The 288,358-nt window shown below is 45.6% G+C and overlaps 4 protein-coding genes across 7 annotated transcripts; all 4 read left to right on the top strand.

Annotated features, from left to right (window-relative positions):
* Positions 1–68,628: 68,628 nt before the first annotated feature.
* Positions 68,629–243,604, top strand: PolE2 (DNA polymerase epsilon subunit 2). Of its 4 annotated transcripts, none has more exons than XM_077629628.1 (11): positions 68,629–69,068; positions 104,750–104,983; positions 148,464–148,728; positions 148,791–148,847; positions 159,283–159,404; positions 192,854–192,983; positions 196,091–196,214; positions 204,336–204,450; positions 218,354–218,540; positions 240,417–240,593; positions 243,443–243,604. In XM_077629628.1, the coding sequence occupies exons 1-11, from the start codon at positions 69,004–69,006 to the stop codon at positions 243,545–243,547; spliced, it is 1,581 nt and encodes a 526-aa protein (XP_077485754.1). In that variant the 5' UTR covers positions 68,629–69,003; the 3' UTR covers positions 243,548–243,604. The 4 variants fall into 4 exon arrangements, with proteins under 4 accessions (XP_077485754.1, XP_077485757.1, XP_077485756.1 ...); XM_077629631.1 differs by having other exon boundaries at positions 68,840–69,068; positions 148,538–148,728; XM_077629630.1 differs by lacking the exon at positions 104,750–104,983 and having other exon boundaries at positions 68,855–69,068.
* Positions 129,565–130,808, top strand: LOC144096758 (uncharacterized). Its single transcript, XM_077629632.1, has one exon. It carries the CDS (start codon positions 129,707–129,709, stop codon positions 130,697–130,699), a length of 993 nt encoding a protein of 330 aa, XP_077485758.1. The 5' UTR covers positions 129,565–129,706; the 3' UTR covers positions 130,700–130,808.
* A 22,213-nt stretch (positions 243,605–265,817) lies between the features above and the next one.
* On the top strand, positions 265,818–267,906 carry LOC144097575 (uncharacterized). Its single transcript, XM_077630248.1, has 7 exons — positions 265,818–265,885; positions 265,957–266,049; positions 266,130–266,240; positions 266,297–266,368; positions 266,430–266,522; positions 266,584–267,611; positions 267,673–267,906. Exons 2-6 carry the CDS (start codon positions 265,993–265,995, stop codon positions 267,025–267,027), a joined length of 777 nt encoding a protein of 258 aa, XP_077486374.1. The 5' UTR covers positions 265,818–265,885; positions 265,957–265,992; the 3' UTR covers positions 267,028–267,611; positions 267,673–267,906.
* Positions 267,907–267,983: 77 nt separating this feature from the next.
* On the top strand, positions 267,984–270,017 carry LOC144098212 (uncharacterized). Its single transcript, XM_077630711.1, has 2 exons — positions 267,984–268,222; positions 269,240–270,017. The coding sequence occupies exons 1-2, from the start codon at positions 268,014–268,016 to the stop codon at positions 270,015–270,017; spliced, it is 987 nt and encodes a 328-aa protein (XP_077486837.1). The 5' UTR covers positions 267,984–268,013.
* Positions 270,018–288,358: the final 18,341 nt, after the last annotated feature.

The raw sequence follows: 288,358 nt of genomic DNA, 5'->3' as shown, positions 1-288,358 counted from the left end.
TGCTGCTTCGTGTAAACATTGCGGACTGGCATTGCACGGATTGTCCAGTGTGGCACTACGCGTCCTCTCCTCAGCGACTGCTGGCCTCCAATGTTGTGCTGTCAAGTGGAGTATCCCAGCAAGGCAGCAAAAAGCTTTGCGGCGCCAGTGGTGCTTCCAATTTCGAAGCGTACTACGTCGAAAGCGGACACTTTCCTGCGCTTTCCCGGCGCTGAGGCTGACGGCATAGCGCGCGCTTCCTACTGTTCGCACGTGCGCTGTTCGATGGCCAACGGCCTCCCCTTGTTTTCCTGTGTGGACAGCTCCAACAGGGCAGCAGAAAACGTTGTGAGAACTTGCGATGGTCCCAAATGAACTCTTCCTCTCTGTGCATCTCATTGATGGAAGCGTCCATTTCTGCAGCAGGGGGTGCACACACGCGATGCAGGCGGCGCAGCTTTGGGACAAAGGGAAATAGTTTAGCGCCTTTTCGTGATCTGCCGGCGCTAGCAAAGCAACGAATTCTTCTGCACTTAGCTGCGCCGTCTTGAACTCACCTAGTTTTAATGACTGCTGTGATGCCTTCAAGTGCTCTTTCGTCCAGGACTGGACGAATGCGAAGCATTGCGAGTTTGCAGCCTGGATTAGGCCCGTCGAAAGTTACCCGAACACAGCGTACTGTACGCTATGCAAAAAGCAGTTTTAGCTCAGTAACATGGTAAGACAAGCGGTGACAAGTCGCACTGAAAGTATGAAGCACTGACTGGCCATTACCGGAGCTGGGACACCCTCTGTAGCCTCATTTTTGACACCGCCGGCCACAGTTGTGACCAATGCCGGGACAACCTCTGTAGCCTCATTTCTGACACCGCCGACCACCGTTGTGACCAATGCCGGGCCAGTGCCGTCAGTTTCTGCGCATTCTTCAAGTGCTTCAACTACTGCGACGGACGTCCAACCCAATCGTACAGCAAATGATATCTTTCAGCATGACTCAGAGGTCATAAATGCTGAAGTGATGTGCCTCAACGCAGTTATGACGCACACATCACTCCGTGCTGCCGCAGCATCGGCTTCTCTGTTCCCTTTATTGTTCCCATTATCAGCTACAACCAAGAAAATGCCGCTTGGCAAAGACAAGGTAGGATATACTATTGTCTATGGCCTCGCAGCTTCAAGAAGAACCTCGAGCATGTCGGAAGAAAGCCAGTCCTACCACCTAGTCGGGGCGTTTGACGAATCATTAAACAAAGTTGCACAAAAAGAGCACATGGACGTGTTGGTTCGCTTTTGGTCGAATGCAGAGCAGAGCGTGAAAACGCGTTACTTGACGTCATGCTTTCTGGGGCGTACGTGGGCAGAATTGGTGTCCGCTTTTAAAACTTCCATAGATAGACTCTCGTGATCAAAAATTCTTCAGATCTCAATGGATGGGCCAAATGTAAATATAAAATTTCGCCGTGTGATCAAACCAGAACTTTGTGAATCCAGCGACGGCCGTCGTATTCTCGAAGTTGGTAGCTGTGGCCTTCATGTTGTGAACAGTGCTTTCGAAACCAGACACGTGGCAACAGGTTGGCAACTCATGGAATTTCTTCGTGCTTTGTACAACTTATTCAAATGCGTACGTGCCGACGCGCTGAATACGGACGCATAACCGGGAGCAACATTTACTCAATGAAGTTTTGCGCTGTGCGGTGGCTTGAAAATGTTCGCGTAATTTCAAGAGCTATTGAGATTCTTCCGTACCTAAAAGTGTACGTCGAGTCAAGTCGAAACTAGAGCAACCGACCGACCAGCTCCAGTTACTTCGTGGTCGAAACAGCAATTCGCGATCCTCTGATGTCTGCAAAGCTAACCTTCATGCTTGGCATCGTGGAGGAACTGCAGCTGTTCCTGGCTCAGTTCCAGGCTGATTCGCCTATGCTTTCATTTCTTGGCGCAGCATTGGAGAACCTTCTACAATCACTAATGAGTAGAATAGTAAAGAAAGAAGTAATAATGGCGGCGACAGTCCGTTGAAGTTGATCAAGGTGGAAATGAACCTTACTGCGAACATAGTTGCAACGCCCAAGGTTGACCTTGGGTTTGCTGCGAAGAATGCACTCTGAAAGGCCCCGAAACTTTCAGATTCGGCTATCCTAGTGTTCAGAAGGGGCTGCGCCCCTTTCGTAAGGAACTGCGCCAAAAAGATCACGGAGAGCTAGGTCACCGTTCAGGTTCAAGTTGGCGTCTAAATGATGCACTTGAAGTTCTAACGGAGCACCAATGATTGACAGGAACAGCAGCTGACCGGGCGATGCGGTCCTACAAGCATGTATGCTCCCTAGCCTCGAAGCAAGCGGCATTGAAAAATTTCAATAGGAGCACACATCGGCTGGATGCCCTTTGGGCAGGCATCTGCGGTTCGAAGAAAGAACTGTTCACATTTGTGAAGGTGATTCTGTCTCTTTCGCACGGAAATGCGTCTGTCGAGCGGGGATTTTCTATTAACAAGGAATGCCTTGTTGAAAATCAGAAGGATCAATCTTTGGTCGCCCAGCAAATCGTGTATGACGCCATAATGTCGGTGGGAGGAGTTGCTACCGTTCAGCTGACCAAGAGGATGCTACAAGTGGTCCGTGGGGCAAACGCATGATGGAAAAGGAGCAGGAGAGAGGACGAGAGCAGAAAGTGCCGATGCACCGAGGAAGGAACGGGAAAGGAAGCGTGACGCCACTTCTGTGAAAGAGCTTGTAAAAATCAGTGTTGGCTGACGCCGAGATGCAAGTGTCCCTCATCCAAACGAAAATAAACTCCCTAAAGCAGTGAAACAACACTGAAGCGTTGTGCACGAACTCGATGTTGACTTTCCAGTGTTACTTTGAGGTTTGCCGCTCTTTCACATCTACAAACTAAGGTTTCTATAATCTGCAGTTCGCCTGAATAGACTTGCTGACAGAGAATCGCACTTGTGACTCTAAAGTTCTGGTCTTACACCATTGCGGTTACTATCAGTAGATAGAAATATCTCACATTTGAAAATATTTGTTTCCGCCGGCATCTCCTTTTAGTAAGTATTTGAAAGTGTTCAGTTTGGTTCGCAGTTTGTTTCAGCATTTTTTCGAAGATATTCGCTTTGTTATGCATATTTCTAATCTCTCCTCTTTGTTTAATGAAATAAACACTACTCTTTACTATTCAAATAGGATTAAATCATTGTTTTTATTTTTTAACAGGCTTACTGGAGAGTGATACCATCAGGTGGCTTTGTGTCAGCTTGTTTTTGCGTAAAACAAAGTACTGTGTCACTCAGGGAAATTTAGAAATGCACTCAGGGAAAACCTGGAAAACTCCGAGAATTTGGAAACGTCAACTTTGTAGACACCCTGTAAAGGCAGAGGCTCCTGCCCCATGTAGCAGTTTCAGCAGAGCGCACAAAATTACATAGTGGGTACATACAGTACAAATGTGTACAAATGGGCAAAAAAATGTTCATTTCATATGCAAATTGTATGATAAGTGATTATTAACAAAACACAAGTTATATGTACATTACATATGTTCAAATGAACATAGTGGCACTTAAAATAAAAAATGTATATATATATATATATATATATATATATATATATATATATATATATATATATATATATATATACATACATATAAAGAATACACAACATGGCATCTCATATGAGGGGCTTTATCAGCCACTAGTGTTCCTACCTGGGCCAGAGGGCGCTGCGGACGCCAGTGAACAGCGCCCTCTCCGAGCGATTGCTCCTAATGGATCGGGGAGGACGACGAGCTTCGCCACTGACTTTTGTGCGTTGCCTGGCCCGCACGTGAAGAAACGAGTTTCGCGCGCGCACTCGTTCTTTCTGGCTCGTGCTTCGGCGCCGTTGAGAGAGGAGCTTGCTTCGCGCGCGCTATGCTCTCTCCGCTCGTGCATGGACGCCGTTGTGAGACAAGAGCGCGCCCGCTCGAGGGTTTTCCGCACGCTTTGACACTGCTACGAAAATTTTGCGCGCGCTTTCGTGGTTTGAGTGGGAGCAGCTCGTATGCGCGGCGTCAAGCAAACAGTCCAAAAGGGCGCTGCTTTCGTCACGCCCTAGTTTTGTGCCCAGAGCGCACAACCACGTGGCGTACGAAGTGAAAACTGAAATTTAGCCTACCTTCCAACGAAGCTGCGGCACGAATGCGTTTCGCGTTTTTTTTCCTTCGTGTCTTCAAATAGTGCTAGCTCGGCTCGATCTGCTTGCTTCCGCCGTGCGTGCTGGTGACATGTTTCTTCTACCTTTTTCTTTCCCCTTTGCGCGGTGTTTCAATGGCTTTGGCGCTATGCTGCTCACCCCAGTGTCTATTTATTTTTATTTATTTACAATACCCCTAAGGGCCCTCGTGCGAGGGTATTACATAGGGGGGGGGGGCGATACAAGCATAAAAATATGGCACAGGCATTAGAAACAAAATACACGTAATAATTAATTAAAAACTAGTAATGTACACAAATAACAACAACAAACAACGCAGAAGAAAATACTCAGTAAATGCACATAATACAACAAAAATACCAAATCTGTTAGTCCATGGTTTGTTTTACCGAATGCTGAAACGATTGTGGGTTAACCTCAGTAGCTATGTGTGATGGCAAGTTATTCCAATCTATTATAGTGCGAGGAATGAATGATTTCGAGTAGAGCAATGAACGGCATGTGACGCGTTTTATTTCGTTAACGTGGTCGCGGCGAGGAAAGACTGCAGGGTGTGGCAAAAAGAAGTCGTCGTGGAGGGTGGGATGGTGATACAGTTTGTGAAGCAAGGTTAGGCGAGCGAAATGGCGTCGACATGATAGCGGTTCCAACTCGGCACGTTGTTTTAATGCTGTGACACTGGTGAAGCGTGAATAATCTGAAAAGATTATTCAAGCAGAAAGATTATTCAAAGAGCAAACCGCGCCGCGTTTAGATTTGTGCGAAATACGATAGCGTATTTCGCAATATAGGTGCGCATTAATGAATCCCATTTTATTGAGCTTTGAGAGTGTTAGCATGGGCGTGCGGCTGATGTGACCAATATGGTAACGCATTGCCGTTGCTACCGGTGTCGCGCTTGCTTAGCCGCTTCTGCCATATGGTCGTATTTACAGCGTATGGCGTATTTACCATACGGATATCTGAAAATAATACCTGTTATTACGGAGCCCTTCAGAAACGGCTTTGCGCACAATCTACGTACAGAATTAGGACGTTAAACTCACAAACCGCTGGCACAATTCAGTTTCGATGCGCGTCGACGGGGCACGTAACACTATTGCGCGGCCGCCCGAGGTCGAGGTCAGTGTTGTTGGCGTTACCGAAATAAAGTAACTAAATACGTTACTGGTTACGTTAAAAAAAGGAGCGCGTTACCGCCCTACGTTACCTACAAAAAGGCAGCGCGTAATCGTTACCGTTACCGAAAAAAAGTACCGTACGTTACTTTGCCGTTACTTCATGGCCATAAATGTTAAGTTTTCGTCACGTTAAGAACTTACGATAACAATTTTATAAAGCTCACATTTCCCAAATAACAACTAGCCTAAACAACGGTTTTACGCGTTATCCTGATTTACCGAGAATACTTTGCACAAATGTGCAGGAGCTTAGCAATGTTATACTAGCCTAAAGATGCCTGTAGAGTTACATGTGTTCGATTCTAACTGTGTATTACATGATGAAGCCATCTTATGTTTCTGGCATTCAACACAAAATGACACTCCATCATCAATTCTAACTTCACAAAGAAAACATCGCTGAACTCTCAACAAATTTAGAGTAATTCTGAAAAATGTGATGTTTCAAAATGATCGGTGTGCTTCCACTCTGTAGAAAGTTGTGTGTGTGTGAGTGGTTTGGGAAGGGGAGGTAGGTGAAGGCAAGTGTGTGAATTCGTGTTCGTGCAGGTGTTTTGTGCTTTATGGCTATTCCGTCTTTTTTTTAGTAGGGTGCGTTGTCAAGGGCAGCTGTTTTCTGGCATGCATGCGAACCCCAACACGGGTTGTCGGGAGCACCTGTGCATTTTGTTTATTTACATCACTTTAGGTGCTCTGCGCTTTTTTTTCTAAAAAATTGGGCGGAGTGGGTCACAACTGGAACAAAAAGTAACTAGTAACGTGGCACCTCCCGTTACCGAAAAATGTTAACGTAAGTACGTTACCCGTTACAGTTCCGAATTGGTAACGACTACGTTACTAATTTACCGAAAAAAGTAATGCGTTGCCAGTAACGCTGTTACTTGTAACGCGTTACGGACAACAATGGTCTAGCTACAGTGTAATTTGCAGAGCCACACTGCTACTCGTGTGTACGACAGAGACACAAGGTTAGTTCACATGTGGAATCGTGTCTGCCATCTTCGCCTTCGCAGTTGTATGCCCTGCCACTTTACATGGTGTCGGCCGAGCAAGTGCACATATAGTAAGTGCCCGCCAGCGCTCTCTCCTGTTGCCGCCGGTGATGGATAAGTAGTACTATTTTTAATCAATACTGCAGCGCGCGATAATGCACCGGTACTTCGCATTGTACGATTCCTGCCACCTGAGTAATTTCTGTTGACAGCACACACGTCAGTAAGCAAATGCGTCATTCCATAGAAGCCCACAAGACGCTTCCCCACCTTTATGCAACCACGGTGCCACTTCGATCACCGCGTAAAAACTGCCCAGCGATAGACATAAACGGCGCACTGTGCAGTCGTAAGGCTGTGCTCGCATCCGCCGCGCCCGCGAGGAGACCGGAACGAGGAGCACGCGGAGGGAGAAAGCGCGCGCAGCACGCGAACACGGCCATTTAGAGCGCCCCGGCGCCATCGTGCCCTGTCGACGCTTCAGAATTCCGCCGCTACGGGAGGAGCACGGCGCTGTCGTCGCGCGGCAAACTTTAGGTTGGGTATGGACCTCCTTCACCCCGCGACGTCACGAAGATGCGGTGGCGCTGATGTCAGCAGCGACTTTCGCATGGTAGGCAAAACAGCTACCGCTAGCCGGTGCCTACCGCAGCTGCTGATGCTACCGGCGGCTGCATCATGCCTGCGCACTAGAGAAGCAGCATGTATTGATCAGCTGCGTCACTGTTCGATGCACGTAGTAGCATAAAAGGAAATTTAAGTTAGCCCCGATTGGCTTCTTGCGATAAATACTGCATTAGTAAACTGGCTAAAGGCCGTTTCACATGATGCGATTGTTGCCGCAGCGCAGTGCGATTTCTGCCGCTGTGCGACAGAAATGCGCGTCGTTCTCGTCGCAGGGCCACTGCGACAGACTTTCAACAAGTTGGTCGCACTGTCGCAGCGTCGGTGCGGTCGCAGCGATGGCCACAGTAGTCAGCCAATAGGAGTTCAGCGACATGACAGGAAAATCTCGAAAACGTCTTATTGAACTTAATAATACATCACGGCTCAATATTATTACTCATGATTACGAAATCAACGCCTGCCACGATGTTTGACATTTATTGCAGCCGAAGAATTTTCGTCCACTGAAAGGCCGCACCGACGCTAGGGTGCCGACGGCACCGACAGAAATCGTTGGCATGTGAAACGGCGGCTGCGATTACCGTTGCAACGGCAGTGCGACCGGGCCGTAATTTGTCGTTCCCGTCGCACCATGTGAAACAGGCTTAACGGGGAATAGGCCGCGGTACTAAAGCGCGAAGTCTGGGAGTCGATCGGCACTGCCACTCAATGTACTTAATAGCATGTAAGTTACTGCGTTCATTCACCTGAACATCAGCATAGTACGCTTATAACTGCGCTAGGAAAAAAAGCACGTATATAGCTGCGCACGCATTTATCACGTTGAGCCGGTGTGCACGGGGCCCCCGCCGGTAGGTTCACTCGCCCCCAAGGAACGCGTTCTTTTGTTAATAGCACAGCATGTTTTAATGGCACGTTTTATGGCATTTGATATTTACTTGAAAGTGTTTCTTAATATGACAGACGTAATTATTTGATTCGAGTAGAAAGAAGTCTGGTAAGTTCATGCGCAGTCACGTTGGCGTGCTTAGAATAGCGCACCTTATTAAGTGTGCTAAAAGCCACATGCTTTTTCATTGCATCATGCATGTGTCATGTTTCATGATGCAGTCCATGATCGCGAAGCTTGTTTGGAAAGAAGCAGCCGCAGGCGTGCAACTAACAGACGTGTCGAGATTGAGAGGGGGCGCGGCAATGAAAAGTGTTTTCATTATTTATGCACGCGATATGAAACTAAATTTGGTGCAAATATAAAATTGCTACGCTAGTTTCAGTAATGCCTTTATTTTTAGCAATACCTGGTGCAGTTATTGGGTAATTATAATTAACATCCTCGTCAAGTCACCTCAAGGTCTTAAATAATAGAGTAGAAAGTGCGCAAATTTTTTATTCCAGCATGTTCACAAAGCCCTGTTCTGCATATGACGCTATTACTTCTTTTTTAAGATGATCATGTACTTATGCATGCATAGTTACGTGAAAACGTTTCTTACAAAAATAATGAACATAATACTGCACGTGTAGGAAAAAAATCGAGAGATAAATTACACTCCTCAACGTCTCAGGAATCGTTTGCGACAAATAGAATCATTCTATTTTCATGCGTTACGAAATTGCGAAGGTGTGAGTGATGCCAATCGCAGAAAATGTGAAAGGTCAGAAAACGAACCCCAAGTTTTATTTCCTCGTTTTTGGCCTCTTCGCTTGCGCTTTGGTCAAGGAAATGCGGCCCTGAACTCAAAGAAAGCCTCAAAGAATTTACCTCACAATTTTCGACGACCACGCATCTCGAAAGCGTACTTTATAAATGTCTGCTGAATATTTTGCTATAATTTCTCGTCACGAAACAGAACACCCCAGGGCTAAGAAAGAAAATAATTCCAGAAATTAAAAATTTTCACCAAATCGACAAGTTTAACAAGGGGAGAGGTCGGCCTGGCTGGTGCGTGACCCTGCGGATAAAAACAGCGCTTAAGCGGGACAGCTAGAGGAGAATGGGGACACGACGCTGTCACTACTTTTCGCACAGCCCGACACCTACGTATGTCAGCAGACGGTGAGCGCACGTCTGCTCTGCCGAAAGAACGCCAGCACATCCTCTCACTACTGTCCCGAAGCAAAATCATTCTGGCTAGAGCAGAGTGTCAAAAACTTCCTATTTTTTTCAATGCCTAGCGTAGAAATCAACGCCAGAAACGCTTTCTGTTTACTACTAACCATATATACAATACACAGTGGCAAACTATTTCTCTGAATACACCGCACGTGGCCAACGCGAGCTGGTGTACTTCAAGAAATTACTAAGCTGTAAACATCAACCATTGCTGTGATTCGCAGAAACTGAAAACGCGCCTACAAGCCTTGAAAACCCGCGCTCAACACCTCTCCGCGACGACACTCCCTGGCCTTTTGCCTACCACGACCCCGCTAGCGACTGCAGCGCCACCTCGTTTGTTTACAAACATGCAGGAGGTCTGGACCTCCTGCATGTTTGTAAACAAACGAGGTGGCGCTGCAGTCGCTAGCGAGCTCGTGGTAGGCAAAAGGTCGGGGAGTGGCGTCGCGGATAGGTGTTGAGCGCGGGTTTTCAAGGCTTGTAGGCGCGTTTCCAGTTTCTGCGAACCATAGCAATGGTCGATGTTTCCAACTTAGTAATTTGTCGAAGTACACGAGCTCGCGTTGTCCACGTGCGGCCTATAAAGAGAAATTGTTTGCCATTGTGTATTGCATATATGGTTAGTAGTAAACATGTAGAAAGTGTTCCTGCCGTTTATTTATGCGCTAGGCATTGAATAAAAGAAGTTTTGACACTCAGCACTAGCCGGAATGATTTCGGGACAGCAGTGAGGGGAAGTGCTGGCGTTGTTTCGTCGGAGCGGACATGCGCTCATCGTCTGCTGACATACGTACGTGTCGCGTTGCGCGAAAAGTGGGGACAGCGTCGTGTCCCCGATCTCCTGTCTCGCTTAGCGCTGTTTTTAGCCGCATGACCACGCACCAGCCAGGCCGACTTGTCCTCTTGTTAAGCTGGTCGATTTGATGAAAATTTTTGATTTCTAGAATTATTTTCTTTCCTAGCCCTGAAGTCTAGTTTCGTGACGAAAAATTATAGCAAAATATTGAGTACAAATTTATAAATTACGCTTTTTAGAAGTGTGGTCGTCAAAAATTGTGAGGTAATTTCTTTGATTTCAGTGCCGCATTTCTTTGACCAAAGCGAAAGCGAAGATGCCATAAACGAGGGAATAAACTTTAAGGTTCGTTTTCTGACCTTCACATTTTCTGCGACTGGATCACTCACCTTCGTAATTCGCATGAAAATCAAATGATTTTATTTGTCGGAAACTATTCCTGAGACGTTGAGGAGCGTAATAAATCTCTCGATTTTTTTCCCTACACGTGCAGTATTGTGTTAGTTATTTTTTGTAAGAAACGTTTTCATGTAACTATGCATGCATAAGTACTGATCATATAGAAAAAGAACTAATCGCGTCATCATACAGAACAGGGCTTTATGCACATGCTGGCATAAAAAAACTGCGCACTATCTACTCAATTATTTGAGACCTACCTTGGGGGTCTTGACGACGGTGTTAATTATAATTACCCAGAACTGCACCAGGTATAGCTATAAATAAAAGGAATGACTGAAACTAGCGTAGGAATTTCATATTTGCACCAAGTTTAGTTACATATCGCATGCATGAATAACGAAAACAATTTTCATGCCGCGTCCCCTCTCAATCTCGCCACGTGTCTGTTAGTAGCACGCCTGCGGCTGCTTCTTTCCAAACAAGCTTCGCGATCATGTATTACCTCATGAAACATGACACATGCATGATGCAACGAAAAAGCTAATGGCGTTTAGCACACTTAAGGTACGCTATTCTAAGCACACCAACGCGACCGCGCATGATTGACACAACTTACCAGACTTCTTTCTACTCGAATGAAATAATTACGTCGTCATATCAAGAAATAGTTTCAAGTAAATATTAAATGTCACAAAACGCGCCATTTAAACATGGTGTGCTATTAACAAAAAAAAACGCATTCCTTGGGGGCGAGTGAACCTGTCGGCGCCCCGTGCACTCCGGCTCAAGGTGATAAGTACGTGTGCAGCTACATGTCTTTTTTTTTTCCTTGAGCAATTATCAGCCTACTATCCTGAAGTTCAGGTGAATGAACGCAGTAACTTGCATGCTATTAAGTGCATTGAGTGGCAGTGCCTATCGACTCCCAGACTTCGCGCTTTACTACCGTGGCCCAATGCCTGTTAGCCAGTTTCCGAATGCGGCATTTATGCGCGAGAAACCTATCGAGGCTAATCTAATATTTTTTATGCTACTACGCGGATCTAGCAGTGACGCAGCTGGTCAATATATGCTGCTTCCGCAGTGCACAGGCTTGAAGCAGCCGCCGGTAACTGCGGCAGCTGCGGTAGGCACGGGCAAGCGGAACCTGTTTTGCCTACCATGCGAAAGTCGCTGCTAACATCAGCGCCACCGCATCTTCGTGACGTCGCGGGGTGAAGGAGGTCCATAGAATCTCTTATAATGCACACTCCTTATTTTGGGGGAGTGATCAGACAGACACTAGAGGTCGGGTTTTAGAAGATTTTATTCTTTGCAACAAGGTTTGCCTGCTGAACACAAGGAAACCCACATATTGCTCCCCATCCTCAGGAAAGATGAGATGTATAGACTTGACTTTTAGTTCTCCATCAGTCTTTAAAAATTGTAAGTGGAATTTTCTTGACAACCCATGTGGAAGTGATCACCTTCCAGTGGTAATTAACTTTTCATCACCACCACTGATCATGCCAACTAAATTATGTCTTTGGAAGCTGCACTTAGCTGACTGGCCACTATTTCGAGAAAAAGCCTGTCTGGAGAAAATATTTTCGGATATTCTTAGCACTGACGAACTAAATGAAATTTTTACAGCATATGTATCATTGCGGCTGCACGTCTAGGTATTCCGCAGTCATCAGGAGTGGTACGCCAAAACCACAAGGTTTGGTATAAACAAGATTGCAGAGAGGCAAAAAATAAACGGAATAATGCCTGGGGAATTTTTCGCAGGTATCCAACGGCCAAGAAGATTATACATTTTAAAAAGCGCGCACAAAAGCTCGACATACCCGTCGCAATGCTGAAAAAGCTTCGTGGAAATGCTATGTTTCATCCACAAATAATTCAGCTACATCTAAACAAATGCGAGAATAAGTTCGCAAACTTAATGGAAGCTTTTCTCCTTTCACAATTCCTTTCCTGACAGCTCCGGATACACAAACAAGGATTAGCGAATAGGCCGACAAACTAGGGGAACACTTCGCCACAGTTTCTAGCTCCTCACACTACACACAATCATTTTTAAAGTACAAGAACACAACGGAAAAACGACTGCCTACAAGTGGCAGTGCAAATGAACATTACACTACAGGAAACCAGTAGAGTACTGTCGGCCGGCAAACAGACAGCACCAGGCCCTGACGAAATCTATTATGAAATGCTTGCCCACCTATCGGAAGATGCTGTAGAAGCTCTCTTGAAATTCTTCAATAAAATATGGTAGTCTGGAAAAATGCCAGGGGCATATATGAAAAAAGGCCGCCATTGTGCCATTCCTGAAATCTGGAAAACCACCAACCCCGGCTGATAGTTACAGGCCAATAGCACTTACGAGTTCTCTTGCCAAAAGTTTTGAAAGTGTGCTAAATATTAAGTTAATGTTCATCCTTGAATCACACAATCTTCTTGATATCCACCAATGTGGATTTAAAAATGCATTTTGTACAAATGACCATCTCGTCCGTCTTGAAAACACAGTCCGTGAAGCGTTCACACACAAACAGCACTGTCTGGCAGTATTTTTTTACTTGGAAAAGGCTTATGATACCACATGGAGGTTTGGGATTCTTCGTGACCTCGCGGATCTGCGTATCCGTGCCAGGATGCTGAACTGTTTAAAGGGCTTTCTTTCTGACCATTCATTTAGTGTACACCTAGGTTGCACGCTTTCGAAAAAATTCATCCTAGAGAACGGGGTACCGCAGGGGTGTATTCCAAGTACCACACTCTTTATAGCAAAAATGAACTCAATATTGCAAATAATTCCAAAGTCCATCATGTATTCCATATATGTTGACGACCTTCAAATACAGATACAGCTTACACTGAGCAAACTAGCGACTTGGGCAGACCAAAATGGATTTAATTAAGTTCTCTCCACAAAAAAACAGTTGCCGTACTTTTCTCACTGAAAAGAGACGTGCAGATTGATCCCACCCTGCACTTGAAAGGAACTGTTCTACAAGTAAAACAAGAGCATAAATTCCTAGGCATAACTTTTGACAGAAAGCTCACATTCTTACCTCACATAAACACCCTCAAAAAGAAAGCTTCCCGATCTCTAAATATACTGAAGGAAACACTGGGGGTCCAATAGGCTATGCCCATTACAGATCTACCGCTCCGCAGTACGGTCCACTTTGGACTATGGATGTATTGTGTATGGGTCTGCAAGACCATTATACCTCAAAAACCCGGATCCTGTACAAAACCTGTGTCTCCATCTATCAACTGGTGCATACAGAACACCCCCCATAAACAGTCTATATGTAGAAACAAATGAACCATCTCTTGCAAACAGAAGAGCAATGCTTACCGGTGCATATGTACTGATCAAAATAAGATCCTTACCAAAACACCTTTGTTACCCCATAGTTACCAAGTGCACATCTAGAAGACTGTTCAATAATAAACCACAATCAATCGGACCTTTGTTATTACGCTTTGAAGATGCATGTTATGAACTGGGAATACTATATGCTCTACCTAAAATTGCCCCGAGACACGATTCATTGCCGCCATGGTACTGCCTTCGTGCTGCGTGTGACTTCACGCTAACACAGTTTCTTAAAAAACAAACACCACATGAACACCTACTACAAGAATGCTTGGCTTTGAAAGAGAAATATCCAAGCTACATGGAGTTTTACATGGATCGCTTGAAAACAGCGATGTATGTTGGAAGTGCCGTAGTACAGGGGAAATGGGAAAATATAGTAAAATTGCCACCCGCCGCGGTGGCTCAGTGGTTAGGGCGCTCAACTACTGATCCGGAGTTCCCGGGTTCGAACCCGACCACGGCGGCTGCGTTCTTATGGAGGAAAAACGCTAAGGCGTCCGTGTGCTGTGCGATGTCAGTGTACGTTAAAGATCTCCACGTGGTCGAAATTATTCCGGAGCCCTCCCCTACGGCACCTCTTCCTCCTTTCTTCTTTCACTCCCTCGTTTATCCTTTCCCTTACGGCGCGGTTCAGGTGTCTGCCGATATATGAGACAGATATTGCGCCATTTCCTTTCCCCCCAAAAAACCAATTATTATTATTAGTAAGATTGCCAAGTTATGTATCAATTTTTACTGCGAATGTTATGCGTGTGTATGGCTGTGGACAAAATAGTACATGAGAACATCGAAAAACAGTATATTATACACCGTTTCCCTGAGCCTGCTCACAGCGCTGCAGTCAAGAAATGCAGTTTTAATTAGTAGGCAGCATCATACGCAACACAGAAAAAGTCACAACACAAGGACATATGATAAGGTTCTGCTGGGTCCCGAGCCACGTCGGCATAGAGGGTAATGAGAGAGCAGACTCAGCAGCAGTAAAAGATCAAAGTGTGAAATCAAAAATGTGAACATACCCTTTAAAGACTGCATGAATTTCATACATAACACATTAAAGAACAAATGGCAGAAAGAGTGGGATAATGAACTGAACAACAAACTACACTTCATAAAACCGACCTTGGGGGAATGGAAGTCATGCAGGCACCAGGAATGCTTGACTGAAGTAATCTTATGTCACCTTTGCACACACACCTGACACACAACTACTTACTGACAAAAGAAGCCAAACTTGTTTGTGAAAGATGCGAAGACCAGCTCACACTAAACCATAACTTATTGGCATGTTCAAAACTATAAAAACTAAGTATTTTAGTCAATTTTGTAATCAATGTATTCCATTTCACCCAGCGCTACTCTTGAGTGATAATGCAACTGTTGACATTTCTTATGTTTCGAACTTTTTACGAGAGGCTGGTTGTCTTAAATTGTGAATGCCTCACTTTCTTTGACACACCTCAGCCACTTTCTCATTTCTGAGAAGAAGGATGGGGTGTCTATTTTATTGGTTGGGGGCCTCGACATCCTTGCCCTGCCAAGGAAGACCGGTGAGGTTACCTGACCTTCTTTAAAGCTTTTACCATCAGCCATTTCAAAAAATTTTCTGCTCTTTACATTCACTAGGTGGTATGAAATAACATTTTCGATCCTTTACACCATGGTTTTATATTCTTTTTTGTATAAAATCCTGCACAAGACAATTTTCTATACCTTGCGTTTGGTGCATGATGGCCTTAGCAGCCTATATATATGGGCTGTAAAACCCAACACAACACAATTAATTGCCTGCTCAATACAGTCAAACCCACATATTGCTCTCCATCCTCACGAAAGATGAGTTGTATTGACTTCACTTTTAGCTCTACATTCATTTTTATCGATTTTAAGTGGGATGTTTGCATTGCGTTGTGTTATATGGTGCATAAGCAGCTAAGGCTATCATGCGCCAAGCTCAAGGTATAAGAAAATTGTTTTCTGCAGATTTTTGGAAATATGTGAAAAAAAATTAAGGTGCTGTAGAAAGTTTAAAAAGTTATTTCCTTCTACTTAATATTGAGAGCAAAAAGAAGATTCATAAATGGCTAACATTAAAAGTTTCAAAGGAGGTTGGGTAACCTCATCAGCCGTCCTTGGCTGGGCAAGGAAATGGCGCCCCCAACCAATCAAGTAAAAAACCTCAGCCTTTTTCTCAGGAATGAAAAAGTGGCTGAGGTGCGTCAGGAAAAGCACTGGGTCATGATTTACATATTTTGAAGAAAACCTGCTTCTGTTAAAAAATCTAAAACCACAAGGCATGTCCACAATTGCATTTCACCTAAGAGCAGTATTGGGTGAAAAGGGATGCATTGGTCATAACACAGAGAAAAGCACTCTTTCCTTAGCTTTTCCAGTTTCTAGCATGAAAATAAAATGGGATTAACTCTAAGTTCATCTCCACATGTGCCAACTGGTTTGCAAACTGGTTTGGCTCATTTTGCCTTGAAGCGTTTCTGGTGCACACCTGACTTCCATTGATCTAAACCTAGGTTTATTAAGTGTAGTTTGATAATTATTTTGTTGTTCCAAGTCGACTGCCATTTTTTTCTTGCTTTACAACGTAGTGATTTCATGCAATCTTTATATTTATAGGGCATATTTACATTTTTAATTTGCTTGCCACAAGCTTGAGCAGCGCAGAAATATGCTCTTTTGTTGCCTTTTATGCAGACGTGACTTGGTACCCTGCAGAATTTTACATTTTGTCCTTGAACTTTTATGGCAGTAATGTATATGACGTCGCCAAGCAGCGGAGTGATTGAATTTCTAGAGTTAAGGGCCGTAAGCACACTTAGCGAGTCTGTGTAAATAACAGTACCGTTTGCGAGATTCTCATGTGCTGTTTTTTTTTCTACGGTTACCAGGTGGCATAACATTCGGCCATGATTGAAGATGGGTGCACACAGTGGAAGTCTTCCATTTTATTCCAATTCTCTTGTACAACTGCGCTTTCAATGTAACCATCTGTTTTTTAGCCTTCTGTATAAAAAGCTGTGAAAGTACTGTATTTTTTCCTCGAGCGTAAGAAATTCTTGTATTATAGCTTGTTGGGGAATTTGTTTTTTTTTTTGCGAAACTGTAAGAGTGAAATCACGTATTGGAGGGAAACTGTACCATGGCAGAGCAGATCTCATCTTTGAGCAATGCTCGGCAATGTGTCTAGTACGCCTACGTTTTGGAACATATATCTCTTCAAATCGCGAGAGCAGCTATAGCTGCCGGGTAGCTTGCCGTTTGTTGTTAAAGGGTGTTCTAGATGGGCACTTTGTAGCGGTCGGGTAACATATATATGCTTCTGTAGTGAACGGATTTTTAGAATGTATGAGCATATGTGAGCATGGCTCTTCTGTCTGTAAGTGATGGTTCATTGGCTTCTTCATACAGACTGCTTATGGGTGACATCCTGCATGCACCGGTGGAAAGACGCAAACCTGAATTATGTGCTGGATCCCGCCGTTTAAGGTGCGATTGTGGCGTGGACCATAAACTATGCATTTATAATGTAAGGTAGAGCATCCTATACTGAACGATAGATTTGCAAAAGACAAGTTCTGTGTCTTTAAGGTGCGTGCAACATGCAACATGCAAACATGCAAAAAAAGAAGAAAAATTCGAAAACCTTGGATCAATAACGATTGTTTGAAATTAATAAGAAAAAAAGAAAAGCTATTTACTAGGTTCTTAAACACTCGCAATCTGAAAGACTGGGAAATTTTTAAAAGGCATAGAAACAAAACTAATGCTAAGCTGCGAAAGGCAAAACAGGTTTATTTATGTCACTACTTTGAAGTTGGTAGTGCCCCAAAAGCTGAACATATGTGGAAAAAAATTAATGTGCTGCTAAATAGAGTTCCCGTAAAGGAAAATATTAATGAAATCATATTAAACAATAAAGTCATTAAGGGAGCGATGCTAGCAGAGGAATTTAATACCTTTTTTCTAAACTTGGTCACCAGCACACATTCCTCGGAGGCAATAAATGGAATGATTAGAAACCCACAAAGTTTTTACATTGACCCTACAAGCGAGACTGAGGTCTGTGCTGTGTACCATTCACTGAAAAACAGCTTTGCTTGTGATATTGATAATATCCAGATCAAACCAGTAAAATATGCACTAGACCTCATTTTGTCGCCGCTCACATACTTGTACAATATTTGCCTCTCAACAGGCACTTTCCCCAGGAAGATGCAAATCGCTAAGGTAGTCCCTATATTTAAAAAAGGGGACAAAAATAATCTGACAAACTATCGGCCAATTTCCATCCTGCCAGTCTTCTCAAAAGGTCTAGAAAAACTCATCCACATACGAATTACCAAGTTTGCCACTAAACATAATTTAATTAATCCCACTCAGTTTGGCTTTAGAAAAGGAATGTCCACAGAATATGCTCTTTTGGCTCAAAAAGAAATAATTTTGAAAGCAATCGAAGAAAAATATGTAATTGCAGGTGTATATATAGACTTTTCGAAGGCATTCGATAGCATAGACCATGTTACTTTGTTAAAAAAACTGGAAGTATATGGAATACGTGGAATACCTCTCGACCTCTTAAAGTCTTACCTCGAAAACAGAATGCAGTGCGTTTCCATACAGGAAATTCTATCCTCTTGCCAGCCAATAAAAGCAGGTGTCCCCCAAGGCAGCATACTTGGTCCCCTATTATTTAACTTGTACACAAATGATATTACGTGCATTAGTAGCAACGCAGAATACGTAACATATGCAGACGACACGACAATATTTTTTCGCAGTCGTTCCTATCATTCTCTTCAATCCGAAATAAACAGCACTCTGGAAAAACTGACCACCTGGAGCGAAATAAACTCTTTACAGATTAATGCTAATAAAACAAAGGCCATTATTTTCACTACCAGACAAGCAGCCAGCGCTCCAGAGATGACGTTCACTTTAGGCGACGCAGATGTAGAAATCGTAGATTCTGTAAAATGTCTTGGTGTCCACTTTCACAAAAATATGTCCTGGGACACGCACATTGACCACGTTACCACACAGATAGCAAAAGCTGCTGGGGTCATAACTAAATATAAATCGTTCTTACCGACGGCCGTTAAATTACACATTTACAATTCACTTTTCCTTTCACATGTTAACTACTGTCTCTTAGTGTGGGGTAAAACAACACTTGGTAATTTAAATCGCATACATGTCCTACAGAAAAGAGCGATCCGCAGCATAGCAAATGTTCATTATCGTGAACATACATCCGAACTTTTCACTAAATTTGACATTCTTTCCATCCATCATATGTACTCATTCTACCTTGCAAAGCGATATAAGCATGACTCGCTTGAAATTCTCCGTACACTTGCTAACTTGACCCCTCAAACACGACACTACAATACACGCACTAATCTAATTTGGAAAATTCCTTACTCACGCTTAAGACTATCTGAACAAATGCTCCGTCATGCCCTACCGACCCTATTAAACCACCTTCATTGTCAAGGAATTAACATAAGCACCATTACCAACAATATGCTTAAGTCCTTTGTAACGCGACAGTGAGCGTGTATGAAATTGTTGTTGTATTTTAGAAATTCTCTTGTAGAATTGGTGTGCTACCGTGGCTGCATTCCTTGTACATACTGACCTTTATTTGTGGCTCTAAAATGAGTATATTATTTTTGTATTGCATATTACACATACTGACTTTTAAACTTTCTAATGTATAAAGATGTATGTTTCTTAATGTTCCACTGTATATGCCTCATAAATAGGGGGCCCGAAGCTCGTCAAGTGGAAACTTCCACTTTTTCTTCGAGCCCTCCTCGTCCTCCGCTAATCTTTTTGTGAGGAAGAAATAAAATTATTGATTGATTGATTGATTGATTGATTGATTCATGAGAGCAATTTAAGTATGTTTAGAGCTCGAGAAGCTGTGACTTTCAAGTTATTTATGCGTGGGAGGAGTGTGAGCTTTTTTTTGAATGTTACACCTAAAAATTTGTTCTTAACGGCTTCATTTAAGTGCAGGGTGGGATCAGGCTGCAGGCCTCTCCTGAGAGAGAAAAAGACGAACTGTTTTTTTTTTTGTGTGTGGAGAAAGCCTGAATCCATTTTCGTCTGCCCAGTTGCCAAGTTTATTTAACCCTTAGCGGTCCTTAGTTGGGCCCCATCCGACAACGCTACTCGGCCGTAGCTGCCCGCTGTCGGGCACAGCCCCACACGCTTTTTCATGATTGAATTGCGCGCGCGTTGGCTTTGTTACTCAGGACTCGCCATCTCTTTGGCAAATACTAAACTATTTCTTCATACATTTGTAAATTGTTAAACTAGAGGGCAGCACATAAGTTATTTTGTAGCGTTTTGGAGCTTTGGCAGAAGTACAGTGAACTAGACGAGAGAGTGTGTCAAACGCCTCGCTTGGAGCGCTGCGAACGTTGTCCTTCCCTAGGTGCCTTTTTAGATGCGGCAGAACCCGCGCGCTGCGTAGCGGTTAGTGAACTCGCTTCGCACGCGGAAGTCTAGGGTTCGATTCCCGCTGAACGAACAAATTTTTAACGCGACAACGTGAAGGAGCTCGTGTCGCAGAAAAGCCGGTGTCGTCGGCGTCAGCCGTGAGCGAAAAATCTCTCCTCCTCGCAATGTACGCCACTGCCCCAACAGATAGCGTGCGACGGCAGCGCAAGGAAAGGAATGGAGGCCTGTCACATATTTCGTATTTCGGTGGGCAACCCGGACCGAGCCCAAGGGGCGTAGGGCTAAACGGAGGAACCTGATCCTCATGTCACGTGGTTTTTAATGACGTCATTTCAAAATGGCGTTTATCTCGGTACTTTTCTGGGTACTTTTTGTCGCAAAATTAGGTAAAAATGGCGCTGAAAACTTTTGAAACGTCCTTAGCCACAGTTCCTAGGTCGCTGGCGTCTCCATGGTTGCCACGGTGACCATCGCTGCCATCGCCACGGTGGTTTGTTTACATGGTTGTTTAGCGCGCGGTGCATTGACGTGTGAAAGAAGTGGTGTCGTCAAAGGCATGGAAGGTTAGCGCAAAGGCGAGTGATATTGACCGCGCTAACGTCCGGACTTGTGCCCTAGTGCTGTCTTTATTATGTAAGCTTGCAGTGCGACCGGTTCCAGCTAGTGGTATGATATGGGAAGCTCGTAAAGACTACATTTTGCAAGGCGGTGCCTGCATTGAATGAATGTGTCGAGAATTATGGTTTCCTTGTGTTCCGCGTAACTGATTCTGACCTGTACGTACTGATACGGCAACCTCGCATGCATGTCATCTCTATGCCCTGTGCGATGTCTGTATTCTGTCATCCCATTTGTCAGTTGTGGTATTTACCATGTTCCTATAGTCCTGCATATGTACCCACCGGCGGCAAGCTATGCGCAAAAAAGGCACTTGTGTACCGAAGGAAGGCGGACAAGAAGTACTGCACTAGCCTGTGAAAGGACATATCTTCCGTCTTACATGTTTGATATGCCTGCAAAGTCTAACCACCAACTAGCCAAGCTGTAATGGATTACTTCGCATTGACGCCCATGTTGCGCAAAGCACACGGTAGGCCACAGCTGCTTTGCACGACGCCGCAGCGTTTCCCGCGGAGAGACCTCACGCAACGCGACGCATCGTGCCACATATGAGCTGTGGTCCCTACGCCGCTTTCTTCACTGATAGGCTTTTAGCAAATTTTGTAGTATGGTCACACCACCTAACCTTGTAATATCTGTGAAAGCTGTTGGTGAAGTGTTTTTATAACCTATAAGTAGAACTTGTGAAAGTAACATGGTTCTTGGTGTATTTTTTCTAACGTTCAGCATTGGAATGAAGCCAGACAAGGCTAAAACTTGTTTTGCTGGCTCTGTCATTCCTGTAGTAGTTTGTGATAATGTGGGAGGCATGACAGGCTTTCAGCATCTGCGTAGCCAGAGTCAGCACAATGTGGCCTTAGGGTTCGCTTGGAAACGTTGGGTTATTGCATGGTAAGTAAAACATAATACAGAGAGAAAAGTAAACACTCTGAATGAGCAGTCTCTTGCACCTTCTGTGTGTAACATTTTCTGAGCTTAAATTCCTAGACACCATGAATGCATTCCAAATTTCACAGCTGTAGTTTCTGCTGCTGCAGTTAGTAAAAACGCAGACTGATAGGCTAGCTAGTATGGCATAATAAGGATAAAACAGCACACCTGTACAAGGGCGAGACTGTGTCTTGTCTTATCTTCCTTTGTCCTTGTGGAGATGCGCCGTTTTAGCCTTATTAGTAAAAGTATGCTGTACATATGGACGTTGGATGCCATGCATGCTGTAATCTGTTGCATGAACTTTGTGCTAGCATTTGTAGCTAGAAGGGTTTCTTTTTGACGTTAGCGCTGTATAAGTGAATATAATTTATGCACGTACGTGAACAACATGCTGGCTTGGCCTTATGTAGGTCAATGGATCTTTACGAAGTGCATGAGGTGTCACATTAATTGCATGCCTGGTATTACAGCATGTTGCCACTTTTGAGGGGAAAATCTGTTTTTTTTTTGGAATGGGTACTCAGAAGTGACTAGGCAAGCTACCTTTAACTTCAAATGAGCTTGCACCTTAGATGGCAGCTCTATGGGGCAATGGACGCTAAAAAAAAGAGTAGCCATGATCTTTTAATATAAAGTGAAGAACCAGCATAAACCAATATCAACACATCATACATGTGACATGCTTCTGTGCATATAGTGAAGAGCTTAAAAATGCATAAAAATGTAAGCATGGCTTGTCTACTTATATTTGGTTATTCCTTGTAGAAGGAAGCATGTTGACAAATTTTTCTATGGTTTAAGGCAAACGTCTAGACTGGAGTGCAATTTCAATAAGGAAACAGTTACAATTGGCCACATATGAGTATGAAGTCTTCAACTTGGAAGGTCTGAAAAAACTGTGTGCCTTTCCTTTCTATCTGCATTCTATTTTTACTTCCTCACTTGACATGCTGCTGAATGGATGGATCTGCTGGTTTCTGAATTACTGGTTCTGTAACATGCACAGTCAGAACATATGCACACCACAAGTATGAGGCAACATGGTTAAAAGTGCAATGAGAAAAGAGCTTATCGATACATTTTTGAAGGTGGACAGCTCAGTTTGCTGATATGTTTAGGTGCGTTTTATATTGTTAAGGCCCAGTAGGTATTAAAGGAGCAGAGGCACCAAAATTTTAGTTGTTTTCTTTCAGTTAGAATGATTCGCAGTAGCTTGGAAAACCTAGACAACTGCATGGATTGCTCCAACAAGAGACAGTATATTTATAACTGTATTTTTCTCTCACACTGTTTAGCTTAAACAACCGAACGACGACTATGAAGTCAGCGGTGCGTTCAGGTCACGTGAGGCATGCAAAGACTGCAGTATTGTCACAACTTTGTTCGTTGTTATTTATATCAACTCGTACACAAACCTGCGAAGAGTTGGAATGACATAAAGTGAACTGGCAACGATTATATCTCAATTTTTTGCATGCCTCACGGGACCTGAACTGACGAAAAATTAAAAGGCTCAAGTGTGTAGCAAACCAAGAGCAATGGAAACCAAGGAGGGCTTTGGGCAATTGTAATAATTTAAATGAAGTGGGGAAATTGCCTTTTGTTAATTTTTACATTGCAGGTATAGTAAAAGTACACTATGCCGCCACCGTCGTGCCGCCACAGTGGCTGAATGGTTAGGGTGCCTGACAACTGAGCCCAAGGACACGGGCTCAATCCCAATTGCGGCAGCCGTGTTTCAGTGGAGGTGAAATGCAAGGCGCCTGTGTACTGAGTGATATCAGTGCACGATAAAGAGCCCCATGTGGTCAAAACTAATCCGTAACCCTGCACTATGGTATCCCTTATAACCCTGTTGCCTTGGGGCATTAAACCTCATATTCCATACCATACCATAACTTTGGTGTGTGTTCTGTGTGCTTGACCATTTAAGCTGCAGTAATTGCTAGCACTCTTGAATTTTGACGCCATCAGATGTGCGTACACGTACTCTCACCTCTCTTCTCACCAGATCGGCACCCATCAGGACCCTCTTTCTTCTCCTCCTCCCCTTCCTGAGTGCAGAGAAGCAGGCCAGATATCAATCTTTCTGGCCGACCTCTTTGCCCTCGTTTCATTAAATTTACCTATCTTAAATTTTCATGAGTATTTGTGTGTGCAAATGCACAATATGTGGTGTTGACGAGGTGCATATCAACTATTACATATGCATGCCACCCATGCTATGATTGGCATGCATGTGTGCATTCATGCCTGTCATGTAAATAAATGTAAGTAGCACAGGCTCCATACAGTGGCCAGAGAGCGCTGCGGAGCAGCACTGCTATCAGCACTACCGTGGCAGGTATGACGATACTGGGAAGGCGAACACGCTGGCTGCACTACTTGCTCTCAAGTCCTTGCTGCGTTTTGTACATGACCGCCGGCCGTGTTCTTGCTGCATCATGCGCTGTGCTTTCCAATGTCGCAAGTGGCCTTTTCTGGTTTTATGCCTATTAAAGGCTTTTAACAATGCGTTGTTCCCACCGCTCTGAAGGGCTTAATTCAGTTGCGCTTTATTTTATTGCGGAAATTCACTCTTTGGCATCAGTGGAATGTAGGACTCCAATGAGTAGTGCATACCATGGTTGTTAAGGGACGATTATGGTGTATGAAACATGTCAGATACCTATCATCTCTTGAAGGTCTCTTGGTTGCATAGACTCGGCTAACTGTAGTAATTGGCATGCGTTCAAATTGCACTTTTTGCATATTTTCACGAGGTGGTTAGTGTAGATGCTTGTTGACTAATTCGACACAAATTTGCAGCCATCGCTCTGAATATAAAATAAGATGAAATAAAGCGACAACAGCTAATTTGCACTATGGCGCGGTATGCGTAAGCCGCGCAACACAGGCAAACACTAAAGTTTATGGGACATACAGATTTAAAAAAAGCCCAATTGCTTGGCACTCGATCTAAGCATGCAGCCACAAACTGGAACATGTTCGTTACACTTCCCTGCACGAACTGCACAGTGCACCCCTCCTCCAGCAGGCGAGGAAATCCAGCTTTTTCGTGATTTCGATATTCAGAAAATTTGTGGGCGTCAGTACGTGCTATTGGCAGCAAAGGTTACAGGACGCAAGTTCTCGGATTTAAAAGAAGTTGTAGCGCTACCTCTTACCCAGTCGCTAGGTAGTATTACCAGTGGAAGGAACGCCCCGTCATGCATTCGTACATTTCAGGTGATATGCTTGCGTGCTGAAATAATCCCACAGTGCTGAAATAATCCCACCCCCTCCTCGCATTACGTTAGCTTCTGATTCCGACAGCACGTACGTGTTTGATATGATCACAAACATCAAAGAAACTAAAGCACGGTGAGAAGCCACACAAACGCCGAAAGTGCGGTTAGATGCCCACAATTAGAAAGTAGCTCTAGCGCTATCAAAATTCTAAATGCATGTTGCAGGAGTTGTAACGTGTATGCAATTTGAAAATGTAGCTTTAAATGCGCGGCAGTATGACTGACGTTGAACTTGACAGAGGTTGTTGACTTGACTCTCCGTACTGCTACAGTCCACCTCTCGGTCGTGCAGCCTACCAGAAAACTTGCACATTTTGATGCCAAGCTTCCTGCCCGGCTGTAATAATTCTGGACGCAGCATAACCGGCAGTAGTGTATTTTGCTTCCTGAAATTTCTTAGGTCGTTTCCGCTAGTACTCGCAATAGTTGCAGTGCCGTGAAAGCATCTGAGAGAGTGCTGCAGCACACGGCGCTTCCGCTCCCCCGCCCCACAGTTTTGTGAAAGCTGCGCTAGTTGGCGCAGGGCTCGTGACCAAACTTGACTGTACGGAGCCTATAAGTAGTGAACTAGGCGTGGTGTCAAAATGTGTGTAAAGCAAAAAATTCTCGTGTTTACATGTGCTGATGAGTCATTTTCATTGTAATGGCAAGCATGATTATGTTGAAGATTGCAGCAATATATCAGCACACTATGATTTTGAATGGTCAAATCTTTTGACTTGCATCTGTTGCAGTGTAAAGTACACATTACTGCCAATTAACATGATTAGTGTGAGTGGTTTTATTGTACACTGTTGGGAGTGAGGCTTCCAGTCCATCCGAAGTGCTCTGATGAAAAGTACCTTTTATAATGGTACTTGTGGTTGCTTCATGTCATTGAAACTAAACTCGAATAACAAATAATGTGATTTTGAGCCGTATAAGTGAAAATTATGTGACCGCTTTGTTCATGACACTACATTTGGTTTGGTTCTATCCGCTACAATGATAGAAGACTGTGCTGCTTTGAAACAGCAAAGAGACATGCACTGAAGCCTTGGATGCGCAGCAAGAGACAAAGCGTGCATATTGTTGACCATGCAATGTTGACCCTTTTGTGTCGTACGTTTCCAGCTCCTATTACAGTTTTTTTTGCTTAATTTTCTTATGGGCCGATTTAGAAATCTGCTAAACATGGTCGCACGTCTCAGCTTTAGTCTAACCAGGCAGCTTTGGAGAAAGCGCACATATTTATAATGTTTTGGTTTTATTTTCGTGAATGACACTGCTGTATCAATTTTATTGGCGCTTCCTTTCAATGAGTGTGTTGATTATCGACAGCTGCATAAGTGACTATCTTATTTATAATGTAAATTCTAACTCATTGTTTTTTTTTCTAGTTTATTCCCAATATAGGCTATTTTTATTTGCGCCTCTTTGAGGAAGATCGCGATGATGATGATGGTAGCGCTCTTAAAGCGCCCCCTACAGTCAGTGAGCTAAGAAGAAAAAAACAACATGGCGGTTGTTTACGTGCTTCGAATCGCGGTCGGCGGTCGTTGCGAGTGAAGAATTCGCCGGCGTCGCGTCTTTGTGGCCTGTGTAGACATTTAAATTTGCCCTTTTTGTTTGTGACCAGCAGACCGCCCGTAGAATGCGTGTTTACCTCCCATGCGCCCCTAAAGGTGAGTGAACAGGATGCAAGCGCGTGCCGTCCAGTATTGGCGTCCCAGATCTGGGTGTTTCAAGCTCATTGCGGAAAAGATCTGTACATATAGCTCTTGTTATAATCATCACGATGCAGTGTGTAGGCTGTGATACGTCATCGCCGTGACTATCTCATGGAGCAAGGGTTGGAGAACGTTGCAGCATGTCTTTTCTAGCCCGCCCTCTAACAGTCCAAGGCACTGATCTGGACACCAAATGGCGACAGTACCGATTGACGACTGTTGTGGGTGCTTGTGTGCGAAATTGCATTGATCTGCCAGATCGCAGAGTGAAGCAATTGTCGGCAGAACAATCGCAAGGCTTACCCGACTGTAGCTTGCAACCACCTCAGTGGTCCCAATGCTTGGGACAGAGCGAAGAAATAAAGCTGCACAGTGCGAACGCTGGATTATCGAAAACCGTGCTTACGTCTCGTATAGTAGCTATTGGAATTGAGTATTCTGGAATGCACTGGCAATGCGTACTACTGCTCTTGGGGCCGAGTGACCCGTCTTCCTTCATGGCGCAGGCAGAGTGTACTGAACGCGTGTGCACACGCTGAGCGGCGCATCTGAAAAAGTGAAAAGTGTTTCCATGTTCACTGCACGCTTTCATCGACGTAGGAGTTCTAAGGTAATCCCGTGAGTTCACGTTCTGTTGGTATACAGTCATATTTGGTTTGTGCAATCAGTGACTGCCCACATACTTGAAAAGCGAGATTTTTATTGTCTGCCAAAGATGATGTGGTGGCATGTATAAATTAATATAGCATAGTAACAATGTGACACTGAACACTTTTGTTAAGATGTAATAGCAAGTAATTTCGATGTTTGTGTAAGCCAGTGTGTTTGCTTTCATTGCTAAAGAGACTGAAGCAAGTGTTTGGGTGTTTATGAGTGGGGACAGAACTGGTGTATCAAGTAGGTGATAGACAGGTGCCCAGACCATGCATACTCTGATGCTATGTACAAGTGTCGCATTTTGTCAGACTTCAGCTGCGAGTGATTCTTCGTGTCCTGCATCTTTTTGTTCAATGTAAAGAAAGTTGGTAATAACAAAGCAGAGTAGCTCAGAATGGAATAGGCTTGGGCAGGTTGTTAATTCATTGTAACACAGTGAGCATAGCACGGGAAGAACGAGAGGGGACAAGCACTATTCTTGTCCTGTTTCCTCTTCGTCCTGCGTTCTTTCCGCGCTATGCTTACTGCGTTACAGAGCAGCTCAGTGCGGCCAGACTTCACGGGATACCAAGGAGGACACATTAGAGTTGGGTCATAGCGATGATAGGTTACGTCATTCTAATGAAAAGGGGCTGCTTTTGCTGAGGATGAAGCTTTTATAGGCTATAATAGGCCAAAAGGTGAAATGGAAGTGTCATCATCCTGGCCGTTTTTACAAGCAACCTGTGCCAAGTTTTTGAGCGCAGTGCACCAAAGCCAGACAACATTGCTATTCACTTTCTAACAGTAATCACGGAGCCCTTCTCTATGTTTATATCACGAGTTTGAATCGAGTGCTCGGAAAAATTTGTAAATCTGATTTTATTTTTGGTGAATGCAGCAAACATCAACATAACCAGAAGACCAGACGTTAGATGGAGTTGTGCTGGCATGGTCATACTTGCCAGCCTAATTTAGAAGACTGTCAAAAAATGGTCGCGCATCTTAGGGTTTAGTTGTAATCAAGCAGAGTAAGGAGGAAAAGAATCTGGAGTCGTTTTTGCTGTGAATTTCGTGACTAGAGGAAAGGGGAAAAGAGGGAAGGTAGTGCTGAAATTAACTAGTGTTCAGCGTTAGTAAGGCAAGTCAGGAGGCATGCTGGGTGCATTCCGGTAAGTTGCACGTTGTGAAGACAGCTGTGCCAGACTGCACCAAGCGCGCATCAACTCCACTGGCCGCACTGTGCTCTGCTGGTTTTGCACCGGTGGCTGAAGTGGCGGGCTGTGTGATTTTGAGCTTTGTTCGGAACTCCCTACTTGTCTGCAGATGGTATAGCTGTGAGCGAAGTTCTCAAGGAAGCCAGTGAAGTGCGAATGCATGTGAAGGCTGCTGGTGATGCGGTATGTTGTAACCACCTGCTGGGCAGTGGGACTCGTAAGAGCTTTTGCATGGCATGCATGCAAATTCGAGAGCCTATTGCAGCAAGTGCAGGAGGGCGGAATTTTGGGAATTTTCGTGCTTTAGAAGAAAGTGTTATATAATGCCTAGCATTTGTGTTTTCAAACCTGTTATGAGCTCTGTGTGCTGTTTTAATGCTTTTGTTAATATTCTGTTATGCTTTTATTAATCAATTGTGGTGTCATCTGGGCGCGCCGTGCCCGAAATTTTAGGCAAATGGACCACGGAGTAGGCACTCCTGGGACTGTATGTGACCTAATTGGCTCTTGCATGGGTTTACACATGTGTAATACTAGGTGTTTGCATGAACCTGACAATGTCGGGTCAAGTTGGCCGTTCAGGCTTGTGTAAATGCTTAGTAATCGTTGGGTCGGGCTAAGTCAACCAAATTGCAAGCAGTTCGTTGTTCAGCCCCATCTTCTTGGCAATGTGCACACAAGCATTGTCAAGTCATAGAGTCAGATCATTCGGAAACTGTTTTGTACTGGCACTTCTGGGACAGAGGGAGCATGCCACAGTTGTGGGTGGCACTTTTGCATGTTCTGTCTTGCTTAACACTGGGCATTACTGTACCTACGCCGGTCCTTACTCACCAAGATTAAGTTCAGGAAAATTCGCCATCAAGTACAAGTGTTCTTGTTGAGGCCTTTTCCCGACTTACCTTGGGTTCCTGTAAACGAAGCTGTAGTAGTAAACTCCTGCCATACTTAGGCATATGCATCATTAGTGGAAACCACTGCTGTATGGTTCACTTGTGTCCCTTAAGGATACGTTTGTTGTTTACAAGCACATGATGTTAGCTTTATATTGGCTGCATCAACGAGATGTTGGCTCTGAATTTATCGTATGGAAGCTCATTTGCCATTTTGCTGGATAAATAATCATGTTCTTAAATGTGGCAGGTTTTGATTGCTGATATTAGCACCATTGCATTGCTGAGTGATAGTAACAAACTGGTAGTCGTGTTTGTGCAGTAACCTTTTCTGTGGCACTGCTGTGCCAGCAATAGCTCAGCAAGTCTAGTAGGCAAGTCTGATGCGTCTTGCAGAATGTTTTAGAAGTTTGCAGGCATCACAGAACACCTTTGTGTCATGCTGGTATGCAGAAGGGTTGAAATGCGGGCCAGTTGGTGCATTGTACCTTGAAAAAAAAACAGTCACAAAAGACAAGGGACAAGAGAAGGAGTGTTCACGCCACAACGACAGGACCAGTCGTTGGACCAGTCGTGAACACTCCTTCTCCTGTCCCTTGTCTTTTGTGACTGTTTTTTTTTCATGCTGGTAGTGTGAGGTGCTGTAACTTCGTACAAGTGAGCCAAATACGGTTTAGCATTGAAGTATTATTAGGATGGTTTTTGTTGGCTTTTCTCAGAAAGGAGCAGGAGGTATGTGCACACTTTTCATTTCTACACTTTTCACATCCATTTTAGAGCGCCACTCTTTGCCACCCGTTCTTGGATTCCACGTCGTAGTCGGCATTACACGCCACCTGCCACGGCAAGAGCGGATGAATGGAAAACTGGAAGGTGGCTGCCACGGGAAGATCCCGGAGGGCGGCTAGTAGCGTAACGCGCCACCTCCCAGCTGTGGCAGGTAGTAGCAAAGCGAAATGCCACCTATCACTGAATCTTGCCGTGGCAGGTGGCTCTCTTAAATTTTGTACCTTAGCATATTGCAAAACTAAAATACATAAACAGCTGCGCTTAAAATTCGCATTACCGACTATCGCAATTGGCTGTGTATACATACAACCTTTGTCCGTAAAGTTCCGAGACTTAGTCCATTAAAAAAAATGCGTTGAAATCATTTGTGCAGCACCACTTCGAAATAATCTCCCTTGCAGTCTATACACAGCTTCCAACGCTTCTTGAGGTCTTGGAAACAGTTGGAAAACGCTTCTTTTGGCAGGGCTGCCAGCTCCTATGTCGTGGCGCCTTGAATGGCCTCCCCACTCCCCATCCAGCGACCTTTTAGGGCTCTCTTCACACGAGGAATCGGGAAAAAATCGCATGGGGTGAGGTCAGGCGAGCATGGCGGATGGGGAACTACAGTAATGCTGTGCTTGGCGAGAAATTTTGTCACGCTGAGAGTAGTGGGCGGCCTTGCGTTATCGTGGAGAAGGCTCCATTGTCCAGATGCCCATAAGTGAGGGCGACGGCGTCGCAGTGCATCACGCATGTGTTGGAGCACGCGGATATAAAACTCCTGATTCACCGTCTGCCCTTGTGGGACGAACTTGTGGTGTACGACACCTCAGGCATCGAAAAAAACTATCAGCATCGTCTTTGTTTTGGTCTTATGTCGCTGCACCATTCTCGACGCCGGAGAGCTTGTGGACCGCCATTCGGCGTTCTGCCTCTGTTTTGAGGATCGTATTGAAAACACCATGTTTCGTCTTCAGCAATGATGGTGTCGACGAATGCCAGCATCCTTCTCTGCCTCAGAGAGTAAATCAGCGCTCACTGATGCCCGCGTGTCCTTCTGGTCCTGTGTGAAGGAGTGCGGCACAAGTCTGGCATTCAGCTTTTGTTTCCCCAAGTTCTCACATAGAATTTGGTGGCATGTTGTTCTTACTAATGTCGAGAGCATCTGATAGCATGCGGATTGTAATGGTGCGGTCTTGCTGTATGATTTTCTTGATCCGAGCCACGTTGTTTTCATTCTGTGAGGTTTAAGGGTGCCCCTGCCTTGTGTTGTCTTCCACAGACGTTCTCCCCGAAACGAACCTCTTGTGGAACTCGAAAACTTGTGCCCGTGATAATGTCTCATTGCCGTAAGCGCCACGAAGGAGCTGCTACATCTGTGTGGCTGTCATGCCAAGCTTCACACAGAATTATAAGCTTACACGTCCATCTCTCCACATTCACTCACAGTAGAATGTGCAGACGACAAGTGACAACGTATTTACATGTAGTGCCATCTAGCGGCTCCCTCAGCAACTAACATAAATAGCTCAGGTTAGCCCGAAAAGATTGTGCTACACATACGCACCAACATTTGTTTTGGGGAATTATTTCTAGAGAAGAAAATAAATCAGTCTCGAAACTTTACGGACAAAGGTATTTTTGCCCGTGGTTTACTGCTGCTACAATAGCACACATGGCTCAGTCTGTGCACTCTACTGCGTGCTAGCGCATGGTATGCTTCAAAAGCAAGGGTTCGGGCAAGTTGTTTGTTTTAGTTAAGGTTGGTCGCAGAACAAAAAGGAATGACACGGGAACCAGACGCATAGCACTGACCATCGAAGAGTTGAGTCAGTGCTGTGTGTTCGGTTCTCGTGTTTGTGCTGTCTTTATTCGTTGCAATGTGATCAACCTTAGCTTCAAAAGCAGTCTTCACACTCCTGCTGCACAGAAAAGGCCTTAATAAGGTAATAAACATTGTCCATTTCGCGCTCGTGTCTGTGTACAGCACCTGGTGCTAACTGCTCGCTACACTGCACATTTCAATTTAGGCGCCAAATGTACTTCCTTGTGATGCATGGTGTAGCGAGTACTTTTCTACTTGGCATGTAACAAACTGTAGCTGTGATTCAAAAATATCATTGTAATGCGTCAGCATCAGAACCCCCATGTTGGAATAATTCGTCCATCCATCCGTCTGAAGCCTCAGGTGGCAAAGTGGAGAGAGTGGAAAGAGAAGAGAGGGTAGGTGGAGATGGTTGGCAAGCGGTTGACAATCACAGTCGAGGGGTGGGGAGAGTGGATGTGTCACAGATAGCTGGATTTCATTAGGTGAGTGGAGTGGGCGTGTCACGTGGTGATTGATGGTACCCATTCGTAGTCTGAACCTGTCAGCAGCTGCTGCGCTCCGTCTGGCAGGAACATAATGCTGACGCATACTGTGCCGCATGAGTCACATTGATGGTCTGTGATTTATTTTTAGCCTTAATTGATCAGCATTTAACACATGTACCATTCGTGATTAAATTTTATCGGTTTTCATGCGGCACTGCAGGGACCAGCTTCGCGACATTCATGCGTATGCCATCTTCACGTTTGCTACAAGTAGCAAGCTCATGCATTTTGTACTATATTTCATGATTAATTTCAAAAAAACCTAATTAATGTAACAGTCCTTATTTTGACATCACCTTATACTGACACCACAGGCTGATTGTGACCATTTAGATTGAACTAGCGAGAAACTATTTTCTGCAAAAGAAGTGAGATACTACTACACGTGAACAATATTGACAAAGGCTTTGACCCTACAGGCACGTTTCGTTCAAATGAAAGAAACTTTTCTAATCTTCAAGTATTCCCATCATTATTGTGTTCGGACAATAACTGGAAGTTGCAGCAAAAATGCTGTTAATGAACATGCATTGAACACCTTGTCAGTTGTGCCCATGTGATGTGGGTATTGCAATTAATAGACAAGTTGGTTGTTTGGTTTATGAGGTTTAACGCCCCAAAGTGAATCAGGCTACGAGGGGCGTCGTAGTCGAGGGCTCCGGTAATGTCGACCACCAGTGGTTTCGCACAGCACACGGACCTTTAGCATTTTGCCACCATCAAAATTAAATCACCGCAGCTGGGATCGAAGCGGCGTCTAATGGAATCTATTGAATTTCAACGTTACACACACATTAGTTTTTGCTATGTGCAAGTTGTATTTAATGTCTGTACTAGGAAGGGTAGCTTTCTAAAGCCACAGATGGGCTTGTAGGGCATCGTAAACATCCATTAGAATCAATGTTTTTGTACAGTGATCACACAATGGCAGCGTATCTATGACTGCAAATGTTTAAATCAAGCGTAGTATCTTGAAGCTTATTAAAAATAGATCATATGTAAAATTACCTTCCAACTTCTCAGAAGTACCACATTCGTGGAGAAATGCAATTGAAAATTGCCAAAATGCCTAGGAAAAGAAATTTTGGCAGCCAAGAAAGGAAAAGGAGCACTTTATGCGAGGACTGTGGAAGGATGAGTTGCACCCAATTGTGGAAAACGATGAACCCTAAGAAATGATATGTGAAGGTGTTGCAATTCACATTTCGTGCATACTGGGCTGCCTTGCATTACGACAACTTGTCCAGGTTGACTGCCACAAGTCAAGGAAAACCCCTGATACATACAACCGCAGCTTTCTGTTAGACATTTTATTTGCAACATTCGTTATCTAGCTGACAGGTTATCAATATCCCGAGGTGAATGTGAGGTGCAGGATGAAACGGGTGCCATGTCTGGATACTGGAGAAAATGTGGTGTGATGAGCCTTGGGAGCCTTCCTCTTCACGTGGCTCCAGGCAGTTTTGCGGCCACATATTACGGTTGACAGTGCTTCATTCTGTAACCTAATACCACAGTTACTTGCATAATGGATGCAGTCTGTGGGAAAAAATTTGAATGGTAATTTTGGTGCATTTATTACATGCTGTAAAACTTGGTGTGGTCAATTAAACTTCCCCAAATTTTGGCGACTGAAGTAGGCAAGGCATTTATTATGCAAGTGCATCCATTATGTAAGTAAATATGGTGTACGAAAGCCTGAAACAAAAATAGAAATAAGTATCTGCATGAGTGGAACAAATTCCTAGCAACTTTGCCACAGCACCATACCTATGACTGCCAAGCAAATTCATTTATGAAGTGCTTTACTATTGTGAGGGAAGGCCATTCTCAACTAGTTCTACCACGGCAATATAAGTCCGGGTGACACATTGCACCAGCAATGTTCCGAAAAATGAGTAATACTGTATGTCTGCTGCAGCAGTATTGTCTTTGTTAAATAAGATGAATGGTAGTTATGTGCTCCACGATAACTACATATTCTCAACTGTCCTCTAAAAGGGCAGTTCACTGTGACATCACGACATGACAAAGAGGTATGTATGCAGCATGGAGTGCCACTTGATACTGCTTTTCCTGAAGTGCACCACATGCAAACAAAAATGATAGTGAATGCAAGGCAGGTATGAACAAGCAACAGAGTGCACTAATTGCCTAAAGATGAGAAATGCTTGCTAATTGTCAAGAGGTTCTCTGTTGAGCAGCACCAGAGAAAATTTACTGACACATGCAGATTCTGAGTGGGGAATGAGGGGCCTGAAATATCTTATTTTTAAACTGTGGGGTTTATATTTGAGAGCGACACATGGGCTATGAGGGACACCATAATGGAGGTCTCCGGATTAATTTGCACCCCCTGGGGCTTTTTAACGTGCGCTGACTTTGCACAACATATTGGCATTCTTGTATTTTTCCTCCACTGAAATACAGCCGCCACGGCCAGGATCAAACACTGGGGTAAGCAGTCTAAAGACGCCAGAGCCACTGAGGTGCCATAGCGGGATGAGTTCTTCATTCCTAGGAGGAAAATTTCGGGAAGAAAGAATGACTAGAAAGGAATTACTTGAGGCCTGTAGTGTACCCTTACTGGTGCTGCTTGACATGGGATATCAGTTCCCTTGCTATGACCATGCGGGCTTCAAGAAAATTAGCAAATGGCACTCCTCTTCCATGCTGTGTTTTGAGCTTGCTATGCTGAAGAACTTTGTCAAAGCAGCCCAGCAACTACCTCACAAAATAATCCTCACCTGAAATCTGCCATCTTCAGTTGGCAGGGTCTACAAACAGCCAGCACATTCAGGTGCTACTTTCTGCATTAAATATTTTCCCTCATCAAATCTGCAAAAAACAAACACAAGCAAGGCAAGCACACAACTTGTGAAAAAGCTGCATTTTCTCTAGTCAAGGACAAGTGAGCACCTGTCCCTATGACCAGTGTGGTTCAGCCTAAAATTTGGATGGCTAGTCTGGTGTAAAAATTTAGTTCTCTATAAAAAAGTTTTGCAGGCCATTCTGCTCTGCACACAAAGATACAGCAAGCTTCCTGCAATGCAAGCATGACAAGGACTATGTATTGCTGGACTGTATCAACAATGCCTAGGATTAGAATGCCTCCTTATAGTTAGTGGAGGTGCTGGCTTCCCTCAACCTGAACCCGCAGCTCTGCAGCTGTACATTGCCCCAGATGTTAGCATGGCTCAAGTCAGCAACCTGCAAGCCCGTAGCATTAAATGGAGTTGTACTCAGGATCATTGATATTGCCACTTGAATGACAAGGTAGGCTCACTATAATTCAGGGCACCAGGGTTCTTCCGTTACCTGACTGCACTTTATACAAACAGCCCGCTTTGGCCTGCTACATTAGAATTTTATAAGTTCCACCCAAATACTGTCTGGCATTGCACAAACCTTTTGCTTAAATAGTTTTTACTAAGTGAGAATGAAACATACAGTTAGGAAAGAGTTAGGCAAATACTTCAGTACATTACCAGCAATGCATTCATATGCACTTAGGCTAAGTCTTTACTGTAAGCTTGCCTATGCCACAGCAACTGGTCCATCAAAACAACAATATGGCATTTGCTGTACTTTCCTTGGAAATTGTTCAGTGCAGTCATGCTGCGAAAATAAAATTCAGACTCTTTGAGAACAGCCATACACATCACTGGTGCTCCCTCAGTAACGGCATCTCTGGTGTCCGAGTCATCATCGGCAGCTTGTGAGCATGTCTCATGGACATTTTCAGCCAGTTTTTTTAAAATCTTAGTTCCCTTTGTGCTGTCCAAATCAACAGCTTGTGAGCTGAAAACAGTGATGAAACATGCTAACACTTCATTTGCTGCACTTTCCTTGGAAAGTGTTCAGTGCAGTCATGCTGCGAAAATAAAATTCAGACTCTTTGAGAACAGCCATACACGTCACTGGTGCTCCCTCAGTAACGGCATCTCTGGTGTCTGAGTCATCATCGGCAGCTTGTGAGCATGTCTCATGGACATTTTCAGCCAGTTTTTTTTTTAAATCTTAGTTCCCTTTGTGCTGTCCAAATCGTCAACAGCTTGTGAGCATGTTTCATCGCTGTTTTGAGCTAACACATCTGCTGTCCTGTGCTTTTTGACCTTAATGGCATGTTATACCTGGGCAGAAGTATTGCAACAATGTGTATTGTGAAAGTTCTGGTTAACAGAAAAGTGACAGCTGAGTTTAATTTGCACATGCTTCCTTAGACTGCATATATACGCAACCAAAAGACTGTTTTCTCACTTCAACATATTCTAGAATTTAACTGGGCTTGCATTGAGAGCTTGCTATATACTTTATGTCAGCTCCACCTGTGGCACTGTTGGAGATGCCTCTCATGCTCTTCCAACACATCTATGTACACTCCATGCACACACTTACCAGCAGCACACGTGACAAGGTTGGAGGTGCCTCTCTCTCACACACCATCCAAGCCACCGCCACGTGGCTGCACACCATACCACACATCTATGTACACTCCATGCACACATACTTACCAGCAGCACACGTGACAAGGTTGGAGGTGCCTCTCGCGCTCTAACGCACACACCATCCAAGCCACTGCTACATGGCTGCACACCATACCACATCTATGTACAAGTGCAGGCAGTACAAAAAGGAACATGTGTTCAAGAACAGTTATTCCAATTTATCAATTCAGTGAGCACTGCTGTTCCGCTTTTCATGGAAGACAACTGAAAAGCATGACATACTTGTTTTTTTAAGACATGTTGGGTAAAGCACTGGATCGCTTTGGGGCATGCTTGCGTGTTCCCTTTCATAATGGTTGCACTTGTATGTTACACAAGCAACAGCACAAATTAAGTTTGAGATGCCTCTTATGTTATAACAGATGCACTATCTATGACTTCCCGTATTTATGCTTGCTATTTACTGTTTTCAGTCAATGCACTCCATGAACATTTTGCTACACAGGGATAAACTGCACATTTCTCAGCTTTGGACAAAGTTCAATCCGCAAGGAAGCATTATTTTACTTTTTTACTTTACAGTAATCGTGGTCATTTCCGGTATGAATAATCAAGACTTCTTCGTCCAGACCATGAGAGAGAAGCTGCCGTTTTACTGTTTCCTGCTGCAGCATAGTGGGAGGACGGCCCAATGCAGGCTTGATTTTGCCATATTTCAGTGCTCCATACCGCGGCTGCTTTTCAACGTTCTTATTTGCAGGCACCAGCCGTGGTTTTTTTTTCTGTTGGCTGCTTTGCGGTTGCAAGGCTATGCTTTGCAGCAAACTTTGTCAGGTCTTCGTCTATCATCTTTTGCTCCTCGGCAGTTTTCTCTGGAAGCTGGTTAATCAGCATTTGGAAGGTAGACCCAGCTTTCAATTTCAGCACTTTAGTTCTTTCTGGTGATATTTTTAGTGTGGAGCCTTGCTGAGTGCTCTGCATAATATGTTGAGCACTGGCCATTAAGGAGCCTGCATCATCGATAGCATAGTCTTGGATGCCATCTTTGGAAGGACAATTGGAACAGGTGGCCTGGCTGCTCTGCAACTTGCGCGACTGCAGCTCCATTAAAGCAACAGCATGCATGTGCTTGCACATGTGCGCATGCATTGCATGGTCAACACATGTGCATGTGAACATGTTGTGGCAAGCCTCACACTGCTTGCAATGAAGCTCACAGCCACTGCATGATTTGCTAGTCCTTTGCACTGTGTGCTTGAAGTTCACCAAGCTTTGTGACTTTACATGCCACTGGCCATCTCCCACTCTCTCAGTACTGGTCTTACAAAGCTCAATCCCCACTTTATGCCTCCCAAATAGGGCAGATTTGCGGTGGTCTGCTCCTCCTTTCATAAGTGCAATAGCCCTGTTGTAAAGCTTGTCAGACGTCAAATAAAAAATACTTTGATTAATTTATCCAGTCGCCCATTTATCTTGCCACCAAAGTGAGAGTACTTCAGTGTCTTGTGCATTGACTCCAAGTGATTATTTGTTGTTAATCCAATGTACTGCCGATAGCAGTAAGCCCACTGACATGCCCTCTTTGCGTATGTTTTTTCAAAATATCTGATGAAGCCATCCAGCTCTTCCAGCTCCTTTGGAGCAAGGCGATTAAGCGTCTGCTCTTTGGAATAAATGCTAAGAAACGCAGGGAGCAACTGTTGAAACTCTGTCTCATCTGTGCACTTCATCAGAGTGTGTAGCATGTCCCTTATTGTATCCCTGCAGTCCTTGTTTGTGACCGTATTCAGGCGCACGCCCCAGTTGTGCAGCACGTGCCAGCTGCAAAGCAGTCGACTCTTCAGGGTACCCATCACCTGCTCCCATGCATTGCCATAAACAGGGGCATCATCAGACATAAATGCCTGACACTGTACTGTGTTTGTTTTTTCTTTGATGGCCTCGAAAAACCTCACCATGGTGCCCATGTTCACCCTTTTTGAAATCACATAGGCACACGGGATACCAGATCCGTCTTCAGAAATTGTGAGCAGGGTTGTCAGTTGAAATTTGTACTTATTTGTGCCATGGGTGGAGTCAATGCACAGTTTCTCTGTCCCCAATTTAGAAAGTAACTCTCGTTGTGGGAATGTCATTAACGCTAGCTCAAAGTCACCATCATGACTGTTGGGGTCACCCTTCTTCATGTAATACAACAGTGGTGACTCGTTTTCCGCCCTCATTTCTTCGACCCATAAGTCAACACTTTTAAAATCGTCTGGATCTCTCTGCTCTTCTTTGCCAATCCTAAACTTATCTGCAATGTTGCGGAGGTCCTTAGTGGTCACAAGTTGCATCCGTGGGCTTGATCCACTTGTGCCTGCTCGGATGTTGTGCACAACGGTTTTTGCGGGCACTCCTTCTGCTAACCGACCTGAAAATTGTACAGAAAAAAAACTGTTAGCATCTCTGGTACATTTGCTTACTGCCATGTAATAAAGTGACAGATACTTCTTGTCAGATTCCTTTGTCTTTAGCCTTGTTCCTTTTTTACAGATGACACAAATTACATCATAACTTTAATTTCACTTTTGTGGCACTGCACAGCACACGACAAAATGCTTGTTTCACAGCCAGATGGTATTCATTTTATGTGCTTGAGTGTTTAAACATGCATAGAATGCAAAACAGGAAAGTTATATACAGCCTGTTATAAATGCAGGATATAAAAGCTCTGAAAATGTGGACAAGAAAAGAACAAGGACATCTGGTTCTCATTCAGTCCCGTTTCATTCTACATATTCAGAAAGTGCACCAATTGACCTGACTGCACCTTTAAAGGAGTAGACAAACCAAATTTCTGAATGCGTTCTTTGTTTCTTTGGACTGGAGCACAATACTGTGCATGAGGCGCAATGTAAAATCCTGAATAATTTCTAAGTGAATATTTTTCTCAAGCTGTTTCGGCTTCAGCAACCGAATGACTGCTGCTAAGTAAGAGACTATTTAAGGGTGTGCAGGTTATGCATAAACTGCAATATAATCTGCTTGTTCTTTTTTTTTGTGATTTGAACTCTTGTCCAGGCTTGTGTTTAGTGGTTTTTGAGGAATGGAAATGGCACTGTGGGCACCTGAACGTGCCATGAGGGAAGGCAGGAACGTGGGAGTGAACGAAGCAAGGGAAAGCCGTAGTGGAGGGCTCCGCAATAATTCCAACCGTCTTGGAATCTTTGGGCACTGACAATGTGCAGCACGTGGGCACCTCTTGCATTTCGCCTCCATCGAAACGCAGCTGTTGCGGCCGCGTTCGAACCCGGGTATTCCGGCTCAGTAGCATTCAAACCACTGAACCACTTCAGCGGGTTAGGCTTGCATAACAAATGCTGCGAATTAAAACGACGAAAGCAGTGACCATCAAATCATCTGTGACGTCACAGCCACCGTTCAGCTGTTGAAACCGTAACAGCATAAGAGAAAAACATTCAGTTATTGTCGCTTGTTGGCACAATTCACATGGTTGTCAATATCTTCTCATGTGCTGTGCATCGTTGCAAAGACTGAACGTACAGCTAAAATTTGGTATCTCTACTGCTTTAATGCAGCCCGTTATAAGTACTCTAAACGGCTTATTAACATGGGTTCACGAAACAAAAATTTTCTGCACGTAGTACAAAATTTGGAGAGGATAGAAATGCAGTTATGGTCACGCAAAGTAATACATGAAAAAACAAAACCTTTAACTGATACCATAATAACCTTTAACTATTTATGTGGCAACAGCGGACACTGGTGTCTCCCACCTGCACAACTTTACAATTTGTGTATAGCTTGTGAGATGGCCATTGCCACTCTAGGACCGGAAATTCCTCATATGAACACTGCACTGAACTATAAATGTATTATTTTTCTTTTGTGTCATGGTGAAAGCAATATCAGCAGTTAAACTTCGTGCTCATTTCTGACGAGTGATGTTTCCAGCTGGCATTTTTTGGAAGCGACACAATCTTGATCCGGGCTTCCAAGAACATTTTTGTTATATTCCGCATGTCAACAGGAATGTCGGGACCCTGTTTGTGAGTGGATTTCGTAACTGGATGCACACTACTCTGTTTTATGTTTGAAAGTGTGGGCGTCAGTGAGGAATCATTACGATTAGCAATGACTCTGTTCCAGGCATACATTTTTAATGCAACGAAACTCTGCAGCGGCGTTAACCAGCAGTGATCCCAAAAATCCCAGATGTCTCTGTGACATCAAATAAAAATAAAATTTCGAAGGTGCAGGGAATTGAGCCCAGGACTTCCAGATTGCAAAGCGAGCGGGGAACCCACAGGCCACAAAACCATGTTGCGTCTGGGCGGGCAGAGGTGAACCAAGTTTATGCGTTACCTTACAAATGTATGCTAATGAGTAGGTGTGTAAATAGAAAGAGAAAAATTTGAAATGAAAAGGAACTGAAATAAAAATGCTTTCACACTCATGTAAGTAGTTTAAGCGCCCTTAGTAATTTTTCTTGGTATTGCATTCACCTAGTGACCTAACAGGTTTTCATTGTTCATAGTTAAGGGGGATCCGATAACTGAGGAGACCTTAGAACTGTTCTTCAGCTTTCTAGACGATTAAAAGCAAGGCACTGAATGATTTGGGCAGTGGTTTTCGAGCACCCTCCACTTTGGTTCTCACGGAGACATTAGATTGTGCAAAGCCAACACCAAAGGAAGCTGCAGGATCTCTAAATGCATGCTCAACCAGTTGGCGATGGTAGGGAAAATGACAATGAGATGGGCTGCTGTAAAGCTTACTGACATTCCTGCGAGCATTAGTAATGAAGTGACAACACAGTGAAATAGTCCGAATTAATGAAAGTTCACTGCAGACGAACCTGTCTTGTGAGAAAAAACATGCCCCTTATACAACCGTTAGCCTGGTAGCGTTGTTGCTCTTATCAGAACAAAATGCCTACGCTTTCGACAGGCGGCCAAAATGGGGGCTAGCATTTAATTTTTTATTTGGCTCTTGATGCTGCAATTGTCATTCAAGACGCATTTCATGGAGCTCAAGCCAAATTCTTGTGGCTGAAGTTTAATGTCAGCCGACTGAGAGACAAACCTAGGATAGTCAATGAAACCAGCAGAAAAAAATTGGCGGTGGTTTAGCTCTGGTTAAACCTGGTGTGACGCGATAGCTACAGCTGGCCGAGTGGAACTCGCTTAGTCGAATTGCAAAGTCAGTCTTTCGCCGCTCCGTTTTGCTGGGCGTTTCATCTTCACCTTCGTCCCACTTGACATGGCGCATGCGCACAAATGTTGCAGCTCGGTTTCGCCTGCTCTGCACCATGTGGCTGGTCACGTGACGAACCACGTGGCCATGTTGCGGTGGCCATGGTCACGTGCCACCACCACGCTAAAGGCTCGAAATGCTACCGTAATGTAGCTATCGCTACAAAAGAAAACAGACACTGCAGTGGTTCAGTTCTAGACGGCATTCCTAATCATGTTCAATTCGAAAGACTGGACCACTTCCACAAAGCATCTCTAAACTGAACAGCATGAAGTTCGTACGCGCAATGCGCCTGCAATGTGCCATTGTGGATCAATTGTTTTTCACCCCTCCATGCGACCAAGCAAGCTCAGGTGTATTGCACTATAGTCAGATACAGCTCAAGAACAATGTGGCGCATGGCCCTCAAAGAAGACCCTCCATTCAATGGTATCAGCTGATTTTCATGACCCAGCAGTTAAGCCGCAACTAATCCCCGTTCATCTGCCACCATCCTGCAATGCCACTCCTTAGGATTAACGTGACATCATAAGAATTGGTCGACACCACTGCATAGAAGGCTTCCTTTGAGGGGCATTGGTCACTTGGTTCTTAAGTTGTATCCTACTATAACTTATTCTGCCCCCTCGTTTTGTGGGTCATACCTTTTCCCACTTTACAATAGGTCTTTTCATGTGTCGTACCACCTCTTTTGTGCCATGAGTACATTGCAGGAGAATGAAAATTCATTGTAATGATCACTATTCAGTTCAATGAACAAATTATTTCCCTAAATTTCTAGTAATGCACTTTTGTCTCACACCATATGAAGGGTTGATTGAGTGTAGCCTCTAAATGTTTTTACATTCTGGTACAGTGAACACTGCATGCACAAACGCTTTGTACAAGAGGAGTGGCTAACCTGCAAGCACTCTGGCCTCATCCTGGGACAGCCTCTGGTGGCAGACTTCATTGAAGTGTCCGTAGTGTTTCTTTTGAAACACTACATATACTTTGCTGTCTTTCTCCGTAACCTCTAGAGTTGCAAAGCAATGCTTGCCAATTCTGCAGCTTCCTTGCCCCTTTTTCTGCCTTTGGCGCTGTTCTATAGGAAGCTCTTTGTGCGTGCCGGAACGGTGGCAATGCAGGTAGAGTTTGAAAACGCTTGATGCGCTTTCTTTCCTTCCTGTTGAAGCTATGAAATGACAGCAAGTTCTGCTTTCTTCTCCATCTTTCCAGGTGCAAAATTCTGAAATGGAAAAATTATAAACATAACTAAGCACTCCACACAGTAGAAGTTAATTATTGGTGCAAGAGCACTATTCTGATGCGTAAACACCCGAGCAAGATTTTGTGAAGTATGTGGGTCTGTGCCAAGAGCATAGCAACGGCAACATAGCAACCACAGTGTCATAGCAGCATTACAGCATAGTTATGACGTGATCAAAGTCCATGACTAAAAAAGTAAAAGAAAAAACAGGCCTGAACATACATGTGCTTCATTTTGATAAAAATGTACACAATGACAGTGCATGAAAAACGGCATAAGGCAACATTAGAAAGCCAACAGTGAAGTAACAAGACAAGGCAACGTTTATGCAATTCTGCTTTTGCATGTTTATAGAATTTTGGCAAAAATTCTCTTTTTTTGTGCATCACACCACTTTCATTTTTTTGAAAGGCAAGTGCAAAGTGAAGTTTGCTCTTTTTACATAGACTAATGAAAAATGCAAGCACTATGGATTGGGAACACGGGCAATACTCCCGCGCTACTACTGGCGCTCTGCTTGTGCCAAGTGCACATGACAATCACGGATTTAGTTGACCATTTTTTGCCTTTTGCCAGTAGTGCAGAACTGCGTTTCCCAGCTTATTTTTACTATTAAAAAATTGATCAGTCATTCACTTACGGTTTTTTCATGCTACTGGTGCATGAGCAACAATTTCTGGAGAATATTGTTTAATATACTAGGTTAATTGATTACACGAGCTGTTACATAGTCTACCTCTGCAAAGCTCATTCCTGCATGGCAACCTTCTACGTGGCCCTGTCCTTGGACCACAAATTCAGGGCAGCTTTGTTGACTTCCAGAGGCTAGAATAACACTGGGCATTCCTCCTGCACACTTCTGTGTGTTGCAACTGCGATGGCTACAGCACTGCCAAGCCAGTGCATGCCGCGACAATGTCGTGTGTCCTGTATGTGTGTACCTCTGTCACATTGCGGTTGTGATGGAGATATGAAGTGCAGTTCGGTCAAGACATCGCAGGTGCAACAGAGCATAAGCAAGGCCTGTAGCACCGAGTCTTGCTGCTAGGATAGGCTGCACGAGCAGTTTTTTTTTCCTGCAGTGGCTAATTTAAATATGAAAGAGAGCCCCTTATGGAGGACCTAGGATACCAAAAAAAAATCTGCAAACACACTTAAGCGAGAATGCGAAATCATTGAGTCACGGCTACGTAGCATGACTAAGCAAACTTTGTACCTCTGTACACATTGCATTACTTAAGTGCTGAGTCATGCTATGCTTCATAACCATTATGAGTCGCGGCTATGACTACGCATACTTTGTAAATTTCATTACGTCGCTTGTATGATGATTATCGATTTTTATGGCGCAAAGGCATCTATGGCCAAGGAGCGCCATGACACAAGGTATTTTTGACTTCTCAGGGTGGGGTCAAAGACCCCGTTTCCAATCAGTTCACCCCAGATAAGGCGAGCACCAGGCCAGGGGAAAACTTGTACCCATTGTATCACCGGTGAGTGCCCGGCGGCACTGGGGATCGAGCCCCGCACCTCCCGCATGCGAGGCGGATGCTCAACCACTTGGCCACCGCGGCGGTCATTACGTCGCTTGTAAAGTGCCGAGTCATGATACATTGCAGAATGACTGACTACAATCATGACTTCCATAGGTCATAGTACGCTGCGTTTCAAATTTGACTAAAACGCGCATGTCATCGCGAAGTTTTTATGCGCAAAACCACGTGCACGTTTCCCCGGGTGAGTGTAAGCCCGTAAATAAAAATAAAAAACGAACGGGCTTTGTATTAACACACTTCAAAAGCGCGCACTCGAAAGGTCAGTAAACTGCAACTTTTAAAACAGTAATCGAAGCTATAACGAGCGTCCGACTGCTTCCCGCTCTGCCCCTTTGTTGTCGTGACCACTGCGTGCATGCATGCAATAGCATCGACTTCGTTTCTTACCTGTATTAGAGTCGAAGACTAGATTCTCCACTTCTTCCTCGAAGTTGTGTTCGTCCACATGGTGCCGCCGCAGGTCACGAAGAATGACAAAATGCTTCGGACACAAGTCGCACGAGAACGACCGTACCTTCATCGTCAGCGCTTCCTCGTCTTTTACATGCTGCAAAGCTCCTTCCCCGTGAACGTTCTTTACGTGTTTTCTTAAATTACTAGTGTTGGAGAACGCCTTGTCGCAAAACTTGCACCACTTCCGTTCGGAATTTTTGCCGGTGGTCGCTGAAGCAGCACCAGCGCTCACGTCCGTCTGCATGCTTGAGGCGAAAGGAAATGGCGGGAGAGAGAGAGATGCACCTTGGGATATGGGCACCTATCGTACCAAGGAACGCGGCGCAAGCAAGGATTTTCGCAAAGAGTTGAAATGCTCCCTATCGGTTGAAGCACAATGCTCCCCAAAAGTCCCCACAGAGTGACGTAGCGCAGAGCAGTGACGTCTGTTTTCAGTTGGCCAATCGCAACGAGGATCATCTTCCTCTGAATAGCCGCTCCGGCCTAAGGGAAGAAAAATTAAATGAAAATCAGTTTTAAGGAAAGGAAGTGAGGCCTGCCTTAAATATATCTCCGTGGACACCCGAACCGCGCAGTAAGGAAGGAAAATGAAATGAAAATTGATTTTAAGGAACGGAAGTGACGCGTCTGACATACAGCCGGAGTTTTCGCGAGAACTTCGTCGTCGGGTTCGGGAATATGATTCATCGTAACGCTGGCAAGACGCCGGTGCAAACGTAAACGAAGCGACGGGTTACGACCCCCGATAGATGCCTTCAACGTGCAGCGGCGGTAGCTTTCATTTCGGCTGCTGGCGGACCGCACCGCTAGCCGCCAGAAATCACGGATTCTGCGTTTACGTCACTTTTCACGTCACTCCGTCCTATGACGTCATAAGAGGACGCCGTGACGTCATAAGAGTGCCCCGAGTTTGAATCGGAGCGACGGGAAAAACTTTTTCGACTTCGAATCCAAATTCTTTGAAATAAATGCATATTTCGCTCCCAGACAAGCGGGAACAAAGCCATGAAATGCCGAACTATCAGATTTTGCTCACAAAAAATTTTGATATAGTTCTCCTCACTGTCCCTTTAACAATGACAGCCTGTGGGGCGAGTTGGTGCATGACTGAAAAAACTGCGGCGCAATGAAGACAACTCATGCTCACACTACCAAATGTTTATTGGAAGGGGCACATTTATAACCTTCATTCACCATGTGACACCGCTCCATCGCTCACAACCCAGTGACAATGTAATATGCAAATTACAAATAAGATTATAAACACAAAACACAGAAAGCTTATCTACAATGTGCTTAAAGCACTAGCTTATACGAAGATTACATAAAGCACTAGCTTATACAAGAAAGATAAACCAAGCAAATCTTAAGAATAGCAGTGTCAATCGTAGCAAAAGCAGTGTTAGCCACGCTAGCAGTGTACGTCATGCGTTCGACACAAAAGCAGTCAAAACATTAAACGTAAAATCAAAACAAATAAAAAAACATAATAATAAAAGCCACAACAACAGCCCCACCCCCAAGTTTGGAGTCGGACGCCGGAAAGGAAGAGAATTATTGGCGGCACAGGTCTTCATAAAAACGTTTCAAGGTAGCAAATTTCATTACCTCGCAGAGATAGAGCTATCACTAATGCATGTGATCCCCTTCTTTGTTATCATAAAGGCCACATCATAATCATAAAAGTGGTGTCACATGGACGAGTGAGGGTTTTAAATGTGCTGAATGAGCATGGCTGAATGAGCACAAGAATGATGTCAAGAAAAAGAAGGCTTGTTCCAACGCACTGGCTGAACACGTTGAAAACACGAAGCATGATATCGCTTGGGAAGAAGCGGCAATTATCGGCCGTGAGAAAAACTGGATGTCACGCCAATATCTGGAGTCTCTGTTTATCCAGACAACAGATCAGACGCTCAACCGTAACATCGGCAATCTACCGCCCTCGTACGCTAGATGCCTGCGACGATTAGCACAACGTACTTAAGCTTTGGGTGCGAAATTTTTCTATCAGTGAACAAGACTTCCGTGTGGAAGTCGAAACGTCCTTCCATCTTGACAACACCTTTTGGTCGGCGCTTCATTATTTTCGCCAGTGCCCCTTTTCTTCCAATAAACAGCTGGTATAGTGTGCGCATGTGTTGTATTTCTTGCTTGTGTTCTCTTTGTTGCACTGCAGTTTTTTTAGTACGCTGTAACTGAATTAAGTTTTCGTCTGCGAGGTGCAGGGACGGCGACAGCGAGAGAGAGAGAGATAAAACATTTATTATTTCATTGAAGTGTTGTACAAGTCAGGTAGGCGGACTCCTCAGTTCAGGACTCCGGTGGCTTGGGCGGATGCCTGGACCAGTCTGATGATGCGACACTGGTCCTCCAGACCATTGCTGGTCAGGGCTGCCTCCCACTGCTCGTATAATGTCTGTAATGTTTTTAGATGAGGTGGTTTTTGGGGACAATTCCAGGAAATGTGAAACAGCGTAGGCTTTTCGCCGCACCATGGACAGAAGGGGCGGTATTTGGAAGGGTGAATGAAGCTGTACAAGTACAGGTTAGAGAAGGTATTCGTTTGTACTCGCCTCCAAAATGTGGCTTCTTCTGTGGTGAGTTTAATATGGGGAGGGGGATATATTCTACGATCTAATCTAAGCATCTCGAGCCGTTCCCCATAGTTTGATGGTAGAGGGGTGCAAGGATCCGCTCGGTTTGTTAGCTCACGAGCTAGATCGTTTGCCGCCTCGATCGTTGCCTTCAAGACCTGAATGGCCCGGGGTCCAAGTAATGTTATGGGGGCGTTGAAGTGTAGGTGAGAGGCCCGACGGTATGAGTAGAGCCGCTGTCATTTTTGGGACTCTGCCTATAGCTGTAATGTAATATTGACAGGCTCGCTTCGAGTCAGTTATGTGAGCTGATTTGTCCGCCAAATCACAATGCCTTATGGCAAGGGCGATGTCGGAGGCTTCCGCCGCGGCAGGATCCTCAGCCCGCGGAGTGAAACACTCGTCAGTAGTTGAAAATTGTGGTCAAGGGCGACTGCAACAAAGATGCTCGGTTCAGTGTACGCCGCCACGTCTACATAGACTGCTTTGTGATCTGACTCTAGACGCCGGCGTAGATGGGTGACCCTAGCCTCCCGTCTGCCTTTGTGGATTTCTGGATGCATATGTTTTGGGAGCGGAGCCACCGAGGTCTGCCGAGAGCCACCGGTCCGTCCCTCGGCGCCTTCCAGTGGGCTTGGCAGCATCGCCCGGAGCACGGTGCTAAACTTCGTGCTTTGCTTCGTACAGGTTGGTGAAAAACGACCTTCTCATGATTCTCTCAGAAGCAATTGTGTTTTTCTGGTGGTGCTGCCGAGCCCTGGCCTTGTTAGTCAATGCGTGACAGAATCGTTGCGCGTTATTTGTTTGCTGTTAAAACTCAGCGGCGACGTTGAGGAAAACCCTGGTCCAAATGCCGATAAAATAGAACAAATTCTTCTTACTGTCACATCCAGAAAGGCTTCCCAGAATCTCTTAGAAACAGGTCTGCAAAGAGTGCAAAGCCGGCTTTCCGAAATAGAAACTAGTCTTGCCTCCCTTCAGCTGTACAATGAAAAGGTACAAAAATGCGAAGAAGCCTCGAGTGCAATGGGCAAACAGTTCGAACAAATGAGCAAACTTGATGATTTTGAAAACAGAAGTCGCAGGAACAATATAATCATTTTTGGCATAGAAGAACACGAAGGCGAAAATACTGAGGAACTTGGAAAACGGGTCAAGAATGACATATTCAAAGGCACTCTAGGCATTGATGTTAGATCTATCGAGTGTATCCACCGGCTAGGAAAAAGTAACGCAGATCGGGAACGGCCTGTCATACTCAGATTATACGACTTCTCCGAAAAGCTAAAAATCCTTCAAAACCTTCAAACTGGAAGGTAGCGACTGGTCAATCACCGAGGACTATTCCGTACCGGTTCGTGAAGTACGCAAGAGGCTATGGCAATCATCCAAGATAAATCGAGACAATGGTGATAAGGTGGCTCTGATATTTAATAAACTAAAGATAAATGACGACCTGTACATGTGGGACAAAAGCGAAAACAAGCGAGTGCTGCTAAAGCATATGCCGAGTGTGCACCAGCCAAAAGTGCCGCAGGTAGCAGCACTGACCACAGGCTTCAGCACCATTTACACTACTATGTTTCAATGCCAGAAGTATCGTTAACAAAACCGATAAATTTGAATAACTGTTGTTGCTGTACTCGCCGGATGTAGTTGTAATAACAGAAACATGGCTACATTCTGATATACACGACTCAGAAATAGTTCCCAGTTCCTACGCCTTGATCCGCTCAGACCGCGATGGGCAAGGAGGCGGCGTAGCCATTGCAATAAAAGAGAACCTCGTTTTCCAGAAAGAATGTGGCATACCAAACCATGAAAGTGTCTGGTGCACTGTCAACATTAAAAGCAACTTGGTACTAGTGGGCGGTATATACAGACGACCGAATGCACCAATTGATTACCTTCAAATGCACGAGTTCCTTCATAGCAAATTCAACGCTCGCGAAAAATTCATCGTCACAGGCGATTTCAATTTGCCAGGTATCGACTGGACGAACTTAGCAATCGGAAAAACGAAATAAATAACTGCGAAAAGCTTTTGGATATAATGTTTAGTTTTTCGCTATCTCAAGTGGTAAATGAGCCAACGCGTGTCCAAGGAACCGCAATTTCCGTACTAGATCTAGCCTTTGTGTCTAGTTTTCTCTGTCCTGAAATTAGTGTGGAAAACGGGATTTCGGACTATAACTTGCTCTTTCTCACTTTTCCTCACCTGCGCCACCACGCTGATCGTAATCACAGTAACTCTTTAGTCACTATTAAAGACTACAGCAGGGCAGATGATGTACGCATTATAGATCATCTAGAATCAATCCTCGACAGTTTTTTTTGATGCAGATTCCCGCTGTGTAAATAACCTATGGCTACAAGTAAAAGCATCGATAACACAGTGTGAGGCAAAATTTGTACCTACAAGGATAAAACGAACAAAAAGGAAAACCCCGTGGATTACACGTAACATCATTCATCTGAAACGAAGACTACAGCGTATGCGCAGAAGAAAAGGAAATAGTTTTCAGATAAGTGAACTTGCGGGCAAACAAGGACTGGAAATTAAGAACGCGCGGGAAATGTTCTTCTCAACAACTTTATCTAATTTTATTACTCGGGATCCAGGAAAGTTCTGGCGGTATTTATCGTGAGCCCCGTGTATCACAAATGGAAATAGACGGTAGAGTGGTTACAGACCCCCATATTATCGCAACTTCTTTCAATCAACATTTCCAGTCTGCATTTACTCGTGAATTTGCTACAAGCGCTATCATAAGTGAGCCACAATCACTGATGCCGGATATTGTGATTACCGAGACAGGTATAGTGAACTTGCTTTTGCAGATTGATGTCAAAAAGTGTCCTGGTCCAGACAACATATCAAATACATTTCTGAAGCGATACGCGGAACAACTGGCCCCGTTTTTGCACAAAATTTTCACACTTTCCCTAGAAACGGGCGCCCTTCCGTCCGACTGGCTATGTGCAAAAGTTATTCCAATTCACAAAAGCGGCAGCAGACTATCTGTAGATATATCTACAGATACATATATGTATAAACCAATTTCATTAACTAGCTGCAGCTGCAAGCAATTAGAGCATATAAACAACAAGTCCATAACAACGTTTTTGGAAGAAAATAACTTAATTTACAGCAAACACGGCTTCAGAAAAGGACTGTCAACAATCACTCAGCTATTAGAAATAACAAATGATTTTGCACAAGTGATCGATTCCCAGCTTCAAGCAGATGCCATTCTGATCGACTTTAGGGAGGCATTTGATCGTGTTCTACATTCTAAATTAATCGACAAGCTCCGTACTATTGGCATTAACTCAAAAGTAATAACCTGGATAAAATCTTACCTCACAGGTCGCACGCAATATGTTGAAATGAATAATGCACAATCCGAACGACTGAACGTTTTCTCCGGTGTCCCACAGGGATCCGTCTTGGGACCGATTCTTTTCCTAATATATATCAACGATATCCATGTCTGCGCTGAACCTGGAATAGCAATAAGGCTTTTCGCTGACGACTGCGTTCTGTACACTACGGTACGTAGACCGGACGACCAGTTAAAATTAAATTCTTCTGTAAATAATATTGCCAGGTGGTGCGAAACATGGGGAATGGAAATTAATATCAACAAAACGTCTTGCATCTCATTTACCCGTAAAAAAGTTCCTCTTGTATATTCTTACAATTTATCAGGATCTAACATAATGAGGGCGGATACGGTGAAATATTTAGGCGTTACATTTACCCATAAGCTAAGCTGGAACACGCATATATCCAACACGTGTGCAAAAGCATTCAAACAGCTCGGGTTCCTCCGTAGAAAACTGTCAGCAGCTCCTCCTCATGTAAAGCTAACAGCCTATAATACCCTCATAAGGCCCATCCTTGAATACGGCACCATCATTTGGAGCCCCCATCAGTTTTACCTCAGCGATCAACTCGAAAAAATTCAAAATAACGCCCTCCGGTTTATTTATTCCTGCTACTCACGTCATGACAGCATATCTTCCCTGCGAGCTAAAGCGCGTATCCCTACCCTTGCTTGTCGGTGACGCGTTGCTTGGATGAAGTTTCTTTTTATTCTTTACAATGATCGCATAAGACTTGATAAAAATCAGTACATCAAAACCTCATCATCGTTCGAAGCGAATTAACCATGAAAAGTGCATCAGACCCATCCCAACGCGATGTAACACAAATTTTCATTTTTTCCGTTAGCCATTGAAGAATGGAATAATCTGCCTCACGAATTCATGGACGACGTCTCTCTTGATATCTTTTTGAAAAACGTAGAGTCGTTTTTTGAAAAACAGAATTTGCAATAAAAAGAGCATCGTGTTGACCTGATTGTATCGCTTCGTGGTTTCGTCGTTCTCCTTTCCAGTGTTTTAAATGCATCAAAATGAACGTGTATAGCAATGCGCATGTCCTTTGACCGTTGATGGTCTCAGCCTACTTGCTATGGTCTTTTCTACTGCAGGCGCATGTTTTGTATCTCGTGTATGCTATACTGGATATGATATTGTTTGTATAATTGTCCCATTATTTTGCCCACTCCTGTAAAAGCCTAACTAGGCTTAGAGTATGCTTAAATAAATAAATAAATAAATAACTGTCTTCGTATGTTTGCAGGTAGGGAAGTGTGTCGCCAGAGCTCTTGTAGATCTCGTGGTGTACCAATGCGCTGAAGAATGGCTCTTCCGGTGGTGCTCTGTTGGAGTCGGGCTCTCTGCGATGCTAAGACCGCATCTCTGATCTCCTCAAAGGTGTTGTGGACTCCAAGCTTGATTAGACGTTCGGTCGAGGTGCTTGGAGGAAGGCCGCCACACTACAAATTTGCTTCACCATGCACATTGCAAATTTGCCTAGCGTTTCAGGAAGAATGTATCTGATAATGCAGCCTGTATAAAGTAGGTAGTCATACTGTCCTTTGCAAAAACAAAGTAGGAAAAAAATTGGCAGTGGCTTGGCTCGGCTATGGCAGGATATAATACGTTTGCCTGGTTGATCTTGTTGTGGTAACTATGTTTAGCAATGACAGACATTAAGTATAGACGTCTTTTATTGATTTTGCTTGACAGAGACGAAGACTGCCCGACGATCTGTGAAGTAGCATGCAGCGGTCTCAATTTTGTCTACAGTATTTCGATTTGGTAGTCTGTTTAATTTATGGACCTCCTTCACCCCGCGACGTCACGAAGGTGCGGTGACGCTGATGTCATCAGCGACTTTCGCATGGTAGGCAAAGTGAAACAAGCGTTTGCGGGCAGGTGGGCTGGAAACGCTGATTGGTCAAACAAAATGTGACGTCACGCCTAAAACGTCACGTGACGTCATGGTCACGTGACTTTTAATGACGTCATGTCTGGTTGGGAAGAGACATATTTTCCCTAGATTTTTTTCGGAATTCCCCACGTTTTTGACAGCGCGCGCGGGTTCAAAAAGCGCACCTGATGCGCCGCGCTTTCACACACTGCATGCGCGTTTCTATATTTTTATTATATATGATATCCTTGAACTGCTGGTGTATTATTTTAGTGCGCTCGAACGGCGCGCTTCGTTGTGCATTTATTATAATCGCCACTGCCTGGCGGACCCGATACAGCTTTTGCAGACCTGAGAGGTTAAACACGTACTATCCATGCAAAGCCACGCAAATGCGCCTACAGGTGACCACGCCCGTCTATCAGCGCTCCGTCGAGTGCCTGCATTTACAATCGAGTGCTGTAGGACTATGAACCTGACCTAGAGCATACATATTATAATTTTTCCTTGTATTCTACATTCTCTACATGCAGGAGACTACACTCATAGCTTTCGTTAGTGCAGAAATTTTGTACAACCGTGTCAAAATTTGGCGGTCCGGTTTTTTTCTGCACGACGTTTTGGAGGAGAAAAGCATTGGGTCTTTGAAGGACGACAGTCTATATTTTCAGATTTCAGATTTATTTCAACAACACTTGGTTGCCGAGGAGGCGAACAAAAAGGCAATCAAAAGTTGCCTGACGAAGCGTCCGCCCCCTTTACACTCTACAACTGAGCAGTGGGCAGGTTTAACCAAAGAAAAACAGATCATAACACCAAAGAGACATTGCATATAACATTATACACGAAAACATAAAAAAAACAGCACATATTCACTTAAGGTACACAATTAAGAAATGCTGTAAAAAGTATATTCGCGAGTCAACATTGTTACACAAAATTGCACATAAAATACAAATATCGGTGTGACTGAATATAACAAAAGGAAAGAAGAGCTTAACTATGCCGGCCAAAGTAAGGTTTTCTTTTCTAATAAAAACATGGATTTTTCTTTTTTTTTTAATATAGGGCAGATATGTGCAGAAAAAGTAAGCCACTGCTATGTCACAAAAAGAAATGGGTTAACTTTTTGCTAAATGCTTTCGTGGAACGACTGTTGTGAATGGTTTCTATAATACCCGGGTACTTATTTAGAAGATCAGCGATTCGATATTTTAGCGTTGTGTACCGTAGTTCGTACGCACTAGTTCTTTTCTACAGGTCATATGCCGAAGGTTATGGTCGTGGTCTCTAAAGAAGAAAGTTTGCGAGAACCCAGCCGGGTCCATTTTTATTTGATCATATATTTTCAAAGCTACTCTTTTGTTCATGATATTCGTGATAGTTAATATCTGATGTTTTTCGAAAAGTGGGGCTGAGGGGGCTCTATATGGAGAGTTTTCTATTAATCGTATGACTCGTTTTTGTAGTATAAGCAGGTTTTCCATGTTTGCTTTTGTCGTAGTTCCCCATACAAGAATACAACATTGCAAACGAGAAAAAACTAGACTATAATACAACTGCTTTTTTAACCACATTGGTAGTAAGTTCTTTACTTTGAAGATAATTCCAATTGATCTGGAAATAACTGTTCGTATTTTTTCTATGTGCAGAGACCAGCTCAAATTTTCTTGAAAAATAACCCCCCCAAATTTGTGAGAGTTTACTCGTTCTAGGTGTTCCCCACGAAATTGTATAATAGGTTCTCTATTGATGGCTTTATTTCTGGGACGGAAAATAATGTACTTTGTTTTATTAGTGTTCAAGGATAATTGATTAATGTTAAGCCATTTTGATAGGTTGTTTAGCCAGCTGTTTGTTTGCCTTTCAAGCATTTCTAAGTCTGTTCCAGAAAAAAATACATTAGTATCGTCTGCATACGGGATTATATCTGGCGTGAGTGGAATATCGATAATGTCATTAATATAAAACAAAAACAGTAAGGGCCCTAAGATGGAGCCTTGTGGGACCCCGTATTTTATTGTTCCTAGACTAGATTTTGCCTGGTTTATCTGCACGTATTGTTGTCGACTATCTAAGTAGCTTTTTATTAAGTCAAATGCAATTCCTCTGATTCCATAGTTGTATAACTTTTGCAACAATATATTGTGTTTGATGGAATCAAACGCTTTCTTGAAGTCAAGGAAAAGTCCTATTGTATGATATTTTTGCTCAAAGTTTCTTATTATTTTATCTTTAGTATTAAGTAACGCTTTTTCAGTGGACTTGTCTTTCTGAAAGCCATATTGTTGTTCTACAATTATACCTTCTTGTTTACAAAAATTTAATAAGCGAATGTAAATAATCTGCTCCATAATTTTTGAAAAGACTGGCAAAACCGATATTGGTCGGTAATTTTGTAAGTCGTTTTCGTTTCCCCCTTTAAAAATTACTGACACTTTCGCAATCTTTAGCTCATGAGGGAACACCCCAGTAGAAAGGATTAAATTACATATGTGAGAAAGCGGACTGCTGATATCCTGTGCTACTGATTTTATGGGTTGGACCCTGAGATCATCTATTCCAGAAGATTTATTATTACTTAGCTGTCGTATAATGGCACAAATTTCTTCTGAAGTTGTAGGAACCAGGAAAATCGAGTCCCTGAATATTGATTTCATGTATGTTTTATGCTGATTATTGTTGTCTATGTTGGAATTGGGAGCCCCAGCAGCTAAAAAGTGATCATTAAGTTTGTTTGCCAGCGGGGTCCCTGTGTAGGACACACCTTCAATTGTCAATTCGGTAAGGTCCCTTCTCTCACCCTTAGACATCAAATTATTTACGGTGGTCCAAACTTTTTTGGGATTGTTATAAATCTCAGTGAATTTGTTTTCGTAATACATAAACTCCTATTCACTGTGTCGTCGTACCTATCGTAATTAATGACGACATATAAAGGCTTTTGATACAACTCTCGTGATTTAAAACAAAACTGTTCGTTTCACTAACCCGCGAAAAAATATTGCGCGCAATCATTCGCCACAGCCCGTTGCTGCGTAATTTTTGTTTTGTGCGGATTTTCTTTTATAATATGACAGCTGCACGCGTTAGCTTATATATATAGTTGCGCAGCCGACCACTGCAGGTACCAGTAAACACGTACCCCGTTTAGAATGAATTTAAAAACGCGGTCGGGAGTTGGAATTATTTGTCCGGGACGCTGCGGTCAAAGTTCGCAGTTTTGAAAATTGAAACACGGAAATTTTTGCGCATAGCTAGTCACTCTTGCATAAGTAAATATCTTATTCCTACCCATCATCCCCTTGTCAAAACACATATATTAATGAGAAAAACGACCCATTTGATGCAATTAAGTTCACAGTCCTACAGGGTGGGTTCCACAACAAAGAGAGCAACGGGAGTCGTACTTTATTTACAAATTTGTAACAATTCCTCACGGCATTAATAAAAGTCCGGGTTTATTGACCTCCATCGCCCCTTTCAGAGCCAGTGCTGACCTTAGGAGTGCCGGCGCGTCAAACCTCGGTCGTTTGTCGCCAGCGGCATCTTTTTCAAGCTTCGCTGCCCGTCCGCTTACACAAAGCTCTTAATTCATCCCCCACCCCTGTCTTCCCAGTTCGACGTACCACCTTGTCGAGCGGGGTGCAATTGAAGAACCAAGAACCCTTGATTAAATGCTCCTGCCATTCACCTTTACCCCCCCACAGGACACTTTCGCGAACTCGTATGTTTTGCCGCCTTTTTTCCTTTTCTTTTGTGTGTGTGTTTCATGCACAGTGCACGTGTGTGTAGTTAAGCTAACTGCGCCGCTGATTCCGCCTTCACTATTCGTACCGAAGACGCTCCTGGAACGTCTCCTGCCCTGTCTGAATTTATTGTTTATTTGTTTGCTCGTTTTGGCCGGCGGCACGGGCAGTACATGCATCTATGATTCTTATCTGCTCCGGGACTCTGCCAAAGTCTGTTATTGTTGCTTTGAGGGCCCGGATGCCCTCCCTCCCCTCGCTATTCCTTTTTTCCCCCGGGCTGGCCTCACGCGCAAGCTCGCTGGGCGGCAGGGGACAAAGCGTTTTTCTTTTTCTCTTTATTTCTTTCTCCTTTTTCTAGTATTTTTCTTTTGTGCCCATCAAGGGTTCTTGGTTCTTCAATTGCACCCCGCTCGGCAAGGTGGTGCGTCGAACTGGCAAGACAGGGGTGGGGATGAATTCAGAGCTTTGTGTAAGCGGGCAGCGAAGCTTGAAAAAGATGCCGCTGGCGACAAACGACCGAGGTTTGTCGCGCCGGAATTCCTAAGGTCAGCATTGGCTCTGCAAGGGGCGATGTAGGTCAATACACCCGGACTTTCATTAATGCCGTGAGGAATTGTTATTAAATTTGTAAATAAAGTACGACTCGCGTTGCTCGAGATCTCTTTGTTGTGGAACCCACCCTGTAGGACTGCTAAATTAATTGCATCAAATGGGTCGTTTTTCTCATTAATATATGTGTTTTGACAAGGGGAGGTAGGGATAAAATATGCGCTCGGTGGTTATTAAAGCGAATTCGTATAAAGTTAACGGTCTGCCCAATGTACTGCGTACTGCACACACTGCATCCTAGGAGGTATATTACGTTGCAGAAATCCCAATCAGAGTTGTCATTAATTTTCCATTTGAATCCTGAAGCTGTGCTTATTTCACAGCTTGATGTTTGTAATGTGTTTGCAGACCTGGAATCTACTTTTTCCACAAGGTCGACACCCCAAAACCGGCTCTTTATGTGACTGAGTGTATTAGAATGTTTCGAATGTTTTTCGGTCGTCTGTAGACTGCATGAGGGAGAGCAGTGAAAATTTTGGCGAGGCGCTAGCTCGCTTTGTTTGAGAATGTTGAAATGTTTTTTTGAAGATTTTGTTTACGTACGTTAGGCGGCTGGGTTACTGGTGAAGGGAAGTACGAGATTTGCCTGATGGTCTGTTTGCTCGCTGTATCGACGTTACTCCAGTATTTGCTCTCGGTGGTGTTTAGATGTCCTTTGAATGGCATCGTCGGCAATGGCGACGGGTATCGCTGCTTAATGAGGACTTCTTGCATGCGTTTGGAATTTTTTACGAAGTCTTCATCTTGGGAACATATTCCTTTAGATCGATGTGCCTGAGAGTATGGGATGCTTGTTTTAGAGTGACGAGGATGGCAGCTTTGGAAGTGTACGTATTGTTGACGGTCCGTCGGTTTTCTATATACACTGGTGGTGAGTGAGCTTTCGTTTACCAAAATCTCAACATCTAGGAAGTTAATTGTGGTGTGGGCGCACGTGTAAGTGAAAGATATATTGGGGTGGACGAGGTGTGTCAGTCCAAATTAAAAAGATGTCATCCAAGTAGCGTTTGTATAGGGTGGGCTTAATGGGACAATCTTTCAAAAATTTAGACTTATTACTATGCATGAAGATGTTGACGTAGGTGTGGGCCATCCTTGTACCCATGGCTGTGCCGTTAATTTGTGAATAGTGTTGATTGATGAATTCGAAGTTGTTATATTCGAGTACGATTTTCGACAGTATTTATAAAACACATGGAGCAGGGGAGCATCAAATCACTGATCGAAGCGTATGAACAAAACAGAATGGAGGAATCCCCCGCTGCACGTGTATTAGATATGTTGTTCACAGCAACATCTTGCATGAAGCTGCAGGGAAGAGAAAAGTCGATGAGACGTAGCCAGTTGTACTTGAGCCGTCTACATCGAAGGATTCACCACCGATCCTCTCACCAGGTTTCGTGAAGATTGCGCTTTATCGTGCCGGTTTACCACTGTCCTTCTTGCTAGTGAAGCGATTATTTTTTTAATGTTCTCTTTTTGCCCCATTTGCCATCTGCCATTTTTGATCGTGCCATCTTCTGGGCAAGTACTACGTTTGAGGTTCGAAAAAGATGCATAAGCGATCACGACCTATGCAAACAATAACAAAGACGAAACACGCTACAAGAGCACCACTAGCTGCATATCTGCATATCGCGCGCACACGTGCGACTGATTTTCGCTGACGATCGGCCGCTCCCGCTGTATTCAATTAGCTGTGTCGCCAGATCGTCTGTCGCGAGGCGCTTTCGCTGTGCCCGCATGACCGCTTGTCTTGACCTTCCAGGGGAATTGCGCGTTGCTCGCGCGCGGCTTAGCCCGAAGCCGGTAAACCGGCTGGCCACCGCCACATCTGGACCTGGTTTGACTCAAATTGGTCTCAGCCGCGCGCCGCGTCTTGTTCGGTTCGGGCGCGAACAATACGCGAGATTCAAAGCGCTCGGCCGTCTCTGTCTCTATGGGGGGGGGGGGGGGGGGGGGGGGCACTTGACCCCAAGGGCGCTCCTTTTCAGCACCACCCCGCCGTCGCCCGCCTCCGATTGAACAGGCGGGGGGTTCAAAGGGGAGCTGCCGCGGAGAGGCCGGGCAGCTCGTCCTAAGGGCCGTTGTACGATCGTTTCGGAGCGCCTTCCGCCTCGTCCGGTTCGGGAGCGGAGCTGGCGGATCCGCCTCGTTCGGCGAACGGATGGAAAGTTGGTGAACTTCAACTTTCTGGCGGACGAGCGCATCCGGCCGGGGACCGGATTGCAGCTATTGGCTGCTTTTCCCGTGACGTCAGTGACGTCCGAGCCCCTCCTCCCTCCGCCTCGGTTCTGCTCTGCCCCGGCCTGCCGGGGCAAGATGGCCATCCGTCGACTGAACTGGGGAGCGCGGCCTGGGCAGTGGCAGCGATGTCGCGAAGCATATTATATTGTACACATCTTGATATTACCAGTGTTCAGAGCGACTGCAAACTTCGCCGCGTTCAGCAGTGGCGAGCGATAGTTCCACTAGTTGAATTCTGTAATCATCTACGTTGACGGAGTTGACAGAGCGCCTCTTCAAACCGATGCAAACCTGTGCAGTGGCGGTGTCACGAAGTGTTTATTTCGAGCTGTTTTTGGTTTTTGCATGCGTTTGTAATTCCTGCTGCGGCTCTGCAAACCGACGCAAGACCTGTGCAATGGCGGTGTCACGAAGTGTTTATTTCGAGCTGTTTGTGGTTGTGGCAAGCGTTTTGAATTTCTGCTGCGAGTTATTTTCCTGTGCGTGCGCAAGTTTCACAGCATAGCGACAAGTGTCCGCGTAGTGAAAGTGATTATGGTCGGTGCGAGTGCTTTCCCGTCAAATCAGCGATATGTTCATCTGCGAAAAACTCGCGACGCCCGCCGTTTTCCGAATGTTGAAATGAACTTGGAGCTGTGCAGCTGGTCGCTTCCGTTGCGATGGCTGCAGTGATCGTGACCGAGGCGAGCCCACGACGTTGTTTCTGCTACATAGCAAACTGCTGCGTGTGCGACTTGACACGATCTTGGCTGCACGGCCGTCGCAGTGTTTTCTGCTGCGACAACAGCAGCGTCGCCAGTCTTGTGCGTCTTGGTGCACGATACAGTGGTACGTTTTATGATCATGGGTGCGCAGGTTGAGACAGTGTGCCAGCGGCATTATGTAGCCTGTGTGAAAAAAATCGGTGCGCAGTGCAAATGTCAGTTCGGGGGCACCGTCATTTTGTGTGTGTGTGTGTGTGTGTGTGTGTGTGTGTGTGTGTGTGTGTGTGTGTGTGTGCCACACGTCAAAAAAAGGTACCAAAGTGAATTAAGCTGTCTCTATGCTTTTTTTGGAGGCCTGTTTGCCAACATGATTTTGTCAGTGCCGAGCAGTTGTTGAGCAGCAGCGCTTAATGCTATCAGCTGCATTAGTTTATTTGATGAGGCATTATCGAAGCCTTCAAGAGATGTAATCCATGCACATTTGCATGTTCATATGCTGCCTTCATTTGTTTGTGACTGCCTATGAACACGATTATTTGCCTGCAGGGTGATGATAACCCTGGTTGGCCTGCAAGAACTTGTGTCGGCAATGTAGTATGTTCCGGGATTTTCTTAGCCCTCCTCGCATTTTCCACGAGCAGAAATTTATTTGCTCATCAGTAAATTCATAATTGAACATTCCTCACTTATATAAGGTGCCTGCAACACTTATCCGATCCCATCTGTTTCATGGTCATGACAGCACTATTCCTGCACATGTTATCAAACAACAGTTACAAGGCTTTTTTAATGCCTTGAAATTTGCTATGCACTGTTGCGTGGCGGTTGGCTTTGCAATACCAGTCTGCACTCATTCCTGCGAGCCCTGCAGTATTGACGCAACTCTGGATCAGTTGAGGCTGACACCAGATATAAATTGAACCCATTTCTTTTTTGCTTGGATCGGCTGAAATGGTTGTGGTCATTAGCATTCACAGATTCTCCACTTTGCACTGGAACAAAGTTCTGTTTCTGCCTAACGTGCATGCCTGAAACCAGAGCATTGCATTTTTCGTCTCGTAGTGCGCAAAATCTCTACACAAGGGTCGCTGACGAGAGCCGCCGACAAAAGCAGGAACTTAAACACGCACACCATGGCGATGCCGAAGCGCAGCCTACTAGGCCTAGGTGCAGGTCGCCGAGGAACGGAAAAAAGTACCACGTGACCACGAAAAGAGGTTATTATTTGGGGGGGGGGGGGGCGCTCGTGCGGGAAGTAGGTAGGGAAGGGGGGGGGGGGGAGCGCAGTGTGCAGGGATATCGGGGTTTGGAGAGGGGGCGGGAAAGGAGGCACGGGAGAAGGTAGTCGGGCGCATACCGATCTGCCCCTTGGGATGCGGGAGCCCGTTTCGGCGCGTGGAGCGATGCTGGCGGTGCGCTCGCGCCGGCTAGGTTGCCACCAGCCGGAGAAGGCTATTGGACAGACGGATATGCCCGGCGCGCCAATCGGCATGCTGGGACCATCCGCCTCGCTCGCAAGCGCCAAAGTGATCGTACAACACCTTTCCGCCTCACGTCCGCCTGGCGGCCGAAAACTGGCGGACCGCTCCCGAACCGGACGAGGCGGAAGGCGCTCCGAAACGATCGTACAACGGCCCTAATGACAGCGCAGAACATGCGTCACTGACAGCCCCCTTCCTTTCGCCGTCTTGTCCATCGTGCGTCGCGCCGAGCCCGACAAAGAAAAGGCCGTCACCCCCCTCCCCCCTTCCCCTTCTGAATCGGGGGGCGGAAATTCCGCAAATAGTTTCCCAGAGGCATCCTTTTTTTTTCATGGGGTCAAGGAAGGTGGCCCAATGTGAGGCAACGTTCTCTGTTCATTCTAGAAAAGCAAGCTTACACTGCAAAATTAAACCTTGTCTTTCTCTTCCAAATGCAATTAACTAGGAGTCCTGTCCAAAACCATTTCAGGTTGTTATGTGGGCACCCCCAACCTTTTTTATTTCCGTGTAACTCCAGCATTTCTTCACCGTTGTCATTGTAGCCGCTATTGTTCAAGTACCATGCAACATCTTGTTATTAGCACTTGCTAATTCATGCCTTCTGCAGGGTTTAAAGGACCTTTTTAATTGGAAATGAGAGCATGTGCACAGGGTGGAAAGCGCGTGATCTGCCAGGAAACACTAAAGCGGCCCCGAGAAGGGATCTTTATTAAGGATGCCAGCCATCTTGGGCCTCTCCACTTGGCAACGACGACAAAGCGTGTGCGGTCCCTATGGTTAGGCCCCAGCTGTGGAAGCCATCCTCAGACACGACCATGACCTTCGACATCTGATGTTTTTATTTAAAAACACAGGGACCAAAGTCGTGCTGTATGCAGTGCAATCGCAATGTGGTTCCATAATCATCCATTTAGCCCGGCTCTTTGGACGGATTCAGGAAACGACTGAAAAGAACAAAAGTAACGAGCAAACAAAGGTGCCCTGCATAAAAGTTAGAACGTAAAGAGACGAAGGCACGCTGCGCTAATGCTGTAGCGAGGTCTAACATGTAAAATTTCGCGGCTGGCGTCGATTTCTACAAAGCGCGAGTAGTGCCTACGGAAATAAACAAAGGCGCACTGGAGATGGGTAAGTCTGTATACAAGCACGAGTTTTTGTCTCTACCAGCGATTTACTAGCTCACACCGCGCGATTTTGATGTCTGGCGTCGATTTCGACAGAGAGGGAATACGGGCACGAAACGGGACGCTCGCGATCTGCCAGGAAACAATGAGGTGGCCCTAAAGAGGGCCGTTTGCAGGAGCACTTCAACCGCGACCTGCAGCGGCGTGGCGGCGCGGTGAGCAGTAGGCCCAGCAGTGGTCCGTCTTGTGCCCTTTGGCTCCGCACCGACGACACCGGTGCACGACGTACACCTCTCCTGGTCTTGCCCTTGAAGCCGACGCTATCCCTGGTCCGTAGATCTTGACGAGGGCCGCGACGATAATCTTTGACATCTGGTCGATGCCCCGGTCTCTCGCCACGTGATATCGGTCTGCGGCAAACAAGGACAGCATCGGCTCGCCAGAAGCATCCAGGAAACGATGCTGCAAAAAAAGTTACGTTACAAGCGCCGCAATTTGGCGAGTTCTGCACGAGAAAACTTGCGAAAACGTTGTTCAACCCTTACCTCGTGATTGAGAACGTGCACGCCAGACAAGCGCTTCATCGTGGCTGTCAGACGGCGGTTGAGATGGCGACGCCGGCGGTCCTCAAACCGCACCTTATGTGGGTCGTCGTAATGGAGTTGCAAAATTTTGAACACCAGCACGACGTGCTCCTGCAGCAGGAAAACGAGGTCCTGGAATGCGCAAGGCATGTAGGTAAGCGGTACAGCTCTTCATGAAGCGAAATTTGAGATAAAATGCGTACCTTTATGTCGCTGGCGATTTCTCGCGGGTCAGCGCCTTTTGGGGGTCGTCGCAATGTCGTGGAAGCAAGAACTGTACAGAAATTTCAGCTGGCTGCGCCGACGAGCGCACCACGCAAAAAAGCCATACCTGGACAGCTCCCGAAACGCGCGCGCCGCCGCGTAGGCTCACGAAGAGAATGCCCGCCAGGGCTGCCAACCTCGAAAGCCACTTCTACCCCAAATTTTCACTCAAACTTCCCTTGATTTCCCTAGATGCGAAAAAAATATTCAGGCATGGAAAAAAGGTGCGTAGTTGAATTGTGAACTCTTTTATTTCGCAGAGACCCTCTTACCACACTTTGGTAGCAACTTTGATTACAATAACACATTGATTTCCCATGCAAACTCGCGTACCACGTGATCACGGGTAAAGAAAACATTAGTTAATATCAAAGCCTAATAAATCCTGGCCTAAGCCCTGAAATGAACGAAAATCTCGCAGTGAACACTTACGCTCACCGGCTGCAGTCAAAGAGCGAGGGAAAATCCACTTTGTGCCCAAATGTTGGCGTGGACAAACAAACGCTAAAACATAGGACACGTCATTCGGGTGGCATCCCGACTGATTTTCACTCCTGCATACACATTTCTTTTTTCATGAGGCCAATTAAGCGTTCTTTCACTGCAAAGTCATAAAAGTTGGCCCCTCTTAGAACCCGCTTGGCGTGAAACGTAGCTGCCAGGGTTTGCGTCATCAAGCTGTTTCTGGTCTTTGTTTTCATCAGGTTGATCTGAGAGAAAACTCTCTCCACTGTTGCACTGGAGTGCGGCAGAGAAGCTTGTAGACGAAGTCGCTCAAGAGAGGGAACATTGGGCTCCCATCTCCTTGCCAGGCGTCTCTCACTCGTTTCCAAAAGCGTTGAACGCTCGCATCTGCCGGCAGGTCCATTTCTCTATTGCGGAGCAGTCTCCATTCTGCTTCAATTTTGTTCATTTCTCTTTCTGGCACCACAGAAGGGAATGATGTGGCAAGTGGGGCTATTGAATAAATCCGCTTTTCGATGACAACTTGCGGGTCGATTGCCTCCAGTCTCTTGATCTGGACGTTGTCCAATGGGAATCTGGTTAATATCTGGCTTGCCGCTTCAATATAAAATTTCAAACATCTGAGGCGGAAGTTATGAGTAATGGTTCGGTGTATGCCGTGAGGTTCCGACAGTGCCGACATCACTTTTCCGCCGAGGTATATCTCCTCAAGAGGTATGAAGTTCTTTGGGTCTCTGTACGGTACACGCTCCAACGATACATCCCGCAAACAGATCGGCTTTATCGCTAAGTCGAGGGCATCTCCTTTGTGACCGAGACCGCTACCCCCATACGCTCTAAGGGTATCTGGCAGTGCACGCAAAAGTGCGCGAAGTGGTGACACACGCCTACGAGACTTCATATGAAGTCGCCTAAGCTGTTGTGAAAGAGCAACGACTCTTTCTGCTTGCATCCGGGTCGACTTGGGCCTCAAGAAGACTAACCACTTCACCTTCAACTGGCGAGTCACGGGGACTGGTTCTAAGGAGACTCGTCACGAATTTTTCTACGGAATTTCACCGGAACCCAGCCAAGAGAGTCCAACCTAGACCAGCCCTTCCAACAAGCAGCTCACCCTTAGATTAAAGTGCTGAAACAATTCGTTTGTAATTTCCTCTCTCTGCTCGATTGAATTTTTTTAACTGTTCTAATTGTGTTCTCATTTGATGTTACTGCTTGTATCGTTGTCCTAGTTTCCCTCTTTTTATGTTTATATATGTTTTACTAGATCTGTTTTTTTTAAACCTCTTTGGCTTTGTTCTTGTATTTTCCTATGTACGAAGCCCTCCTTATGTAATGCCCTGTGAAGGGGCGGGGCCTTAAGAGAAAAATAAATTATGATGATGACGTGGTGACGAAGAATGTGAGGTGCAGATTGACTGGAGTAGCAAAGTCAATCTGCTCCTCTGAAGCGGAGAAAAAAAGCAGAATCCACCGTTCTCGCCGGCCTACAGAAGAATGGCTACACACGTGGCTTTATTCAGCGCGTTGGTCGCCAGTCAAGCTCAGAGGACAGGGGAACCAGCTAACAATGAGACAACGAAACGCGCGTGTTGTGCTTCTATATGTGAGGGGAACCAGCGAGGCACTCGCACGCATTCTGAGAAAACATGGAATCGACATAGGCTCACGAACCTCTTTCGACAACAAGCAGCTTCTTGCCACGACCGAAAAACCGTGTCCCAGAGAAAAACAACCAGGTGTCGTTTACAAAATCTTATGATCAAAGTGCCCGGCACCATACATTGGCGAAACAAAAAACCTCCACCAAAGAATAAGGCAACACAAAAATGACATCCGGCAAATGAATTAAGAATCTAACTCCCTCGCCGAACACTGCGAGCGCGCCGACCACAGGATAGCCTTCGAGGAGGTGAGCGTCTTGGCCGTGGAGCCAAACCGGTTCAAGAGGCGACTGCGGAGTCATGGCACATCCGGCTGACAAAGGTGTCGATGAATAGCACTCCAGCAACACTCTCCTCCGCGTACGTTAGTGCATGGAGTGCGCCACGCGCTAACAAACGGAGAACGAAGGCAGCAACCCGCTGCTGCTGGCACACTTTAGTCACCCCTGAAGAAGAGACCGCGTTGGTCCAGAAACCTTGGCTAAAGTTAAAAATATTGGTTGGCGTCAGTTTCCTCTAAACACACCCAACTACCTTCAGCCGTGATTTCGAGGAATCGTGCTTCTTGGACAGCGTGCTTCTGGTACTGCTAAAGCTAGACTGTTCCAGGAACCAACCAGGAAATTCGAAGCAAAGGAAGCTTCCCAACTTTTGCCTAGGCAGATGCGCCATCGACTCTGTTCAAGGGCGGTGGCCAGACTTGTTTCTTAACGGGTAAAGAAGGCGGGAACCGGAGGCAAACCCTATTTCAGGGCGCCCGTCCGCCTTACCCATCGAGTCTCTACCAGCGCTTCCCTCATCATCTCTGTACAGTCCGTGCATTTCCTTCACCATATAAATAGAATGTCTTGTTGTCCCCCAAAGTCTCCCTGAGTCTCGTCATCCTCGTACCTCCTCCCGGCCCGACCACGCCACCTCGATCCCAACAACGCTTTGCCCTCGTGCACATGGCGCATAGCCAGATTCTCAAAATCAAGGTGGTGAAGAAACAGTGAATAAGGAGCCGATTCACATCGAAAAATAAAAAAGACACATGCGGACAGTAAAATTTCCCTAGATTACAACAAAAATCCCTTTCCCCCTAAACAAAGTTCAAATTCCCTAGATCTAGGGGAAAATCTCTAGGGTTGGCAGCACTGATGCCCGCGGACCACGACGCCCGGCCGGCCGGCCCTAGCGATTCCCTAGGCTCTCTAGGGACAGGCCGAGAGAGGCGCGGCGACCCCACATCCTGTTGAGAGCTTTCCTGTACTTTCCTGAACTAGACCTGCACAACGTCTGCACTTTTTTTGAAACGAATGGCGTCGTGCAGACGGCGCCATCTTGCACCGCTAAAACGAATGGCGAAGTGCAGTACCTCGAGAACCAGTCCACGTAGTGCAGGCGAATCGAACGGACCTGGTGCCGAAATGGTGCAGCTGCAGCCGCCATGGAAGCAGACGACCGCTTGCGCGACGATGGCTTGCGCTTTGCGATAAACGGCGGATATACTCAAACTATTCCACTCGTCAATGATAACGGTGCCTCACACAGGCCCGCCGACTCTCATGGAACGTGAGTGGCAACCCGAGAAGGCGGCGACGGAAGTGGGGACGGCGGCCCTCGCCGGCACCTTTCGTCTCTCGACCATCGTGCTCTCTACGGACCCGTAACCGGCGTCTTTCCTTTCTACTAATAAAGTTATATTATTACTCGAAGCCGGTTATGTTAACTAAAAAATAAACACGTGCATACAGCGCATGATGCACCTTGTTGCAAGTTGCAACAACCGCTTAACATGCAAGTCGGTGCGCGCACACCTTGATCAGTCGTGTTCAGTAAAAGTACACACGTGCGTTTCGCTTAGCTGCCGCGAGGTTGCATCGAGGCTGTTTCATGGCAACACTTCGCTGCGATGTGCTGTTTGAAAATTCTTCGCGCGGTTCGGGATGTTGGAGGCCGTTGATTTGGGCGCCACGCTGCTGGCTGCAATTTGTTGGCGACGCCAAGGCTAGCAGACGACCAGGCCTGCACTCGACCATTAGTTTTGGAAGTAGGCAGCACTTGAACTGCTGGAACTGGCGCTGCACGCTCGCGGCACCGCCACGGCACCGCTGCGGAACTTTACAGAACTGGTGCAGGCAGTGCAGGCGAATCGAACGGACCTGAGGTGCACAATTTTTCTGCACTCTCCTGAACTAGACCTGCACAACGTCTGCACTTTTTTAAAACGAATGGCGTCGTGCAGACCATCTTGCACCGCTGAAACGAATGGCGAAGTGCAGCACCGCGAGAACCCGCAGGCAGCCCGCGGCTGCCTGCGTGCGGCTGCCTGCGGGCTGCCAGAGCGCGCCGCCAGGTGCTCGATTTTCTCGGGCTGCTCCACGCACTTTCGGTGCCTGCCCAGTACACGTTCGTTTCTGCATGTGTGAGCGGATCTACACTTTTTCTACATTGTTAAAGAAAATGGCCCATTGCTACACTGGCTACACTAGTGTAGCTAGTGTAGGACAAGAAATAACCCTAGTGACTCGCGCTTGTCACCAGGCGCTGAACTGTAACTTCCTGTTGTCGAAAAAGCGCGGGGATAACTTGTTTCCTTCTTAAGCCATTCTGCCAGTTGTAGCTTAGCGTTGTCACCGTGCCGTGATTGTCGGGGTCGACCGTCGCGCCTCTGGGAATTTGAGATGTCGGTACAGCTTCGCAGCAAGATCTTGAACAGATTCCAAATAGCAGGATTCACATTGCGCAGGTGAGCGTATCAAAGCATACTTCCGTACCTGGTACCTTTGGTGGTGTTGAAGTGTTCACTTGACCAGCAGGCGGCTCAGAAACACAGCAGTGCTGTTGTATGTCTTTCGTCTGCAACGCAGCCATGCGGCATGTGTTGGTTGTAAAGAGCGCCACATGTTGGTGCCCAAGATTGCGCGCCTCGTTTCACCATCTGCGTACCTGCATCCCTTTCTTTTGATATTATTTTCTCCACATTCGGTGGCCTCACACAGTCGTGGAGAAGACGTCAGCTCGAGGCGAGCGTTTATAGTGAGAGTTTAATAATAATAATAATTGGTTTTGGGGGAAAGGAAATGGAGCAGTTTCGCTGTTTTCAGTTTTTGGCAGCATTTCCAGGGAAAGCGAAAAGTACCCGCGGTTGCTTGCAGATGACCTCGGGAGCGTTGTCGCGTACTGCGTTGAATTTCGGCTTGGACAGGGCAGCTGCGCACTTTTCTGCCATACCTCCCAACGTTTCAAGAATACAGCCAGAAAAAGTCCAAGGCTTAAATAGAAGAGGGAGCAATGCTGCAGCGCAACCTGTTCCAATGAGAAGCTCAGGGACACGATGCCTCTGAAAAGTCGCTCATGGCGAAGGCAGCAGTGAGGCAACGCCTAGTGCGCAACATGGGAGTGTGACTACAGCCAGCATTGCCTCCACTTAGAGCATCTGACCACCCTCATAGGACACCTTCATCTTTCAATTTAAATGTCTGTTACGTCCATTCCTTTAGTACAATGTATGTCATCAAAGTCTGGATCCTCAGCCATAGGCGCTAGTTATGGATCCATACATTAAAAGCAAAAGAATCGTTGATGACAACTGTTTTCCACTGCATGTCAAAATACAGATACACAACTCAAGCAAAAGTGCAAAAAGGTACACAACTCAAATTACACAAGTGCAGAAGCGCTAATGAGTGGATAGCAAAATGATACATGTATACAAATGTTGCAGGAATGCAAAGTGTACGATAGCAAATTTATACAAATTAGAAAAGTGCGCAAGGGCTGGGGTCAATAAACAGCAAGAGCAGCATTCATTATAAAAAATAAATACCTCAGAATTGACAACGTGATATGAATAGCAAACCTAACATGGACTATACAGAGGATAATAAGAACTAGGCAACTAAGCAATTGACGTTTTAGATGAGGTTTCTGAAAGAAAAAACGTCTTCAATGAATTAGATGTGGTTAAGACTGCATAAGGGATCTTATTCCAGATTTTTACTCCTTGATACTGAAGGTGGCGCTGGCCAAAGTCATTGTGGCTAGTCACATGGCTAGGTGGCTTGAGCCACCGCCCGATGTAAAGGGTTCAGCCGTATCCATCCATCCATCCATCCATCCATCCATCCATCCATCCATCCATCCATCCATCCATCCATCCATCGTGACACGTAGATATCAGAAATTTTCCCTGTGCTGCTAAGTGACTATTGTAAGTGGGGACTGTATGTCTGAAACGAAGGAAAAGAGGAAATGCCAGACAGCACTCTTGGTACGAGTAGTGCAACGTGGACACTGGCATTATTTGGTCACTAAAGAACATCTGGCTCGTTTTGCTCTAACACGACTTTTCTCATCGTTTTTAGCACGAATACACGCTTTTCACACAGTTATAAGAGATTTCGTTATTTTGTGCACACCCAACGATCAGTTGTGAAACGAATGAGTGCAAACGTGGCTTCTTTTGTTTAAAACGACGCTTCTCGTCGTTTTAAGCACCAATACAAACTTTTCACGAGGTTCTGAAATATTGTGTTGTTGAGTGTACAGCTAAAAAAAAAAATGTTGTGAAGCTATAGCGTCCAAATCTAACTCGTTTCGCTTTAAAAACGATGTTTCTCATCATTTTGAGCACGAATACAAGCTTTTCAAGCATTTCTGAGAGATTGCTTTGTCGAGTGCACACCCAAAGATGAGTTGTGAAACAAAAGTGCTGAAATCTGGCTTGTTTTGGTGTAAAACGACGGTTCTTTTTCTTTATGTTGCATAACAACCATAGGGCAGTTTGGAAATGTGTTCGTCTGACTGAATCTAACACTATATGCCTTTGTGATTCTGATGGCTCCCCTATACCAGATTCTGGAGTCGCTAATGTGTTATGTTCTATTTTCACCCATGAGCCTCTTCAAAACCTTCCATATGCACCTGCTTACCAATTCCCTGGATGACTGACATAATCTTGAATCCCAACTGCGTCGTCAAAAAAAAAATTCATCAACTGCGGTTGACGGTATTAATGCTGACGTTTTAAAGAACACTAAACACATGTGCAGTCTAATCCTGTCACTCATATTTCAGCAGTCACTAACTACTGGATATGTTCCAGCAGACTGGCCAATTGGCAAAATAATTCCCGTATTTAAGAAAGGCAGCAATTGGTTGATAATTATTTGGAGAATTGTTCTCCAAATAATTATCGACCAATTTCCATCACTTGCATCTGCTCCAAAATCATGGAACATGTTATCTACTCGAGCGTCGTTAATTTTTTGTCATAATTTCTTTCATCCCAACCAACACGGTTTTCGCAAAGGCCATTCATGTGATACTCAGCTCGCACTTTTCCTTGATGACTTGCATTCTTTCATCGATCAGAACATCCTGGTTGATACCCTGTTATTGGAATATGAAAAAGCGTTTGATGAAGTTCACCGCAAGTGTTTATTGCTTAAACTTTCAAATCGCAACCTTCATTGGATTCCTATCTAAATTCACATTCATCCCCGATGTCCCCTGTCCTTGGTCCTCTCCTTTTTCTTATCTATATTAATAATCTGCCTAATAACATCTCTTCTGAAATTCATCTCTTTGCCGATGACTCTGTCTTATATTTTATATTGCCCAATAACAAATTACGTAGATGCTTCCAGCTTACAAGAAGATCTTAACAGAGTACTAGAATGGTGTGACATTTGGCTCATGGCGCTCAATGTAAGTAAAACTTCCCTGTTGTCATTCCACCATCGCTATAATTATGTGGTTCCTACTACTTATTTTGTTAATGATAACATCCTCACCCTTACTGACTCCTGCATATATCTAGGTGCTCATATATCTAATGATCTAAATTGGACATGTCATGTAAACAATGTCACCAACTCAGCTAACCGTGTTTTAGAATATCTATGCCGCAATCTATCGCTTGCCCTGCCTTCTGTTAAACTCCTTGCTTATAAGACCCTAATCTGCCCTAAACTGGAATATGCTAATGCTATTTTTGACCCTCATCAAAACCCTCAAATCCATTCAGAACAACGCCCCTCGATTTATCCCCTCTATTAGCAGCAGTATTTCAGTATTAAAGTCACAGCTCGCTCTACCCCTCCTCCCGCCCCTCTTTCATAGATTTGCATCATTCATGACCTCTAGATAACTATATTATCAGACAACGCTGTGTACCCCTCACGTACTGTTACATACCAGAATTCATTCTTTGTACACACTGCCTGCCAGAACATATCGCCATCATCAGTGACCTGTCACATTTCAAGTCGGCAATCGAAGCCCATCAAGCAAGTCTTCTCTCCTAACATTTTTGCCATGTTATGTCCACCCCTCGTGTAATGTCCTGACCAGGGACCTCATAGGTTTAATAAATAAGGGCAAGAGGGCATGTTCGGCGCCGTCCAAGCCATTATTCTCAATAGGCATAAAACAGGCTCAGTGTAAATTATCCAAGTCAACCCCCATGTTTTATGCTGTAAGTTAATTGGGACTGGAAACAGCTAAAGTATATTGTATTGTATTGTGTGTATCTCGAAATGTCACCGAGCTTTAGAGAGTATGAAACATGCATAGGAAAGTTTGCTGCGTAATTTTTTTATGTGCGGTTTTCACTTTAATGCAGCATCTAATGTTACACAGGTACTGAATAGTTTTAACTTCTTCACTGTCATTGTCTCCTATTGATAAAGCGGAGCAAGTATTCTGGCACCTTTTGTAGGAGGACGTAAATATGACACATTTAGTCTTGGCTGTATACAAAGTAAGTCTGTTTGTAGAAAACCATCTATTGGTTCTCTGAAGTTCTGAGTTTTAAATATGTATGGCTGTTTCTATGGATTGAGCGGTAACCAATAACGAGGTATCATCAGCGTGCATAATGGCACGGCTATTATTTAGGCAGTCTGGCAAGTTGTTTATGTGAAGCATGAAAAGTATGGGCCACAGTACTGAGCCCTGCAGAACACCTACAGAAATCGAACGCGAACTTGACGCCTGTTCTTCTATAATAACACATTGCGGACGCCCAGTCAAATAATTTAATAAATCTAGTGACGCACCTCTAAACCCATATCGTTCTAGTTTCTTGCATAAAATATTGAGATCCACAGTATCGAGTGCCTTTTTAATATCTAGGAATACATGAATAGAAATATTGTTATTGCTGAGGGCTTCATTAATTATGTCGATCACAGAAAGCATAGCCGTGGTGGTCGATCTGAATTTCTGAGAACCATGCTGGAACGCTGATAGAATTTTATTTTTAGTCGGGAATTGTGGAATTCTATAAGCCCATACTTTTTCGAAGAGTGTTGATACAGCTAAGAACTGAGATTGGCCTATAGTTTCCAAGTTTGTTAGGGTTCCCACTTTTTAGATGGGGACCACCCTGGCAAGCTTTAAAGATAGATGCCGGTCAGAAACGCTTTGTTAAATAATGGAGCTAAGGTAGCAGCTTGGACGCCACTGTTATTTTTAATTATGTATGTTGGAACACTGTCGAGGCCCATGGTCTTACTGGCGTCTATTGAATTAAGCGTACTTGTTATTTCATCACTGCTTATTTCTGTGAAACCAAAAGTCTTTTCATGATGCTCAGGCAGAGAAGGTTCGTCTGTGAGGCCCATACTTATGAGTAAATCGTCACCCATTGAGCAAAAGTGATCGTTAAACTGATCTGATAAGTGATGTTTATCTGCGAAGAAGGCCAGATTGGCAAGTATCTGGTTTGGTGCAGTAGGCCGAATTATCGAGCTCACTGTAGCCCATAGTTTCTTGGAATTGCCGACGCATGCATTTATTTGCTTGCTAAAATATACGCATGGAAGCAATTGCTTGTTTTCTTTCTATGAATCTTGTAATATGCGTTCCCTCTGTTTTGTTTCATTTTGGTGTGCCAGTGATCAGGTGCTTTCATCATGTTTAGCAGAGCTCCTCTCATCCAGGGGCCTACTGGATGTGTATAGTATGATTTTTTTTTGTATAAAGCTACAGTCGTTTATCACGGCTTAAATTCCATTTACATGGCTGCGGCACTGTTCATTCGCATTCATTTCAATAAGGTCAGCAAAGTTGATATGAGAGAGCACAAGTGCGCATTTCTGGTAATATATTTTCTTCATAATTCCGCACCTGCTGTCAGAAATGTTATGGCTATCACCTGCCTGATATAAAAAGGCGCCATCCAGGTGATCTGCCACAGCGGTGTCATATGCCCCCCCTCCCCCCTCCCAGTCATAATCGAGGCATGTCGAGCTAGAACAATTGTGTCGGCGTAGATATAAGATTTGGAAATCCATATGAAAACAACAGATTAGAACAGATTCCAGATCATTTGTTGCAATCTGCTTGCGGGGCGCTTTTTATACAACACCAACCATGGCGCCTTCGAGTTCAACAAACAGAAATTCTCAACTGCTGCTGACGGTTGCGTTAAGAAATGGACATTCCCAGTGTCTGTCTAATGTGCAGGCCTACGCCACCTCCTCGATTGTTAACGTTGTGAGGCTGGGATAGAAATACATAATTGGGAATATTATAGCTATCACTGGGTGTCAGACAGGTTTCTGTAATTGCTATAAAATGATACAGAAAGCTGTGCTGTGCTGGAAATGTACAAAGGCCATCAAAATTTCTAGCTATGGTTCTTACATTGCAATGGAGTATGCTGCGTGGTTGATTTAACGTGTAAAATTTGTCATTTCTTTGTATGGTCAGCATTTCGAATGAACTAGACTATAAGGCCCAAGTTTGCCTCTGTAGTAATTTGGATAATGTCCGAATTGCCTGCTTTTCGTGCCAAGATCCAGCCACGAGATACCCATGCATATTTCCAGTTGTGGACTTTCTTGGCTGCTGTAGCCCTAGCTAGCAACACTTTGTACTCCTCCGGACATTTCGTTTACTATAAACATGGGTGCTGGTCCAGAAAAGCCAAGGTCTTCAATGGTTCAGCGAGTTTTTTTGGTAGTAGAACGCTTTTGTGGGCTGGTTGGTTTATTCCAGGTAAAAGGTAGGACTGCGCCTGTGTTATCGTTTCACCTCTCCTGTTCCATTTGTGCAGTCGTACCTTCTTGATGTCCATCAATGCGGTTATAGAAAGGGATGCTCAACGACAGACCATTTATTTCGCCTCGAAAACACAATAAGAGAAGCTTTTATACACACACAGCATTGTCTTGCCGTTTTCTTCGATCCCAAACCTGGAGGTTTGGGATCCTCCGCGACCTAGGGGAGTTGGTATCCGCGGCAGGATGTTGAACTGCCTTAATGACTTCCTTTCCGACCGCTCATTTCAAGTACGCCTGGGATCAACCCTTTCCAGGAACTTCGTTCAAGAGGACGGGGTTCCTCAGGGGTGTATTTTAAGCACAACACTGTTTATTGTTAAGATGAATTCCATAAGGAAAGTAATCCCAAAGTCCCATGATGTACTCAGTCTATGTCAAAGACCTTCAAATAGCTTGTACATCATCAAATGTAGCAACATGCGAGAGGCTAACACAGTTAACAATAAACAAACTAGAGACATGGGCAGACAAAAATGGATTTCAGTTCTCCACACAGAAAATAGTGGCTGTGCTGTTCTCACTAAAACGAGGTCTGCTGTTCGTTCTAGCTTAGATTGCGGATGTATAGTTTATGTGTCAGCAAGACCATCGTATCTTAAACGACTGGGTCCAGTACATGATTTAGGTTTACGTCTTTCCACTGGTGCATATAGGACGTCGCCCATAAACAGTCTGTATGTAGAAACTAACGAAGCATCGCTTATAGACAGAAGAGCGATGCTAACGTATTCATACATCCTAAAAATCCGTTCACTGCCTAAACATATCTGTCACCAAGTAGCAACAAAGTGCCCATCTAGAACACTCTTTAACAACAAACCAGACTACTAGGACACTGCTCTTGTGTTTTGAAGAGATGTGCCAAAACCTCGGCCTACTGGACACATTACCTGACATTGCTCGAAGACATGATCCGCTGCCTCTATGGTATCATTTTCCTACAATCTGCAATTTTACTGTTATGCAGTTCTGTAAAAAACAAACCCCACAGAAACATATTCTCCAAGAATTTCGTGCACTCGAGGAAGAATACAGTACCTTCAGAGCATTTTACACAGATGGCTCAAAAACAGATGCTTACGTTGGAGGTGCAGTGGTACAAGGGAATTGCAGTCAGATAGTAAGGCTTCCACAGTGTGCATCAATCTTCACTGCCGAATGTTACGCCGTCTATGTAGCCATTAATCAAACAGTAAAGGAGAACCTTAAAAACAGTGTTATTTACACCGACTCACTAAGTTTACTTATAGCTCTCCACTCTTGAAATGCAGTCACTCCTATACTTGGTGATATCATACACAACATAGTAATAGCCACAGCTAAAGGATAAAACCTAAAACTCTGCTGGGTATCAAGCCATATTGGAATTAATGGCAACGACAGAGCAGACTTACGTGCTGCTCAAGCGCGTGACAAGTAAGTATAGAAAGAAAATATTCCGTTAAAAGATTGCATTAACTTAATACATCGTAACATAAGGCAGAAATGGCAGTATGCGTGGAACTATGAAGTAAAAAACAAACTACACAATGTCAAACCAGTTATAAGCGAATGGAAGTCCTGCACCCACCAGGAACGTTTTAAGGAAGTGATTATCTGCCGTCTTCGTATAGGACACACGCACCTCACACACAATTTTCTACTGACAAAACAAGATCAACCTGTATGCGAAGAATGCGGAGACAAAGTTACGATTAACCACATTTTATTTTCTTGTGCGAAACTAGAAAAACCAAGGAAAAAGTACTTTACTAAATTCTACACCGAATGCATTCCTTTTCTTCCTGCACTGCTTTTAGGAGATGATGCAATTATTGATATATCATGTGTTTTTAGCTTTCTTAATGAAACCGGACTTCTCAAGAGGCTCTAAAATTTTTTACCCACTGGTCTGTTTGTATTTTAGTACACCTCAACCACTTTCTCATTCCGGAGAATAGGGCAGAGGTTGCTTTTGTTTTGATTGGTTCGGGGCCTCCAGTCCTTGCCCAGCCGAGGACGGCTGATAAGGTTACCCGACCTCCTTTTTAACTTCTAATGTTAGCCATTTATAGAATACTAGGTAGAAGGAAATGCCTTTTCAAGCTCTCTACACCGCCATCATTTTTTATCTTTGCAAAATCTACAGAAAAAAATTCATTGTAACTTGAGCTTGGCGCATGATAGCCATAGATGCTTATGCGCCATTAAACACAACACAACGTTATGTTCGTCAAGTGAGGTGCCAAAACGATGATGCCATCTATTAATCGTAGTCATCATTTTTTTGAAAAGCTGCCGGTGCTGAAGCAAGGCCGAAACATGCACGTTGGAATCGGTACAATCCTTGGTCCGTAATAAACGCACGCTGTTAAATCTCGAGCTTTCTGGGCTCAACGGAACTTGGCAGTACGCTGTAGCTAAATCCAATCTGAAAAGTATTTTGCACCATGCAGCTTATTCAGGAACTCTTTTGTGTGTACGAGGGTGTTGTTGTGGGCTAGTTGGTTCAACATTGCTTAAAACGGAACAGCGCAAACACAGGACGAAAAGAGGAACGTACAACATAGGGCCTTCTATGTGTGGCAGCGGGAACATGTCGACGACATGCCTTGTTGGGCTGACGTAAATCAACGCATAAGCGTATTGACCCATCCTTTTTCTGCACAATGACAAGCGGTGATACCCATTCAGAGTTTTGAGTTTTTTCAATGATACCATCACGTTCAAGACGCTTTAGTTCCTCGGACACCTGGTCTCTTACTGCTAACGGCAATCGCTACAATTTTGCAACAAGTGGAGTTGCGCCTTCACGAACTTGTGAATGAAGTTCTTAGCCGGACCTAGCTTCCTTTTGAACAAGTGTGCAAAGTCTGCGTGCAATTCACTGGGAATGCCCTGAGGCGCATACGAAGGTGTCACGCATCTGCCATCGATTTGCAGACGCAGGGTGATGATAGCGTCCAACCCCAGGATATACATTCCTACAGGCACGACATGGAAGAGCACGTTTGCTTGGCAGTCACGGAATACAATGGGAACGACGAAACATCCGCACACAACAATGCGATTGCGTGAAAAATCGAAGAGTTTGCCTGTAGATGGTTGCAACTAAGTCGAAAGCTTCAGCCTCTCGTATGTAGTTGCAGACAAAATTAAGGCCGCAGAGCCAGTGCCCACTAACAGTGAAATAGTGACAGCTTGCACTTGCATGTTCCTGTGTATGCCTTCGCCCAAGGTGAAGATCTATAACTCCAATATCATCTACAACAGTGACCTCTCGAATGGCCAGGGATTGCCTGGGCTTTTCCAGACTTATGCATATACGTTCGTAATGACCCAACTTACCATATTTGTTGCACGTCCGTGTTCTTGCTCTGCACTTTGAAGAACTTGCTATGGGCCGTGGGGAGCCGCAGCAGAAACAAACTCTAGAATTGATTGTTAGCTGTCCTAGCGCTGCTCTAGAGGCTGCAGAACGCTCTGGTTGCACGGCTGGTGATGCATGATGCTCTATTACGTGAACACCTGTACATGGAGTGACTTGCAGCGACTGTTGTTCTGTCGTTTCCATTGTTCTGGCAGTGTCGAGCGCACGTTACAACGTCGGAGCAGAACCTTCCAGCAGCAGTTGCTCCCATAGCTGGTGGCAGCCCGTCTTTTCTTCAAGCTGGTCCCGAATGAATTTTTCCAATTGCATACCGAAGACACATGCAACAGAAAGCTCTCGAAGAGCTGTGACGAATAAATCCAGGGATTCACCTGGCAGCTGAGCACGCTGGCGGAACCGTTGTCGCTCAACGGCGACATTAGTCGTGACAACGAAATAATCTTGGAGCTTTTGCCATGGCGATGTCAAATTCATCCTGTTTGGTCAATGGCCAACAAGCAGTGAAGAAGCTCCTCGGCGATCATATGGTCCAAACAAAGATTGCTTTGTCACGTTCATGCCTGGTGCGTGCTCTTACGTCACGGATGCTGTTTAGTTTCCAGTGAAGGGGAACCCAGCTGGAATGGCTGCTGGACGGGAACCGGAGCAACCTACGTTAGCAGGGGGACATAATTAGGGCAGCTTTAAACACTTGCAGCCGCTGATTTGACAAAAAAACGAAAAACCAAGAGTCGCAGGTTTTCAGGCTTAATCGGAGTCTTCCCCTTCAGATCACCGTTACTAGATAGCTTGCGAAGAATTTTCTACATATTCATGAACAGCCTGCTTGGTTCAGATGTAGCATACTACTCTGGCCGTTCAAAAAATGTGGTAGCTAGTGCACTGACTCCGTCGAAGTGTATCAGTGGGTCGAACTGTAACAGACCGAGATAAGCTTACATTATTGTAACTAAATGAAAAACAAAGATGTGCAGCCTTGTCTAGGTGAGTGGTTGCGTTCCTTTTTTCTGCGAGGAATGCCGCTGGTTGTTTTTAGCTTTGGTGGTGCCAGAGGTCCTCCCCCTGGAGTGTTTGCGCCCTGCTCGTTTCCAATGTCTCCCCACCTCCCTCCCTGCCATGGCTGGGCACATACAGATGCATAGTTTACATGCTTAGTGCCGAGAGAGCATTGCCGCACGCATTCGTGTACCATCTTGTTGACTTCAAAAGTGTGCCATCGTCATTCTCAGTTGACCCAAGGAATGAGCCTGTCGTCTGGGGATTGTTTCACCATTGCAGTAAATTTTCTGCCTGGACGTGTCGACCTACAGAATGCGCTGTACGCCGCTTTAGGAGGCCAGGAGATGACTTAACAGCTTGCTGCCTTTAAATACCTACACCTTGTGCATTTTTGCCTGCCCTTTGCTTGTTATGGTGGTGACTGGAAAGCAGAACACTGGCGAGGCAACCCACAAGTAGGTGCTGTAGTTATCGGCGGATCAGCTCAGGTCTCCTTGACGAGCCGCTGAAAGTTGCAGAACCGCGGCCGGGTGGCAGCGGGATACTTTGAGGGCTCTGGATCCATGAATCGTGCAGGTAACCCGAGCTGCTTGGGCAGCCCTGCCGCGCTGTTGATACTTATGACATGGAGGCAAGTGCTGTTTCTCTTTTAGAAAAATGACGATATTCGGAGCGCTTCACTTGAGATCTGCATATAGTAGAGTGCAAAGGCGCTGTCGCAGTTTCGTCCCTAGCCACAGACAAGACAACTGCAGGTGTTTATTCTCTCCTTTTTGCTTTTGGAAGAACCGTCATACGGGAGACAGCAGCAAACGGGCACTGGGTGAGGGGATTGCTCATTTGGTCCAACCGCGTGATGGCTGTCATTTTTGTTCTTGAATCTTTTATGCTGGTTGTATGTAAACCTAAGTTCGTCGTCTCCAAGACCATTCTGCCTCTATCTAGCAAGCTCCGTCCCTGGTGGGTGCCTCCATCGTGAGAAAATTTATTGGCCACAAATTGCGTCAGCCTCCGGCAAATTGGAGTAGGGGATCGAGAAAAAAACATGCTTGCTCAAACGCAGGAAAGCATTATGAACGCTGCTGTGAGGCTCTTAGTTTAGTTGCCTTAATGCACTCTCCAGTGCCAGAAATTTGAGTTTTCATACAAATGAGACATAAAGAGACTGAAAAATCCAGGTTCTTGCGAAAATTGTTTATAATTCAGCATATTCATAACAAAGTCCGTACTAACGAGGCAAGACTATATAATCCCGAACCACGATAACGGCGAAACGCCGTGCTATATTTGATGAATATATAGTATAGCATTGTGGTAAAATAGCCCAGTGGGAAAACAACGCAAATGTTTAAAGAAGGTATGATTGGAAGCTGGCTAATACGATGTGACTAACATACGCATCTAATGCACAAGCGTTGACTGATTCGGTTCCTTCTTAAGCAGCGTCACGTTTTCCAGGAACATTTGCATTTGGAACTATTATCTGGAAGTTGAAAAATTATATTCAGATGCTACATCACACATAGTTTACCAACAACGTGTATCTTTTTCCGCCACATTTTGTATGTACATGGGCTGATCATGGGCGAAAAATTCGTGTTCGTTTTACAAGTCACTCAAAATTGGTAAATTGAACCGATTACAAAGTGACATTGTGTGTAGTTCATAGGCACGCAGTTGTCATATTTTTTTTTTGTCCTGTACTTGTCTTGTTTTTAGTTTGCGGTTTTTGTTTGCTAGGTTTGGCATCTTTCTTTTCTTTCCCTGTCCTTCTCTCGCATGGCATGAGTTAGGTTGGCCAGCTGCTTTTCAGAGGATCGGCAGCACCATACACTTCAGGCGTTTTGGAGAGGCTTCAGATGCTTTGCAGAGGAGCAAGAGGTTTCGCTCAGGTGGACTTTGACTGGCGAGCCGATGCAAAAGAGTGCATTTCAGCGTATTGCCATCTGGCCTACCTGTTTTCACAAGCATAATTTTAAAAAAGGGGGGGCATTCGTGTTAAATAATAAAAACTAATGAAAATAATAAGAGCCTAGTATAGAACTACGAAGCCGCTAATACATATCAATCAATACAACTTGCTTCTGTCCCGCCTTATTGACCATAATGCCTGCCGCATGTGTACTGTAAAATTCGTATGTTTGCTCGTTATTGTGTTTTTTATCAAACTGTTAATAGCATGTCTGATCAATTATCCCTCCAAAATGACCTTAGCGAGATTCAGGATTAGTAGCTTGTACTGCATGTACTGTCAGCTGCAAAAGTGGTATGCAACAGTCGAGGTTGCATGGCTCGCTGCTTATGTGGCACCTTTCAGCATTTAGTCCAAGCTGGATTGCCACTCATCGAAACGACCAAAATGCAATGCCTCTGGGTCAAAACGGTCAGCTTCGGTCACAGTACATCACATATATCACACCAAATGTCCCAGGCGTTGCGCTCGACCATCTCCGATTTGTTTAAAAAAATTCATGGAAACTTATCGTAATGTGTGTAATGAAAGCCTGAAACATTTTTGCCGAAAAAAATTTATTCGGGAGGTGAGGGCAGTTTGAATAGTTAGAAATTCGAGAAACCAGGCACTGCTCAATAATTATCACAAGTTCAAATTTAAAAAAAAAAACACTTCACACATTTTTTCATTGGCATTTGCACAGATTTGGTCTTTCGATATAAGTCGGAGCATGCAGCTTTACACGGCATAAATATTTTTAAAAAATCGAAAAAAAGTATGAAATTGTGTCATTTTTTCGTTTTTTGTTTTAAACATCTACTATCTCTCGGAAATTCGGAGACAGCCGTTTTATTTCTCTAGATGTCTAGTACCTATAATAAATGTTATTGGTGATGAAACTTGCTTACACTGATGTAAAAAAAAAAGAATACTTAAGTTGCAAAAAGTGTGTTCTGAGCTAAAAATGCTCGTTAATTTCACCTTGAGGTGGTCCAAGTAAAAATACAAACAATAGTGGGTTACGTACAACGGATTATTACCTTTCATTTCTGAAATTTTTATCGAAGTAATTTTTATTTAAAGCCAGAAAAGAATTTTTGAAGTTGAGCTCTCAGGCCGCAATTTGCGTCGTTTCTTGACGCCTCTTCACCTCAGAGCACGATACTGCCGACACTGTAGCCACTCGAAACCTATAGTTCTTGTCCTTAAGTGAGGTTTGCACTGCAGGCAAGCATGGGAACGCTGAGTAGTCGAACAGGTATTCACGGGAAAGGAGTTTCTTAACGTTGATAGTGCGGCTCATGCCCAAGTGAGCTAGTTGTTCGGTGCGGTTCTGTTGCAGTCAGTCATCCTTGTCGGCGCCATGACAGACGTAATCACCAGCATAAGAGCTTGCGAGACGACTATCTGGAAATGAGCAGAACGATCCGGTGTTGAAACAATCTGCGACGCAGCAGCACCAAGTGGTACCTTTGTGGCCGTCAGAGGCTCATGCCCAGTTGTTTCCGATGTGATGTGTTTGTTGTATTTGATTTAATCAGTGCAATTTCTGCATTAATACTCGAGCGATAACTGCAGACGGGCCAGTATTCTGGCGGAGTACCTTCATGTGAGAGACACACCTATGCATGAGCGGGCCGCGTTCACCGCCAGAGTGTCTCGCGTTAGTCGCCGGAGCGGCGTGCACTTCACGTCTTCACGTGCACGCACTCCGAGGCGCGCTCTCTCCGAGATCTTATTCAGATATAAATAAAGCACTTGTGATGCGCCTGCCATGCCAGCTGGTCAGCCCTCCTCGTGGTCCATGCGAGACAGCACGTTGAATACCCTTGTTTTTCTTCTTTTGGCAACCCCGCACCAAAGTGGGCCTGTTCGAACTTCGAAAGCGAAAACGATCTCGTTTATAGTGTACCATCCGCTGAATGTCGAGCGATATCTTCTTTAGCTCCAGCCCTAAAAATGCACAATAGCGAACGACAGCAAACGAAGTTATCTGGCCATAATTGTCGTGTCATGCCAGGTGCCGTGTGTTGCGGTGAAGAGGCGTTAAAAGCAAACGCAACTTGCGGTGCGAGAGCTCAGCTTCAAAATTTTTTTTCTCGCTTCAAACAAAAATTACTCCTATGAAAATTTCAGAAATAAAAGGTAATAAACTGTACTACGTCACCCGCTATTGTTTGTATTTTTACTTGGACCACCTTGGGGTGAAATTAGCGAGTGTTTTTTGGCTCAAGACGCTTGCAACATTAGTATATTTTTTACTTCTATGTACGCAGTGTCATCACCTGCAACACTTATAGGTACTAGAAGTCTAGGGGAACAAAATGGCTGTTTCTGAATTTCCGAGAGGAAGTTGATATTTAAAACAAAAAACGACAAAAATGGTACATTTTCATAATTTTTTCGATTTTTTAAAAATATTTATGCGATGTAAAGCTGCATCCTCCGAATTATATCGGAAGGCAGAATCTGTGCAAATGTCAATGAAAAAATTTTTGAAGTGTTTTCTAAAAATTTGAACTTGTTAATAATTATTGAGCAGTGCCTGGTTTCTCGCCTTGTCTAAGTATTCAAACTGCCCTCACCTCATGAATAAATTTTTTCGGCAAAAATATTTCACGTTTTCATTACGCACATTAGGATAAGTTTCCATGAATTTTTTTTAACAAATTGGAGATGGTCGAGCGCAACGTCTGGGACGTTTGGCATGGAATGACCCATATCTAATAATTATGCACCTTTAAATGCCATAACTTATTGTTACCAAGCTTGTTTCAGCTTGTTTCACTCACTGTATTCTCGGTGGATAGATTTTCAATTGCCTACTCAAATTGCAGTTTTATTTATTTTTACTTTTTGAGGTCCGGCATCTGACCTGAACCTCACAATATGAGGTTGAGTGAGGTCGCTGGTTGGCTCTGCAAAAATGAGTTCAGGGTGGTTGAGGAAACCTCAACCCCAATTGGCGAGGTTGAGGTAGAGTGAGGTCACCAAATTTTGTTTGAGGTTGAGGGGAGGTATTTGAGATCAAATGCCCACCTCTGCCCCCGAAAGCAGAAGGTTGGACAGCCGTTTGCCGTAGCTCAGTTGGTAGAGCACCGGAAGCAAAATTCGGAGGTTGTGGGTTCGGATCCTACTGGCAGCATGTGGTTGTTTTCTTCTGGTTTTTTTAATCTCCCATTGATGAAAACTACAAAAAAAGGCATCTCCTGTGCTTCTTGTTTTTGGTGACTGTCGGCTTCCATCAGGTATTTCATAACGAGCACCACTTTCCATTTTCTTGTCTCCTGAAGTCAAGAGTTGGACGAAAACTCGTCTGGTCAGGATAAGTCATAACGTGAAATTGTGCATAAACATAATTATGCATAAACATAACCTTCCAAATAATGCACACCCTCCCTTGCATGCTTACAGCTTACGTAAGGAACTAAAACCAGTGCCGCGTACACGTACAAATTATGGCCGGTCCACTCTTGACTACTGCATACCATCACTGTATAATAAACTAAAAACCCACATTGACTTTACTGCTCTGCTTAACAGATTTAGACACGAATTAAGAAAATTTTTGATGAGGCAATGAGTATTATTGCGATCCAAATTAATGGCACTGACCAATAAAAACTGACACCACTAGTCGACCGACGGGCAACTGGTTGGTTTTTAATTGATTAACTCTTGTTTGCATCATAATGTGCTAGCGTGTATTGGCTTTTTGTTTTAATATATTGAAATGAAATACATTATATTGAAATATTACTTCATGACTCTTCACGAAGTATAAACACTGCATTTGCTATTTGTGTAAGCTTCATGTTCATATTCATTTTTGACATCTGCTTCACTTCACTTCACTTTATTACCTTAAAGACCCCACTTTGGGGGTGTTACATAAGGGGTGGGAGTACAAATATGGGTTGAATATGATTGCTTACATGATATTTATGAAATGCATATTTAAATTGTTCACAAAACTTGATTGGCAGGTGATGGCATCAACGTCGTGGGGAAGGCCATTCCAGTCTTTAGCAGTGCGAAGAAAAAAGGATGCGGAAAAAGTGACGGTGTGGGTGCGTTGGCATGACACTTGCAGTGGATGGCCGGTGCGATGAGATATGCGAGCGGGCGGTGTGATGTAGGGTGGTTGTCCGAGGGAACTGTAAAAAAACTTATGAAACAGACTAAGAGAAGCAATGCGACGACGATGGGCAAGAGTTGATAAACCTGATTGTCGTTTAAGTGACGATACACTGATGTCGTATGAATAGGCAGAATGAATGAACCTCGTGGCGCGATTTTGGACAGATTCTAGTGAACTGATGAGATATGCTTGTTGCGGGCTCCAGATAGCAGATGCGTATTCTAGTTTTGGTCGAATGAGTGATTGGTAGGCGAGAAGTTTAATACTTTGAGGGGCGTGCCGTAGATGACGTTTCAAAAAACCCAATGACCGGTTAGCTGATGCGACGATGTTCGTTACATGAGAGCGCCAGGAGAGATCCTGGCACAAGGTGACACCTAGGTACTTGTATGAGTATACAGATTCTAGTGGAACGTTAGCAACAGAGTAAGAGAAAATATGGGGGTTACGCCGGCGGTGAAAAGATACGAGTTTACATTTATTAGGATTAAGCGACATTAGCCAGTCATCGCACCAGGCATGCACTGTGTCAATGTCGTTTTGCAGCTGTGATTGGTCAAAGGTGTTGGAAATCGTGTGGTAAATAACGCAGTCGTCTGCAAACAGACGAACATTGCAAACCAGGTTTGAGGGTAAGTCGTTTATGGAGATTAAGAATAGGAGGGGAGCAAGTACAGAACCTTGGGGTACGCCTGATGTTACTGGAAGAGGGTTGGAACTCTGGCTGTTAACGAGAACAAACTGGGAGCACTTAGAAAGGAATTCTTCGATCCACAATAAGATGTTAGGATGCAGTTTTAGCATGGTTAGTTTTAGCAGTAAACGCCTGTGGGGAACTTTATCAAATGCTTTAGCAAAGTCTAGAAAAATAGCGTCAGTTTGTAAATTTAGGTCGAGGTTAGAGTGAACGTCATGAAGAAAGACTGCCAGTTGAGTTTCACATGACAAACCCTTGCGAAACCCGTGTTGTGAGGGATGAAAGAAGTTGATAGCGTCAAGAAAGTCCATGATTTGTGAATAGATGATGTGCTCCATGATTTTGCAAGGTATGCTGGTTAATGATATCGGACGGTAATTTAAAGGAGAATCTTTGTTACCGGACTTAAAGACGGGAATGACCTTTCCCACTTTCCAGTCATCCGGAATGGAACCTGTAGAAAGCGACTGTGAAAACAATAACAATAAGTACATTGCAGAAATATTATTAGTGTTGCGCAGTATTTTGGAGTTAATTTCGTCGACGCCGGCCGATGATGAAGTTTTAAGGTGTTCAATGAGCGAGGTAATGCCGGCTTCAGAAAACGCGATAGCAGGCATGCTGGACTCTATATTGACGGCGAAAGTTGCAGTTGGTGGGTGAATTTCATTAGTGAACACAGATGAAAAGGCGTTATTAAAAATGTCAGCGCACTCAATGTTTCAACTACAGTTTCGAGTGAGGCAGGGCCGGGGTTAGTCTCTATGTCGCCGGACAACAAGAGCAAGGAAATAATGACATCAGAACACTCAGTGACAATGGCAAGGCAGCATTGCGGGCTCGGCAGCTGTATCAAAAAGTAATCACTAGATTTCTTAGCGTAAAGACAACATGGCTTACTAACCTGCGTAGCGAGACAGAACGGGTTAAGCGACCGCATCGTGGCACAGCCACCGAGCCCACAAGGCGACGCCGGTGGCCGAAGCTGCTTAAAAGCTGGAGTGGGAGGGGATGTTGATGGCGATGGTGTTTCCAACTGTCTGTCAAGGGTGCAGTGCACTGGTGAGGTCAGCGCACGATCGGGCGAAGCGGTGACGGCGCAAGGCTGGCACATATCGGTTCGGTTGAGAGCGGGCGTCCATTCCGGCGAGATGTCCGGTGGACAGGCAGCAAGAGGGGCGGGGAAAAGCGTGGTAATCCAGAGGGGAGCGATCACCTGCATAGCGAGACAGAACGGGTTAAGCGACCGCATCGTGGCACAGCCACCGAGCCCACAAGGCGACGCCGGTGGCCGAAGCTGCTTAAAAGCTGGAGCGGGAGGGGATGTTGATGGCGATGGTGTTCCCAACTGTCTGTCGAGGGTGCAGTGCACTGGTGAGGTCAGCGCACGATCGGGCGAAGCGGTGATGGCGCAAGGCTGGCACATATCGGTTCGGTTGAGAGCGGGCGTCCATTCCGGCGAGATGTCCGGTGGACAGGCAGCAAGAGGGGCGGGGAAAAGCGTGGTAATCCAGAGGGGAGCGATCACCTGCATAGCGAGACAGAACGGGTTAAGCGACCGCATCGTGGCACAGCAGTGTAAACACTGCATTTGCTCTAGGTACGAGCTTCATGTTCATATATCTTTTTAACTGTGCTGTGAAGTCCACTGCGTGATGCTGCCTGTAGGCCCCCAGGACCCAGTCAAGCTGTCTGTGACAGCTTTTTCCCTGGGGGACCCCCAACTTGTAGGTTTGAAATAAAGTGGATTTGATTTGATTTGGATGCCGACCAAAAAGGACGTTTCGGCTCGTGTTTGGAAGCCTTTTTCTTCATGATTTTCACCCAGGGTTGTATTCTAAGCACGGCACTGTTCATTGTAAAAATGAATTCTTTCGCAAAAATAATCCCCGAGTCCATAATGTATTTGGTTTATGTAGACCTACAAATAGCATGCATTTCCTCCAGCATATTGTTACTTAATGGCTCTATGCAGCAGAGGTAATCTGCCAGGCAGAGAATCGACGGCCTGGGACAGCCGAACAGCACACAACTATGCACCACAGCGCCGTCGTCGTTCAAGACGCTTCTTCGTCCTCCCAGCATCCGTAGCACTACCCCCTGCAGCAAAAGCACAGTCTCAGTGTGCACTACACAGTCAAGGGAGGGTGCGAGTTATAAGACTTGAGGCGTGACACATGTACGATGTCAGTGTGGGGTGTAGCGGGGGGGGACGGGGGATGCAGCAGGGTGATCTCGTATGTCACCATGGTCACCGGACGTACGCCACGGTAAGGGCCTGTATATCACTGCAGAAGTTTTTCACACAGGCTCACACGGCGAGATGGGACCCAGAGCAACAAAAGGGAGCCAGGAGGGTAGGTGACATCGTGACAGTGACAGTTATGACGGTGTTTCTCAGTTAATTGGGACACCTACAACCACTTGCGGGTAACAAGACGGGCGGCGTTGGAGGGGGAGATGGTGTCCCGAGCATAAGTATTTGTGGGGGCAATGGCGGGCAGTACACTTTCGAAGGGCAGCAAAGGATTGCAGCCAAACAGAAGATAAAAAGGAGAGAAAGCTGCGGTGTCGTGATGTGTGGGATTATATGTGAATGCCACATATGTGAGGCTAATATCCCAGTCGCGGTGATGGTTGGAGAGATACATAGAAATCATGTCGGTGAGGGTACGGTTCAGGCATTCTGTCAGGCCATTTGTCTGTGGGTAGTAGGCTGTGGCAAATTGATGACGAATGGAGCAGGAGCGGGGAAGTTCAGTGACCGCTTGGGGAAGAAAGCAGCGGCCGCGATTAGTGAGCAGGTGACTGGGAGCACCGTGGTGGAGTATGACGTCGTGATACTGGGGTCCTGTAATTTAAAGAACTTTAACCCTTGTCCGCAATCCTCAAAAAATCTTTACAATGCCGTCTGTCGGTCCCTGGAAGTCACTTTTTTTAACAAAAACAAGATAATCATCTACATACCTGAAGATCTGTTTTGTTCGGGAGCCCAAAATACCTTTAGTAGCCTTCTTTACATTACTTACCGCAGCCACTTTCGACAGTTTCAAAGGCCAGCTACTGATGTTGGGCGATCAAGGGCACCAAAAAGGTTCCAGAAGGTGCTCAAGTTGGGACCGAAATTTTGTGTCCAGCTGACGCTGCAACAGGAAAAGCTGTCTGCTGGGAGGTCCATCTTGTGTCAGGTCCGGCAAGAGGAGCAGCCTAGGTGCGTAGTTGAATGTGTCGAGGTTGCGAAAATGAGTGAAGGTGGGCCTGTGAAGAAGTGGAGCTTTTCGCCATTGGTTAACTTTATGACGTCTGGAAACCTGCGTGTGATGGTTTCCGATAAAGAAGGGTATTTTGTTGTACCCCTGGAAAAGCTTTTTAATGATAAAGCCTGGAAGTCTATCACTAAAAACCTGTTCGTACTAGTGGGAAAAGACATAAGCACAAAGCCTTGCGCCTACTGGAGGAAATGAATATAGAGTGCCTTTGCTCCTCAGTTAAGAAAGCAGAAAAGGACTCTCTGGAATGATTTTTTTCTGCAAAAACCGACAAACCCAACATTCAATTCTGCTATATTGTTACGGAACGCGTTTCCTGGCAATATGAGGTTTAAAGTTTTTTACAAAGGAACTTGTCTTCTTTGGCAATAGACGATCCGTTTCTAGTGCCTAATTCTTTGGAAATTGTTGAATATTTGAAGTGCCATAATCCGGGGTTGTGTTTCGTGTTTAGCATCGATGTGCAGGACTTGTTTTACTCTCTTCTGCACAAAACCCTTCTACAGTGTGTCATCAAATGTATAAAAAATGGTAACGAAGATTTCATTTCAAAAGGCGGAATCTCTGTGGGACCCTTTTTAGAACTGTTGTCTTCTTATCTTAAACCTACTGTTGTCGAATGGCAAGGCAGACTCTATACTCAGAAATGGGGTGTATATGTGTTGGGTCGAAAGTGGCACCGGTGCTCGGTAATATTTTTCTCAGTTAAGTAGATAAGGCTATTGAAAGTATTTTGGGCTCCTGAACAAAACAGATCTTCAGGTATATAGATGATTATCTTGTTTTTGTTGAAAACGCTGACTTCCAGGGATAGATAGACGACATTTAAAGACCTTTGACGATTGCGGACAAGGGCTTCAAAGTTTTCACCTTTGAAACACCGGACAGGAATGAGCTGCAGTTCCTAGATATGAGATTGGTTGTAAAGCCATACTATGTTTGCTGGTCGTTCTTGCAGAGATCAAAGAAGCACTTGCTCAGTTACTGTTCTGGGCATTCCAAGATAGTCAAATATGGTGTAGCTGTTTCTCTTTTAGGTTCTGCAATTAACAAGCCATGTGTGTGTGCTATCATAGTTTTAATCAACAGGTTCAGAGGCTGAGGTCGGCAGGGTTTCCGGATGAGGCTGTAATACTAGCATGCAGTAAGGTATTTAAAAGATAGAGTCATCTTTAGGCATGAGACACCAGAACCTTCAAGTAAAGAGAAAAAGAAATTTGTTGTCTTGCCCTACGCTCACCAGTTGTCTCACCCTTTAAAGCAGGTAGGCCGCAGATATCGGGTTGATGTACTTTTTTCTGCACCTAATAAGCTGGGCAAAATTTGCGCCATGGTTGATAGGAAAACCAGAGAATAAAAACAAAAAGACAAAAAAGAGGGGAAAAAACTTCATGACTTGAAGTTCGTCCCTTGTGCCAAGGGTATGGTGTATAGCGTTCCCTGCATGTGTGGGAAGAGTTATATAGGCCAGACAGGAAGGTGCCAGAATACTTGCCTACGTGAGCATAACACTTCTTTGGAAGGGGCCCCTTCCTCAAACCTAGCCTTGCGCGATAAAGAATGTCTTCGTAACACCTCAATTCCTACTGCAGAACCATGTACTCCACTTTTTAAGCTTGAACTGATGGGCGAGTTGGTTATGCATGATATACATGAAGCAGCGCAAGGCCCAAGGCCTAAGAAGAGAGCAGAGGAAAGGAGGAAACGGACGACACAGCGCGGAGCTAACAACTGACATTTATTTGGTACGCTGTGCGTATAAATATATTTTGGCACTAAAATAGAAAACACCGCAAAGAACACATTCATGCGCCTGGATCCCTACAACACAACACAAGCTAAGGTGTGCAATTCAGGAAGCAAAATTCTTCACGTTCGTTCATCTCTGGCCAATGTATTGTTAAGAAATTGAAATGTTCCCCCAATCCTGAATGCCAAACAAGAAAGTGAGTAGCAGCCATTCCGTATATTTACAATATCTCGCATAATTGTTGGAAAAAGAGTCAGAGTGGATGTTGTTTTTTCGGCTCCCCATTGAGTTATCAAGCTTGTGCATGCATGTCAACAACCTAGGGAAAAGTATCCCCGATTGCCCGAAAAATCATGAGTGCAAATTTGTGACATGTCAGAAAAATGTGTATTCCATTCCTCTCATTTGTAACAGGTTTTATATTGGTCAGACAGGACAATGCTTAAATTATAGGCTCAGGCAGCACCGCAACAAAGTTGATAATGCAGATTTCCAATCGAGGCCGCGAATATCAAGAAGCACGGTGATTCCTGTGTAAGTGCTCTATCGGCATCTTTATCACAAAAAGAATTTCGCTTCCTGAGGTTAAGTTGGCCAAGTCGGAAGGCTGTTGCAGTGTTGGCAGATCATCTCATGAGGAGCTAGCAGCAGTGTTTGGCAGCCAGTCAAAACAGTGGGAAATGTGTCTGTGTTTGAAGTAACACGGTGGTTTGGGCTAGTTGGTAGGTTTCACCTCATGATAACTGAATGTATTTAAACGTCGAGCTTTTTCAAATAAAATCAGTTGGAAGTGCAGCACAGTCCTGTCTTGTTTGTTCCTTGTCTTCTGTGTGCGTTTTATTCATGCTGCGAAACTTGTCTCCATTATGGTCTGTGTTTGGCCTGCTTAAAACGCCGACACACCTCAAGAACAGAGGTTACTGTAGAACAGCCTTTGCAGAGCAGCAGGTTAAAGGCATCATCGGCAACAACTTTCAGTATGTGATTGACTCTGTCTTCCTCAGACATGTTTTTGTCAACTTTAGGGCACAAGGCCAGGATGTCCTGAATGTAAGGCAATGGCCCTGAAGACATTTGGGCACGTGACGCGAGAGCCTTCTTGGCGGCGAGTCGATGTCCAATGGGCTTCCTGAAGAGGTTGCAGAGTTTCTGCTTGCAGCCTGAGGTCCCATGAGGTCGTCATCTTCGTGTGTTTCGAATTACACTCGCACGATGCCCACCTGTTATGCATGCTGGCGCGTTCGTAAAGGGTGCGCCAGTCGTTCACATCAACATCGTCTGTCCCGCAGAATGTGCCTGGTTTGTGGTGGTGAGCCACGGCGAAGGGTGGCGTTGCTGGCTGAGATGGAGGGGATTCAGTAGACATGGTGGCGAGGTGGTGGCCACTGCAGACATCCAGCTTGGGGTCCGGGATCAAATTTGGCAACCTCCACCAAATGTTACGTAATGGCTACATGCAGCAGAGGTAATCTACTAGAAGAAGGATGTACAGCTGGGCGAGTTGGTAATAATTCATTGGGTAATAATTCATTGTGGGTGGAACAGTGCGAACTAGATGATGGACAAAAGCAAGAACACAACACAGACGAGCGCGGACTCACAACAAAATTTTTTATTGAGGAGATCAAACATTTGTACATGAAAGCACGTGACATGGCAGAGCACTGAGCACTTTGACGAGCAAAATGAAGAAAGTACATTATCGCCACACGTCAGATGCAGGAGGCTGCTCACTGCTGGCTTTTGTTCGTTCTCTAAGTACCTAGCCTCGTTTTAAAGTGGTTGCTCGTAGGAAAGCATTATCAGGGGAGTTCTGAGGATGATTCCTACCAATTTGGGTATGCAACCTTTGTCCGTAAGGTTTCGACACTGATTCATTTTCTTCTAGAAATGATTCCCCAAAACAAATGTTGGTGCATATGTGTAGCGCCATCTTTTCGGGCTAACCTGAGCTGTTTATGTTAATTGCTGTGGCAGCCGCTAGATGGCACTACATGTAGAAAAATACGTTGTCACTAGTCTGCGCATTCAACTGTGAGTGAATGTGGAGAGATGGACTTTCACCTCGAACAGCATGTAAACATAAAATTCTGTGTGAAGCATGGCAAGACAGCCACATAGACACGTATGAGCTCTGTTGTGACGTTTTTGGCAACGAGAAATTATCGTGGGCATGAGTTTTCGAGTGGCACAAGAGATTCATTTCGGAGAGATTGTCGATGGAAGACGGCACAAGGCAGGGGCGCCCTTCAACCTCACGGAATGAAAACAACGTGGCTTGGATCAGAGAAATTGTACAGCAAGACCGCACCATTACAGTCCTCATGCTATCAGATGCTCTCGACATTAGTAAGACAATATACCACCAAATTTTGCATGATAACTTGGGGAAACGAAAGCTGAATGCCACACTTGCGCCGCACTCCCTCACACAGGATCAGGAGGACACACGGGCATCAGTGAGCGCTGATTTGCTCTCCGAGGCAGAGAAGGATGCTGCATTCGTCGACAGCATCATTGCTGAAGACGAAACACTGTGTTTTCAATACGATCCTCAAAGAGGCAGATTGCCGAATGGCGGTCCACAAGCTCTCCGGCGTCGAGAAAGGTGCGGCGACAGAAGACCAAAACAAAGACGATGCCGATAGTTTTTTTCTATGCCAAAGGGTGCCATACACCACGAGTTCATCCCACAGGGGCAGGCGGTGAATAAGGGAGTTTATATCTGTGTGTTTCAACACATGCGTGATGCACTGCGACGCCGTCGCCTGACTTCTGGGCATCTGGACAACGGAGCCTTCTCCAAGATAATGCAAGGCCGCACGTTGCTCTCAGCGTGACAAATTTTCTCGCCAAGCACAGCATTACTGTACTTCCCCATCCACCATACTCACCTGACCTCTCCCCATGTGATTTTTTCCTTTCTCTTCGTGTGAAGAGAGCCCTAAAAGGTCGCTGGATGGGGAGCGTGGAGGCCATTCAGGGCGCCACGACAAAGGAGCTGACAGCCCTACAAAACGAAGTGTTTTCCATCTGTTTCCAAGACCACAAGAAGTGTTGGAATGTGTGTGCAGACTGCAAGGGAGACTATTTCGTGGGGGTGCTGCACAAGTGATTTCAATGTTAAACACGTTTTTTTTTTCAATGTACTCAGTCTCAAAACTTTATGGACAAAGGTTGTATTTCAGTGAATGGAGGTGTTTCAAATAGTAGTCGTCGTCGGTACATATTCTCCTCAGGCGCGTTTCCTGTCCTACACATGTGCCTTGCTTAATGTGTCTTGGATGACGGCTAGTGAAATCGAAGTATTGCTTCCGGTCTGTAGGCTTCCTTAGAGTGTAATTTTAAGCTGGCTATTTTCTAAACGGACGGCAGTGCCGAAAGAATTGACTTGCATTATGGAGTAATGGACGGTAAATTGAATGCTAGAGTGGAAAGAAATAAGGTGTGAGACGGATGCTTTTAGGGTCTCAGATCCGTGTTCCCATATCATAAAAATGTCATCCGTGTAACACAGGTATATGAGCGGTTTTCTAAAAATGAATTTAGAAGCTTAAATTCTAGTAGCCCTACAAATCTTTTCATAAGTTGCTGTGAAGGGAGTGCCCATACTTGTTTCAGATACTTGAAGGTAAAAAGAAGAATCGAGCTCAAAATGGTTGAGCTTAAGTACCAATTGAAGTAGCAGGAGATACACTTGTTTCATGCGGGTGTTGATTTTGAGTTGGAAAGCACGTCGATTCCTTCATTTATGGGAATATTTGTGTACAAAACGGCGACGTTGTGTGTAACCAGTATGCTGTCTGCTGGGGTAATGGCTGCATAATTAAGTGACTCTATTTTTCGTAGAAACTGCGGTGTGTCCTGGACCACTGCTATAACCATTGTCCGACTGGCCGCCGTGGAAATATCTTGTGAGGATATAATGAAAACAAGCGTCATTCGACAAGTTCAGCGCTTCCGTTACCCTGAGCTTGTGCATTACAGAAAGAGAAGGGTTGTAAAAAGCAGGAAGACCCTTGTGGCAGGAACAGCACAGTACGAGACAAGGAAGGGACAGGCGGGACACGACGCTAACAACCAGATTTTTAATGCATGTTCGTCGAATATATACATCTCACTCGTGCAAGAAGGAAAGGACAAAAGCAAAAAACACAGAAGATGTACACGTGGTAAAAGATAAGGACAACGCACGCAGATAATCAATTTCGCTGTCACGAAGCACTATCGAAGGTATGCTGACGCATACGTCGCTCTTTTTTCGGATGTTGAAGGCTTTTTCAATCTCTCTGGTCTGTTGATCAAGATAGGATGCGATGCCCACTGCATTGTTAAGCTGCGGAGCACCTCCGTGCTCTCTGCACTGCTTTACTAGTTCACTGCTGATGGCGCCCTTTAGGGATCTTTTGTGCTCTTGAAGCCGTTCATTTAAGCAGCGCCCAGTTTGGCCAATGTAGGTGCGTCCGTGTGACAGAGGTATTTCATGCACAACGCTTTTCACACAATTCACATGTTTTGTCCGGTGCTTTTTCTTGCATTGATTTTTTCTTTGCTCGCTGTTGACTTTGGCACACAGGCTTCTTAACTTGTTGGGTGCTGACATGAGCAGTTTAGTACCAGCTCTTGCGCCTACCTTTTTAGGGTTGTGGGAAATGCCATGAATGTAAGCGATGACCGCGTATGGCTTCCTTTCTGCTGATGTAGTTGTGATGTATTTCCTGCCTCTAGGTGCTTGCAGAATCCCTTCTGCGACACTGGATAGCAGTCTCGTCGGGTAACCTGCTTGTCTTGATGCTTGCTTGGGTTTGCTGTTATCTTTCTCGATTGTTCGCTCTCCTCCTTTTCACCTCTGTTGCTCACCTTATTTAGGGCATGCCTTCCTTCAATAAAATGCAGTTGTTAGTCAGTGCTTGTGTCTTGTCCTTTCTTCTTGTGTGGTTGCATGCTTTTGCGCTGCTCCTTTTCCTTGGTAACCTGCTGCTTTCAGCCGATGGTCTCGGGCGTCAGAACTGCCTTGAACTTCATGATGACAGGATCTCGTCAATGTGGCTCTCATTGCTGCTTTTGCTATTCCCCGCTTGATGATCTTGGAACATGCAGATGTGTAGCGGAGCAGTCCCTTCTTGCTTCGTGGTCCGTACCGCCAGCATATGTGAGCGCCTAGAAAGGTTAGCGTCAAGTCAAGAAATCGCAGAACGTTATTTTCTGGGAGTTCGCTCTTTATTTCTAGTCCTTTTAGCTCTTCTTTGAAGATGTGAAGTTCTGCGGAAGTGAGTAGTACAAGTCTTTCACATCTATCGAAAAGCCACTCACATTGGGCGGATAGGTTCCTTGAAGAAAGTCGTCCACACTTCGCGGGTTTTCTTGTTAGGAACGGGTCGTCTACCAAGAGGTCGGATAGGGCCCTTTGCAGAAAACTGCCCACAATCCTCTGCCAGGTTCCTCCTTCTGACACAATGGCTCTGAACGGACACTCTTCTTTGTGGGTTTTGGCTGTGGAGAGGATCGACAGGCTTGTCTCTTCGCACTTGTCTATGACGGAGGCCACCTTCGTCAAGCTCATGTCTTCGCACATCGTCATTACTTCCTTCTTCAATCTTGTGGGTTTCACACCTACCAGATGTTTGAAGTTGTCAGCTATTGCCTTGTCTGCTTTTTCGTTGTAGACTGGAAGCGACACTAGAACGAATCCTCCTTCCTTATCCGATTGCAGTAGCCGTAGGTCAGCTTCACGTAGGGTCGCCACCGTTGTCTTCAAACGGTCGAAGCCTGCTCGAGGTGGCCGTCCAGGGAGGCATTCTACAGCGCTGTCAATGCACCTGCCTGCGCCGTCCTTCTTGGTCTTTGATGCGATCCCCCTCACAAGGTTTTACTGGGATGTGGCAGAATGCTGATCTTGGATCCCATGTTCAACAGCTTGGTCGTTGTTTCAGAAACTGGGGCTTCGCCCAGGACCACCAGTTCCTGCCCTTGAGGTTTTGAAGGGCTCTGCTTCTTTTTCAGGAGCTGCATTAGGATTTGGTGCCAGAGTATATCCGCCGTTTGGTTGGCTACCCGACGATCTTGGCGAATACGGTTGTTCTCACGTCCGTCTTGGGTGTTGTTCAGGTTCACAGCTAGAAGGCAGTCAGAGTAAAAGCGAGCTTGCCTCCACACCTCTGAACGGAGAATTTGGCACACTATGCACACTACTTGCATTTTTTACATTCATGGCATTTCCCACAACCTCAAAAAGGAAGGCGCAAGAGCTGGCGTAAAAGTGCTCATGTCAGCACCCAACAAGTTAAGAAGCCTGTGCACCAAAGTCAACAGCGTGCAAAGAAAAAATCAATGCAAGAAAAAGCACCGGACAAAACACGTGAATTGTATGAAAAGCGTGTATGAAATACCTCTGTCATGCGGACAGAGGTATTTCAAACTGGGCGTTGTTTAAATGAACGGCTTCAAGAGCATGATAGATCCTTAAAGGGTGCCATCAGCAGTGAATTAGCAAAGCATTGCAGAGAGCACGGTTGTGCTCCACAGCTTAACAACACATTGGTCATCGCATACTGTCTTGATCAATGGACCAGAGAGATTGAAGAAGCCTTCAACATCCGTACAAAGACTGGCGTATGTGCTTCGTGACTGCGAAATTGATTGTCTGCGTGCGTTGTCCTAATCTTTTACCACGTGTACATCTTGCGTGTTTTTTGCTTCTGTCCTTTCCTTCTTGCATGAGTGAGATGTATATATTCGATGAACGTGCAATAAAAATCTGGTTGTTAGCGTCGTGTCCCGCCTGTCCCTTCCTTGTCTCGTGCTGCGCTGTTCCTGCCACAAGATCATGCACCAACCATCCAAACTTTTCACCTTGCCCAGGAAGACCCTATAAACGACGATCTACTGCAGCCTATACCCTACATTCGTGTTTCCCGTAACACTATAAAAAGCGGCGAGCCGATATGGGGTCAACATCGTCTTGTTAACCTGGTAGAGTACGCCTTTTGATGACGAAAGAAGAGTAAGAGGTTCACTATGTTTTTTTTTTTTTCGGGGGCTGTGTATAAGTTTTTTCCGGGCAGGTTCTACATCGGACAAATTGGAAGCTCTGTTAATGAAAGGGCAAAATTTTGCAGTAATAAATAATTCTGGAGGCCACCTCATTGTAAGGGATCCAGAGGTCCAGAAGAAAAAGAGCCCTTGGTAACTGATCTTTGAAAAAAAACAACTTTTTATGTTCAGATCACAAGACAGAACCGAAAGGGAGGTGATGGAAGCACTTAGCATCGCAAAAACGAATGGCAAAACGACAAACTTGTGAGCACGCCACCCATTTTGCTTCTACTGAATGAAATCTCTCTTTCTTGGAATGCCAGCTTTTCACGTGCTAGTTCACAAGTTTTACGCGAGAGTTTTAAGAGCCTTATATCGAAATACTGGAAGATATATATAGCAACTGCACACCTACCATAATCCTCCATAAAGTCAGCAATAAAATTCCAATAAGAGAGGGCGTCAGCCAAGAAGGCACGATCTTGCCAATGCTATTCACCGCCTGTTTACAGGAGGTATTCTGAGGCCTGAATGGGGAACAGTTGGGGATAAGAGTTAATGGAGAATACCTAAGTAATCTGCTATTCGCTGATGACATTGCCTTGCTGAGTCACTCAGGAGATGAACTACAAATCATGATCAATGAGTTAGGCAGAGCAGAACGGTTGATGTAAAAATTAACGTGAAGAAAACCAAAGTAATGTTCAACAGTCTAGCAAGGGAACAGCAGTTCACAATTGGCAGCGAGGTGCTGGAAGTGGTAAGGGAATACTTAGAGCAGGTAGTGACAGCTGATCCGGATCATGAAAGGGAAATAACTAGAAGGATAAGAATGGGATGGAGCGTATATGGCAGGTTCTCTCAGATCATGAATGGCAGTTTACCAATATCCCTCAAGAGAAAAGTGTACAACAAATGTATCTTACTGGTACTCACCTATGGGGCAGAAACTTGGAGGATAATGAAAAGGGTTCAACTTATGCTAAGGACAAGGCAGCAAGCCATGGAAAGAAAAATGTTAGGTGCAACGTTAAGAGACCGGAAGCGGGCTGAGTGGGTGAGGGAATAAACGCAGGTTAATGATATCCTAGTCGAAATCAAGAGAAAGAAATGGGCTTCAGCAGGGCAAGATAACTGCTTGTCCTTAAGGGTAACGGAGTGGATTCCAAGAGAAGGCAAGCATAGCAGGGGGCGGCAGAAGGTTAGGTGGGCGGATGAGATTGAGAACTTCGCAGGCATAGGGTGGGCGCAGCTGGCAAAGGACTGGGTTAATTGGAGTGACATGGGAGAGGCCTTTGCCCTGCAGTGGGTGTAGTCAGGCTGATGATGATGATGATTTTCATTTATTTGCTCCCTGTTGTTGCCCAGCCCTCATGCCTCTTTTAGAGCGCAGGCGCCCATTCGTGAGTTGAGCCGCGTCGCCTTTGAAGGCGTACCCAAGTGCCACGGGAGGGAGGAGAGCGTGCTCCTTTCCAGCCTGGCCATGCCGAGGGAACAAAAGTACGGCTTCTCGCTTATAGATGACGCCAGAGTCGTCCACAATGGCGGCCCAGTCAGGGAAGTGCATGGTAGGTGCAATGGCCAAAGCCCAGGAGGTGGGGGGGGGGGGGGGGGCAACATGGATGGCGAACACCTTGTCGTTATTCATGCTGGTCTCAACGATGTGCTGAAGGGGAGGAGCCAGAATCTCGAGAAGCAGTTATAAGTGGGGATGCATAGGCTTAGAGAGGCCTCTGAGAGTGTGCATGTGACCATATGCACAATCCCAGAGGTCCAGAGGCAGGCTAGCGAAACGGAAAGGAGGGCCATTGAGGCTAACTGTGTAAATAGGTTAATGAGTCGACAACTAGGATACGGGGCAATGGAAGTTAACAGGGAAGTGTATGAGGTCAGGCCCCACCCTTTTGCACAGGATGGCATTCACTACGGCGGTGCCACTGGCAAGAGCGTGGGTAGTAGGATAGGTTGCCAGGCAACAGCTTTTTTGGGGGTACCCAGAGCTCGGAGGGAACCATTGTAGAGAAGGAAGAACCAAGATCAGAGGGACGATGGAACCATAGGAGAAGAAATAGACACAAGCGCCAGGGCCAAGTTAATTCAGATATAGGTTTCATTAACATGCAAGGTGGCAGGACTAGACAGAAATGGGAGGAAATAGAAGAACAAATAAGGCAGGAGGAATTAATGGTATTTGGTTTACTGGAAACGCATCTTTGAGACATGGAGCAACCACTCTAACCCAGACTACGCATGGGAATATTGCAATAGAACAGAGGGCAGCAGAAAGGGGGGTGGAATTGGGGCATTCATTCATAAAAGTAATAATTTTCAAACGGTTAAACTGGGATGCAAGGAACATTTATGGCTAAAAGGAAAAGTGGCAAGGGAACAAACACTCCTTGGCTTTGCACACCTGTGGACAGGAGCTAATGCCAAAGAGAAAAACAGGAAAATGTTAAAATGTATTGCAAGCGACATTGATGAGCTAGGAGGACAGGGCGAGATAATTATATTAGGCGACATGAACGCCCATATAGAAGACCTGGATGGGTACACAGATTCGACAGGAAGCATGCTGCAGGACGTGTGACAGGCATGATTTAGTTGTATGCAACAGTACCGAGAAGTGTGAAGGGCTCATAACATGGGAGGCAGGGAGTCTGCACATGACGACAGATAATGCACTAATGTCACATTGGATGTATAATAGATTAGGAGTGATGAGCATAGATGAACATGGTTCCAGAAGTCTAGGTAGTGACCACAAGTGTATCAAGTTTAATTTCAGAAGGGAAACCAAAGTAGGAATGAAGCGAGAGGAACCATCAGAGGGGAATTTTTACTCAGTAAAGCAATTTTAAGCAGCAGCCAAACAAATTGAGAAAGTAATTTTTGAGGATAGTGAAACAGAATGGACTTATACCAAATTAACTCTATTACTGGAGCTAGCGCTAGCTAAGGTGCGAGTAAAGCTAAAGGGGAAAAGACGCAAACCTAAGAGTTGGTGGGATGAGGAGGTCAAGAGGGCGATAGAGAAACATCAGGAAGCGTCCAGGGAACACAGATATTCCAAGAAGAGGGGGGAACCAGAAGTTGAAGTAGACAGAAAATGGGATACCTTCATAAATTGTAGAAGGGAAGCATCCTATTTGATTAATGAGAAAATTAGAAAAAAGGGTGCCTAATGGACGTGAAAAGTAAATAAAAAGGATAGAAAAGCAGCTCAAAAATTCTGGAAGCATCTAAATGCAATGAGAAATAAGACTAGGCTAGAACAAAGGTTTATTGTTACAGATCAGGGTATTCGACTAGAAGGGGATGAAGCGATAAAACACATAGGAACAAGGATGACAGAAAAATTTAAAGAAAGAAATGTTGCACATAATTTATCGTAGGAGGATAGACCGGTTACTGCAATAGCTTCACTTGAGCAAAGAGAGTGGGAAAGGGCAGAGAGGAAGGTTCCTAGTGGCACATCAACAGGACCAAATGGTATTCCAATTATGTTAATAAAGAAGCTAGGACCAAAATTCAAGCAAACATTAATGCAGGTAGTGAATAAAATGATAGTGGATGGGAAAGTCCCCGATGAATGGTGATTAAGTAGAATGAACATGATATATAAGGGAAAGGGGGACAAAGCTGACATAAGTAACTACCGTCCCATAACAGTGACATCTGTGGTTTACAGGGTGGTGATGCAGATTATACAGGACAGATTGCAGGCTTGGCTGGAGAACGAGGCGGTGCTAGGAGAGCTAGAAAATGGGTTCCGGAAACAAAGGAGGTTGGAGAACAATCTGTTTTCATTGACGCAGTGTATACAGATTGCTGAAAAGGAACACAGGCCCCTATGGCTAGCATTTCTGGATATTAACGGAGCGTACAACAACGTTATTCAAGAGTATTTGTGGCACATACTGGGCACATTGGATGTGGAAGATGGAGTAATTAATCGTTTAAAAGATATGTATAAAGGTAACAGAGTGCTTATAAAATGGGAAAAAATGTATCGGAGCCTGTAGATATACAGCGGGGGCTTAGGCAAGAATGTCCTCTGTCTCCTTTGTTGTTCATGTTGTACCTGCAAGGGTTGGAGACCAAACTAAAGATGAGCGGACTAGGCTTCAACCTTTCTTTTTTCAAGCAAGGAGAATGCATTAAACAGTCATTACCAGGACTAATATACGCCGATGATATAGTGCTAATGGCTGACGACAAGGAATATTTGCAGAAGTTGACAGACATCTGTGGTTCAGAGGGAGATAGATTAGGTTTCAAGTTTAGTAAGGAAAAATCTGCAGTCATGATATTTAATGATGAGGGCGGCAAGCATAGAGTACACGGGTTCACGCTAGAAGTAGTGGATGAGTACAAGTATCTTGGGGTGTGGATAAATAACGGTGCTGAGTATCTGACAGAGCATGAAAAATATGCAATGAATAAAGCTAGTAGGAATGCAGCTGCCATGAAAAATAAGGCACTGTGGAATTACAATAGGTATGAAGTGGTAAGAGGGATCTGGAAAGGGGTGATGGTTCCTAGCCTGACTTTCGGTAATGTGGTCCTGTGCATGAGACCAGATGTTCAAGCAAGGTTAGAAATTAAACGTGGCCTAGGGAGGCTAGCTTTGGGAGCACACGGCAATACACCAAATCAGGGGGTACAGGGTGATATGGGATGGGCATCGTTCGAGAGCAGAGAAGCTAGCAGTAAGATAGCATTTGAGGAGCGAGTGAGAAAAATGGGGGAAAAGCAGTGGGCTAGGAAAGTTTTCAGATACCTGTATATAAGGAATGTTGACACGAAATGGAGAAGGCGAACTATAAAATTGACAAGCAAATATCTGGACATCAGTAGGGGGACAAATCAGCAATTATCGGTTAAGAAAAAGGTTAAAGAAACAGAGAGAGCTCTGTGAAAAACATGGATGCTGATGAAATCAGCACTCGGAACATACAGGATCTCTAAGCAGGAAATTGCCAAAAAAAAAAATCTATGATAATTGTAGGGGAAGCTCTTTGTTGTTTGAGGTCAGGACGGGAGTTTTGCGGACTAAGACATATAAAGTTAGGTACCACGATATAGACATATTGTGCGTTGCGTGCGGAGAGGAGGAGGAAACGGCTTCCCCCTACAGTGGAAAGCAGCGTGGTTGGTTTATCCAAAGCATTGGGGTTTAAGGACAGTGAAGGAAAATAGATTTTAAGCGAGTAGAGGTAACCAAGCAAAGGTGGCTAAAATCAAGACAAAAGTAAAATTTCACATATCATGGCTAGGTGGCTTGAACCACCGCCGATTTAAAGGGTTCAGCATTAACCATCCGTCCTGTAGCATGCCGTCCTTCATCTACTCTGCATTAGTGGAGGGAGGTTTGTCTCCGGTAGCACACACCCATGTGCTGCCTCCGCGCAGCCGGTGCATACTTTGCTCCATTGGAGGGCCGTGCTGTGAAATGTGCTGCATGTGGGTGCGTCGGCCGTTGTCTTCCAACTATAAACTGTCTACCACCGAGAGGCCCCAGGAGTGTTCCGAGCTGAAGTAGAGGCCAGGTGGCTCCTTTGAGAGGACCCTACCATTGGCTCCTCCGAAGCAGATAGAGCTGCACTCAAATTTCGCATTGGGTGTGTCGTAATTGTCCTTAGTTTTTCCATTTTCACATACTTTCACCTTTACTCTGGTTGACTATTGTTTTACATTCTGCCATCTACGTAGTCATCTCGTATTTTATTGCCTCACCTCAGCCTTTAGTCTTGTTAACTGTTGTTTTGCAGTTTACCATTTAGGTCTTCATAACGCGTGTTTTATTCTGTTACTTTTGGTCTTTGCTGCAGTTATTTGTGAAGAGACAGTATGCCGTCTTTACGACTTTTCTTTGGTCATTTTTTTGTTTGGGTTTTTACATCAATTCCTCTGGATTTCAGATTTCCTTGTTGATGCATCTGGCCTCTAGTATTGTCACCAAATATTTTTGTAGATTGATCTCCCCTGCATTTATCCATGCATGTGCAAGTGACTCGGGTGATCTTGGATTCTTGCCTTAAATAGCCTGTGCTTTTGCTTCCTTGAATACATATTTGGCAGTCTGTGCCCTTTACCTCGACCGGTGGTTAATTTGTTAGAAATGGTGTTTGGCCGCAGTGATGCGAGTAGGTTCCTGCTGGAGTCGCTGATCCCCCTGGAGGAGGAGCGCCAGGAGGCGTGGTTGCGGCGCCTACTGAGCTGGCTGCAGGCACAGCGCCTGGATGGAGGACCCTTCCTTGGAAAGGAGGACTTGCTGGGATGCATCCGCAACTGTGAGAGGGCTACTGATGATGGCACTGACACCCGCCTCCTGGTGGCCGACGCCTTTGCCCTGCAGGCGCTCACGTACTGGTGCGTCTCTTGAGCAATTGCTTATGTCCAGTTCGCTCACTCTTTAAGATAAGTAGGCTGCTGTGGCTTTTCATTTTGGTTGTTCTCTGTATTGGGTAAATACCGGATAAATCAGTGTTAAATGCTTTGGTGCTGTGGGAGCTGTTCATGCTATTACAGCTTACAGCGGCTATTGACATCAACCCGAGCTTGGTGCGTCGGTGTTAAGATGTCGAGCTTCTTCTCCCGCGTACACACTTCTTCATTGTCCCTTCAGCATCTATAGGGAGTGCGTGACCCTGCTCGCAGGCGAAGCCTTCTGGGCCAGGGACTTAATCAGGGACAGCCGCCGCGGTGGCTCATTGGTTATGGCGCCCGGCTTCTGACCCGAAAGACGCGGGTTCAATCCCGGCCGTGGCAGTCGCATTTCAGTGGAGGCAAAGTGCTAGAGGCCCATGTACTGTGCAATGTCAGTGCACGTTAAAGAACCCCACGTGATCGAAATTATCTGGAATCTTGCACTATGGCGTCCCTCATAGCATGAGTTGGTTTGGGGCATTAAACCCCATAAAAAAAAAAGAATTAGGGACGAACGGGGAAATGGGCCTAGGAGGTCCATGCTCACTTGTTGGAGTGGTGTGCTTGTAGGTGTCACAGGATGCCAGCGTCCTGGTGGAGAAGTTGTGGGATGCTTGAACCGCTGACTCTGCACGCTGGTGGCTGAATTGTGTGATGCATTTTTGGCCAGTAAAAACGTTCTTTCGTTTGGTTAAGGGTCTTGACAAACCTTAAGTGCCTAGCCATGACGTCATTGTGCATAGAACAGAGGAATATAGAGCGAGGAGAAAGCGCGCCCTTGAGACGAGGCCTCCATTTTCTCGTCGACACTGGAGCAGAGGTGAGCGTCCTTCCCTGCAGCATTACATCCTCACCTTCTCGCCGCACTGGCCCATCGCTACAAGCCGCAAACCTCGCCCCCATCGCTACGTACGACGAACATTCTCTCACACTCAATTTGGGCCTCCGGCATGTGTTCCGATCAGTTTTCCTCGTCGCGGACGTACGTTACCCAATCCTCGGAGCTGATTTGCTGCGCCACTACAACCTGCTGGTCAACATGCACAGCAAGTGTCTCGTAGATGGCACGACAAACCGCTCTGTTCAAGCCCTCCATCTTCGAGAACCGCTTGCCAGTATACCCAGCCCACACCAGTCGGCCTGCGAGATCCTCCTGGATGAATACCCTTCTCTGCTCCGTCCTTCCAACTTCTTACTGCCCGTCAAACACCAGGTCACACATCACATTGTGACCACTGGCCCGCCCACACACGTTCGAGCCCATCGCCTTGCTCCTGACCGTTTACAGATCGCCCGCAACGAATTTGGACACATGCTGGAGCTCGTCATTATCCGACCTTCATCTAGCACATGGGCGTCCCCACTACACATGGTACCACAAAAATCCCCAGGGGACTGGCGCTCCTGTGGTGATTACCGCGCCCTCAACAACTTTACCGTTCCAGACCGTTATCACCTACCTCACATCGCAGATTTTACCGCCGCGCTGCATGGCGCGACAGATTTCTCTAAAATCGATCTCGTCAAGGCCTACCACCAAATCCCTGTAGAACCATCCGGTGTATCCAAAACTGCAATCATCACACCATTCGGCCTCTTCGAATACCTCCGCATGCCATTTGGCCTCCTCCCTGCAGGGGGACATCTGCAGCTTGCAGGCGTTGGTGAGTGGCGACACCACGGGTTCCCGAGCATCCGCAGGGATGATGGTGAACAGTGCATCACCACGGAGCCGAGCACCCGCGCCTAGCTGTGCGTGGCATCGCTGTATCCGGGGGCAAGGGGTTCCTGGTCGTTAAGCCGATGCCGAGCATTTGGACCATTAAGGCCCCTCGGCGGAGGCAACACACCACTTTGGCCCCAGCTTTCTGTAGACGGCACCTCCGACCTGACACGACCTCCGACCTGACACGACCTATCCTCCCCTCCATCTTTCACTTTCCTAACTTTCTCACAACTCTCCTATCTCCTACTCACTTATTGGTTTTTCCTTTTTCCTGGCGGCGAGGGTTAATCTTGTGTGACTAACTACCCTGAGTTGCGTCATAAATGGGTATAGTTGAGGTGTACAGCTGGCGTGGGCAGGACTTGCTATCAAGTTCCTGTCTCGTCCCCTTGTTGGACTCTGTGGTGGGCGGCTGGCACCATGACCAAAAAACAAAATTTTTTTATGGCTCCCCTACTTTCAAAACCTGATCGCTCTCTCAAAAGAGGGCGGAACAAGGCAGACAACTTCTTTCAAAAAGGAAAAGTAACTCTCCCCAAATATCACGTGATCCACAGTGAAGAACAAGATAAACAGGCAAGAATAATATCCCCCTTCCTTGTGTCAAAGTGCTTGACTGAAGCCTTAGGCATGGGCTATAAGCTCTCAAGAATGCCCAGCGGCGACTTATTGCTCGAACTGTGTGACAATGTCCAGCACTCCAAGCTCTCCAACCTAACGTCCATAGGGGAAATCCCGGTCTCCGTGACTTCCCATCGATCACTTAACACTGTCCGAGGCGTAATATCTGAAAATGATTTTGTTCACATAACTGAAAAAGAAATGCTCGAAGGGCTCACCGACCAAGACGTCATAGATGTGCACCGAATCAAAATCCGGAAGGTCAATAAGGACATGGACACAAAACACATGATCCTCACGTTCAACACCAGCACCTTGCCCGTCACAGTCGATGTGGGATATTTGAAAGTCAATGTAAGACCATACATACCCAACCCTTGCAGATGTTTCAACTGTCAAAGGTTCGGCCACGGCTCACAGAGCTGCCGCGGTCGCAAAACTTGCGCAAGATGTGCTTCGAATGATAACCAGTCTGATGTACGTGACGCAGCCCCGCGCTGTGCAAACTGTGAAGGAGACCATGCTACATACTCCAGGGCGTGTCCATCCTGGAAGAAAAAAAAGAGATAATCACCATAAAGATGACGGAAAACATTTCATTTAAAGAAGCGAGAAGGCATTTTGCGCTTACAAACATATTCTCCTTCACAGCAAAACAAAACTTCGCTGATGTGGTGCGCAGGGGCGTAACACCACACAGCACTCCGGCACCTGCCAAGGCCACTCCCACCGAGCCTATGGCAGGGCCATCCACGCCCCAGTCAGGGTCAGCGAAAGCTGCCCTGTCATTGCCAAAGCAGGGAGCGCCGGTCCATCGGTCGGCATTCCGTAGGACCTCCCCCCGTCGGGAGAGGCCTCAAACTAACACAACCGCGGCTGCATGGTCCTCCAGCACCTCTGACGAGGTGATGGATATCCCCCCCAGTCCGCCCGCTTTACAGCGGCGGAACAGCTCTCTTGAGGGAAAGAAAGACAGGCCCCTCATAACGGGCCCACCACATAAGTAAATCCCCTTTCATTTCCTCTCAAAAGCATAAACATGGCTTTTTTAATTCACTGGAGTTGTAGAGGACTTATGCGGAATTACAGTGACATAACACATATTTTAGGGTCAATGTTACCCATAGCTTTATGTCTTCAGGAGACCAATCTTTGTCCACAACATGTGCATATCCTGAAACATTATAAAAATTTTAGACGCGATCGAGAGTAGGCAAATATGCAAATTGACTTTCGGGAGGCATCGCAATTGTCGTTCAAAGCGGCGTCCCTGCTCAAGAAATCAAGCTCAATACAAAACTTGAGGCGGTTGCTGTCAGCATCGTCAGCTATAAAACACTAACAATCTGTTCCGTATAGTACATTCCTCCACATTTTACATTAACAGTCCATGATCTACAAGAACTGATAGATGAACTTCCGGAGCCATATCTGGTAGTTGGGGATTTTAACGCTCGCTTTCCTTTTGGGGGAAGCAAGCGCTGCGATTCTAGGGGGCAAACAATAGAAAATTTTATTCTCGCAAACAATATATGTCTCTTAAACACGGAAAATGCCGCATACTGCTCTCCAACCTTGGGCAATATAAGCTGTTTAGATTTGTCTTTTAGTTCTCAATCTGTTTTTAATGATTTTAAATGGGACGTTATCGACAACCTTCCTGTATTAATAAGTTTGACATCTGCACCAGAAATAATCCCAACTAAACCACGATGTTAGAAGCTGCATTTAGCAGACTGGGAAATTTTTGGAGCACAAGCCAACTTAAAAGATATAGTTTTAGAAAACTTCAGCATCGATGAGATAAACGAAATGTTCACGAATTGTATAATTACTGCCGCACAGTTAGCTATTCCTCAGTCTTCACGAGTGGTGTGGCAAAAACACAAAGTGTGGTGGGCAAAGGAATGCAAGGAAAAAAAAACAACAAAATAAAGCTTGGGGCAAATTTCGCAGGTCCTACACATGAGAACCTCGTACGTTTTAAAAAGGCAAGAGCAAAAGCTCGGTACGTCCGTCACGGTGCTGAGAAAGCTTCATGGCAGAGTTACAATTCATCTATAAGCTGTCAAATAACATCAAGGAAACTGTGGGAACAGGTTCGGAAATTAAATGGCAACTTCTCATTGTTCACGATTCCTCTTTTGACAACACCTGGCATACAAAGAAGCATAGGGGAACAGGCAGACATTTTGGGGGAACACTTCGCTGCAGTTTCTAGTTCATCTCACTATATGCAGTCATTCCTGAAATACAAAAGCATTGCCATAAAACAAAGGCTTCCATCAAGTGGAAGTGCAAACCAACAATACAACAATTTAATCACTCTCCAAGAAATCAATACTGTACTGTCTGCCTGCAAAAAAACTGCTCCAGGACCCGACCAGATACACTATCAAATGCTTGCCCATCTTTCCCAGCCTGCCATAGAGGCACTCTTGAATTTCTTAAACAAAATATTCACAGAAGGAAAAATGCCTAATGAGCGGAAGAAAGCCATAATAGTGCCATTGCTGAAACCTGGAGGTTTGGGATCCTGGGCGACCTAGGTATCCGCGGTAGGATGTTAAACAGCCTCACTGACTTCCTTTCCAACCGCTCATTTCAAGTACGCCTGGGATCAACCCTGTCCAGGAGCTTCGTTCAAGAGAACGGGGTTCCTCAGGGGTGTATTTTAAGCATGACATTGTTTATTATAAATATGAATTCCATAAGTAAAATAATCCCAAAGTCGATCCTGTATTCAGTGTACGTTGTTGATCTTCAAATAGCCTGCACATCCTCAAACGTAGCAACATGCGAGAGACAAATACAGTTGACAATGAATAAATTAGTGACATCGGCAGATCAGAACGGTTTCCAGTTTTTCACACATAAAACAGTAGCCATCCTTTTTTCGCGGAAATGAGGCATACAAGCCGACCCATTTATACAACTGAATGGACACAGATACCCGTCAAAAATGAGCACAAATTTCTAGTGATAACTTTTGACAAAAAACTCGGTTTCCTGCCTCATATAAACGCACTGAAAAAGGAAGCCTCCGGATGCCTAAATATACTCAAAGTACTATCACGTAAACGCTGAGGTGCGGACAGGACATGTCTTTTGCAAATTTAACGCTCAGTAGTACTTCACCTTAGACTACGGATGTATAGTTTACGGGTCAGCGAGATCTTCGTACCTGAAACGACTTGATCCAATACATAATTTAGGTTTGCGTCTTTCCTCTGGTGCTTACAGGACGTCGCCCATAAATAGCCTTTATGTAGAAATCAACGAACCGTCCCTTACAAATAGAAGAACCATGCTCACATGCTCATACATTTTAAAAATCCGTTCACTGCCCAAACACCTATGTTATCCAATAGTCACAAAGTGCCCATTTAGAAAATATGAATTCCATAAGTAAAATAATCCCAAAGTCGATCCTGTATTCAGTGTACGTTGTTGATCTTCAAATAGCCTGCACATCCTCAAACGTAGCAACATGCGAGAGACAAATACAGTTGACAATGAATAAATTAGTGACATCGGCAGATCAGAACGGTTTCCAGTTTTTCACACATAAAACAGTAGCCATCCTTTTTTCGCGGAAATGAGGCATACAAGCCGACCCATTTATACAACTGAATGGACACAGATACCCGTCAAAAATGAGCACAAATTTCTAGTGATAACTTTTGACAAAAAACTCGGTTTCCTGCCTCATATAAACGCACTGAAAAAGGAAGCCTCCGGATGCCTAAATATACTCAAAGTACTATCACGTAAACGCTGAGGTGCGGACAGGACATGTCTTTTGCAAATTTAACGCTCAGTAGTACTTCACCTTAGACTACGGATGTATAGTTTACGGGTCAGCGAGATCTTCGTACCTGAAACGACTTGATCCAATACATAATTTAGGTTTGCGTCTTTCCTCTGGTGCTTACAGGACGTCGCCCATAAATAGCCTTTATGTAGAAATCAACGAACCGTCCCTTACAAATAGAAGAACCATGCTCACATGCTCATACATTTTAAAAATCCGTTCACTGCCCAAACACCTATGTTATCCAATAGTCACAAAGTGCCCATTTAGACCATTGTTTAACAATAAACTGCTCGCTATCAGGCCACTCCTCCTGCGTTTTGAAGAGATGTGCCAAAACCTCGGCATACTAGGTACATTACCTGACATTGCTCGGAGACGAGATCCACTACTTCCATGGTACAATTTTCCTGCAATCTGTGATCTCACTCTTACTCAGCTCCATAAAAAACAAACTCCGCAACAACATACACTACAAGAATTCCTTGCACTCGAAGAAAAATACAGTAGTTTTACGCAGTTTTATACACATGGTTCAAAAACGGACGTTTACATAGGAAGCGCAGTGGTCCGAGGGAAGTTGGAGAAAACGGTATGACTTCTACAGTGCTCATCCATCTTCACTGTAGAATGTTACGCAGTCTGTGTGGCCGTAGAAAAAATAGAAAACGAAAACCTCACCAACAGTATTATTTACACAGATTCCCTCAGTATACTTAAAGCTCTGCACCCTAGAAATGCAGTCACTCCGATTCTTGGCGACATCATACACAAGATAGTAACAGCGACAGCTTGAGCACAAAACATAAAATTCTGCTGGGTTCCCAGTCATGTTGGAGTAAGAGGCAACGAGAGGGCAGATTTCTGCGCTGCTAAAGCTCGCGGCAAGGAAATAAAAAAAGTAAATATACCTTTTAAGGATTGCATAAAGTTAGTACAGTGTAAACTAAGAGAAAAATGGCAGTCTGCATGGAACGGCGCAGTGAATAATAAACTACGTTTTGTAAAACCGGTTTTAGGTGAATTTAAATCATGTGTTCACCAGCAACGTTTTAAGGAAGTGATTTTGTCATTTTCGGATAGGTCACACGCACTTTACGCACAACTTCCTACTAACAAAACAAGACAAACCTTGACGGAACAAATAGTGCTAAGACACCAGAGCGAACAAAGAAAGAGACAACACGAGCGCTACTCGTGTTGTCTCTTTCTTTGCTCGTCCTGGTGTCTTAGCGCTTTTTGTTCCGTCGTGGCAAACCAACTTGCCCAAACAGCCACTCTGATCAAGTCAAACCTGTTTGCAAATGCGGAGATGATCTTACTGTTAATCACATTTTATTTTCATGTGTGAAATTTGAAATACTAAGAAAGAAGTATTTTACTCAGTTTTATAATGAATGCATTCCTTTTCACCGGCACTGCTCTGAGATGATAATGCCATTGTTAACATATGTGGAGAACCTGTTTCCCCCCTCCGTTTCGATGCGGCCCATCTTCATTGTCGGCCGTCGGGACGGACAGCCCCCGGCTGGGCGAGGAGGGAAGTCTCCCTCATGGGGGAAAGGGAACGGCGACGGGAGCGCCACCTCGTAGGTTACGCGGAATTCTGCGGAACCGGAGAGAGGCTCTTCGGGATCCGGCCAGCGTGGTGAGCGGTTGGAGCCGCACGCTCTCGTCACCTTCCGCGGCAGGCGCACGGGGATCCGTTGTGCCTTGCCGCTGGACTTCTGGTTCCAGGTAGCGAAGCGAGCGCAGCAAACGCGCGCTCTGACCGCCTTCCCCAGCAAATGCTAGGGAATGGCTTTGCCCCAAGAATGCAGCGCGCACGGGAAAACCCGGCCGCCATTATCGGCGCATACAAACGTTCGCCGCCGATACCTCCGAAGTCGCGCCCCTGCCCCAACCGGTAAGTCGGAAGTCCTTCTTACGTAGCCTTCTATTTCCGAGGAATGCCTCGTTGATGTTTTGTAGCTAGCTGGCCCACTCTGTGTATTAATTGCAAGTGTAATAAATAGCATATGAGTGTTCACGCTGTGTCGTCCCTTCCCTTTGTCCCTCGAGCACGAACCCCTCCGCGGTTAGCGAGCGGGAACGCTGCATCCGCGGAGTGGGAGTGCGGGCGGGGCGAAAGGCTTTGTTTCCCCCGTATTTCCACACATACCATCCGTTTTTAGTTTTTTAATAGAAACAGGGGTACTTGGAAAACTAAATTTTGGACAACTGGTTCGCTTTATTGCATGGTAAACCTCAGCCACTTTCTCATTCCTGTCCTGAGAATGCTGAGGTTCTTTATTTGATTGGTCGGGAGCCTCAGAGTCCTTGCCCAGCCAAGGATAGCCGCTGAGGCTACCTTACCTTCGCTGGGGCTTTTACCGTTAGCTATTTCCAGATTTCTTCTTCTCTGTTTTTTAGCAGTCAGTTAAATATCTTTAGGCCATCTACACCATTGACGATTTTTCATATTCCTGAACATTCTGCAGAAAACCATTTCTATACCTTGAGCTTGGTGCATGATGGCCTATGTGCCATAAAACCCAACAGAACACAACATTTGGCCTCCGTAACTCTGGCCAGACATTTCAACGCTTCGTGGACGCAGTTACAAGGGGTCTACTAATCTGCATGGCCTACATCGATGACCTCCTCGTAATCAGCCGTGATGCGGAGCAGCACTTGCAACACCTCCGGCAGCTTTTTCAACGTCTCTCTGATTATGGCCTGATCATCAACAGAGCAAAGAGTGAATTCGGCAAGTCGGAGCTCGACTTCCTTGGCCACCATGTCAACAACTCTGGCATATGGCCTCTCCCATCAAAAGTCCAGGCCATTCAAGGCTTTCCTCAGCCTGCCTCAATCCGCAAGCTCCGTGAATTTCTCAGCCTTATCAATTTTTATCGCCGTTTCATCCCTCACTATGTTGCATTCCTCAAACCACTGATGGACATGCTTCAAGGCAAGAAAACAAACTCCGCACAACTGACATGGTCATCAGCTGCTCTGGATTCTTTCCACTCCGCCAAAGTGAAACTATCCGACCTCGCTCTCCGTGCCCATCCGCGCCCTGATGCACCCCTACGCCTCATGACCGACGCCTCCGACTCCGGCGTTGAAGCCGTGGTACACCAGCTCGTGGATGGTTCTTGGAGCCCTCTTCTTTCTTCTGCAAGTTTTCCGCTGCCAAAAGCCGCTACAGTACTTTCGGCCGTGAACTTCTTCCTATGTACATGTCCGTGCGGCATTTCAAGCACCTCCTGGAAGGTCGGCAATTCCACATCGTCACCGACCACAAACCACTTATTTTTGCCATCAAATCGGGGAGCGGTAAATTCTTGCCCCATGAAATTCGTCACCTTTCGTATGTGGCAGAATTCACAACTGACATCAGACATGTGCAAGGTCTTGACAATACCCTGGCGGATGCTCTGTCACGTGTTACTGCTTCTGTCACCTCGGCTGCTCCACCACTGAACCTCGACTTTGCCGCCCTCGCAAAAGCGCAGCAACATGACTCTGAAGTTATGGGCCTTTGCCGAAACCCTTGTTCGCTGGTTCTTCACGAAATTCTCCTCCCTTCGTGCCCCATCCCCCTCATCTGAGACACTTCGGCCAGCACTCCGCGCCTTTTGGTGCCCTCTGCCTTTCGTCGGCGTGTCTTCGACGCCCTCCACGGCCTATCCCATCCCGGAATTCGCTTTAAGCAGCATCTTCTCACAAAACGTTACGTCTGGCATCAACAAGGATGTCCGTGCCTGGGCCCGTGCCTGCCTGGCCTGCCGGCAGTCTAAAACTCAGCGACACACGACCTCTCCCTTCGGCTCGTTCCCTCCGCCGTCAGCCCATTTCCACAACGTCCACATCGCTATCTTGGGTCCCTGGCCCCCTTCTGCTGGACAGTCATATCTTCTTACTTGCATCGATCGGTTCACTCGCTGGCCCGAAGCGTTCCCTCTGCCTGATGCCACCAGTGACACCATCGCCAGAACCTTCGTCACCTGCTGGGTCTCCCGGTACGGGGTTCCCTCGACCATCACCACTGACCGCGGCGCCCAGTTTGAATCTTTCCTTTTTAATAACCTTATGACTTTACTTGGAACTTCCCAAATTAGAACTGCTTACCATCTCATTGCCAACGGTATGATCGAGTGCTTCCATCGTTCGCTAAAGACATCCCTCAAAGCTCAACTCGACACCACCCACTGGACTGCCTCCGATTGAAGCCAGCCTTCATAGAGCATGCCCCGCCCACTGGACCTTCTTGTGTGCTATCTCTGCCCCAACTGGCTGGCTGCCCTCCGCCATGTTTCCCTGCCACTCCTCAGAAGCGGAAAGTATCGTTCCAGCTCCCAGCTTCACCGGACTCCTTCATTAGCGGGGGGGCCTGCTGTAGCAGCAGCAGTGCCCTTACGCCACAGGAGCAGCACCAGCCATTGAAGATGACGCCGAAGTGCGGTGGAATTGAGCTCGCTCCTCGTGCCGGCGTCACGCGCCATTCGGCTCCACGCCTTCAAATGTTCTAGCACTTCAGCCAGTAAATCGATCATTTCCTCCATCGTGCTGGCCTCATACTGATTGGAAAGAAAATGATGTATCTGGCCTTCCGGTTGTACCCACATCTCTGATAAGTTGTCTGAGATTCCATAGAAAATCAAGTTTTCGCGTCTTGATTAGTCCTCCAGGACGTCTAGTCTTGACGCGAGCACAGAGTTTTCATTTGAAATTTGCCTCTTGGACTGCGCTAGTAATATCTCTTCCTGAAGGCGTATTTTCAAGAGACTCAACCGCGGCTTCCACGGCAGCCACTCTATTGGATAGGTCGGAAACAGTCTCAGTAAGGGCTTCATGGTTGACCTTAAGTTCTGCTATGGCATTCATCATTTCAGTATGATGCGCGTCAAATTTGGACGACAAAGCAGCTATGGTGGCCATAACATCACTGTGCTGATGATCAGCGTCTCCGGGACCTGGGTTTCACTCCACGTCCCCGGAAAGCTATAGCAACAGATACACATTCGTTCAGAGTGGCAACCAGCACTTGTGGGGAAGGGAAGAGCAGCATACAAACATTGTTTGTACGTTTCCAAAATAGCGATTCAGACTGACTACCCTGCACAAGAAAGCAGAAAGGAGTTCTGACCAGCAACCGCATGGTAGTTGGTTTCTATTTATTATATTTTACCCTAAATCACATTCTATTTTATTGCAAACAAGCCATGCTAACTAAAGAGAACCAACCAAAACCGAAATTTGTGCAGCACCGTTTTGCTGCTGCCGTGGACTTCACGCTCCGAACATAACGTCCAAAATCTCCGTGCCATGCAGTGCTAGTTTTGAATGCGAATTTAGAGCACACCCGACGATACTCTCCAAGCTCCGATCTGTGCTGTAGCAGATCAGCAAGACAAACACACACTACAAAGTACTAGTACTAGGAATTGTTTCGTTCAGCTTGACATCTGCCAGCTGCACAGAGTGCGTCACGCAGACATACGCTGTCACTTTAGAATGATGGCGTGTGGGGTGACTTGGTGTATGACTGAAAAAAACTGCGGCGCGACGAAGAGAACACAAGGAAAATCAAAAAACAAATGGTATTAAACCCAAACCCGACATCACACTTAACGGGCAGAGTATTCCTGTCCGAAAAGATCACAAATTTCTTGGCATCATGTTCGATGAAAAGCTTACATTCATCACACACATTAAGCACTTAAGACTTAAATGCATGGAGGCAATGAACCTTCTAAAAATCCTGTCACACCAGTCTTGGGGTACAGATTGAGACTGCCTGCTGAGTCTTCTAAATAGTGTAGTTCTATCACGTATAGACTACGGCTCAGTAGTGTACGAGTCAGCACAAAAAAGCACCTTAAAAATGCTGGACGCAATGTACCACCTGTGGCTGCAGTTGGCTACTGGTGCTTTCCGCACAAGACCAATTCCCACTTTGTATGTTGAGGTGCACTGATGGTCACTTTAACGACGACGGAAGTACACAAGTATAACATAAGCTACGAAGGTATTATCTCATGCTGACCATTCATGCAATGCGCTATTGTGAAACCCAACCAGTACTCTGCTCTTTTCAAACCAACCGTCTGAAAACCCCACCTTTATCCATTACAGTCGCCACACTTGTCAAGGACATGAACATACCGGCCTTCAATATTCTGGTGACTTCTTAATATATAATTGCTCCCTGGGAAATGTATCCAGTGACTGCGACACATCTTTTCGTGAGGTTGGTAAGAATGGGTCACCAATTGGCATAAAACAGCATTTCCAGTCCCTACAAGCAAAGTATCAGTGCACAGAGTTTTACACTGATAACTCAGACATCCTCAGTTTCATGTGCAGTTCACAGCCGTCAATTTTTCGAAAAAATGACAATGAATAGACACACAAGCATATTTACTGCAGAATGTCGTGGTATCCTGTTGGCTGTTAGGTCCATTCTGCGTAAGGAAACCCCAAGCTCTGTTATATACTCAGACTCCTTAAGTGTGGTTATGGCCCTGTCTTCTGGGAAACCTTGTAAAAACCCTGTAGTGAATTCCCTCTTGAAATGCCTTATGTCAGCGCGCACATTGAACCTTAAGATTGCAGTATGCTGGGTACCAGGTCACTGTGTAATAGATAAAAATCAAGAGGCTTGCTGCATCAGCTGCCGAACTGAGTTGGATGGATATAAAACAACTTCCATACCAGCACCTGAGGCCACATATTAGGACTGCAGTTCACAAAGAGTGGCAGCAGGATGGGGATGAACAAACAGAGAGCAAGCTGCACACAGTAAAACCACGGATTGGGAGGTGTGCCACAGAAAAACAAAATAGATTCGAACATGTTGTTCTCTGTAGACTGAGGAAAGGACATACAGACATCACACACTCACACCTTTTAAAAGATACTCCAACACTACAATGCGTGGAGCCCACATTTCAGTTATCTACAAAATAATCATGTGCCTCTGATTGGATACAGAAAGACGACAGCACTTCCCTGAACTTTACACATTTAAAATTCCAATGCACCCTTCTTTATTTTTAGGTGGCGACCGCATGTTTTCATTGGATGGGGTTTTTAAATATTTAAGTCATGCAGGTTTCTTACAAGAGATCGCTTATTCCAACTAACCTCTGCCCCTCCTCATCGCTGAGGAGAATGCTGAGCTTAGCCGTAGCTGCCAGATGCCTCGCCTTGCCCTTCTTGCTCACAAGGGCTGCCTGGCTTCATCTTTTATATGTAATGACTCTTACCACACTTTTTAGGCACTATACATCACTTTAGGCCCTCCCACCACACTTTTCTGACACACTATAATCATGCACATACCCATTACTCCTAGGCCCTATACACTCGATGTTGATTTTAACATGTGCACATATTTTAGCTTGAGCCAGCTGTGGGATACACTGGTATCCCCTCCTCGTACCCCGCGCCAGCGGCGACCGTGACTTACACGGGCGCGCTGGCCGCCAGGAATGTGGAGAGAAGGCACCCCCGCGACTCTGCTCATTTCCGCCCCAGCACTGACGTGACGTCACAGCAGCGCGCTGCCTTCTGCGGAGAGGGTAGCACGCCTAAGCTTGACGGTAACGATTTGCTGCCAGGGAGGCAATGACCGAGGGGATAAAAGGGGTGATCGCGCGGCGGGAAGGGACTCTCGCCGCCGGACCTTACCTAAGTGCCCCACGGACCCCTTTCGCTGCCCGCCGGCCCCCGAACACCAACGCCGGTCGACGTCAACGACTTGGTGAGCTACTGAACATCTATTTTACGGATAGAACATTCTTCCACAGTGTGCTTTACCTCGCGTTAGGATAATAAACTATTTCCTAGCGTGCCCTGCCGTAGCCTATTTCGTCCGGACCTGCCGTGGCTGCGACTCTGCGCCACGGGTTGGGGAAACGTGTTGCGTACTTGAATAACGCCTGCGTGTAGCTTGCACGGAAGCTCGCCTTCCCGGCCGGCTGGACGCAGAGTGAACCCATATCTTGTCGCCCGAACGTGGGGCGAACTAGGCAATCGAGCAGTGACCTTTGTTGGAGCGAACGACTACCGTCGCCCTAACAAAGGATGGCAGCCGACAGGAGTGACTTGCAGTCTTTGTTTATGCTGTCAGAGCCAGCGGCACATAACCAGGGCTCCCTACTTGACACGCCGTTGGAAGGGTTTGAATTTGTGAATCTTGGGCGTTCCACGCGGAATAGCCGAGTAACATCCCCTGACGCGTTGGTAGGACGTAGGCCTGGCATGGGGGGCTCCACATCGGGCGCCTCGCCGCTCCGCGGCGCGAACAATGAGGCACCTAGGCCTCATCATTCGACGCCATCAGCGGCTGCGCCCAACTCCGGGGGCGTTAGTCCGCAATCATCCGAGGTGCTCTTGCAGAACGCAATGCAGGTTATGCAGAGTCTAGTGGGTATTTGGCAAAACAATTTGCAAGCCCCGGCCCAGTCACCACGTGTTAGGATAGACTTGCCTACCTACACGGGGTACCACGACATTACGGGAGCAAATGAGTACCTCGACCGTCTGCTGCATTATCAGCAAGTGACAGGAATCGCAGACGCCGAAATGCTCGCGCGTGTTGTGCCTGTTTCTTTGACGGAGCAAGCGGCCCGCTGGTACCGACTAGCCGGCAACCGAGCGAGGACAATGGAGGAGTTTTGCGCAAGCTTCCGCGACGAACTCCTTCCCGCAAACTATGAGTGGCGTTTGAGGAGAGAGCTGGAGCTCCGAACCCAGCACCCCGACGAGTCTCTGTTAGAGTACGTCCGAGCGATGGACGAACTTTATCGCCTCGCTGACCCTCGCGCCACGAACACGGAGAAAGTTGAGCGGGTCACGAGACAAGCGCACCCGACTTTCACGGCTTACCTGAGAGGAGTCAGGTTCAGAGATTTGGATGAGCTGGCAGCTGAGGCGAAGCGCATTCAGGGAGACATCCTCTCTGCGCGAGCGTATCGGCCGCCCCCACCCGCATCGCTGTCACTTGAGCCGCGCTGCGCGTGGAATGGCAGCTCAGCGCGCAGTCCATCTAGAACTGAAGCGTCAGCACAGTTTGCTGACGAGCGTGTCCCAAGGGGTTGGGAGTTGTCCGACCGCGCTTTGGACCCATTCAGCTACGCGTTGCGAACAGCACACGCTGCCGCAGAGCGGAACGAACCGAGGCGAGATCGCGAGGCCGACACGCGGCCCCCACCATCCGCGCCGCGAGTTCGAGATGACCGACCGGAACGGGGCGACCAGCGCCTAGCCCGTCGGGGCCCGGGCAACCGTTGCTACCGGTGCGACCAGCCCGCGAGTGTGGCCGCCCTCCCGCCCGTGACCAAACACGGTCGGGAAACGGCCAAAGCCGCCGGTGATCGACCTTCGATTCCGCGCGGCGTACACAGAAAACCCCGGTTTGCTAGCGCCTCTGGCATGTCGCGTAGGAAATTCTGTTGACCTGTCAGCGCCGTTCATTGAGCTAACAATAGCTCGAAAGAAATTCACCACGTTACTAGATACAGGAGCAAGCGCTTCTTTGTTCGGTGACGAGGTGTTAAACCATCTCCGCGAGAACAAAATCCGGCTGAGAGAGTGCGATACCTCTTTTCGCCTCGCGAGCGGCACAGCGCAATCAAGCGGTGCAGCTAGGATAGTGGTTCGCTGGGAAAGACTCGTGCGGCGACAACGCCTCGTTCATCTTCCCTGTTTATCCGTTCCTGTAATTCTTGGACGAGACTTCCTAGCCAAGACAGGTATTGTGATAGACATCAGCAGCGGAGGCTACAGGGAGCGCACGTCAGGCGCCTTGAAGCCTTTCGCGAAAGCGCCCGCGGCGTCGCAGACCATTCAGACTCCGAACGCGGCGCGAGCGGGGGGAGGAGACCGTGACAAATCCACCCCGCCAGCCCGAGATCCAGGAGGCGAGCTGTGAGGTGAGAGAGGGCAGAGAGAAGGTTGCAGCGGTAGAAAGCTGCTCTGCCGCGCAGGGAAGGTCAGCGCACCCCTTGTTGTCGGAAGTGAACAGCGTGACGGAGAGGGAGAAGGCACGTTTGTCATCGCTCCTCTACAAGTACAACGCGACATTCACTGACCGCCCGGGCCTCACTACCCTAGTCAGGCGCCGAATAGACACGGGTGACGCACTGCCTTGGAAGTGCAATCCTAGACCAATTAGCTTGGCCAAGAGAAAAGCACTGGACAGCGCCTTAGACGAACTTATCGACACTGGCGTTGTTGAGAGGTCTAACAGCCCTTGGGGCTTCCCGGTAGTCTTGGTTCCAAAGAAAGACGATACATATCGACTTTGCGTGGACTACCGCAAGCTGAATGAGGTTACGAGGAAAGACGCCTACCCTCTACCCACCATTTCTTCCCTAGTGTCCAACCTAGGTGGGGCGAAGTACTTCACAACGCTCGATGCTAGCCGCGGATACTTTCAGGTTGAAATGAATGAGCAGGACAAGGAGAAAACTGCTTTCACTTGTCACAGAGGCCTTTTCCAGTTCAAGAGAATGTCTTTTGGTTTGGTAGGAGCACCCGCTACTTATCAGCACCTAATGGACAGTGTTCTGGGAGATGCGAAGTGGCAACATGCGCTCGCGTACCTAGACGACATCGTGGTGTACTCGAAAACTTTCGAGGAACACCTGCGCCACTTGAGGGACGTCCTAGAGAGGCTGAGGTCCGCGGGAATCACTTTGAACCCGAAGAAGGCACAGATCGCCGCGACCCGAATAACACTGTTGGGGTTCACGATCGACAGAGGCCGCATTCTGCCGTGCGGCGATAAGCTTGAGGCTTTGCTTAAGTTTCCGTCGCCCACAGATATAGCCGGACTCAGGCGCTTCCTGGGAATGGCGAACTTTTATCGCCAGTTCATCCCAGAGTGCGCAGCGCTGCAGGCGCCTTTGACAAAGCTTTTGAAGAAAGGCGAGCGCTGGAGTTGGGGTCACGAGCAAGAGGATGCACTGCGCAACCTCACCAAAGTGCTCGCTGACACGGCTGAGTTGCAGCTACCCGACCTAAACAGGGAGTTTGTGATTCAAACCGACGCAAGCGACCTGGGCTTAGGAGCAGTGTTGCTTCAGGAGCATGAAGGCGTTCTCCGTCCGGTAGCTTTCGCGAGCCGTTCGTTGACGCCGGCAGCGAGAAACTACTCGGTGACAGAGAAGGAATGTCTCGCGATAGTTTTTGCTCTGTGTAAGTTCGACTACTACGTCGATGGGGTGACATTTGTGATCGAGACGGATCACATGGCGCTCACCTGGCTGAGACGACTCAGCGAGCCGAGCGGTCGCCTAGCGCGTTGGTCCCTGTTGCTGCAGCGTTACGACTTCACCGTGCGCTACCGCAAAGGGAAAAACAACGCTGTGGCTGACGCACTGTCGCGAGCGCCTGTCCAGTGCGAGGAAGGTCACGCGACCGACCGCCCGACAGCCGGAGAGAGCGAGGGACTGTCCCGAGCCGTAGCCCATGTAAGGAACGCGGACCAACCGTTGATCCAGGGCGAGAGCGTGAACCACGTGGACTACGCGAGTTCCGTGGGGATTGTGTTCAGCAGAAAGGAGCTGCTCGAAGCTCAGCAGAAGGATCCGTTTTGTCGAAAGGTGTTCGACGGGCTCCGGGAGCCGGGCGGCAGGGCTGCCGCGCACAAGGAGACAGCTGGTTTTGCTGTCGGTGCGGAGCGCTCGGAAACAGCTGGTAGTGCTGTGAGCGCGATGGATTCGTATCTGCTAGATTCCGACTGCGTCCTGTTGAGGTATATCCCCTCCGAGAACGACACAAACGAGGCGTTCAAGGTGGTGATACCGCGAGTATTGAGAGCAGCACTGTTACGCTACTTTCACGACTCGTGCATCGCTGGGCATGCAAGCGGCCCCAAGACTTACACTAAGTTGTGTCGCTTTGCTACCTGGCTTGGCATGAAAAGGGACGTAATACGCTACGCCCGCTCGTGCCACGTGTGCCAAAGTGTGAAGCCCCGAGGCGGACGACCACCCGGCCTCATGCACCCGATTAACAGCCAGACTCCCTGGCAAATCGCGGCGTGCGACATCATGGGACCGTATCCTATGACACCGAGTAGGAACAAGTTCTTGCTGGTGGTCACGGATCACTTCAGCAAGTGGGTTGAACTTTTCCCCCTTAGAAAGCTGACGGCACGAGTGATCATGGAGAAGCTGATGGACGTATTCACCAGGTTCGGTTTCCCAGAGCAGCTGATAACGGACAACGCGTCCTACTTCACTGCGAAGGTGTTCGTTGATTCGTGCGCTGCACTCGGCATTAAGCACAAGAAAACGACCACCTATCATGCTCAGTCGAACCCCACGGAACGAGTCAATCGCAACGTTAAGCACTTGCTTGTCGCGTACTCTGGGAGGCACAAAGATTGGGACTCCTATCTGCCGGAGATCGCGTTTGCTTTGCGTTCGACCGTTAACCGCTCGACTGGGTATGCGCCGTCTTCTCTCAATCTGGGTAGAGAGCTGCTAAATCCGATGGACCGGATTCTATCGGACAGCAGGAAGACGCCAGTCGCTTCGTCAGCACGAGCTGAGTACGCGACGCAGCTGCGCGCTAAGATGACGGAGGCCTTACGCAAGGCTCGCCGCAACCTGAGCAGCGCTAGGGCGCAGCAGGAAGCACAGTACGACCGCTCGCACCGGGATGTTCACTACGAAGTGGGCGATCTGGTGCTTCGACGCCAGCACGTTCTCAGCGACGCTAGCAAACAGTTTGCGGCCTCGTTGGCGCCGAAATGGATCGGGCCGTTCCGCGTGCGAGAGAAACTTTCCTCGCTCGTTTACAGGCTCGAGGACTTGCGGTCGAAACCGACAGGTGGACCGGTGCACGCATGCGACCTGAAACGCTACATGCAGCGAGATGAGTGGGTAGAGGACACAGCCCGACCCGCGCCGCAGTCGGATAGCGAGCGCTGCGATCAGCCGGCGAACCCCGCGTCCCGCTATAACCTGCGCCCTAGGCAGAAACAGAATCTGCCTGCGCAGCCTAGAGCGAGGGCGCGAGCCGGCAGGCAGTCTCGTTAGATGCATGAACGTACGGGCCGCTCATGCCGATCAGTTGCACGCAAGACTGACTTGCATTAACCCGCATGACTATCGTGAGGGTCGAACAGCCACGCAGCACGCACTGCGGGAGCTGGCTACATCTGTGTTGACCTTTTCCAGCGCAGATGGAAAAGAAGCAGGGCACATCAGAACGACACCGTTCAACTACCAGCCACCATCCAGCTTCGGCAACGCACCGCATCCAAGGCTCGACGCTACGCCCCGCCCGCGACCTGCAGTTGCCACCCGGGCCACCCCGGCTACCTGCCACAACGCATCGGAGCTGCCCACCCGTCGACTGTGCGCCACCGCCTGCGGGGCCCTATTACCACCGCAACCCTGGGTCCTCGCCTGCTGACCAGGTATGCCAGGGCAGCCCAACCGCGGCCTCAACCATAAAGCGCCGCAGCCCTGGCCCCTGAAGCCACCTGACCCAGTACCTCAGGGGCACAGCCATGGACCTGGCCTCCAAGCCATCGCAGCCGGCGCCAAGGAGGCGGTCGACCGAATTCACCGGAACGGCGCAGCCGCGCGCACTCGGAAGACAGTGAGAGGGAGCAAGATTCCAAGCGTCATCGTGCGGGAGGCCAAGCCCTCGGAGCGAAGCAGCTGATCGGCGGGGGCGTGGCGCGGCCGTCAACCGATGCACCGGCGGGAGCTGAAGAACTTCGATCCCAGGATGGCGGAGATCAAGTAATGTTGCCCCTGTTTCTGTGTTCGGGAGGCTTCTTAAGGAGGGGAGGATGTGGGATACACTGGTATCCCCTCCTCGTCCCCCGCGCCAGCGGCGACCGTGACTTACACGGGCGCGCTGGCCGCCAGGAATGTGGAGAGAAGGCACCCCCGCGACTCTGCTCATTTCCGCCCCAGCACTGACGTGACGTCACGGCAGCGCGCTGCCTTCTGCGGAGAGGGTAGCACGCCTAAGCTTGACGGTAACGATTTGCTGCCAGGGAGGCAATGACCGAGGGGATAAAAGGGGTGATCGCGCAGCGGGAAGGGACTCTCGCCGACGGACCTTACCTAAGTGCCCCACGGACCCCTTTCGCTGCCCGCCGGCCCCCGAACACCAACGCCGGTCGACGTCAACGACTTGGTGAGCTACTGAACATCTATTTTACGGATAGAACATTCTTCCGCAGTGTGCTTTACCTCGCGTTAGGATAATAAACTATTTCCTAGCGTGCCCTGCCGTAGCCTATTTCGTCCGGACCTGCCGTGGCTGCGACTCTGCGCCACGGGTTGGGGAAACGTGTTGCGTACTTGAATAACGCCTGCGTGTAGCTTGCACGGAAGCTCGCCTTCCCGGCCGGCTGGACGCAGAGTTACCCCATACAGCCTAAACCCTTGTGTTTGGGTGCTCTTTGGCCTTAGATGCCCTTGCTCCAAAAGAACCCAGCATCATCATCAAGTCGCCCATCAGTAGTGTACTGTGATTTTACTTTGTTCATTGCGGATTCCACGTTTTCATAGCAGCTTTCAATAAGCCGGTCATCATGGCTGGATGCAGGCACCTAGGCCTGCACCACCTTCAGCTTGTTCCTCTTATTAAGCCTAGTTACAATAGCTGCCACTCTCATTAATACTATTTAACTGCTCTATGTTACCAGCTGTCTCCTGATTGATGATGAGTCCCACACGCAGTTCTCATCTGTCCGCTAATCCGCGATAACACAGTACGAGCCTGTCCTTTAGTACTGTATATGCCTCATCTGTCCTCCTGACCTCACTAAGCCCTATGACATCCCATTTAATGCCTGCTAGCACTTCGAGCAGCATTGCTGGGCTAGCCTCACTGGATAAGGTTCTAGCGTTAAATGTTGCCAGGTTCAGATTCCAATGGTGGCCTGTCCGGAGCCAGAGATTCTTAGCACTCTCCGCTGCGTCATAGGTCTGACCGCCGTCTTGGTCAGTTGCTTCGCAGCCGCTTGGGACTGATGGCCGAAGGTTAATGCATTTGTTCGTAGCCAAGTACCACATCCGAGTGGCAAAATCCTGCTCTATTGAGGGAGTGCTTACTCGGTTATGGTCACAGAGATCAAACCATGCCCCAGGCCTGGTGATGCTACAGATGAGGTGCGTTTCCAAAGTGAATGCAAAGAACCATGGGAAAATCATCTGCCAGCTACTTCCGGTTCCAAATTTCTCCCACACACAGCCTTTTGCATAACAATTGCTGTGCATGCGTGCATTGTTTATTCACCCATTTATTTGTGCTGCGACATTGCTTACTGCACAGCATCAACGGAAGATAAGCACAGAAATTGAAAATAACGAAAGGTAAGTGTGTTTTGTCGTGGTTATAATATGCCAGTGTACTCTGGCTGTTATGCATATAAACGGAAGTCAGTTGCATATGCGTTTTAACTACTTTAATGCATTGGTCATTATATATTTCTTTTTTCGCCGCACTACAAATTTGGCAACGAAGGGCTGAAATGGGCACAGTTTAGCGGACGATAGATATACTTTCCTCACGTCATTTCAAAGCTGCAAGTGGGCTACCAAGCTATCCATACATGCTGCTGTGTGCACGTGTCTCAATGCATCGCACTGCATACACGTATATGCCTCATACCATTTACATTATTTTAGTGGCATTTCGTGTGAAAACACATTACGAAGCAGGACAGTCGACGTCATGTTGGGCTTGCGAACAATCAGCAGTGTTGCAGTGCAAATAAACTAGTGTAAGGAGCGGTATTAACGCAGCAACTGCTATGAAGCAAACCAGCAGGGGAGAAATTTGGAACCGGAAGTAGCGGTAACAGGCAGCTTTCCCATGGTCCCCTGCGCTGAATCTGGAAACGCATCTCACCCATTCCATTGATAAGCAGACTTTTTTTTTTTCCCCCTTTTTTCAATACCCGGCGGACAGTTGTGTGGCACCGGGATTTGAACTTCGGTCCTCTTGCATGCGGGGTTGATGCTCTGCCTCTATGCCATCACTGCAGTCCTGTTGGCAGCCTAAAAATGTGCAAGTAAATGTTTTTTTTAAAACCTGTGGGCATGCAAATTACACGAGTAAACATGGTAGCCCTACTGAATCCTAAATTGCATGCTGCACCTCTAAGGCATCAGAGGCTGAGGTGCAAGCAACGACAGGCATCACGACGAACGTACGGTCTTGTCTCTAAAAGCAGGCTTAGCTTCGGTTTTGCTCTTCTGCGCATGCCGCCAGCCTACATCAGCGGTGCTCTGTTCGGGCGGTGATTGGTCCATCTTGGTAGCCTTTTCTGTCCCAATTTTTTTTTCCTGCATGGTCCTTACTTTTTTCCCATGTGGCAAAATTGCACGCTCGTCACGTGCTCTTCGCAGTTGGTGCAGCCTTCCTCACACTTGTGAGGTGTGCGACACAGTAGCGGTGGAGATCAACTGCTAGAAATAGTTCTTTTCGTCATTGCAGAAAGAAAATCAGCGCAAAAGACGGAGACACAGAACAGGAACACAGGACAACGCTGGACTATCGACTGCATTTATTTCAGAAACGATCACATTTATACCCTTCAGTATCAAACCATGCTTGCGCACACATGACATATTTACAAGAAAAGGTAGATTGCAGCATCATAGACAACCATCAGGACCGCAATCATTGTGCGACACGTTACGTTAAGGAGTTCAAAAATCTAATTTTTTTATCTAATGACTAACCATCGTGTCACTTACACATCGATCTGCTTGTTTAACGATATGGTATGCCTCTAGAATTTCGCGTTTACTCTTAGTTTTACCACGTCCAAAAATTGAAGCCTTCTTGAAGAGCGGAGTGCATTTGTGCTTCCTGCAATGTTTAGGAAAATTCGCCCCATCATCAGTGCAAAGCGACCTTTCATGTTCTCTGAGCCGGGTGTTAAGACAGCGACCAGCCTGCCCAATGTACATATTCCCGCAGGATAGAGGTATGCAGTACACTATCTGGGTGGCACAGGTGACGTATTTGAATTCATGATTGATCGTGCACTGTGCAATTTTACTCTTCCTATCGTCAATTCTTCAGCACAAACTGGCCAGTTTTCGCGAGGCTGAGAAGACTATAAGGCATAACTTCACACTTTCTTTTGTCTTTCTTTTCTTCCGTCACCTTAGGTTTGGCTTTCATTTTTTCGAGAAGCTTTTCAGACACACTTTTGATAACATGTGTAGGAAAGCCTGCTTCTATTAGTCTTTGCTCTTGCTGCAGAAAGCTTTCTTGTACAGTATGGAAGCAACTTTTTTCTAGCGCGTGACTGAGGCATAAGGTTGCAATAGCCCTTTTGGTAACTTTGGAGTGGCAGGGGCTGTAAGGAAGTAAGACTTCCTTGGTTCGTGGGGCGTAGGTCCAGCAAAGGTGTCCAATGCAGTTAAAAGTTGAAACAAGGTCTAAAAATCTAATATGATTGTCGTCCGGCAATTCATGGGTAAACGTCAATGAGCTAGAGCACGAAATAAAGCAATCTAAAACACTGGTCGCCACATCCTGCAGATTGCCATTAGGTAAAACTTTCAAAGTACTAAAAAATCATCAACATAACGGAACACCTTTGCCACATGGTTCATGTCCAATTTTTTTTTCAGTAAGGTGTCAAACTTAGACAGGTAGATGTGGGTTAAGATTGGCGCCACACAACACCCAATACAAATTCCTTTCCTCTGGACGTACACTGAACCATTAAAGTCAATCATTGTAGAGGACAGGTAGGCCGTGAGAAGTTCTAAAAAAACCTTCAACTGAGCAACCACAGTGGTTCTCTAACTGAACCATGCCGGAATCTTCTATTAAGTCGCGCACTGCCTGCAACATGCGGTCATGGGGCACTGAGTAGTACAGCTCCTGGATGCCTATGGACGCACTTGTGTTGGCTCCGTGATCTCCTCGCTTGAGCACCCCCCGCAGGGGGGCGCCTGCAGCTTGCAGGCGTCGCGACGGTGAGTGGCGACACCGCGGGTTCCCGAGCATCCGCATGGACATCCCCGCAAGGGGATGATGGTGAACTGTGCATCACCACGGACCCGAGCACCCGCGCTTCACCGTGCGTGGCATCGCCGTGTCCGGGGAAAAGGGGATCCTGGTGGTTGAGCCGATGCCAAGCGTTTGGACCTTTAAGGCCCCTCGGCGGAGGCAACACACCACTTTGGCCCCAGCTTCCTGTAGACGGCACCTCCGGCCTGACCCGACCGAGGGAAATCGGCAGTCGCCTTTTCCTATCCTCCCCTCTATCTTTCACTTGCTACCCCTTTCTCACAACTCTCCTGTCTCCTACGCACTTCTAGTTTCTTCCTTTGTTCCTGGCGGCGAGGGTTAACCTTGTGTGGCCAACCACCCTGAGTTGCGTCGTATTTGGTTATAGTTGAGGTGTACAGCTGGCGTGGGCAGGACTTGCTTGCAAGTTCCTGTCCCGTCCCCTTGTTGGGCTCCATGGTGGGTGGCTGCCACAGCGGCCGAATAACAGACGTATTCCATGGCTCCCCTCCACTCACAAAATGATCGCCCTCAAAAAAGAGTGCGGACTGAAGCAAAAACCCACTACCTTCAGAAGTCCAAGGACACTTTCCCGAAATTTCACGTCATTCACAGCGAAGCAACAGATAAGACCGCCCGAACAATATCCCCATTCATAGTCACAAAAACCCTAACCTCTGCCTTGGGCACGGGTTGCAAGCTAAAAAAAATGCCTAGTGGCGACCTTCTACTAGAACTGAAAGAGAACGATCAATATTCTAAACTGTCCAACATAGTGTTCATTGGGGATACAACTGTCTCAGTGACTGCACATAGATCTTTGAACACCGTCCGGGGTGTGATCTCCGAAATCGATTTCCTTCAACTCACAGAAGAAGAAATGCTTGAAGGTCTAAAAAACCAAAATGTCATCAATGTTCACCGCATAAAAATCCGAAAGGAAAACAAAGAAATCGCAACAAAACATCTTGTCCTCACATTCAGCTCAAGCACACTGCCCGAGTCAATCGAAGTTGGTTACCTAAAGATAAATGTCCGACACTACATCCCAAACCCGCGACGGTGTTTTAACTGCCAGCGATACGGCCATGGCTCACAGAGCTGTCGTGGTCGGAAAACATGTGCGAAATGCGCCTCGCAAGAGCACGTCTCTGAAAGCTGTGAAGCTGCAACACTACATTGCGCAAACTGTCAAGGTGACCATCCCTCTTACTCAAGATCATGCCCCTCATGGAAGAATGAGAAAGAAATCATAACAATGAAGACAAAGCAAAATATAACTTTCAAGGAAGCACGACAACTCTTTTATGCAAAACACACATTCAGTTTCACAGCAAGAACAAGCTTCGCCGATGTGGTGCGTGGGGGCGCTGCACCACACCGCGTTCCGGCTTCTGCCCAGGCAAAACCTCAGGCAGGGCCACCTGCGCCCCTGGCAGGGTCAGCAAATGCTGTCCTGCCACCGCCCCAAACGGTCTCGCCGTCCCTTTAGTCGGCGGACGATCAGACCCCTCCTTCTCGGAGGAGGCCTGAAGTACGTACACGCGCGGTATCCCCGCAGGCCTCCAGCGCATCCACCGAGGCGATGGATATATCATCTGGCACGCCCGTCCCGCACGAGCGGCACAGGTCACTTGACCGTCAAAACAAAGGAAGGACCCGAATCACGGGTGCTCTTGTAAAGGAAACCTAGGCATCCACTTCTTCCGTAAAAAAAAAGAAATGGCATTCCTAATACAATGGAACTGCCGTGGACTTTTAAATAACTACAGTGACATAAAAGATCTGTTAGACACTTTTTCCCCTGTGGCTTTATGCCTTCACGAAACAAACCTAGGTCCAAAACACATTAACTTTTTAAGGAAATACAAAGTCTTTCGTTGTGACAGAGAGCAAACTAGTAAACTCTCTGGAGGTATTGCTATTGTAATTCAAGGCGATGTTGCAACCAGAGAAATGAAACTTAAAACTAACTATGAAGCTGTTCCAGTGACTGTTCTACATTTCAAAACAATTACAATATGTTCTATATATCTCGGGCCACACCAAACAGTTACACTAAATGACCTAGAAATACTTTTAAAGCAGCTACCAGAGCCGTATCTAGTAGTTGGGGATTTTAATGCCCACTCTGGTTTTTGGGGAAGCGAACAGACTGACACTAGAGGTCGCGTTCTAGAAGATTTTATTTTTCACAACGATGTTTGCCTGCTAAATTCAGGTAAACCCACATATTGCTCCCCAGCCTCAGGAAAAATGAGTTGCTGTCCTTTAGTTCACCCTCAGTTTTTACTGATTTTAGTTGGAATATTCTTAACAATCCGTACGGAAGCGATCATCTTCCTTTAGTAATTAACTTGTCATCACCACCATCAATCATTCCAAATAAACCACGTCATTGGAAGCTCCACATAGCTGACTGGGATTTATTCCAGGAAAATGCTACACTGGAGACAGTTTTTTCAGAAGATCTTAGTGTAGATGAACTAAATGAAATGTTTACGTCTTGCATAATTGCTGCAGCACGTCTAGCCATTCCTCAGTCTTCAGGAGTGGTACGCCAAAACCACAAGGTTTGGTATAACCAAGACTGCAGAATAGCCAAAAAACAGCAGAATAAAGCCTGGGGTATTTTTCGCAGGTATCCAACAGCCGAGAATTTTATAAACTTTAAAAAAGCACGCACAAAAGCCCGGCATACCCGCCGCAATGCGGAGAAAACTTCATGGCAAAGCTACGTATCATATATAAACAGTTCCATTACATCCAAAAAAATGTGGGAGCAGGTTCGTAAATTGAAGGGCGGATTCTCCCCTTTCACAATTCCCTTTCATACAGCCTCTGGTGCACAGACAAGTATAGAAGAACAAGCAGACATCCTAGGTGAACACTTCTCAAGTATTTCCAGCTCTTCACACTATACACAATCCATAAAATACAAAAAAACTATGGAGAAAAAAAGACTTCCTACAAGCGCGTGCACAAACGAAGCATACAACAGTCTAATCACAATTCATGAAATAAGAAAAATTCTGTCTGCAGGCAAACAGACTGCGCCTGGTCCTGATCAAATTCATTATGAAATGCTGGCACATCTTTCTCAGCCATCTGTAGAAGCACTTTTGAGATTTTGAGAAATATGGATTTCAGGAAAAATACCCCAAGCCTGGAAAAAGGCCGTTGTTGTACCATTCTTGAAACCGGGAAAACCACCAACCTCCCCTAGCAGTTACAGACCCATAGCCCTTACTAGCTGTCTCGCTAAATCGTTTGAAAGTGTTGTCAATATTAGGCTGATGTTTGTCCTTAGATCTCGTGAACTTCTTGATATCCACCAGTGTGGATTTAAAAAATCTTGTTCAACAACTGACCATCTGATCCGCCTTGAAAATACTGTCACGTAGTGGTGACGGCAGTCGAAGCAGCGATGAAGGCGGACGAAAGGGTCTTCTAAAAGAACTGTTTATTGGGCTGACTTGCACCCAAAATGGACTGAATCACTCGGCGGCGGCGAAGCGACAAGCGTGCTCGGCGGTCGTCGAACAGAATGCCCGCCGCTGTCGGCCGTGCTCAATTTAAAGCTGATAGCGAACATTCGAGATAAAGGGCGCAAAGTTACTAGAACGTTCCGGAACAACGTAGAATCAGCTTTGCCTGGCTGCGATCAATCGAGATAAATCTAGTGGCGTCTTGCGTCGCAAACAAAGCGATAAGGTGGTGTCGCGGCAGATTTGAAAAACGAACAAACACTGGAAATATTCGCGGCATTACTCCCCTCTCAAAGAAGCATCGACCCGATGCATTAAAACAAATAATGCGACTAGTAAGGGAAAAAAAACGGATCTTGCGAAAATAGAGCATGGAAATGCAGCGGCCTTTAGCGCGCATAATACGGCTTCAGACGGACTACATGGACAACTTCTGGTCGTACGCGGCGTCGCTGGGATGCAGTCATTGCGTCAGGGATGACTTCATAATCCAGTTCACCCAGCCGACGAAGAACCTTGTACGGACCGAAATAGCGGCGCAAAAGCTTTTCACTCAATCCACGGCGGCGAATGGGTGTCCACACCCAGACTTGGTCTCCTGGCTTGTATTCCGCGTTGCGTCTTCGTAGGTTGTAGCGTCTGGCGTCGGACCGCTGCTGATCTTTGATCCGTAATCGGGCAAGCCTTCGAGCTTCTTCTGCGCGTTGAAGGTAGGCGGCAACGTCGACGTTCTCTTCTTCTGTAACGTTGGGCAGCATGGCGTCTAGCGTGGTCGTGGCATCCCTGCCATGGACGAGCATAAAAGGCGTCATCTGGGTGGTCTCCTGCACTGCGGTGTTGTAGGCAAAGACGACGTAAGGCAGGATGACATCCCAGGTTTTATGTTCGGAATCGACATACATAGCGAGCATATCGGCGATGGTTTTGTTGAGGCGCTCGGTCAGTCCGTTGGTCTGTGGATGGTATGCAGTTGTCCTCCGGTGGCTGGTTTGGCTGTAGCGCAGGATGGCTTGCGTGAGTTCCGCCGTAAATGCTGTTCCTCTGTCCGTGATGAGCACATTGGGGGCGCCGTGTTGAAGAAGAATGCACTCCACGAAAAATTTGGCCACTTCTGCTGCTGTTCCGTTCGGTAGGGCTTTCGCCTCGGTGTAGCGGGTCAGGTAGTCGGTCGCTATGATGATCCACTTATTTCCAGATGTTGACGTTGGAAAAGGGCCAAGCAAGTCCATGCCAATCTGCTGAAAGGGTCTTGAGGGAGGTTCAATGGGGTTCAGAAATCCTGCTGGTCGTGTGGGAGGAGTCTTTCGTCGCTGACAATCTCGGCATGTTTTCACATAGTGTGCGACATCGGCAGACAGTCGGGGCCAGTAATACTTGTCTTGAATGCGGCGGAGGGTGCGAGTAAACCCGAGATGTCCAGCTGTCGGCTCGTCGTGTGAAGCCTGTAGAACTTCTTCGCGGAGACAAGTAGGTACAACAAGGAGGTAGGCTGTTTTGTTCGCTGTAAAGTTCTTCTTCACAAGGACCTCATTCTGCACAGAGAAAGAAGACAGTCCACGCTTGAATGAAGCGGGGGGTGAAGAAACCTTGCCTTCCAGGTACTCGATGAGGCCTTTTAGGTTGGGGTCCGAGCGTTGCTGCTGAGCAAAAGAGCTTGCGCTGATGGGTCCCAGGAAGGCGTCCTCATCGTCGTCCAGCGGCGGTGCATCTACAGGGGCTCGTGAGAGGCAATCGGCGTCAGTGTGCTTGCGTCCGGACTTGTAAACGACGGTGACGTCAAACTCCTGGAGACGCAGACTCCATCGAGCGAGTCGGCCAGAGGGATCCTTCAAATTGGCAAGCCAGCAGAGCGCGTGGTGGTCGCTGACCACCTTGAACGGCCGTCCGTAGAGGTAGGGGCGGAATTTCGACGTAGCCCAGATGATGGCAAGGCACTCCTTCTCAGTGGTCGAATAGTTAGCCTCGGCCTTGGAAAGGGAACGGCTAGCGTATGCGATGACCTTCTCCAGCCCGTCACTTTTTTGAACGAGAACGGCGCCTAGTCCCACGCTGCTTGCGTCGGTATGAACTTCAGTATCGGCGTTTTCATCAAAATGCGCAAGGATCGGTGGGGACTGTAAACGACGCTGAAGTTCCTTGAAGGCTTCTGCTTGCGGCGCTTCCCATTTAAACGGCACGTCTGCCGTCGTCAGTTGGGTCAGGGGCTCGGCGATGCGCGAAAAGTTTTTCACAAATCGTCGGTAATATGCGCATAGTCCGAGAAATCTGCGCACTGCTTTCTTATCGGCCGGCGGTTGAAACTGTTCAATAGCAGCTGTTTTCTGCGGGTCTGGGCGTACTCCTTCCTTGCTAACGATGTGGCCTAGAAACAGCAGCTCTTCGTAGGCAAAGTGGCATTTCTCTGCTTTCAAGGTTAGGCCAGACGACTTGATTGCGTCTAGTACTGTTCGAAGTCTTTTGAGGTGCTCTTCAAAGTTTGAGGCGAAGACAACGACGTCATCTAAATATACCAGACAAATCTGCCACTTCAGGCCTGCCAGCACTGTATCCATTACTCGCTGAAACGTCGCTGGTGCGGAACAGAGACCAAATGGCATCACCTTGAACTCAAACAGCCCATCCGGAGTTATGAATGCTGTCTTCTCACGATCTCTTTCGTCGACCTCAATTTGCCAGTAGCCGCTCTTGAGGTCCATCGATGAGAAATATTTGGCGTTGCTGAGGCGGTCCAGTGTGTCGTCGATGCGGGGGAGGGGGTAGACGTCCTTCTTTGTTATGTTGTTCAAGCGGCGGTAATCCACGCAGAATCGAAGTGCGCCGTCTTTCTTTCTCACTAGAACAACCGGTGCCGCCCATGGGCTGTTTGAAGGCTGGATGACGTCGTCGCGAAGCATTTCTTCGACTTGGTCCCGGATGGCTTGTCGTTCTCGCGGAGACACACGGTAGGGGCTTTGACGGAGAGGTCGGACGTGTTGATCCGTTATAATGCGATGCTTGGCAATTGGCGTCTGTCGCACCTTCGGCGATGTCGAAAAGCACTCACTGTAGTTTTGAAGCAGATTGCGGATCTGGTCTTGTCTGTTCCGGTGCAGGGCTGGGTTGATGTCGAAAGTGGGCGAGTTCTCTTGGTCAGGCGGATCTTCTGCGGAGGAGTCGGAGAGGGCGAAGGAATCTCGTACGTCAGATATTTCGTCGTAGAAAGCAATCGTCGTTCCTCTGTTAATATGCCGGTATTCTTCGCTGAAGTTAGTCAGCAGTACTTCGGCCTGGCCATTGCGGAAATGTGCGATGCCTCTTGCGATGCTGATTCCTCGGTCTAGTAGCAACTGCATGTTCCCCTCGATGATGGCTTCAGAATTTATGGCTTTCGTGGCGCCTACGGTCACGATAACGCTTGAACGGGGTGGGACGCTCACTTCTTCCTCCAGGACACTTAGGGCAACATGATTTTCCCGAGTTTTCATCGAAGCGATGGCTTCGTCCGTCGAAAGCGTGATCAGCTTGGATCGCAGGTCGATGATCGCCTGATGCTCATTAAGGAAATCCATACCCAAGATCACTTCGCGGGAGCATTGCGGTAGCACAACAAAGGTCGCAGGATAGGTATGTCCTTTGACAGTCACTCGCGCTGTGCATCGTCCTGATGGCGTAATGAGGTGGCCCCCAGCGGTGCGAATTTGTGGGCCGTCCCAAGCCGTTGTGACTTTTCTGAGCTGCGCAGCGAATGTTCCATTCATCACCGAGTAATCGGCTCCTGTGTCGACTAGAGCGGTAACTTTCCGGCCGTCGATAGTCACTTCTAGGTCGGAGGTCCTGGCTCTTGCATTGCATGTCGCTCTCGGCGTCGGGTCACGGCTTCGTCGCGTATGCGAGTCACGGGTTGGGCGTGTGGTCGAAGCTCCTCTGGGTGGCGGCGTCGATTTCAAGGTAGCTTGCGTCGTGGTCGAGGTTCTCATTGTGTGCGGCGTCGGTGCAGTGAGTGTCGGTTCTTCATGCGGCGTCGCGGGTGCAGCGTCTTCATGGGGCGTGGTCGGTGGAGGATCTTCGGCGTTTAGCTCGTGAGCAACCTCACCTCCAGAGGTTGCTGCCTTTAGTTTCCCCTACGGGGGCTGGGCGACCTTCCTCGTACCGCGGCTGCGTAGCTGCGGCGTAGTGACGCAAAGCGCGAGGTTGACGGCGATGGTGAGCACGAAAAGCGGTTCGGCGTGTACTCTTCTCGACGCAGGTACTCGTCGATTTCGTGCGGACGTTGTCCGAAGCGTGGTCGTGGGGCGTTAACGGCAAATCCTCGAAGACCGATACGTCGGTACGGGCAGTGACGAAGAATATGGCCGGCCTCACCGCAATGGAAGCACAACGGCCGGTTGTCGGAAGTCCTCCAGGCGTCGCATTTCCTGGGGCTTGAGCGTCGGTCATAGGCTGGGCGGGTGGGGGCTGGGAGGCGGCGTTGTGGAACGATTGGCTCATCTCGGGGAGGACGTGGGGGTTGTCGCTGGGGCTGAGCAGTACTTACTGCAGCGGCGTAGGTCATGGCCTGGGGTTCTGTGGCCGTCGGGGTGCCAAGTGCCTGTTGCACTTCTTCCCGTACCACATCCATCAGAGTCGCTGCTTGTGGCTGTGGGGAAGATGGCAGTAATCGGCGTAGCTCCTCTCGTACGATTTCGCGGATAACTTCCCGCAAGCTGTCGCTGGTGGTGGCCGGCGTGTCCGAACGGATTGCACAGGCAGAGGAAGGGCGATTGTACTGCCGAGCTCGAACGTCGAGGGTATTCTCAATCGTGCGTGCTTCTTGCATAAACTCCTCGACTGTTTTTGGCGGCTGGCGGACGAGGCTTGCAAAGAGTTGTTCTTTTACGCCGCGCATTAAAAACTGAACTTTCTTTTCCTCGGTCATCCCGGGATCGGCACGGCGAAATAGGCGCTTCATCTCCTCGACGTAACTGCGGACGGGCTCATTCGGAAGCTGGATCCTGGACTCAAGGAGTCGTTCGGCTCTTTCTTTCCTCACGACACTGGTGAATACCTTCAATAGTTCTCTCTTGAATAGCTCCCATGTCGTAAGGGACGACTCGTAGTTTTCGTACCACGTGCGTGCGGAGCCATCCAATGAGAAAAAAACGTGTCCAATCTTTGCCGCATCATCCCACTTGTTGAATGACGCCACGCGCTCAAATTGGTCCAACCATTCTTCAGGGTCTTCGCCTAGGGATCCATTGAAAGTTGGCGGCACCCGCGGCTGCTGCAGTATGATCGGTGTCGACATCTTCGGTGATGTTGCGGTGCTCGTAGCCGCGTCTTTTCGCTGTCTGGTGCGGTCCGGCAGTTTCCCGAACTCAGGCTCCTCTCCCTGGAGACGTCGGCTGGCTCGCTGAGCTGCTGGCTCGTCCTCGGGTGCGAAGCGCTCAGGGCTGGCTTCACGACTTGAAGGGGGCGTCCGGAACATGGAAGGCTACCCAGCACCTCCACCAGATGTCACGTAGTGGTGATGGCAGTCGAAGCAGCGATGAAGGCGGACGAAAGGGTCTTCTAAAAGAACTGTTTATTGGGCTGACTTGCACCCAAAATGGACTGAATCACTCGGCGGCGGCGAAGCGACAAGCGTGCTCGGCGGTCGTCGAACAGAATGCCCGCCGCTGTCGGCCGTGCTCAATTTAAAGCTGATAGCGAACATTCGAGATAAAGGGCGCAAAGTTACTAGAACGTTCCGGAACAACGTAGAATCAGCTTTGCCTGGCTGCGATCAATCGAGATAAATCTAGTGGCGTCTTGCGTCGCAAACAAAGCGATAAGGTGGTGTCGCGGCAGATTTGAAAAACGAACAAACACTGGAAATATTCGCGGCAATACAGTCAGAGAAGCATTCATACATTGTCAACACTGCCTTGCAGTATTCTTTGATATGGAGAAGGCTTTTGATACCACCTGGAGGTTTGGGATCCTCCGCGTCCTTGCGGACCTAGGGATCCGTGGAAGGATGCTGAACTGCCTAAAAGATTTTCTTTCTGGCCGTTCATTCCAGGTACGCTTAGGCTTCACCCTTTCCAAAAAATTCATTCTAGAGAACGGTGTACCCCAGGGATGTATTTTAAGTGCTACACTTTTGGTCGTGAAATTAAATTCCATTGCTAAAATAGCTTCAAAGTCAATTATGTTTTCTCTATATGTCGATGACCTCCAAATAGCATGCACGTCCTCCAGCCTATCATCTTGTGAGCGACAGATACAACTGACATTAAACAGGCTTGCGATTTGGGCTGAAAGAAATAGGTTTAAGTTCTCAACACAAAAAAAAACAGTAGCTGTCCTTTGTTCACTCCGAAGAGGTTTGCAGATTGACGCGACCTTGTACTTAAATGAAATTGCACTTCCAGTTAAACAAGAACAAAAATTTTTGGGCATAACATTTGACAAGAAACTCGCATTCCTACCACACATAAACATCATGAAAAAGAAAGCCTCCAAATCCCTGAATATAATAAAAGTACTGTCACGAAAACGCTGCGGATCTGATAGAACATGTCTTTTACAAATCTATAGGTCTGTAGTACACTCTACTCTAGACTATGGATGCGTTGTGTATGGGTCCGCGAGGCCATCATATCTAAAACGACTGAACCCAGTGCATAACCTTGGTTTACGACTTTCAACTGGTGCATACAGAACATCCCCCATAAACAGTCTCTATGTCGAAATCAATGAACCCTCCCTTACAGAGAGAAGAACTATGCTCACATGCACATATGTCCTGAAAATCCGTTCCTTGCCGAAACACCTCTGTTATTCCATAGTTACAAACTGCACCTCCAGAACACTATTCAACAACAAAGCCCAGTCAGTTAAACCTCTGCTGCTCTGTTTCGAGGATTGTTGCCAAACTTTAGGAATACTGGATACCCTTCCTGATGTCACCTCAGGGTATGACCCACTGCCCCCATGGTACAGCCTTCCCACTGTGTATGACTTCACGTTAACACAATACTGAAAGAAACAAACGCCTCACGAGCACATATTACATGAATACCGGGCAATACAAGAAAAATATGCGAACTACACAGAGTTTTACACTGACGGCTCAAAAACGGCAGATTACGTCACTACAAGTTACAACACAGGGACGTATCATAAAATTCTGCTGGGTGCCGAGCCATGTTGGAATAGACGGCAATGAACAAGTTGACAAAAGTGCTGCACAAGCTCGCGGGCGTGAAATTGGAAAAGTCAGCGTGCCCCACAAAGACTGCATGAAATTAATGCACAGAAATCTGAAGGCTAAATGGCAGACAGCTTGGGATAATGAGATAACCAACAAGCTGCATTACGTAAAGCCTGTCCTCGGCGAATGGAAGACATGTACACTCCAGGAACGTTTTACAGAAGTAATTTTATGTCGTCTCCGCATCGGACACACACACCTGACGCATAATTTCTTACTAACCAATCAGGACAAGCCTCTTTGTGAAAGATGTGGAGACGAGCTCACAATACACCATATTTTATTATCATGCCCAAAACTCGAAAAACTAAGAAAGAAGTATTTTACTCAGTTTTACAACCAGTGCATCCCATTTCACCCTGCGCTGCTCTTAAGTGATTATGCAATTGTTGATATGTCTTCTGTTTTTAACTTTTTAAGAGAAGCAGGTTTTCTTGATAAACTGTGAATTTCCCACTTGTCGTTGACACACCTCGGCCACTTTCTCTCTCCTGAGAAGAAGGCCGAGATGTCTATTTTATTGGTTGGTAGCCTCCAGATCCTTGGCCTCTTCAGGACGTCTGCTGAGGTTACCCGACCTCCTTTCAAGCTTTTAATACTAGCCATTTATTAATCTAGTCTTCGCTCTCTATACTAGGTACAAGGAAATAACATTTGAAACTTTCTACACCGCTTTTTTTCTTATCTGTAAATTCTGGCAAAAATATTTCCTATACCTTGAGCTTGGCGCATGATAGCCTTAGCTGCTTATGCGCCATTAAACCCAACACAACACAACAACACAACGCTTGAGCACCGCTGTCAAATCCTGAGAACTCCCAACAGAGAATGGGTCAAGGGGCTTCAGAGTGGAAAGCCTGGATTTAAGGAACTGTCCGATCACTTGCTGCCACGATCCACGTTCTGGGATGAATTCATGAATTCCTCGTTCTGTGATGAATTCATGAATCTAAATACGTCACCTGTGCCACCCAGATAGTATACTGCATACTTTTATCCTGCGGGAATATGTACATTGTGCAGACTGGCCGCTGTCTTAACACCCGGCTCAGAGAACATGAAAGGTCGCTTTTCACAGACGACGGGGCAAATTTGCCCAAACATTGCAAGAAGCACAAATGCACTCCGCTCTTCAAGAAGGCTTCAATTTTTGGACGCGGTAAAACTAAGAGTCAACGCGAAATTCTAGAGGCATACCATATCGTTAAACAAGCAGATCGATGTGTGACACGATGGTTAGTCATTAGATAAAGAAATTAGATTTTTGAACTCCTTAACGTAACGTGTCGCACAATGATTGTGGTCCTGATGGTTGTCTGTGATGCTGCAATCTACCTTTTCTTGTAAATATGTCATGTATGCGCAAGCGTGGTTTGATACTGAAGTGTATAAATGTGATCGTTTCTGAAATAAATACAGTCGATAGTCCAGCGTTGTCCTGTGTTCCTGTTCTGTGTCTCCGTCTTTTGCGCTGGTTTTCTTTCTTCAATCATGTTCCGACTCGCCCAGCTCACCACTCTACTGAATCAGTTCTTTTCGTGCTGTTCTCGGCTAAAAAGCAAGCAACCATTGCCCAGTCTTTCACCGAATAAATTTACCATGATGCATGTGGTTCTTGTTAGTTTTTTTTTCGGTCATTTGATAATTTGAACCTTCGGATAATTTAAACTGTAGCGAACCATGATGGCCACGCCTGATGCAGCATAGGCAGATCATTGACCAAGTGTCGATGAAGACGAGGCGCCGGTGAAAGATGAAGTTTCGCCGCCCTGCACGAGATCGCTTGGTTTTTGGACTGGCCGTCGGCGCTGCCCGCTGTCCTACTTGCCGTTTTGTTTCGCTCGCCGTGAACTCTTTCCCCTGACCTATTTGTGTACAAACTCCCTTTCAAAACAATTTTCTCGGCCCCTTGAATTTCGAAATAACGAGCTTTTACAGTGGGACACTCAGTTGACACTCGGTTGGTTGTAGCAATTGCAGTTATGGATTGTTTCTAATAATCAAGTCACTGTTCTCATTACTCTCAGCAAGTGATAGAAATAATAATGCATTCCAAAATTTTGCAGGCAGTCCAGGTGAGGAAAACAGGACGAAGTTTGGATGGCAGTTTTAGCAACAGTTAGAGGAGAGCCCTTGTCCTCCAGTGGAGGTAGTCAGGCTGATGATGATGATGAGTGTAGATGGCATTGCAATGTCTTCAGATTTAAAAATGGCGATGACCTTGTTGATTTTTCATATATGTAAGGCGTAAGAATATGCAGGGTGCAAGAAATATAAGAGGTGTAAGAAACAAAACTTGCATAAAAATAATGGCAATAAAAAGTGCTTTCTCAACTCATTTATTTTAACACAAGTACAATTGGTGTCAGTATTGCAACAAAAATCTGCAAAGGAGTAAGCTGGGCCAGTTGGTACATTCTTTGCATGGAAACAGCGCAGCAGACGGGACCAAGCGCCCATGTGTATGTCTTCTTTTCTTGGTCCCGTCTGCTACGCTGTTTCCATGCAAAAAATCAGCAAACACTAAAAACTTGAAAATTAAGAAATATTGTATTTTTGGGGAAAAAATAATAAAAACATTCTGGAACATACAAAATTTTTCCACTTTGTAAACTAGCCACCATAGGTTTGACTTTATAACTCAAAAACTGTTTGAACTAAAAAATTTTTTTTTCTGACACTGCATGAAAGAAAGCCCATTTTCAAAGGCATTTTGCTACAAATTTTTCACACTGAGCAAAGAATTTTTAAAAGTAAGTAACTTATCAAAATATATTTTTGTAAATGTACTTTTCGACGTTATTAATTTCAGCTAGAAATGTTTTAGAGAAGCCGAAAAAAGCCCGTAGAAACATGAAAAGTATATCTGCCATACCATTTGTGATGATGTACTCACGTAAAAATCACAAAAAGTTATACAATGAAACCTCTTTATTGCAAATATGTAAACTGTAAAATGGTTCCATATAGCCTAAATTTGTATATAAAATTTGTCCAAAAAGTTACGCTCGAGAAGCGAAATTTAATTAGTGATAGAACAGCAACTGGGAGAAACCTCATTCATAGTTTCAGCTTAGTTTTGAAGCCGTCCACAGTGGTAGCAGGGGCCGCAAAAAAACAAGTAGCAAATGTCAGCTACGTTAGCTTTTCTGCGAAGCTTTCCCGGAATGGCATGGAAATGTGAAATTAACAGTGAAGTTAGGAGGGGGGGCCCTTGCTTGGGTGGAGGCGCTTGTTTGGAATTTTACGGTATACTTCGTTTCGTACATAGCAGGCAATGCTGCCATAGCTAGCACGCCTGTTCACAAAAGCCACGTCCACTCCCAAAAAGTAGTTCCCCTTACAAATAAAGGGAACATAGGCATATTTTGTTGCGACGAACCTCAAGTGCTGTGACTGGCATCTCCTGGACTTTGTTTTACCTCTTGCCACATTTTCGTCCTGCGACTCACGGAGACTTCAAGAACCAAGAATTACATGTTGCGATATGATATGCGGTGAATCGCTGCTACTCGGTCCACACCTAAAGAGTAGTTCACACTCAGGGTAAATTATAGCCAGAGGGCCGAACACGGAGCACCTCTCAGCTTCGACCGTGATTTTATATGCTACCACATTCTTTTATACTGCTCTTTGTTTTAATCCAAACAGAGAAACGAATTATATGTGGTGGAGTAATGTAGTTTCGCAGGCACACTACTTCTGCAGCCTCCACAGCGTTGCCTGCTATGTATGAAACGGACTGTAGTCTCCTGTGTAGAGAGGCAAAGCGAGTGGCCACAGTTCGATATATTCAATTTATGGCATGCATATAAAGTGAGAAATGCGTGTGTTTGTTGAAAATATTTAGGAATAGTTTGATATAGCCAATAATTCGTAGTGTCCATATAAGTGATATCATGGTTTGAATGTTAATTGCTTGAAAATTTCGCAGATGTTTAAGACGATTTAAGACCACTTGGAAAACATCCACTGCTTTTGCAAACAACTTTGGGTTTTTACAAAGCATTAATCTAATCTGAGGTCGGCGCCCCGATTTCTAGGAGGCCTGAAGTCATTCTTTTTAAAGCAGATGGGAAGTAAACCATACTTATATGATGTTGAGACATTGCAGAAAGCAGAAATCATTCGTGACATCAGCGCGATACATTAACCAGCTTCATAAGCAAAAAAAAAACAGTCAAGAGGTGGAAAACGAAGCCTATGGATGTTGCGATATGATATGCGGTGAATCGCTGCTACTCGGTCCACACCTAAAGAGTAGTTCACACTCAGGGTAAATTATAGCCAGAGGGCCGAACACGGAGCACCTCTCAGCTTCGACCGTGATTTTATATGCTACCACATTCTTTTATACTGCTCTTTGTTTTAATCCAAACAGAGAAACGAATTATATGTGGTGGAGTAATGTAGTTTCGCAGGCACACTACTTCTGCAGCCTCCACAGCGTTGCCTGCTATGTATGAAACGGACTGTAGTCTCCTGTGTAGAGAGGCAAAGCGAGTGGCCACAGTTCGATATATTCATTTTATGGCATGCATATAAAGTGAGAAATGCGTGTGTTTGTTGAAAATATTTAGGAATAGTTTGATATAGCCAATAATTCGTAGTGTCCATATAAGTGATATCATGGTTTGAATGTTAATTGCTTAAAAATTTCGCAGATGTTTAAGACGATTTAAGACCACTTGGAAAACATCCACTGCTTTTGCAAACAACTTTGGGTTTTTACAAAGCATTAATCTAATCTGAGGTCGGTGCCCCGATTTCTAGGAGGCCTGAAGTCATTCTTTTTAAAGCAGATGGGAAGTAAACCATACTTATATGATGTTGAGACATTGCAGAAAGCAGAAATCATTCGTGACATCAGCGCGATACATTAACCAGCTTCATAAGCAAAAAAAAAACAGTCAAGAGGTGGAAAACGAAGCCTATGGATGGAGAGGTGCCCATGTTTCATGCTGAGGTTGCGCGGTTTCTTCGTTACAATCAAATTCCCATAATGCAACGTCATCGTGATGGTCACTGCTGTATGAAGCCCCGAAAAAAATCCGCTGCAGTTGCAGCAGAATCGGGCGAAGCGAGATTTTCGTGAGTGCGTGCGGTTTCTGCAGCTGACGCCATTCCGCGAGTGCACTACACTGGAACCTCAACTTCAAGAATGTTTCAAAAGGTGCCACCTTGCGGTAAAAATACAAGCTATGCAAGAAATGGAAGTAGAGTGTCTAAACTTCAATATAGATAGCTCAACAAATCCTTGGCGGCCCTGGTGGCACTGAAACCGCGCTTCGAATCCGTCGATCACCAGTAATTGATGCACAGTGGTGTGGTAACAAAAAAGAAATACTTTGCTTTGGGCTAGTTGGTTCATAGCTAAGGTTGATTCTGGTGCCTTTCCCACTGTTTTCTTGTGCCTTCCTTGTCCTTGTTCCTTTTGCGCCATCTTCAGAATCAACCTCAACTAAATAGTCTAGGTGTGTCTTTGGCAACTGCACCACAAAAAAAAAAAAGTTAAAGCTGAAAATTTTTGCTTTGTGAGTGTATAGTCTAAAAATCTCGTGCCCTGTAGCATGCATGTTGAAATGCAATGAATGTTCACCCAATCTTCTACGGTAGTTTGTTGAGACTTCCTGCTCTACAAAAGGCTTAAAGGAGTGTAGACACCAAATTTTGGTGGTATGCTTTCTTCTCTACAATGATCCTGTGAGGGGAAGGACTGCAGGTTAGATTGCCGCATGTTAAACGGAAGAAGAAATAAACCAGGCTGCATGTGGAAAAAAAGAAACTCTAATGAACGCCTTAAGAGGAAGGTTTCACGAACACATGAACAGGAAAGCAAACAAACAAAGACAGCACTGGCGGAAGACGAAGGAGAGCTTGAAGAAAAAAAAGGAAAGGTTCACTCAGCGCGTGCGTGCGTGGGTGCGTGTGTGTGTGTGAGCTTGGTAGGTGGTGCGTTGTGCGAGGAGGTGTGGCGGGGGCGTCGGCGTAGTCTATGGGCTCCGGTCGATGCCCTGATGGAGCGCAGGTGCAGCTCCCAGGTCAGGCAGCCCGGGTAGACAGCGGTGGAGACAGAGGTGGCCCATGCTCTGAGGCTGCTAGACAGGAGGGGGAACAACGTCGCCTGGGTCTGGTGGCTCAGGCTCTCGACGACGGCTGTCCAGGTCTGGTAGCCCAAACGTCTGCGGCTGAGGCCCATGCCTGGAAACTCGGGGAGCCAGCAGATCTCGAACACGTCCGTTGCCGACCGCGCTCTTTCTGTTCTCCCCCGCATGCGCTCTTCGCCACGTTCCAGTTCCGCTTTTTCTTCTCGAGCGACTTCGCCGTGTCATGCTGTTTCAGTTTCAACAGCTGAACCATGGCTATGACGTTAAAGAGTGGTTTTATATCACTTGAGGCATGGAAGAACGTCGATATATGCTGCTTCATCGTTTTAACCACCGTGCTGGTGGAGGCAGCTTTCCTCGAGAGCCAGAATGACAATGAATGTGGAAGTAGCAATTATATTAGTTTTTTCATGCCTCACGTGACATAAAACCACTATTTGATGTCACAGTCCTCATTTGGCTGTTGTAACCGAAACAGCAAGAGGAATAAATTTGATTATAAATTATTTAGCAGTCGTAGGAGAATACCAGGTGGTAGTGCATGTATAATAATGCCTTACGCATCATTACAAACAAAACGCGCACCCAAAAGTTAGGAGTCTATACTCCTTTAAGATAAAAAAATTACTGGCAAAAATACCTTTTAATGGAACAACATAATTTTGTAAAAGGTGCGTGAAAATTTTAATCTAAATCCATCAAGAAGCAAATAAAGCTTTGCTGAAGGCCCCCAAGTTGAGCCGGTGCGCTTAATTCTCTTCTGGTATATAGTTCCAAATGAGCTATATTGTCATAGCTGAGCTGGAAAGAGCTTTTAAGAAGACGGCAGTGTCATTGGTTGTTGCTGCTGCATCAGCAGATCAAGAATTGTTGGTCTGTCAGCATCATGCAAGTGGGTGCGATGATAGTGCTTCGGTAACTGGAAGCAGTTATTAGGCCTATTAGTTCTGGGATTCAGTGCTGTCAAGGCAGAAGGCTGGGCTAATGAGTGGTTCGTGATTATCATTCTTTTTCTCTTTTAGTGCGAAAACACTTTTATGGCTGTCAGAGCGCAGCAAAAAAAAAAAAAGGCCGGTTCTTCCAAGTAACGAGCGTTAGCTGTTTGGTTTACTAGATGAAAAAAGCGGAAAAGAACGCGCCGCTGTCTCAAGAAACGGAATGTAATACCCTTTTAAACGGGGTGGATTGCCACCATGCCTGGATGGATGGATGGAAGGTGGCTACGCGTGCACGCACGCCGCCTAGCAGAACAATCGCTGCCTAGCGCCATCAGAAATTACGACGCATGTCTGCCCATTGTCGAGTTGCACTCCCTCAAGATGGGCCTAAAATTCGACTTGAGGTGCGGTATGGTAATGCTTCAATTAGTAATTGCATGTGTACAATTTTTATCTATTATGTAATTGGAGTTTTATTTCTATACCACAACCCATAGGGTTTTATTTGCCTACCAAATTCAGTATACAACTCTCCCCGGATGGGTGCCCGTTGTTGTCGGAGTATATATATAGCAGAACGAATGTATACATGTATAGCGGTCCCGTAACAGGACAGTTTTCCTATCTGTTTTAGGATATCTTTTAGTGAGGGGGGGGGGGGAGGTAAGGTATGAGAGGGCACCAGTTTTAATGGCTGCCATTTCGTCCCCTGACATCATACATAGTTCCACCTCTATTCACTATATTGGACCGTGACGTCATTGGCACACGGCAGGGGGTTGTTTCTACGAGGCTATTATAGATGGCGCTGCAAGTCCCAACGCAACATGTGCTGTTTTCTAGTTGCAGCCCCAGATGGCGCTTTGATCTCGGGGTGGTAGGAGACCTCACGAAATCTCAAAACATGATGAGTAGTTACTGCCACAGATGGCGCTGTGATGAAGGGTTGTAGCAGACCCCACAAAATCTCGAAACGTCTTGAGTAAGAGCGAACGCTCTTAAAATCTTGTTTGTGCACCTTGCTTGTACATCGCTCGTTGCCATAGCAACTGTGACACCAAGTGTCAAGAATTTGGCTTGGGTCGCTCCTGAAATTTGACCTAGGCCACTTTGGACTAGAATCGATGTCCGACCATAATCGGCCGTGCCTGACATGATGGCAACCTCCAAATTTAACCCCGGGTCATTTCCAAAAATTTGGCCCTGGCCACCCACGAAAAAGTAGTTGACTGCTTTGAGATTTGTGCCATCTTGTTGCGCTGTCACACATCGGTCTAAGCGGAGTTAACCCTCGGTTAATTTTTTCTGTCCCTTGGTCCCGGTCCTTTGCGCTAGTCTTTATAATTAATGCCTGCTTAAGCCAGTGTCGATGAAATTGAGCACCTTCATAATCGGCACTGCAGACTGAAGTGTAGATAGCTGTGCTGCCAGTCACATGTGCTCAGGCTCCTATCCCATCATGACAGTGCGGCACAAAAATGTTTATGTAAACAGTGATTAATTGATGCAGCCAGGAGCGCCACAAGTTTGTTCCGCGTCAAGCAGCAGGCCACAGCGGAGCTCCGCGGCTGTTTGGGGATGCAGGGGCCAAGGCATTCTTCTTCCGCGAGCGATACCGGCTGGTCCTGGAGAAGACTTCACGGCACCAGTGCTTCTCGTCAAGGCGGTGCCTGCCGGGAAGTACTGGCGGCTTCGACCTGCAACCCATCGAGCATCTGCTCGGCACCACAGGCGAACGGGTCGTTGTGCTCGGCTTGCTGTGCCAGCTTGAGGAGGTGTGCAGTTGTTGTATTGCCTGTGCGGCTTTCAGTGAACCTTTCTTGTTGCTGTTTGGCAGGGCAAGTACTTCCTCGAGGACATGACTGGCTTTGTACAACTGGACACCTCTGGCACTGTATCCTTTGATGGGACACCAGCATGGTCTTTATGGAATGTGTAAAATCACTCCTTTCGTCTGAAACATCAACAGGCATTCTGGGCTACGTACACTGTAGCCCTGTGGGCCTTTCCCCTATATCCTCTCCAACTGACCGTCCTGTGCCAGCCTCACAAGCTAGCTTTCTGTCACCTATGGTTTCCTTCTCTTGGAATACACTCCGTTACCCTCCATTGGTTATCTTGCCCTTGCATTCTTTTTGATCTTGAGTAGGATGTTCGTGTTTGTTCTCTCACCCACTCTGCCCTCTTTCTGTCCCTTTATATTATACCTATCATCTTCCTTTCCATAGTGTTTTCCTTAACTTAAGCTGAACCCTTTTCGTTAGCCTTTACGTTTCTTCCCTGTACGTGAGTACCAGTAAGATACAGCTGTTGTATATTTTTTTCTTGAGGGATATTAGTAAACTGCCATTCATGATCTGAGAGAACCTGCCATATGCGCTGTGCCCTATTCTGATCCTTCAAGTTATAGTAGAATTTGATGATATCAATCTCATGGGACCACTAAAAATAATCATGTCATCTAAAACGACCAAAATTCATTAGCATAAGCACGAGAAATGCATTCACATTTATTTATTTATTTCCATACTCTCAAGGCCATTACAGAGAGGAGGAGCATACAAAATCGTTGTTGAACGCTTCAGCCTTGCTTATTGTAGTGATGGAGGGAGGGAGGTCGTTCCACTCATTACAAGTGCAAGGAATAAACGAACGAGTAATAGTGCGGCTTTGCGAGACGCCAACTTTAAAGGGGCTGTGAAATACCGCTTGAGCTTCAGATGGATTCTTTGTCACACAGATGCTGACTCAATAAAGAATTACGAGAATCGTTGCATAGGAACGGGAGTTATTCAATGAAGAAATTTCAAAATACAAGCAAACAAAATGCTGCCCTCAACTCGATTTTCGAGGAGCTTCCCATTCCAATTTCACTCTCCCAATGACGACACCCAGTGCGACCAATAAAAACAGCCTATCTTAGCACGTGGTGGAAGTTTGCGCTCCATGGTTGCCTGTTCTCTGTAACTCGTTCATGCCAAGGCTGGCAGCGCCGTTTGCATGGTTACAACAATCATGTGAACGTCCAGCTGACCCAAGCAATGCTTCAGCGTCACGTCGATGGCGCAGAAGGGAACACTGATGAGTGACGTTCTCTTACTTATGGATCCGAACTCGAGCGCGAGATACTGCGACAATGTGACAGCCTGCGCAAGATATCAGACACATTTAGCATAGCGCGTACCACTCCTGCTTACCGCCAACCATCGCCCGTCGCTCCTAGCGTGTTGGTTGGCCATGGCGAGCAAGAGCGCGTGCTATTGACGGGAACGTGGCACCATCTGGCACCACCGCCCGGAGATCCTCCACAAGCTGACGATGCGCACTGCCTGCTAAATGTGAAATGAACGCATCCTTTCTTGCGACCGAAACGAACGCTTTTAGAGTGCAATGGCTCGATCGGATCGATTCCGCAAAGCCGCTATCAGATACATAGAGAGTAGCCATAAGTGTTTAGTGCTAGGTCGTAGGATGTTTACAGAGGCGCAAAGTCCTTCGATGCAAAAAGTAGCCAGTGCCTCTGGTGGCGTGTTTTTGTTTTACTTGATTTACAGTGCTTTTATCTAGGGCAAACAAGTTGGTTTTGTTAATGTAATATAAACACAAAAACTTGACAAAACGTATCTCTAGTTAACGCAATTTGCAGTATATTTACTCTTTGTCCAATCATCAAGCTGGCGCAAAGTGATGTCATATCCGCTGCTAAAAACCACCACTGTATGGTGACATCGTCAGTGCCTCGAATTTGTTTTTGCGAGCTAAATAAAATATTAAAAACCACAGTATACACGGTACGACCGATGCTAATAGCATCACTATAATTCATTCTATGCAACCAACAGGCAAAACAATGCACTGAAAATGTGTTTCGGGGCCCCTTTAAACCGGTGGTCGATGTGGAATGACACGTACGATGGAGGAGTAAGTAATTGTTGATTAAGAGTGATGTTACTGTAAATTTTATGAAACAGACAAAGGTGAAAGTACCTGCAACAGAAAGCAAATTCAGGAAGATTAAGGGCAGATTTCGTAGCAGATACACTAGCAGTTCTTGAGTAGTTCGAGAAAATACAGCGTGCGGCGCGGTTCTGAATGGATTCAATAGTGTGTGAAAGGACGAGATGACCGGGGTCCCAAACTGAGCATGTGTATTCCGGTTTTGGTCTTATTAAAGCACCATACCAGGTGTTTCAGGGAAGGTGATCACTAATTTTAAAAATAAGGTATCGCCAATAGGCACCTGGTTGCAATTAGAGATTTGTAGACAGCCGTTAATAATAGCCATATCAGTTTTTAGAATTTTAAAAACTCCATTGCTCTCGCCGCTGTGGCACGACAAAATTTGGCTATTTCGACTAGTTACAACCACTGGAGGGGTTGCTTTGCCTGCATATGTTTCGAAAGTGCATGTATCTTAGCGCGGTGTAGCCAAATTTTGTGGTGCCACAGTGGCGAGAGTAATGGTGTTTTCGAAATTCTAAAAAATGATATGGCTGTTATTAACAGCCGGCTACAAATCTCTAATTGTGATCAGTTGCCTATTGATAATGGTTAAAAAGTTAACTATTAGAATTTAGTTTATCACTTAACTAGTTAAGATGATTCACCTGTTTTTTGATGTCAGCCAACGCTGGCATAGTAATGCCGGAAAAAGCTTCCGTTTAACTCAAAAACTCTATTTTTAAACACGAGTGATCATTTTCCCTGAGACACCTGGTATAGGTGGAGTTTTACAGGCACGGTGGCTGATGAGAAATGGCGGCGAAAGAATCCAAACATGCGATTAGCATTATTTGACTGAAATTCAACATGTATTTTCCAGGATAGATTATTTGTGATGTGAACACCAAGGTATTTAAAAGATGTTACTGACATTAGTAAAAAACTGCCAGAGAAATAGGCGGTGTGATCACTAGAAAGGCGGCGAGAGACTCGCATGTGTTTACATTTAGTAACGTTAAGGGTCATAAGCCAATCCGTGCACCAAGAAAAAAACAGAGTTAAGGTGATCTTGTAACGCCACACTGTCAGAGGGGTCAGAAATAACGCGATAGATTGTAATAATCAGCAAACAATTTTATATGAGACGTTACTTTTGATGGTAGCTCAGTAATATAAATTAGGAACAAAAGAGGCCCTAAAACAGAACCTTGCAGAGCACCAGAAGTTGCAGCGGTAAAAGATGAACCATGGTTGGTAATGGAGACATAATGAGAACATTTAGACAACAAACACTTAATCCAGCCTAAAATCTTGTTGTCAATACTCAGAGCATTGAGCTTAAGAAAAAGTAATTGATGAGAAACAGCATCAAATACTTTGGCGAAATGTAAGAAGATGCAGTCCATTACATTTCCGTCGTCCATTGCCTGAAATAAATCATTTGTGAAAGACACCAGCTGCGTTTCACATGAAAAGGATTTTCTAAAACAATGTTGACATGAAGTAAAAAATGAGTTATTTTCTAGAAAAGAGACAAGGTGCTAGTAAATGATGTGTTCAAGGATCTTGCATGGAACACTGGTCAATGAGATTGGCCTGTAATTAAGGGGTGAATGAGTAATTCTTGATTTATGCAAAGGAACCACCTTCCCTACCTTTCATTCACTTGGAATACAGCCAGACTGCAAAGATTGGGCAGATATTCACAGCGCATACTATCAATCAGAATGACGGGAATTTGCCACCTACCTACGCGAGATGCCTGGGATCGCATATACGCCGCATAAAAAAGGCACCACCGCAACGTTTTGCCTCATTGTGAACAAGGCTCCCGTGTGGGAGCCGAAACGTCATTTCATCTTAATTTTTGGTCGGTGCAACTCACTAGTATCATGTACCATCCCGACCAGACGGGATTCCGTCAGACCCTTGACTACAAATCTCACATAATATCAATGATGAGTGTGTAGCTGTACTTTTCAAAAATTTAAAAATTTGATATTGATACCGTTAACGCCCGCACAGGAAGAAAGCTTTTGTTTTTGAATCAGAGGCATTACTAGCAGAATCAATAGTTAAAGGATACGTACAGTGGAACATATTCACAATGGCGAACAACTAGGTGATTAGTAGTAAAAGTGGTTGAAAAACACGAAGCAAATACCTTATCAGTCGTGATCATTTACAGGGTTACTGCATTGATCGTGAAGAACAACAGTATTAATCTTATTATTACTGACCACATTCCAAAACTTTTTTTTAGATCATCTTTAAGGAGGCACGGTAAGGTTGGCTGGTAGAACTCGATTTTACTTTCCAAGACTGCTTCCTTATATGCTGCATTAGCAGCGAAGTATGCATTCCAAAGATCAGATGTCTATGGTGTCTTAGCGCACCGAAATAGTCTTCAGCAAAAGTTTTAAGAATACATTAAACCACAGAGCATTAGCCCAAATTTTTTCGTTTTTGAGGAATATGTTCAGTAATTAGTGCGGCCACTTTTTCTTTGTATTAAGTCCAGTTCTGCTCAACTGAACGGGTTTCAAAACTGGGAATATAGTAATCAATGAATTTTTCTAATTTGCCGTTTATAGCAAGAAAATCAGCATTTCTATAATCGCGAATGACTTTCGATGATTTCTTGATAGAGACTGAAGCTTGAATGTCGAAGTGAATAATGCAATGATCACTAAAACCAGGTAGAAGGGTTAACAAAGGAATTAAATGAGGTGCAGTCATGAGAATAAGATCTAGAATGTTAACTGAATGTTGCGTGCGTCAAGTAGGTTGAAGTACAAGCTGCTTTAAAGTCCAGACTTAGGGTAATGAAAGAAGAGTTCTCAGATGAGCTATCACACGTAGGCAAATAATCATTGTACCAGTTAATTGCCAGAAAGCTAAAGTAACCAAGAGGAAAAAAGCGGCGATGATGGAAAGCGCGTGACTACCTCGCTTAGTACATGTGGGTCAGCACAAAATGTAACAGGCGAAAGTGGCAGTCGATAGCAGGCACAAAAGATAAAACTTGCATTCGCTAACCACATGTCCACAAACAAGTTCCAAAGGAGATGTGATATTCACAATATGGATCTGTTCACTGCTGATGGGATTTATATACGGCCGTGTGGCCGCCATTCACTACTCGGTGTGTACTGCGCAACTGGCAATGTAGTACGGACTGCACGAAACCGCTCACTTATACGCAAGTTTGCACACATTCGTATCATCCATAGTGGCGCGGAAGTGTGTTCGGAACATCCAAATTTTTGGCCATTGTACATAATGTACCTCGGCCAGGATAGTCAAAAGATCGTATAAACCGTGATCATATCATAGAGTTTGTACTGTATTTCACTCTTCTGGTCCTGATCTGCGGTCGCTGCCTTGCCTAAGTGGACGTATTCGTTTACCACTTCCAGCACCTCGCTGCCAATTGTGAACTGCTGTTCCCTTGCTAGACTGTTGAACATTACCTTGGTTTTCTGCACGTTAATTTTTAGACCCACCGTTCTGCTCTGCCTGTCTAACTCATTGATCATGATTTGCAACTCAGCTCCTGAGTGACTCAGCAAGGCAATGCCATCAGCGAATCGCAGATTATTTAGGTATTCTCCATTAACTCTTATCCCCCATTAACTCTTATTCCCTATCCTGGCCTAGGAATACCTCTTGTAGGCAGGCAGTAAATTGCATTGGCGAGATTGTTTCTCCCTGTTAGAGACGTTGCTCTGGAGATGGGAGGTTCAGAGCATCTCGTGGGTGGGCCCAAGCGTTCATGAAGAGGAATGGATTCTCTGCGGCAAACAACATCGATACGACAGAAGTTATTGGGAGACTTCGATAGCGGAAGGACTCCGTTTCCGAGAACTCGCCCTCCGAAAGCGAGGAAGATGAATAAACATGTTGGCCACGATGTCTACTAAAGGTACCTTGTTTTGCGTCCTTAAGCCTCGCGTTACATTCGTGGTTTTATTTTTTCCCACTGGGCAGCATGTAAAGTCACCCCTCGTGTTACATTCGAGTAAATACGTATTTCCACTGAGTCAAATGCTTTCTTGTAATCAATGATGGCTACATATAGGGGTTGGTTATATTCTGTGCATTTCTCTATCACCTGAATGATAGTGTGAAGATGATCTATTGTGGATTATCCTTTACGAAAGCCTGCTTGATCATCTGGTTGATTGAGGTTTAAGGTTGTCCTGATTTTATTAGCGATTACCTTAGCAAATTCCTTATAGGCAATGGACAGTAAGCTGATTGGTCTGTAATTTTGCAAGTCCTTGACCCTTTAAGGTGATTGTTCGGGCTAGTTGGTGTTCCATGAAGAATTGCAGCACAACAAAGCAAAAAACATTAACAGAGACAAGCCGACACACAAGTGCTGACTTCCAATTAAGTTCTATTAGGTGAGTCTGTGCACCCTGATTTCCAAAAATGCTCTGTAGTTTCATTACTCCTCCGTCGGAAAAGGCCGCCACCGTCTGGAAGACGAAGTAACGAGCGTTAGCTGTTTGGTTTACTAGATGAAGAAAGTGAAGACGAATGCGCCGCTCGTCTCGAGAAACGGAATGTAATACCCTTTAAAAGGGGGTGGATTGCCACCATGCTCGGCTACGCGTGCATGCACGCCGCTTGGCGGATGTATGGATGGATAAGGCTGAACCCTTTAAATTGGGCGGTGGTTCAAGCCACCTAGCCATGACTTGTGAAATTTTACTCTTGTCTTGAATTTAGCCACCAATCAGATAACCTTCGCAATTGGTTACTTCTACCTGCTTAAAATCTACTTTCCCTTTACTGTCCTTACACCCCAATGCCTTGGATAAATCAGCCCCGCTGCTTTCTACTGTAGGGTGAAGCCCTTTACAGAAAAGTATCTAGTGTTCAGCCGTTTCCTCCTCCTCTCCGCACGCGACACACAACGTGTCTATCTCATGGTACCTGACTCTATATGTCAGTCCGCAAAACTCCCGTCCTGGCCTCAAACAACAAAGAGCTATCCCTACAATTATCATAGATATTTTCTTTGGCAATTTGGCAATTTCCTGCTTAAACATCCTGTATGTTCCCAGTACGATCGCCGCCTAGCGCTATCTATCAGAGAAATTACGATGCACGTCTACCCATTGTCGAGATGCACCCCCTCAAGATAAGTCCCAAACGGACTTTGCTTCGTTTGGGGGGTCAAAGGGGACCTAAAATTCGGCTTGCTGTGCGATATGGTAACACTTCAATTAGTAATTGCATGTGTACAACGTTTACCTATTATTTAATTGTGGTTTTATTTCTATAACACTACACATAGGGTTTTATTTGCCTACCAAATTCGGTATACAACTGTCACCGGATGGGTGCCCGTTGTTGTCCGAGTATATATAGCAGAACGAATGTATACTTGTATAGCTGTCCCGTAACAGGACAGTTTTCCTGCCCGTTATAGGATATTTTTTGGTAAAGGGGGAGGGATGAGAGTTCACAACCAAGTTTAATGGTGGCCATCTTGGATTCGAGGAACCGAAAATATGCCGCCATTTCGTCCCCTGACGTCATACTCACATAATTCCCTCTATCCACCATATTGGACCGTGACGAAATCTCGAAACGTGATGATTAGTTGCTGCCACAGATGGCGCTGTGATCAAGGGTGGGAGCAGACCCCACGAAATTTAGAAACGTGATTATTAAGAGCTAATGCTCTTAAAAACGTCTGTTCCAGACGGGAAGACCTGGTCACTTAAGCATAGTACATACGCCGTGATTTGTCCTTTTGTGGATACCCTGGACATGTCATTGACTATATACAACGCCAACTTGAATGCCCGGTGCTGCAACCAACCTTAGGTACTCGGAAGAGAGTTGTGGTTTCATATTATCCAGGCATCAGTGAAACGCTGGCGCGTATCTTACGTTCTTGTGACATGCAGATCCCACATTGCCAGCTAAAAAAAACTGAGGAGTCAGAGTCAGCTGGTGCAAGTGAATGATAAACCAAAAAAAAAAATTGCCCGGCGTGGTGTATGCAGTTTCGTGTTCCGACTGTCCGTTCGTGTATATTGGTGAGTCACAGGTGACCACGAACGAAGATTGCGTGATCACCAGAGTGATCTCAGGAACCGGCGTGCAGATCAAAATGCACTTGCCGGGCACTCAGTATCTGCCACACACAACATAAACAGGGCAGAGGCACGCGTGGCCACGAAAGAAAGGGACAAAAGTCGCGGCTCTGTCTTGAATCATTTATCATCCAGACGGCAGCAAATATGCTTAATTGAAATAATGGAAATTTGCCCCCAGTCTACGTAAGATTCCTGGGTTTGCTCATGCGCTGTGCATAAAAAAGCAACACTACTACATTCTGCCTCATTGTGAACAAGGCTCCGGTGGTACGTCTTTCCATCTCCATTCTTTTGGTAGGTGTCTTCCAATTTCGTCATTTGTATTAAATGAGGCAGCCACGTATCTAGTGCTTTCAAAAAACAACCAAGAAAAGGACCTTACATGGTGCATCACCTTGTCAAGAAATGCAACTCTGCATTTGTCACCAGTTTACATGCAGTTGTCTCATTGAATAAAAGTCGCTTGGAAGTCAGTGCTTGTCTGTCAACTTGTCTCTGTTCTCGTTTTTTGCTTTATTGCACCCCAATTCTTCAAGTCTTCGACGTCTCCTTTTTAATGTTAAAATAATGTTAGCGTTCTTCCAAGCTTCTGGTACGTTCAAGGTCAGAAGGCATTGCATATACAGGGTGGCTAATTTTTCTAGCACAATCTCCCCTCCATCCTTCAAGAGATCTGCTGTTACCTGATCCCCACCAGCTGCTTTCCCCCTTTGCATTACTCCAAAGGCTTTCCCTACTTCCTTTTTTGTTACTTGCAGGATGTTTCATTGCTCTGCTCTACTGTCTGTCTCATTAATGTCCTGATTACATTGGCTACTGTATAGATTAGTGTAGAACTCTTCGGGTACTTCGGCTACCGTAACTACTATTTTATCCATATTGCTAATGGCATTGCCGACCCTGTCTCTTTGTGTATACATCTGATTTTTGCCTATGCCTAGTTTAGTTTTTAGCCTACCTCTTTAGGGCATGCTATATTATACTTCCTTATGTCAGTTACCTTATGCTTATTGATTAGCTTTGATAACTCTGCCATTTTTATTTTTTTGAGGTTAGAGGCTTTCACGTTCTGGATTTCCCTAATCATATCTTTTAAGAGCGTTAGCTCTTACTCATCACGTTTCGAGATTCATGGGGTCTGCTACCACCCTGAGATCACAGCGCCATCTGTGGCAGCAACTACTCATCACGTTCCGAGATTTCATTGGGTATGCCACCACCCTGACATCCGCTAGCTTGTGGAAAATGCTACATCCATCGGCCAAACTGGCCGTTGTGTCAACATTCACTTCATGGAGCACAAGACTCTGGCAGCTGCTATATTAGGCCCTGGACACTTGGCAGCACACTGCAGACGAAGTAAACGTAATGAAGAAACTTGTCCCCATTTCTTGAGCAGAAACGTGTGATATATGCAAATGCAGTTGTGCGTGCGTGAACCGAATATTTATTTTTCTACTAAGGAATTGAAATTCTTGTACCAGGAAGTGCCGTCACGCATGCGGTTTGATTGTTGATTTTTGCACCTGATTGTCACCTATAAATGCGTGGTATTTCTGAGAATACAGTCAGTTGATGTCTAACTCCTGTGTTGTCTTTTTCTATCCTGTCATCCCTGCTTTTAGCGCTACTACTGTGTCCTCTCTGTCTGAATATCAACTAGCCCAGCTTTCTGCCTTAAATGCCTTGTTCTCGTATGTCCGCTAATCTACGACACGATAGCGTAGTACATGCCCACCCTTTAGCACTGTATATGCTTCACCTGCCCTCCTAACCTCACTAAGCCCTACGACATTCCGTTTAACGCCCGATAGTTTCTCGAACAGCACTGCCAGGCTAGCCCCACTGGATAAGGCTGTAGCATTAAATGTTGCCAGGTTCAGTTCCAATGGCGGCGGAGGTTCTTGGCGCCCTCCACTGCATCACAGGCCCTGCGCAGCTGCTGGGGTCTGAGAGGGTTTGTTCATATAGGAGGTTGCGGCCAAGTACTGCACCAGGGTGGCCAAGTCCTGTTCTGGTGGCTGCAAAGCGACCACATTCCTCCTTGAGTGAGAGAGTGCATGGAGCAGGCTTGTTCTTGCTGGTCACCCTGCTGATTAGCCTCACAATGAATGTGAAGAATGCTGAGCAATGCAAAGGAGCAGTTACCCTCTGTGGATCATGAATGGCCAGAGCAAGGGAAAAGAGAATGTCCAAGGGGAGGTTGCTGTAGCTGTGGCTGGTGAAGTGCAATGGGAGATGCTTTGCCTTGACATGAATGCTCCGCAGAAATTTACGGCTGATCTGTTTGTGGAGAACAGCTTTGTGCTTGCTGAAGGACGCTGTGACGACGCGGTCTTCCGCGTGGATGCCATGGGCCTGCCCCCCATCGAACCAGCCACCGAGACACTGTGAGTTTGTCTTTGTGATTGCACTGTAGCAAAGAGCTTATCATGCACACAGGTGTTAAAAGGTGGAAACTGCAGGACATTGTTCTTGGGCAGGCGTTGTTGCAAAATGGAGCAGGATTGGATCTTGAGGCACCTGTGTAGTGCTGACACTGCATTGAGAGAGAAAGCAGGGTGTTACTGCAAATCATGCGTAAAATGCAACCTCTAGAGGAAAAGCCATATTGAAGGTACATTAAGTTAATCATGTGATAACAAGGGTGCGCTTCCATAGTTTCTGTACACTGGATTCCTGGCATTATGGATACAGAAAGCAACTGCAAAAAATGAGTGATGAAAATTTAATTGCGCGCTCATATCAGTAACCAAAGACGGGGCTCTCATCATGGATCCTGTCCAGCGTAACTTTTGAGTCGTGGTCTATCTGTCACCTGCACAGCTCTTTAATCAGAAAGAACGGGGATTTTTGGCCAGCACATTTAATACGTCACAGTGCTGCTCAGACCTAAAAGTTAATAACTGCAGTCCTGGGATTTTGTGCTGACATATCAAGTGGTGCTGAAAAAGAGTGTAAGTACTTTCTAAAAGGCAAATAAATGTGTTGGAGCTTTGGGTAACAAAAAGCCACAGTCTTTGTATTGATGATAGCAGGTGGTGTACTGCGATCCAGTTGTGCAAGAGATCACTAGTGGTTTTTTGCTTTGAAGTGAATTTTTCTAATACTCTCAGCACACAGGGCCATTACATGAAAAGACAGTGCAGTGAACCTTGGTAGCGCTCATTTAAGAAGCTATGCAAAAATGGCCACCTGAAATTGGCCTACACCTATTTATGGGTTCTGAGGTAGGTTCCTCCGAGCCGCAGGTATTACGAGCCCATTCCTGCCATTAGTTCATGGAGCTGCATGTGGCAGAAGTAAGCAATTTGCATACAAATCGGCTCTGCTAATGAAAATTCCAACCTTATACCGTCGACTTGCAGTGGTGGTCTCTTGCCCAGACAAGTGGTATAGGTGGCGCAACAACAAACTTGTGATCCTTTTGGTAACATCCAGAGCATGCGTCGCCTATTCAAAATTTCCACATTCCCGTTGTCCCTTCCATCCTTAGAATCTCGCAGAACAATAGCACTTATCTGCCTCTTCCATAAAAATTGTTTACAGCCATCATTCTTCCACACTACCTCTTACACAAACAGCCCGCATATCTCACCGATTGCATAATCACCTCACTTTTAAGCGCCTTTCAGGAAGGACCATTGCATTCAACTCATCAGCCCTGCCCCGAGCAATCATTTATTGGAATAGTCTTCCTGACAACTTTGTTCACATCTCAGATTATGCTATTTTGCAAAGAAAAAATAGGCAGCATTTTGTTCTGAATTGTGTACTGAAGTGTTTTTCAAACTAGTTCTATTTTCTGCTTGGTTGCTTACTTTTGTATAACGGTGTTAAAATAACCATCTTCTATTTGCTTCTGTTTCGCACTGCAGCTGTGTAACCCCCCTCACATAATACTCCGGTCAGAGCCCGCAAGGTATTTGAGTAAAAAAAATCTATAGAGGGTGTCTGAATTGATCCAACATGGTGGCGTATGGAGGAAATCTCGAAGCATCCATCTCGAGTGAATGACTCTTGCTGTGTGTGGTTTCACCTCAGTTTGCTTCCTCTGTCATGGCGCTGTGGCGGGTGCACAACCAAAGCCCCGAATCCGCGCCTGCGCTCCCACGCTTATGCCAGCGCCAGTCTCACGGGAGCAGACACGAGCAGGCGGAGGCGTGGTGCCCAGATCTGTACTTGCCAGGTGTGTACGGCTGCGGTACCTGCGGTGCACACGTGGTGTAGCCTGCATCAGTGGGGACATTTACGTAGCATAGACCTGGACGATACAGATGCAGACGGGACAGGCACTAACTTAAGTTTTATTTTGGAGAAAGCCACCACGTCGAATATATAGGAGTATCGGGCAATGAGTGTGCACAAAGAACAGCACAATCAAATGAATAGTGCATGAAAAATGAGAACAGCAGACTAGTGAAGAAAAGGATACAACGCCTACTCAAACTTAATCACTGGTACAGTGCGCTTTTTGAAACTTTGGCGTATAAGTTCAAGGCCAGACAAATAACGTGGCTAAAATGAATAAAATTAAAAACGTAGATCGAGTAAAAAGAGAAAGATGAAGGGAGTGTACAACGCTCCTACGCAGAGCCAGCATGATTTGTAAAACTAATCCGAGTAACTAGAAAAAGGAAAGGAAAAATTAAAACGAGCCGACAAGGCTCCATGCTAAGACAAACGTGGGGAAGAGAGGAGGAATGACAACAGGGAATAGTAAATACAGTTATCAAGAACGAGCATGGCGAGGGAAGTAAAACAGAGATCAGACTGAAACAGAGATCAGGCTGAAAACAAACAGGAGGTGTGAAACTATACCTAGTGTAAAGACGCAAATCAGATGCACAAGAAATGTGGACAGGCAAAAACTTTGTTGACACAGCGTAGCTCCAAGCCAAGAGTTCGAGAGCATCAGCTTCGTCTTCTTCGCAAACTGAACTGCGTCAGCTTCGTCTTCTTCAGCTTTCTCTCCTTCGGCGGCACTGGCCGCTGCGGCAGCAAACCCCAGTTGTATGTCTTACACTAGTAAAAATTAAAAAAGAGAGAAACAAAAATAAAATGAAAGAAAAACAAGAAACACGAACACAGGAGTGTACAAGGCTCCACACTAAAACAAACATGTGGGGTCGAAAAGCAAAATGACCGTGGGCAAATGGGATATGCATTTATGAGGAATGAGGATAACAAGGGAAGTAAATGCTAATACAATGCCAAGGGGTAAAAACAGAAAAACAGGAAAAAAATGTGAAACCATTTCAGTTCACAACAACAGGAACGGGTGCTTGTGGAAAGCACTCTTCAAAACTTGGTTAACACCTACAAGTAGCCATTCAGGAATTCAACCCCACTGTCAGGTAAATTAATAAAAGATGAAAATGGGGCCACAAACAAAACGGAGACAAGGAAGAAGACATCCTTACATCCTCTTCGCCTTAAGGCGCTTGTCCTGATGTCTGTGTCTCTGTTTCATCATGAACTAGCGCAACTTTAGCAGGGTAGAGAACTGGGCCAGTTGGTTATAAGTCCAGCGTCATCCTTCTCTACGTCTGCACCCTTCTGCTGTTTTTTTTTTTCCTTAGCCCAACTTTTCATTCTCCAAAATTAATGAAAAACATGCTGACGCACTTCTTCCCAGCCTTGCTTATAAAATACATCTCTATGACCTCATGCTCTGTTTTTCTGTTAGCTGATCTTTAAGGCGCATTAAAGAAGAATCTGAACTCTTTTTACCGCGGGAACTCAGTCTACATGTTTCAAGCATATCTAGAACCTTCGAGATTATTGTCCTGTGTGACAGATTTCTCTAATTTAAACCGGATTAAACGTCCCGGCTCCCGCCTTTTTTTTTTTAACTCAACGTTAAGGATGGGAGGAGTCAACCAACGCGTGGAGTGCCTTTCAGCCCGTCCCGTGGCAGCTTGCCGCTCTGCCATCGGTGGAGTGATACATAAATCAAAGAGTCCACGCGTATTTTTATTTCTGTGAGCCTAATTTGTGGCTATGTTGTTTGCGACTGAGGCTATTTATTCACAGAAACCTTAAAAACAAGGTAAAAACGACAGTGAAGTCGCCGCGGGACTGGCTGAAAGGCACTCCACGCGTTGGTTGACTCCTCCTACCTTCAGCATTGAGTTTAAAAAAGCGGGAGCCGGGACATTTCATTCCATTTAAATTAGGACAATAATTTGAAGTTTCTAAGAATGCTCATAACGTGTAGATCGAGTTCCCGTGGTAAAAAGACGAGTTCGGATTCCTCTTTTGTACACCTTTAAAGTCAGTCAAAGCATTCTTTATTTTCGAAAGTTCAAGGCATTACATAAAGAAATATTTGGACAGATAGCCGTGCGGCTAGTGAAACGATCTAGTGCAAAATAAAATAAAATACACCAGACAGCCGTAAGGAGGAAAAAATTTTTAAAATAAAAGAAAAAGAAACACATAAACGGGAATAAAGAATGGCTTGGAACAATGCACCTATCTTGGAATAACAGCGTCACCGATACTGGATTTGCCTGCACCGCCGCCGGAATATAGCCTCCCGGACATTGAGTGGCTGCCATCATCGACATCATCATAGACTTCGCCGGCTATAAAAGGGCCGCATCTGTCGCCGCCGGCTTGGAACAAAATACGCACTTGAACTTACACTTAAATAAAAAACTGAGCGATAAGGAACAGGAAATAAAAGTTCACAAAGGTCAACAAACCATTAAAGAAAAAAGGTGGAGGTCAAGGCCCTTCCTGGTTGCTAATAAAGAAAAACTAGTTGCAGAGCTTAAATTTATTTGCAAGTTTCACATTAATAGGCATTGTGTTCCAGACTTCTGCGCCGGTTTCCTTTCATGTTTCATCGTGCAGTCATCTTGTTTTTTTCCCTTTCCTGGTGCAGACCTTGGAAAGCATGCATGGGGCAGAAAAAACAACTTGAACATTACAACGCGCTGCCTATGAAAACCTATGAAAATGTGGCATTACCTGGACAGGAGTCTTGCTTTTGTTTTCTTCTCTTCCCTGCTCACTACAGTGATCCTATGAGGCTTTCAGTTTTTGCAAAAGGCTTTCACACACTGCTAGTACGCCTATGGGGAATCCTGCTCCTTGCAAACGCCTGAATTGCTCTCGGATGCAAGTGGCCATGCGGTGCGTGCAGGATTTTGAATCTTGGAGTGCGCGCTGTCAAAGTGCAACAGACGCTTTTTGGTTTGTGGATGGTACAGCCAGCACACATTAAGGTTGGTAAAATATAATTCAATATCTAACTGAATACGGCCGGCCATCTGTAGGTGATTCCCAAGTGAAATATAACCCGGCACCGTGCTCATTATTCTTGTTTAGCATTAATCGTGTTTGTTCATCAAATGGTGGCAAGAGCAATGGAAAAGGACAGGGAGTGCCTAATTGAAAATGGGATAGCCTGCCTCAAGAGCAACAAAAGACAATAGCAAACCCCATTTTCTAAAAGTGACCACTTATCTGCACCAACAGAGTCTTGTTGCATTGCAGTGCGATAAAGGAGCTGGCTTCGCCATCTTACCAGCAAGCATGTTTCAAGAAAAGCCCTCTCCGCCATTCAGAAGAACTTTAACGAAGTCAAATTTGACTCGAAGTGATGTCGCTGTTCCGCAGTTCATTTACTGGAAGAACTAGGCCTTGAAACCCTGAGGAAAGCAATGGAAAAGATGAAAAATAGATGCTTAGAAGTGGCAGCGCGGCTGGCTACATTTCTGAGCTTCCATCTCATCTGTTTTTACAGAATCCCGATAATCATTCCTGCGCAAGCGTCTGCCAGAGCAAGCAAGAAGGAAATCATCAGCGTCGACGTCAGTACTGACTGGGCGTGCGGAAACTACCTTCGCTCCTGTGCAATGGGACTTTGGTGGCGCCAGGGCCATCGAAGTGCATAAAAGGAACTGTCCGGCACACGCACCGTTCATTGGCAGCAGTGGCAGCGTGGCTGGCTCTGTTTCTGAGCTTCCATCTCATCTGTTTTTACAGAATCCCGATAATCATTCCTGCGCAAGCGTCTGCCAGCGCAAGCAAGAAGGAAATCATTAGCGTCGACGTTGGTACCGACTGGGCGTGCGGAAACTACCTTCGCTCCTGCGCTATGGGGCTTTGGTGGCGCCAGGGCCGTCGAAGTGCATAAAAAGAACTGTCCGGCACACACACCGTTCATTGGCAGCAGTGGCAGCGCGGCTGGCTACGTTTCTGAGCTTCCATCTCATCTCTTTTTACAGAATCCCGATATTCATTCCTGCGCAAGTGTCTGCCAGAGCAAGCAAGAAGGAAATCATCAGCGTCGACGTCAGTACTGACTAGGCGTGCGGAAACTACCTTCGCTCCTGTGCAATGGGACTTTGGTGGCGCCAGGGTCGTCGAAGTGCATAAAAGGAACTGTCCGGCACACGCACCGTTCATTGGCAGCAGTGGCAGCGCGGCTGGCTCTGTTTTTGAGTTTCCATCTCATCTGTTTTTACAGGTTGGTTTGTCGGCTGTTTCTTATCATGCTGCTTGAGCCTCTCTTTTATTCGGTGTTGCTGCTGCCCTTGTGTGCTCTTAATTGATGTTGTATTGAATCGGCACTGTATTAGTGAAGTTACTTTTTTTTCGTTTCTGTGTGCTGTCTTCAAAATGACCAAACAAATCAACGATCTGAGGAAAGAACTGAGACAGGAGATAAAGGCCGCCCGTGAAGCGGTTGAGCGGGATTTATGTGCCGATATGCGAAAGCTGCGAGCAGAATTACGTGTAAACGAGAAAAACATGACTCGCATGAATGAAGTTTTTGAAGAGCTGAAGGAGGATTGTAGTGACGTTAAGGCAGAAAATGCTGCCCTAAGACAAGGAAACGATGAACTGCGTGCTGAGCTTGATGCGATTAAGAAGCGCCTTGCTGACACTGAGTTCCGTCTGACACGCAGAACAGTACTCGAGAAACAAAAACATTGAAATCAAGGGCCTAGATGAAAAACCTGACGAGGACGTCACTAGCATTGTCCGTGATCTTGGTGAGCTCGCCGGTGTGGCGATTGCCCCTGATGACATTGAGACTTGCCACCGCGTGCCGTCCAAGAATAAACCCACTTGCATTGTTGTTCAATTCTGTCAGCGCCAAAAGAGGGATGCCTTGCTCGAAAAAGCTAGGAAGCTGCGCCTGAAGAATTCTGACCTTGGCAATACTTCACAATCGCCTGTGTTCGTAAATGAACATCTGTGCCCTACTCTCGAGTGTCGTCTGGGACTGGCTGCGGCCAGAAAACGTTCTTTTGGCTGGAAGTATGTTTGGTGTCGCAATGGCAAAATCGACGCAAAAAATCTGATGACTCTGGAGTACTAATCATCAAGCAGGAATATGATTTAGAGAGGATTAATGAGAGGTCTCATTTTGCCAGCTAGGAATAAAAAACAAAAAAAACAATGGAGGTGATTATGCAAAACTGCGCTCCTTGGAGGGTAGTCGCCAAATCTATAAAGTTCTTCTACAACGATGCCGAACGCGTGGCATTCTCACCATTTCATAAAAAAATCTCACTGCATACAGCGGAAGCTTTCAAAATAAGCCAGAATAGATTGCGACAAAGGAAATATAGCACCAACGCCTACCCGAAACAAACGCTTTTATCGCCCATGACAGTACATGTCAGCCATTTTTGCCTGCAGATGCTCGAAGTATTTTTCTTCACACTTGGAGCGCTAGAAATTGCAGCTATGCCAATATCACTCTCACAAAACTTTCCAAATGAAACGACATATCTTAGCGCACGCGCCCTCGTATATCTGATCATGACCATGGTCCTTAATGCCAGGCAGATACTCCACCTCGAGTACGGGTGGGGTGCACTAGAGCTGAGCCGTCTTTGCGCACATTTTACGAGTTGGCCGTTTCATAACGCCGGGTCAGGACACAATTTCTAACCCTTCTACGATGGCTTCTTATGTGAGCAACTTAGTTGACGCAGCAGAAGTAGACGGTTGTTCATTAAATGATTCTCGCCAGTGCTTGAACTGCATACATTTTAACCTGAGGTCGGGCCGGAATAAGAACGGCGACCTCGAGGTTTTCTTTAACATGGCCAATATCAGATTTAATGTAGTGATGTTTTCAGAGACATGGTTTGATTGCGAAGGGGATGTGGTTAAACTACCTGGCTACAAACCTTATTTTGTTAACCGTGTAGGTAAACGTAGTGGCGGTGTATCCATGCTAATTTCCAATGATATCGAGTACGAATTGCTCCCTGAGTTTTCCTGTTCTACTCCTAACTTCGATGTGCTTGCACTAAAATCGCTAAAATACATATTATGTACGTGTTATCGCCCGCCATCTGGTGATGTATCTTCATTTTTCACCTTCACACATTCACTCTTAGAATTTGTCAATGCTCAAAAATGCCACATAATATTAGGTGGCGATTTCAATATTAATTTTCTTGCCGAAAATCATACAAAGATGATATTTAAATCTCTTTTGAACACTCACTCTTGTCAAAATGTGATAACGTCACCTACAAGACTAAGTGAAGGTTCACTAACACTCCTTGATCTTTTTATAACAAACTTTGAAACCAGTCATACCAAATCTGGTGTCATCAATTGCTGTTTAAGCGATGACCTTCCGATTTTCATTTCAGTCTATAATGGGTTCCGAGCTATTGCGAAATCTGAGCCGCATTTGTCTCGCTCGCAAATCAATCCACGCACTTTAACGAGATTTCGTGATTGCATTGCGGAAGTGAGCTGGAATGATGTGCTATGTGAACATAACGCTGATGTAGCCTATGATACGTTTCTGAAAAAATTTTTATCATTGTATAAAACCTGCTTTCCGCAGAAAACGTGGTAGTTCAAAGAAAATCCGTAATCTATGGGTAACGTCTGAACTCCTTAACCTGATAAAAAACGTGACCGGCTCTTTCAGAATTTTACCAGCAACAAATGCCCTGAGGCTCTCAAAGCTTTTAAGACCTATAGAAATCATGTCACCAAAGAACTTCGTGCTGCTAGAAGTCATTATCACTATAATCTTCTAACTTCCTCGAATCAGCAATCTGGTGACGTCTGGCGCAGGTTAAACCAAATTTTTGGCAAATCTCCAGAGATGCTTACAAAACTAAATAATAATGGTGTAGAAATTTCAGGGGAGGACTTAACTAATACATTCAGCGACCATTTTCTTTCTCTAACCTCAGTGTCGAAATTTCCACCAGGTGGTAGAAATTTCCGGAGCCCTTCACTACGGCGTCCCTCATAGCCTGAGTCGCTTTGTGACGTTAAATCCCCCATAAACCATATATATAAACTGCGCTTCTTGAGCCAGTCTCGGAATCTGAAATATTAACCACATTTGCCAGTTTGAAAAACAGCACGTCCACTGACATAATGGATCTTCAATTAAGCCTATAAAATATATTGTTGACCTAATTGCACATATCTTGGCACATATATTTAACATTTGCCTTTCTTCTGGGGTGTTTCCTCGGAGCATGCAATGTGCAAAAGTCACGGTAGTATTTAAAAAAGGCGACAAGAACAACCTGTCTAATTACCGGCTGATTTCAGTACTCCCCGTTTTTTCTAAAGGGCTCGAAAAAGTCATTCTTAAACGATTAACTTCTTTTACTGATCGCTACGACATCTTAGCTCCCGCACAGTATGGTTTTAGGAAAAATCGATCCACTGAACTAGCGCTCCTTGCTCAGAAAGAACTCATCCTTAAAAATTTTGAACACAAAAACATGGTCCTTGGTATCTTCCTTGATTTTACAAAACCTTTCGATTATATTAACCACAGTATACTTCTATAAAAGTTGGAGCATTATGGTATTCGATGTATAGTCCACAAGTTAATTTCGTCTTACCTTCAATACCGATCCCAATGCGTTGTTATAAATTGTCACTCTTCTATTGTCAAACCGGTTAAACTAGGTGTTCCGCAAGGGAGCATCCTAGGTCCTTTTCTATTCATTTTATATATAAACGACATAGTTAACATTGACCGTAGTGCTAAGTACATAATTTACGCTGACGACACAAGCTTATTTTTTCCAGGTAGTTCTGGTCCGGATTTGGCTTGCCATGCTAATCGAACACTTAACCTCGCTAGTACGTGGGCAGCAAGAAATGAATTAAAATTAAATATTGCAAAAACCAAGGCCATTATTTTCCATCCAAGAAATAAAGTTTATGTATTACCGCCAATTGTCATTGACTGCATAGAGATACAGGTTGTTCAGTGTTTCAAGACTCTTGGTGTTTTTTTTTTCTGGAAATTTTTCCTGGGATGCACACATAAATGACCTCATGAAAATACTTTCTAAAACTATAGGCCTCATGCGCCGACATTGTTTCATGTTTCCAAGAGCAGTTAATATCATGCTTTACAACTCCTTATTCTCATCATCACTCAATTACAGCGCACTTGTTTGGGGAACTACTACGAAAGACAATATTTTTGAGCTCCATTTGCTACAAAAACGTGCGATCCGCATAATATGCAAAGCACCCTATTTAAGTCACACGCAGGAGATGTACTAGCAGCTAAATATTGTCAGCGTAGAATCTATGTATGACTACAGACTTTCTAAGCAGTACAGATTAGAAAGAACTAAAGGGAATGACACCTTGAAGTTACTGGCAAATCTTGAAAAACACAGGCCTATATACCCAATGCGCAACCCAGATGAATGGAAATTGAGCAAATGCCGTACAGTATATGGAAGGGAAATGTTAAAATCTAGACTACCAACATTGCTGAATGATTTCGCGAGGGGCAGAAATACAGGTTTTGACTCTATTTCATTGCAGAGCCTGCAGAATAATTAGTTATAGGACTGAAATGTCACCACGTCTTAAATTTTGAAACTGTTTGCGATTTACTTTTTTATTTTTCCTTTTTTTGCTGTGTTCTTATTGCTGATGTCTTTGAATCATGTTGTATGTATGGGTAAACATATATACGCTTCACCATGTACATTAATCATTTCATTACAGTGCACTTTATTTTCATGTATGCTCATGTTTGACTTGTGTTTGTATTCTCCTATCGCACCAATTTTTTTATTCTTTATTTTAACCACTGCAGCATGTAGCTGCACACTGCTTGCCTTGTATTGGGGTACGGGCCTTAGTCAAGCCTTCTTCTGGCTTTTTGCCCGTGCTCCAAACATCCCTGAGATGTTGAATAAACATTGTATTGTATTGTATTTTACACTACCAAAACACACAAGCCTGAATGCCCTTTCAGGGTCATAGTGTCCGGGAACGGCACAGGGCAAAAGCTCGTGGGCACCTTCAGTGGCACCTTGACACCTTGAAAAGCTGAAGATCTATTCCTCACCCAAAGTTCCAAAGAATTGGTCGACAACATCGAACAGTGTTCTTGCTGTGCGGAGAAGGGATTTTCAATTGACATAAAAGAACTTTATTATTCAGTGCCTCATGGAAAGTTGCTCTCGGTGCTCTGTGAAACGGTATATGAAAGCGGGGAAATAGCCTTCCAGAATGGCGCAGGAAACAGCAGCGTTCGTTCCTTTTTCTGCTGGAATTCTACCTTGCATCGACAGCTGTCTTTTCAGAAGGACATTTCTGTATTAAAAAAAGCGGCATTTGTATAGGTTCTTCGGCTGCACCTGTGTTATGCGACATATATTTATCTGCAATTGACAAGCGCATTCAAGCCAATCTTTCAGACCTTCCTGTTTTCAGAGTGTTCAGATACGTTGATTATTTCAGTATTATTTTTAGCAAATGTGATACAAGAAAATGGGGCATTGTCAAGGAAATGTTGAGCATTTTTTCGGAGCACAGTGCTGGGTCAAATTTAACTTGGGAATCACCTACAAATGGCTGTATTCAGTTCTGAGATATTGAGTTGGATCTCACTGGATGTACCATCCATGAACCAAAAAGCGTCTGTTGCACTTTGACAACGTGCGCTCCAAGTTTCTTCCAAGTGGGGGGAGTGCACTCCAAGCAGGGGATCATCTTCATGGAGTCACAACAAAATCCTGCACGCACCGCATGGCCACTAGCATCCAAGAGCAATTCAGGCGTTTGCAAGGAGCAGAATTCCCCATAGACGTACTAGCAGTGTGTGAAAGCCTTTTGCAAAAACTGAAAGCCTCATAGGATCACTGTAGTGAGCAGGGAAGAGAAGAAAACAAAAGCAAGACTCCTGTCCAGGTAATGCCACATTTTCATAGGTTTTCATAGGCAGCGCGTTGTAATGTTCAAGTTGTTTTCTCTGCCCCATGCAAGCTTTCCAAGGTCTGCACCAGGAAAGGGAAAAAAACAAGACTGCACGATGAAACATTAAATGAAGTTCACCGAACGCAAGGCGAACATTGTGTACAGAATTCCTATCAGCTGTGGTGATCGTTACATTGGGCAGACAGGAAGATGCTTCAATGAGAGGGCGAGAGAACATTGATTATGCATTCAAAAATAGATAACACAGAATTTTTAAGATCAGCTAAGGAAAAACTGAGCATGAAGTCACGGAGGTGTATCTTATAACCAAGTTTTGAACCTAAGAAAAGGAGCAGTGCCAAACCATGCAACCACAGATGAAGAAAGGACAAGACACAAGGTTCAAAATGCACCAACTAGCCCAAAAAGAAGTTTTAAGAAAGTAACTTTCTTGTTCAGTAGGCCCTTCCTTTTCTGTTTGTCCCTCTTCAAGCAACACTGACCTTTTGCTCACCCACATTGTGGACTTTACCTGCAGAGCCTTCTGTATTCTCAAAGGCCTAGTCCCGCAAGAAGTAACTGATCATTTCGGCCCTGTAAAACCGTCGTGATAGGCTCGAAATGCTCCAGCTTGGCCAAAATTAAGTTTTATTTATAAGCAAGCCTGTGCAAAAGTGCGTCAGCATGCCTTCTATTAATTTACTTGACAGTGAGGTTGAATTCCTGGATGGCTACCCATAGGTGTTAACCATGCCTTCAAGAGTTCCTTCCACAAGCACCCTTTGCTGTTGTTGTGAGCTGGAATGGTTTCACATTATTTTCCCGTTTTTATGCTTTATATTACTTCTCTACAGGGGTGCCTTCAACATGTGGTTGTGGTGAGTTGCGACGCCACAGGTTCCTGAGCATCCACAGGGACATCCCTGCAGTGGGGGGTAGTAGTGAGGAGTGCGCCACCACGGACCTGAGCACCCATGCTTTGCCGTGCGGGGATCCGGGGAAAAGAGGATCCTAGTGCTTGAGCCGATGCCAAGCGTTTGGACCTTTAAGGTCCCTCGGCGGAGGCAACACACCACTGTGGCCCAGGCTTCCTGTAGACGGCACCTCCGGCCTGACCTGATCAGGGGAAATCAACAGTCGCCTTTTCCTATCCTCCCCTCTGTCTTTCACTTTCCAATCTCTTTCTCACGGCTCTCCTGTCTTCTACTCACTTTTTGATTTTTCCATTTTTCCTGGCGGCGAGGTTTAACCTTGTGTGGCCAACCACCCTTAGTTGCATCGTATGTGGCTATAATCATGGTGTACAGTTGGCGTTGGCAGGACTTGCTTGCAAGTTCCTGTTCCCTTGTTGGGCTCTATGGTGGCTGGCTGGCACCGTAGCCAAAAAACATGCGTATTTTATGGCTAACCCTCTCTCATCAACTGATCGTCCTCTCGAGAGAGGTCGGACCGATGTAACTCAACACATCCTGCAGAAAAACAAGCAAAGTTTCTCAAAGTTTTATGTGATACATAGTGAACAAACAGAGAAATCCACTAGAATAATCTGTTCATTCATTGTCGAAAAATGGCCAGTGGAGATCTCTTGCTTAGACTCCAAGATAACGTTCCGCACTCAAAACTTTCCAACATTGTGTCCATGGGTGACATACCGGTCTCCATCACTGCCCACCGATCTCTCAACACAGTCCATGGTGTAATTTCAGAAAATGATTTTCTCCAGCTTGCTGAACAAGAAATCAAAGAAGGGTTTGCTGAACAAAACATTGATGTTCGCAGGATAAAAATAAAAAAAGAGGGCAAAGAAATCCCGACAAAATACAGTTTTTCATTTGCGCACAATTCTCTCCGACACTCAATTGAAGTGGGTTATCTGAAAATAAATGTGAGACCCTACATTCCTAACCCTCCATGACGCTTTAACTGCCAGAGGTTAGGCCACAGTTTACAAAGTTGCCGTGGTTGCAAAACTTACACGAAATGTGCTTCAAAAAATCACTGTTCTGATGAATGCGACGGTGCCCCACGCTGCGCAAACTGTGAAGGAGACCATGCCGCATACTCCAGGGCGTGTCCGTCCTGGAACAAAGAAAAGGAAATAATCACGCTGAAAACTGCTGAAAACATTTCTTTCAAAGAAGCAAGAATGTTATGCGCTCAAACAAAAAGGTTCTCCTTTACTTCAAAACAAAATGAGTGTTTTAGATTTGTCTTTTAGTTCACTGTCAGTTTTTAGTGATTTTAACTGGAGTGTTTTAGACAACCCATATGGAAGTGATCATCTCCCTGTCATAATAAGTTTTTCATCCTCGCCAACAGTCATTCCAACGAAACCATGGCGTTAGAAGCTACATTTAGCTGACTGGCCACTGTTTACAAAAAAAGCCATTCTAAAAACAGTGCACACAAGACAGGGACGACGTAAGGAAATGACAGCACGAGCGCTGACTTACAACTGAACTTTATTGAGCAAAACGTGCACAATTTATAGGAAGGAAATGGCAGATGCAATCAGAAGCAGTCGGAAGGTGTAAATGGCCATTAAAGCGATAAAAGACGTAAAAGGGTGGTAAGGATAAAACAAGATGAAATTTCAAAAGAGATGGTAAAGGTGACAAAGCACAAGGTGTAAAGAGCCATAAAAATGCTAAAATACATGAATAACAAATAAAATCGATAAAATCTAACAAGTGGAGGGCATATCAAGGTAACAAGGTTTTGCTGACAACTGCACTAACCTTTTACTAAAAATATAGCATGATTGAATTAGGCATCCGCGAACAAATTTAATAAATTCTTCTAGGAAGCCAAGTTCACTCCCATTCAAATGTTTTTGACTTGTTACGTGCACATTGACACACCTACATAAGGAATTGCCAAGCACATATTCTCTCACTTTTACCTTTTTTTTCTCCTTTCTCAAAAGGAACGTCATTTCTTTGTTTGATAAAAATACACACGGTGCACTGACACAGGTGTATTTATTATATTTTATGTTAAAGGCTTCAATCACTTCCCTAGTTAGTTGACCAGCGTGGTGTCTTATGACTTTGCATTGTTCGAATTCTGGTTGACAGACACTGCAGTTTTCTACGTGGGCTGCTATGTGTCCTTTTTCCCCTTTTTGCACATCTTTGTCATGTTCACGCAACCGGTCGTTAATGCATCTGCCCAATGGATTTGTCACCACATATTTAGGGGATTGAATAAATCACTTCCTTATCACATGGGACGAATTGTTTTTGGTGTTTGGTCCTGCATGTTCTTAGTGTATTGGAAGAAGGGTTAACATGATTGCAGATATTTGCCAACTTTTCAGGCGCTGAGAACACCATCTTTACTTTGGCATGATTTATAATCTTTTTGAGATTATGGGACAGAGCGTGGCAGTATGGAATGACTGCGACTTTTTGTTTCTTTCTATCTTTGTTCTCACTAACTTCTAAATGCCTGCCTTGTCTTTTCATCTGCTTTTGAAGCTTCTGGGAGATGAAATTAAAAGGTCCTTGGGGTAGCCTGCTTCTGATAACCTATTGCATTGTTTTTCAAAGCTGGAAAACATGCAGTGTGGACATGATATTTTGAGTGCATTAGACATACAAAGACCAGCAATTCCTCTCTTCACCAATTTGGAATGAGCTGAATGGTACGGAATCACCGGTTTGTTATTACGTGGTTCATAGGTTGAACAAATGTGGTGGCCTTGGAATTCCAGCTTGATGTCTAGAAATCTGATAGTGCGATCGTCTGGGACCTCGTGTGTTAAGACTAGAGGGGACATGGTCGAAGTGAAAGTATGCATAATATTCTGTAAGGCTGAGTAGAACGGCTGCCTGTGACCATGAGATAATCATCGACGTATCTAAACGTCTGTACCACTGACGAGCTGGGAAGGATGGAAGCCAAGGTCCTGTATACGGAAGCCAGAAAAATGTCGCTTAGGATGGGTGCTATACATCACCCTATCGGTATTCCTGATTTTTGGAGGTAAATGTGTTCATTCCATGTACAAAATTTTGAGGAGAGATACATAGACAATAGCCTGAGAAAGCCTTCTACAGACATACCGGAAGCGTTCTGAAAAGCGATAGAACCATGGTGATCTATGCACTCTTCTACTGCCTTGAACAATTTTTTTTTTGGTATAGAATAATAAAGATCTTTAATGTTGATGGAAAGGCAATAGTATCCTCTCCTTTCTGACCTTTTAGGAACTTTATAACTTCATAGGAACTTTTTATCAGAAAGGGATAATCTACTTGCAGGATTGCTAGATGTGCTTTCAGAAACATGGAAATTGACTTTTGCCGTGCACCATTTTCAGAGTTTATTACATGTTAATTTACATGTTATGTAAAATAACGTTACATGTCATGCTTATTATGTGTTATTACGTGTTATTTTTAGTCTTTTATAAGATTAGTGCAGTTGTCAGCAAAACCTTGTCACCTTATTATGCCATCCACTTGTTCGATTTTATCAATTTTATTTGTTATTCATGTATTTTAGCGTTTTTATGGCTCTTTACACCTTGTGCTATGTCAACTTTACCATCTCTTTTGAGATTTCATCTTGTTTTATCCTTACCACCCCTTTACGCTTTTTACCGCTTTTATGGCCATTTACACCTTCTGACGTCGACTGCTTCTGATTGCATCTGCCATTTCCTTCCTTTATATATTGTGCACATTTTACTCAATAAAATTCAGTTGTAAGTCAGCGCTCGTATTGTCGTTTCCTTACATCGTCCCTGTCTTGTGTGCGCTATTTTTAGAATGGTTACATACCAACTCGCCCAGTCTTCTACTTTGGCAAAGAAAGCCAGTTTAGAAGATATAAGTTTAGAAAATTGTAGCATAGATGAGATAAATGAAAAATGTTCACAATATGCATTCTTTCTGCCGCACATGTATAAATTCCAAAATCCACAGGCGTGGTGCACCAGAACCACAAAGTGTGGTGCACACGAGAATGTAAATAGGCAAAAAAACAGAATAAAGCCTGGGGAGTCTTGCAGATACTCAACACATGAGAACTTTATTATTTTCAAAAAGGCGAGAGCACAAGCACGGTGTATTTGGCGCAAGGCCGAGGAAACACCATGGCAAGCTTATGTCTCTTCTATAAACAGCTCAACCTCATCGAAAAATGTGTGGGAGCAAGTTTCAAAACTAAATGGCAGCTACTCACCCTTCACAGTTCCTTTTCTGACAACATCTGGTACACAAAGAAGTATAGGTGAACAGGTAGACATATTGGGGGAGCACTTTGCAGCAGTTTCAAGTTCACACTATGGCCAGTCATTTTTTTATAATACAAAAACACAGCAAAAAACAGTATTCCAACCGGTGGAGGTGCAAATGAAAAATACATAGTCTAATTGCCTTCCAAGAAATCAATAGAGTACTAGTACTCTGCCGGAAAAACTGCTCCAGGACATTACCAGATACACTATGAAATGCTTGCCCATCTTTACCAGCCTGCCGTGGACGCACTCTTGAAATTTTTTAATGAAATATTCATAGAAGGAAAAATACCCTAGCGAATGAAAATGAGCTGTTATAGTATAATTTCTGAAACCTGGATAGCCGCCAAGCTCTCTTAGCAGCTATGAGCCAATAGCTCTTAAAAGCTGTCTCGCCAAATCTTTTGAAAGTGTTGTAAATATGAGATTAACTTTTATCCTTGAAGCTCGCGAACTTCTTGACATCCATCAGTTTGGTTTTAAAAAGACATGCTCAACAAATGACCATCTAGTTCACCTTGAAAACACAGTCCGAGAGCCTTTTGTGTACAAACAACACTGCCTTGCTGACTTTTTTTGATCTGGGAAAAGCATACGACACAGTGTGGAGGTTTGGTATTCTTAGTGACCTTGCAGAACTTGGCATCCACGGTAGGATGTGAAACTGCCTAAATGATTTCTTGTCGCACCACTCATTTAAAGTACTCCTGGAATCAACCCTTTCCAGGAACTTCATTCAAGAGAACAGGGTTCCTCGGCTGTATTTTACGCACAACACTCTTTCTTGTAAAGCTGAATTCCATTAACAAAGTAATCCCGAAATCCATCCTGTATTCAGTCTATGCCAATAATCTTCAAAGAGCTTGCACATCCTCCAATGTAGCAACATGTGAGAGACAAATACAGTTGACTATAAACAAGTTAGAGACAAGGGCAGACAAAAATGTATTCCAGTTCTCCACACAGATAACAGTGGGCGTTCTGTTCTACTAAAACGAGGCCTACAATCCAACCCCAGCTTTCGTCTAAACAAAATCGAACTACCCAAAAAAATGAAGTAAAATTTCTTGGCATTACTTTTAACAGAAAACTAACATTCCTACCTCAGAATGATGCTCTAAAAAAAAAAGCCTCCCGATCCTTGTACATACTTAAAATACTTTCCCAAAAACGCCGGGGTTCTGATTGGACATGTCTTTTACAAATTTATCGCTCTGCTTTATGTTCTGTTGTATGTTGAAGTCTATTAACGAGTTAGCGGTGAGAGGGAAAACGGGAATTCAGGATATCGCTGCAGAACAACTATTGTAACAACATTGTATGAACGTTAAACTGAGGAAGAAGATTTTAACGTTCAATACAATGAACGATAATCTGACAGCTATCATTACAGAATACACAATAGAAGTAGGTGGTAGGATGGTTCGACAGGATACTGGCAAGCTATCTCAGGTGACGAAAGCTGTGATTAAGAAATATCAAAGCATGAAGGCGTCTAACCTTAAAGAGAGAATAGAACTAGCAGAGCTATCGAAGTTAATAAGTAAGCGCAGGTTAGCCAGCATAAGGAAGTTTAATATGGAGAGAATCGAGCATGCTCTAAAGATTTAAGGTAGACTGAAAGCGGTGAAGAGGAAACTACACATAGGTAAAAACCAGATGCATGCGTTAAGAGACAAGCAGGGCAATGTCATGATCAATATGGATAAGATCGTTAAAGTAGCCAAAGAGTTCTACACAGACCTGTACAGTAGCCAATGTAATCAGAACATTAAAGAGGGAGACAGTAGCACACAACAATGCGTCATCCATCCAGTAACAAAAGAGGAAGTAAACAAAGCCTTAGGAGCAATGCAACGGGGGAAAGCATCTGGTGTAGATCAGGTAACAGCAGATCTGTTGAAGGACGAAGGGGATATTGTGCTAGAAAAACTAGGCGCCCTGTATACTGTAACGGAAAACAGGGAGACAGGTCGCTAACCAGCAGAATACAGCAAGCAGCCAGCCAGCCAGCGCGAGACACTTCAACGTCTTCGAAGACACTTCAGCGCCACCTGAGAACACCAGGTGGCATTACTCCCCCTCCAAAAAAAAAGAAAAACAAAAGCGGGGTTGCAGTATGGGCAGTGGAAAGAGAAAAAAAAAAACAGCACAAGCACACAAAAATGTACAAGGGAGGTGGGCGAAGGTGTCCCACGCGAAAACTAGCAGAACACTGAGCGTACTATCCATTACCGCGTGAAGTAGGGTTTCATGCGGACAACGTGCACAACCTCAGAGCGGGGTGGACGACGCTGAGGCTGCACAGTCCCGTCAGGAAGAACTTCGTAGGTCACTTCGGTGACGCGGCGCAAAACTCGGTACGGTCCAAAGTAACGGCACATCAGTTTTTCAGACAAGCCTGGGCGGCGTACCGGGGTCCACACCCAAACTTGGTCTCCCGGATGGTATTCGACGTGCCGATGACGGAGGTTGTAGCGGCGTGCATCCGTGCCCTGCTGCCGCTGAATGTGAAGACGGGCAAGTTGACGTGCTTCCTCGGCGCGCTGAGCGAACTGCTCGGCGTCTGGCCTGAGTGGGTGGTCATCAGTGCTGCATGGAAGCATTGCATCCAGCATCGTCTGAACGTCACGTCCGTAGACCAGACGAAATGGTGTAAATCGGGTCGTCTCCTGGGTGGCCGTGTTGTAAGCGTATGTGACGTACGGGAGAATCTTGTCCCAGGTTTTGTGCTGCGAGTCTATGTACATTGCGATCATGTCGGCGATCGTTCTGTTGAGTCTCTCTGTGAGCCCGTTCGTCTGTGGGTGATAGGCAGTAGTTTTGCGATGGTTCGTGTGACTGAGCTCGAACACGTCGCGCATGAGCTGTGCCGTAAACGCCGTACCTCGATCAGTGATTACGTGGGACGGTGCGCCATGACGCAGCACGATTTGTTGCATAAAAAACTGGGCGATCTCAGATGACGTACCGCGCTGCACCGCTTTAGTTTCCGCATACCTTGTTAAATAGTCGGTCGCGACTATGATCCATTTATGACCGGCCGATGACACAGGGAATGGGCCCAGAAGATCGATGCCGACTTGATCAAAAGGCGTCCGAGGGGGTTCAATAGGTTGGAGCAAGCCCGCTGGCTTGAGAGGAGGCGCCTTACGACGTTGGCAATCGCGGCAGCCTCTGACGTAACGCTGGACGGCGTGAGAAAGTTTGGGCCAATAATACGCCTGGCGCACGCGTGCAAGTGTGCGGGCAAAGCCCAAGTGGCCGGAGGTCGGCTCATCGTGACAAGCAAGAAGGATATCGGCGCGGAGATCTGCCGGAACGACGAGGAGGTGCGCACGGTCAACAGTGCTGGAGTTTTTCTTAAACAAAATGCCGTTCCGGAGACAGAAGGCCGGCAGGTTTCTAGAAAATTGTCGGGGTACGACAGAAGCTCGGCCCTCCAGATAATCAATGATAGGTCGCAGGTCTGGGTCAGCTCGCTGGCGGGTCATTAGGTCTAAGGCGCTGACAACTCCAATAAAACCACTCTCGTCCTCTATGCTATCATCCGCTAACCCGACGGGCGCGCGAGAGCGTGCGTCAGCGTCTTCGTGCGTCTGGCCAGATTTGTGCACAATGGTGTAATCGAATTCTTGGAGGCGGAGGCTCCATCGGGCTAGGCGCCCCGATGGGTCGCGAAGATTTGCAAGCCAGCACAACGAATGGTGGTCGGTAACTACTTTGAACGGGCGGCCGTAGAGGTACGGACGAAATTTCATGGTTGCCCACATAACCGCAAGGCATTCTTTTTCTGTGGTCGAATAGTTTGTTTCAGCGCGAGAAAGCGTGCGGCTTGCATACGCGATGACCCTTTCCACGCCACCTTGGTGTTGGACGAGTACGGCGCCGAGGCCGACGTTGCTCACGTCGGTGTGGACTTCGGTTTCAGCCTCTTCATCAAAGTGCGCAAGAACAGGGGATGTTAGCAGTCGTCTGCGCAGCTCGGCAAAAGCCTCCTGCTGCTCGGCAGCCCACACGAACTGTGTATCATTGCGCGTGAGGTGGTACAGGGGTGCGGCAATCTTTGAAAAGTCGGCGATGAAGCGGCGGTAATATGCGCACAGACCCAAAAAACGTTGCACACTTTTCTTTGTTGCAGGAACAGGAAAGTTGGCGACGGCAGCAGTTTTCTCGGGGTCGGGCTTAACGCCATCGGCACTCACGAGGTGACCGAGAAACTTCAACTCTTTGTACCCAAAGTGGCACTTCTCGGGCTTTAGCGTTAAGTCGGCCGATCGGAGGGCATCTAATACTGTCCTCAGGCGTTCAAGGTGTTCGGCAAGGGTTTCGGAAAATACGACGACATCATCGAGATAAACCAAACAAGTTTGCCATTTTAGTCCAGCGAGAACGGTATCCATCATCCGCTGGAAAGTTGCCGGCGCTGAACATAGCCCAAAAGGTAGCACTTTAAATTCGTACAGTCCGTCGGGTGTCACGAACGCCGTTTTTTCGCGGTCCCGCTCGTCGACCTCTATCTGCCAGTACCCACTCTTTAAATCAATGGAGGAGAAGTACTGGGCGCGACGAAGTCTGTCGAGCGAGTCGTCGATACGAGGCAGCGGGTAGACGTCTTTTTTTGGTGATGTTGTTCAGTTTCCGATAATCCACGCAGAAGCGGAGTGTCCCATCCTTTTTCTTCACCAGCACGACAGGTGAAGACCAGGGGCTGCTGGAAGGTTGAATGATTCCATCTGAAAGCATCTCCTTCACCTGCGTTTGGATCGCCTCACGCTCCTTCGGTGAGATACGGTACGGCTGCTGATGGATGGGGCGGGCATCGTCGGGCGTAATGATGCGGTGCTTGAGAAGAGCCGTTTGCCGGACTTTCGACGAAGAAGCGAAACAGGAGGAGTATTCAAGTAGGAGGGCACGTAGTTCTCGCTGTTGAGTCACCGAAAGGTCCGGGCTGATGTCAAGGGATGGGCGCACAGGTCTAACAGCTTCGAACGCGAAACATTCAGAAACCTCCACTAAGGGGTCGGCGAATGCGATGGCAGTAGCACGAAAAAGGTGCCGGGGCTCGTTAGAGAAGTTAGTCACCAGGAGCTCAGAGCAGCCGTCGCGGAGATGGATGAGACCTCGCGCTGAGCAGATGCCGTGGGTGAGCAAAAGGGACAGGTTGCCCTCTGCGACCGCTGTCCCTTCACGTAGTCCGTCGCAGTGAACACTCACAAAAACGCTGGCGCGTGGCGGAATCCAAACGCTCTCGGCGGATATTCTAAGGGCGGCGCGGCGTGGACAGTCCTCGGAGTAAACATCAGCTTTCTCGGTAGAAAATGTGACAGTGCGCTTTCGGAGGTCAATAATAGCTCCATACTCTCGGAGAAAATCAACGCCAAGGATACAGTCACGGGAGCAGTTCGGTAGAACTAGGCAGCTGACAACAAATGTGGAGCTGCGAATTTGGACTCTTGCTGTGCATAGGCCAAGCGGAGTTACGACATGTCCGCCAGCCGTGCGAATCTGCGTGCCGGACCATGGTGTCATTACTTTTTTAAGAAGCGCCGCTAGCTTTCCGCTTAAAATCGAGAAATCAGCGCCAGTGTCCACCAAAGCACTAACCTTATAGCCATCGAGAAGCACGGGTATATCCAACGAGAATCAATCTCCGAGTTCAGGTACTGCAGTCGTTGCCTTTAAATCGCGGTCGGTCGCTGTTCGCGTTGTCGGGGGGTCTTGTTCGTATCGATTGCCAGCGGCCTCGCCCCCTGAGGTCGCTCTCTTTAGTTTTCCCGCCGGGGACTTGGCGACCGTCTCTGCGCCATCCAGGAGGAGCTTTGGGGCTGTGGCGAAGGTCGGCGTGGTGATGGAGACCGAGACTGCCGCTGGGGAATTGTCGCCATGCGCTGCTGGGCTACGTAGTCCTCGATCTCCCGGGGTCGTTGACCTCTTGGTGGACGGGGCATGTCGATAGGGAACCCCTGCAGCCCAAGCTGTCGATACGGGCACTGGCGATACAGATGACCGGGTTCCCCGCAGTGAAAGCAGAGACGCCGCCGATCCGGAGCACGCCACAGGTCCGTCTTCCGCTGGGGTGATCGTCGATTGTCGATGTAGTACGTGTCGGGGTGTGCGGAAAACAGCGAGCCTTGATTGGACGGAGGAAACTGCGCCGAAGAGGGCGCAGGACGTTGCAAGGCTTCAGCGTACGTTGGACGACGGCACTCCGTTGGTAAAGGCGGCGGGTCAACGGACGGGAACGAAGGTCTCAAGGCTTGAACCTCTTCGCGGACCAGGCTAGCGAGAGAGCCGGCCGTCGGCAGGGGAGCACCGAAAAGCGCCTGGAGCTCTTCGCGCACAACGGAGCGGATCAGGTCGCGGAGAAGACCAGGGTTAGCCCCGAAGGCAGGAAGCGGCTCTGTAAGTGAAGCGGCGAGTACCGGCCGGTCGTAGGTGGTAGACCGCCGCAAGAGCATCTTCTCCATCGTGACCGCCTCCGAGAGAAACTCAGCAACAGTCCCAGGTGGACTGCGCACGAGGCCAGCGAAAAGTTGCTCTTTAACGCCGCGCATGAGATGGCGCACCTTTTTATCTTCGGGCATGGCCGGGTCAGCTCGCCGGAAGAGCCGAGTCATATCCTCCACGTACATGCTTAGTCTCATTCGGCATCTGAATGCGAGACTGCAAAGCCCGTTCAGCCCGTTCTCGACGATCCGTGCTGGTGTAGGTCTCCAGCAGGCGTCGGCGGAACTCGTGCCATGATGTTAGGGCGTCTTCTCGGTTTTCGTACCAGGTACGTGCACCATCCTCGAGACTAAAGAAGACGTTTCGAAGTTTAGCGGCGTCGTCCCACTGGTTGAATGAGGCCACGCGTTCAAACTCGAGAAGCCAGTCCTCTACGTCTTCGAGCTGACTGCCGTGGAATGGTTTGGGCAGTCGCGGATTCTGCAAGGTGTAGTAGGCAGCAGCTGGCAGGACAGGTCGATGGGTGGGTGCTCTGGCAGACTCCAAAAGCCCGTGTTCGGGAGGTAGGCCTTGATTTCTCCGGCTAGCACGGTGCACGGGGGTGTCCACTAGCGAAGGACTGGAGCCCAGGGTATCCGGAGGAGTATGAGACATATACAGGGATCTTTACCCAGCGCCTACACCAAAATATGTAACGGAAAACAGGGAGACAGGTCGCTAACCAGCAGAATACAGCAAGCAGCCAGCCAGCCAGCGCGAGACACTTCAACGTCTTCGAAGACACTTCAGCGCCACCTGAGAACACCAGGTGGCAATACGCAATGCCTTATGACCACGGCCGTACCAGAAGCTTGGAAGAATGCAAATGTTATCTTTATGTTATCTTTATTCTTAGGAAAGGAGATGCCAAGGACTTGTAAAATTACAGATCAGCTTACTGTCCGTTGTGTACAAGGTATTTATGAAGGTAATCGCTAATAGAGTCAGGGTAACCTTAGACTTTAACCAAATGATCAGGCAGACATTCGTAAAGGATATTCCACAATGGATCATATTTGCACTATGAATCAGGTGATAGAGAAATGCACAGAATATAACCAACCCCTATATATAGCCTTCATTGATTACGAGAAAGCATTTGACTCGGTGGAAACTCAGCAGTCATACAGGCATTGCATAATTAGGGTGTAGAAGAGCCTTATGTCAAAATACTGGCAGATATGTATAGCAACTGCACAGCTACCATAGTCCTCCATAAAGTCTGCAATAAAATTCCAATAAGGAAGGGTGTCGGGCAAGGAGACACGATTTCGCCAATGCTATTCACCGCCTGTTGCAGGAGGTATTCCGAGGCCTGAATTGGGAACAGCTGAGGATAAGAGTTAACGGAGAATACCTAAATAATCTGCGATTCGCTGATGACATTGCCTTGCTGAGTCACTCAGGAGATGAACTGCAAATCATGATCAGTGAGTTGAACAGGCAGAGCAGATCGATGGGTCTAAAAATTAACATGCAGAAAACCAAGGTAATGTTCAACAGCCTAGCAAGGGAACAACAGTTCACAATTGGCAGCGAGAGCCTAGAAGTTGTGACGGAATACGTCTACTTAGGGCAGGTAGTGACAGCTGATCTGGATCATGAGAGGGAGATAACTAGAAGGATAAGAATGGGGTGGAGCACAGAATGCAGGTTCTCTCAGATCATGAATGGCAGTTTACCAATATCCCTCAAGAGAAAAGTGTTCAACAGCTGTATCTTACCGGTACTCACCTACGGGGCAGAAACATGGAGGCTTACGAAAGGGGTTCAGCTTAAGGACAGCACAGTAAGCCATGGAAAGAAAAATGATAGGTGTAACTTTAAGAGTCCGGAAGCGGGCAGAGTGGGTGAGGGAACAAACGCAGGTTAATGACATCCTAGTTGAAATCAAGAGGAAGAAATGGGCTTGGGGAGGGCATGTAATGTGAAGGGAAGATAACCACTGGTCCTTAAGGGTAACAGACTGGATTCCAAGAGAAGGCAAGCATAGCAGGGTGCGGCAGAAGGTTAGGTGGGCGGATGAGATTAAGAAGTTTGCAGGCATAGGGTGGATGCTGCTGGCAAAAGACAGGGTCACTTGGAGAGACATGGGAGAGGTCTTTGCCCTGCAGTGGGTGTAGTCAGGCTGATGATGATGATGATGTATGCTTTAACTTAGATTTTGGATGTGTAGTTTATGGGTCAGCGAGACCATCATATTTAAAGCGACTGGATTCAGTACATAATTTACGGTTGTGTCTTTCAAATGGTGCGTGTAGGACGTCACCCATAAACAGGCTTTATGTAGAAACCAACAAACTGTCGCTTGCTGATAGAAGTGCCATGCTCACATGCTCGCACATTCTAAAATTCCGTTCACTGCAGAAACATCTTTGTTACCCTATAGCTACAAAGTGTCCATCTAGAACACTCTTTAACAACAAACCGCAAGCTAGCAGGCTCTTGCGATTTGAAGAGATGTGCCAGAATCCTTGTGTAATGGACACATTACTTGACATTGCATGAAGACGTTGTCCACTATCTCCATCATCCAATTTCCCTGCAATCTGCAATTCCACTCTTACACACTTCCAGAAGAAACTAACTGCACGACAACATATCATACAAGAATTCCTTGCACTCGAAGGAGAATACAGTAGTTTTATGTAATTTTACACAGTTCAAAAACGGATGGTTATGTAGGAAGTGCAGTGGGGTAAGGGAATTCGAAGGGAACAATGACTTCCACAGTGCGCATCCATCTTTAGTGCAGAATGCTACGTAGTATGTGTGGCCATCGAAAAAATACTAAATGAAAACCTCAAAAACACAGACTCCTTAAGTGTACTTGCAGCTGTCCATTCTAGGAATGCTAGACAATTCTAGCAGAGCGTATTTGCGCTTCCGCTCCGCTCAGTCGGCAAGCGGGAGCGCTACTGCGCATGCACCAAGTGCTCAGACGAGAGCGCACGAACGGACCGGCACTTCCGCTCCGCTCGTACGCAGTGCTAGCGGAGCGCGGAACAGTGCGATGAGCGTGGCTCACACAAATCCTTCTGGTCTCGCGCTTGCTTGCTAGTTCAACATGGCGGCCGGTTCAACAGATGTCGCATGTGCCGCAACCCCTGCAGAATGCACAGGTGCCTCTAGCCGCAAACCTAGAAGAAAGAGGTTGTGCGCTGATGAAGATTTGTGACTTTCGCGCGAGATGGTTGCGGCAACCCCATTCAACGACCTCTGTGTTTGGGAGCAAATGTGCAGAAATAAGAGAATTAACAAATTTCTGTCCAAAAACAACGTATGTCTTTCACTTCACATGTTATAAAATATTCACAAGCAAAAATATTTCTTTGAAGTGCGGAAGAAAAATAGGAAGAAAAATTAAGTTGTTTTTTTATTGTCTGGTTCCACTTTTTATTGCCAGGGAGCTCCTCGTGCAGTTGGCCTGTCTGCCTCCGCCTAGCTAAAAAGCTGTTTTATAGCAAACGCTCTGGTAAGGCTGAGCGGTGACACAAATACGCTCTGCTATCACCCCTGTACTTGGTGACATCACACAGCAGAGTAGTGCCACAGCTAAAAGACAAAGCAAAACACTGTGCTGGGTCCCGAGTCATGTCGGAATAAAAGGCAACGAGAGAGCAGATTTGTGCGCTGCTCAAGCTTTTGGCAAGGAAGTAATAAGTAAATACACGCTTTAAGGATTGCATGAACTTAGTGCAACGGAAATTAAGGCAAAAATGGAAGACAGCTTGGAAAAATGAAGTAAACAACAAACTGCAATTGGGAAAGCCAGTTCTAGGTGAATGAAAGTTTGCACCAGGAGCGTTTCATTGATGTTACTTTGTCTCCTCCATGTAGGCCACACGTACATCACAAACAACTTTCTATTGACATAAAAAGACAAATCTGTTTGTGAAGAATATGTAGATGAGCTAACAGTAAATCGCTTTTTATACTCATGCTCAAAACTTGAAAAACTAAGGAAAAAATATTTTACTCAGTTGTGTAATGATTCCTTTACACCCAATGTTGCTTAAGGGGAGCAGGTTTTCACAGCAAGTTCTATATTTTTACCGATTTGCTTTTCCAGTAATATGAGTTGTGGGGCTATGTGGTCCATTCTTAAAATTCTTTTTTGCGCACACAAAGAATAAAGACAAGGAAGACAGGACGGAGTGCAACTTGCAACTGTTTTATTCAGAAAAAGAACATGACATTTATACCCAAAAAAGGAAGGGATAATCATAGATGCCACATGCAGGCCAAAAACCCGGAAAAAGCACAAAGGAAGGGCACAGGTGACTCACCTCTTATCTAATTTATCTAGAAAGGCAAAATCTTCATCATACAGTGTCACAGATGGTGTACTAACACACGAACTGCCGCCTTTCCTAATATGGTAGGCCTCGGCCAGTTTTTGCGCAAGTGTGTCAGTGCTCCTGCACAAGATGCTAGCTCCTTGGATCCTTGCATCGCACATTGGTTTTCTTGCTTTGTTTTTCGTCATCTTCTTTTCCGCATTCATTTATGTGTGCCGGCAGGAGTGAACCGGTACCGTTCCGCAAGGACAAATTGTGTTCCCTTAGGCGCTCATTAACACATTGGCCTGACTGCCCAATGTACACCTTCCCGCACTTCAACGGAATTTTGTACACTACCCCTTTTTCACACTTCACAGACTAGTTCACATGTTTGATTTTGCATTCTGAGTTGCTGCTACTATCCTGTGAAACTAGTCGACACAGTGAAGAGTTTCCTTGGGGCCGAAAAAACCATGGGTACCTTAAACTTGTTAGCCACACGCTTGAGGTTATGTGCCACTTTATGCTGATAGGGGATGACTACATGTTTCATTTTCTCCTGTGGAACTGCGACCATTGACTTGTTCCTTTCCCTTTCTTGTTTAACCTTCTTTAGCAGAGTTTCCGCAACTGAACTCACCACTATTAAGGGATAGCCTGCCTGTTTCAGTCTCGTGATCTGATCGTGAAAGCTTTTTTGCGCCATGTGACAACAGGACTTTCTTAGGGATGACTCAAGGCACATCAAAGCGATGGCACGTTTCACCAATTTTGATTGCTTGGAATCAAATGGCAATAATTCCTTCTGTGCACGTGGTTGGTATTTCCAGCAAAAGCCTTCGTCCCTAAGGGTTATTTGCAAGTCTAAAAATTGCAAACAGCTGTCATTGGCGAGTTCAAAAGTAAAATCCAATCCTTTGGCAGGTCGTCTAAAATTAGGAAGAATGTCCTCCACGATTTCCGGGTAGATCAAAGGTGAGTGTTTCTTCGAAACAATGAAAAAATCGAAGTGATTGGAGCTAAAGAAAAGGCTTGTGTTGTCCGCGTATATGATGCAAGTTGCTTTGTCGTACAATTTAGGAATATCGTTTGCATATAAATTGAAGAGCAAGGGAGGCTGGTATGTCGCAGCAGTAGCAGTCAATTTGGAGGTACTGAGATCTCGAGCCTAGATATAAGATAAGGTTCAGTGGTGGACTGCGATTGCCATAATGTTAAAGTTTTGTGAAAAGGATACCCTGGTTAATGTTATCGAAAGCTTTGGTGAAGTCGACAAAAATACCAAGTGCGAGTAACTTTGTTTCAAAACAGTTAAGCTCGTATATTCCTTCTGTGCAAGTAGGGCGTGTTCTGTCGATCTGTTAGGTGTGAATCCATATTGATAATCGGTTATTAATGAATACTTGTTAATAAATTTTCGTAGCCTGAGGAATTATTTTTTCCAAACCTTTTGAAAAGTACGGGAAAACCGATAGAGGCCTATAATTTCCAAGGACATTTTTATCGCCGTTCTTATAAATTACTACCACCTTTGCCAGTTGCATATCGGCAGGAAAAACGCCTGTCTAATGTGCTAAGTTATAAATCTGCGTCATTCACTTCACTGTTTCGGGAAAGATGTGTTTAACAGGCCTGCTCTGGATGTTATTAGCGTCGAGGCTATGTGTGTTCTTTAAGTTATTTTTAACGGAATATACCTCTGGTTCAACAGTTGGCTCAAAAAACAGAGATTCGGAGGTTTTTGCACCCGAAAAATATGTACCTGCGGGAACGCTGGAACTGTGACTAATGTCCGATTTTGTGAAGTATTATAAAATTTGCGCATAGTTTGTATTTCTAACTAACAAGACGAATAAGTCGATGCGTCATCCATGGTTTGTGTGCCTTTGAACACGGTGTGACCGCAATTACAGGGAAACAGTCCTTATATATCGGAGCAAGAAGGCTAAGAAATATTGAATAGGCAATGTCGGGGGAAGCCTCACTGTACATGGGAGTCCAATCTACGTGAGAAATTGTGTAGATTTGTGTAGAACTCTTCGGCTACTTTAACTATCTTATCCATATTGCTAATGACATTGCCCACTTTGCCTCTTAAAGCATACATCTGGTTTTTACCTGTGCCTTGTTTCATCTTCACTGTTCTTAGGCTACCTCCGTTCTTTAGAGCATGCTAGATTCTCTCCATATTAAACTTCCTTATGTCGGCTACCTCGTGCTTATTTATTAACTTTGATAGCTCTGCCAGCTCTATTTTGTCTCTAGGGCTAGATGCCCTCACGCTTTGGCGTTTCTTAATCAGATCTTTCGTCTCTTGAGATAGCTTGCTGGTATCCTGTCGAACCGTCATACCACCCACTTCTACAGTGCACTTTGTAATGATAGTGAGATTATCATTCATAGTTTGAACATTAATATCATGTTCCTCAGTTAAAGCCGAATATCTGTTCTGCAGCAAAATCCTGAATTCCTCTACTTTTCCTTTTACCGCTAACTCGTTAATGGGCTTTCGCTTCCCTAGTTTCTTCCATTTCCTCTTCAAATCTAGACTAATTCGAGACCTTACCATTCTGAGGTCGTTACACTGCACCTTTCCAATGACCTCCACATCCTGCACAATGTCGTTCATCTGATCATGCAAAATAGCTTTTTTATGAACCGTATGGTGCTAGTGATGACAAAATATGAATTACTTGTTCCTCTGTGTGAATCATTTTTATGTACTCATTTTTTTCTTTACGATACCCTCAGGGTATGCTGGGCGGTATTAGAGGGGGTGGGTGTAAACAGAAAAAAATATACAAAGTAAATTGTGCAGGCAAAAAGCAAAAATCATGATGCAGACACTTGTTCAATGACATACTTGGTGATAAGTTGGTTGAAGGATGACCCGTCTTCTATGCAGGCGATATGGGGTGGAAGGTGGTTCCACTCAGTGCTGGTCTTTGGTAAGAAAGAATTTAAAAGTAAGGATGGCAACTTTATGCAGATGGTCAATACAGGGTGATACGTATTATGGGACAGAGGAAAAAAATTCTTTTTTTAGTGTCTCATTATGAAAGAAAATTCTGTGTGAAAGACAGGCGTGAGATGTTTCTATAAACTGCGAGATTAGCAAGACCAGGTTTAGATTACAATAAAGAAACACTAGCCATTCACTAATAATTTGAAGGGATGAAGTGAGGTGGCTGATTCTGTAGCATCGATTAAAGTGAGTTCTGTGGTGTCCCATATTGATTATGCGTATTCTAACTTCAAATGGGGCGGAACCTGAGAGAAGTTTCTGCGTATGGTAACCAAGGGCACGGTTTACATTCTTAATGACATATTCAATGTGCATGCGCCAGGATAAGTTGTTAGTGATGTGAGCGCCAGGATATTTTTAAGACGACAGTGAAACTGCATTAATGTTGTAATTGAAAGATTTTGACGAGTTAGATTGGCGTGAAATGGATGTAACTTTAACATCGATGCGTTGAGAACCATAGACCATCGCTGACACCAAATAAAGACGTTATCAAGATTGGACTGAAGGAGGGAACAGTCGGTAGCATTATGTATTGCTCGAAAAAGAACACATTCATCAGCAAAAACTTAAAGGGAAGCTGAAGCACTTTTTGAAAAAATTGAGCTCCATGCGGCTTTTTATAGTGTTTAGTCCGCTGAAAAAATATCGCATTCGAAAAGGGCGGAAATAAACGCAAAAAGCTGTTTTTTGGAAGAAAACGGGCCCCAGCGTTTCCGGGCGCCGAGGGAACGCCGCGAATGGCCGGGATCATCGTGACGTCATCTACGGGGATCTCTGGCCAGCACCGACTGTGTTGCTGCGAAGCGCGTTGTATCAGCTGGATTGAGAACTGTGTTTTGCAATTATGGATCCGTCATTCACCAAAGCGCGGGCCGAAAAGCAGCAAGCAAAGCAGGACGGCCGATAGACTACCTGTGAATGGCGTCACTTCCGCCAGTTCCGTCCCCCCATTCGGCGCTTCCCGAAGCGAAGAAGGCGTGTCGGCGGCGGGTTTTTAACAAGCGACTGCGGCTCATTTTGCGAACAGAATCGAGAAAAAATTTACACACATGATTTTCAAAGTCTCTTCTTCCCAACCACAGCGTTTCATTGCAATTTGAAAACTGTTTCAGCTTTCCTTTAAGGAAGGTCGTTTTTGTATATCAGAAAAGACCCAGAACAGAGCCTGGGGGAACACTAGATGTTACAGTGCATGGGGATGATTGAGAGTTGTTAGCTGAAACCAAGTCAAGAAACATTCAATCCATTTGAGGAGGCTAGAGTCAGAGAACTTAATTTGAGAAGGAGTAAGTGATCCGATCCCTTATCGAAAGCCTTAGCAAAGTCGAGAAATATGCAGTCGGTTAGTAAACCACTACCTAAAGATGATGCTAAGATATTAGTGCAAGACAAGAGTTGAGTCACGCAAATATAATTTTTTTGAAAAGCGTGCTGACAGGAACTCAAGAAAGAGTCACTTTCCAGTAAAGAAGCGAGGTTAGAATATATAATGTGCTCTAGAAGTTTACAAGGAATGCTTGTTACCTTGCTTGAAGAGTGGAACCACGCTCACTACCTTCTAGTCAGCCGGCATTCTGGCTTGTTCGACACACTGGGTGAAAAGGTGTGCTAGATACAGTATTGTGCGTTTTTATCATGGACTTTCAAAAGTTTCCCCGCCTCAACCGCTGGCTCATTTACGGTGAAAGTGCACACAGAGCTTGCGTATTATCGTAACTTTTGTATCGTAGCAAGTTTGACAATGGTACTTACTGAGTAGAGCCGTGCATGATGCAAAAACGCAATTGTCTACGTAGAGATCGGCAAACCAAAATCCGCAGACGACGTTTTTTCGCTGAAGGGCGGCTGTGGCGCCATCTGTTTTCAGCAGTCGAAAGCATCACGACAAGGCCGCCGAGGCGAGCATTGCAAGAAGCGCGGGATCTTTGAATATGCCGTTCAGGCCGTTTCGTCTGCTTCAACTGAAGTGCTTACAACATTTTCAGCTAACTGAGCAGAAAAAATATCATAACAACTAATTTAACGAGGCTTTACTTTTCAAAAATTATTGTTTGCAATGCTCGCCTCCGCGGCCTCGTCGTGACGCTTTCCACTGCCGAAAACAGATGGTGCTACTGCCGCCCTTCAGCGAAAAAACGTCGTCTGCGGACTTTAGTTCGCCGATCTCTATGTGGACAATTACGTTTTCGCATCATGCACGGCTCAACTCAGTACCATTGACAAACTTGCTACGATACAAAAGTTACCATAATACGCAAGCTCTGTGTGCAGTTTCACCGAAAATGAGCCAGCGGTTGAGGCGGGGAAATTTTTGAAAGACTTCACGATAAAAACGCACAATACTGTATATGCTGGAATAAACAGCTTCAAGAACTTGGAATTAATGTTGTCAGCACCACAGCTGGACTTGAGGCCCTGGATTAACATCACAGTGCCAGCAAAATCGATGGCAATCGGAAATAAATGGCTCTTGAGCACACCTGGGGAGAACAATCGGAAAACATTATGGTCTTGGCTGTTGTATGCTGATGTTGAGGAACTCTTCAAGATGCTTTTATTGTCTGGTTATGCTGGAGTGGTAACCGCTAATGTTTACTGCTGCAGGAAGTACATGGGTGGCACGAGCATTTTTGACCAGTTCCCCGAGAAAGTGAGGACCCAGCTGGAGCTGAGCCAGGTGCCAGACAACGCTCTGCTCGTGCTCCTCTCAGATGTCTGGCTGGATCAGCCCAAGGTGCTTAGGCAGTGCATTTTGGTTCTTCTTTGCTTCGATGCATCGCTGATGCCCTGCCCCGAAGCACGCAGCCATGTGTTCTTTACGTATGGCTGCTAAAACAGCCCGTTTTAGGTAAATGGAAATCATGCAGATTTTACAGAAGTTATTCTATATCATCTATGCATTGGACACACACGACTTCTTACTCACAAAGCAAGACAAACCTCTCTGCGAAATGTGTGCCGATGAACTCACAGTAAACCACATTTTAATCTTGTGTACAAAACGTGAACAGCTAAGGAAAAAATATTTTACAACATTCTACAAGGAATACATCCCATTACACGCCATGTTGCTTTTAGGTGATCGAGCACTGGTTGATTTTTCAAGTATTTTTAAGTTTCTCAGAGAAGCCAATGTTTTAAACAAACTCTAGGTATAACTCTTAACACCATAGCAAGGCGGGCCAATTGGTGATACATATTTAAAAAATAACAGCGCGGAAAACGGGGACTTGAAGAGTAGAAAACACAAGACAAGCGCTGTGCTCAACTAAAGTTTAATCACAGCAAACAGGCAAATATAAGCGAACAGGCAACAACCAAGCAATAAAACCACAAGGCACGTGCACTATGTTGGGTCAAGATAGGCAACCTCACTGTCACGCAGGAGCAGGGATGGTTTGCTGATGCACAATCTTGGTTTCTTCCTTATTTTGTAGGCTTCTACGATTTCCCTGGTCAATTGATCGGGGTGTTTATACAATGTGTCACTATAGTACAAGGCAGGAAAACATGATTGACACTCTCGGCAATGATCAACTAAATTCGTGGAGCGGTTAGAATCTAATGAGTTTAGATGCTCTCAGTCTTGTGTTAATACACTGTCCTGTTTGACCAATGTAAATTTGACCACAGGACAGCGGCATTTTGTACACCACGCCCTCAGAGCATGGTAAAAATTTCTTATCATACTTAATGCCACAAGACGCTACAGATTTATTAGAATTGCGAGCCTTATTTTCAACAATTGAACAAATTTTATTGAGCTTATTTGGGGCCGAAAAAACTATATCAAATTCATACCTATGGGCCACATTTTTAAGACCATGTGACAGGCAGTGTACATAGGGAAGGACTGCGAACTTTTTCTGTTTCTGTTCATTCTGTGAAGATGGCGGCAAAGCCAAGGTTTTCAGCTTTTTAACTATTTTATTGCACTCCAAAGTAATGAGCTCATCTGGGTTACCTGAATCCCTAAGCCTCTTAGCCTGATCATCGAAGCTTTGCTTCATAGCATGGTGACAGGATTTTGACAATGCCGATGACAAAGATGAAACAACAGTTCCGCTTTTTACTACCTACACATCATAGCCTCAGTTGCTTTTGCAGCATTAAAATCAATATAACTAACTAACTCTATTAGTTCTTATCCCCAACTGTTCCCAATCCAGGCCTCGGAATGCCTTTTGTAAAAAGGTGGTGAATAGCATTGCCGAGATCATGTCTTCCTGCCTGACACGCTTCCTTACTGGAATTTTATTGCTGACTTTATGGAGGACTATTGTCGCTATAGATCTCTTCCAGTATCTTTATAAAAGACACATCTACAGCCCAATTACTTATTGCCTGCATGACTGTTGAGGTTTCTACAGAGTCAAATGCGTTCTCGTAATCTATGAAGGCTACGTATAGTGCTTGGTTATATTCTGCGCATTTCTCTATCACCTGATTGATATTATGAATATGGTCTAATGTCGAGTAGCCTGATCAAGTGCGATGTGATAAAGGATGCTTTCTCGGCCTTCATCATCATCATCATCATCTGCCTGACTACACCTACTGCAGGGCAAAGGCCGCTCCCATGTCTCTCAAATTAACCCTGTCCTTTGCCAGCTGCGCCTACCCTATGCCTGCGAACTTCCACCAACCTAACCTTCTGCCGCCCCCTGCTACGCTTGCCTTCTCTTGGAATCCACTCCGTTACCCTTAAAAACCAGTGGTTATCTTGCCTTCGCAGTACATGTCCTGCTCAAGTGCATTTCTTCCTCTCGATTTTGAGTAGGATGTCATTAACCCTTATGCAATGTCCCTGCAAACATCTTAATCTCGAATAGGACAAGTTGTCAGGCTAATTGGTGGTGATCCATTCTTTTGTTGACAGAGCTTAAAAAACACTGACAGAAGACGACGTCACAGGCGCTAAAGCAGACTTGGTAGTATTTGCTGCCACAGGAACTCGGTGGTCCGGTCGGCAATGGTATAAAGTTCACGCCACTTCCTGGTAGAGGCTGGCAACGGCGCAGTAGAGAGCGTGAGCAGCCGCAGGAGATTGATCACCTTGTGATACAGATCTTTCATCACTTTTATGGCCCTCTACTCCATGTGACATGTACCTATAAATATGTGCTTCCTTCAGTGGAAAGTTAGCTGCCAGTAAGCACTTGTCTTTTCTCTGTGTTAGTCTTTCTTCCAACCAACCTAATGAAGGAAGTAGCAGTGGTTGTTCCCCCAGAGTGGGTGGGCGTGAAACTTCCACCTCATTGTTGATAAGCGTCAACTGGCAAATCACCTCTTCTCTGGAAGCACAGTCTTTCAGTGTGTTGCAAGTGAGGGCTGTTAGTTGTTTGCTAGTAAGGGCCTTTGCCACACACTGTGTCTGCAGCACGCAGTCAAGGCAGAAATGCCAAGAAGCCTTATTTCAGCACCGTCCATTTGTCAAATTTTTTAAATGCTTGCAACATGGTTTCTAGGGCGAAAAACACTCACAGGACACAGTTTACTAGCCATGTAGCTGAGGTGAATGTGCTGGGCATAGTGCTGCTTCATCATCAGGCCAGAAAATAGAGCAGCGCGTAACAAAACGACACAAAGGAGAGACACGGAACGACACGAGCGCTCGTGTCGTTCCGTGTCTCTCCTTTGTGTCCTGTTTTGTTACGCGCTGCTCTATTTTCATGGATCACCAACTCGCCCAACAAGCAACACATCAGGCCAGAGCTCGGGGTCAAGGTGACACAGATTATATTGGGACTGAGAAAAAGGAAACAAGAACAAAATGTGTCCCAGCCCACACAGGTGGTCAGAATGACAGTGGAGCTGATGTTTTTCCTTGGTGGGGTGCAGGTGCTGTCGCGCCTGCGGGTGCTTTTTGCTGGCTTCGCCCAGGGCCCACCTGCCTGCTTCGTGTTGGCAGGGAATTTTCTGTCTCACTCCACAGGACTCCAGAGAGACCGGATGCTGCTCCGAGGTCAGACATTTCCTCAGTTCTGTGGCCAACATGGCTGCTGCTGTGCTGTAAGAAAGAGGTGTTATGGGCGGCTTAACCATATGTGCAAGAAAATACAAAAGGCTTTAGTTCAACATCAAGGATGCTAGGGGTGCATCCAAAACGCCTGTGACTGGCTTGACAGGGGGCTGAACAGCAAAAGGACTGTCTTACATAGCTAAACATAATCGAAAAATTTCCTTGCAAGAACTAGTTAAGTGATTAGAGTAGAAATAATATGAAAAAAATACACAAGCACTGCAAATGCAAAAAATTCTCAGGAGAAAATGCTTAGCAGTTGATCAGAGCTTCAAACTCGCTGCACTAGTTAAGCATTTGGCAATTGTAATTCATGAGATGACACATTCCAGGCATTCTTGCTTTGTGTTGAATAATAATTACTTTTGGGCTGTAAGTTAGCTAAGTCAGCAAAGAGTGTGACCGTCTTTCATAACATTTATTTAAAAGTAAATTTTACATTCATATTTTTCAGTAAGGTGAATAGAGGTTGAGCAGCAGCCTTAAAAGGGGCATTTGCAATAATATGAACACCCTTTTTCTGTAACCTATCTGTATTTGACCATATTGTTGTGCCTTTCACCAAGTTTTATAGAAATAGAGCATTATAAACAATAATTCTGACACTAAGGGGTAAGAAAGAACGCGACATGCCTGTGCATCTGGCAAGTGTTTTACCATCATTATCGTTATGCAAGACCCGCCGCGGTGGCTCAGTGGTTATGGCACTCAGCTGCTGGCCTGAACGACGTGAGCTCGATCCCGGCCACGGCAGTTGAATTGGTTGAATTTTAATGCAGGCGAAATTTTAGAGGCCCGTGTACTCTGCGATGTCTGTGCACGTTAAAGAACCCCAGGTGGTCGAAATTTCCAGAGCCCTTCACTGCAGTGTCCCTCATAGCCTTAGTTACTTTGGGAGGTTAAGTCACATCAAAACATAAAACCTATCGATATCCAAGTGAATCTTCCATAACTGCAGTGCGACGAACGGGAAATATCAGAAGCATGCAGTTACACAACACAGCGCTGACTTACAACTCTTTACAATTCATCCGTAAGAAGCCAAAAATATCAAAGTATAACAGGCACACACTGCCCAGTTTTTGTCATCGCACAACTTTTTTCATCCTAATCAGCATGGTTTCCGTAAAGGTCGTTCCTGCGAAACGCAACTTACTCTCTTTCTTCATGATATACATGCATGCCTCGATCGTAACATTTTTACTGATGCCATATTCCTAGATTTTGAAAAGGCATTTGACAAAGTCCCTCACGCGCGCCTAATTCTTAAGCTATCACGACTAAACCTGCATTCCTTAGTTCTGGGCTGGATTCGGGCTTTCCTAACTGATCGCTATCAATTCGTTCATGCTAACTCTCACTCATCATCTCTCTCCCTTGTCTTGTCTGGCGTTCCCCAGGGTACTGTTTTAGGCCCTCTTCTATTTTTTATTTACATAAATGATTTACCCCTTAACATAATGTCTAACGTCCGCCTAATTGCAGATGATTGTGTCATCTACCGCCCAATAAATAATCCATCTGACATCACCACCCTTCAAGAAGATCTTGTACGCGTCCAAGAATGGTGCAGTACATGGCTGATGTCACTTAATAGTACTAAAACGTCCCTTCTTTCTTTTCATCGCCGGCGAAACCACCAAGGTACCATTTATACTATTAACAATATTCCTGTTGCGTCGGTTGACTCGTACAAGTACCTTGGTATCCATTTAAGTAAAGATTTAACCTGGTCTCTACACATTCACAACGTCACTAACTCAGCTAATCAAATTCTAGGGTATTTACTTCGTAACCTTTCCTTAGCCGCCTGATCCATAAAACTTCTTTCTTACTTAACATTTGTATGTTCTAAACTAGAGTTTGCATCTGTCGCGCATGATCCCCACTATGCTAACCTTATCACCACGCTCGAAGCGGTCCAGAACCGCGCTGTCAGATTCATTTGCTCGGACTACTCTTATCACACTAGCGTATCAGCACTAAAATCACAGCTCCATCTTCCTACTCTGGCCTGTCGCCGTAAAATCGCCCATCTTTCTTTATATCATAAATTTTATCACACTTTCCACCACGAACCTCCCCCTGTCGCACGCGCCCATCGGATTTCTCGTCACAGTCATCCTAATGCCATCTACCCTGAACAAGCCCGCACCGAAACATATCATCAATCTTTTTTCCTTAGAACAGCCAAAGACTGGAATGACCTTCCGTCCGAAGTGGCAACCATCATCAATCCCGTTCGCTTCAAATCCGCCATCGAAGACCATCTGTATTCATCCATTTAAAACCCTTTTGTTTGCCCACCCCTCATGTAATGTCCTTTTTTGGACCCTTGAGGAAATAAATAAACAAATAAAATTTGCAGTAGAAGTAACATTTTTCTTTTTCGGACAACGCTATATAGGATGTGCTAATAATTCTTCCAGAACACTTGCTCTTATATGTGCTTCTATAACTTTCCTTGCCAGCAGGCCAGTGTTCCTGCCTGTCGCAATGCACTTATTATACAATGGCTTGCAGGTATTGATGTCATCTTCATCATTTTTGCAGTTGCTGCAGTGCTTTGCTACGTGACCTGTGATGGGGACGCGTGTGGCGTTATTATTATGCTCTCTTTATCTTCACTGAGACATTGAGATAGTGGCAAAGCATAGATTACTCCTTCCTGGCAGGGGACAAATTATTTTGTATGCCTTTTCAAGCAGCCTTTGCCGAATTAACTTTCTTCACCAGTCGGTTAGGCACCGAAAACATGATGTTGATGTCCGCATGCTTTCCTCGGGTTGTGCGAGACCTGATGCAGATGTGGCACGATAGCAGTCTTTCTTTTCTTTTTCTCCCGAATAGTTTTGCTTTTAATTTCAGGCCTCAGCTTCAGTGATGTGATTGCTGCGGCAAAAGGCTACGTGCTGCTACATTATGACAAAATACGAGTAACCTGCGCCAAGCATGTGCCAAAACTCCGTATTTACTTGAAGAACCAAACTCACGGGCGTCACATGCTATTCTTTGTGAACATATGCATGCTGCATATCATGCTGGCCAAGCTTGTTGTCACCCCGCGCAGTGAAAACAGTGAAGCGAAATTGGCCTGCAGCACGCAGGGTTTTACTCTGGTCATCCTGTGGTGTGCAGGGCATGCTGGAAATGTGCATGGCAAAAACATTCAACAGCAGTGTCGGTCTTGACTTACTGGTTCTTGCTTGGCCGAAGTGGGGAAATGGCTCGCTACCGCAAAGTTCTTAGTGGACGTTGATTTTGAGGTTTGCTTCGTTGGTCTATCAAAAAGAGGCAGCAGGCAGCTTCAGTTTTGTATTGTAGCTTCTTTGCCTCGCAGATGGTTTCATGCCGAGTAAAAACAATGGCGACATGCACCAAGCCATACAGATGCGACGCAGAAATCGAAACTATTGAGAATATGGCTGGACTGGATCTTGAGGCTGCCTCATTCAGTCCTGTTGTTGCAAGATTATGGGATTCTAGCCATAGGGTGACCTTTTAAAAAATTTTGGCATAGCATGCTTCGCTACTGTTAGCTGCATCTACCGTATTTACACGATTGTAAGTCAACCCCCCTCCCCACATCGTATTTCTGAAAAAAAAAAAAACTTGGAGGTCGTTTACACTTCGCCTTAAGATAATAGAACGCGACAGCACTATCCTGCGGCCTCTGCTTATCGCCAGCCGCGCACGGGAGCACCCGTGGGCACATTCCAAAACGAAAATGTATTACTCACTGGACTATTCGTCCACACTTGCACCATCAACCTCACTAGCGCAGCCGTCGTGATTGCTGCTGCGGTCCCACAACTCGTCGTTCTAACATTGCCGTGCAGTGAAATCCCGCACTTCGCAAACAGCTACATCATGAAATCGCGTGGAACAGCTGAAAATTTTGCCTCGCTGTGAATTATCTGTTTTACCCTGACCTGCCTATACACAGCTCAGTTTCAGCCTTTATCTTGCCTTTTGCAAGTTTCATTCACTATCACCATTGTGTTTTCATTTTTTGTGCTCACATTTTATATTTTCCCTCGGGTTTACATCGTCTTTACTTCTTTCTCGAATCTTCAGTTCTGCACCCCAGCCTTGTCACTTTAATAACGCCGTGCCTTTTTGTAACACGTGTCTTTTTTAGCTGTTTCATTATCACTCTTTGGCGCGACTGCAACTGTAGGCGGCACCAGCGGCGCAAGTTAAGGAGAATGGAAGATAAAATCTTGTATAAATACGTCCTTTCCAAAGTAAAATTCGGTTGCAAGTCTAGTGTTTGTCCTGTCTGAATTCTTTTTGTGTACGTCTACCTTGTGCGCTAGCCAGTATATGTCGAACTGTATTACCCGTTGCGAACGTCGAACTTGCGGCCTGGCGTGCAGTTGGTTTCTTCGGCATAAAGAACAGCAGCCATCTTGAATGTAGCCGGGAATGAGCACAGGTCGCTTACCACACCCGGGGCACAAATGACGAATGACGAAGCACTACATTAAAAACTTGTGAAACGCGGCCGGCAGTAGTCAAATGCGTCAAAGCGAAAGAGAAACTACGTGTGAGTGGCGTCGACTCTTCCGTCGGCTACCGACACTCCCCGGCGCTGCTGCGGTTCCGAGTGGTGTGCCATCGCGATTGGAACAGTGGCCCTTTCATCAACTGTCGACGCTCCCTTGAGCGCCGAGTGCGTGGTTGAAAGTAAACACCGGTGATTTAGTTAGGTTCTTGGCTTCTACTGCTCATATTGCCTACGCCTTCTCTATTGATGTGGAAGATCTGTTTTATTCTGTGCCTCATAATGAATTGTTTGCGGCCGTAAAAGAATGCATTGAGAGCTCCGGTGAAATAGTGTTTCAAAGCTCGGCTGGTGTTTCAAGAGACAGCTTCATGTCCATGCTGGAATTTTATTTGCAAGCCACCTTTATCTCTTTTAAAGACAGTTTTTACGTTCAAAGACAAGGCATCTGCATTGGCTCCTGTGTTGCCCCGATCCTCTGCGAAATACTTTTAGCTGCTATTGACTGTACCCTGACTCTAGAGCTTACTAGCTTTTTAGACAATATGGCCAAGGTTTGGTGTTGACTCACGAACTCCCAACTAACGGTTCTTTGCAGTATTTAGATATTAACTTGCAGTTTGGCTTGAATCATGTCTGTTGGTGATATGCTCCTAGAGCACAGAAAGCACTTCTTCCATTTCATTCTGCTCACTCAAAGATTGTGAAAAGAGCAATTGCAATCTCAAGCTTAGAATCGGCCTTAAACAAATCATGCCAGCATGAAATGCGTTCCAGCATTCACAATCATATCACCAGGCTGCTTTCAGGCGGGTTCCCCTGCTCGCTCCTCACTGCGGTAGTCGAGAACCTTTTGCAGAAGACAAAGAAAGGCAAGCGCAGCTGTGTCCATGAGCGCATGCTGAGTGCATAGCCGACGGTGGTGCCATATGTGCACAAAGTCTCCCACAATATAAAAAAAGTGGCCAACAGGCATGGCGTTCCGGTGGTATTTTCGGCCCCAAAAAAGCTCGCTGAGTTGTGCTCCAGGATCACCAAGGATGGAACCCCACGAAGCGCGTTCGCAATCAAACATGCTGTACAGTTCGGCAAATGTGCCACTGGCGTGGTCTACCAAATCCGCTCAAATGTGGACGCGTGTATGTCGGCCAAACTGGACGCTGCGTCAATGAACGTGCAGGGAAGCATGCCCTTTCTATACAAAAAAGAGAAGGGGCGAACTTGCCCGCTCATTGCATTTCATGCCTTGGTTGTGAGCCGATTCTAAAAGATATCAAGATTCTGGGCAAAAGCAAAAACAAAATAGCCCGCAAACTTTTGGAGGCATTTTACATCAGAGAAAAAGGTGATAGTTGTGTAAGTGATACCTCAGTCACCTTATATGATAAAGAGAAAAATTTTCTCCGCTGCTTTTGTCGACACATGCAGACTTGACTTGTCACAACCTTCATCTTTGTTCCCTCTCCTCTTTGTTTTGCACGTGTTATTTCTGCATATATATGTTGCTGTGATAGCAATAAAGTCAGTTGATAGCTTGCGCTCTTTCTGTCGTCCTACTCTTTCCTGTGTTCGTCTCGTCGTGTGCGCAACGCCATACCAAGAAAGCCTAAAAAGTAGTTCACGCTCAGTGAAAACTATAGCCGGAGGCTCCAAACATTGAGCGCCTCACAGCTTCAACCATAATTTTCAATGCTACCACTGCATTTTATACCACTCTTTGTCTTCGTCCAAACACTGGCTGAGGCTTCGAGACGAACTCATGATATGTGGCGGAGTAGTATCGTTTCGCGGAAGCACTATTTATGCAGCCTCTGCAGTATTGCCTGCTATGTATGAAACGGAGTATAGACCGTTTACAGGGAACAGTTGGCTCTATCCATGACAGGTGGCGCCACTAGGATGGCCTTCGGTGCCGCCTTGCTATAGTACGGATGTCATGCATATTGCTGAAGCAATGGGGAGAGCTGATGCCTCTGTGGTCTATTAGTGGAAAAATAGACGATTTTCTAGGAGCTGTCTTGAGAGTTCATGCTGCTTTCAGAGAGGGCAGAGTGTTAATGAGTAGTTCCATTAACGAAATTATCACGAACCCCTGCACGGGTTTATTTCAGCGCTGGGAGTAGCTGTGGGATTGTGAGAACAAGCTGGCGATATCTTCTCAGCAGTAATGTAAGGTCGCCACGTTATATTCTCTGTGCAATAATAGGTATATTGTGGCTATTAGTGCGAACACACGTACGTTCATATTTGTTATGCGAAGAAAGAAGGTTTAAGTGCGCACACCTGTAACCTTGCTCAATTTGGACAAACAGCTCCTTTTTTGGACAATTGCCTCGCCTGATGCATGGGACAGTGGTGAAATTTATTACGATAGGTTTTTATATATTCCAGCTTGTTCTGGCTGGCTGCATCTGCAGGTGCTGTGCTCAGGCGCAGTTCCTGAAGCAGTGAAGTGTATAGCCTCCCCTGGAAGGCAGAACGTGCATGGAAGACACAGTAATACCTGGGCCATCATCACGCGATTGCACACGCATGCATGTTCGCTTTTAATTCGCATGCACAGTTCTTAATAGCTCTGCACACGTTCCTCCTCTCTGCAGAGACACTAAGCCCTGGAAAGCAAGCTTTCAGGCATTGCTCTAGTTTTAATGTATGCAGTTTGACAACACATTGTGCAATCCACAGAGAGTTGGAAGATGAATTGATAGAAAAATGAGTACAGTCAGACGGAAGACCGTGGTTGACACATTCTGGCTGATTCAGGCAGTCCGAAGGAGAGCAGTAATTGAGGCGGCTGATCTTCCGGTGTCAACTCATAATGTGCGCATTCACATCAAGTTTTTGTGCCATCCGAGAGTTCGTTATCCTCAGCCAGAGATCGGGCAGCGTTTTGCAGAGCCAGGCGCCAGCAGCCGTCGGAAGCACAAGACCGGCAATGGTCATGTGACCAAATAATTCTTCCTGCTAGCTTGCCTGTCAGTGGAGGAAAAGCACATGCACCCTCTGCCAACATCAAGACCAGCTAGCACGTGAAATTTTAGATGCCTTCCATATGCACAGTAACACAGACAGTTGCATTAGTGATCCATCAATTACACTCAGTGATAAAGAAATCACCTATTTATTCAGAAAAGACGTCCAACTTGCACCACAGCGATGAGTTGTGCGTTTTTCACCGTCATGTTTTTCACCTTCTTTTTACATTTGGAGTTGTCTTTTCTGGAAGGGAAGGTTTATAAGAACCGTTTCTTGGAATAAAAATCAGTTGCGAGTCAGCGCTTGTATTCCGTCTTTGTTTTCATGTGTCCCGTCTTCCCGTGCTGTTTTTCACAATGAATCAGTTTTCAATGGCGGTCTGTCCGGAGCCAGAGATTCCTAGCACTCTCCGCTGCGTATCAGGCCCAACGGCTGCCCTGGTGATTTGCTCTGCAGCTGCTGGGAGCTGATTCATATAGGAGGTTGGGGCGAAGTACTGCACCAAGGTGGCCGAATCCTGACCAGGCCGGTCTGAGCGTGGCCTTCCCATTTACTGGGCCACACCTGTTTTCTCGTGGCAGAGGGCTTCCGGGCACTGGCGGACATGCTGGCCGACTTCCCACTTCTGGTGAAGCACTCGCAGTTCATTTTCGTCCCCGGACCCAAGGATCCAGGAATCTCCAACGTGCTGCCCAGGTGGGTCCACACTTGCTGCAATGGTTGCAGCTCGCATGCACTGCTGCAGTTTTCTTGCTGTGGCCGCTTTCATCGCTCTCAATTAGAGTCTAGAAACTGTGTATGATAGGCCACAGAGGACAACAAGTGGGACGTCTAACAGCATGGTTTCGCTTTCGCAACTTCACTTTGTGACACAAGGTCTGAACAGACCACATGTTGTCGACACTGTGGTTTGGGAAAAGCGCCGCAGCGAGCCCATTATTTTTATTTTATTTATTTACACAATACTGCAGCAAGCAGAGTGGGCAAGGTAACAAGAACAGCTTAGAAAAAAACATATCAGTCAAATGACTAAAAGCACTCGTCACGAGGAATCTTAACATGCACATGACGAAGATGAAAGCAGTCACGGGTGACAAAGATCGGTCGAAACCAAAAAACTCGACATGCATGCAGCCAAGTGCCATAAAGTCATTTTCGTCAGGCAGCCGAGTATGAGAATGACCAAAGGCATGAAAAATGGATTGGCAGGTAATAAGGATTTGACAAATTTTTACAGTATGTGCCAGGATACAAAAATATGTTAGGGAACAAGGGAATGTTAACTCCGTGGTTAGACTTGAAATTCAGCAACGTCGCATGCGGCTTGGGCTGGTAAGCTGTCCCAGTGAGTGTGAATATTATAAAGAGATTCATGCAAGCTAAGTGTAGCTTACGAGAGCGAGTTGACGGGCTAGTTGGTATTGCATGGTGTAGGAACAGCGCTAAGAACAGGACAGAAGTCAAACATGGAAGCACAGGGACAGGCGCTGACTATCAACTGAATCTTTATTTCAAAGCACAAACATATATAAGGTGGCAGCAAGGGGGTACAATCAGGTATGCGCGGTCACATGGAAACAGTGAATAGTCACGTCAAATAATGAATTTTGACATCTGAGGCTGAGAAGGACGGAAGGGAAGAGGCGATATAACAGAAAAAAACCGATAAAAAACTGCACGGTGTAGAGGGCCGTCACGCGAACTAAGAAAAACTAGATGAAGGATTAAGCAGGATGCGAAAGCATGGCGAAAAAATGGGTTTATAAAAGTTTAAAACTCGTGGAAACGATAGTGAAAGAATAAAACCATTAAAAACAATAAAAATTGCTGTGTGCGGCTAAAAACATGTAAAGAGGGCGTTCAACATTTCTCAAGTTTAACAGGGGCCAAAAATTAAAAAGACTAAAAAGTTTTTGAAGACAGTCAACGAAAAAACGCCAAAAACCAAAGCACCACGAACCCCAAAGAACGAGAGGGGAAAAAATGACTGCTAGAACATAAATACCCTGAGTTAAGTCACCTCTCAAAGGGTATGCCCAGCTGCCTTTAAGAACATCAATTCTTTCTCAGAAAGGCAGATGGACGGAGTGCTCACACAGCAGTCCTTGGCACGCCGGATTTCGATGGCTTCGATTATTTCTCTAGATAAGCGATCCCATCCTTTGCCAATGATCGCGCACACCGTCGTAAACAGGGGTGCAGGTGTCGTAATTACACTTTTTGCAATGTTTTGCAAGGTTCCCGGTGATAGCTACCCTGCTCATATTATTGTGGTGTTCTTGTAGCCTGGTGTCTATACATCTCCCCGTTTGACCTATGTATTTCTTTCCACAGGACAGGGGAACTGAATATACAACACCTGTGGCGCATGAAACGTGGGGATTGCCATGCGTCTGCCCACAGCCACGAGGCACTCTACTACTGTTAACTCTCTTGCAGAGTGAGGAGAGCTTATGGGGTGCCGAAAACACCACGTCCGCGCCTGCTCGTTTGCCAACTTTTTTCAGGTTATGGCTGACGTTGTGCAGATAGGGTATAACGACAACTTTTTTGCGGTCGTTTCCATTGGGTGCCGGTGGCCGTTGTTCCCGTCGTTTCTTATTGAGGCATTCTGCTACTGCTGTAATGAGCTGCAAGGGGTAGCACGCATCATGGAGGCGCCCTATCTGTTTATGAAGACTTTCTTGAAGCAGATGGCCACAGGATTTCTGAAGGGCGTTGCTGAGGCACAGGCTGATGATGCCTCGCTTTACTAACTTGGTATGGGCAGACGCAAATGGAAGAAGTGGCTTTTTTTTCCATTTGCGTCTGCCCATACCAAGTTAGTAAAGCGAGGCATCATCAGCCTGTGCCTCAGCAACGCCCCTCAGAAATCCTGTGGCCATCTGCTTCAAGAAAGTCTTCATAAACAGATAGGGCACCTCCATGATGCGTGCTACCCCTTGCAGCTCATTATAGCAGTAGCAGAATGCCTCAATAAGAAACGACGGGAACAACGCCCACCGGCACCCAATGGAAACGACCGCAAAAAAGTTGTCGTTATACCCTATCTGCACAACGTCAGCCATAACCTGAAAAAAGTTGGCAAACGAGCAGGCGCGGACGTGGTGTTTTCGGCACCCCATAAGCTCTCCTCACTCTGCAAGAGAGTTAACAGTAGTAGAGTTCCTCGTGGCTGTGGGCAGACGCATGGCAATCCCCACGTTTCATGCGCCACAGGTGTTGTATATTCAGTTCCCCTGTCCTGCGGAAAGAAATACATAGGTCAAACGGGGAGATGTATAGACACCAGGCTACAAGAACACCACAATAATATGAGCAGGGTAGCTATCACCGGGAACCTTGCAAAACATTGCAAAAAGTGTAATTACGACACCTGCACCCCTGTTTACGACGGGTGCGCGATCATTGGCAAAGGATGGGATCGCTTATCTAGAGAAATAATCGAAGCCATCGAAATCCGGCGTGCCAAGGACTGCTGTGTGAGCACTCCGTCCATCTGCCTTTCTGAGAAAGAATTGATGTTCTTAAAGGCAGCTGGGCATACCCTTTGAGAGGTGACTTAACTCAGGGTATTTATGTTCTAGCAGTCATTTTTTCCCCTCTCGTTCTTTGGGGTTCATGGTGCTTTGGTTTTTGGCGTTTTTTCATTGACTGTCTTCAAAAACTTTTTAGTCTTTTTAATTTTTGGCCCCTGTTAAACTTGAGAAATGTTGAACGCCCTCTTTACATGTTTTTAGCCGCACACAGCAATTTTTATTGTTTTTAATGGTTTTATTCTTTCACTATCGTTTCCACGAGTTTTAAACTTTTATAAACCCATTTTTTCGCCATGCTTTCGCATCCTGTTTAATCCTTCATCTAGTTTTTCTTAGTTCGCGTGACGGCCCTCTACACCGTGCAGTTTTTTATCGGTTTTTTCTGTTATATCGCCTCTTCCCTTCCGTGCTTCTCAGCCTCAGATGTCAAAATTCATTATTTGACGTGACTATTCACTGTTTCCATGTGACCGCGCATACCTGATTGTACCCCCTTGCTGCCACCTTATATATGTTTGTGCTTTGAAATAAAGATTCAGTTGATAGTCGGTGCCCGTCCCTGTGCTTCCATGTTTGACTTCTGTCCTGTTCTTAGCGCTGTTCCTACACCCTAAGTGTAGCTGTCGTCATGAATGTGCTTAGTATGTCTGGCTAAGCATGGGTGCATGTCAGCACTGGGATTAAACTGCTGGTGGTATGTGTTCAGTTATGTTACAGTGTTTAATCCCTTGGAAGATGGTGTCCTCCCACACCGAGCGCAACGTCATCAGTGCTGAGGTGACAGAAATGCTCTCTCAGAACATAATCAAGCCCTCCTCTGAAGAAAATGGACGGCTTGAGTTCTTTTGCATTGACTATCGTCACCGTAATAATATCACTAAAAACGACCCCCTGCCGCATATTGACGACTGTCTGCACTGTCTTCTCAATAGATCTGCAATCCGGCTACTGGCAAATTGCCGTAGATGAGCAGGACCGTGAGAAGACTGCCTTTGTGACACCTGTTTGGCTTTATCAGTTCAAAGTGATGCCTTTTTGCTTATGCAACACGCCAGCTACGTTTGAACGCGTGATGGATGTCCTTTTGCAAGGTTTTAAAGTGGACCACGTGCCTGTCTTATCTCGACGACGTCGTTGTATTTTTGCCCACATTTTTGTCCCACCTCGCTGACCTTTCTTAGATCCTTTCACTCTTTCTTCGTGCCGGCCTGCAGCTTAACTTCCAAGTGTCATTTTCCGCGACTTCCGATCACCATTTTGGGCCATGTCATTGACTTCACGGGGCTTCGCCCTTATCCCGATAAGATGCGGGCCTTGAAAGACTTTCCCCTTCCACGATCCCCTTGCAACGACATCCAGAGCTTCTTGAGGCTTCTCTCCTACTTCCATCGGTTCATTAAGGCTTCTCCGAACTTGCCCCGCCCCCTCACCGACCTTTTGAAGAAAGACGCCACCTTCTTCAGGGGATCTAACCAATAACATGCCTTTTCCACATTGATCTTCAAGCTGACCACCACGCCATTGTTGGCACATTTCGATGTGGCAGCCCCCACCCAAGTCTATTCTGACGCCAGTGGCTACAGGATTGGCGCTGTGCTCTTTCAGCGGCAGTCAGTGCCTATGCCAGCTGCCTCCTCTCTGCCCAAGAGCGCAATTACTCCATTACAGAAGTGCTTAGCCCTTATCTGGGCAGTTCCGTCCCTGTTTATACGGCCAGCCTTTTATGGCTACAACCAACCACCATGAGCTGTGTCAGCTCTCTTCTCTGAGAGACCATACAGGGCAGCTTTGTCGCTGTGCATTGTGCCTTCAAGAGTATGATCTCTCATCTTCCTTTGGTCTCCATCTCAATGTGTCGGCCTCTCTGCTTTCCCATCATGTTGGCCCGTGCTGTGCCCTAAGCCAGGTCACTGCTGCCACATACGAGATTGTTCTGCCCTTCCCGAATGCCACCTCTCGCCAACCTCCACGTGATGTTATCGACGTCTCTCGCCTGAAACCCTACATCTCGCCATGCCCAGCTGCGTTTGACGAGTGTTTTTCCGGCTGGGGATCTGTGGAACCAATAATCCCTGGGAAGATGTCATTGAAGTGCCTGGGTGGTGTGCGCTTTGCCCGGTGCTCCCTGTGATCTGTGGCCGGGTCGCCCTTGGATCTGACTAGCTTTCAGGCAATGCAACAATATAATTAGTTTCAGTATATTACAATTAGTTCCCATATTAGAGGAAAATAACTGAAGCCTAAATAGTTAATTTCTTATGAGTCATTTAGACACTTTCTACATTTTTTAGTTTCTATTTAAGTACCATCTGGAGCTGTGCCAATTATATTGTTGTTGAACTACATCGTCGTATAGAAATGTTACATTTTGGCCAAGCACCATAATTATGAACTAAAGTTAGGTGACATTATGGTTCACAAAATTTGAAATGTTTGACTCAGCCAAACCAAAATAGCATAGCTCCATAGTTTGGTTCTTTCTGAATTCAACAGTGTAAGGTTATTTGAAATTGCATCATAAAAACGTAATAAAAACATCCACAAGGCTAGTCATGTTGGCAAAAAACACGAAGCTTAAAAAATCGCGTTTGAAAAACAGCGGATTATGGATGCTCCAAAAATATTTCACAGCTTTCAAACAAAACCAAGATGGCGGCCATAGTGGGGACGGTTGTGGGAAGTGACGGGTGTGAAGTCCTGCATCCTGCCACATTTCGCTCCAAAGTGGCCATTTCCAGGCTTCATATTTTATTTTATTTACAGAAGACTGCTGGCTTTATTGCAAAGCCTTAAGCAGGAGTGGGTGTAAAATACACTTTGACAAAAAGAAATCCTCCCTGAGGTACACGCAACTCAGCACACAATAACGAAAAAATGAACGACGAAAAGAAACAACATTATACAATATTAGACGACGCCTGGCGTCAAAATGAGCACTGGGGAAAAAAAAAAAAAGGAAAATGTTGAATGCTGCAAAATTGTTACGAATTCCTAAGCGACTCCGTAAATGACTCCACAGTAGAAGCCTCTACAATATTCGCTTTGAGGACATTCCATTCCCGCACAGTACGGGGGAAGAAAGAATTCTTGTATGTTTCAGTGCGGCATGAGTATTCCTTCACTTTTAAAGAATGGTAGGATCGTGTCGAACGACCCGGGACGAGCTCAATGTACTTGCTGCTGTTAATTCCTAATTTGTTGTGAACAATCATGAACATGTATCATGAACATGTCATGGCGTGCAATATAGATATTTTAGTAGTTGGAGGTTGAATTTAGATGTTCAGATTTTTTAGGCAGGAACTTTAACGTATGTAAATCCCAATTATGGCATTTTTTCAAAATCGAAATTTTCGCATTTTTTATCATTTCAAGACCAGTGTTACCCCTTAAATCTTCAAAAAAGAGGTGCGCAAATTACGCTGGGATTTTGCAAGCACATTCTAAAAAAATTGCACAAATCATAATGCGCAATATATACCATTGTTGCCTATACGTTAACACTTAACTCGCACTCTGCGCTGGCCAAAGAAAAAGGTTGACTTCAAATAAGTTCACCAATCTGCACCTGCGTTAATTTTTTTTTTTTGCAAGAATGTTGGTCATGACGCCTATGATAGGCTTGAATAGAATGCAGACAAAGGAGAGGACAGGACCAAGGATGCTATCCCCCGAGGACACTGGGGAGCACCAGAGGAGCAGCGCTGTGCTGAAGATTTGAAAGATATGAACGCATCCAGTAAGGCTTTCCCAAAAAAAGTCTGTCCCACTCACATTGTTTTGTGTTGCATTTTGCCAGCAGTGCCAGTGATCAACCGCCGACATTCCAATCTGGCAGTGCTTCTTGGCAGCAGCATTGAGTCAAACTGTCATGTTCTCACCGGATGCATTTGTTATCGAAAAAAATGTAAACCGGGTATTGGTCTTCAAAAAAGGTTACTGTTACGACTATGTGGGCCACTGCGGCCCGCATCCTGTGGAACTGTCAACTTTATCCGTGTGAGGCCAGTGCGATGACAATGATCCCGCCGCAGTTTGAAGCTGCAGCACGGAGTGGAGACTACGACACCCAACTTCAGGCCGTCCAGCAGGTCGTGGCGTCCCTCGATAGACAGCAACTGGGGAACTCAGCGGGCGAGGGCGCTACCCGCAGATAGTATCCGGATGCAGTCTTAAAGGCGCTGACATGACGACGTCCAGGCTGCGTCGCGGTAACTCGGCACCCATGTTAGGGTAGCTATACCGACTGCAGGTTCTCAATAAAGTTGATTCTCTCTCTCTCTTACTACTATGTGACTCCCCCCCTTTCTTATTTAATGCTATGGTCAGTTACGCTGGCAGCAACGGCAAGTCCCCACTAAAGAGATTGAAGGACGGCAGCAGATCCCCCCCCCAAAAAAAACAAAGCAAGCACAACCGACCGTGGCATACCCACATGTCATGATGCTATAAAATTATGCCTGTGATGGGAAAGAACAAAGTTGATTTTTTATATTATTGATAAATATTTTCGCGTGGTAGTGACGGCAGTCCGGCATGCAGGAAGAGAGCGAAAAGGGTTTCCAAACGAAACTATTCAGGCTGACTTGCGCCCGCAAAGATTTGAAAATTGAATAACTCGGCGGCGGCGTAACTCGGCGGTCGTCAAACAGAATGCCCGCCGCTCTCGGCCATGCTCAATTTAAAGCTGGTAGTAAACTTTCGAGATACAGCGTGCAAAGCTACCACAACATTCTCGAACAATGTAGAAACAGCTGCGCCTGGATGCGATCAATCGAGACAAATCTGGTCGCGTCTTGCATCACAAACAAAGCGATAAAGCCACTTGTCTGCAGCTTTGAAGAATGAACAAACAAACAGTACACAGATTCGCGGCAGTATTCTGCACCCAGTTTTTATTTTTTATATTTCAAGAACTTGTGAAGAGGAAGTCCATTAATGAGTTAGCGGTGAGAGAGAAAACAGAGGAATTCAGGATATCGCTGCAGATAAACTATTCAGCTTTAACTCAGGAAGACGATTTTAATGTTCATACAATGAACGATAATCTGACAGCTATCATTCGACAGGATACTGGTAAGCTATCTCAGGAGACGAAAGCTCTGATTAAGAAATGCCAGAGCATGAAGGCGTCTAACCCTAAAGACAGAATAGAACTAGCAGAGCTATCGAAGTTAATAAGTAAGCGCAGGTTAGCCGACATAAGAAAGTTTAATATGGAGAGAATCGAGCATGCTCTAAAGAATGGAGGTAGCCTAAAAGTGGTGAAGAGGAAACTAGGCATAGGTAAAAATCAGATGCATGCGTTAAGAGACAAGCAGGGCAATATCATGATCAATATGGATAAGATCGTTAAAGTAGCCGAAGAGTCCTACACAAATCTGTACAGCAGCCAGTGTAATCAGAACAATAATGAGGGAGACAGTAGCGCACAACAATGCGTCATCCATCCAGTAACAAAAGAGGAAGTAAACAAAGCCTTAGGAGCAATGCAACGGGGGAAAGCATCTGGTGAAGATCAGATAACAGCAGATCTGTTGAAGGAAGGAAGGGAGATTGTGCTAGAAAAACTAGCCACCCTGCATACGCAATGCCTTATGACCTGGACTGTACCAGAAGCTTGTAAGAACGCTAACATTATCTTAATTCATAAGAAAGGAGACGCCAAGGACTTGAAAAATTACAGACAGATCAGCTCACTGTCCGTTGCGTACAAGGTATTTACGAAGGTAATCACTAATAGAGTCAGGGCAACCTTATACTTTAATTAACCAAATGAACAGGCAGACTTTCGTAAAGGATATTCCACAATGGATCATATTCACACTATCAATCGGGTGATAGAGAAATGCACAGAATATAACCAACCCCATTTATAGCATTCACTCATTACAAGAAAGCATTTGACTTAGTGGACCCGCCGCGGTGGCTCAGTGGTTATGGCGCTCGACTGCTGACCCGAAAGACGCGGGTTCGAACCCGGCTGCGGCGGCAGAATTTCTATGGAGCCGAAATTCTTGAGGCCCGTGTAGTGTGCGATGTCAGTGCACATTAAAGAACCCCTGGTGGTCGAAATTTCCGGAGCCCTTCACTACGGCATCCCTCATAGCCTGAGTCGCTTTGGGACGTTAAACCCCAATAAACCAATAAACCAATCATTTGACTTGGTGGAAACCTCAGCAGTCATACAGGCATTGGGTAATGAGGGTGTAGAAGAGCTTTATGTCAAAATACTGGAAAGTATATTTAGCTACCACAGTCCTCCATAAAGTCGGCAATAAAATTCCAATAAGGAAGGGCATCAGGCAAGGAGATACGATCTCGCCAATGCTATTCACCGCCTGTTTACAGAAGGTATTCCGAGGCCTGAATTGGAACATTCAGTGATAAGAGTTTATGGAGAATGCCTAAATAATCTGCAATTTGCTGATGGCATTGCCTTGCTGAGTCACTGAGGAGATGAATTGCAAAGTATGGTCAATGATTTAGACATGCAGAGCAGACGGTAGGGCTATAAATTAACATGCAGAAAACCAAAGTAATGTTCAACAGTCTAGCAAGGGAACAGCAGTTCACAATTGGAAGCGAGGTGCTGGAAGTGGAATACGTCTACTTAGGGCAGGTAGTGACAAATGATCCAGATCATGAGAGGGAAATAACTGGAAGGATAAGAATGGGGTGGAGCGCATAATGCAGGTTCTCTCAGATCATGAATGGCAGTTTACCAATATCCCTCAAGAGAAAAGTCTTCAACAGCTGTATCTTACCGGTACTCGCCTACGGGGCAGAAACATGGAGGCTTACGAAAGGGATTCAGCTTAAGGACAGCGCAGTGAGCTACGGAAAGGCCTTTGCCATGCAGTGGGTGTAGTCAGGCTGATGATGATCTTTCAAGAGAGGCGAGGCCAATGGATGGCGTTCACCAGGTGACCTAGGAGTCGCACGCACACAACAGATGTCATTTATGAGATTCCTTTAAGCTGCCGCAGATGTCTGGCATTGTAATCAGCACTGGAAAAGGGCCAGTATTAACTGGTCTCGTGCTGATGAATGCCTTTTTTTCACATATACTGTTCACAGGGGCTACGGGGATCTCTGGAGCAAGCCGATCTTTGAAGCTTTCTTAAGGAAAATACGCTCATTAATTAAAACTTCAAGGAACCAAAGATTTTTGTTTGAATTGTCACAAGTGCACCTTAAAGTTGCACTAAAGAGCATTCTAGAAAACTTGGTTTTCGCATTTATTTTGTTTTTTGTGTTTCCATGAATTAATAGTTCCAGTCGCAGACAACATAGCCACAAATTGGTACCCGAGGACTCTTCACTTTTGCGAGACTGCTGCTGCCACACGGTGATGTGCCCCATTGCTGCCTACTGAAGAAACGTTAGGTGGGCGGATGAGATTAGGAAGTTTGCAGGCATAGGGTGGGCACGGCTGGCAAAGGACAGGGTTAATTGGAGAGACATGGGAGAGGCCTTTGCCCTGCAGTGGGTGTAGTCAGGCTGATGATGATGATAATGTTTGTGTTATTTCAGTGGAAATGTGCTGTGCGATGTCAGTGCACGTTAAGGAGATTCTCTCACGACCATGATGTTACTAAGTAGAGCGGAAAATTGGCCAAGTTGGTTGAAATGAATAGCTAAAGGAAGTGTGAAAGGGTGGATGAAGAAAACGTTTCTTGAATTGTTGGGAGTTACCGCCTGTCCTCATAATTTGCACTCCCTTTTTTCAGCTATGTTTCGACTGACGCAGCATGCAGTTTGTTTCTTTGTTTGCACCTGCATGGCAATGTGGCCTTTGAGCTCTGTTTGACAGGATAGGTCTACAAAGCGATGGCGTAGAGGTAGAACATCCGCCTCGCGTGCAAGAGGACCGGGGTTCAAATCCTGGTGCCACGCAATTCTCCACCGGGTTTAAAAAAAAAAAAAACGCGTGTCGATGGAATTGCATAACCAGGCCTGGAGTGCGGCCTTATCTCGGTGACCAGAACCGACAACGCACTCTCTCACCAGAACAGGATTTGGCCACCCTGGTGTAGTACTTGGCCACAACCTTCTATGATCAAACCAATTAACCCTCGGCCCTCAGTCCCCAGCGGCTGCAGAGCAACTGACCACGGCGGCGGTCAGACCTGTGACGCAGCGGAGGGTGCTAAGAATCTCTGGCTCCGGACAGGCCGCCATTGGAATCTGAACCTGGCAACGTTTAACGCTAGAACTTTAGCTAGTGAGGCTAGCCTAGCAGTGCTGTTCGAGGAACTAGCGGGAATTAAATGGGATGTGATAGGGCTTAGCGAAGTTAGGAGGACAGGTGAGGCGTATACAGTACTAAAGGACGGACACATACTGTGCTATCGCGGGTTAGAGGATAGACGAGAACTAGGTGTGGGTTTCCTCATTAATAAGGATATAGCTGGCAACGTAGAGGAGTTCTACAGTATTAACGAGAGGGTAGCAGCTATAGTAATTAGGCTGAATAGGAGGTACAAGCTGAAAGTGGTGCAGGCCTACGCACCCACATCCAGCCATGATGACCAGGCCGTTGAAAGCTTCTATGAGGACGTAGAATCAGCAATGAATAAAGTAAAATCGCAGTACACTGTACTGATGGGTGACTTCAATGCGAAGGTGGGCAAGAAGCAGGCTGACGACCACGCGGTAGGTGACTATGGGATAGGCTCTAGAAATAGCAGGGGAGAGTTATTAGTCGAATTCGCGGATAGAAATAATTTACGGATCATGAATACCTTCTTCCGCAAACGAGAAAACAGGAAGTGGACCTGGAAGAGCCCCAATGGTGAGATTAAAAATGAAATCGACTTCATACTATGCGCTAAACCTGGCATCATTAAGGATGTGGCCGTCCTCGGAAGGGTGCGTTGCAGCGACCATAGAATGGTAAGGTCTAGAATTAGCTTAGACTTGAAGAGGGAACGGAAGAAGCTAGCGAAGAAGAAGACCATTAACGAGTTAGCCGTAAGAGGGAAAGCACAGGAGTTTAGGATAGCGCTGCAAAACAGATACTCGGCTTTAACTGAGGAAGATGATCTTGATGTTCATTCAATGCACGATAACCTGACATCAATAATTACGGAGTGCGCAGTAGAAGTAGGCGGTAGGACAGTTCGAAAAGATACCGGGAAGCTATCTCAGGTGACGAAAGATCTGATTAAGAAGCGCCAAAACATGAAGGCATCTAACACTACCGATAGAATAGAACTAACGGAGCTATCAAAGTTAATAAATAAGCGCAAGGTAGCCGACATAAGGAAGTTTAATATGGAGAGAATCGAGCATGCTATAAAGAACGGAGGTAGCCTAAAAACAGTGAAGAGGAAACTAGGCATAGGTAAAAACCAGATGTATGCATTAAGAGACAAGCAGGGCAATGTCATTAGCAATATGGATAAGATAGTTAACGTAGCCGAAGAGTTCTACACAGACCTGTACAGTAGCCAATGTAATCAGAGCACTAATGAGAAAGACAGCAGTGCACAGCAATGCGTCATCCCGCCAGTAACGAAAGATGAAGTAAAGAAAGCCTTAGAAGCAATGAAAAGAGGAAAAGCAGCTGGGAAGGATCAGGTAACAGCAGATCTGTTGAAGGATGGAGGGGACATCGTGCTAGAGAAACTAGCCACCCTGTATACGCAATGCCTTATGACCTCGACTGTACCAGAAGCTTGGAAGAATGCAAACATTATCTTAATTCATAAGAAGGGAGACGCCAAGGACTTGAAAAATTACAGGCCGATCAGCTTACTATCCGTTGCCTACAAAGTATTTACTAAGGTAATCGCTAATAGAGTCAGGGCAACGTTAGACTTTAATCAACCAAATGATCAGGCAGGCTTTCGTAAAGGATATTCTACAATAGATCATATTCACACTATCAATCAGGTGATAGAGAAATGCGCAGAATATAACCAACCTCTATATATAGCTTTCATTGATTACGAGAAAGCATTCGACTCAGTGGAAACCTCAGCAGTCATACAGGCATTGCGTAATCAGGGGGTAGAAGAGCCTTATGTCAAAATACTGGAAGATATATATAGCAACTGCACAGCTACTATAGTCCTCCATAAAGTCAGCAATAAAATTCCAATAAGGAAGGGCGTCAGGCAAGGAGACACGATCTCGCCAATGCTGTTCACCGCATGTTTGCAGGAGGTATTTCGAGGCCTGAATTGGGAAGAGTTGGGAATAAGAATAAATGGAGAATACCTAAATAATCTGAGATTTGCTGATGACATTGCCTTGCTGAGTCACTCAGGAGGTGAACTGCAAATCATGATCAACGAGTTAGACAGGCAGAGCAGATCAATGGGTCTAAAAATTAACATGCAGAAAACCAAGGTAATGTTCAACAGCCTAGCAAGGGAACAACAGTTCACAATTGGCAGCGAGAGCCTAGAAATGGTGCCGGAATACGTCTACTTAGGGCAGGTAGTGACAGCTGATCCGGATCATGAGAGGGAGATAACTAGAAGGATAAGAATGGGGTGGAGCGCATATGGCAAATTCTCGCAGATCATGAGTGGCAGTTTACCAATTTCCCTCAAGAGGAAAGTGTACAACAGCATAATCTTACCGGTACTCACCTACGGGGCAGAAACGTGGAGGCTAACGAAAAGAGTTCAGCTTAAGTTAAGGACAACGCAGCGAGCCATGGAAAGAAAAATGATAGGTGTAACGTTAAGAGATCGGAAGCGGGCAGAGTGGGTGAGGGAACAAACACGGGTTAATGACATCCTAGTCGAAATCAAGAGAAAGAAATGGGCTTGGGCAGGGCATGTAATGCGAAGGCAAGATAACCGCTGGTCTTTAAGGGTAACGGAGTGGGTTCCAAGAGAAAGTAAGCGTAGCAGGGGGCGGCAGAAGGTCAGATGGGCGGATGAGATTAAGAAGTTTGCAGGCAAAGGGTGGATGCAGCTGGCAAAGGATAGGGTTAATTGGAGAGACATGGGAGAGGCCTTTGCCCTGCAGTGGGTGTAGTAGGGCTGATGATGATGATGATGATGACAGGATAGTCAGCTCCCTCTCTGTTGTGAATGCAGGCCGGGTCTCCCGTGCCAGGTTACAGAGCCACTTGGTGCATCTCTGTCCGACCGGTGCCACTGGGCCAGCAACCCATGCCGGCTGCTGTACTGCGGCCGCCAGGTGGTTCTGTGGCGCCAGGATGGGCTGGCCAAGGCATGCCGCCACTCGGTCCACCGGCCCTGGGACAAGGACATGGCTCAGATGGTAGTCACTCTTATTGCGTGTACATGAGTATTGCCGGCTAAGGGCAACCCACCGCAGTGAAAATGCTCCTCTTGAGAGTGAAGGAGGAGAAAATTTTTTATTCATTTTAATGAATGTCTTCCTAGTTCTGCTGATGCTCAAGCATTCAGACTCGCGTATGGGAAGAGTGCTTTGGAAGGAAATATTACTAGTAGTTGCATCTGTTTTCATTCCTAAAGGTTTTTCTATAGCATTCGTAGCAGCCCTAGTCAGCAGTGGACACTGGGTTGTCGGGAACTCTCTCCGATGCTGGGCTCATTTATGCAAACTACATCCAGCTCAACAGGAGGGCTTCAACATCCAAATGTTAACTGTTTAAGCGCTATCTTGAGAAGATTGTGTCCTTCCGCACCCACATGGTGTCAGCTACAATCTGAGGAAAATTGCAAGCAGGATTGGCGTGCAAGTTCTGTTCTCTGCACCTGTAAAGCTCGGTAGACTGTGCACAAAGGTAAATTCTGAAGAGGCTGCCCCATAGAACATCGTCAACTCTGTGTACCATGAGAGGTAGGGTTTGTGTACAGTATACCTTTGTCTTGCGGCAAAGACTACATGGGACAAACTGGAAGCTGTTTTAACGAAAATGTCTGCTTGAGCATCATAACGACGTACCAAAGGTAACTATAAAAGGCCACTTTATTGCGCACTGTGGGGGCTGTAAAGATTGTACGCTTAAGTTTTCCGATGCACGTGTCGTTAGTAAGCATAAAGAAAAGGACACTAGAGAAATAGTTCAAGCCTTCCTAATCAAAAAAGCAAGTGAGGTATGTGTGAGCACCCCCTCTGTATCTTTGACAAAAAAAGAACTTGTGTATTTGGCTGAGTGTGTGAATTGATAGCGATGCAGCTATCGTCACAGTCATGCATGAATTTTGTTTGTTTGCTTTTTTCCTTGCACCTTGTTATAACAGGCGAACTCGTGCAACAAACTGCAGCTGCAGTGAGCGCCTTGTCCGTTTTTTGTTCGTCCTGTCCCCTCCTGCGCCTTGTACCTTCAAGCACTACGATGCTCCAGCGACAAACTGGGACGCTACCTCTGGCTGCATGTCAGCTGTGCGCCCTTGCCTCCCCGCCTTGCTCCCCCATATGTTAAATTTACTCGAATACAATTCACTTATCGGACCAAAATTAGAATCTACCTCTACCATATGGAGCCCACACCAAGCGGGCTTAATCAGCTCATTAGAAGCATAGAAGCAGTTCAGTATTGTGCCACTAGATTCCTCCAATCCTCATACTTATATGACGTCAGCATTTCATCGTTGAAAGTGATATAAGGACTACAGCCTTTTTTGTTGCACAGCCGCATTGCGAGTCTTACTCTTTATCACAAATTCTTTCAGTTTTCACTCAATCTGTCATCATATGTCATAGCCGCAGCACGCATATCTCACCGCACCAGTCATCCCCTACAAAAAAAAGTTCGACACCAGGAGAAGAAGAACACAGGACAACGCTGGACTAACAACTCAAGTTTAATTGAGAAACAGCCAACCTAGGTCACCAGAACATGCATGTGTATCAGGCACACTAAAAAACAACACATATGTGGCACACATAGAAGGCGACTCAGAAGAACAACTGCCTATCCTTAGCACAAACCACGGTAAAGGAATTGAAGCCATGCAGATTCCCATTAAACTCGTTCTCGGCAAACAGCAGGAGATTCGGAGCTTACTTGACATGTATGCAGACATCTTTTCCGAGATTCCCGGGAAGACTAATCTAGTGGAGTGTCAACTCAGGCTCTCAACTAATGAAGTCGTGAATACTCCGCAATACCCGTTGCTTTTTGCCATGAAGGACGTGGTCGAAAAGGAGATGGACAAGATGATGAAATTAGGGGCCATTGAGCGTTCCAAATCTCCATACAACTCCCCTCTCGTTGTGATTAAAAAGAAAGACAACACCTATTGGACTTGCATCGACTTTCGACACATCACTGATATTCTTGTTTCTGATGCAGAGCCCCTTCCAGGAACAAACGTAATATTTACCGAGCTTGGGACCAAGGTGTACGTTTCGAAATTTGACCTGGCTAAAGGCTACTGGCAGGTACCCTTAGAGGAAGCATCGAGACCAAAAACAGCGTTCTCTGCCCAGTCCGGTCACTATCAGTTCGTCTACATGCCCTTTTGCGTTAAGACAGCATCGGCTATCGTTACGCGCCTGATGCGCATTCTTTTACAAGGCATAGACAATGTCGTTCATTACATCGACGATGTTCCCGTAGCGACCTCTATCTGGGAAGAACATCTTTCGACTTTAGACAGGCTATTTAGCAGGGTGCGCGAGGCCGGCCTCACGATCAAGTCGCAGAAGAGTGAAATCGGAGCCATTAACATCTCTTTTCTTGGACACCAACTTGGAGAAGGGACAATCCGACCATTGGAACGGTGATGGAAAAGCTTGCCAACGTGCCGCTTCCAAGGACGAAGAAGCAAGTGCGTTCTTTTTTAGGGCTTGCCAGATACTACCGCGATTTCATCCCAGGCTATGCCGACAAAGTCCAACCGCTCGTGAAGTCAACACGCAAAAATGAATGCAACCTTGTCTCTTGGACACCACAGCGGCAAGCCGCTTTTGACGAGCTCAAGAACGCATTAACTTCCAGGCCCGTATTAAGAGCTCAAATTCTCAGTAAGCAGTTCGTGCTTCACACAGATGCTTCCAAGGTCAGCGCAGGTGCCGTTCTCCTGCAGGAGCATGATGGAATCCTCCACCCGGTATCATATGCGAGTCGACAGTTGTTACCTCGCGAATCTCGCTACTCAGTGATTGAAGTGAGTGTTAGGCGATAGTCTGGGCTGTTGAGAAATGCCACACCTTCTTGTACGGGACGTTCATCATTCAAACTGACCACCAACCATTGCAATATTTAACATAGGCAGAGCACTTGAACAGCAGGGTACTGCGTTGGAGCTTAACATTACAAGAGTATAGAGTAGAGTACATCAGGGGCTCCGAAAACATAGGCACCATTTGCATGAGTCGTTTGTAAATTGCCAAAGGGTAATGCCCAATGTTCAGTGCTGCTATCTGGTGTATTCGCATTGGTTGCCTGTGCAAATGTAGCCTAGGAGTTGTTTATTTTTCTTCGTTTTCTGGGTATGTGTTGTTCAATGTGTAAATTTTCACCTTTATTATGCAGACGGGTTTAAAGCTTGTGCCTAATGTTTTGTACAGTTTTTATTTTCCATTTTGCCAGATGTGTAATGTTTGACCCCACATTTCCTCGGTGTGCGTTTCTATGTGCCCCCACGCATCACTGTGTAAAGTGCCTTCGGTGACTTCGGCGGCACTGACTTGTCCGTTTGTCACGTGAACATTAGTGTTCGTGCATCAACGGCGTTTGTCTGCTTCCCACATGAACATTCGTGTTGTGTGCACCGATGGCAGTTTTTTCTTTCCCGAAGGGGGCCATATGTGAGGTGCGCAACAAATTCTCGGGATTTTTGAGCGCGGTACGTGCACCGACAGTGGTGCGTCGACAGTCGAATGCTGCGCATGCCAGCCCAGTGTTGCGCATGTGCGCGTGCGAATGGTGTGTGCGAGGCGACGGCGACAAAGAGCATGGCGAGCACGAGGAGCGGAGAGCTGATGTGTCAGAAAACAGAGGTGTGAAGGGAGACAGTGCAGCGGAGGTCGGTTGATTCAAGCGTGGAGGTGGCAGCCGTCGGACGTTGGGTCCATGCTGCCTTGGATCTCCCTTGGATCACCGACAAAAGCCTCCTGCATTCCTTGCCAGCGTGGAGGTGGCAACCGGGGAACTGAGGGTCAGTGCTGCCGAAAGGCACCCTTGGATAGCCTGCATAAAGCCTCCAGCGTTTCGGGACGCCATCGACGGGTCCTGGCTACTCTTCACCTGCTGCTGCCAAGTTCATCGGGCTGTTGACGGGAGACCACCGGCGACTTCGTGCAGTCCTTTCCGCTCCTACCACCACCTGGCTCCCTTCCGCCGCTTTCTTCGGCGCTAGCGACGCGTCACACTACATCCACCTGCATCCGCTCTGTCTGAAGGCATCCCCGCTTCACCTGGGGCACTCAGTACCTGGTGAACTCTTTCCTTTATTCTGTACGGGTGTTGAGTGTGTGTTTTTCTTCGCGTTTTCCTTTCTTATTGGCTCTTTTCCTTTAAATTATAAATACGGCTTCCTTTTATTTTGTTTGATCTCTTTGTTCTCTTGTTCGAATCTGCATGCGAGGGACGCGCTACCGATCCTCGACAGCAACCACCGTGTCAATACTAGTATTCCAAGAACAATCGGCCAAGAATGTCACACCCAAATATTTATACTGTGATTTTTGGCGCCAGTGTATTGTTGTTGATTGTACAGTAAAACCTCGTTAATTCGGCCCCGGATAATTCGGCATCCCCACTCCCTCCCTTCAAAAATGTACATAGCCCTATGGCAGCAAACTTTCGTTAATTCGGCGCAAAATTGCGCGCGCACCGGTTAATTCGGACTGGAGGCAGGCCAAGAACGGCGCTGGTATCCATTCCAATCCAAGCCAAGCCAGCATACAAAGGTGGCGCTGCTATACGTTCATGTCATCATCATCATCGTCCAATGATCATTGCCATCACTGGAAACGGCTGACACCACTCTCCATTCCGGAAATGCATCGCTGCTGCAGTCACTTCTCAGTTGACGACGGACGAGAACGATCAGAGCGGCCATTTTGTGTTTTCTTTGGTGTGTTGTGTCTGTGCGTGTGGTCGTGGTGCTCTTTATTACGATGGCAGTATTGGCAAAGCGCGCGAAGTATGCGGCCAAGGACTTATCAACAAAAGTGAAGATCCTCAAGGCTCTGAAAGACGGCACTTCCAGAGAAGTTATGCGCCAGTTCAACGTGAAAAGAAGCACGCTATCGACATACGTCAAGAATGAGGCTCAAATAGTGGAAGCCTTTGAGGGCGAGAAATTTCATGCTAGTCGGAAGCGTCTACGAACTGCAGCCCACCCAGCCCTGGAGGAAGCATTGTTGCGGTGGATTGCCGCTGCCCGTGATTCGAAGCTGCCATTTAGTGGACCACTCATCTGCGCGCAAGCGGAAACCTATGCCCTCCGAATGAATATTGATGCATTCAAGACGTCAGAGGGTTGGTTTGCCCGTTTTAAAGACCGGCATGGACTTGTTTTTAAGACCGTGTGCGGGGAGAGGGGTGAGGTGGATGAAGAAGTCGTGAAAGATTGGCAAAACGTCCACCTTAAAGAGCACGTGGCAGCCTACGACCCCAATGACGTCTTTAATGCAGACGAAACGGCACTCTTCTTCAAAGCGCTGCCAGATAAAACAGTAGCTTTCAAGGGGGACCCGTGCACTGACGGTAAAAGGAGTAAGGAGCGGGTGACAGTGCTGTTGGCAGCAAACATGACGGGCACGGAGCGCCTTCCAATTCTCGTCATCGGGAAGGCTCTGAAACCGAGATGTTTTAACTACATCAAGCGACTTCCCGTCGAGTACCGTGCAAACCGGAAGGCATGGATGACATCGGAGGTATTTCGTTCCTGGTTGCAGGAGCTAGATCGACGCTTCAGTGCCAAGGAACGCAAGGTGCTTTTGATCGTGGACAATTGCACCGCACACTGCAACGTTGCAAATTTGAAGGCGATCCGGCTAGTGTTCCTACCTCCCAACACTACCGCTGCTCTTCAACCGATGGACTAGGGAGTGACCCAGTACGTTAAGAAAAGGTACCGCAAACAAGTGCTGGAACGAATGCTTCTCTGCATGGAGCGGAAGCAGCAGTACGACATCACGCTTCTGAGTGCGATACATATTTTGGCGCACGTTTGGGCGAACACGCTGCCAGAAGTGGTGTCGAACTGTTTTAAGCACAGTGGATTTGTGTGGCCCGAGACATCTGTGGGGACCTGCCCTGCAGCCCCCTGAGTTTGCTTTCCCGCGAGGCACCGTGCAGCGGCGGTCTCACCTCGAGGCTGAGCGCAATCCCTTGTGAGTTACATTAACTGGTAAAAGAGGGCGCCAGCATTGCTGCGCGCGCGCGGAGACTGCCAAAGCCCGCGCGCGGGAGAGGGGGGTTTCGGCAGGGATGGTCGGCCTGAGCGGACGCGTCGCTCGCGACTCCGCTCTTCGCCGGCGGGGCGAGGAAGCGACGGGGAGACAGGCTCCCGTACTCGTCCCGTCCGGCCTTCGGAGGATATATCCCTTTGCCTAACGCGGGCGAACATTCGCTCGGAACCTTGCTGGTGAGTCGGACGTCCTCGATTCATTAGCGTACCTTGTTGCTAGCTGGCGTTATTGTTTCTGTAGCAATAAATGCCTGTTTGTGTCTGCCAATGTGTCGTTCCTTTGTTCCCTCATAGCAAGGCCCGCCGTGGTCGGCGAGCGCTCGGTAGCGTACGCGATCACGGGGTGGGGTTCGGGCGGCTTTGAACCGTGTCAGCCGCGATTGAGTGGGGAGAACGTACTTATCCTCCCCATTCAAACCCACACATCCCAGAGCCTGGAGTCTGCAACGCCAGAAAGGACGACGACGGGGCATTCGTTGGCCTGCTCCCCACCGAAGTTCCGCTCGCTGACTATGTTTCCATCGACGACGGCGTTGTCGTCGCCGGCCAGTTGAGCGATGACGAGATAATCAGCGATGCTCTCGGTGTGGCAGGTGAGGCTTCTGATGAAGACGACCCGTACGATGTACTCCCAGTGCTTCGTACTGCAAAAGAAGCCGCGGATGCTCTCGCTGTTTTAGAGGAGTTTTGTTATGGTGCTCCATGCAACACACTCGCACTGGACGGATTGTCGCACGTACGGAAGCTAGTCCTTTCCGCCCAGCTATCCGCGAAAAAACAAACGACCATCACCGACTTCTTCTCAAAGTGAAGGCATGCATTAAAATAATTGTAAATGTGCCATTTTTGTTGTTCATTCGATAATTCGACATTTGGATAATTCGGACAATTTTTTTACTCCCGTGAGATCCGAATTATCGAGGTTTTACTGTATTGGAGCATGGGTCAAACGTATGCGACAAAAGTAGTTGATTTTAGGTGAGGTGGCGCGTGAGCTAGATTTCGTTTTAAAAAGGTTAGCGTCTTGCAGCCTTCACGACCACCGTGTCAATATGAGTATTCCAAGAGCAATCGGCCGAGAATGACACACCCAAATATTTATACTGTGATTTTTGCGTCAGTGTATTGTTGTTGATTGTATCGGAGCATGGGTCAAACGTATGCGACAAAAGTAGTTGATTTTAGGTGAGGTGGCGCGTGACCCAGATTTCGTTTTAAAAAGGTTCGGGTCTTGCAGCCTTCACGACCACGATGTCAATATGAGTATTCCAAGAACAATCGGCCGAGAATGACTCACCCAAATATTTACACTGTGATTTTTGCGTCAGTGTATCGTTGTTGATTGTATTGGAGCATGGGTCAAACGTTTGCAACAAAAGTAGTTGATTTTAGTTGACGTGGCGCATGACCCAGATTTCGTTTTAAAAATGTTAGGGTCTTGCAGCCTTCACGACCACCATGTCAATATGAGTATTCCAAGAACAATCGGCCAAGAATGTCACACCCAAATATTTATACTGTGATGTTTGCGTCAGTGTATTGTTGTAGAATCTATCGGTGAATGGGTGAAACGTATGCGACAAAAGTAGTTGATTTTAGGTGAGGTGGCGCGTGACCCAGATTTCGTTTTAAAAAGGTTAGGGTCTTGCAGCCTTCACGACCACGATGTCAATATGAGTATTCCAAGAACAATCGGCCGAGGATGACTCACCCAAATATTTACACTGTGATTTTTGCGTCAGTGTATTGTTGTTGATTGTATTGGAGCATGCGTCAAACGTTTGCAACAAAAGTAGTTGATTTTAGTTGACGTGGCGCATGACCCAGATTTTGTTTTAAAAATGTTAGGGTCTTGCAGCCTTCACGACCACCATGTCAATATGAGTATTCCAAGAACAATCGGCCAAGAATGTCACACCCAAATATTTATACTGTGATGTTTACATCAGTGTATTGTTGTAGATTCTATCGGTGAATGGGTCAAACGTATGCGACAAAAGTAGTTGATTTTAGGTGAGGTGGCGCGTGACCCAGATTTCGTTTTAAAAAGGTTAGCGTCTTGCAGCCTTCACGACCACCATGTCAATATGAGTATTCCAAGAACAATCGGCCGAGAATGGCACACCCAAATATTTATACTGTGATTTTTGCGTCAGTGTATTGTTGTTGATTGTATTGGAGCTTGGGTCAAACGTATGCAACAAAAGTAGTTGATTTTAGGTGAGGTGGCGCGTGACCCAGATTTCATTTTAAAAAGGTTAGGGTCTTGCAGCCTTCACGACCACCATGTCAGTATGAGTATTCGAAGAACAGTCGGCTGAGAATGTCACACCCAAATATTTATACTGTGATTTTTGCGTCAGTGTATTGTTGTTGATTGTATTGGAGCATGGGTCAAACGTATGCAACAAAAGTAGTTGATTTTAGGTGACGTGGCGCGTGACCCAGATTTCGTTTTAAAAAGGTTAGGGTCTTGCAGCCTTCACGACCACCATGTCGATATGAGTATTCCAAGAACAATCGGCCGAGAATGTCACACCCAAATATTTATACTGTGATTTTTGCGTCAGTGTATCGTTGTTGATTGTATCGGAGCATGGGTCAAACGTATGCGACAAAAGCAGTTGATTTTAGGTGTGGTGGCGCGTGACCCAGATTTCGTTTTAAAAAGGTTAGGGTCTTGCAGCCTTCACGACGACGATGTCAATATGAGTATTCAATGAACAATTGGCCGAGAATGTCACACCCAGATATTTATACTGTGATTTTTGCGTGAGTGTATTGTTGATTGTGCACTGAGATGTTAACTTTGTTTCTTTATGTGTGAAGGTAACGTGAACACACTTTTTGATGTTTAACTTCATTTTCCATCTCGAGCACCATTCAAGAACACGTGATAAATCATTTTGTAACTGGGCAACATCACATTCATTTCTAATTCTTCTTTATAAAACACAATCATTGGCAAACAACCGTATATTAGAACCGATCCCTGAACAGATGTCATTTATGTAAACGAAAAACAAAAGTGGACCGAGAACTGAGCCCTGTGGCATAGCCGATGTAACGTCTACAAAAATAATTGCTTACCATTCAATAACACGCACTGTAAGCGAGACGATAGATAGTTTTCAATTCAGGCAAGAACTGTACGGTCGATATTTAGTGCGACAAGTTTACTTAAAAGCAGAGTGGAAACGGTATCAAACGCTTTGTGAAAGTCCCGGAAAGGGCAAATCTATTTGTCTGCCGCTGTCCATATCAGATGCGAGGTCAGGATAAAATTCAATCAGTTGTGTTGTGCAAGGTAAACCCTTACAGAAACCATGTTGTTGTGAAGCCAGCAAATTGTTTGTTAATAAGTGTGTCATTATCTCTTTGCATAGAATGCGTTCCAAAATTTTACACGGTATGGATGCAAGCGAAATTTGTCTATAGTTAACTACAACCTCTTTTGACCCACCTTTATAAATGGGAACAACATGTGCACATTTCCAATCGTCTGGAAGGGTACCAGAAGAGAGAGACTTGGTGTAGATTACATAGAGATAAAGCGAAATCGGTTCAGCACATCTCTTTAGAGTTCTAGGGGAAATTCCCTCAGGTCCAACTGCCTTACCATCACTAATTTTAATTAGTAATGCTCTGATTCCATTCACATTTAGCTCTACTGAATTCATAGTCGGGACTGTGCCTACGTATGATAATGGACTATAGCTTTGTTTTGGTAATTGGTAAATATACTGAACAAAAGTAGTTATATATACAAGTAGCCTTTTCAGTGTCGTCTAATAATGGCTCATTATTAGAGACAATTTCGGTGATGCCAGCTGGCTCTGCTCCACAGCCGTTCATATGCTGCCAGAACGCCTTAGCATTCGTTTCTGTTTTACTGCCGAGTTTTTCAAAATAGTGCCCCTTAGCTTCCTTTGTATTTTGCTTGTATTCGCAGGTTATAGCATGCACATTATCAATGTGACAATTACTCTTATTTCTCTGGTATTTTAAAAATATATGCCTTCTTTTACGAAGTATTCTTAAGATACGCATTGTCATCCACGGTTATGCTTTTTAAGTTTACTGTGCTCGATGCTAGGAATGTAGGTATTAATAAGCTCCTTGAGTTTTTCTTAAAAGTTATTCCACAATTCCTGAACGTCACAATCATCAGAAAAGCATTAAATAACTGGCAGATGATCAAAAAGTTTCTTTGATATGCTGGCATAATCCCCTCGCTCATATATGTACACCTTTCTGGTTTCTTTTTTCCTTTGCCTGCTACTTGCTTTAATACTTGCAACGACAGCATGATGGTCGCTTATTCCCGGAATGACACGTACAGAAATCACAAATTTTGGCGAGTTACAAAAAGTCAAATCTAATATGTTTGTTTTACCATTTGGATCAACGACATACTGCGTTAGTCCAAGAGAATCAGTAATACTTTTCATCTCCAAGTTTAAGCTTCCATCAGCTGTGTATTCACAAGTGCCGTCGCAGCACTTTAGGTCAGGCAAGTTAGTCACCTGGCAGTAAGCAGTAAAAAATATGAAAAGAGGTCTCGGAAACAATATCATGTAAAATCTGAATTGTGTCGGTGGTTGAGTTTGGTGGCTGATAAAAGGCACCGGCTTCAAATGAAGAACTGTCTGGCAAGGTAATTTTGCACCATACTGATTCCACAGCGTCATAACCTATATCTTTTGACCTATGTCTAGTTCACATGAGTTTAAAGAGCGGTGAACTATAAGAAAGACGCCACCACCCACACGCGGTCTGTCTTTCCAATATGCAATGAAGTCACCGGGAAACACTTCACTATCGCTAATGGAAGGGTCTAGCCACTATTCAGTCCCAAAGACTACCTATATCGACCTTCACAGAGTCAATAAGAGCAGCAAGGTCGTCAACTTTATTAACGACGCTTCTGCAATTCACTGTTACTGTAGCCAGATCAAAATTTTCGTGCCCTTTTTTTCTATGTTTAGGTCATTTATTTTTCACAGTTTCAACGACTTCCTTTTCTTGGTCCCACCTAAACGTCTTGCCGTTAACAACCACTTCATCAATGCTTAATTTGACTTGAGTTTTTTCATCCTCTTTAATAACCTTCGCATACTCCCAAAGCCGTATAGGAATATTTCTTGTTTCAGATGAGTAATCTTGGTCGATGCAATAAAAAGTAGGTTATTTCTGCGGCTTCTGTTTTCTGAGTCAGCACTCCTGTCTTGTAATTCCTTAACCGTTCTGGTTATGTTCCTAATGGTGCTGCACATTTGGAACTTGTTGAAGATATGACAACAGAGAATTCATATCTACGTTGTGGAAGTATGGAGGGGACAGCCTTCCGCCCCCCAACTCCCACTCCGCGGATGCAGCGTTTCCGCCCGCTAACCGTGGGGGGGGGGTCATGCTCGAGGGAACAAAAGGGAGGAACGACAAAGCATGAATACTCATATGCTATTTGTTACACTTCCAAATAATACACAGAGCGGGCGGCTAGCTACAGAACATCAGCGAGGCATTCCTCGGAATTAGAAGGCTGTGTAAGAAGGGCTTCCAACTCTGCGGCAAACATTTGTATGCGCTGATAATGGCGGCCAGGTTTTCCCGTGCGCGCCGAATTTTTGGGGCAAAGCCATCCCCGAGCATTTGCTGGGGAAGGTACCGACAGCGTACGTTTGCTGCGCTCAGTTCGCTGCCTGGAACCAGAAGTCCAGCGGCAAGGCACGACGGATCTCCGTGCACCTGCCGCGGAAGGGGACGAGAGCATGTGGCTGCAACAGCTCTTGACGCTGGCCGGACCCGAAAGGCCCTCGCCGGCTCCGCGGAATTTCGCGTAGCCTTCGATGTGGCGCTCCTGTCGCTGCTTTTGCTTCCCCCTGAGGGAGACTTCCCTCCTCGCCCAGCCGGCGCTGTCCTGAAGCACGATGGTGAAGATGGGCCGCGTCGAATTGGAGAAGGTGGAACAGGTTCTCCACATCCCTCCCTCATTATATGTTGGCCTACGGTAGGACTCATCCGTGGATGCAATCAACGAAGTGTCCATGAGCGTTGCGGTGATGACTGCAAGACAGCTCGTACAGGTGGGGTGGCACGATCATCCGATGAGCAGCAAGGTCACCAGGCACCCGTCCTTGTCCTGTGGCAGGCACCCAAAATTAGCGTGCCAGGAGGGTGTTGTTCGCGCTGACGCGCCTTTGTTGGAAGGTAGGGGGGCTGCCCCCCCCCATCTCGTAGCCGCTACAAACTGCTCACCGGAGACTCCGCAGCTTACGATGACTCACGGCCGCAAGGCAGCAGGCAGGAATCCATACAATGGACAGCAGGCCGGGGCGGCTTTTCTCGAGCTCTGTATATCACTCCTATGATATCCAAAAGTTTGAATCAAACGCAATGGAGACCGCGCAAACTGACCATCTGGTAAAGTGCGGATCAATGCGAGTGCCAAACAATTCTATTCGGCACCGCTCAAAAGCTCAGTTCATTTGAACGCAGCTGGCTCCCTTTGGTCGAAGCACATTCGCGGTTCGCTTTACGGCATGGTGGTGTTAAGCTCACTTGAACTGCATAGCTTCTCTGGTTCCGTGAAGTTATCAATCTGCTTCGCAGCCAAAAAAAATACCAAGTTCGTTTGAAGAAGTCAGCTTTCAGTAGTTGAGCGAGGCGTCTCGTGCCTGTGCCACGGTACGACTGTTTCATCCCAAAAGCGGCAGGCAGCTTCCGAAGAGCCTTAGGCCTACTCGCTCTGACACTTACCGGTGCCAACTAAGGGCCAAAGACAACGCCACGAGGAGATACGTTTCTACCAAGGTGACCCTACTGCGAACGGCGCCCACCGCTTCTCGCGGTGTCGCAGCAAAAACTGGACCCTCGGCTTCGACTGGAAACACCATCGGCAGCAACTTCAATCGGCGAGCCACCTATAAAGGACCGGCAATCACCGTGCACGATCTGTGGGCTCGGCAGCTGTGCCACGGCACAGTTAACGAATCTGGCTTTCTTCATCATGCAGGTGCCCTTCATGCCTCCGCTTGCCTTCTGCTTACCGTGTTCTTCGACGCCTCCCGGACCCTCCTGGACACCTCCCGGTCCCCAGCTGAGTTTTCTTGGAGCGCTGTCGAAGACAGCCACCGCTTCATCAGCACCATCACAGATTCTGCCCATTTACCGCACGTGAAAAACTGGACCCTCGACTTCAACTGGGAAACACCATCGGCAACAACTTCAATCGGCGAGCCACCTATAAAGGACTGGCAATCACCTCGCACGATCTGTGGGCTCGGCAGCTGTGCCACAGCACAGTTATCGAATTTGGCTTTCATCATCATGCAGGCTAGTGAACCGGTCAGTCTATTTGCTAAAGAATCCAGTAATTACAGTGGAACCCCGTTCATACGTTTTTCACTGGACCGGGGGGAAAAAACGTAAGAGCCGGGAAAACGCAACAGTGAGGAAAGCTCCGAAAATGAATGAAAAAAGTGCAGTTTCAACTATAGACAATTTATTTCCACAGAGTGCGCTTAGGACCTAAAATTTTTAAAGTCCAGATTGGTGGCTTGCCGTTTCTGCCACGAGCCTGCTTTGCTTTCGGGCCAAAGAGCGCGGCCTTCCCCTCTGTCTCGGCGCGCTTCGAGATGATGCTGTTAAGCGTCGAGGGTGGGAGACCAAGGTCCTTGGCAATGTCAACTCTCTTCCGCGCTGGCTGCCTGTCGACTGCGTTTAATGCGTCCAACTTTTCCTCAAGAGAAAGCTCCTTCCACTTGCGCGACACCATCTAAGTACAAGTTCGACGTTCACGGGGCTTAATTCGCAATGATGATAGCGCGATAGAAGAGGGGTCGACCCGTCCAACAACCATGAGGTGACCGTAAAAGCGAGAGCATTTTTCACGAACGGCCACCTAGTGGCGGCCTCTCGAACTGGCGTGCGGCTTCTTGCAGCCAGTTCCATAGCCATGCCCAGCCAAAACTCGGCAAAAGTCAAAATGGCGGTTGGAATGCGTTGCCTACTTCAGCCCAGGCGTGTTCGGGGTGCTAAGTTGCGACGTATCATGCGGGAACGTTTTCACAGCTACTACGTAACAGCGGGGTTCCTTATACATTGGATCCTATGGAAGCTATGCCGGGACCGGATGAAAACGACGTAGCAGCCGGGAAAACGCAGCAGTGAGGGATGCAACAGCGGGGTTCTACTGTATTTTCTGATACAGCTGCCGAGCCCGAAGTGTTTGACCGCTATTTGTGTCGAATGTTGTCATAGTGTACGGTCCTTATTACTCCTTGCTGGTGATATTGAAACTAACCCTGGACCTGACAAATTGGATGTCGTCCTGGCTGAATTGAAAAAGCTTTCTGATGGCCAGGCAGCACTAACCTCTGACGTGCAAGATATAAAAGGACGTATGCTCTCAATCGACAGAACGATATCCGATTTCAATACCCGCCTCACTGAACTCGAAGAACCATTTCCAGACTCTGTCTACAGTTAAATCCGACGTTTGAAAGTTTGAAAGTTTATTGAAAAAGATGCATAGGTAAGATGTACATAAATTGATTATTGCAGAAGGAGGTCCCAAAGTGAAAACTGTCAGGGGGACCTCCTGTAATTAATTGCATATTTGAAGTAGGATAAATATATGGCAGATAGCAATTACATAGCGGAACACAGGTGCAATGAAAAGTAAGATCTGAAATAACAGTTTAGTCATGCTAAATTTTAAAAACACATTTTGCAAACACAAAAAGAGAACATAGAACAAGCACTCAGGCAATAGAAGTCGTACACAATACTAACAGGTTTCACTGGCGTGGCAATTGAAATCATTCAGTCAACAGCTAGACAGACAGCTCTTTTGGTTCAAGACCTACAGCTTCGTCTTGACGATTCTGAAAACCGCTCCCACAGGAACAGTCTAATTTCCTACGGTGTGCCTGATTCATCCCCCCGTGAAACATATGTCAAAAGATTATCGCTGATCATTGCTTAGAACACCTGGAAATTGTTAAATTCATCAATACCATCCTAGACCAAAGCAACTGTTCTATCTAAAGGGCCCAAATTTAAAGGAACGAACTTCAGTGTCGGCGAAGATTATTCCCGCCACGTCCAAAATATTTGAAAGCACTTGGTTGCATTTGCAAAACAAACAGCTGATTAATTCTCGCTCCGCTATAAGGCGCTTCATATCGGCCTCAAGTGCTACTTCTTCGACGAAACGACAAACACAGTGAAGGAAATCGCATTGCAGATATCTTTGCAGCGCCGGTCTCCACAATGCCCTCTACCAGCTTGTCATCCTAGAACCAACTCCCGAACCAACCTTTCCCTTTCTGTCATTTTCACAAATATACGCAGCTTCCTTCCCAAACGAGACCTTGTATCGTCGTCCAGAAGCAACATACTTGTACTAACAGAAACATGGCTCAACGAAAACATCAGCGATTCTGAAGTTCTGCAATTATTTGCCAAATTTTCGCCTCTTTCAAAACGACCGCGAGGGTTCTCGAGGGGGATGTTTTAGTCGCCGTTAATTGAGAACTACCATTCTCGCTTGTCATCATCACATCTCACCTTGAAATTATGTGGCTCATTTGCCGCACTACGCCAATAACAACACTTATTGGGGTCTGCTATCGACCGCCACATAATAGCCCCGACTATCCCCGTGAGTTTAACATTGTGTTTTGCTACAATTAACAACTAGGTATCCATGCGCACGAATTATTCTTTTCGGTGACTTTAACTACCCATATATAAACTGGCACCAACCTCGCGTTACCGTTTCTCAAGAGCTTCGAGAATTTGTGGACGTATGTCTCAGTTTTAATCTTTCACAGCTAATAACTGAGCCAACACGCATCACAGAGATTTCACAAAACATTCTTGATCTCATTCTAACTAGTCATCCTGAGACCTTAGCTTCTATTACTTACCTGAGAGAAATCAGTGACCACAAAGTTACTCACGCCTCATTTAACATTACTCCCATCGAAAGGAAAATGTCCAAAAAAACAATAAAGCTTTACGATAAGGCTGACTACGTAGCAATAAATAATGAATTAAACTCCCTCTTATCCACTTTTGAACTTCACTTCCATATCAGCGTGCAGTCGATGAAAACTGGTCAATCTTCAAACGCAAAATTAGTGATCTAACGAGCAGATATATTCCAAAGTGCACTATCAACACTGATTCCCAGAATCCTTGGTTCAACAAAACACTCAAAAGACTAAAAAATAAAAAGCAGCGGCTGTACCGTGCAGCGAAACTTAGACCCAGCTCTTCTGCATGGGAAAAATACTACAGCGCTGAAGATGCGTACTTGGCAGCAGTGAAAAGCGCAAAACGTTTCTTTCTTCACGACGACTTACCCAAAATGACAACAAGTGACCCGAGAAAATTTTGGAATGTGATAAATCCCCAGCAATCGCACGACATCACCCTTACTAATGATAACGGATACTGTGTTAGTGATGCTCAGTGTGCTGATATATCTAATGCTGTCTTTTCATCAGTATTCACGAAAGAACCTGAAGATCCATTCCTTTCACTACCTTCTATTACTGAACTGGCAATGCCAGCCATCATTTTTAATCCAAATGGAATTTCGTGCACAATCGACAAATTAAAAATTTCATTGTTAGCCAGAATCGACGAAATTAACACAGTTTCTCAAAAACACCAAGGACATTTCATCCAAGTTTTTGTGCTTATTGTTCTCTCAGTCACTCGCCACAGGTATCATCCCGGAAGACTGGAAGATGGGGAAGGTCGTTCCTGTTTTCAAAGTATGTAACAGAGACTCTCCACTCAACTATCGCCCCATTTCCCTGACTAACATCCCTTGTAAACTCATGGAGCACGTCATCTACCCTCCGATAATGCAGCATCTAGACTATAAATTTTTTCACTCCATCCCAACATGGATTTAGAAAAGGCTTATCGTGCGAAACACAGCTTGCCATCTTTCTTCACGATCTTCATTCCAACCTTGATGCTAACTTACAAACTGACGCCATCTTTTTAGACTTTGTCAAAGCATTCGATAAGGTACCTCATCAACGTCTACTCTTAAAACTTTCCAGACTAAACTTGCATCAAGAAATTATTGCATGGTTAAAAGAATTTCTCACACATCGTTCACAGTCTGTTACTATTAACATCTACTCCTCTAACCGTCTACCGGTAACATCGGGCGTTCCTCAGGGAACTGTCCTTGGCCCCCTCCTATTCTTAATTTATATTAACGATCTGCCACAAAATTTATCATGTCATGTCCGTCTGTTCGCCGACGATTGTGTTATTTATGCCCCAATTATTAATACCGCTGATCAAGAATCCCTCCAGGACAATCTTAACCGCATTCAATCATGGTGCAATCACTGGTTGATGATACTTAATCCCAATAAGTGCAAGCTCATGTCTTTCCATCATCGTCACAACCCGCATTTATTTACTTATAAGATTTCTTATTCTCCTGTCGAACTTGTCCCGTCCTATACTTACCTCGGCATCACTATCAGTAATGACTTGTCATGGCGCGAGCATGTAACAAAGCTAATATCATCTGCAAATAAAAAACTAGGCTTTCTTAAACGTCATCTCCACGACGCCCCTCAAAATGTAAAGCTACTTGCTTACAAATCATTAATCAGGTCAAAACTTGAGTACGCATCTGCCATCTGGAATCCACAGCAAGCTTACCTCATTGATTCATTAGAAGCCGTGCAAAACAGAGCCGTCCGTTTTAATCACCGCTCATACTCATCCTATATTAGTGTTTCATCTCTCAAGCTACAGTCCCAATTATACATACAGTCTTTCCCTCCGTCGCCATATTTCTAGCCTGTGCCTATTTCACAAATTTTATATTTCCCAGCTCAAAGAGTAGCCATACATCTGCACACCACCATCACGCACGTCTCACCGCATTGGTCATCCGCTGAAAGTTTTACGCCAGCATGCCCGTACTACTACATTTTCCAAGTCATTTTTCCTCCGAACAGCAAGCGACTGGAACGACCTTCCCCATGAAATTGCAGCCATCACCTGTTCATCAACCTTCCTAGAAAAAATTGCATCCAAACTGTCATCATGAAAAAATGTTTTCCTTCCTCATGTTAACCCCACCCCTTATGTAAAACCCCCTACAGGGGGTCTTTAAGGAAATACGAAATTAAATGAAATGAAAAAATCTCGCTATCAAGAGAGCATCTTAGCCTTGCTAGCAGCTCAGAATTCGGGTCAGGCCTAACGCTATTAAAGTCTGGGCGGGCATTCCACGAACCGAACAGTGTCGTCCCTCGTCCCAAGAGCTTGCCCCACGTTGTGCGCCATTGTGGAAATATGGAGGGGACAGCCTTCCGCTCCCGCACTCCCACTATGCAGATGCAGCGTTTCCGCTCGCTAACCGCGGAGGGGGGGGGGGGGGGGGGGGGGGGGGGTTGTGCTCAAGGGAACAAAGGGAAGAGACAACAAAGCATAAGACTTCTGACTTACCGGCTGGGGCAGGGGTGTGACTTCGGAGGTATCAGCGGCGAACATTTGTATGCGCCGACAATGGCGGCCGGGTTTTCCCATGTGCGCCAGGGCAATGCCATTCCCGAGCATTTGGTGGGGAAGGTGCCAAGAGCGCACGTTTGCTGCGCTCACTTCGCTGCCTGGAACCAAAAGTCCAGAGGCAAGGCATGACGGATCTCAATGCTCCTGCCGCTGAAGGTGACAAGAGCGTGCGGCTGCAACAGTTCGTGATGCTGACCAGACCCGAAGAAGCACTGCCGGCTCCGTGGAATTTCGCGTAACCTTCAAGGTGGCGCTCCCGTCGCTGCTTTCACCTTCCCCCTGAGAGAGCTACTTCCCTCCTCGCCCAGCCGGTGCTGTCCTGACGCACGATGGTGAAGATGGGCCACGTCGAAATGGGGGGGGGGGGAACAGGTTCTCCACAACGTCATATCCACCGAATTCTTCTTCAGACAAACTGATAAGGCTTTGGCAAGAACAGGAAGACCAGCTGCAAGTTTTTTGGTCACGCTCAGTAAAGGAGTACGTGAGCAAGCTCAGAAACTGCAACAAACCAGGTGAAGCAACCCGACCTGTTGAAGCCTGGAACAGTAGTGCTTCTTGGTGAAAGACAACACCTGAAACATCTCTGGTCCCTTGCGAAAATTGAAAACCTTCATCATGGGTGCGGTGGCAAAGTGCGCTCTTGCTCCCTACGGTTGCCATCAAGGACTATAGTCATTCGTCCCATCCAGCTCCTGTACCCCTTGGAGGTTACCTAGTATCATTTTGGGCTGGGCAGGATGTGGGAACTGTCAATGAAGATGTCATCATCATTTGCAAGTTCGCGTGAAGCTGCGCCTGTCGTGCAGTTGCACTTCATTTTCATAATTAAAGAAAGCTTCTGTTCTTTTCGGTCACGGTCATCTCGGCTCTGCTCCTTTGAAACGTCCACGCAACAGCAGGTGGACCCTAAGGACCATCACAATGGTCAGAGTCACAATGGCTGGGCAACGAGGGAAGTTTCCCTCAGGGGGGAAGCGAAAGCAACGACGGGAGCGCCACCTTGAAGGTTACTTAATGCAGTGATAAATGATGCATTCATCTGCATACAGACCTATTTTGTGTGAGAGATTCAAACATGGGCAACAACGCAGGCATGGTCAGTAATACCTGGAATGACAGAGTTGTCAGACACAAGCAATGCCTGGTTTGAAAAAAGCAGGTCTAAGACAGAAGGGCTGTTACCGGGCCTAGCAGGCTCAGTAACAAACTGATAAAGATTCTTAAACCACTAAAGGCTGAAGAAAGTGCTGATAAATGACTAAGAACGGGCTCATCATCCACCCACTGACATATTGAAGTCACCGCCGGTAATGTTTATTGTAGTCGGGAAGTCAGACGGCAATCTGCAGGGTGTTCCGTATTTATCTGTCCGAGTTGTAAAAATTTGTCCTGTCCAAGCTACTGGCCTAGTTGGTCTCGATCAAAGACCACAGTGTAGCTTATGACAGTCTGGGCTTTTCGATAAATAATTTAACATCAGAACTTGCCTGGAATCGGCGAAAAACTGCAGTCATCTGCGCAGAATTTTTGTCGAGGGGAGCGAACTAGCTGCGTTGAGAGGCTACACCATCTGGCGAACATCGAGGCAACCAATGTGCCTGCTTGGAGCTGGGGCAGGTCTCGCAGTACCCCAGATGGTGCAGCCTGACAAATCTTTTTTTTATTTTAAACAGAACAGCGCGCACTTTGACAGGGACTACGAGGAAGACACAATAATGACTTACCAACTCGCCCAAGCATCCGTTTTAACTGACAAATCTGCTGCTCTGCTTGCCTCAACGAAAATTCTGCGCGCTGACGACTGCAGTTATTCGCCGATTCCGGACAATCCAGGCAAGTTCCAATAGTAAATTACTTGTAAAAAAACACGGGCTGTGTTAAGCTACCTTGTGGTCTGTAGTTGAGCACTAATAGTCCAGTAGGAGAATTTTTTACATCCCAGACAGATAAATGCGGAACACCCTCAGGGGAAGGGAAAGCGGGACGACGGTAAAAAGAAGCAGCTGTGAGTCCATTGGATATTGCACCAAACAGAGTCAGCGTGGGAATTACCAGGGCAGACGTCTGTAGGCACGAATCAGCGAGAAGAGGGACAGCACCGCGATATAAATTGCGGTCGAAACGGTAAACGTGACAACCAGGTGGAAAAACTTGGGAACTCAAAATGGAAGCATCAAGCCATGACTATGCCTATAATCATGTGTGGTTTAGCGGAAGAGACAAGAGTAGTGTCGGTTTTGTTTTTTATGCCCCTACAGTTTGCGTCCAAAAATATAAGCTCAGAAATATGGCGAGCTGAACGCTCTTTATGCTGACTTTGCCGATGATTGCACTGGTGCATCCCTCTTTGCTATTCTTTCAGGTCTACAGTCTAGTCCCAAGTCGAATCGTATACCGTATAAACACACACACAAGGGCTGCACCCGTGTACAGGCTACACCCTGTTTTTCCAAAAGAAATATATATAAAAAAAGATCCGTTTAAGGGTCGCACTCAAACTTTCCACGACCCACACGGAAATAGCCTTTGAAATGCACGTTCCTCATCATAGCATGTATTGTTTGTATGTGTAAAATCGCTCTACCCTGTGTTTCTGCGTCAAGTGCAATCTGCCCTCCCTCTCAAGTATGTGTTCATGCTTGGAATATCACATTGTCTGCTTCAACCGACCCTGCCTTGGAACAATTGCATTTCAAGGCTTCGCAGTTCGCCAACACCGTTACTCTTATCTGGTCCAGGTCTTGGGAGCACCCAAAGATCGTTGGATTGTTCCACATGCAACGTGACAAAGTGAAATGCCATCAACGTGTCCTTGTAGCAGCATCTATAGAGAGATTTCTTTCCTTGGAATTCATCTTTTTTGGTAGGCTGTCACATGACTCTGATGTATAAAATGGGCGTCCTTTGTCTTTACCACCCCTTGTTGCACTGTGCCGCATGTTGCATTCGGAAACAGTGCAAAGAAATGTGACCCACATTATCTTTGCCGCAATATGTTTTCCTCTTTTTTCCACCACCTTTGGTCAGTTTGCACCTGTTTCTTGAGGTTCCAGCTACACCGATGGGCCAGGCAGAATATGTAATTATTCCAGTGTCACATTTTGTAGTTGGCATTAGCACTGATGAAGCTTGTCAGGTGTGTGTCTATCATTTGCCAGTGCGGCATCGTGGGACGTGTATTTGTGCCTCGATGTCTGTCCCTTATGGCTTGTGTTTCGCGGCGTGTGTGCAGTACACGCGCTGTCTGGCCGCCAACGGGCACCTGAGCCCCCTGTCGCTCGCGGTCACTCCAGTCTTCTGGGAGTGGGACTTTGCCCTATGGCTGCACCCGCTGCCGGATGCAGTCGCATGCCTGGACACCTGCGATGCCTTCACCGTAGAGCATGCTGGATGCATCTTCTTCAACCCTGTGAGTGTATACTGCACCTTCACACTTGTGTCTTCCTTGCAAACTGAACTGATGCTCAAGTTGGCCCCACGAGTGTCCTTGGTGCAATGGTGCCTGGCAGCTTGGCATGCGCTCCTGCAGTTTTGTAGACCACCCCCAGTGTGGTCTCACATCCTGACAGCACGTCGTTTGCATTGAATCTCTTGCTGGTTTTTGCAATCATGTGTTAAACAAGGAGTGTACCCAAAAAGCCTATGACTGGTTTGACAGAGGGGTGCACCCCTACATACTGATAAAGCGGCTGAAACAGTGCACGGACCAAGTGTCATCAACAGCAAAAGGACCATAGGACATAGCTACAGATTCCGTCGTCAGTCATATTAGGTCAGGATGGTAAAAAATTCATAATGATGAACAAAACTTGAAAAGAATGCATGAACACAGGAAATGAAAAACAAAATAAGTACAGTAAACCCTCCCTCCTTGCTTGCTTTCCTTTGAGGCCTGCCTGCTTCATGCACAAGATCAAATGAGGGAAAGTGCCTAAGAGAAGTGGCTCAAAATTGTGCGCCTTCCTGTCTTGCTACAGCATGCCGTAGCATACCTGCCAACTCTTCCGATTTTTGCCATAAAATGTACAAATTTTGGCCCGTCTTACGATGTTACAAATCTTGCCTGAAATCTTACGGAAAATCAATTTTATTTGCGATAAAAATTTGAAATACTGTTTAAAAAATTATTGCTGGTGGTAGCCTTGCGCTGCCACAAGAGAGGGATATGTCTACCATCTGTGAAATTAGCAGCAGTAGCTGGAACATTGTACATATAGTATGGTGGAGCTGCCATAGAAAGAATGTAAACCAATAAGCTCCTGCCTGCACCACTGACGTATAACATATAGGGACATAAATTATGGTGAGGCATAAAAAAAAAAGAAAAAGAGCCTCTGCCTGCGCACTGACGTATAACAGTAAAACGTCGTTGATTCGACCCAGCTTAATAAGAATTTGTTCCTACTGCTCAGTCCCGGTTAATTCAACATAACCCAGACTGCCGCCACAGCCCCGCAAAATGTCCGTGTAAGACTGGCGTCGAAAGCTCGTTTATTCGGATGCCCAGGGGTCAATTTGGACGGCCTCTCTAAGTGGTGCCGCGTCGCGCTATGACTGCTCGACTAACCGATCACCCAAATATTCGTCCCCAGGCCTGACTGCATGTTACATGCTTGTCGACGCCCCTCTTACATGAATGCAACTCCAGGTGTTTTGAGGATCGGCAAGCCCCGGCGGTAGGCCGATAGAGAGTCTGGCCTCGTAGTTTCATTTTCGGAGTCGCTGCCAGCCCGAGGCGGCGGCGGCTATTGGCTGCTCATCAGTCAGCCAGCCAAGCTACAACGCCGTTTAGAATGACGATTGCATTATCGCGGACATTTTTTGTATGTTTATTTATTTATCGAAAGTGGCTAAATTGCCGCTTTGGCAAGGCTGTGAAAGAAATGCGCGCTGCCCTCGATTCAGTCCACGTGATACTTACGTGCTTCCAGCGTGCCAAAATTCCGCGCTTGTCATGTGCTGTTCGCCATTTGTGTGTTTCCTTACATGTGACCGCACCTGTGAAGAAGCTTCAGCGCTACCGCGTGGTGCGCTAGCAATGCAACAAGACATTTAAAAAAAAAATTGTGTGCTGGCCTGGCTACAACACCCTCCCCCACTTCCCACCCCCGGTTTTGAAAGCCTTGAGGTCGCCTGATATGGCCTTAGCCATGCTAGCATCTTTCAGTTGGTCATCCAGGATGCAGTCGCCTCTCGGCAAAAAGCACGTTTTGCTGGAGCACATCATTCAAATTCCGCATTCAAAGACTACGGTGTTTGCATTGATAAATTCCATATTTGCACACCCCTAATTTATCACCCAGGTTCTTAAAAAAAAAGAACTTATCACACATTTTAAGCTCCATGCTGTGCCAGACCACCAGAGGGTGTGCGCAAGGTTGGCTTGGAAAGATCTGCACAGCCGCGTCGCTGTGTACGGCTACGAAAAGTTTGAGTGGCAAGGGGCAGAAATGCACACCGTTTACCTGGCTCGCTCCCGCTGGCGGTCGGATGAACAGCTGAAAGGGCTAAACTTCTGAACTGTTTGGTTGGCCACTTGTCAGCCAGGTCACATGCGAGAGCACTGTTATCTTCATTTGCCTCTGACTGCTGGCTTTGCGATTGTATCGTTGCGTATTTTTTGCCTTGAGCTGGGCCGTCATGCCATCCCGCGGGAACTAACTACATAATGTGGGGCAGGCCGGGAAGCGTATGCCTCCTCTGTCCTGGCTAGCGAGAGGTGCAAGTTGGGGGGTTCACCTACATGGTGTATATCGTATTTTTTACCTTTGTAGCATTTTAGGACATGCTCGCAATCTCACGTCATTTGCGTGCCCTCTTTTTGAATCCCTAATTTAAATAAATTAAGTGGGCAAATTATGCGAGTAAATACGGTCTTTGTGTTGGTGGAATCCTTCCTCGTCGTCTATCAGTCTGGCTGCAGCGGTAGGGATAAGATAACAAAGAAAGCTGGAATCTATTAGTCATATTGTTGCGGCCATAGACCTGGACCTCATGCTCCACTCGTGCATTGGTGGTGCTGAGCCCAGCTGCCCCGGTTGGTCGGCTGCGCCATGCTGTGTGCTTTCCCTCTGTAAATATAGTATTCACTGCTCGTGTTAGACGCCTTCACGTTACAGTATGATTGGGTACATACACCTGCAGCTATGCAGTAGTAAAGGGCTTGCTGGAATGATGGACAGCCTCTGCAGCTCCACTGTCGTCACTGGATGATTCCTCTGCATCTCCTGGTGCATAATAGGTTATGCTGTGGCGCAGGGCCCCTTCGCAAAGACGGACTATGGCTTCAGGGTGTACTACCCGGCTTCCAAGAAGGTTGAGGACAGCCAGATTGGGAGCGACACCAGCAGGGTAATGGAGTAGACCACTGGCCAGAGCAGCTCAACAACAGGGAAAATGTAATAAAAAGCAGCTTGGTCACCCTGTGGTGTGGTGTTGTTTATTTCCAGTGAAAACATCGTGGCTGCATTCAACGAAACACTGCCAGCGATCCCAGGCTGTTGTCCCTGACCATTCCAGAGTGCTCATCCTAAGCAAGAAGGCGAGCCTGGGTAAAGCAAAGGGTGGTGGCCCTACCATATGTGCCGAACATTTCACAGCCCCGAACAAATTAAAGACTTGGTGAATTCCATAAAAGAGACAGGACTAGAGCAACCAAACCCCTTCGTGGAATATTCTGTGCCACTGACATGTGGGAAAGAATGTATAGGCCGAACAGGCACATGCACTAATGAAATTTTGCTGGCACACAAAACTAATGTGAGCAAGCTTGCACAAATATGTATTGCATTGCCGAGAATGGACCTCAAAAACCTGTGTGCCTGAATTTGCCCAGCACTTTGCACTGGGTAAACAAAGAGAACAGTTGAAACTGCCAAGATCAGTGTGTAAGCACGCCATCCATGTCGTTAATTAAAAATGTCCCTGACTGCATAAAAATTGCACTTGGTTGGCATGATGTGGCTGTTTTTTGCCTCGGGAGCAGATCAAATACCAAGAGCCCACACTTGCACATGAGTGTCCATTCGTACCCACTTGCTGACAACACAACAGGTACATCACTCTGTTGCTTATGGGCATTCTGTCAAGCCCTATGTCATCAGAATTAATTGGTGGCTAGGGATGTCCATGCAGTGTCTTCCAAAAAGTGCTGAGGAGTCCTTGTGAACAATATACAGCCCAAGGGATTTACTTCCAAGCCATGTTGTGGTGCTCTCGGCCACAGTCCTAAGCTTGGGAGGAGTTTGCAAGAGGAGCCACGCTGCAGGACTCAGAAGGGCACAGCAGGGCCCTTGGGCTCCTTTGCTCCACTGTGAGTTATTGTATTTTCATTTGCAAGAAATGGCCAAAGAACTTCACAATTTTAAGCATGAGATGAAACAGGAGTTTCACGAGCTGAAAGAAAGTTTCGAGTGAGAACTGAGGAAGGATGTTGGAGATATTAAGGCCAGCATGACTTTCATACAATAGTGCTATAAGGAGATGAAAGATTCTGTGAAAAAGGTTGAGGCAGGGAACGCGGCTCTCAGAGAAAGCATAAAAACGTTAACGCCAAGTCCTGTGTACACAAATAAGGGAACAAGAATCCCGACTCGTGCAGAAACTCGCGGTGCCTAAACAGTGAAACTAAAGGAGTGCCACAAAAGGCGGTGAAAACCTACACGAACTGACAGAAAGTTGGTTCAGGTAATCAATATGCCTCTACAGGGCACTGGCATTGAAGTTTGCCATCGGGTTCAGACTTCCGCCAATTCTACCTGCCCCAACGTAATAGTGCAGCTTACACACAGAGCTCAGCATAACTCTTTCCTCGAAAAAGCAAGAAAGCACAAACTAACAGCTGTGTCCGGCAATCAAGCACTTCGGTGCTGTGAATGCCACAAAAAAGGAACAAGGATAGAAATATGCCTGGGTCAAGCATGGAAAAATCTATGTTCGCCAAACTGAAATCACTAGTAAGGATGACCTGTTAAGATTGCTTAAAATGTTTCAACTTATCTGTGCAGCTTGCTTGCTATCAACATAGCTTTCCTACTGCCTAAACAGTGAAACTAAAGGAGTGCCACAAAAGGCGGTGAAAACCTACACGAACTGACAAAGTTGGTTCAAGTAATCAATATGCCTCTACAGGGCACTGGCATTGAAGTTTGCCATCGGGTTCAGACTTCCACCAATTCTACCTGCCCCAACGTAATAGTGCAGCTTACACACAGAGCTCAGCATAACTCTTTCCTCGAAAAAGCAAGAAAGCACAAACTAACAGCTGTGTCCGGCAATCAAGCACTTCGGTGCTGTGAATGCCACAAAAAAGGAACAAGGATAGAAATATGCCTGGGTCAAGCATGGAAAAATCTATGTTCGCCAAACTGAAATCACTAGTAAGGATGACCTGTTAAGATTGCTTAAAATGTTTCAACTTATCTGTGCAGCTTGCTTGCTATCAACATAGCTTTCCTACTGCCTAAACAGTGAAACTAAAGGAGTGCCACAAAAGGCGGTGAAAACCTACACGAACTGACAAAGTTGGTTCAAGTAATCAATATGCCTCTACAGGGCACTGGCATTGAAGTTTGCCATCGGGTTCAGACTTCCACCAATTCTACCTGCCCCAACGTAATAGTGCAGCTTACACACAGAGCTCAGCATAACTCTTTCCTCGAAAAAGCAAGAAAGCACAAACTAACAGCTGTGTCCGGCAATCAAGCACTTCGGTGCTGTGAATGCCACAAAAAAAGGAACAAGGATAGAAATATGCCTGGGTCAAGCATGGAAAAATCTATGTTCGCCAAACTGAAATCACTAGTAAGGATGACCTGTTAAGATTGCTTAAAATGTTTCAACTTATCTGTGCAGCTTGCTTGCTATCAACATAGCTTTCCTACTGCATGAAATTCAGGAATTGATTAGAAAGAAAAAGACTGACCTATCCTTTTTTCATCAGAACATGCGATCTTTAAGAAACAAAGAAAGCGAAATGCATGCTATGCTAGAGGTCTTCGGAGTGCCTTTCACTGTACTCATGTTGACTGAAACTTGGTAAGATTCTAAATTCTGCCCACCTGGTTATCAGTGCTTCTATTGCAATAGTCAGGACAAGAGAGGCTGTGGTGTTTTTATGCTGGTAAAGGATAACCATCTATGTGCTACCTCGGAGCAGTTCTGTGCTGTCGCTCCTGATTTTGAAGTGCTCACTTCACGGCACCTTAATAATGTATTTTGTGTAGTATAGAGGCCGTCATCTGGTACTTTCAGTCGATTTTGGACATTCCTAGAGGAACTTTACGGAGAATATGTTACACCTAACCAGAAAGCCTTACCCTTGCTTCAAATGGCCTACCCAATGTAATCACCCAGCCAGCATGGATCACAGAACAAATTTCGACATTATCAGACGTATTCATTAGCAACGTTAACATAGGCACTATATTTGCTCAAACTGTATGTACTGGTACAAGTGATAATCTTGGAATTTTTTTATTGGTAGACAAGCCATTTCCCATAAAGTGGAATAAATCTCAGCCCCCTTTGTAGGCAAGGTATCTCTTCTGCTCTCATATCATTCCACCACGAAGTTGAAAAATAAACATGAATACCATGATAGCAACTCTGCATATTCTAACTTCTTAAGTATATTTAGAAAGATATAGCATCACCATTTTCCAGTCTTTCTAATAAAAAAGCCAAGAAAAGTGCGGAAACCCTGGGTAACGCGCAAACATTTGAAAATGGTGAAGCATAAAAATGCGTTATTCACAAAATTTGTGAGGACTAAAGATTTAAATATACCGTAAAAACTGGCATATAATACGAGGTTTTTTACCCATAATTAGCATCCTAAATTTCCACCTCATACTATTTGCAGATCCGAACAAATATTTTCGAAGTTGCTCGAAGTTTTGGTTTCGTTATTGCGGCGTTGCTACGACTTGGCTTCGTTACTCTCCACGGCAATGTCTGTCGAGCAGTGTCTGTTTCAGTCAAAATAATGCAAGCATTGGATGGATGGATGGCAAAAACTTCATTTGCGACAAATTTAAAGTGTTCTTGACCCTTACGGGTCACTATGTGCCGTGGTCGATCCTCGGTCCAGGATGCCGCACTTGACAGCTGCCATCGTGGCTCGGCGTACGATAAATTGTTGCGCTTCCTCGTCCTAGCTCGCCAGCAAGTGCTCCCACTGTGTCACACTCGGGTGGTCTATTCTAGGCTCTAAGTCTACTTTAGGGCAGCTCCATGTGACATGCACTAGTGTAGGTTTACGCTGGCACCACGGACATTTTTCTACATATTGTGTAGGGAAAATCTTGTGTTGTTTGTGCAGGTGCAGGTAGGTACCGGTTTTTAGTCTACGCCAGTCTACCGCCTCCTCTTTAGTTAGCCTTTTGTGCGGGGCTGGGTAGCGTTTCCGCTGACCCCTGTTATGATCGAGTATGTCTGAGTACAGGGTCAAAGGTGCCCGTGATGCAAAATGTAGAGTCTGCTCGGTTGACGTACCCTCGAGCTAACTCTTGTGCTGCCTCGTTGCCCCTCATCCCCTCATGTCCTGGAACCCATACTATACTATGTTTAGTGTTTATGTGTCTTCTCATCATGTGTAGAATATGATTGGCGATGCTGTCGATCCTGCCTCTTGTGTAGTTTCTGCATGCTTGTTTGGAGTCCGTCACTGTAGTGAGGTTTTGTCCTGTTGCGTTGCTGTGCGATATTGCCAGAGCAATGGCGGCTTCTTCGGCTGCCTCTATGCTTGGGTTGTTTATCGTTGTGCTGGTTATTTCTTTCCCTCCTTCGTCTGTTACAACGGCGATCATTTTGCGTTGGTATCAGTATTTTGCTGCGTCCGTGTAGACTACGCTGGGATTGTCGCTGAATTCCCTGCTGAGTGCTCGTACTCTGGCTTGTTGTCTTTCATGGTGTATATTGGGGTCCATGTGTCTGGGTATGGGTCTTACCTGGATGTTGTTTCTGTCTTCATTATTAATCTGCTACTTGTCTTTTTGTGTGCCCAGGGTAGCCCTAATTTCTCCATTAGGTGTCTTCCTGTTCTGGTTTGAGTGAGTCTGTCTAGTTGCGCACTACGTTGCGCTTCTCGTAGTTCATCGAAGCTGTTCGATACTCCCAGTGCCATTATCTTTTCGGGTGATAGGCCACACTGAACAATACAACAGGGCCAGAGGACTATCGTGCTCAGCAGAAAAATCAGAATACGTAACATTCAAAAAAAGATCCACAGGCTGCGACATTTTACTAGCGTTGAAATACACACAAAGGGACACAGGACAGACGCTAGACTTCAACTGCCGTTTATTGCACACGTATGAGAAGAAATCACTATGCGCATCTGTGCATGCTCGAACACAAGACATATTTGATTAACACGGTCGCTGGTTATCGCCGACATATAGAGCACAAAAGAAAGAGAAGAAAACGTAAATTCACAATAGATTAAAGCGCGTGCTTTTTGCCAGATAAGCAATTTCTTTACTTGTGAGGGCTATTGAAGGGGTGCTCACGCATTTCTCTCCTGCTTTATTGATACAAAAAGCCTCAAATATTTCCCTATCTACCTGCTTGTCGAACTGCTTCAGCACGCGAGTGCTGCGAAAAGGAGGGGTGCACTCTTCCTCCTATTTCGCCATGTTTCAGTGTTTTGCACTTGCGGCAATGGGTCGCCAAATAGCCACCTCCCATCAGCGCTGCGACTGTTGTTCGATGCATGGGCCGAATTATAGCTTAGGATTGGCTTTTTTGACCGAGGACAATATGTCCAACAGACCGAATGATCATTAAAGCTGATGTGCGACGTGACACGATCTCGGCTGCACGGCCGTCGGACTGTTTTCTGCGGCGACAAAAGCAACGCCGCTATCCTTTTGCCTCTTGGTGCTCCATTCAATACATTTTGTGATTATGGGTGCTCGGGTCACGAGTGGCCGGCATCACTGTGTGACTTGTGTGAAAACATGGGTGAGCAGTGCAGATGTATCTTCGGGGGCGTGATTTCTTTTTATTTCCTGTCCGCTGTGCAGACATTTGTCTGCAATAAATATTTGCGCGATGAATGAGTGACTGAACACTTCCTCTAGCCATTCCGGTTTAGGTTGTGACAACATGGTATTACGCGATTACGAACAAGAATCATTGCTGCATTTAAATCACAGCTAGTTCACAGTGTAGAATCTCTATATGTGTTAACTCATGAGTCTACTTTTCAATGAGCATTCCACTCTGTTACGCAAAAAAAAATAATAACTGTGGCAGCGGCTTATGGGGTAAAAACTGTCCACAGAACAAGTTGGGCTTAACGAGTCTTGATGAATATATATATATATATATATATATATATATATATATATATATATATATATATATTAAGAAAATCTTTCCCATTGCTTTTTTTCTCTTTTTGCTTTGATAAATTCTTGGCAATGTGAAGTTGAAGTGGGATCTTGGTTTCCACTGTAATCAGAAAAATTCGGTGATCTTGAAGCGCCTCATAAACCGTGACACTGTTTGTTGTTGATTTTGCTCACGGTCCCTTTCGATCAGAAGATCAGCAGTACGCAAGTGGATGTGTGCACAATGCTATTGTTGCAGAGCAGCTCGTGAACTCTGCTTTGTTGGTGTTAAGTGGTTATTCAGCAGCACTCCCTGGGACAGCCGCACCAGTTTGTTTAACAACACAATTTCGAAGCCTTGAAAAGGAGATGTCAGAATGCACATGCACCCTGCTACCTTCATTTGCCTGAGACTGTTTGCTACGGACATGATTACTTGTCTGCTGAGTTAGCCGCCGCGGTGGCTGAGTGGTTGTGGCGCTCGGCTGCCGGCCCGAAAGATGCAGGTTCGATCCCGGCCGCGGCGGTCGAATTTCGATGGAGGCGAAATTCTACAGGCCCGTGTACTGTGCGATGTCAGTGTACGTTAAAGAACCCCAGGTGGTCGAAATTTCCGGAGCCCTTCACTACGGCGTCTCATAGCCTGAGTCGCTTTGGGACGTTAAACCCCATAAACCAAACCAACCTTGTCTGCTGAGTGACGGCGATGGCGAGCACAATCAGCTGTGTATCGACAGTGTAGAACGCTTCCCAGATTTCCTTAATCCTCCTTGCATTTTACACTAACAAAATTTTATTTGCCGACATTTAGACGCATATTTGCACCTTCCCCAGTGATCAGCTAGGTTTCCTGGCCCACTTATCCTTTCACATTTCTGTGGTCACGACAGTACCATTCCTGCACAGATTCAAGGCTACAATAACAAGGCTTATTTCAGTTCTTTGAAATGTGCTAAGCATTGTTGCATGGTGGTTGGTTCTGCAATACCGACGTTGCCCTGTTTCTGAGAGTCCTGTAGTATCAATGGAACTATTGACCTGCCAAAACAAAGACCACATTTAATTTGAACCCATTCCTTTACTTGACTGAAATGGCTGTTGCTGCTTGCATTAGCAGATTCCCCGCTTTGCACTGGTGCCTAGTTCTGTTCTTGCCCGCTGCGCATGCCTGAATCAGGAGTGTTGCATTTTTCTTTTCTTCTGCGGTGCACTCAGTATAAAAAGTGCTAACCTAGCATTGCGGGCTGCGGGGAGGCATATGTGAGGTTATAATAGAAGCAAGCAATTCTGTTGTTTTAATTTTAAGCAGGTTATTTCATTTTGTGCAATGAGCAATCCAAGCCAGGATGTGAGTCGCCGAGCCCTGACAGTGATTTTTACACTAGAAAGAGAAGCTCTTTGGCAACCAGAAAGTGTGTGACTTCAGTGTGCCTGGCAGTCCACGGGTTAGCATAACAGTCTGTGCAGACAGTGGGGCAAGCATTGTGATGGCAATTCCAGTGTGCAAGAGAGGTATATGATTCAGGCAGCGTTCAATTTATCTGCTCAAATCCAAAGTTTTAAGTCTTTCCCCTCTGCACATTAATGGGACAAGAACACATGCGACAATGGGACGTACGCATTTTCACTCTGTTCACTATGATCAGCAAGTTTCTATGTTAGCAGAGCGTAAGTGCATTGAAAAAAGTTTTTTCCCCAGAAACACTGCTAATAGTTTGAGTCCATATTAACGAGGACTGCACTAATGAGGAATGGCTCTATATGTGAAAGTATGGTTAATTTTTTTAGTTCTGATGATGACGCAAGCAATTAATCTGTGTTATTTTGAATACGAGACTAAAGAAGTACATTTATCTTGCAAATTATGAAGATGATTAGAAGGATGTGTTGTATGGCACAGCAGTTTGTTGGTTGAAGAATAGCGATTGGCTTTACCTGACACCACTTAAAACAGCAGACTGCAAAATGAGCCCTGTAGAGCTAGTAAAGGTATTTTAGGAACAAAGTCGATGGAAAACAGCACCACTGCACATAGTAGCAATTCTTGCTGTGTTGCCCTCGTCCCTTAGCGCAGTTTCAACATGCAAACTTACCGCCGGTTCACCCGACAGTACACTCATACCAAGTTTTGTGAAATTTGTAGCAAACATCAACAGGACAGGAAGCATGGTGTACGCATATCTAGTGCATACTGTGCAGATAGCTTCCTGCCTCATCATAGCTTGGCCCCTCTAGGTTTCTTACCCATCATTACCCAGCACCTATGGCCCTATTTATGCCATTGTCATGTGCTGCAGATCACCAAGCACATTTTGTACTCTTGCCCTGCTACATTTTTTTGGCCCATTAAGTTGTTTCATCCAAATTGGCAAGCTTTTAGAAAACATTCCTGCAATAGCCAACTTGCTCTTGTTCTTCACGACATGCACCTTGACTGCAATATCCCCCTCGATGCTTTTCTTCTTGGCTTAGAGAAAGCATGTGATTCGCTTATTTATGTATGGCTTTTTTTGTCGTGCTTTAACTTGTATCCAATAGCTCTAAACTGGATCCAAGCCAGCCGTCGGCAGATTTCCCTTGCCAATTCTTAAGCATCCTGCCTTTTCCTGCAGTCTTGGATGACCCCCAAGGCATTGCCCTTGAGGCTCAGCTCTTTACTACCTACATTATGGCTTTCCTCTCAGTGTTTTGTTACATGCCTTCACTGATGGCTATATTAAGGGGTCTGCCATCTTGCAATCAATACCCATGTTTTAGTTCTCCAAAACAACATTTTGCATGCTCTAGAATGGCCTGTTTGCTAATGTTACTAAGAATGCCCTCTTTTTTTTTTTATTGCCAGCAAAGCTACATTTTGCGTACTTATAAGGCCTTACCGAGAAAGGTACCGTAAAAACCGGAATATAGGTCGAATTTTTTTTCAAAAAACCATGGTGAAAAGTCGACCCCCGTCTTATATACCGGTCATTGGCGGAAAAAATACGGAAGTCTTGCAACAATGGGTGGCTGAAGTCAGCAGCCATGGAGGAAGAAAAAACTAGGAGGTAGCGTGACGTCATAAACTTGAAGCCTCTAGTCATAAAAAATATAATGGAAAGAATCATGGGAAATAGGTCCTCACGTGACAAGGCAGCGGTAGTTCTTAGCCGGATTTCGGTTTCGGTTTAGCTCTCTCGCTGTGTTGCGTCAGACGACCAACACGGCTGCGCTCGAAATTTGAGAAGCGCGCACAGGCCATGGGGCTTGGAGATTTGTATGTGCCTAAAGGCCAGTGCCTCAGTGCGCCCGTGTGTTTCGCGAAGTGCGGTTGGGTCGTCTGAGCTGCGCAATGAAGTGCTGCGTGCCGGGATGCAGGAGCCGCACCGGAGAACGCCGTCCTGGGGTTTCGTTCCATCGGTGAGTAAATACGCTGCGCTCATTCCTTGAGAAACGAAACTATTGCCGACTACGGCATGCCTATGTAATGTTTAATACGAAACTCGTTTTAGTTTGACTTAGGACAAAAATGACGTTACTTAATCTGAATGCCGATTCAATTTCACATATCTTGATACGTGCTGCAATTTTCACAACAGGTTTCCAAAAGATCCTAAACTGAAAACTCTTTGGAGAGAAGCGCTGGAACGCGACGAAACTTGGATGCCATCGAAATGGAGCTGTGTCTGCTCTATACACTTCAAGTCTGAGGATTTTATGGTTTCAGGTCAGCTGAAACAAAGAGCCGTGCCGTCAATTTCACAGGTTTGTGGAATCTACGTTATCGTTTTCGTCTTCACTTGTTCCCACGATTATTTCAAGCAAATAGTGAAATAGTTATTTTTTCAATAAGCAAAATACACACACATAAATTTGCGGCAACTAGTGCTTCGCCAGGCGACGTCAAAGCTAGGCGCACGTACGGCGCATTTTTGTTGCTTTACATATATGTATGTTCAGCGGCACCGCCGCTCCGCTGCGAGGTCACGTTTGGCTCTTAAGGTGGTGGTTTTCGAGGGAGCAAAAGTGCGCGCAGTCTCAGGTTTCCACGTCTCGGCTGAGTGCAAACGTATATACACTCCGGTCCTCTGCTTTTTGCTGGACTAGCTGTTTGCCTTTGCGTGCTAGAGTTCCCCCATTCAGAGAGATGGACAAGTCTGTGAAGTATGAAAATAACACGTCAAACAGCCCCCGGAAACGAAATTACCAAGCTGGCTGAATAATATAGCGGAGTTCAAAGCGGTAACCATTGCTCTTGCAACGCGACAAGAATGGCGTTTGTAACATATATCTTTTTCGAAAAATGCCGTTCGTTACTGCCGCTTGATCATCTGTACTCCTAATGTCCTGGAATATACACACTGGTTTTATTCGTGCGCGAGATAAAACAAAAAGGCCATCCTTTCTGATGTGTGTCTGCAAATATACTTTGTTGTGTACTTGGTTTAATTTTTCTTAATTGCATTCAAGAATGACCAGATGCGAAAGAGTTTTTTTTTTTTTTTGCAATGGTAAGGATGAGAGACAGCCGCTGATTTGTGGCTGCATTTTTTTTAATACGTAAGAAAAATGCGACCTTATATATATTATTAAGGGACCGTTTCTATTGGCTTTTCTTGATGCCAAGCGTACGCATTGTACATTGTATATTGTTTTATTTTTGCCAGCGTTCTCTGGAACAAAGCACTGCGCCTTCGACAACAGAAGCCATGAGCACGTTTCATCGAGAGATGCAAACGCCTCAAGATGATACAGTATATATATGTCGAATTACTTTCAATCTCTCACTAGGCAGTGCTGTTCAAAAAAAACACACCTGCACTGGACAGGATTCATTTCTCGTGTGCACCCTTACAGGCAGCTTCTGATGTGGCCTCAGAAGATATAGACATTTCGGATGAGCCTGTCACTGTGGGCGTGTTAAGTGACTTGTCAGCATCTCAAGATGTGTTGGTAAGTCAAGCACCTCCAATAACTTTACATCCAATGTAACAGAAGTATGTGCATGTTCATATCCTGCAAATGTCAAGATCTTTGTGTGACCTATTAGCGGTTCATTAAAAGTAAAACGTATGCATAGTGCTCAAGTCATAGGTCTGGGGCTTAAGGGTTGCTATTACATTATGTCAACGTGGTGGGCTTACCCTTATGATACGTCTACTATGTTTTCTACTATGGCTTTTGTGTATTTGCATGCTCTACTTGTTTATATAATATTTGGTGAATATAACAACATAGTTTATGTTGTTGATAGTTATATGTGAAGCTGCATTCTAGAAGAGTTGCAAAACTGCAGATGCTGAAAATAGCTGCAGGCCACAGTTTGTAGTGGCACTGGGTGTACACACAAATGGCCTTTACAATGTTCTTAGAGGGCATACTTATCTGCAAACTTTAGTGGTGTTCAAATGTTGCAAGACGGTCCTTTTGAAAACAGTGAAATACCTTAACCAGTGAAGGGACAATTTATTAGGTATCATTGAGTAATTTCGCACATATATATGGTGAGAAATACCTTTATGGATCTCTTTAAAAGTTTGTTTTGGCTTACTTGAATCCCAAATTGTGCTGCCAGGAAATCACAATTTGTTTAATTTAGAAAGGATTTTACTAAATATTATGCCAATGCCATATTTGTGATGCTGTCAGTGCACCATGACATGCCAAAAGTGACATTCTATTTGACCATAAGCACAAAGCAGTGAAGGTAGGCTCAAGTTTTACAAGCATCGCAAGATCACTTTATTCGAAAAATGAGGTAACATCTAATTTTATTCTGTGCACTTCATGGTTTGAGTGTTATTTTTTCTGTTTTTGTACCAGTTATAGTGGGAACCGTAAGTTGACTACTTTAACAGAACAAACTTCTTTGCTTGCATGCATTGTGGTCATCTTTTTTCTAGCCAGGCAGTTCAAGGCAGCATGACGAAAGTATGGATGCCTCTTCACCTCCATCCTTGCAAGTTAGCAACATCTTAGAAAGACCATCAACGTCACAATGTGAAATGGTAAGAAGGCATAAGAAAGACCTGTTGCTGGAAACTCTAATCTTTTTTCCATGATTAATGACGGTCCACAGACTCAGAGAGCTTTGTACAGAATTGATTCTTCATAGAGTTTGTGCATCCCAAATAAAAAAAATTCAGCACTACCATGCGAGAATTATTAACATTTCATAATACATGCTTTATTTGGGCTTCACCTGTAATTGTTTCAAGATGAATTGTCAAGCCATGTAGCTAAAAAATCATCTAGAAAGTAACGAACCACCTTGCTCGGATACCTTTTGTTCCTAAGAATTTATTTTATTTATTATTTATTTAACAATACTGTAGGCCTTTGCACAGGCCCAAACAGGAAGTGGATTGTAAGATATACACACGAGCATGGGAAAAGCAGGAAAAAAGAAAAAAAAAACAAAAAATAGATAGAGCAAAAAAAAACTGCCATACAACAGCACTGGAATTCAATACAAGACACGTTCTTTTGTTTCACATGAATCAGGGAACAAAGTACTCAAAACAATTGTAATATTTGTCATATAATATTCTTGTAGTTATCGCGGATCTATAAAACACCACTATTCAGCACATTGCAATATTTACATTTAAAATGAAATCACACGTGCACTAGTGTCCAATCACTCAAGCAACGCAATATCTTGGAACTACGCATTCAAATACTTTCATGAACAGCCAAAATATGACTCCAATTTTGCAACAAAGCTATCCACAGAATCTGTTTCTACAATTTCCTTTGGCAATGTATTCCAGATTTCAATTGCCCATGGGAAATATGAATACCTAAACGTGTCGCATTGTGTCGGATACTGCCTGATGTGTCTATTATGACAGGTTCTATTGGAGTGTCGGTGTGGTGGCTGCACGTAATCTCGCTCATCTATATTAATGTTGTTATTACATAGCATAAAAAGGAATTTCATGACAGCCACACGACGCCGACAAACAAGGGTAGGCAGTGCTGCCTGGCTTCTAAGAGCACTTATGCTTTCGTGTCGAGAATACTTATGGTATATAAATCGCAACGCTTTATTTTGGATGCTTTCTAATTTCTGTGAGAGTCCTTTCTGGTGCGGGTTCCACACTATGCTACCATACTCAAGAATTGGCCTTACTAAGGTTTTATATGCTGTTAGTTTCACATAGGATGGTGCTGCAGTTAATTTTCTTCGCAAGAAACCTAGTGTTCGGAAGGCCTTCGTGCATGTATTATCGATATGGGTATTCCATTTTAACGCGCTTGTAAAGGTTATGCCTAAATATTTTACTGTGTCAGTTTGTATTAAATCGTTGCCCATTAATGTATAATTGAACCTAAAGATCGACTTTCTATGAGTTATGGTCATATACTGTGTTTTCTTAAGATTAATTTCCATTCCCCACATGTCACACCAGCGGGCTATATTGCTTAGTGTAGTATTTAGTCTAAGCTGGTCCTCGATTCCTTGTACACTTGTATAAATTACCAAGTCATCGGCGAATAGCCGCAATTTTACTTCATTTTCTGCACAATCGGCGATGTCTTAACGTATATTAGAAATAATAATGGCCCCAATACGGACCCCTGTGGTACCCCTGAATAAACTTCGAGTTGGTCCGAGTCATAATTATTTATAGTAACATATTGAGTTCGGTTTGACAGATAGGCTGCTATCCATTCTACTACATTGTGTTCAATTCCGATAGACTTTATTTTCTCGATTAGTTTACAGTGCACGACGCGATCATAAGCCTTCGAGAAATCAATAAAAATAGCATCAGCTTGGAATTTGGAGTTATTTATTGATGCGAAATCATGTGTTATTTCTAATAATTGTGTTATAGTTGACAAGCCTTTTCTAAAACCGTGTTGCTTAGGATATATGTTATTTTCTAATTCTTGTATGTCATGACAGCTTTACTTACTATGTGTTCCATTAATTTACAGCAGCAACTGGTTAGTGATATTAGTCTATATGTTTCCACGTGTAATTTATTGCCTTCTTTATGAATGGGTATTACTTTGGCACATAGCCAATCCTTGGGAAGAGAGGCTGTACTCAGCGATTCAGAAAATATAATTTGCAAAAAGCTGCTGCGCGTATCGTTTCAAAAATACATTTGATATATTATCGGGCCCCGGCGTCTTCTTGGTGTCTATTTCCAAAAGTAAGTTTAAAATGCCCGACTCTGTTATCACAACTCCGCCCATCCGGGTGTCAGCGGCTGTCACGGGTGCACTCGATATTGGCCAGCGCGTGAAGACGGATTGGAAATAGGTGTTAAATGTATTTGCTACAACGCGCTTGTCTTCTATGACCAAACCTGCCACTTCTATTTTACTGCTCACGCCTTCTGGCTTCGACAAGTAGCGCCAAAACTTTTGCGGTTGATTCCTTATGAAATTTGTTAACTTATTTGAAAAGAAGTCATCTTTTGCAGCTTTTATTTCTAATTTCAATTTGCATGCGAGCTCTATTATCTCCGCAGAATTTATCCTTTTTCTTCGACGCCTTCTTAGTTTTCGTTTTAGGTGAATTATGCTCCGCGTGATCCACGGTGTTTTCCGCTCGGTTCTTTTGAATTTTGTAGGTATGAAATTATTTTCGCAATGCATTATAGCCTCTTTTAGTTTTATCCAAAGGCCATTAATGCCTCCACAGGATTCAGCTGAGAAACCATCCAAGGTTTCCTCTAAGTAGTCAATAACACTCTCATCATTAGCTCGGCTATAGTCCTTGAAAGCTATTCGAGATGGTTTGGTCTTACACCCAGCGCTCATACGCAGAGTAAAAAATATTAGAACCAGCATCTTATGATCTGAAATCCCTTCTTCAACGCGTAAATGTGGTGTTATCGACTGCGATACCAAAGCAAGATCAAGTACTGAACAGGCATTCCCCTGGACACGCGTAGGTTCATTAACAATCTGTGATAAAGAAAAACTAAACATATCAAACAGGTGCTCACAGTTTTTGCATCTCTGTTGCCGATAGTTAACTTATTCCAATTTATCCCAGCTAGATTAAAATCCCCAGTTAATAACAGCTTTGTACGGTTATTAATTTTGCTGTGTAGGTAATCATGCACTTTCAAAAGGTATTCCTCATGCGCTCCACGGTGTCTGTAAATAGCACCTATTAACAATGATGTATTATCAAATTGAATTGTGCACCAAGCACTTTCATGGTTCGCTATTCCAGGCTCTTCTTGAAATGTTAAACTGCTTTTTATCATGATAGCTACGCCGCCTCCTCGGCTATCACGATCTGTGCGTATCAATGAATATGAGGCAGGCGAAATTTCAGTATCATGTATTTGGGCATGTAGCCATGTTTTGGTAATTATTACAATATCTGGACTATACAGTACGATTATCTCTTCTAATTTATCAATTTTATTAATGAGACTTCGAGCATTCAGGCACAATATCGAAAGCGGCGCAGATATCCGTTGCGTCTTGTTACCTTGTCATTTCTTTCTCCGTTCTTTCGTGCTACCCTGTGCCGATGACGAGTTGTGGGAATTACTTTTGTACAATTGAAACGGTTACCAATATCAAATATTTATGTTCTAGCACAATGAACTAAAAAAGTATTTTTCTTTTTGTACAGCACTGCCGTGGGGCTGCCTGACCTGCTTTCATGCATAAAATTACATTGTATCCTATACAAAAACTTTAATGCTAGTGGATTAGGCATGTAAACTGGTAACTTTTGCACTGACCATTTTGCATGATGTACTATGGAACTTTTAGAAATGAAATGAGCTAATGTATTTAGCTGTTTACGTTTTTCTTAGAAATGTGTGATGAGGTAGTGCTTAGTTTGTGTTAAACTCCATTTCAGCAGCAGGCCGTACAAGATACTCCCGAAAAGGCATTTCTGCGAAGCGAAGTTAAGCGGTATACGAATCTACAAACTGCAAGCAAAAAGAAAATTAAAAGTTTGCAGCAGTCCTGACGCCGGCTTGCACGCAAAGTCGCCCATCTAGAGGATGTGGTCAAGGACTTATCCAAAAACCGCATTCTTATCGACGAAGGCATCGCAACGGTGGAAAGCCTTGCAGGACCTAACAAAGACCTATTGATGCGTCAAATGGCACAGAAGTCAGGGGAAGCAATGCCAACTGTTTATTCACCGGAACTCAGGGCCTTTGCCTTGACGTTACACTTTTATTCACCAAAGGCCTACAACTATGTGCGAGCTGTATTTGACACCTGCTTACCGCATCCAAAAACCTTGTCGAAATGGTACCAGAGCATTGATGGTGCTGCTGGTTTCACAAATGAAGCCCTGGCTGCACTAGAAATTAAAGTTAAACAAAATTCAAACAGGCTACCCAACAATTTGCAACTTGGTTGTCGATGAAATGGCAATTCGAAGGCATGTAGAGTGGGATGGGAAAAGATTTCATGGATATGTCGATATGGGAACTGAGGTAAACGATGACTGCCTCCCAATCGCTAGAGACGCATTCGTTTTAATGCTGGTAGCGATTAATGGACGCTGGAAACTTCCAATTGGTTATTTTTTAGTTGATGGACTTACAGGAGAGCAAAGGAGCAGCCTGGTTCTACAGGCTCTCTCTCATGCTCATGAAAAAGGAGCACATGTTGTGAACCTCACATGTGATGGTGCTGCAGCAAACTTATCAATGTTGCGTAGCCTTGGCTGCAAGCTTGACCTTGCTGAACTGAATGCATCTTTCCCACATCAAGTTACAAAACAACCGGTTTTTGCAATGCTGGATGCATGCCATATGCTGAAGCTCCTGCGCAACACACTTTGTGACAAAAAAAATCATTATAGATGAAGACGGTGGAGTGGCTAATTGGAAGCATATTGAGGACCTCCATGAGGTTCAGTATGCAGAAGGGCTCCATTTAGCTAATAAGCTGAGACAGTCGCATATAGATTGGAAAAGTCAGCCGATGAAAGTCTCTCTTGCTGCACAGCTCTTCAGCAAGTCTGTAGCTGACGCTTTAGCAGAATGCAGAGCACAGAATATTCCAAGACTCCGCCAAACTTCCGCAACCGAAAAATTTTTGAGGTATGTAAATGACACATTTGATATCCTTAACTCACGACACCTAAAACAGTATGGGTGGAAGAAGCCGCTGAACATTGAAAACTCGACTGTTGTCATTGCATACCTGCAAAAACTGAAGTCCTACTTTTCTTCGCTGAGAGAGTCAGCAGATGGAAAGCTAATAATTGAAACTAACAGAAAAACTGGATTTATCGGCTTTATTATCTGCATCGAAAGTGTTATCTCTATATACAATCATTTAATCCGGGACAATCAGCTACTGGCATACCTTCCTACAATAAAACTAAGTCAAGATCACTTGGAATTGTTCTTTGGTGCAATTCGTTCATTTGGGGGATGCAATGACAATCCTACAGCAAGACAGTTTGCTGCAGCATACAAACGCCTAATAATTAAAAATGAGGTGAAGGATGTTGCTGCTGGGAACTGTCTTCCACTAGAACAAATTCAAATTTTGTATGCGAGTTCAACCGCAAAGCCTTCTTCCACCGACGTGATTAACTTGAGCACCTCGAGAAGAAGCCTTGCCGACAGTGAAGCCCTTTCAACAGAGACCCTTCCGGAAGATCACGCGTACTGCGCAGATCCAGGCAAAATTTCGGATCTTGGTGATTCCATCATTGCATACATTGCCGGTTTTGTTATTCGTCATTTGCAGGCCCGCATCAAGTGCTCCAAGTGCACTTCTGCACTGACTGTTTGAGGCCCTGTATACACTGCACACTCTCTCATACAAAGAAAGTCCTCCGGTGGACTTAACTATCCTTCAAGAGATGTGTTAACGATTTGCCGAGAAACAGAGAAGCACTTGCACAGGGCTCTTGCATATTCCTCACTGCCATCCCAAACACTTTCAGCTAAGGTTGCCCTTACTACAATGACTACATTCATTGGCAGAGACCTGTTTAAGGCTAGATGAGCATATGCTCGATAGTTATGCCCTGGAGAGCCACTCAGCTCATTTAATGAGGGCAATAGTTGACAAATATCTGGATGTGAGAATGCATCACGTTGCCAGGTCAATCACACATAGGCTACATCATGAAAGGGTTCGACAGAAATACACAAAGTTAACGCAGTTCAAGGGCCAGTAGCAAGGCTTTGTGTCTGTTGTAAACTATATTCTAACTATTGCAAGGTAAAATTTTATTCTTCCATTGCTTTTCAGTGCTGTTTATTGCTGTAAAATTATCCTATCAGCATATTCTATTTATACCTGTATGAAAGTAAGCAGTTAATGCAGAGATTCTCATACTTGTTTCTGGTGAATTCTTTGGTTTCTTGGAGCTCATGTTTGATTCCACAAGCAGTTAAATTCATGGATGCCTCAACCCCCCTTTGTTTCTTGCTAACTTTATTTTGGACTAATTGTATTTTAAATTATTACAGTATAATTATTCGTTATATAAGCAGCCATTTATAACTGAATTAACAGAAATTCAATTTTGCCATTATTAGAGGGGTTATGTGACTGTGCTCATTTCTGCATTAATGCCAGGCAGAATAGGATGCAAGCCAAGACATGAGGACTTCCAGAAATTCATAGGGGCTCCCAGGCAATAAATATATTGAGAATGTCTTGTTTAATAATAAACATGGGCAAATCATAAAAAAATGACAAGAATGTTGAACGGAAGAAAAGGAGCAGGAGAGAACAACAAAAAATTGCAAACGCCACGAGAGAAGTATATGGGCAGAGCCAAAATCGAGGCACTTCCTTGCACGGCTAGTCCTCCCTATGGGTATGTGCAATTTTGTAAAAGGCGTGGCAGATATGCGAACCGCTATGCTCCTGATCACAGGTTACACAAAAGCAGTTATCAGCTTCCAAGAGGAAACTAGAGTGATAGGTTGCACCTCTGAAAATAATTAAATTTGCAAAACCTCGGATGACACAGCCACCAAAGTCACATCCGGGTAAATAAATTCCGTCCTGCATGCTTTAACTGATTGGGCTCATTCTGGGGCCTAGAGCTGCCTGTTACCAATTGTACATACGGGGCTTCTTTTGTGATTGTGATCTAACGATGATTTTACTGTTTGGACAGCAGTCTTTGTGTGCAGATGTTCGCTGCTAGAGTTGCAATTCCATCTTGCAGGAAAAAAAAATCTTTGCAGAAGACCACTGTCGTAAATATACAAGGAAAACGAAAACTAACAGCGAAAAAAGGGAGAAGTAAGGGCACTGAGCATACTTGTGAGGGCCATGTGAGCGGCAAAAGCAAAATAAAATATATATCAAATTTAGTATGCCAGCGAGCAATATGCCTCAGGTCATGCAGAGTTAGGTGAAGCTCCCAAGAGAGGGGAGAGAAGTAAAGGCACGGACGTTAACCAGAAGATACCGACTTGCTGCCGCACTACACTGGGGGAAGGAGGTGGTGGTATATAAGAAGGAAGGAGGAAACAGAGCTGAGCTAAATTTAAGCACAGAACAGAAATAACTTTGCATACAGCAAAGCCATAGCCCAGAGCCAAAAAAAACACTATCAAGAAGCACAACAGTGTTTGGTAGGCCATCAAGGCCAACAACTGCTGTGGCCGTTGTCCAAGAACCTTAATCTCCGTTAATGGAAGATGGTCAAGACATACATACGAGTGCACATAGAGCATTGGAGACGGAATCTTTGTTGAAGAACCCAAGCTCTGAAAGTTCCAATTAAAGTGTTCTAACCAATTTATGTCTGTTTAGCTTATTAGTTGAAACAAAATAAAAGACAATAATGCGTGAAAAAATGGCGCAAAAATGTGACCCCCTCTATTATTTGATGAGTGGGTTCTTCAGTTATATACTATGAATGAGGAAACATTTGATACACAAAGATAAGGATGATTCAATACAGACGGATGAATAGCCTGCACAGAAAACCTTTTTTGAGGAACAGCGAAATATTGTCATGTGCTTCTTTCTTGAAGTGCATTGAACCTTGCTGTGAATGTCGTATCTTCAAAGATTTGCAAATAGCTGCGTGGACCAAGCTCACTTTGGGATTTATGATGGTTCCACTGTTTGGATAAACATACTCATATGTTACCTTGGCAAGCTTTTGTCCCATCGTACCTTGTGAATGCTTTGATTGTGTTGGCAGATTACTAATATTGTTGGCAGCTGTGTAGACGAGTCCTGCTGATGCTAACCTGACTGTTTGGATAAACATTCACGTGTTGGCTTCGATAAATCATGTCTTTCTGCTGCTTATGAACATCTTGTGCCATATGATTTGTTCTTGCCCTTTTGCAGTTATGTTACGAGGTATGACTCATATATGTTGACCTGGTATAAATATTTTCATACATATCTCGATTGTTCCCATATGTGTCCACTTTACTTTGTGAATATTTTGTACCATATGATCTGTTTGTGCCGTTGTGCAGTTATGCTACTACGAGTGGCTCATGTATAATGTGAATATATTCTATGGAACCCAAAGTGGGACGAGGGGGGGGGGAGTAGGCAGGCAGGCATACACTCGAGCAGCGCCATCTTGCTACTCCCATAGTTGCCTGTGCTTATTAGTTGTTTGCGCTACTGCGATTATTTTCAATACAGCTACACAGAACACATTAAAAATAGACCTCTAAAACTTTAAACATCCAAAAAATGTTAGAGCATTACGCCAAACTCTTTGTTGTTTCAAAATTTGAAATATGCAGACCTGTACAAGAGAACTTGGGAAAGTTTCGTTTTCGTTTCGTCTGCTGTAGCAGCTGTAGGTTACCGACGTATACTAGTTCATTACTACTTACAGCGTAGACTGCAGGACAGAATTAAGATACGGCCGTTTGATACGCCAAATACGCTCTGCATTACACGCCTCTCCGCCCCATGTGTCTGCTCATAGCACTCCCGAGCATACTCCACTGAGAGCGGTCTCCCTCTTTTTCGACCGTGCGTTCTAGCTACTCTTCTCACTTTGGACTCATTCACTTCCACCGCTCGGTTCGCTGTCTTTCGCACGAACGTTGCCTTCTCTGCTTGTTTTGGTTTTGGATGTCTGATTCGGTGCCGGGAAAGCGCTGCAGACGAAAGTCGTTTTCCGTGCGCACGTTGGTCGATCGTATCTCTTGCGCGCACGGCGGTCGATCGCACACAAGAATCTGGACTCTGGACCCGTCGGCAGCGTTCAGGGCGACACCCGAAACTGCCATACCAGTCGGCCGGGCGAGTAAGCCCGCCTTCGCTCGAAAGCACAAGAACACAGATAAAAACAAGAGAATACCGAGAACAGAACCGTCCGCTTATACACGCTCGCCTGTCAGTTGCTCAGTAGATGCAATAAGCACGCAGCGCGCTGTGGCTCCGCGCATCGCGATCTACCGCTTTGTCTCGCTCGTGCACAGAGCTTCAGCAGAATGCCGCCATCGTGCATCATATGCAAAACAAGATGCCAAAAGGGATCGGGAATTTCTCTTCATGTGTGAGTACTGTTCTCTGAAAAATTCGTAACGGCACTGTCGCGTGCTTTTTTTTTATTTAAGATTGTCTTGTATGCATGCAACATGCATGAAGAGAATTCGTGGAGCCTTACGTTTAGAGGTATATAGTACAGGCTTGTCATTGAAACAGTATATGAAAAGTAAGCGAAGTTGTCATTTTTTTTGTTTCAGCTTTCCTCACAACAACAAAGACTTGCTGCAAAAGTGGCTCAGCGCTATCAGGACACCATTGCCTAATTTACATATAGGGCGCAGGATCTGCTCAAGACATTTCGAGCAGTCATGCTTTTACAGCGGCCACACCAGGCACTTTTTAAAACCAGACGCAGTGCCAACGATATTCCAAAATGTACAGAGTGAGCAGGTAGGTGCAAATTGTGGTTGTGCTCTGTTTATGTCCAGTAGAACCTGCATTCAGTGTGAAACTTGTAATGCTCATTACGGGTAAGTTATAAAAACTACGCTGAGCCTAGCTGATGTCTAGAGCATTTACAGCCAAATATAAGTAAAAAGAGAAAACTATAACTTTTCAACAAAACGCTAGATATTTAAGTTACAATTAAAAATTTAGCAACTGGTATGTCAGTACAAAAGTAAAGGCAGCAATTCAACATAAAAAGAATCAAGTTTATGATAATTAAATAAAATCCGCTGTGTATCAGCAGTTCAGAGTGGTGCACTAGACGGGAGGGCTTATGCAGGAGAGACTGTGTGCCGGGCATGTCTACATTATTAAACAGAATTCTGACAGCGGTCAGTCGTGGTGTCTCACCAAGTCTGTGTGCATAGGGTGATAAGTTATAATAGAGCGAGTGCCTCAGCTCATGGTTGCAAGCACATCTTGCGGTGCTATTTCAGGACTTCAGTCTCTGCCACGTACGTCATTACAGAAACGCAAGCGGGTAAGTTTAAGTGAGCAGAAAGGCCAGTGCTTCAGACAACAAAAGTTTTATCTTAGGGCATATCCATGCAGGAGCACGCAAGCCCAGAAGCAACCAGTTCACAGACAATGTCCTCACCCTCCTCGCGAGCTCAGTTACCACTGAGAAAGTCTCCACGCTTGCAGGTAAAAGAATGAATCCGAATATTGGTGTCTCATGCATCCAATTGCTGGTGTCTCCAGTAGTGAAAATGTTCCTACTTCAGGCCATTAGTGTGAGGCCGCATCTCAGCCAACCGGTCACCTCACCTATACCCAAATCCCCCTGCAAGCACTTGCACACTCCCACAAGAAAGTCCCTACGCAAGCGAAAGCAGGTGAGATGCTGTACATAAATAGCAAGAATCTCGCGTCAAAACTGTTTCTGCTTCAGGACATGTCTGCACCACAAACCCCCAGCTCAGTAGCAGCATCACCATGGAAATCTCCACGCAAGTGCTTGCAGGTAACATGTAAAAGGCAGATGATGCACTGTCTCCTCTGACACACCTTTTCTGCCTGAGCAGACAGCTACACCAGTTTGTGCAAGTTCAAGGATGCACAGCGAGGACCAAGGTGCAACGAGCCCAGCCAAAGCAGCAGTGAAAGTGCAACATAAGGTATGCATATACAGATTATTATGGAAGCTTAGTTGCTGACACAGTATTCTATTGCCCACAGACAACACAGTCTCTGAAAAGCTCCAGCAAAAAGAAAGGAGTAAGCCACGATCACCCATACATTGCTTCACAATCTCCAAGAACTCAACTGTGGACAGTCAAGAAAAAGCTGTCTGTTGCGCGAAGAAAACTTTATTCAGCCTCACAACAGTTAAAAGAAAAAAAGAAGCGAATGATTGACCTCAAAAGCCTTCTAAATGAAATGAAAGAAAAACAACTGATTTCTCCGAATGGACAAGAAACACTGGAGGCATTTGGAGAACTGCCACGAGAGATTGTAAAAAGTTGGCGCTCTAACAAGCCCAAATCACCATCACAAAGACGATACAGTGAGAAGATGAGGAAGTTTGCCACTACACTGTATTATCAGTCTCCAAGGGCATATATGTGGCCAGCATTTTCCCAATGCCCAGCAGGCAGACCATTCGCACCTGGCTCAAAGTGATTGATGCATGGCCAGGGTTTACAAGTGAAGCTCTCAATCACATCAAAACGTTATTTGAAACAAAAAATGAACGAGAGCGGCTTCGCTGCCTGATGCTAGACGGAATGAGTATTAGGAAAAGGTGCGAGATGGACACTAAGACAGGGAAACTGATTGGCTACGTTGACTTGGGGAACAGTCAGAGTCCACTGGACACAGATGACTCCTCACTAGCTGGAGATGCTCTCGTGCTCATGGCAGTTGGCGTGGCAGCTCCATGAAAAATTCCCTTTGGATATTTCCTCAACAATGGACTCAGTGGGGAGCAACTGAGAAATATAGTTAATGAGGCCATCGAGCAGCTGACACAATGTTCGCTGAATGTCGTTGCTGTTGTATGCGATGCTCTAGCTGCTAATGTATCCATGGGCAAGCTTCTTGGCTGTCGGATCCATGAAGCCACAAGTGAGCAGTTTGCGACGGCCTTCCCCCATCACTGCAACCAATCAAGGACCGTGTCCCTGGTATTCGATGCTGCCCATGGATTAAAATTGCTCAGAAACCTCCTGGGCGATAAGAAAACACTGCACAGCAATGAATATGGAGTAAGATATTCAACTCTGATAAAGTGTGATTCACCTCTTATACATTTATTGTCTTTTGCAGTCAATCGAATGGGGCTTTATTGAAAGGCTGCAAGACCTGCAAGAAGCTGAAGGTCTTCGAGCAGCAAATAAACTCCGGAGGGCACATATTGAGTACTACAGACAAATTATGAAAGTGCGACTGGCTGCACAAACATTCAGTGCATCAGTGAGCAAAAGCCTAAAGTTTGCCAAGGAGCTTGGAATACAAAACTTCAATGGGTCCGGTGGAACCGCAGAATTTATTGCTGATGTTGATCGGTGAGTTCTGAAGTAAAATTCTCGTTTGCATAAGTAATGCAATCTTCTTTTGATGTTTCTTTCAGGGCCTTTGATACATTAAATTTGCACAGTTCAACTGCAATGGATTTCAAAGCACCGCTGCGAGCAGCAACATTCAATTTTCAGAAGCAGACGATGCTCCAACTATCTACAAAGCTCATGTCTCTGCGTCTTCCGTCTCGTGAGCTCGTATGCATCTCGGGGCGGAGAATGTCTGTCATAAGTTTGGCATTCTCGTTGAAGAGCATTGCAGAACTCGCCCAGAAGCTCTTCGATTCCACTGTTTGCAGGTAGAACTGCATATTGTGTTTCATACACTATTACTGCATGTCAATACACAAGTGCACAATCCAAATGAATGAAAACTTTCAGTGCTGCTTTATTAATAAAAAGGGTGCAAGACCGTAGGGCATTGTGCATGGTGCTGAGCCATGCAGCTGAAGGTACCTCATGCAGTTTCAAGGCAATGCGTTTTGTCCTAACTATATAGCGTATTGAAAGCACCAACAGTGAAAGCATGACAAGGTGACAATGACGGGAAAGCACCTCTAAAACATGTGCTAAAACCAATTTATAGAAATAATGCTATCCTATTAGACATGCTTACAGCATGCAGTTTTAGTCTATCGCTGAATAATTAAGGCAATAACAGAAAATACCTGCCAGTCCAAACTCTAGCCCAGTGTATTGTTGCTCATAACAAACATAGTCAAAAGTCAAGTACAGAGCCACAGTAGGACAGCACAGAGTTACAGAATAAGCATGCTGCAATTCTTGAAAGGAAATGGAGAAGAAAAGTATTTTTCATGTTGTTGCAGTTACAAATGAGGGCAGTGGAGAGTTGAGAAAGTTAGCAAAAATGCAATAAAAATGCAAAACAATCCAATCATTTTACCACTGTGGTGGAAGCATAAGTAGTAAATACCACTGTAGCAAAATATCTTAGCGTTCAATGAAAATAGAATTCAAAATGAAGCTATTAAAGTCAACAACAAAAACTGATTAAAATATAATTATCAGAAATGAAAGCAGAAGGCTCTCCAATTACCATGGCTGCAAGAAACATGATGCAAATAAGCTTAGCTGACTAAGAGTAGAATCTTATTGGCTATCAAACAAACAATTAAGCAATAACTGTGCCGTTTTGAGCACTACTAGAAACTGAACTCACTGGAATATGCTTTTCACTGTTATTTCGCTTCGTTGCATTAACAAGGAACTACGAATGGAGATATGTTTTCTTCATTCTGTTTGCCAAGGCAGGAAAACAATTGCAAATTGTCATGGTGTTTTCATTTTCATTACAGCTACATTTGCACATACCGGTTCAGTCAAGATCACTTTGAAATGTTCTTTAGCTGCATCCGCCAGAGAGGGGGATGGAACAATAACCCTTCGGCTCTGCAGTTCCGGTACGCATACAGAAGCCTACTGGTGCATGCAGATGTGCTGCCTGTGACGACCGGCAATGTTACCCCAGATTTTGAGGGAATTGCAACAGTGGCCCAGGAGCGTCTGCACAGAAGCAACGATGATGAAGCTGGCGAGTCACCAGATATGTACATTGCTATTGCCATAACTGACCATGACTACAGCAGTCTTGGCTATGGACTCACCAATTTTAGCACTGAGGTTGTGACCTACATAGGTGGTTTTATTGTGAGGGTTGTTTCAAAGAGCATAAACTGCACCTTGTGTTTAGAGATGCTTGTACAGGATGACATCGCAAGTGTCCTTATTTTCATCAGAAATAATGGAGGCGTAATCATGCCTTCAGCGCTCGTAATTCACACCCTGTGCACTGCGGAGCACATTTTCCGCTGCAGTGATGAGCAAGGGCACAAAAACGTTGACCGCTTGGTTATACAGTCCTTCCAGAAGTTCTGCCAACGACATGAGCAGAGCTTGAAGGAAGTAGAACATTATAAAGAGAACCCAGCACATGTAATTGGAGTGATCAAGTTCGTTTTGAAGAAATATGTCACTCTCAGACTGAGAGAGGAGGCTAGAAGGATAACAGAGAGGGCAAGAGGGGCATATGTTAGAGCACTGCTTACAAAGCAAATCTTGTTTCAGCATCAATAACAACCATTTCCAATTGCGCTAATCAACGTAACGACACATACATGAAGGGATCCAAAGTTAATGAACAGTCAGTGTATATGTCATAATGAGCCCCTCGATTATATCCCTTTGTCTGCCCGGCAACTTAATGACAATTATTTAGTGCAAAGCAAGGAATGAAGGAAACAGGAATAAACTAATATTAATAAACTTTTACAAGCCAAAGTCGCACTTGGGTTATGCAGCACGCTGCAGAAGAGGATTCCTCAATAATTTTGATACCTGGGGGTCTTACACATGCCGAAAATTTATTACAAAATACAGAGTACCAGCTGTTCCAACTAGCCGTATTGCATATTCTCTTAAATACTCCTGATTTTAAATTATTAAAATTTGGCATTCAACAACTGTTGATACAGTGATAGTAGTGGGGTTGCTTCACCAGTGCATTGTAGGAATGAACCTGGCCAACGTGCATGTTTATAAAGCAGTATCGCAGTGTAAAAGTCAGGACTGCGTTCCATTACCGTGCAAAGATCTCGTGTCATGCCTTATGTCAGATAAATGGCAATTATGCATGACACGCAAGGTAAATGTCTGTCGACTGTAGTAGAAGAAATAAGAATCTCTTTGTTGAAGTTCCTTAAAACACACCTTACATGTGTAATGCAACAACTCTTCACCAGTGCAATGTTCAGTGCAGAAAATGTTTCTGAAGCTAAGGTCACTGAAGTGTTCAGCAAGTACTCAAACATTTATTCGCGTTAAAGAAATGCAAAGCAGGTGCACATTTCAGCTTTTACACAGACGCCCATGTGCATTTCTGAAGGTTCTATTTTTTGGTTTTGTGGGGTTTAACGTTCCAGAGTGGCGTAGGCTATGAGGGATGCTATTTCTGAAGGGATCTGCACCAGATGCACAGTCGTGCTATAGATAACAAGTATGATGAAGAGTGACATCGAACATTTATTCCAACATTGTTCATGCAAAATCACTGTATTGATACTACTGTGATGACCCCCATAATGCGCAGGTCCACACGGGACGGAGAGGCAAAGAGACACCGTATGGCTCAGTTTAAACAAACAGGTATATTCAATAATTACACATGATTAAGATTATACATCAGAGGCTGGGGCGTCCGAGCTTACGTGCCGACGACTTCATGGGGGCGATGGAGTGGCTCCGGAGTTGGGCTCGAGCGGTTGCTGGCAGAAGCTGCACGCCGACGGGCTTCGGCGCTGAAGGCCCTCTTGGCGAACGATGTCGTCCTGAGCGTGTATGCAGTAGAATTTCAATAGTCGTCCGTTTCTTCGAGGATGGTTCACAAACCCTTCCTCTAGTGTCGTTCGGCTTGGAAGATGAACAGGAGGCGAGCTTGTAGATGATGACAGCAGAGCATAATTTTACAACATACATATACAGAGAGTTAAACTGGAAAAAGCAGAACTGAATTTACAAAAGAACAAACTTTGCACTACTTTACTCATCGACCGGGCAGGTTAGTGCCTAAGTAGCATCACATTACATGCTAAGCATGGAGCCCCAGCTCAGACTGGACTGCATCCGTTTACATGTGCTTTTAAGCACTTGATTAACAAAGGACTAAGGGCGGTCATTTCCAGTGGCCCGCCCAAAGCATCAATTCTCCAATCCAAAATAACATGCGAGATGGGGACAACCCCTTGGGTTGGGCTTAGCCTCGAACCCAGAGTCTGTTAACAATACAAACTAAATAAACAACAAAAACGCCACCACTCTCTCTCAAGTGAGAGTATACACAGGCTCTCTCTTCGGAGCTAATTCACTAGCGCCTGTCTTTCCACATTCTTGGCGAGTACTGCCTGTCCGCCATGACAGGTGTCCGTCACGGCCCTTCTGGGAATGCGCTTTTGTTCACGAGGCACGGCGGGAAGCTGTGGGTGCCTTCCCGGCGATAGCCCACGTCGAAAGGGGAAGGAGGGAAAGAATGTTGTCTTCGCGGTAGCGCATAGCGTCGGCTGTGGTACGGCGCGCTCTGGCCCGCTGACAGCTCCCTTGTCCTGGAATGTGCCCGGGAGGGCCGCACCTGGAACGGCCACGCAAATTGGGGAGGATAAAGCCTGTTTCCCCGCGGCGGCGGCGGCGGGTCCGGTTGTTCTGGTCGTCACTCAAAGAGCATGGCTGGGTAATTGATGATGCCGCTGTCACGGCGGCGGGTCCCTTCGTTCTGGTCGTCACTCAAAGTGCATGGCTGGGTAATTGATGATGCCGCTGTCATCTGGGTCTCCGTCTACGCCGCGCCGTGGAACGCGGAACCTCGCAGCACACAAGGAATGTCACACTACGTTGAACATGTTTTTTTTCCAAGTTCCCCCTAGTACTGCATCAAGGCTGCCCTGTTAGGTGTTCAGCAAATAAGAGCAGAGGTCTTGGTACTGTTTATTTTTTTTTCATCTGCATTCTTTGAGTGTGTGAAAAGATGTAAAGGTATTGAATGCTGCATTGTGTATGACTGAGACATTATTTACAAGCTATGATACTTTTATTTGTCTAGTGGGTACAACAGTAACGTCAGTGAATTTATGGCAGAAATAAAAAGCAGGCATTAACAAACATAACTGCTCAAGTTAAATGACTGTCAACTATGAAACCAGCTGTAACTTTGCAGTGGCAGGTTGTATTATAATCTGACATGCTTGTGATTGTGCAGATGCACTGGTTGTCAATTTTTTGTTTTACAGAATATGGCCCGAATTTTTGATATTTCCAAAGCTGTACGCGAGCAAACCGCATTCCAACGTTTCTCTTTACCATCATCACCTTGCACAATACTCTGTGCTCTCCGAGTGCGACTTATCCCACATGTCTCTTGCATAAAATTCTTCCATGTATGTACGCTTTGGTGCTTCGTTGCAAGCAGATTAAACCTTTCGGAACGAAGTCTGTTACAGATTTTGCGTTGTATTCAAACAGAATTCCGATCTTAACAGGCAGCGGTACAGAAGGCATGGGCTGCACTCTGTGCGAGTGTCGTCTCCCTTCTGCCTCGTCTCCTGTATGGAACACCAACGAGATCTGACCGCCGGAGAAGACAGGAGGTGACGATGGTGCAAACTTTACTAAAGGGACTCCAGGTAACGCTAAAATGCATGGGGAATGCATGTTTTATAATACCCTGTACATCAAAACAAACCTTGCTGAACCTCGCCAACAAACCTCGTTGATCTCGGCTCACACAAACACAAATCATACGTAATGAGCGGCACAAGATTCACCACCACCTGGAAGTATCTTCGTGCGCGCACCATCGCGAACATTTTGCGCATGAACTAGAAAGGAATTCAACACAGCACGTAAGCAAGCCGCAGCACCATTCCTCGTACAGCTTTTTGACGCGCACTACGAAGCGCGCGGCCATGCTGGGGGAGTTGCGAGGTTGCCAGGTTAGTACGCTGCAATTGCTGTTAACTCGTTAAACTTGGTCTAGGTCGCCTGAACCATGCAGCGAACCATGAGCGGAGTAACAATATGGGCTGCGTTCCAATACTCTAGACGTCTAACAAGACGTCTAGGAAGCAGTCTACATGTCCATGTATTGGAACCAAGGAGGTTATGAAGTTTTAATAACTTCCTTGATTGGAACTTGTCTACTGCTCACGCCGCCTCGCGGCATAATAATGTAACTAAAGCTTATAATAATAATAATAATTGGTTTTTGGTGGAAAGGAAATGGCGCAGTATCTGTCTCATATATCGTTGGACACCTGAACCGCGCCGTAAGGGAAGGGATAAAGGAGGGAGTGAAAGAAGAGAGGAACAAATAGGTCCGTAGTGGAGGGCTCCGGAATAATTTCGACCACCTGGGGATCTTTAACGTGCACTGACATCGCACAGCACACGCGCGCCTTAGCGTTTTTCCTCCATAAAAACGCAGCCGCCGCGGTCGGGTTCGAACCCGGGAACTCCGGATTAGTAGTCGAGCGCCCTAACCACTGAGCCACCGCGGCGGGGCTTATGAACAGTTGTACTACTACAGTTGTACTACTATGGAACGCAGCCATGGCTGCGTTCCAATACTCCCAAGTAGACGGCTACTTAGACGTCTAGCCGGACAGCCGCCATCTTGGGACGCGTTCCATTTCTCGGTGAAGCAGTCTCATAAGACTGCTTCGCCGAAGTCCACATTGATGCAGGCTAACATGCTGTCTAAAGATGGCGGAGCTGATGTACGCGGATGAGCGAGTCGGGCTCTTGCGGGCGTCGGACTGTACACGGAGTATAGGAAAGGAAAAACGTGAGTCATTACATTGTTATTTGGTACGCAAACTAGTGGCTAATTAATCTTCGTAGACGTGCGATTCCTAGCAGTGAATCACGCAGGAGAAAATCGTGCAGTTGAGAGTTTTGCTACAGCAGCGGACGCTGTAGGCATGTTTACGTGATCCGGCATCTGACGATGCCGGATCTTAATTAGCACCTTGATTTTAGAGAATACTCGTCGCTGTCGTTGGTTTCCTCGACGGGCGTTAAGACGGCTGGCGTGACGGTTAACAAATGTGTTCTCCTGTTGCTGTATTAGTTGCATCAACTCTTTCGCGTGCATTCTTTTTTATCTTTACACACTCAGAACAAATACACCGGCATGTTGCGAATTGATTTTAGTCTTTGCAGGATTAAAGATCGCTGCTGTATTTAGGTCTCTCGCTGTCTCCGAGTGCCACGTACGGCAGACAGCAGGTTTAATGTCACGTATGTGTTTTCCTGTTGCAGTGTATATTAGCCGTATCGCATTTCGCGCATATTGATTACAGTCTTTCGTATTCTTTCTTATGTTTACAGGACCGTCTGGACAAGCACGTTCGAGGAGCATGTACAGTTGAGCATCAATAATAAAAGAATAATCGCATATCTCTTTAGCGTCGTCTTCGGAGAGCGGCCCCGTCTGCTACAAGTAGACTGACCGATAGGCACATCCACCAGTCCGGTTTACGCGCGAAGTCTTTGCAGAAGAAATGTGTAAACTTGTTGAAAACACGTTTTTAATTATCGTTATTGCTCAGTTTGTGAAAAATAGTAGTACAACTGTTCATAAGCTTTAGTTACATTATTATGCCGCGAGGCGGCGTGAGCAGTAGACAAGTTCCAATACATGGACATGTAGACTGCTTCCTAGACGTCACACTAGACGTCTTGTTAGACGTCTAGAGTATTGGAACGCAGCCCATGGCTAGAGTGTACTAGAATGTTTTGAGTGGAAGGAGCGGAGACCGGTTCTATTGTTCGCCGAGGCCCCCGCTTGTGTAGAAAGTTGCGGCGGCGCTGTCGTCGCCCGCACTTGAAGACCCTTGCTTGCTGTGAATGGTTGTTGTGCTTGGTTTTGGCAGTTCTTCCTACCGAGAAATCTCTGCTGGCCCGCTCTTCACCTGTGATGCCTCCCAAGCGACGTCTAAATCACTGCTACGCGCCAGGGTGCAAGACGGGATATGCTCGAACTGGACATAACCGCAAGCTCTCCCTTTTAAAAGCTCCTGCTGACGAAGAACGGCGACTGGTTTGGCAACGGAATTTACACAAGTCTGACAAAGCACTCGACGTCGACTGTGCAGTGTGTGAGCTGCATTTTGAGTCGCGTTTCATAATAAGAGACTATGTGCACATTGTGAATGGTGCTGAATTGCGAATTCCTAGAGGATCACCAACTCTTTCCCCCGATGCGGTGCCGACAATCTTGCCGAACTTGCCCAACTACCTGAGCGTGAAAACACCGGCACCGAGGCCAGAGAGGAAACGACGACAAATAGTGACTCCTGAAAAGAAGATAAAGCGTCGTCGCACGGATGCTTTATCTCCTACCCGATCAGACGACATTGATCGTGGTGCAGTAGGACAAGAAGGAAACGATGCTAGTGCTGACTGCGTTGGTCTAGCTGATCTTCGCAACCTCGCACTTCCTTCGAAGTCATGGGCACCGCATGAATTTCCAAACTTTCCTGGAGTGTCATACGTGGCCTGCACATTGGACTACCGCTCAAACGAGCTCGCAATCGACAGAGCCGTGTTTTTTGATTGCTCAAGCCAGGACAGCGTCGAGTGTAAAGTGTTTGTGTCAGAAAAGCTGGTAAATAAGTGTCGTTTGATGACCGTGCAAGAAGCAACAGAGCTCTTGCAAAGTGCTGCAAACATTCCTGTGTGCTGTGGAGCGGCGGAAGCGTCGTTTGTGGCTGCGTGTGAGCTCACGAAAGCTCTTCATGCACAAATCCAGTCAAGAAGAGGAACCCTCTTCAGTGGGAACTGCTCAGGGAGATCACCAGATGCTGGTAAGATTGAAATGTTCTTATTTCACGAAATGTAGAGCACAGGTGATACATTTAAGTAAAACTACCCCAAATAAGCAATTTATATCGTCATACCTGCTTCAGCAAGTTTTATCATGTGACAAGAAATATTAAAGAGTACTGTATCACATTTTGTAAGGCAATTTAAGGATCAATTTTTTTCTATTTTTTTACAGGGTTGCCTTGCATACACTGCAAGTACCTCCGCAAGACCCTACAGACGAGAAAGTCACGCCTGAAATGCCGAGTGACGAAAACTACTTGCAGCAATTTGTGCAAACTCCGAGCGTCGAACAAAAAAGCTAAGAGACTTGAATCAAAGGTTAAAACACTATGTTGTGTTATCGCTAGCATGAAGAAAGCTGCTGCAGCCACCGCCGAGAGCATTCTGCAGGACAGAATTCAATCTTTGACCCCTAAGCAACAGCTAGCTGTAAAACAGTGCTTTCAAGCTGCAAAAAGAAATAGCACTCGAGGCATGTCATACGACAAAGAGTGGATGCTTGAGTGCATTCGCCTGAGGATGCGAAGCCCTAGGCTTTATGAATACATACGCAGACAAAACATCCTCGTGCTTCCAAGCAGATGTACCATCAGAAAGTATTTGTCAAATTACATGGGCAGTTTTGGGTTCAATCAGAACATGCTGGAAGCACTGAAGAAGAAAACCTCTGTAATGGACCCTTTCAGGTGTCACGGCGGGCTGATTGTAGACGAGATGTCTCTATCCGAGCACCTCTCCGTTGACAGTGCTGGCAAAGTTGCTGGCTTCGTGGACTTGGGCCCTTACACACCGAAGGAGCAGGTACATCTGCTGTCAAATCATGGGCTTGTGGTTATGTTCGTTCCTTTAGTTGGAAAGTGGACTCAGATCTTGGGCACATTTGCAACCCATACCAACATCAAAGGAGATCTTCTTGCAAAGATTATCCTTGACGCCACAGTTCTCGCTGAGCAAGCCGGTCTGTTTGTTGATTATGTGACATGTGATGCTGCGCCATGGAATCGGAAGATGTGGCGAGTGATGGATGTGAAGGCAACAGCAAAGGAAATAGTAGCAAAGAGGGTCCACCCATTGAACAACAAACGTTTCCTACATTTCCTGTCGGACTTTCCTCATCTGGTGAAGAACCTTCGCAATCGGCTTCTGCAAACAACCTTCGACACACCAGACGGAACAGTAAGTTCATTTCTCATAATAAACAATGGTAGGCATCACTATAGCTTTGGTGCACCATGTTTTGCGCCCTGGCGCAGGCATGACTGTCTATAATATGGCTATAAATTGTGTTGAGCGCTTGTGGTTCATATGAGCATGAACATTTTTATTTTGCATTGCATCACAACACAAGATGTAATAGGTCATTTCTGTTCGTCCTCATTTTGATTTTTTCATATAGGTATCCCTGGAGCCACTTAAGGAAGCCCTCAATCTAGACGCAAACAATATAACACTGAAGGCAATGCCCCGACTGACAAAAGTGCATCTTGAGCCTAACAACATCGAGAAGATGAGAGTGTCCTACGCTTTTCAGCTGTTCAGCTCGGACACTCTAAGAGGCCTGCATCTCTACAAGCCCCAGCTTGAAAAACGTTGTGGAAACATTGCAGCAACACAGATATTTTTCTGGTGTGTATTGCTAATTCAGCCCTCCTATTGATATTCGAAATTATCATCTTGCGCTTGCTTTCGCATTCTTATCCTGTCCCTTTGTAAAAGGCCTATTTATTCCAACATCCAAAAGTGACATGGGTTATACGAGATCACCACTTAGGGATTTTTAAAGGGCACTCATGTTGTACAGCACATGGGCTATTTTGCATTTCACGTTCTTCGTCGAAGTGCAGCTACTGTGGCTATAATTCAATATAGTATTGCCATTTTTTTCAATGCTTAGATGTTTTTGGCATTTTCTTTATCTGCAATGTCACATCATTTTCATGATTGATACCGTCAATTCAGCAAACTTAAAACCAATTATGGTTACTTTTCTACAGGAGGATGGAGTCCTTGATCACCACAATGACGTCACGTTTCCCATCTGAAGCATTGAAGCCAGACTCACCTGCAGCGCAGGAGCTTGTGAATTTCCTGGACTTCTTGAATAAGTGGGAAGCTCATGCAAAGAAGGGGAAGTTCCTGAGTGAATCAACAGCTGAAGGACTGAGAGTCACTCTTACAAGTACCTTGGAGCTGTTGACTTATGCACATTCAGAGCTTGGCTTTTCATATGTGATGACATCACGCCTGAGCCAAGACAAGCTCGAGAGCACATTTGGCATAGTAAGGCAGTCGTCGGGGTGTAATGCCCACCCAAGCCCACAGCAATTCCTAATTACCATCAACTGCCTCAATTATTATAATCTGGCAAAGAGCGTCTCTGGGTCAAATGTGCCTGAGGTTATGGTTAGCTCGCTTCTTTCAGTCAAGGACCAAGCGGCAGGTTCACAAAAGGAGCAGAAACATTGATATGCTGATCAACATGGGTAACCTTGATGAGGCAGAAACAGTTCTTAGCAACAAAGAAGCTATGACAGAACATTGTTATAGCAATCAGAGGACTGACTCAAGGCTTACGTACTATATTGCAGGGTATGTTGCAAGGAAGTGCGTCTTGAAAACAAAATGTCATGTGTGCATGGATCAGCTTCTGTCACCAGCTCCCGATGGCAAAAATTTGACTGCGGCCACATTTACAAACGCATGCGATTTTGGTGGCTTGCTCTACCCCACGTTGAGCCCCTTCAAATTTATCAGTCAGCTCGAGGACATTTTCACAGGATGTTTTAGCTCTAGAGAACTGCATCACGACAGCATTATGGATGTGCTTGCTCTTCTGAACAAGACAGGCATGAACCGTATTGGATGTGATCAGCACTTCAAGGAGCTCACCTCGAATTTGACTGGGTTTTATCTTGTGACTAGAATGCATTTTTTTTGTCAAAGGTCTCAACAAGTCTCGTGACTTTTCCCGAAGGAAAGCACTGCAGCATTTAAAGTTGAGCCGTGTGTAGGAGATGCAAGATTTTGTTGAGGACTGAGTTGGGGCACAGTATATGTAAATAAAATTAGTTGTGTCATGCATATTGTATTTTTTTTAAGCGGGGGGCTACTGCGGCCTTAATACTGGGTTTCCGTGCACAAACTTTGCCTGACCTATTATTGGCGCTTCTCTCAAGTTCATGGAAAGTTGCTATTAGATATATGAACGAGAACTGCACTTTTACTAGGTACAGCCTTTGTCAAGAGCTCAGCTCACGGTGTTTGCTTCTCGGCCGTGTAGTGGGGCTCCTGTAGCACTTTTCGGCGTTCAACCCATTGGAGGTAACGGGACCAAAAATATTACCTTCAGGAAATATGGAACGCTGGAAATGCATTACGAGCTACGCGATGTGGCTCGGAAGCGAACCCCGTCGACTCTTAAGTTCTTTACAAAGGCTCTACTTGCACTGATGCTGCAGTAAGTCCACTAGCTCGCCCTTCTAAAGAACTACGTGCGCTAAAAGACGACAACGAAAGCGTTCCATGCGACCGCGGCACGCTGCTCGCCGAACCCCGGCCTATTCCCCGTCGTGTGTGCCATGGCATTATGGCAACAACATCGCAGTCACTGCATTCCGCTAAGCTGTTACGTAATTCCGTGTCGCAGCGTCGTGCAAACTAAGGAAGATCGTGGATCTACACAGGGAAGGGAGCTCCTGTGTAAAATTCCAGGCATTTCACTTACTGCTACGCATTTTTTGGAGTTTTTTTATGGGGTGCGTGAGGTCACAGCATTTGCATATTTAATTTTACTAAAGAGGAACGATGCATTAATATGAACATCAAGCGGGCATTAATTGCGCAGCGACTTCCGTGCGCGGCAGCAAACGGCAGGCTGACCGCGGAGACGCATTCAAGTGCGGTTGACTGCAGCGCCACCGCCAACTTCCACGCTCACCGGCCCTCTCCGCGGCGGCTGGTCGCGCCACTCAAAACATTCTAGTACACTCTACCATGGCTAGGGTGGCTCTAGCCAGAAGCGTTTGCGGGTCGGTGGGCTGGAAACGCCGATTGGTCGGTGGGATGCGTGTCTGCGTGACGTTTTTTCGCTTCGCCCTCGTTCTCAACCGGATGTGGGGTCGCCGCGCCTCTCTCGGCCTGTCCCTAGAGTGCCTAGGGAATCGCTAGGGCCGGCCGCCGGGCGTGCGTGGTCTGCGGGCATTCTCTTCGGGAGCGTAGGCGGCGGCGCGCGCGTTTCGGAAGCTGTCCAGGTATGGCTTTTTTTTTGCGTGGTGCGCTCGTCGGCGCAGCCAGCTGAAATTTCTGTACAGTTCTTGCTTCCACGACATTGCGACGACCCCCAAAAGGCGCTGACCCGCGAGAAATCGCCAGCGACATAAAGGTACGCATTTTATCTCAAATTTCGCTTCATGAAGTGCTGTACCGCTTACCTACATGCCTTGCGCATTCCAGGACCTCGTTTTCCTGCTGCAGGAGCACGTCGTGCTGGTGTTCAAAATTTTGCAATTCCATTACGACGACCCACATAAGGTGCGGTTTGAGGACCGCCGGCGTCGCCATCTGTACCGCCGTCTGACAGCCACGATGAAGCGCTTGTCGGGCGTGCACGTTATCAATAACGAGGTAAGGGTTGAACAACGTTTTCGCAAGTTTTCTCGTGCAGAACTCGCCAAATTGCGGCGCTTGTAACGTAACTTTTTTTGCAGCATCGTTTCCTGGATGCTTCTGGCGAGCCGATGCTGTCCTTATTTGCCGCGGACCAATACCACGTGGCGAGACGCCAGGGCATCGACCCCAGTGCGCCTTTGTTCCTTTGCAGTGGCAAGTCCAGGGTAAAAGTGGCCACGATAATTCTGCCACTACAATCTGCCCTTTAGGATCGCTATCAGCTGTAACGGTAAGTCCAGAGGTTCCGACTCGCGCATTGTGGAAATCGCGCCTGGCCTAAGTGTCCAGCATTCACCCAGTGCAGTGCAGCTTTGTTTAATTCCGTAGAGACTTCTCGCGCTTTGTCGAAATCGACGGCAGCCGTGAAAATTTACATATTAGACCCCGCTACAGCATTATCCCAGCGCAGCGCGCCTTTGTTTCTTTGCGTCGGCAAGCATTAGAAGCGCGCGCCGTCTCGCGCTTTGTCCAGGTCGGCTCTAAAACTCGCGCTAGGCCTCGTTGCCTGGTTGACAAAGTGCACGGCTTTGTTCCTTTCAATGGCAAGCCTCTGTCACTACAGTCGGCGGCCTTAATTTTCATGATCGCTGTCAGCTTCAACAGCAAGCCCAAGAAAAGTTATGACGATCGCGCGGTGTGGAAATCGCCGGTAGAGACAAAAAACTCGTGCTTGTAGCTGCAGACTTACCCAGCTCCAGTGCGCCTTTGTTTATTTTCGTAGCGACTACCCGCGCTTTGTAGAAATCGACGCCAGCCGTGAAATTTTACATATTAGACCTCGCTACAGCATTGCAGGGCGCCTTCGTTTCTTAGCGTTCTAACTTGTTTGCTCGTTACTTTTGTTCTTTTCAGTCGTTTCCTGAATGTGTCCAAAGAGCCGGGGTAGGTGGATGATTGTTCGCCGTCACTGGAACCACATGGCGATCGCACTGCATACAGCACGACTTTGGTCCATGTGTTTTTTAAATAAAAACATCAGATGTCGAAGGTCGTGCCCGAGGATTGCTTCGACAGCTGGGGCAAAACCATGGGGACCGCACACGCTGTGTCGTCGCTGCCAAGTGAAGAGGCACAAAACGGCTCTCAACCTTAATAAAGGCCCTTCTCGGGGCCGCCTCAGTGTTTCCTGGCAGATCACACGCTTTCCACCTTGTGCACGTGTTCTCCTCATTTCCAATTAAATAGGTCCTTCAAACCCTGCAGAAGGCTTGAATTAGGAACTGCTGATATCAAGATGGTACTTGAGAAACAATAGCGGCTACAATAACAAAGATGAAGAGGTGCTGGAGTTACACGCAAATAAAAAAGGTTGGAGGTACTCAGATAAGCTGAAATGGTTTTGGGCGGGAGTCCTAGTTATTCTATATAATACTCAAATAATGCATATTCAGCGTTTATCAAGGTTTTTGTAGAAATATATAAAGAACATTAAGCAGTCTAAACGAATAAGAGAACCATGGATCACGCCAGAGCTCGGAAGAATGATAAATAGCAAAAACAAGTACCATGCCTTTTTAAATAATCGCTCTAGAATCTCTTATTAAAAAACAAGAAATAATCTAAATGCTGAGCTTAATTAAGCGTGCTAAGATTGTGTGTCATCAAAAACTGTTCTCTGATGTTAGAATGAAAAATTCAGACACTGTGTGGAAAGTTGTAGATAACTTGTTACATCGCAATACGAAAAATGCGCCAGCTCAACGAATAATCTATAAGGGCTCTGAATTATCCGGTCAGGCTCTTGCTGTCCATTTAAACAGCAATTTTTCAACTACTCATTTACCTATGATGCATCTACCTGAAGTTCCTTCATCTTGTAGCCCTTTCGAAAGCCTTTTCCTTGAGCCCACCAATGAGACCTTTATGAATTTGAATAATAGCAAAGCCTTAGATGTTGAAAATATTCAGATAAAACCAGTCAAATATGTACTATCATATATTGCACCTGTGCTTGCATACATCTTCAATTTGTTAATTGAAACGGGAGTTTACCCGGAATAAATGAAGAAAGCAAGAGTGACAGTTGTGTTTAAAGGGGGAGATAAAGAGGTAGTGTCCAATTATAGACCAATATCTGTGACTCCAGTCTTTTCAAAGGGCTTGGAAAAAGTAATCTTTTCCCGTCCAGTGAACTTTTTTAATGCAAAACAAATCCTGTCTGATGCTCAATTTGGCTTCCGAAGGGGAAAGCCGACGGAAAAGGCTTTGTTATCACTTAAGGAATGTATCTTGCAAAACACTGAAGCATGTATTCTCACTGTCGGACTCTTCATTGATTTTAGTAAGGCTTTCGATTCCCTAAACCATCAAATTTTAACTCATAAACTTTCTCAAAACGGAGTTCGTGGAACACCTTTAGACCTCATGAAATCATACCTGCAAAATCGAAAACAATCTGTCTATACCCACAACCATCAGTCTTCTTTTCTGGCGGTACGAAATGGCGTGCCTCAAGGCAGCATTCTGGGCCCGATGCTTTTTAACATCTATACAAATGCCATTGTGCATATTTATGACAAAGCGAAATTTATTATATACGCCGATGATAGCAGTATACTAATCTCTGGTCACGACATAAACAAGTTAATTGAAGAGTGCAACGTAATCCTTACGAAACTAGAGAACTGGACCTCTTCTAATTGCCTCCAAATAAACCCTACAAACACTAAGGTAATAATTTTCCGTGCAAGGAACAAGCCAGTCGAACTACAATGCGCTCCTAAATACGCAGGTTAAGAAATTCAAATTGTAGACAGCCACAAAATCCTTGAAGTTACTTTCTCGTCGCATCTCAGGTGGGATCGGCATGTGGAAAATATTTGCAAAAAGCTCTCTTCAGTAGCAGATGTTCTAACACGATGTCGATGGCTCCTTTCCACTCACGTGAAAATTCAAATTTATCATGCTCTTTTCGGTTCCGTAACTCTGTTTGGGCAACCACCACAAAACAAATGTGATAAAAATACAGGTTCTGCAGAAGAAAATGATCCGCTACATTGCAAACCTTCCTTATCTGTCTCTCCAACGCAAACTGCTTTTAGAAATTATCATCATCATCATCAGCCTTACTACACCCACTGCAGGGCAAAGGCCTCTCCCATGTCTCTCCAATTAACCCTATCCTTTGTCAGCTGCATCCACCCTTTGCCTGCAAACTTCTTAATCTCATCCGCCCACCTAACCTTCTGCCGCCCGCAAACTACTCAGAGCGGAATGGCAGCAACGGGTGCGAACGTACAAGGAACATCTCAAGCTTCGGGTGCAGCTCTTGGAGGAACCTGCCCACTCAAAGATCCAATGGCGTCAGCTGTCACGGAGCATAGACCTTACCACCGAGTTCCTATGGCAGCAAACGCTTCCCGGCCTTCGTGCGCTGCTGCCGAAGAAGAGTGCACCAACAAGACAACATGTCCACACCACTGAAAGCATCCCCTTCCCTGGATACGTCAGGCAAGTCCTGGGGCTGGGACCGAAGTTTGCTGTGGAGCCCAAGAAATCCAGACCGGAACTTTTAGCCATGGTAAAGCAAGTTTCCAAGCGGGCCGACAGAGCTGAGGTGGACCGTTGCTTTTCGGAAGGTGTGGACATGTTGACGAGGTACAGGGCATCGGGGACGAAGCTACCTCTGCATAAGACGGTTAGTTGGCTGAAAGAGAACTCGCTCTCTCTGCTACTTGCTGATAAGGACGGAGGTTTTGTTGTCTTGGACAGGAACGTATATTTGTCGAAAGCATCGGAAGCTGTTCTTGCAATGTTTGAAAAACGCAGTGATGTGTCCGCCTCCAAAGTTAAGAGCAAGGCGAAGAAATTTGCTAATAGGCTGGAATTAACTAGGCTATCAAGTAAGATCAACAGCAGCTCAGGAGAGTGGTTGCAAATGTTCTTCACCGCGAAAACACATAAACTAGAGTGGCCGTTTCGTGTAATTGTCTCGGAGATTGGAACATGGCAGCAGCATGTAGCTATGTTCTTGCAGGAAAAACTGAATCTTTTATCAATTGACGACCCTTTTAGAGTAAAAAGTTCGAAAGATGTTATCGCGTTTCTAGAAAGTAACCACAGCAAGAAGCTTTGTGGATTTTCAGTCGATGTAAAGGATCTTTATTACACCATTCCTCAAGCAGAAATTTTGTCTTCTGTCAATGACCTGATTGATGTATATGGTGCTGTTGCATTTCAGAATGAGAGCGGAATTTCCACTACTGGGTTCCTTGAATTGTTGTCACTCTATCTTGGCTCAACTTTTGCAGAATGGAATGGCGAAGTTTTTATTCAGAAAGAGGGGATCTGTATTGGTTCATGTCTAGCGCCTTTCCTTAGTGACGTGTTGCTAGCAGCACGAGACAGAAGGATGAAAGAGCGATTTGAAGGTTCCAGAGTTTGTAGCATTTTTAGATTCGTTGATGACTACTTTGTGTTTTTAGATTGTGACAACCTTGGTTTCGAGCAGCAATTCCCTGACGTCCTTTCGGTGTTCTCAGAATGCCTCACACCATTGGTGTTAACACACGAAGTACCATTGAATGATTTTATTAGGTTTTTAGATATTTCGCTTCATTTCACTCCATCTCGTGTTTGTTGGGCTTATGAGCCCCGTGATGTTAAGCCCATCTTGCCGTTTTCATCAGCTCACTCCAAGCTGGTGAAAAGGGCAATTATACATACCGTTTTTAGCAACACAGTGAACAAATCCTGTGAACACAGGTTGGAGCATAGCTTCAGCAACCAAGTAGACTGCCTGGCAAAGGCAGGCTACCCGTCCGAATTATTAGTTTCCGTGGCAGGAAAACTACAGGAAAAGTTAGAATCAAAAGGAAATAGCGAATGTACGAAAGAGACGAAGAAAAGGAAGATTGTTGTGCTGCCATATCTTCACAAAGTGTCGCACAATCTAAAAAGAATCGGAAAACATGCAGGTGTTGATGTCGTCTTTTCGGCGCCCAAACGACTGTCCAGCCTGATTAAGAAAGTAAATTCAGAGAATAAAGAATCACGCAAGTGCCCGATAAAGCACGCAAAACAGTTTGTGCCTTGCCAGGAAGGGGTGGTATATTCGCTGCCACTGTCTTGTGGTAAGCGATACATCGGCCAAACCGGCCGATGTTTAAACGAAAGACTCAAAGAGCATGAGTATAATGTCTCCTGTGTCGCTATCTCTGGCCACGTGGCGAAACATTGCAGGCACTGCAAAGGCAATGAAGATGACGATGATACCTACGTCTGCGCGCCAAACTATCATGAAAGTGCAGTGTTAGAAAAGAACCGTGACTCGTTAGCAAGGGAGATCATTGAAGCTCACTTAATAGGTAGGCTCCCGGAAGAATGCATCAGTGCTTCATCTATCGCGTTGTCAGAAAAAGAAAGACGATACCTTGATTGCGAATATTGACAAGTGCTTGCTCACTGATTATATTGTATTCTCGCGCATGTGATTTGCTTGGAGGCACATGACTGGCACACCAATATGTCAGTCACGCATGTAAGTGTGGACTGCATTCTTTCTGGCCGCCAGGGAGGTATTTACACCTGCTGGCATCCAATAAATCTTTAGTTGTGAGTCAGCGCTGTGTGGTGTCCCTTCTTCATCTCTGTCCTGTCGTTTGCGCTGTAGTTATGGATCATCGTAAACACCAACTCGCCCAACAAATGCTTTTGCCGCCCCCTGCTACGCTTACTTTCTCTTGGAACCCACTCCGTTACCCTTAAAGACCAGCGGTTATCCTGCCTTCGCATTACATGCCCTGCCCAAGCCCATTTCTTTCTCTTGATTTCGACTAGGATGTCATTAACCCGTGTTTGTTCCCTCACCCACTCTGCCCGCTTCCGATCTCTTAACGTTACACCTATCATTTTTCTTTCCATGGCTCGCTGCGTTGTCCTTAACTTAAGCTGAACTCTTTTCGTTAGCCTCCACGTTTCTGCCCCGTAGGTGAGTACCGGTAAGATTATGCTGTTGTACACTTTCCTCTTGAGGGAAATTGGTAAACTGCCACTCATGATCTGCGAGAATTTGCCATATGCGCTCCACCCCATTCTTATCCTTCTAGTTATCTCCCTCTCATGATCCGGATCAGCTGTCACTACCTGCCCTAAGTAGACGTATTCCGGGACAATTTCTAGGCTCTCCCTGCCAACTGTGAACTGTTGTTCCCTTGCTAGGCTGTTGAACATTACCTTGGTTTTCTGCATGTTAATTTTTAGACCCATCGATCTGCTCTGCCTGTCTAACTCGTTGATCATGATTTGCAGTTCACCTCCTGAGTGACTCAGCAAGGCAATGTCATCAGCAAATCGCAGATTATTTAGGTATTCTCCATTTATTCTTATTCCCAACTGTTCCCAATTCAGGCCTCGAAATACCTCCTGCAAACATGCGGTGAACAGCATTGGCGAGATCGTGTCTCCTTGCCTGACACCCTTCCTTATTGGAATTTTATTGCAGACTTTATGGAGGACTATAGTAGCTGTGCAGTTGCTATATATATCTTCCAGTATTTTGACATAAGGCTCTTCTACCCCCTGATTACGCAATGCCTGTATGACTGCTGAGGTTTCCACTGAGTCGAATGCTTTCTCGTAATCAATGAAAGCTATATAGAGAGGTTGGTTATATTCTGCGCATTTCTCTATCACCTGATTGATAGTGTGAATATGATCTATTGTGGAATATCCTTTACGAAAGCCTGCCTGATCATTTGGTTGATTAAAGTCTAACGTTGCCCTGACTCTATTAGCGATTACCTTAGTAAATACTTTGTAGGCAACGGATAGTAAGCTGATCGGCCTGTAATTTTTCAAGTCCTTGGCGTCTCCCTTCTTATGAATTAAGATAATGTTTGCATTCTTCCAAGCTTCTGGTACAGTCCAGGTCATAAGGCATTGCGTATACAGGGTGGCTAGTTTTTCTAGCACGATGTCCCCTCCATCCTTCAACAGATCTGCTGTTACCTGATCCTCCCCAGCTGTTTTTCTCCTTTTCATTGCTTCTAAGGCTTTCTTTACTTCATCTTTCGTTACTGGCGGGATGACGCATTGCTGTGCACTGCTGTTCTCATTAGCGCTCCGATTACATTGGCTACTGTACAGGTCTGTGTAGAACTCTTCGGCTACGTTAACTATCTTATCCATATTGCTAATGACATTGCCCTGCTTGTCTCTTAATGCATACATCTGGTTTTTACCTATGCCTAGTTTCCTCTTCACTGTTTTTAGGCTACCTCCGTTCTTTATAGCATGCTCGATTCTCTCCATATTAAACTTCCTTATGTCGGCTACCTTGCGCTTATTTATTAACTTTGATAGCTCCGTTAGCTCTATTCTATCGGTAGTGTTAGATGCCTTCATGTTTTGGCGCTTCTTAATCAGATCTTTCG

This window comes from Amblyomma americanum, chromosome 7, assembly GCF_052857255.1.
Source record: "Amblyomma americanum isolate KBUSLIRL-KWMA chromosome 7, ASM5285725v1, whole genome shotgun sequence".
NCBI lineage: Eukaryota > Metazoa > Arthropoda > Arachnida > Ixodida > Ixodidae > Amblyomma > Amblyomma americanum.
This window is presented reverse-complemented; position numbering and strand designations above follow the sequence as displayed.

Excerpts from the sequence above, each read along its gene's own strand:
- LOC144096758 (XM_077629632.1), top strand. The coding sequence starts at position 129,707 with ATGGCTCCCCTCCACTCACAAAATGATCGCCCTCAAAAAAGAGTGCGG.
- PolE2 (XM_077629628.1), top strand. The coding sequence starts at position 69,004 with ATGTCGGTACAGCTTCGCAGCAAGATCTTGAACAGATTCCAAATAGCA. Across the intron at positions 69,069-104,749 it reads GCAGGATTCACATTGCGCAG|TGATGCGAGTAGGTTCCTGC; the intron begins GTGAGCGTATCA and ends GTTTGGCCGCAG. Across the intron at positions 204,451-218,353 it reads ATCTCCAACGTGCTGCCCAG|GCCGGGTCTCCCGTGCCAGG; the intron begins GTGGGTCCACAC and ends TTGTGAATGCAG.
- LOC144098212 (XM_077630711.1), top strand. The coding sequence starts at position 268,014 with ATGGATTTCAAAGCACCGCTGCGAGCAGCAACATTCAATTTTCAGAAG. Across the intron at positions 268,223-269,239 it reads TTCGATTCCACTGTTTGCAG|CTACATTTGCACATACCGGT; the intron begins GTAGAACTGCAT and ends TTTTCATTACAG.
- LOC144097575 (XM_077630248.1), top strand. The coding sequence starts at position 265,993 with ATGTCCTCACCCTCCTCGCGAGCTCAGTTACCACTGAGAAAGTCTCCA. Across the intron at positions 266,241-266,296 it reads CCCTACGCAAGCGAAAGCAG|GACATGTCTGCACCACAAAC; the intron begins GTGAGATGCTGT and ends TTTCTGCTTCAG. Across the intron at positions 266,523-266,583 it reads CAGTGAAAGTGCAACATAAG|ACAACACAGTCTCTGAAAAG; the intron begins GTATGCATATAC and ends TATTGCCCACAG.